The 231,965-nt window shown below is 36.8% G+C and overlaps 4 protein-coding genes, 1 long non-coding RNA gene and 1 pseudogene across 26 annotated transcripts; 3 read left to right on the plus strand and 3 right to left on the minus strand.

Annotated features, from left to right (window-relative positions):
- Positions 1 to 470: 470 nt before the first annotated feature.
- On the minus strand, positions 471 to 54,733 carry SANBR (SANT and BTB domain regulator of CSR). Of its 16 annotated transcripts, none has more exons than XM_023619053.2 (22): positions 54,562 to 54,709; positions 52,340 to 52,498; positions 45,829 to 46,015; positions 44,907 to 45,000; positions 42,393 to 42,631; positions 39,436 to 39,494; positions 37,830 to 37,990; positions 35,417 to 35,503; positions 35,195 to 35,305; positions 32,879 to 33,002; positions 29,351 to 29,500; positions 20,197 to 20,342; positions 19,215 to 19,314; positions 17,951 to 17,983; positions 17,038 to 17,137; positions 8,790 to 8,881; positions 8,248 to 8,265; positions 7,765 to 7,793; positions 7,613 to 7,686; positions 6,557 to 6,645; positions 4,904 to 4,995; positions 471 to 2,694 (listed from the first exon to the last, which is right to left on the minus strand). In XM_023619053.2, the coding sequence occupies exons 2-22, from the start codon at positions 52,487 to 52,489 to the stop codon at positions 2,658 to 2,660; spliced, it is 2,172 nt and encodes a 723-aa protein (XP_023474821.1). In that variant the 5' UTR covers positions 52,490 to 52,498; positions 54,562 to 54,709; the 3' UTR covers positions 471 to 2,657. The 16 variants fall into 16 exon arrangements, with proteins under 16 accessions (XP_023474821.1, XP_023474822.1, XP_023474823.1 ...); XM_023619054.2 differs by lacking the exon at positions 54,562 to 54,709 and adding an exon at positions 54,082 to 54,494; XM_023619055.2 differs by lacking the exon at positions 54,562 to 54,709 and adding an exon at positions 54,144 to 54,465.
- Positions 30,059 to 30,160, plus strand: LOC111768240 (U2 spliceosomal RNA; annotated as a pseudogene).
- Positions 54,734 to 54,846: 113 nt separating the features above from the next.
- On the plus strand, positions 54,847 to 78,608 carry LOC138917690 (uncharacterized). Of its 2 annotated transcripts, none has more exons than XR_011426054.1 (2): positions 54,847 to 54,955; positions 76,860 to 77,069. It is a non-coding gene; the product is annotated as an uncharacterized lncRNA (long non-coding RNA). The 2 variants fall into 2 exon arrangements; XR_011426053.1 differs by lacking the exon at positions 54,847 to 54,955 and adding an exon at positions 65,685 to 65,802 and having other exon boundaries at positions 76,860 to 78,608.
- Positions 70,600 to 97,329, minus strand: PEX13 (peroxisomal biogenesis factor 13). Its single transcript, XM_001495316.6, has 4 exons — positions 97,195 to 97,329; positions 82,035 to 82,729; positions 76,094 to 76,219; positions 70,600 to 73,873 (listed from the first exon to the last, which is right to left on the minus strand). The coding sequence occupies exons 1-4, from the start codon at positions 97,284 to 97,286 to the stop codon at positions 73,575 to 73,577; spliced, it is 1,212 nt and encodes a 403-aa protein (XP_001495366.1). The 5' UTR covers positions 97,287 to 97,329; the 3' UTR covers positions 70,600 to 73,574.
- Positions 97,330 to 97,393: 64 nt separating this feature from the next.
- On the plus strand, positions 97,394 to 168,173 carry PUS10 (pseudouridine synthase 10). Of its 5 annotated transcripts, none has more exons than NM_001346586.1 (19): positions 97,439 to 97,888; positions 99,355 to 99,508; positions 100,571 to 100,711; positions 102,790 to 103,044; positions 103,777 to 103,863; positions 141,231 to 141,265; positions 144,469 to 144,580; positions 146,664 to 146,725; positions 147,023 to 147,068; positions 149,198 to 149,262; positions 150,678 to 150,763; positions 152,087 to 152,212; positions 156,268 to 156,324; positions 157,186 to 157,262; positions 157,356 to 157,411; positions 158,734 to 158,851; positions 161,155 to 161,297; positions 163,983 to 164,082; positions 166,177 to 168,173. In NM_001346586.1, the coding sequence occupies exons 3-19, from the start codon at positions 100,586 to 100,588 to the stop codon at positions 166,213 to 166,215; spliced, it is 1,590 nt and encodes a 529-aa protein (NP_001333515.1). In that variant the 5' UTR covers positions 97,439 to 97,888; positions 99,355 to 99,508; positions 100,571 to 100,585; the 3' UTR covers positions 166,216 to 168,173. The 5 variants fall into 5 exon arrangements, with proteins under 5 accessions (XP_023474169.1, NP_001333515.1, XP_023474167.1 ...); XM_023618399.2 differs by having other exon boundaries at positions 97,584 to 97,809; positions 166,177 to 167,683; XM_023618401.2 differs by lacking the exon at positions 99,355 to 99,508 and having other exon boundaries at positions 97,394 to 97,531; positions 166,177 to 167,683.
- A 2,033-nt stretch (positions 168,174 to 170,206) lies between these two features.
- On the minus strand, positions 170,207 to 204,762 carry REL (REL proto-oncogene, NF-kB subunit). Of its 2 annotated transcripts, XM_005599961.4 has the most exons (10): positions 204,133 to 204,762; positions 194,625 to 194,767; positions 192,272 to 192,420; positions 187,403 to 187,494; positions 176,937 to 177,077; positions 175,683 to 175,787; positions 175,359 to 175,571; positions 174,484 to 174,552; positions 174,287 to 174,358; positions 170,207 to 173,209 (listed from the first exon to the last, which is right to left on the minus strand). In XM_005599961.4, the coding sequence occupies exons 1-10, from the start codon at positions 204,140 to 204,142 to the stop codon at positions 172,413 to 172,415; spliced, it is 1,791 nt and encodes a 596-aa protein (XP_005600018.1). In that variant the 5' UTR covers positions 204,143 to 204,762; the 3' UTR covers positions 170,207 to 172,412. The 2 variants fall into 2 exon arrangements, with proteins under 2 accessions (XP_005600018.1, XP_014586639.1); XM_014731153.3 differs by lacking the exon at positions 174,287 to 174,358.
- Between the last annotated feature and the right edge of the window lie 27,203 nt (positions 204,763 to 231,965).

Consider the following 231,965-nt stretch of genomic DNA (forward strand, 5'->3'; position numbering starts at 1 on the left):
AGCTATCCCACTGCTGGGTATTTATCCAAAGAACACGAAAACACAAATGTGTAAAGATATATGCACCCTATGTTCAGTGCAGCATTATTCAAAATAGCCAAGACTTGGAAGCAACCTAGGTGCCATCAAGAGACGAATGGATACAGAAGATGTGGTATATACACACAATGGAATACTACTCAGCCATAAAAAAGGATGAAATCTTGACATTTGTGACAACATGGATGGACCTTGAGGGTATCATGCTAAGCAAAATAAGTCAGAGGGAGAAAGAAGAATACCGTATGATCTCACTCATGAATAGAAGATAAAAACAACAACAAACAAACACATAGACACAGAGATTGGATTAGTGGTTACCAGAGGGGAAGCTGGCAGGGGGAGGTGAAAGGGATGACTAGGCACATGTGTGTGGTGATGAACTGTAATTAGGCTTTGGGTGGTGAACATAATGTAATCTACACAGAATGGAAATATAATGATGTACACTTGAAATTTATTTAATGCTATAAACCAATGTTACTGCAATGAAAAATAAACAAATTTGCCTTCATCAAATTAGCATGATAGGGCTTCAGCCTCAGCTTCCAAAGCAATTAGCACATCTCACAATACCTGGCTGAGTTTCTGAAGTAGGAAAATAACACACAAAATGATACAACGGTGTGAAATCAGCACTGTTTACCAGATAATCTTTTCTGCAGTATTTTATCCCTTAAATGTTTTGTTGAATCTTTACCAGGATAATCTCATTTAAAATAACCTTTAGAAAAGTTTATAAAGTTTACCTTTTCCATGAAAACCTGCGATCCACCTAGACCTTTCTGAGAAAATGGAAAGTTCAGATCAGGGACTTTTCAAACAACTTTTGTCATTAACATTTATTTCAACTAAAGAAATGTGAATCCAGAATTAATGTAAGGTAAAACCTCAAAGTAGTTGGCAAAAGTAATGCTCTTAAGAGTTTGATTAATAAGTTTTTGGTACCTGTGCTACGTATTACAGACAGGCATTAACAAAACAAAAAGCACATTCTGCAGAGAATCAAATTCTGATAAATTCTGGTTTGTAAAAATGAATTCAGTGGTACAGTCCCCCCAAGGAGAAGCAATTCGCCTTGTTACCATCAGTCGAAAATCAAGAACATATTTTCCTCTTCTTTTCCCTCTTCTTACATCACAGCACTATATACATGTACAAATCTAAATCCTTTTAATCAGAGAATCTAATAAACTAAACAAGACTCTGATACTTAACAGGGCTTACCAATCATGTACTACACAACGTTTTCCTTTGAAAATAAAAATTTTATAATCTATTTCAAAAATATCAAACAATTCAAAAATACATAAACTGGAACAAAATTTCCAAACAAAAATTCAAAAACCTTAGCAAAGCCATACATATAACATCAAATAACATCTAGCTTCATTTATCAACTAAAACACTCAGTAAAAATAATGATTTCTGTACGTGTAAACAGAGTGTAACACTTGAACATTTCAGTAGGAACTGCTGTTCCATCACACATACCAAAGTTTGTCCTGTAAATAAATTGAAGAAATTTCAATTATAAGGCAAATGAAAACTAAAAATAGAAACAGCACGTCTTAAAGTTTTTTAGAGACCTACATATAAGTAATTTCCAAACACACAATTTTTTTATATGCTTATGGTTTGGAACAAATTTTCCCTGAGCACTCTTTCTGCTTGGTTAGAAAAATTAAAACATGATCTATAGAATAGAATTTTATTTTGATTTCTGTTGAATATCTGCAATTTTTCAGCCATCAAATGTATTTGGGAATCTTTCCTTCTAGATATCTCCAAATGGCTACAGAAATACGGTTGGGTTTTAGAGCCCTGAGAAGTGGACAGTGGTTGTCTCATACAACTGAAATGATTTACTATCCTAAAACTATCAATGGGTATTTTAACAAATTCAGAATGGCACAAGCATCACAGAAGAGGTAATAATCAGTAATTCCAGCTCAGATGACCAATAGATAGGCATTAAAAACTGAAAGAAAAAAAAAAGTTGGATTAACATTGTGCTTTCCATGAATAATGCTGAAAAAAATTAACCCTTCTGCCCAACACAGGAAATGCCTCACCCTGAAAGTTTATTTAATACAGTCTTGAGATCTGTCACTCCTTAATATTCATGCAAACTTACATCACTAGGAATTTCATCACACAAACTGCAGTTCTCACTGCTATCCCAAGATTTACAGCCCCAAAGACACACTACAATCAGTGCACATGCATGGTACCACTACCCGCTGTGTTCCCCTAATTTTTTAAGGTCCTAAAAAATCTTAGCTACTTGAGAGTTTAGGCCTCTTCTCTTTTAAATAAATAAAGGATAACAAATATTAGGAGTTTTAACTATGCAACTTTGTAAATACTAATTTTTTACAATGCCTAGCATTACAATAAAGGAAAATTAGATTTAAGAAGTTTTGTATTTACAATTTAGATTTCATAAGACCTAACTACACATTTCCCTTAGCACTATGATTTATGTAGTTTTCGAGAATAATTAATAAATAACTTAAAACATTTAGAAGTCATCATTCTGAAGATCCTGAAGAAGTGAGCAATTTCAGATGTCCAGAGGTGTGTCTTCTGTCTTTTTAGTTGTATGTTAAGAGGCTTTATGCAGGACGCCCTGGACCAAAACGGCTTTTAGACCTAGATTTTTTAAACAGAAAAGAAGGTCAGAGGTGCTTCTAAAGTATAGGAAGTGGCTGCTGCTTTAGGTTACGTCTGATTGACAGTATCAAAGTTCAATGAAACCTCATGTAGCTCCATAATCCATTTTTTAAAGATTTTTATTTTTTTCCTTTTTCTCCCCAAAACCTCCCGGTACATAGTTATATATTCTTAGTTGTGGGTCCTTCTAGTTGTGGCATGTGGGACGCCACCTCAGCATGGGCTGATGAGTGGTGCCATGTCCACGCCCAGGATTCAAACTGGCAAAACTCTGGGCTGCCGCAGTGGAAAGCACGAACTTAACCACTCAGCCACGGGGCTGGCCCCTCCATAATCTACTTTTAAACACCCTTGTAGTGAGATGTATTTTGGAATACAGATTTTTTTTTTTCATTTTTGGGAGACGATATGATACATATATTGTATATTATGGATCTGGAGCAGTGTACCATAATCAAACATATTAGTGCTCCTTCAGTGAAACACACAAACATTTACGTTAAGTGGGATAAATAAAAACTATAAATAAGCATCACAGTAGCTCAGGTTAGGTTTGAGTTGCCACAAATGTATTAAAAAACTCCTGGTTTTTTATAAAATTTCTGGAAGAAAATACAGGTAGTACACTCTTCGACATCAATCTTAAAAGGATCTTACTGAACACCATTATCTTCTCAGAAAAGGGAAATAAAAGAAAAGACAAACAAGTGGGGATTTATCAGACTAAGGAGCTTCTGCAAGGTAAAGGAAACCAGGATCAAAACAAAAAGACAACTCACCAACTGGGAGAAAATAATTGCAAACCATATATCCAACAAGGGGTTAATCTCCATTATATATAAAGAACTCACACAACTGAACAACAAAAAAACAAACAACCTGATCAAAAAATGGGCAGAGGATATGAACAGACATTTCTCCAAAGAAGATAAACAGATGGCCAATAGACACATGAAAAGATGTTCAACATCACTAATCATCAGAGAAATGCAAATCAAAATTACCCTAAGATACCACCTTATACCTGTTAAAATGGCTATAATCACTAAGATAGAAAATAACAAATGTTGGAGAGGATGTGGAGAAGAGGGAACTCTCATTCACTGGTGGTGGGAATGCAAACTGGTGCAGCCACTATGGAAAAGAGTATGGAGATTTCTCAAAAAACTAAAAATAGAAATACCATATGACCCAGCTATCCCCATTACTGGGTATCTATCCAAAGAACATGAAATCAACAATTCAAAATGACTTATGCACCCCTATGTTCACTGCAGCATTATTCACAATAGCTAAGACATAGAAGCAACCGAAGTGACCATTGACCGAAGAATGGATAAAGAAGATGTGGTATATATATATACAATGGAATACTACTCAGCCATAGAAAAGACAAAATCGTCCCATTCACAACCACATGGATGGACTTGGAGGGTATTATGTTAAGTGAAATAAGACAGACAGAAAAAGACAAACACCAGATGATTTTACTCATATGTGGAAGATAAACAAACACTCGGACAAAGAGAACAGTTCAGTGGTTGCCAGCAAAGGGGGCTGGGGGGTGGGTGCAAGGGGTCAAGGGGAGCACATACATGGTGAGGGACAAGTAATAACATACAACTGAAATTTCACAACGTTGTAAACTATTATGGACTCAATAAAAATAATAAAAAAGTCTGGTTTTTTGAGCTTTCTGGATTTCAGAATTGCAGATAAGGCATTTGGATCTGTGCTATTAGTGATCAAATCTCAGTAACTGTTACTCTTTAAAAGAAAATTTGTGATGTAAAATGGCACAGTACCCCAAATTAGATTTTATTAAGAAAAATAAAACAAGGAATGAGAAAAACTTCAATGGTTTATATAAAGTAAGAATATATAACCTATAAACAGTATAAAAATTCTGCTAATTCACAGTAGCACTATAGCTTATATTTTTATCAGTAGCTGGCTCAGAACAGAGCTGATTCAATAAACAGAAAACTTAAAGAAAACTGTATTTCATTAAATTTTGCGCTTATAACCCTTTAACTTTTAAGTTAAAATCTGGTTCTATGTCTTGATGATCTAATCCTAGAAACAGAAAAAACCCAAACCAAAATTGTGTGCTTGTCGTGTTCATGATTTTCCCTGAAAAAGTCACTTCAAAGCCAATGGCACTCTGGATTCGCTGATGCTGACGTACCTCGTGTTCTTCTCTGAGCTGCTCTGCCGCGCGCTGGCTGGTACGGAGGCCTTGATTTGCGCTTCGAGTCTGGAATAAATGCCTCCTGCAAACTGCAGAGTAAAGGAGCAAAATTAAGTTATTATCTTTATGGAATCAACAGAAGCTCTGCTTTATTAAAATGGCATTCTTCTGAACTTAGAAGTAATTTTATTTTTATTTTTAAAATTCAGCTTCTTTGAGTTATAATCTACATGTATAACTTACAGTAAAATGCGCCCTTTTTAGTGTACAGTTCTGAGTTGTGACAAATGCATAGTTGTGTAACCACCGTTAGAAGGAAGACGTAGAACAGTCCCATCACCTCAAGAACAGCCCCTCGTGCCTCTTTTAAGCGAACCGATTCGACACCACCAATTCCTGACAACCACTCATCTATTTTACGTCCCTATAGTTTTGCATTTTCCAGAGCACTATGTAAATAGAACCATACAGTCTGTAGTCTTTTGTATTTGGCTTCTTTCACTTAGTATAACGTATAGGAAACTCATCTATGTTTTGCATGTATCAGCAGTTCATTCTTTTTTAAATGTACTACAGTTTTAATTATTTTTTCCAGGTAAAGGACATTCAGGTTGCTTCTAGTTTTTGGTAACTCTGAATAAAGCCACTATAAACATGTGTGAATTGATCTGCATGGTGACTAAACGTTTAACGTTATAACAAACAGTCAAACTGTTTTCCAAAATGGCCATTCCTTTTTTTGCATCCCTACTAGCCATATATGAGAGTTCCAGTTGCTCCACATCCTTGCCAGCATGTTTAAAAAAAAAAATTTTAGACATTCTAGTTGGTGTATAGTGGTATCTCACTGAGGTTTTAAGTTAGGTTTTCCCAGTGACTAGTGATGTTGCATCTTTCCATGTGCTTATTTGGCACATGTAAGTCTTCTTTCATGAAGTGTATAGTTAATCTTTTGCCTATTTACTTTTATTGGATTGTTTATTTTATTATTGAGTTTTGAGAGTTCTTTATATATTTTGGATACAAACCCTTTACCAGATAAGTGTTTTACACATATTTTCTCATAGTTCATGGCTTGTCTTTTCATCCTCTTAATAGTGCCTTTCAAAAAGAAGAAATTTTTACTAAGTTTTACAGGGAAGTAAAGTTTTGAATACAAGAATTAGGGGCAAGAGTATTGTGAATACATAATACCAATACTAATGATAATGCCTAAAGTTATGATTAATATGTAATTCTGATAAGAATATAGGTATTTCTAGTCATCATTTTCAACAAGATAACAACTTATTTCAGAGATAACATCTAAGAAGCATGCAGACTTGATCAAAATCAGCAACTTCCAGAAAGTAACCCTCTGGATAACCAGCATTTGGTCAGCAATGTACAGTTAATCTACTCTTGGGGTGACATGACACTTGCAGTGACAACGTACCTTGTTATCTGTGTTACAGAGGACCTATGCACCATGGATAACAAGAGATAGTAGAAAACTTATATGTGAATGAATTGGCTAACTGGTACAGAATATAAAAATATTTAAATTGCTCTTTTAAAATTCTGCCTAAAACATCTTTATACTCTTCATGATAAAAATAAAGGAGGAAGGCATGTCTAAGCAAGCAAAGTACACTAGTACATAATTCTTACTTCTTTTGCTTCCTTTGACTTGACTCGGTCCAGATCACCCAATCTCATCTTTATTAGGTGCCCTGTAATTTCAGACATCCGCCGCTGATCTGAAGGTAAAAAATAATAGACCTTACTTTTCATGAGGATGATTTATAACTTTCACTTCTTAAAGAAGGCTGCAAGTGTCAAGAGTTTATGCAAATATCACTGGATATTATTTTATAAACACATACATTTATTTATCTTTGAAGAATTTTAGGCTGCAAGTGGACAAATGGGTCATACATGGAAAATTGTGCTGCTTTTAAGATTACTGCACATCAGCCTAAACATATTCAGTTATCTTTAGAGTGAAAGTCGTGGGCAAAAATCAATCTGAGAGACCTAAAAACTACAGGAAGAGCTGGCCCTCATGGCCTAGTGGTTCAAGTTTGGTGCTCTTACTGCTTCAGTCGCCTCTGTTCACTTCCCAGTTGTGGAACCACATCACCTGTCTGTCAGGTGCCATGCTGTGGCAGCGGCTCACATAGAAGAACTAGAAGGACTTACGACTAGGATATAAAAACATGCACTGGGGCTTTGGGATGGGGGAAAAAAAAACACGACAGGGGCCAGCCTGGTCGCCCAGTGGTTAAGTTTGCACGTTCCACTTTGACGGCCCAGGGTTCACCAGCCCAGGGTTCACCAGTTTGGATCCTGGGTACGGACCTAAGCACTGCTTGCCAAGCCATGCTGTGGTAGGTGTCCCACATATAAAGTAGAGGAAGATGGGCATGGATGTTAGCTCAGGGCCAGTCTTCCTCAGCAAAAAGAGGAGGATTGGCGGCAGATGTTAGCTCAGGGCTAATATTCCTCAAATAAAAAATACAAACAAACACCACAGGTACATAAAACAATATATTATCTACTGGGATGGTCGAATAATGAAATTCTGGTTAATACCTAAGGAAATGTGCTAATTACAGGCCTTATTCCAGCTGGAACCTTTAAAGCTATTTAGGATACTTCATAATATGAAAGATTCCTATCATTATTTACTCCTAATTTGTATATTACTCAAATAATGAAACTTACCATCTTCTCTTTGTGCATCCTGGTTAAATCTCAGAGATCTTGTAGCATCCCATTTATTCTTCTGCATACTTACACTATTGAAAAAATTTTTAAAAAATCAGCATTGACGCTTTAAGGGTGGACATCTGATTGGATTAAGGAACAATACTCACATGAAAGGAGACACATCTCTAGAAGTTGACTGAAAAAAAGGCAGACAACATTAAGGCCCAATTAGAATGTATTTACTGCTTAGTGTTATAGTTAATAAAAGAGTTTACATTTACTGAGTACTAGGTACTGTATCAAGAGCATTGTAAGTATTATTTCATTTAAGCCTTGCAACAACCATGTGAGACAGGTGCTATTATTACCTCTATAATAAAAGAGGTTCAGAGAAGTTGAGAAACTTGTCCAAAGAGAAAGAGACCTAGAATTTGAACCCAGCTTTATCCGTCTGATCTGGAAGCCCCAGCTTATGCAATCTTTTAGAATTCACCCATTCGTGTGCCTGTGGTACTTAACACGAAGATGAATGTACAACCCGTCCAATGTAATTGTGTGGAATTTGTCTCAAGCCCAGCCTCGCACATATTTTTGGAATCCATGATTTCTCTTTTAGCCACTAGTGGTTATTACTGTTCTCTGATTCCTACCTGGCTTTTTACTCCTTCCTTCGAAGGCATGGGGAAATAAGAATTATTTTAAAAGGTCATAAAATATACTATCTTTAAAAATTTTCAAGTCTATATATCTTATTTTAAAGTTTATTCATCCTATTTTTTGGATAAGTAATATTGGTGCAAAATTCAAAAGGTACAAACAGCACACATAATAAAAAGCCTCTGCCCCCAGACATTCAGTTCTCTTCCTAGTTGAAACCAACCATATCAATTTCTTGTGTAGCTTTCCAGAGATATTTTATGTATATAAAAGGAAATTCATATATATTCCTTGATCTATTCTACACAAATAGTAGTGTAATATGCCACTATATTCATACTGTTCTGCATTTTCCTTTTTTCATCTGTCACTGTATCTCAGGGATCTTTAATTATTCTTTATGGAACTTCTACATTCATTTTCACACTGCTAGCATTCAAATGTGGTATTTGATATTCTTTTTCAGATGTTTCCTAGTTATACTTGCTTGCTTATTTCTCAATATGAACTTCAGAATAACAGATAATTTAGTTACCTTCTCCAATGCCTTTTCTTTCTTCTGACCACCGGGTGAAGACATCTGCTTTTTTGGTTGTTTAGTGAGCTTCTTTGGCTTCTCCTTTTTTCCTGATAACGGAAGGTCAATGTTATGAGCATAAGTCCCGTACACTTTTCCAATGCACTTGTTACTTTCAAAGAATAAAATCATTTTTTTTTTAAACTAACAAATTACCTCTACATAAAAAATAAATATATGGAGAAGTCAAAGTAAAATTGCTCTCTAGGGGTTCATTTTAATTACTTTTCTTCTTTCTACTTGGTGAAAACCTTTGGGGAAAAAATGAGGGCAATGAACTCAAAGTTCCAATGAAATCAAATATAGAAAAATATTGGGGAAAATTATACATATTTATTTTTCTGAATCTAATTTGACAGTGGAGTCATCTCCTAAATCCAAGTTTTTTATATAAAAAATAACAAGCCAGAAAAATACAATTTGAGAATGCAAGGAGAGAAGAACTCACAAAAAAATCTTTAAAATGTCTTTTGCTCAGGCAGGAGGTAGGGCTAAGAAGGTAAAAATAGAGGTGGAACAGAAATGATCTTGGGAAGAAGCAGATTTGGGACAAATTGTATTCTGGCTAGGGCATTCCTGCAGTCAATATTCTGAATTTATTCTGGCTGACAGTTTAGTAGAGAAAGGAGAGGGGCAGAAAAGAAGAAGGAGATAGAAGCATTTCTCTAAAGACAATGTTTGAAGGTAAAGATAATACACTGGATCATTGTTTCCCAAACATCAATTATTCATTTACCGCCTTCAGAATTTTTGCCATATCACTTAAAAGAGAAACTTTATATCACCACTATAAATGGAGAATCTGTAAAACATGCTACACAGAAAACCTTGAAGATACTAGAATAAAAACAAAATGATATTAATAATCTAGATAGACTTATTTGCTTGCTAGATAGGTTCAGGCAAGCCCTGGGTCCCTGACGTGTGTCTCTTTGTTAAACTGAGAGATCACCAAGTGTTATAAAATTGCTAAAAGACATGATAGGATGGGACATCTGATAAACGGCAGTGTGAAGAGGTCAGACAATTCCTTCCAAAGAAAACAATGATAAAAACAAAACAAAAATATTATAAACAACCGTCTGCAGGCACTGGCAAATAATTAGAGGTAGGTAGAAAGTTGAACTTTACATTTGAAAGATGCAAGGGGTAAGAACTGTGAGTTTGTAGCTTTCTCGTCTAAGGGCACTTCCCAACCTCCCCAGCCTTATGAGCTCCAGGGAGAAGATGATAGAGTTCAAAGCAACAGAGAAGCTGGAAATGTGAAGGGAAAATTTTGGAAGCAAATAAGTCACAGAAGACCTGAGATCTAAAATGTGAGTATAAACTCTGCCCAAGTTCCTAGCTGAGTGCTAAATTATGCAAGTGCATGGGAGACCCCAGGAAGCTCAGCTAAAGATGCAAGCAGAAACTAAGGTGGGGTGTCGACCCTCGCAAGACAGAACTGCTCTTGGTGAGATGTGGGAGTTTCTTGTGCCTTTGACTAAATGATTTCCCCAAACTGCATACGGCTCAAGCTTATGACAGCAGAAGCCTTATTAGCTTGAGGTGTCAGAGGTTAGATTTGGGACTGGAAAAACAACTAGAAATCTAGAGGGAACCCATAAAGCAAGGGAACCACTAAGCAAGTAAGCCCCAAAACCTGAATATAAATTTTGTCCAAGTCCTTGGCTAACCACTAAACTACACAGGCTGGTGTGACCCCTTGGGGGCAGGCTAAAGAAGCAGCAGTTAGCAGCCAAAAAAACAAGTGCAGAAAGACCATTCACTGCAGTTTGGGTCAGGCAAATTAACTGCCTACTAGTACAGAAAACCCAACAATTCTCAGAACAAAAGAGATTTCAGAGTTGCACAAAGATAATCTACAATGTCCAGTTTTCAACCAAAAGTTACTAGATAAAGAAATCGAAAAGTATGACCCACTCAGAAAAGAAGCAGTCAATAGGAAATGTTTCTGAGATGACCAGCCTGTCAGATTTAGCAGACAATTCTTCAAAGCAACTATTATAAATATGTTCAAAGGAAAAATGGTATTATTGAGTGAACACATAGGGAACCTCAACAGAGACATGGAAACTATAAAAGAAGAACCAAGTGGAAATTTTAGAGCTGAAAAGCAGAATTGACATGAAAAAATTTACTAGATGGGCTCAAGAGAAAATCTGAAATGGCAGAAGAATGAATCAGCAAATGTGAAGCTAGAGCATTAGAAATTATCCAATCCAAAAAACAGAGAAGATTGAGGAAAAATAAACAAAACCTCAGAGATCTGTGGGACAATATAAAAAAAAGTCTAATATACTTGTAATTTGAGTTGCAAAAGACAAGTAAGAGAAAGGGGCAGAAAAAATACTTAAGAAATAATGATTGTAAGCTTCTCAAATTTTTTGAAAAACATAAATTTACAGATCCAAGAGGCTCAACAAATCTCAAGTAGGATAAACACAAAGGCATACACCACACCTAGGCATATCACAGTCAAGCTTCTGAAAGTCAAAGATAAAGAGAAAATCTTGAAAGCAGGAACATAAAAAGTACACATTAAATGCAGGGGAACAATTATATGATCAACGGCTGACTTCTAATCAGAAACAATGGAGGCCAGAAGACATTGAATGACATATTCAAGGTGCTAAAAGAAAAAAAAAATTCTATATTGAGGAAAACTGTACTTCAAACCAAAAGTGAAATAAAGACGTTTTCAGATATTTCACTGCTACTATACTTGCACCATGGGAAATAATGAAAGAAACCCTTCAGAATGAAAGGAAATGACATAAGATGGTAACTCAGATATAAGAAAAAATGGCAAATGTGGGTAAACATAAAAGACTAAATGTATATTTTTCTTTTGTTCCTTTACATTCTTTAAATTGCACATAACTGTTTAAGGCAAAAGTCATAACACTGTTGGGTTTATAATGTATATAGGTATAAGACATAGTTGTCTCTTGGTATCCATGGGGAATTGGTTCCAGGATCCCTGGCGACATCAAAATCTGTAGATGCTCAAGCCTCTTATATAAAATGGTGTAGTATTTGCATAAAACCTACATTCTCTCATATACTTTACATAATCTCTACATTACTTATAATACCTAATACAATGCAAATGCTATATAAATAGTTGTTATACTGTATTGTTTAGGGAATGACAAGAAAAAAATGTCTGTACATGTTCAGGACAGATGGAACCATCGTAGGCCTTTTGATCTGTGGTTGGTTGAATCCTGTGTGCAGAATCTGCAAACACAGAGGGCTGAATGTATATGACAACAATAGCACAAAAAAGGAGAGGCAAATGGAACTAGACAATTTTAAAGTTCTTATATTTTACTTGAGTAATTCATATTAGTTTTAAGTAGATTGTGATGAGGTTAAAGATGCATTTTGTAATCTTTAGAATAACCAAATACAAGGAAAAATAAAAAGCCCATAAAATAATGAAAATGATCAACTAAAATTATTTTCTTAGCACAAAAAAAGCAAGAAAGGAGAAACAGAGAAACAGAAACATTTGAGACAATTAGAAAATGCACAGCAAAATGGCAAAACTAACGCAACCATATCAATAAATACATTAAATATAAATGCAACAAATGCTCTAATCAAAAGGCAGAGATTGTCAAACTGGATAAAAAAAGTAATTCCCAACAATATGCTACTTACAAGATATGCACTTCAAGTTAAAAAAAACACAGAGGCTGAAAATAAAAGACAGGAAAAAGATATGCCATCCAAACAGTAAATAAAAGAAGTCTAGAGTGATTACATTAATATTAAGCAAAACAGACTTCAAGACAAGCAGTTTTACTACAAAGAGGGATACGTCATAATGATAATCAACACACTACAAATATATATGTGCCTAATCATAAAGCTCTAATGTACACCAAGCAAAAACTGATGGATCTGAAAGGAAAAATACGTAAATTAACAATTATAGCTGGAGATCTCACTGCCCCTCTCTTACTAATTGATAGAACAAGTAGTCAGAAATTGAGCACGATTATAGCTTACACCAGACAATCAAACCAAGTTGACCTGACATTTATAGACTACTCCACCAATAAGAGCAGAACTCACATTCTTTTCATGTGTATCTGGAACATGTCTCAATAAAATGTAAAGGACGAAACCAGACAGAGTATGTTCTCTGACCACGATGGAATTAAATTAGAAACCTGTAACTGAAAAGTATCTGGAAAATCTGAAAATATTTGGAAATTAAACAACACACACATCAAAGGAAAAATCATAAGGGAAGTTAGAAAGTATTTTGTATTGAATATAAATGAAAACAAGATATATCTAAATCTGTGGGAAATAGTTAAAGCGGTGTTTAGAGAGAATCTTACAGCTTTCAATGCTTATATCAGAAAAGAAGAAAAGTCCAAAAATCAATGATTTAAGCTTCTATCTTAAGAAGCTAAAAAAAGAAGAGGAAATTATGTCTAAAGTAATTATAATGAAGGAAACACTAAATATAAAATAGACAACTATAGAGAAAAACCAATGAAATCAAAAGCTGGTTCCTTGAAAAGATCACCAAAACTAATAAACATCTAGCTAAACTGATCAAGAAAAAAAGAGGTAAGACACAAATTACTAATATCAGGAATGAGGAAGGGACATCACTACAGATCCTTCAGACAGAGGATAATGAGGATAATAAAAAATATTATGGACAACTTTATGCCAATAAATTTGACAATTTGGATAAAATGGACAAATTCCTTGAAAGACCCAAATTACCAAAAAAGATTCAAGAAGAAATATAAAACTTGAATAGCACTGGATTAATTAAAGAAAATGAATTCATTATTAAAAACCTTTCCATAAGGAAAACTCCAGGCCCAGATGGCTTCACTGCTGAATTTTATCATACATTCAAGAGAGAAATAACGCAAATACTACACAAATTCTTTCAGAAATGAGAAGGAAACACTTTCCAACTTGTTTTATGAGGTTAGTACTACCCTGATATGAAAACCTGAAAAAGACATAAAAAAAAATACAGACAACTATCCCTCATGTACACAAACAAAAAATCCTTAACAGAATATCAGCAAATCAAATACAGTAATATATAAAAGAATAATGCCTCATAACTAAGTGGAGTTTACCCCAGAAGACTGATGTAACACTCGAAAAAAATCAGTGTAATTAATCATATTGACATAATAAAAAACCTCTGCATTATCATCTCAATAGATGGAGAAAAGCATTTGACAAAATTCAACACCCATTTACTGTAACTCAGCAAACTAGAAATAGAAAGGAACTTAACCTGAGAAAGGGCATTTATGAGAAACCAACAACTAACATTACACATTCAGTGGTTAAAGACTGAATGCTTTCCCCCTAAGATAGGGAACAAGGCAAGGATGTCTGTTCTCACCACTTCTATTGAACATCAGGTCCTAACCAGTGCAAAAAGGCAAAACAAAGAAAAGGCATACACACTGGAAAGGAATCTAATTAGCAAAGGAAGAACAATTAAGTGAATGTAGCATGATCACAGGATACAAGGTTAATATAAAAAGATCAGTTGTATTTCAGTTTTACCATCACTGAACAATTGAAAAAAGAAAAACCTACTTCCATGCATGACAGCATAAAAAAATACTTAGGAATAAATTTAACAAAAGATGTTCAGGGGCCGGGCCTGTGGCGTAGTGGTTAAGTTCAGCGCACTCTGCTTTGGTGGCCCAGGTTCACAGGTTCAGGTCCTGGGTGTGGACCCACACCACCTGTCAGTCATGCTGTGGCAGTGACTCACATACGAAACCGAGGAGGACTGGCACAGATGTTAGCTCTAAGAGGTTCAACATCTGTATACTGAAACTACAAAACATTGTTGGGAGACGTCAAAGAAGACAAATAGTGGAGAGAGATTCTGTGTTCATGGGTTGGAAGACTTACTGCTGTAAAAAAAAAAAAGCAATTCTCCCCAAATTGATAAATGAGTTCAACATAATCCCAATAGAAATCCCAGTAGAATTTTTGTAGTTACATATACACTGATTCCAAAATGTATAGGAAATGCAAAGCACCCAGAAATACCAAAATAATCTAAAACAAAATAAGAATTTTTGAGGACTCACACCACCAGATTTCAAGACTCATTAAAAACTACAAAAATTAAGACAGAGTGGTACTGATATATTGACATATATGATGACTGACCTAAGAATCAACGGAAGAGAAAAAAGAGTTCAGAAATAGATTCATATGAAAATGGTCAATTGATTTTTTAACAAAGGTGCCAAGGTAATCCAATAGGGAAAGGACAGTCTTTTCAACAAAAGATTCTGGCACAGCTGGCTATGCCTATGGAAAAAAAAGGAAGCTTGACCCTTAATTCATGTCACACACAAATATTAATCTAGAAGGATCATAAACTTAAATATAAAAGCCAAAATCATACAACTTCTGGAAGAAAGCAGCAGAAAAATCTTTGTGACCTTAGGGTAGGCAAAGATTTCTTAGCTATTAAAGCATGAAACAAAAAAGGAAAACTAAAAAATTAGAGTGCATACACTTAAAAATTTGCTCTCAAAGGACAGCATTAAGAAAATGGAAAGGCAAGTCAAAGACTATTGGAAAATATTTGCAAAACATATGGACTTGTATCCAAAAATATATAAAGAACTCTTACAATTCAATAATAAGGCAAACAATCCAATTAAAAAATAGGCAAAAGATTTCTACAGACACTTCAAAAAAAAAAATACACAAATGGCCAATAAGCACTTGAAAGGTGCTTAGCACTATACCCCACTAGAATAGCTAAAATTTTAAAAATCAATAATACCAAGTATTGTTATAAATGTGCAGCAATAGAAATTCTCATACATTGCTGGTGAGATGCAAAATGGTACAGTCACTTTGCAAAACAGTTTGGCAGTTTCTTATAAAGTTAAACACACACTTATCACATGACCCAGCAATTTCACTCCTAGGTATCTAACCAAGAAAAATAATACTTATGTCCACACAGACTTGTATGCAAATGTTCATAGCAGCATTATTCATAAGTCAAGAACTGGAAACCCAAACGTCTATGAAATGGTAAATGGAGACACAAATTATGGTATATCCATACAATGAAATACTACTCTGCAATAAAAAGGAACAAACTACTGTTAGACGAAACAATATGGGTAAATCTAGAAAATACTATACTAAGTGAGAGAAGCCAGACACAAGAGATTCCATTTATATGAAGTCTTAGAAAAAGTAAACTGTATGTCAAGCAGCAGATTAGTGGTTGCTGGGGAGTGGGAGTGGGGAAAAGAAACTGAGAGTAAGGGGACAGGAGGGAACTTTTTGGAGTGATGTTCTTGGTGTTGATTTTGGTGGTGATTACATAACTGTATGAAAAATTCATCAATGTACACACTTAAAAACGAGTGAATTTGATCAAATTATATCTCAACTGTGAAAAAACAGATAACGTAATACCATTTTCTCCTTGACTAATTAGGATTGAAAAATAATTGATAAAAGACTAGTTTTTTAATTGGGGGATTCAACATGTAAAGAAAAATTATGTAAAACTTGGAAATAAAACAAAGGGAGGGTTGCATGTCCCTTCAATGTCATACTGGAGGACTGTTTAGCAAGCCCACCAAGAATTATTTAATTCTCTAAGAGAATGTCCCATGTTTGACTTCCCTATCTACTATCGATTGAAGGCCCAGATGTTAATTTTCACGTTAACTAGCAGATTTTTGTATCTAATAGAAATGCAAATGATTTCTGATAGTAGAAAAGATAACCTCGAAGGTTAAGGGTTTACTGCCTTGTAGGATATTAATCAGTTTATCTAACTTGCAATCTTTTTTTTACATTCTTTTTTCAAATGCCTATAAATACCCGAGTCTTCAAATGCTCTTTGAACCAATTTTCTCTATTTCTCATACTAACATGTTGAAAAATTTTGACACATCATTCTATAGTTGTATTAAATTATGTTTTCAATTTTAAAAAATCATACTTCGATGAATATTATTTAATGCTTCATTTGAGTGTCACTCAAATCATCTCAGGTACACTGATGTGAGTCATATATTTTGAGAAACACAGTATACTACCACTACCGTGTCAATTATAAAGCCAACTCCTCACTCCCTACATTAAAGCCTTCAGAATGCAACCCCTTCGTGTTTGTGATACTCGATTTTAACTTAGAAATCAATACTTTGTTTCTTGGATACTTCCTCTTCATCTCCAACTTCATCTTCAGTGACCTCAGATCCGGTGGTATATTCTTCTTCTTCTGAAAATAACGACTGTTGTTTCTAAATTTAAAAAATAAAACATATTCTATTAAAAATATATCATCACATCTCTAATGAACTCTTTCAAACACATTTCTTTAAATTTCTTTTGGATGAACGAGCCAAAAAAGAGCTGATAAAATGACCACTGCCTAGCACAACATCCAGGAAATGGACATACAATTTTTACATTTAGGACAGGATCACATTATATCAAATATTTTTTATTTATTTCCTTCACAGATCCTAATAGAGGGATGGGTACAGTTTTTGTTGAATTACATCTCTATCACTCAATTGAATGTATATTCCTTGATATTAAGATTAAATCAAAATATAATAATTACCAATATTAAAGTAGCCACATAAAGAAAGACATGTGCACATCCTCTGGGTGAATGTGGCCCTGGGTTACTTAACCATATCCACATCAGTTTCCCGCATCTATCCAGCCTACTGTCTGCCATCACTGATCCAAATTCCTACTCCATTCTTGTGAATACTGGTGACAGATGGCATACTAATGGCAAAGAGGCAAAAAACCCCCAACCAATCAACCAACCAAATAATTGAAACTTAATAGATTTATTGCTTTGTTCAATGTCCTAAATGCGACTTAAGAAAAGTCATTAAAGAAGACTTATGGATTATGCAGCCAGATAACTGAGAATGTGTGTCTTAAACCCTGACATTTTTAGTAAGTGCAAAATTGTACAAGTAGAAAAAGATGAAATACACTTAACTAAAATCTGTAAAATAAGACATTGATAAGATTCTATTAAACTAAACTTTAGGAAGAAAGAGATCCATGAAAGAATACAATTGCTCACTTACCAGTTGCAGAGTCCAGTTTTTCAGTGACAGGAACTATAAAAAAAGACAAAGGAATAAGAAATGAATAAACCTGCATCTATCCTGACTGCAGCTTCATATTTTCATGTGGATATTGTGGGAGAGCTGAAAAAAGCTACAAGTATAGTTCCCTTCCAGGTTGAAACATAATTAAAACTCAGGCTGAAAGTGATGAATTACAATCTTTAATATTCCCTGCCTAGAGGAAGATATGTATGTATACAAAAAAAGAAAAAAAAAAAATCAACATTTTTCCCAGTGTCATTTCCAAAGGATAAGTAAATCACATGAAGAGATAACAGTATAATTTTAGGGTTTTTTAAAACTATTTCAATCACTTTTTAATGTTTATATTTTATTATAAATTAAGGAACTAGATTATACATGAACATTCAAGAAACCTAATTGCTATTTTGTATATAATTCATAAATAAATGTTAGTGAGTGAATATTTATAGCCATCTCGAGTTTATAATGTGTTTTACATGGAATAGCTCACTTCTCAGGCAAATGCTACCTCAACCAACACAAAGGCAGGAAGTTCACAGACAAACAGATTCCCTAGTTGTTAGCTTTCTGGTCGTTGCCTTAAAAATATTTCAGTTTTGGGGCTGGCCCCGTGGCCGAGTGGTTAAGTTCGCGCGCTGCGCTGCAGGCGGCCCAGTGTTTCGTTAGTTCGAATCCTGGGTGCGGACATGGCACTGCTCATCAGACCACGCTGAGGCAGCGTCCCACATACCACTAGAAGAACCCACAACTAAGAATATACAACTATGTACCGGGGGCTTTGGGGAGAAAAAGGAAAAAATAAAATCTTTAAAAAAAAAAAAAAAAAAAAAAAATTTCAGTTTTGTAAACTTTGAAAAAACTAAATACATTCCTGATTACAATTTACAAAAGCATACAGAAAAAAGTTTATAGAAGTAGGAGGGGTCAAAATATCTCATTTATACTATCTTCATTTCTCAGATCATTATCTGTCCATAATAAAAACCCTGAAGACCATGTTGTATTTTCTTCCCCAAATTTAAGTCTACTAGTTATTAATTCTTCAAGGGCACGGAATGTATTCTATTACCCTGCCAGTCCTATTAATTCAGCATAATACCTTGTTACTATCACGTAGTCAGTAAATGCTTATTAACTGAAAATTTCAATTTCAATTTCAATTGATCAGGTTTCTGTCAAAGATTAAATGTCACCAATTGTTTAGATAAATAAAGAATAAGTGAAACAAGCTACTCACAGCATTGAGCTCCCCACTTTTGGGGCCCCATGGTGTATTTGGCTCTAGTAAAACATCACAGTCTAGACCCTTTTCATCACAGGGACCAACTCCAGAATCACTGGAAAGAAAAAGATATTTTTATGGAGAAGTGTCCAATTTCTTAAGAATTTAAATGCAAACAATATCTTTTTTTTATTGTAGATGTTTTACAAATTGCTCTTTAGAAACACAGTTCTTGAGTATAAGGTAGCCACTTCAACATTTTCATTTCGTAATTCATCTAGTTGACTCCCCTACCGGACGTCACTCCACACAGGAAGAGTACCACTGCACTACAAGCACCATACTTGCCAGGTGGCGAAAGGGGCTGCTCTGATTGGTACTGCTTTGAGAACAGCCTTGATTAAAGAGTCCTCCTACCCTCCATCTGACAGCCTGCTGCAACTGCACAATGATGGAAGGAGTTCAAATTTATGCAGAGATGACCTCAACCATCAACTTTTTTTTCTAGTTGTATCAATCACACATTTAAGAAGGGCTTAAGTAATTGGGAAAAGAAAAAACAACCCTTAAAAATTGGAGCACAGGTCTAGCCTTTTTAATCATCAAGGACTCACTTTTCTTAGTTTTTGTTCCTCCTGGACCTCCACTCCAATATTTTGAAGTTTTTTATCAAATAAACACCTGCTTGCTCTTATTGTAAGCTAGCATATAATTTATTAAGCTTTCTGAAATAAACTATTTGAGGACTGACATTACTGATTTGGGGAAGCACTAGGGGATAGAGGATTCTGAGATGGGAGCAACTGAATAAAGCTGTAGTACAGTGTGGTCCCACCCGCACCCCCTCACCTAACTGTGTCTTTAGGAAAAGGTACAACTGAATAAAGCTGTAGTACAGTGTGGTCCCACCCGCACCCCCTCACCTAACTGTGTCTTTAGGAAAAGGTACAACTGAATAAAGCTGTAGTACAGTGTGGTCCCACCCGCACCCCCTCACCTAACTGTGTCTTTAGGAAAAGGTACAACAATGACATCTTTGTGCTTGTGCAGATCATCCAATATTCTAGTAGTCGGACAGGAGAGCAAATCTCCACCTTCACCTTGATCACGAAGAGTAACCACGTGATCCCTCACTTTACAACCCTGTCGTGTAAGAGACACTAAATTAGAGAGGTAGGTTCACTATAGAAATGTTCCTTTAAAGATGACTGTATGTTTTTGTTCTCTGCCCAGTCACATTGTCATATTAACCATTTTACAACTTTTTCTCAAGAGAAAATAATACTTACAGAGAAAAGAGTATGAAACATGAATGTACACCTTAACAAATATCCCAGAACATCCACATAACCGCCATCCACATTGAGAAATAGAATATTGCTAACTCTCCAAGAGTTCCCACAGGCCCACTCTCGATCATCACAATCTCCCAAAAGATAACCTCTATTCTGACTTTTATGGTAATCACTTCTTGCTTTTATCCTCTTACCACTTGAGGATGCATCCCTACATACTATAGTTTAGTTTTGCCTTACTTTTTGTTCAGCATTATGTTATGATTCAACCACATTATTGCATGTAACAATAGCATTTGCTTATTTAATGTACAGTATCCACTCTATGAATACACACAATTTACTTATCTATTCTACAGTTGATGGATAGGTTGTTTCAAGTTTGGGGCTATTACAACTAATACTACTATGAACATTCTGTCATGTTTCCTGGAAAGCAAGTGCTCACACATGTACCAAGTTATATTACTATCAGCAGCATATGAGAGTTCTTGTTACTCCATATCCTCGCTAACACTTGGTCAGACATTTTAATTTTAGTCATTCTGGTGAGTGTGTAGTGGTATCTCATTGTGGTTCTAATTTGCATTTCCCCAATTACAAATGAGGTTGAGCTCCTTTTCATGTTTACTGGACAACTGACTGCTTTCTTGTGTGAAATTCCTATTGTCTGTCTTTTTCTTATTGATTTGTAGGAGTTTAAAAAAAACTCAATATGAATCTTTTATGGATATTTGTTGCTAATATCTGGTCCCGTTTGTGAGTTTGTCTCCTTGGTTTCAATTTATTTAATGTACTTGAATTTAAAATCTCTTCCTTAATGGTATTCTCTTTTAATACCTTTATTAGTTTTCCCTTCATATAGGGCCTTATTTTGTGAATAGTTTGGGCTACAGTCTAATTCCATTATTTTCCCCATATGGATATTGCAATGCTCCAGTACCTCTTATTGGAAGGTCTATCCTTTGCCCACTGATCTGTAATGCCACCTTTGCCACAGCCAAGTACTCAAGTGGCTCTGTTCTCTTGTACTGGTTCATCTGTCTGCTCTTCGCCTGTATCACCCTGTCTTAATTACCAAAGCTTTATACTAAATCTTGATATCTGGCAGAGCAAGTACTTCTACTTTTGTGTTCTTTGAGAGTATTTTAGCTATTTTTGGCCCTCTGCATTTCCACATACATTTTAGAATTTACTTAACAAAGTTCCCAATAAAAACCTATTAGGATTTTTGTCAGTTTAGGGAGCACTTACATCTTTGCAATATTCAGTCTTCCAATCTATGAACATGCTACAGCAATCCATTTTAAAATTTTCTTTATTTTCTCTCAAAACATTTTATGTTTTACACAGAGTTCCTGCACATATTTTGCTAGATTTATTCCGAGGTACTTGATATTTTTGAGGCTATTGTAAATGGTTTTTTTATAAATTTCATTTTTTTTTTTTAAAGATTGGCACCTGAGCTAACAACTGTTGCCAATCTTTTCTTTCTTTTTCTTTTTGCTTTTTCTCCCCAAATCCCCCCAGTACACAGTTGTATATTTCAGTTGTGGGTCCTTCTAGTTGTGGCATGTGGGATGCCACCTCAGTGTGGCCTGATGAGCGGTGCCATGTCCGCGCCCAGGATCCGAACCAGCGAAACCCTGGGCTGCTGCAGCACAGTGTGCAAACTTAACCACTCGGCCATGGGGCTGGCCCCTAAATTTCATTTTCTAATCTCACTGGTCTACAGAAATAAAACTGATTTTTGTAAGTGATTTTTAATACATCAATCAAATTCTTATTAATTCTAATAATCTATTTGTAGATTCTTCAGGGTTTTCTATGTTTACAACATCATCTGCAAATTATGACAGTTCCTATTCAATCCGTATACCTTTTTACTTCTTTTTCTTACATTAACATACTGTCCAGGGATTCCAGTTTAATTTGAATAGAAGTGTGGTGACAATGGGCATACTTATTGTGCTCCCAATTTCAAAGCTAAAGCTTTCTACATTTCGCTATTAAGTGTGATATTTGCTGTAAGTTTTATATTATCTGTCCTTAATTGGATTACTTCATTTCCTTTTTTTCTAAATTTAGTAAGAATTTTTTGTTTTCATTTGTTTATTATTCCATTCATTCCCTTCACACACATTAATTTAGAAGTTATACATTCTTCTATCCTTTTAGCAGTTACCTAAAACTTATAATATGTATTCTTGACTTATCGAAGTCTAATATGTTAATACCCTTCCTCTCAAATAGTGCAAGATTTTTTTTTTTAAAAGATTTTATTTTTTTCCTTTTTCTCCCCAAAGCCCCCAGGTACATAGTTGTATATTCTTTGTTGTGGGTCCTTCTAATGTGGCATGTGGGACGCTGCTTCAGCATGGTTTGATGAGCAGTGCCATGTCTGTGCCCAGGATTCGAACCAACGAAACACTGGGCTGCCTGCAGTGGAGCGTGCGAACTTAGCCACTCGGCCACGGGGCCAGGCCCCAGTGCAAGATCTTTTAAACTCCATTCCACCATGCTCCCAACATATAGGCTATTATTGTGGGTTTTACAATTATACATTAAGGGGCTGGCCCCATGGCCTAGTGGTTAAGTTTGCCATGCTCCACTTCAGCAGCCAGGGTTTGATTCCTGAGCACCGACCTACACCACTCATTGGTGGCCTTGCTGTGGAGGTGACCCACATACAAAATAGAGGAAGACTGCCACAGGTGTCAGCTCAGGGCAAATCTTTCTCAAGCAAAAATAAATAAATAAATAAACAAATAAAATTATACATTAAAATGTATAGCATATATCAATTATTTCAAATCTTTCTCAATTATTAATATAATTATATATTTGTTACACACAGACACAAGCATTAATATCATTGTTTTATATAGTCAATGTTCACTTAGATTTACCAATATATTTCTTTCTTTCTTCGGTCTTTATTCTTTCTCATACCTGGAGAACATCTGTTAGTAGTTCCTTTAAAGCAGTTTGCTCATTGAAAATTCCTCCAATTTTTGTTTGCTTAAAAATCTTTATTTTGTCTTCATTCTTTTTTTGTGTGTGTGAGGAAGATTAGCCCTGAGCTAACATCTGTGCCAATCTTCCTCTTCTTTTTGTTTGCCTGAGGAAGATTGTTGCTGAGCTAAGATCTGTGCTAATCTTCCTCTATTTTACATGGGATGCTGCCACAGCATGGCTTGACGAGTGGTGTTAGGTCTGCACCCAGGATCTGAACCTGTGAACCTGGGCGGCCACAGCGGAGTGCGTGAACTTAACCACTATGCCACCAGGCCAGCCCCTGCCTTCATCCTTAAAGGACAATTAAGGAAGGCACAGATTTCTAGATTGTTAACTATTTCTTTAGGCACACTGAAGACTGAGTGGACTATACTCTGGCTTCCATTGCTGCTGCTGAGATGTGAACTCTGCCTAATTATTGATGTTTTGAAGGGCTTCTGTACTTTCTTCCTCTGGCTGCTTTTAAATATTCTCTTTATTTTCTTGTTTTCTGCAGTTTCACTATGATACATGCAGGTATGGATTTCTTATTACTTTACTGGGAGTCACTGGATTTCTTGAATCTATAAATTAATATCTTTCAGTAACTCTGAAAAATCTCTGCCACTATCTCTTCAAATTTTGCCTCTGATCTACTCTCTTTCTCTTCTATTGGAAATCCCATTAAAAAAATAGACCTTCTCACACAAAGAGACAAATACTGCATGATTCCACTATATGAGACATCTAGAGTAGTCAAATTTGTAGAGACAGAAAGTAGAATGGTAGTTGCCAGGGGCTGAGGGGAGGGGCAATGGGAATCAGGAATTGTTGTTTATTGGGTATAGAGTTTCAGTCTTGCAAGAGGAGAGTTTTGGAGACTGGTTGCACAACAATGTGAATATAAACACTACTGAACTGTACATTTAGAGAACAGTTAAGATGGCAAACTTTATATTATACATATTTTACCACAATTAAAAAAAAAGACATGCACTCTCCAGGTCTTTTACTTTCTTTCATATTTCCTATCATTTTGTCTCTTTGTGCTTCATTCTGGATAGCTTCTTTTGACTTTTATCTTGCAATGCTCTAATTCTTCAGCTGTATCTAATCTGCTGTTAAATCTGCCACTGAGCTTAAATTTTTGATATTGAGTTTTTCAGTTCTAGCATTTCTATTTGTTTTTATTTAAACCCTCTTTGTCACTTTTTATAGTTTATAATTCCCTGCCAAAAATTTCCAAGCTTGGTTTCTTTCAACTGAAGTTGGAAATCTTATTTATTTTATAGGCTGTGTTAGTAATTCCAATTTTTGAAGTTTCTGTGGTTTGTTTTTGTTGTCTAAGTTCTGCTGTTCCCATTCTTGGTAACATATTTTCATCAATGACATGTTATCTTTGTATGCTGAATATTTTGTTTAAAAAATTGTTTATAGAATAATCTGAGCTGTAGAATATTATCTTTCTCCAAAGAGGATTTTTACTGCTTTTGCCAGGTGCCTGTGGACAGTGGCAATCCAGGATTACCTCAATCCAAGTTCAGGGCTTGAAATTTCCTAGGCCACTTAAATAAATCAGAGCTAGGTTGCTATCCAGGCAAGGGATAGTTTACTTCTGATTTACTCTTATTTTCTTTGCGATCCCAAATCGACGTATAAGGGTGAGAATGTAATTCATTAATGTCCCCATTCTTGACAGACCTTGGATCCTGACTATTCCCAAAAATCCTGATAGGGCACTAAAAGCTCAGCCCAGGCTCTCAGCCACCTCTTTCAAATTGATAATTGCCTCCAAGACAAAAAATGGCCCTGAGCACCAGCTCACTCCTTTGGGTTCCCTTCATTTTCTGTATCTTAACACTAATTCCTCATTATCTTACCAGCTCTTTGACACTTTTAACATGATCTTTAAATTAGTATTTCATCCACCACTTTTTAGTTGCCTTTTCACGGGGGGTTGATCTAAATTACTTAGTCTGCCATTACTGGAAATATAAATCACCACATGAGCTATTTAGATTTCACTTAGCCCAAGAACTCACCTCAATTAGTATGCACGATATCGCACACAAGACTTATCATACAGTTTCATTACTATTTATTCCTGAATCCTCTCACAATGAATGGAGTATTAGTTAATACAACCAGTAAACAGACAATAACAAGCCAAAGAGTTACAGGTTTAGAAGTATTATTCAACACAACGTGAATGTGATAGTTAAAATAGAAACGTCATAACCCTAAAGAAATGCAATGACTAAAAATCACGTAACTGCAAAACAAGACAGTAGTCATGAATGAATGAAATTATCTTGGGCCTGGAAAAGCTAATTCCACTTTGTTTAAAGTCTCATGCCCAATTTAAATAACTCTGTATGCAAAGCATCTACCTAAACTTTAAATATGAACATTATGTCGGTAACCTATTACTTCATCAATAAAATTTCTGACTAATCAAAGTTGGTAATTGATTGCAAACATAACAAATCTCCAAATCCAGCTTAAACTCCACGATCCACATTTTAGTAACATTTGTGCTAACACCCTAAATTCTTTGCCCGTAAACTTCATCTTACCCATATGGCAAAAGCCCAGCTCTGGATGAGCTTAACTACCCATTTTTGCTACGCCTGTACTCAAGCAGCCAGGGATGCTGGAGAGAGTGATATAAAAAAGCATGCTGGATTTCACTGTAAATTTGATTACCCATCTCCAACGGGCTCTCAAACTGCCTAGTAACCTACAACATTTCTCTGGAAAATTCACTCTCCTATTTTCCAGAAAAACTACTTCAAACCTTGGAGGCTTGCTTCCCTCTTCCCCCTCATCCTTAGCAGATGGATTTATCTTCTACTTTATAGAGACGAGAAAAGAATTAGATTGGAATAATTTATCAACCAAATGACAAAACACCATTTTACTAATGTCTGCAACCATCCTCCTCTTCTCTCCTGTTATAACAGAGGAACTATCCTTCCATCTGTCTAAACTAATACTGCCACAGGTACTTAAGATCCCACCCTACCCTGCCTCCACAGAAACCTTGTACTATCATCCTCTCCTCCTCAACTGATCCTTGCCACTGACTTTTAAAAAGGTCTCTCCTATCAAAACAAAATAAAACAGAACAATAAACAAATATCCATAACCTAATTACTGACCCATCTCCTCCTTTTCACAAACTTCTCAAAAGAGCTGTTATCATGATGTTTCCATTTGTTCTTTTCTTTTTTTTTCTTTTTGCTGAGGAAGATTTGCCCTGAGCTAACATCTGCTGCCAATCTTCCTCTTTTTTTTTGTATATGAGCCACTACCACAGAATGGCCACTGACAGATGAGTGGTGTAGGTCTGCGGCCAGGAACCAAACCCAGGCTACTGAAGTGCAGCACTAACTTAACCACTAGGCCGCTGGGGGTGGCCCCATTTGTTCTTTTTTTACTCACTCCTCGACCCATATCTATCTGGCTTCTGGATCTAGCACTCCATCAGAACAGCTCTTCACACCTTTGAATTCTAGGTCATCAAAGCCAAAGGACACATTTTATTATTTTATTTGACCTCTTAGCAATATCTGGCATCATGGACCACTCTTTTATTTATTTATTTATTTATTTATTTTTTAAAGATTTTATTTTTTCCTTTTTCTCCCCAAGCTCCCTGGTACAAGTTGTATATATTCTTCATTGTGGGTCCTTCTAGTTGTGGCACGTGGGACGCTGCCTCAGCGTGGTTTAATGAGCAGTGCCATGTCCGCGCCCAGGATCTGATCCAACGAAACACTGGGCCGCCTGCAGCGGAGCGCGCGAACTTAACCACTCGACCACGGGGCCAGCCCCCACTCTCTCTTTCTTTAAATACTATTTCTTTGACTTTCATGACAACATCCTTGGTTTTCCTCCTATTATTCTGGCTGCTCCTGATCATTCTTCTCTGCAGGCTCATGCTCCTCTATCCATCTATTAAATGTTGGAGCTTCTCTAGGCTTCATTGTAGGTCCTCTGCTCTTCTTGTGCTCACCTATACCTGCTGGCTTCAATTATCACTTATTTGCAAGAAGCCATACGAATGATTATCTCCAGCCTAGCCAGTTCTCTGAACCCCCAAACCCATATTGCTAACACTGTTTGCCTGGTTATCTCATAAAGCACCTCAAACTCAAAATGTCCAAAACAGAACTCATGAGCTTCTCTCCAAACCTGATTCCTTGCAGTTTTTCTCCTCCTCAGTGAACAGCACCACCATCTATCGAGTAACACAAGCAAGAAGCTGAGTTATCCTTGACTGTTCCTTCACCCTTTGTGATATGATCCATCAAGTCATTTTAGTTTTAGCTCCTAAATACTGAATTCATCTACTTCGCTTCACCTCCACTACTCTAGTCCAAGCTACCATTATCTCTCTCTAAGACTACTGTGATGACGTTCTCTTGTACCTGACTCCAGTGATTCTTCCCCAAGCTATTCTCCACAATGCAACTGATATTTTCAAAACCCAAAACAAAGAAAACACTCTAACTTGGCCTACAAGGTCCTGTCCCCACATGGTGTGACACTTAGTTACCTCTCCAGCTTTGTCTTCAACTATGCGTGTTTTCTTTAACAGGCACAGTTTCTTTCAGTCTCTTTTTACTATGTACCTTTAGACCTTGCTGTTCTGACTGGAGTGTTCTTTCTCTTCCTCTTTGCTTCACAAACTCCTACTCATCCTTCAGATCTCAACGGAATGACAACTCCTTTTGGGAGGCTTTCCCCGACTTCAGTGCCCATGTCAGATCAGCCTATTACAGACACTTATGGCCCTGCATACTTCTTCAAACATTTCTTTGTGTGCTTTTTTTCCTTTTGATATTACTGCCTGAACTGTAAGTTCCACGAAGGCAGAAACTATCTAATTCTACACACTACTCTCCGCCTTGCAGTGTGTAACACAACTTTGGTACTTTATAAATATCTGTTGCACAGATGATGAGGAAGAGCTTTTGGTGCCTTTCATCTCCTCATGAAATTTAATTACATAACATTTTCAAAAGTATTAGTGATCAAAGACTCTAACCCATAGCAATACTCACATAATGCACCAAGATATATATGCAAGGATATTCATTGCAACTGTTATACCATCAATCTGGAAACAACCTAAATATTCATTAATAGGAGAACGGTTAAATAAATTGTGATATATGCATAGCTTGGAATATTGCACAGAAGTTAAATAAAATGTCACAGAAAGATAACGTAGGTATATTATTGAGTGAAAAAGGCAAATTACAGAATAATATGAATAGTATGATCCTATTTCCAAGACAAAATTGCATATAATTTGTGCCTGAAATATATAAAACAAGGTCTGGAAGGAAACTGTTAACTGTGGTCACCTCTAAGAAGAGAAGGAGAATGAGGGAGTAGGGGAAGAGGGACTTCTATTTTTATTGTACTAAGAAGAGAAGGAGAATGAGGGAGTAGGGGGAAGAGGGACTTCTATTTTTATTGTACTAAGAAGAGAAGGAGAATGAGGGAGTAGGGGAAGAGGGACTTCTATTTTTATTGTACTAAGAAGAGAAGGAGAATGAGGGAGTAGGGGAAGAGGGACTTCTATTTTTATTGTACTAAGAAGAGAAGGAGAATGAGGGAGTAGGGGAAGAGGGACTTCTATTTTTATTGTACTAAGAAGAGAAGGAGAATGAGGGAGTAGGGTGAAGAGGGACTTCTATTTTTTATTGTACTTATTTATGTACTGTTTAAAGTCTTTTCTACATGAGTATATTACCTTTATACTTTAAAAACAATAAAAGAGAAAAGATTTAAATAAAGAGTGTTAGTGAGTGCTATAACTATAAAAGGGCAACATTCAAAATTTACCTTAGTAAGCTGAGTAGGATCAAACCGAAGAACCTTTTGGTTACAGCAGGGATAAATTCCAGTGCCAACAGTACTCAGTGAACTTGCTGTAGGATAAACCACTGTTTCTGAGTGATATTGACAATGTGAAAATTCTATACAGAGAAAAGCCTGTAAATAAAGGAAAAGAATAAAAGAAACATATAAAATCAATTATTATTCCCAGAATGAAATTATACATCTCAAACATAGTTTACTCAAGCCCACATATTGAAATACCTAGGAATAAATTTAACCAAGGTGGTGAAAGACCTGTACACTGAAAACTGTAAGACACTGATGAAAAAACCTGAAGAAGACACAAATAAAAAGAAAGATATTCTGTGCTCATGGATTGGAAGAATTAATATTGTTAAAATGTATTTCAGTGGTTGCCTAAAGTTGGAAGTGAGACTGGGGAGCAGCAGCAAAGGGACACAAGAGATCTTTTTGGGGTGATGGAAATGTACTAAAATTGGATGGTGGTAATGGTTGCACAACTCTGTAAATTTACTAAAAATCAGTGAATTGTACATTTAAAATGAATGAATTTATGGCATGTAATTACACCTCAATAAAGCTATTAAAAAGCAAAAACAACACTGTATTCAAAATTCAGATGAATTAAATTGATCTTGATGTATAGCTAATTTTACAATTTGCCAATCACATACAAAGTTTTCCAGTGAAATCACTTTTCAGTCTTTTGGCTAAGATCAGTGTAGTACCTGTTCTTATCAATTTAAAAAAGTTTTCTAATGAAAAGAAGAGATAAAATTTTCCTCACTTGATTATACTTTGACATATTTTTTAAGGTAAATATTTGTACCAGTATTAATGAAAACTATGAAGTAACTGAATCAGTGGTGAAAATCTTATCAAGGTTTAATTGTAAAATTGAGAGTCAGGTTTCAGATATGTTTATAAGTTGGCAAAATAATTTAAAGAAAATAACAAAATTAATAATTTTAAGCACTGATCTTGAACACAAAAGCAAGAAAGGATAGTCTATAATCAGAATTCTTAGTTATTAACTCCAATTATGATTTTCAAATGATGGTTTCTGTTTTCTGGTTTTTGTTTTTTTCGGTGAGGAAGATTGGCCCCGAGCTAACATCTGTTGCCAATCTTCCTCTATTTTGTATGTGGGACACTGCCACAGCATGGCTTAATGAGTGGTGTGTAGGTCTGCACCTGGGATCTGAACCCACGAACCCCGGGCTGCTGAAATGCAGCACCCGAACTACACCACCAGGTCGGCCCCCAAACAACAATTTTTAATTAAAAATTTTTGAGTCTTATAAAAGTTATAAGGTATATACTCATAGACAAAGTATTTTGCATACAAACTATTTTATGAGTTCATGAACTCTCTTTAATAAATATTAAATATTATAAATCAATATTCAATTTGCTATTAATAAGGGAAAAAAATCCCTCAAATTGTCTGCATTCTGACATGCTCTACAAGTCAGGTTTTACAAGCCTGATATCCTTCATTATGAGCGATACTCCATATTGTAGGGATGACCACTACATACCTATTAGTAGAAAAAAATACAAAAAAACGACCTGACAATATCAAGTGCTAGTGAGGATGTGGGGCAACTGGAACTCTCATACATAGATGGTAGGAATGCAAAATGGTTCAGGGACTTTGGAAAACTGTTAGGCACGGCAAATGTTAAATTCACATTTACCATACAAACCTTCTACCCTATTTCTGAGTAATTACCCAAGAGAAATAAAAACCTATGTTCACACAAAAACCTGTACGGAAATGTTTATAGTTGCTTTCTTCATAATGGCCCCAAACTAGAAACATTTCAAAGTCCTTCAGTGGTGAGTGGATATGGTGATACATTCATACAATGGACTACTACTTAGCAATAAAAAAGAACAAACTGATACCCACAACACAGATAAATTTCAAATCCATTTTGCTAACTAAAAAAAGCTAGACTAAAAAAGGTAAATGCTGTATGATTCTATCTATATGACATTCTGGAAAAGTCAAAACTATTGAGACAGTAAACAGATCAGTGGTTGCCAAAGGCTAGGGTGGGAGAAGCGATTGACTAAAAAGGGGCACGAGGGAATTGTTTAGGGTGATGGAAGTGTTCTATGCTTTGATTGTAGCAGTATTTACATGACTGTATGCATTTCTCAAGCCTCATGAAAAGGATGAATTTTACTGTATGTAGATTATACATATAATATTATATGTTATATAATATAATATATATATAATTATAATATATATTATATATACTATACAATATAATATATATAATATATATGGTTATAATATATAATATATATAATAATATATAATATTATAAGTATATAAGTCCAATTTTAAAAAATTGTGGGCACATATGGAGCCCCCTGGTGGAAACTTATATAGTTCGAAAAACCTCAGTCTGATGGTTTTGATAAGCTGCTCTTCCTTCCCTCTACTGGAAATCATTACCCAAGTGAGACAGGAAAATCACCGAGGGGTGGGAGACTTTAGGGATTCATAAGAAATTTTATGTACAACACTCTGGATTTATACATAAGACTAATTAGGAAATGACTGTGCTCTATATTTTTATTCTATAAAAAGCATATTACTGGTTCCTTCAAATAGTAGTATTTCTCATGCTTTTATTATAAACTTCATTTATTTAAAAAAATAAACAAAAACTTTGGGAACACAACTGTTATAGCAAGAAGGGCATGTATCAATAGCACTCTATTTGCAAAGTGCTCCTGAATTTCTAAAGAAACTTATGCGTTAACAGAGAAACAATTTGGCTGGAAATAATGAAAGGCAGTAAGGATTCTGCACTTTTTTTTTCCACTGAAAAAATGGATTTGGTTGCTTAAAATCTGTTGGTTTTCTAAAAATTCAGCAAGGTATTGATTTGTTTTTTAACTGAATAAATTTGATACGTAACATTGTGTAAGTTTAAGGTGTACAGCGTGTTACTTTGATACATTCATATATGATATGATTGGCAATGCAGCAATATTTATCACATTCCATAATTATAGTACAATATTATTGTCTATATTATATTGTGCATTAGATCTTATGTCTTATCTATCACTTGTTACAAGTTTGTATCTTTAAGCACCATCAATCTCATTCTCCACTCCATTTCCTGGTAATCACCATTGTACTCTGTTTTTTACAGGTTTAACTCTTTTAGATTCCACATATAAGTGATATCATACAGTGCTTATCTTTTTCTGTCTCACTTATCTCGCTTAGCATAATATGCTCAAGATTCATCCATGTTGTTGGAAATGGCAGCAAGATATTGTTTTAGCAATGAAAACTAAAGAGGAAGAAGAAATATGGTAAGATAAATGAAGCCACATATATGTTTAATAGCATCACAGTTTTTGCCACTAGTTTCTTTAAAAAGATGTCAGATATTGTTCAACACATTCAAACATATATCCAAAACAGCGTGCTCTCATTGTTTGCAGAGTGAGATATTTAAAAAAACCAAACCTTACCTGGTAACATCTTGAACAAGATAGCCAATTGATTGTTCCCCACAAACGCCAATATACATCTCTCCAAGATTTTAATTCTTCAAAAAGACTATTCAAATACTCATGAACATCCCAAGTCTTATCTCTGGGGAAAAGAACCTTGATTGTTATATTATTTTACAAGCAAGCAACATAATTTGTTTTAAGCAAATGTTTTTAAATTTGTGGCTTATTTCCAAAACCATTTCCCAAATGATGGCTGTGGGACGGACTACACTGAACAGTAGATAAAATTTCATCTGGGAGCTTGTATATTCTTTCTTTTTCTGTGGACAACAGAAAACGGTATGAAAGACTGAATGCCAAATTATTTCCTAAGGAAGATAAAGGTTATAAATTTAATATAGCTTGAGTAGGTTAACAGTTGGGACTTAGGCATATGTTGCTAAATGGAACCTTTACTCTAACTGTGTGTATTGTAAAATAAGTTGTTATTAATTATTGGCGCTTCTAAACATTTCATTATGTATTAGCTCTTTACATCATTTTCACAAAGCATTTTCTAGTAATTGAGTAATACAGTAACATGCTATCAGGTCTTAATAATACACATTTTTAAATTAAAAAATATAGACTTAAAAAATAGCAAAAGCGTAAAACCCTACTTGCTATGGTCATATGTAACTCAAGTTCTTATTTTTTCCCCAAGTCTCATAATCTTTTTGAACTTTTCTATTTTTGTCCTCAGTTCAAGAAATAAAACACCATCATGTTACTACAAATTATACAGGCACATCTGTTTTAAGTTATTTAAAGGCAATTTTTTAAATGCATGCACCAACAGCTGACTTGTAGGAAATACTTTTTATTCAAAGTTGCAGTTACTATCAACTTCTTCACATAGTATTAATAGTTATTGCTGTCAGAATGGAAGTAATTTTCAAAAGGCGAATCAACTCTCAAGACAAAAAGCTATAAAATCCCAGGTGCTTGCAATAGCCAGTGAAGATTGCCTGATTATTGTACAGAGAGAAAAATGAAACATTTTAAAATTGACTGCGCTATTAATAGTAGGGTCAAATGTAAGTATTTCTCTGTATTTCTGTTTTAATGTTTAAAATACGAAATGTAACATTCGTAGGGTTTTTTCTTTAAAAAGTGCTGTCCGTTTTTTTTCTTTAAAGATTTTATTTTTTTCCTTTTTCTCCCCAAAGCCCCCCGGTACATAGTTGTATATTCTTCATTGTGAGTCCTTCTAGTTGTGGCATGTGGGACGCTGCCTCAGCGTGGTCTGATGAGCAGTGCCATGTCCGCGTCCAGGATTCGAACCAACGAAACACTGGTCCGCCTACAGCGGAGTGTGCGAACTTAACCACTCGGCCACGGGGCCAGCCCCACTGTCCATTTTTAATATAGAGAAAAGAACAAGCAAAAAGAAAGTTAAGATCATCCATAATACTATCACACAGAGGTAACACCAGTTAACATTTCAGTGAACACGTTTCTAGGTTTGTCTTATAATCTGTTTTTTTCTCCCTAAATTTACTACTAACAACTTTTTATGTAAGTATATTTTCTTTTACAACATTATTCTCAAAGGCTGCACATTGAGAATTGATTAGATGTGTTTTATATAGATATACTATTGTATGGATATATCTTAGTTTGTTTAATCTTTTGGGTGTTTCCGTTTTTTTTCTATTTAAACAATCTAGCAATATATCTAGCAATAAATGTCCTTATTAAGTGTTTTCACAAATCCAACATTACCTCTTTGAATAAATTCCTAGCAGTAGGAGATTGTCAGAGAATATATACATTTTAAAGTTTCTGCTTTCCTGAGACATCACACCAATTTACAACACTCTCTCCCCAACACAGCATAAGAACTGGTTTTGAACTCAAACAATAATAAAAAAGGACTATGTATTAATGGAATACCGACAAAGTATGAAGAACAAATAGATTATGGAAAATCTTCATTCATCAAAACTCATCTGAAGGTAAATTTAGTTATCTTGTCAAATTAAATATAACATTTATGTAGATAACTAAAATCTGTTAGTGAAAAGAAATCATTTTAATGGCATTGACCAGAATGTCTTTCAAGATTAATGAAGAATAATTTTTACTATTTTAAAGTTTAAAAACATCATGATGTTTACCTAGTAAATAAAATAGAGCTTTTGCAACAACTTTGTTTTTAAAGTAGCATCTTTCTAAATCAAAGTTGCATCATATGCAGAAAAGATGTTATCCTACTCCTTCAAGGAGTAGTTATGCTTTTGTAAATACACTAGTAATTCACAAAAAGTCTGTATTTTATTTTTACTATACCTTATGTGAATGTAGATAATATTTCCATGTCGATCCACATTGATTTTTCCAGGAATGCAAGGAATTCTTCTTTCTGTTTCTTTTGTTAAAAGTTTCTTACACAAACAGCATCTACAACACAAAGAAGATATAAAAATAGGCAAGAAGAAAGTTTAAAATGTAGTAATATTAAAGAATTTAGCTGCATTATATAGCGTACCAAAGAAAAATACATCCCCATACCTGTATAATGTTGCTGCGTTATTCCGAGAATCTGGATTCAGGTACTCAGGATCAAACAGTCTCTCAATCTTCTTACAAAAAAGTTTACTATTAACAACAAATGACCAACAAATTAATTTTCTATCTTTACTTCACTAAAGGTACTTCATAGTGACGAAAATACACACTGACCCATCTGCACGCGTAGAGAAGAAGATTAATAAATCCTTAGAGAGTGTCTCTTTGGGAACTTGTAATACATTTTTAGTGTTCTAAGTAGATAAACCTACTAATAAGAACTACTTGATCAAGATCTGTTTTCCTAAGAAAAATAAGATTGATGGATACCTACCTCTCTTTTAATCTTTCGTTACTGAAATACTCAAGATTGAGGATTTGGGGAATTTAACAATCCTGGGTCTACCAATAATTCGGTGTGTGAACTTTGTCAATTAATCTCTCTGAATCTTGTTTTCTCATCTGTAAAATGAGGTTCATAATTCCAAACCCACAAGGTTTTATGAGGATTAAATGAGATAATGCTTTTAAAGCGTAGCAGGCGTAGTGTTAAGCATTCAGTGAATGTTAACTACTTTATTACTATGCATAGTACGACTGAAGTTCAAGTCCTCTAAGTATGTCATGAATTCCACTTGTACGTCCTGACTGTCTCTATTTTCCCTCGCGTAATGTCTGCTGCTATTAAAGGCCAGATCTGATTTCGGATCCCAAGCCTGTTTTCAAGTATTTAGCTCGTGGACAATTTCCCTCTGTCTCATTCCCCTTAAGGACTAAACTTTTGGATAATCCCTTGCACTATCAATTTCTCCTTTAATGAATCATCCTGATCAGTATATAAACATAATCTAATATCTCTCTTCTTTAAAAAAATTCTCTCTTGAGCCTTAGCTACTGCTAAGTTTTTCAGCAATTGTTCAGAGCAAAACATCTGGAAAAAAGCTGTCTAAATACAATTCATCAAATTTCTGTCATCAACTTATTCTACACTGTAGCAGCATTTCACACATTTGATCACTTCTTTTTTAGAGATTCGTACCTGAGCTAACATCTGTTGCTAACCTTTTTTGTTTTTTTCTTTCTTCTTCTTCCCCAAACCTCCCAGTACATAGTTGTATATTCTAGTTGTAGGTCCTTACATTTGTGCTATGTGGGACTTAACCACTTGGCCACAGGGCCGGCCTCTACAGGTTCAATATTAACCCCAAATTGCAGCAGATGTGTGTATGGGTGCGTGTGAGAGAGAGAAAATGGACAGTCTGATTATAAAAGTTACGTGGAAATGCAAAGGACCTAAAATGGTCAAGATAGCAATCTTGAGGAAAGGTAAAGTTGGAGAATTTAGATTACTAGATACTAAAAAGTATTACAAAGCTACAGTAATTAAGACAGTGCTACTGACACAAGGACAGACAAAGAAATCAACAAAACAAAATGGAGAATTCAGGAACAGACCTCACACATACAGTCACCTGATTTATAGCAAAGGTGATGGATGCAGTGGGGAAAACATGGTCTTGCTGGGAAATCTCATCCAGTTCCACGGTTTTAAACCTAACTTACTTTTAAATTTCTATCTCGAAGCCCTAACCTCTGACCTAAATTTCAGGCACATATCCAACTATCTACCTGCCATCCTCCCTGGATGTTCAAGAAGTATATTAAATATATTAAATAATCTTAACAAGACCCAAACCCATCTCTTGATTCCCCTCACCCCAGTCTCTCCTCCCAATCTTTCCCCTGTCTACTGATGACACTACCATCTACTTAGTTGGTCAACTCCAAAACCTGGTAATTATCTTAGAATACTCTCTCTCTTCCCACATCGCTCCATTTGAAAATCTGTCAAATCTTTCTAATAACATACTCTGAACCTATCTTCAACAGTGGAAGCTCCACTGCCTCCACTCTAGTCCAAGCCCTTTCATCTCTCACCAGACTACTGCACTAGCCTCACAACAGGTCTCCTTGCTTCTTATTTCCTTACAGTCTATTCTCCACACAGCAACCAGAATGATCTCTTAAAAACAAATCAGATCATGTCACTCCTCTGCTTGCATTCATACTTAGAATAAAGTATACCCTCCTTGCTATGACCAAAGCAGCCCCTAAATGATATCATTGTTGACCTCATCTCATATCACTCTTCCCCTTTATGCTAAGGCCTGTTTTAATAATTTTTAACAAAATTCACTACCACAATATTCTCACATGTACATTATACAAAATAACTAATTTAATTACTAATTTTCTATCTTGAGCCATTGGCTCTGGATAAGTTTTACTTCGTTTAAAATAAAATGGAAATATATTTCTAAATCTATTCTAAAAATAGAATATTTTACTAAAATGAAATAGGAATATATTTTTTCTAACAGGAACATTAGGTTTAAAATTAAATTTTAAAAATTACCTCCTAAACTTATCTTTCTTGTCCTTTAAATCATCAACTTCATTGTGTGTGAACAGGTCAGTTATACGTGTAAGCAGATTTGCGTTAATACAGTTCATGTTGCATGGGGTAGCTACTATGGCATTCATATTTTCATGGCAATACTGAATACACTGTTCAACCTAAAAAACACAGAGTAGAAAATGAATGTTGAAAAGAGTAGCATGAAGGATAATGTCATATCAATACCTTTCAAAGAAAAAATTCATTAAAAGCCTCATCCATGTATTGCTAGGCACTAACTGGGTTTTGCCTATTTGGGTTAATCTACACTGTTCCAGAGTGGTCCAGCAGGTCAAATTTGTACAAACATATATACATAGCTACAAAAACCATTTTTAATCTCCTTAGAATATTTCAAACAATAATGCAATAAGCATCTTTTACGGTTGTGGCAAGTATAAATCTTAGTCCACCAACTCAAGTGTATAGAATATGTGACCTCCTATAACTAAACTTAGTGACACTTTAAGTCTCCATTTCTCTGAGTGGCAGACACATAATTTCAGTCACTCTAGGGTTTTCTCAGTTGTGTTGTGCTTGCTTCTCTGATTTTCTTTCCTTTTCTCCAACCTGAGGTATATTTATCTACTTTTTGAGGTGAATTTGGGTTTTGGGGAACTAGCACTGGCTAATCATGTATTCTTCCAAGTACTTTGCTTATGGCATAAAAATTATCCTTCAGGGCTTAGATTTCAAAACTCAAAGTTTAAGGACTCAGTCTCTGCTTTTTTTCTGCAGCCCTCCCCTGAAGCAATTAATACCAGCAACTGAATGAGGAGGGACTAAGGAGTAGAAAGAATACAGGGAACTAGTAAAACCCCAAACAATCAAATAAACAAACCAGCTTCACATCTGTAAACATAGTAAAAAAGTATTCTGCCCTGTATAGTTTTACCAGGGGCTAAACGCAAATATTTATTTAAAGTGAAACCACAAAAACATATAAAAACATTTGCATGATAAAGAAATGTATTAAACAGAAAGAAAAAGAAGAAAAACAAATATATTTAATGTTAGAGCTTGATATGTATATGTATACATTGTGCTTTTATGTTTCATCAAATAAACAACAGACATGAGCATCTGGTTTATACATATAAAATATCATTTAACAGTTGGGCATTTGTTCTTAATTTGCTGAACTATAATCAAAAGACACAAATAAGCAAAACATGCTTAAAGAAATTACTTAAAGAGTGAAAAAATACATTCCAATTAATTCTCATTAATTTGGTTTTAGAGCAAAATTCCTTTTGGGGTAAAGTTAATTTTGTTTAGTTTCATCTAATACAACAGGGAGCTATTCCTTGAGAATAAATTGCCTGCTTTATAGGCATAATATACAAATGATACATAGCAGCCTTAACCCTTTCTCAACAGAACAAAATACCTCCGAACTCGAGCAGTTTATTCTAATGAAATTACACTCTTGAATCAACAACTATTTCAGTGAGATGTCTTAGAATTTAGAAAATTCTAGATGACAATTGAAGGAAAAAATCAAGTTATATGTTAATTCAAGTATGGGTGAATAGAATAGCTTGGGTTTTTTATTAATACTTACCAATGAATCCATTTTCAAAAACTCCGAAGAAATAAGAATTGAAATGACATTTGCTGGCTCTATAAAAAAAAAAGAGAAAAAATTAAATTCTCCTTTTGATTTGTACCTCAATCTCCTTAGAACAGGCTCCTTTTCACCTTACAAGAGGATGTGACTTCCACAAGGACAATTTAATATAAGCTTGCTATGGCTTACATACATGAAGAAAGACACTGCCTTGTTAAAACTCAGGGTGCAGAGAAAACGCATAATAAATTTGCCCTGGAATTAGATTCACATCAAGTAAGACTATAGCTAAAGATACGACACACGCAAACTTCTCCATAACTAAACTAGGGGAAAAGATAAGTAAAACTGAGAATACAGTTCATCACACAAAACCCACAGTGAGAAAAACTTTTAAATGATTAATGAGAGCATTTGCTATTAGTGAAGTTATTTCAAAAGTAATTCAAGGCTTATTATGAACAAATACTTAATTAAAAAGATTCTGAAAGGCAATACAAACTTTACCACTGTAGAAGTGCTCAAGTTACTTCCTGAAGGCAGAATGCGTGAGCTTTCAGAAGCATAACCAGGCAAAGGAGGATGCCAGCTGATGATGATTTTAGTAAACCTAAGTCATCACCCATGACGTATACTTAAGAAAGAGAAAAAACTGTGTTTTTTACTATTATAGTGCTAAAACAATCCTTCCAAATAAAGTACTATGCAGACAATGATTAAAATAAGTAATCTCAATCTTTCCTTAAATAACAATTCTGGATTAAAGGTTCTCAAATAGAAATTGTGAAGGGAGGAAGGAGTTGGTGAAAAAGTTCCTCAGGAAATTGTAATATACTCCATCCCACTTAAAACCCAGTGTTTGGATTATTCAAGATTTAATTAAGCATTTTGGTACTTTTCCTGGGTAGAATAAAGATCTCTTTTATAAATATTTACATTTGCAGCCACTGATTTAAGGTTAAAGATTACGGAGTAACTAGTTTGCTCCATTTCTTTTACCTTTACTACACTCATAAATACATGTTGGATCAAACAAGAGTTTTTTCTCTCTACATATTTTAATTTTTATTTTCCACATACATATCACATCTGGGTAGTCTGGAATCTCTGGATTCTGATTGGCTGAAAATTTTGATTTAGCAATCTTGTAATTTTAATTTAAAGATCACTCAAATTTACTAATGAAAACTTTTTCATTAATTCGGTCACTAAAATGTAATAAATTATAAACTTCCTCAGAAAACTTTTATTAGTAAATAAATCTATATGGACAGTATAAAAGTTTAGAAATATTTTGGTACTGCTGTAAATAGCAATTCTAGTGCAGAGAAAGACTTCATTAAACCGCAAGTGTGACATCCTATACAAGTCTATGCCCAGTGAAAGATATCTTAGTAATTATTCTTCCTATTATCTAGAACACTGGTTCTCAAACTCTCTATCTCAAGACTCCTTCACAATCTTAAAAACTGAGAATCCTAAAGAGGTTTTGTTCATGTGGGTTATATCTGTAAGTATTAAATGTATTAGAAATTAAAACAGAAAAAAATTTTTAAACTAATTCATTTAAAAAGAATAATACAATCATTACACATTAATATATTTTTATGAAAAATAACTGTATTTCCCAAAACGAAAAAAAATTTAGCAAGAAGAGTAACACTCTGACATTGTTTGCAAGTTTCTTCAAACTCTGACTTAATAGAAGACAGCTGGATTCTCACATCTGTTTCTACACTGAATTTGTGGGTATTCTTCCTTGATACTACATCAAAACTTGACAAACGGTAGTTTCTTAAAGGTTAACTGCAATGGAATCTGAAATTATATCAATGAACTTTTCCTATTCTATTACCTCAAAATCCACCTATTTATTTTGCACTTTAAATAGATCTTTAATCCATGCATGATTTTTTTTAACCTTATGCAGTGGCCATTTGGAAAAGATAGGTCACTTAGATATGCAGATCTTCCAAGTGTTGAAACATTCACTGTACGATATACAAAAAAAAATCACATTTGTTAATATGATCACAAGTCTCATCAGAAAAGGCTTTAAATATTGAGAAGCTGTCAAGCACATGGAAGCAGACACAAGTTTCAAAGCTAATTCTCACTTGAAACCTTGAGTTTTATCGTTGGTGACAAATACTGTCAGTTGTTTCTCTTAAACTGACCAGCTCACTTAATTCATTTTCAGGAAAATATCTGTCAAATGCCTATGTCTGAACAACCGAAATGTGTCTGTCAGTCATTCTTTCAATTAAAAATGGTTTCCCACTTTTTTAAAAAAAGCAGGTTGTTTAACCTGCAGCTCGACTGCACAAGTGCTTTTCTTCAAGACGACCATCATACTTTGGTGTGCAGTAGAAGTGTACTTCCTGTGTCATCACAAAGAATATTAAAAAGATATGTACTCAAGGGTCAAGAGTTAATAAAATCAGTAATCTTCACTGCTTTATCAAGGACATTCTTAAGTGAAACTGGATTTTTTTCTCTTCTTTTTTTCCTTTTTAACTGTGAGCACACACTGTTAAAGAATACAGTGACCACTAGTACAGTTTGGTGCCCCTGCTCTGATGTGTGCTAAAGCTCCCATAGTGTTATCCTCCATTACTTCTGCACCATCTGTCAGAACAATGTCAACACACAGAAAAGACAAATAACATCTTGGTATTATTATGCAAATTGTCTTGGCCTCGTGGATCCTCTAAAAGGATCTCCAGGACTCAAGTGGTGCATGTATCACACACTGAGAACTGCTGATCTAGAGACTTGTCCATTTGCCATAAGTTCACTGTAATTTACTAAAAAAAGATGACCTATCAGTTTCCTAAGCTGAGCATAAATACTAACGTCCGAACAATTTTCCACATTTCATGTTTGGCCTGAAGCAACTACCAGGTGACACAGAAATTTCACTACAAAATAAGCAATAGATTGTCTTTTACCTAAAGTAGGCATCTCACAATCTTTATTCTCCTTAGTGTTCCTTTTAACATATTTTATCAACCAGTTGAAAATGTGAACGTCACAATGAACTGAAATGTCCACCTCTTCCCAGCGCTGGGCATCCATAGATAAATATTCAGCAAAGTACTTCATTTCTGATATCAAAAGATCTCGTGGGCAAATAAAATCTTCTTTCAGGTTTTTTGCTTCATCACATACATGGATCAACATGTTTGGCCTTCATAAAAAATGTTACACAGAAACGAAATTATTAGAGTTTCAGAAGAGGAGCCAAGAATATCGATATTTATTGGAAGTACGAGAACAAGAAGTTTTTGAAGGTTTTGACCACAAAATCAGTTTTATAGGGTTTGACATTCAGAATTTTTCATAATTGTCTTGCTAACCTGATTCTATCTTAGATTATCACTAATTTTAGTTAAGCTACTGATTTAATAAAACAAAAATATTTTTACTAAAGGACTCATAATTTACATGGCTTAAAATTTACTTTTCAAGTTATAAGTTAATTATAAGGTTTTAAAAAAAATACCAATTCACCCAAAAAAATTAAATAATACATTCTAATTCTTTTGAGGAACATAAAACAGCACTTTTACATGGTTATGGGTATGGGAAGGAGATAAAGATTAAATACTAAAATTTTCTTACTGTTAGTAAGTAGGAAAATAGCTTAAAAAGAACAAAAAAATTAGAATGGGTACTTTATTTTTAACAGCAAGAAAGTTTGTTTCTTGGCATTCATTAAATATAAATTAGTAAATGTGGCTAAAAGGATTCTTAAGACGACAATGTGCTTATTTACATATTTAAAAATAATTTAAGAAAAGTTTAGATCATGCATCAGAAAAATTGCTTCAAAAATTATATACGCCTTGAATTTACTCTCCCTTGACAGTTATATCACATCAAAAAGACACATCAGTGTGAGCCATAAGTGCTTTCATGTCATTACAAAAGGAACAGCATAAACAGGAAGAGATACACTATTCTACAATACGAATTTAATGTGTTTAATTGAACTTCATAAATTTCTAATACAAAAAAAATTATATTGGAATAAAATTGGGCTACCAGAAAAAGGATCCTTAATCAACGCTCTGTCAAAGTCAAAGGAATTAAATAACTTTGCAAACTGTTTTTCCAAAGAAATTATGGTCAAATATAAACAGATAATGGCTGGTATAAAGAAGCATAAAGTTTCTGTGGCTTTCTGGACCACAATATGAAATACTAGATAATTCCAGCTGGCTCCGTGGCCAAGGGGTTAAGATCGGGCACTCTACTTTGGCAGCCTGGGGTTTCGCCGGTTCAGATCCCAGGGGCGGACATGGGATCGCTTGCTTGCCAGGCCATGCTGATGCGGTGCCCCACATAGCAAAACCAGAGGCACTCACAACTAGAATATACAACTATGTACTAGGGGGGGAAGAAAAAGAAGAAAAAATAAATTAAAACGATTGCCAACAGATGTTAGCTCAGGTGCCAACCTTAAAAAAAAAAAACTTGGAAGCAGAGAGAAGTCTTGACTAGCACCAAGAACTGGCCCAAAGTTGCATAAATGAAATATTAGATAATTCCAGTAAAAAATATTATCTGATAAATTTTTGTGGCACACACAAAAATCTCAGTTAAAAATCTGCGTGAATAAACTAAAAATCACTGAACGATACACTTCAAAAGAGTGACTTTTTTTATGGTAGCAAAAATACACATAGGATAAAATCTGCATCTTAGCCATTTTTAAGTGTATAGTCCAGTGGCATTAAATATATTCACATTGTTGTACAATCATCACCATCATGCATCGTCAGAACTTTTTCAAAAGGGTAAATTTGATGGTAAATGAATTATATAGTAATAAAGCTGTTATAAAAAATACTATCAAAACTGGAAATACACAAAGGAACTTTCAGAGATGAAAATGGTCTATATCTTAATTTGGGTGATGGCAACATGATGCACCCATTTGTTAAAATTCATCAAAGTGAAAACTTAAAATATGTATATTTGTAAAATATACAAAATAATACAAGCTATCAAAACTTGCAATATATTGGAAGACATATTCTAATTTTTATATGTTTCTATAATGAGTAATTATATTCAAATAGGTCTAAGATACAAATCCAGTTTCTTGAATAAAGTTGGAGAACTAATGGCAGAGACTTTTCTTTGAGTTTTAAAATTTACTTTTCAAAGTTTTATGTTAATAGATGTTATTTCTAATATTTACAAATATGAAAATGAATTTTTAAAATGGAAAATTGTATTCCAATTTATAAATAACATGAATAAGCCATACGTTTAGCTATCAAGCAACTGTTTATCGTTCAACACACAAATTAAGCTGATTCCAACTGTTTCAGCAATTGTGTAGTGTGAAATTCCTAAATTATGGTAACTGATGTATACAATCACCAACCAAATATTTTATAATTTGAAGTTGATATTCATATTAAATCTTATCTAGCAAAGAACCAGCCTCCTACCCTTCAGATTCTTCAGTCTTTTCTCCACCATTACGAGTAGTACAATTTTCACTTTCTGAAGAACAATTCCTTGTGGAAGCTATACTATGTCTTCCTTAAATACAGAAACAAACACATACAAAAACAAAGGGGGGAGGTTAGCGTTTCTAGCTGAGAATTGATTTTTACTTACTGAATGGTTACACTGTAAATGCATGGTTTCCAGGCCTAGTTAAAGATGGTACTTTGTCAGGTGGAATTTCCCTTAATATTTCTACAGGTATATGGAAGAAACAGTACAAAAAAAGGATCACAAATTGCTAACATTACACTGAAGATTTAAAAATATTGATATGGTGTGAAGGGACGGGGGTCAAATGTTCAAAAACCAACAATATGGTTTTCTTTTCCTGGAGCCAATTTTTATATCAATACTCTGACTGCTGCTGCAGATTAAAGTAACTCACTACACTCCGAGGATTTCTAAAACCAGTTATTATTTTGAACATAATTGTGGAAAATCTCTCTTCTACCCTGCCACTGTGTCATTTCAAGCTATTGTTGACTGCAATAAAGGGCAGCTGTAAAAAAGATAACACGAGAGACAAGCAAGATTCTCCCAGTAAAAAGAGACTGAGCAAAAAGTATGGGTCAAATCCCTTTAAAATTTATGACATAACTATGCTTACAGACTGGAGTAGTAAATTTTGATATAGTAAAGAGCTTTTTTTGGTAACAGTGTTTGACCTGTATACTAATATTTAAATTTCTTTTCGAATATAGCAAAGTCAAATTTCTAAAATTCAGGAAGATACAAATACTAATAGATTTTTCTATTAACGTTTATATTAGCCTTTAAAAATAGAGAAAAGTTGATTGGAATGAATAATATCTTGCAGAATTATCACTAGGACAAACACTGCATTTTGTTTTAAAACCTTACCTGTTTTGGAAACTGCATCCTGACCAAGTAGAGTCTCCTGAAATTCTCCCTGTGTGTCAAGAAGCGAAGATTTGATATATGTGGCTAAAGTTTCAACAGGACTATCTCCAGCAGCCATTAGAGGACTATACTGGTTGTCAACAGGTGAGCTTCCACTGCTCTTCAGTTCATCAAACCTTTTTGCACACTGTAATCACATAAAAGGAAAGAAATGTAGGTCTGGGGTTTTTTAAGTTAGAAAATGAGAAGACATTTTCTTGCCTTCTATTTGAAGACACTTTTCTATAATCTTTTTTTTTTTGCTGAGGAAGATTAGTCCTGAGCTAACATCTGTTGCCAGTCTTCCTCGTTTTTTGCTTGAGGAAGATTAGTCCTGAGCTAACATCTGTGCCAATCTTCCTCCACTTTATATGTGAGTCACTGCCACAGCATGGCTGATGAGTGGTGTAGGCGAAACTGGGCAACCAAAGCAGAGCCCACTGAGCTCAACCACTGCGCCACGGGGCCAGGCTCTATGATCACTTTGTATAAGTGATTATTAATCCATTGGGTAACATCTAGAAAATTAGCATGCATTTCACAAAAGCCTTGAACTTTGTTTTTTCTTTTCTAAAATTCTGGCTAGAATTTTTTTAATACACTTTAACCCAAGGGCATAACATATTTATGCTCTTGTAGAAAAATGAAAAATGCCTTTATCAACCATATTTCCCTGTGATCTGCATCTGTTATCAGATGACAATTTTAATAATTTAGTTAAAAATTTGGCTTTCATTTTTATATTAACTGAGTTTCCATAAGGAATAACACCAAATTCTAACCTTCAACGGAAAGCAAACCAGAGTATCTGATTTGTGACACCAGATTTTCCTCATTAAAATAAGGAAAGCTTTGTTCTAACAGTGAGGTTCACCTTGCACAAAACACTGCAGTAACACTTCATGGCCAAATATTCGGGCATAGTTTGCTCTAACGCAGTGTTTTCCCCTAACCCACTAGTTGGTCATGAAATCAATTTAGAACATCCATACTAGCAACTGAAAAAAAAATGGAATAAAATACATTAGAAAATATCAAGAGTGCATTAAGCATAGTAAGGCTAAGTACTCCTTCATGAAAACGTAATTTCTATGTGTGTACTAGGTCACAACATAAACTGCCTTCCTTACTGTGGGTCTTGGTCAAACAACACTGCTTATAGCATCCAGTTTTAAATCTCCATCAACATCAACGTGGATGGCAAATTCCATAGCAGACTAAGCAATCTGGGGGATGCAAAAGAAGAAAAATATATACTATGTATATATTAAATAAATAATGCATTGGGTATGGCATCATTCATTACACAAATATTTGTTAAGTACCCACTAGATATTAAGCATTATTTTCTTTTTTTTTGAGGAAAATTAGCCCTGAGCTAACATCTGCTGCCAATCCTCCTCTTTTTGCTGAGGAAGACTGGCCCCGAGCTAACATCCGTGCCCATCTTCCTCCACTTTATATGTGGGATGCCTTGCCAAGCGGTGCCATGTCCACACCCGGGATCCGAACTTGCAAACCCCAGGCCGCCGAAGGAGAACATGCGAACTTAATCGCTGCGCCACCGGGCCAGCCCCATGCACTATTTTCAATAAGGACTGTTTACACAGTTACTATTATTACAAAGAAATGCCTATTTAAGGCTTAGTCCTTTGAAAAGTGAAGTAACACTTTTTTAAAAAGGCATTTCAAAGAGATGTAAGTGTAGACTGAAACACCATATAATCAATATGCCCATCTCTTTAAACAAAATCTTAAAATTAAATAAAAATAATACGATAAATGAGAAACAGAGAATATGTTTTTTGTATGAGGACTGAAAAAAAGTAGTGACGAAAGTCTGGGCAAAGAAAGAAAAACAAATACTACAACATCATTAGAAAACTGTACAGGTTCACATGAACACGTATAGGATAAAGAATATGAATGGTTTAACTGAATCCATTTCTCCTACAAAATGAATTTACTTTTTGTAACACAGAGAAAGTGATAGGCAGGATTTTAAAACACAGATTCTTTTGCTATATTTTAGGCAAAGTTTACAGTTATACTGCAAACTGAATTTAGATTTATTTAGTGAAGTTTACAGTGAATTCCAATACTTAAAAAATAAGAAAATTATGAATTCTGAATATTTGAAATGAATATGATTGCTTAAACAAAAAAGCAAGTGAACTGTAAATAAATGTAAACTATATTGTTAAATATTCTTTTGTGTTTAAGCAAAAATTACAGGATATCTATATGCAAAAAAATGAGGGTGAACCCCTAGGTCACACCATATACAAAAATTAGCTCCAAACAGATCAAAGACTAAATATAAGAGCTAAAAGTATAAAACTCTTAGAAGAAAATGTAGGTATAAATCTTCATGACCTTGGATTAGGTGACGGTTTCTTAAGATAAGACACTAAAATCACAGGCAACAAAGAAAAATTAGATAAACTAGACTTCACTAAGGATTTAAAACTTTGTGCTTCAAAGGACACCATCAAGAAAATGAAAAGACAATCCATACAGTAAGAGAGTATACTTGCAAATCACACATCTGACAAGGGACTTCTATGTAGAACACATAAAGAACTCTTCCCACTCAGGAATAAAAAGATAAATAATCCAATTAAAAAATGGGCAAAGTATCTGAATAGACATTCCTCCTAAGAAGATCTATAAATGGCCAGTAAGCACATGAAAAGATGCTCAATATCTTTAGTCATCAGGAAAACGCAAACAAAATCATGAGTTATCACTTTACGCCCATTAAGATGGCTATAATAAAAAAGACAGATGATAAAAGTTTGAAAAGGATGTGGAGAAACTGGAACCCTCATACACTGCTGGTGGGAATGTAAAATGCTGCAGTTACTTTGGAAAAATTAGACACATTATTTCAGCTAAGTTAAACTAGAGTTAAACTAAGTTAAACTAAAAAAATATTAATTCATCCTTTCTCCACTTTCAAAATATCAACAGGTCATCTTCAAAATGGAAAAAAAAAATTATGATCCAGGAGCTTGAGAGAACATTTAAGAAACTTTAAAAAAACACAAGGTTTTATTGTCCACCAGATATTAAAACAATATTGAAAATGAGTCAATACTGAACAGTCAATAGGATTAGATAAAGAGATCAGTGGATTAGAATAGTAAGTCCAGAAACAGATCTGAAGGTGGAATTTCAAACCAGTAATAAAGAAGGAAATAGTCAATAAATGTGGAGACACTTAATTAGTTATTAGGAAAAAATTAAAACTAAAATAAACTCCAGGTGGAGTCAAGATTTAAATGTAACAAATGAAAGTAATCAGGAAAATGTAGGTGACTATGTATTATACATAACCCTCAGGTGAGAAGAATTTTCTAAACATGACAAAAAAGGCAGACATCAAAGTAAAAGATTCATAGATTTTTAACATAAATTTTTAAACATTTGTATATAAGGGACTATCAATAATAACTTAGGCTGAAAACAAACAGAAAAATAAGCTAGATCAAGGGTTAATATATTTAATACACAGAAAACTGTTATTAAACTAGTAACAAAACAACACATTCACAAATAGAAAAAGCATGGAACAGTAAAATATAAAACATTTAACATCTTCAGAATTTAGAGAAAGGTAAATTAAAACTTCACTGCGATATTTATTAAATTAAAAATATACATAAATGAGAATTTTGAGAAGATACACAAAAATAATACTTGATATGGAAAGTGCAAGGATCAAGCAACCAGCTATACTGACTGAGTCTAACATGGATGACGCTTCTAGTGGGGAACATGTAACAAAAGCCTTAAAGATGTGCATGCTCTACAAGCTCTGATCAAGCAGTTTTGCTTCTGAGATTAGCCCCTAAGGAAAGGAGAGTAAGATATTTCTAACAGTGGCATTTGTAGTAGTCAAAAGTTGGAAACAATGGCCTAAATCGGGGACTGGTTCAATAAATTAGGACAAAGCTCAAATAAAAGAATAGTATACTGCCATCAAATGTTGTAGAAGTCTATTAACTGACACAAAGATGTTTACAATACGCTAAGCGAAAAAGCAAGTAGCAAAACAGTACGTTTGTCATATGTCTACTTTAAGAATTTATATACGTACAGAAAAGAATCTGTAGGGATATATACAAGGTGTCAACAACTTACTCTGGTAGGGTCAGAATTATAATTCTGACTTTTTTTATGTTTGAGGAAGATTAGCCCTGAGCTAACATGTGCCACAAATCCTCATCTTTTTGCTGAGGAAGATTGGCCCAGAGCTGACATCTGTGCCCATCTTCCTTTACTTTATATGTAGGATGCCTGCCACAGCCTGGCTTGATAAGCAGTGCATAGGTCTGTGCCTAGGATCTGAACCTGTGAACCCCAGGCCACCAAAGTGGAGTGAGAACTTAACCACTAAGCCACCAGGCCTGCCCCTATAATTCTGATTTTTTGTTTGTTTCCTTTGTGCGTGTGTGTGCGTGTTCTTTAAGGACATGTTTTGTTTAGTAATAGAAAACTGTTTAAAAATGAACTCTATTTAAAAATAGTCTGATTCAGGGGCTGGCCCCATGGCTGAGTGGTTAAGTTCATGCACTCCACTTCGGCAGCCCAGGGTGGCCCTAGCACCGATCATCAAGCCATGCTGAGGTGGCGTCCCACACAGCAGAGCCAAAACCTACAACTAGAATATACAACTATGTACTGGGGGGCTTTGGGGAGGAGAAGAAGAAGAAGAAAAAAAAAGATGTCAACAGACGTTAGGTCAGGTGCCAAAAAAAAAACAGTCTGGTTCACATTTAGCTGTATTTTAGCTAAAAAAATAATTCCTCAATGGAGTGAATTTGAATACGCAGTGGTTATCAAATGATATGATGGAGTTACTATAAATTTTCTTAGGTTTGATCACGGTGCTGTGGTTATGTAATAATGTCCTTATTTTAAGGAGATGTATGCTACAGTCTATGGGTTAAAGTACCATGCGTCTGAGGCTTCCTTTTAAATGTCACAGAAAAAAATTACATAAAGAGATCAACTGAATTGATGAATCTATATAAAGCATATACGAATGCTAGACTATTCTTTCAACTTTTCTATCTGCTTGAAAACATTCACAATAAAAAGGTGGAGAAACAGTTGAATTCACAGGTTTGCCATGTTTTAAAACCTAACGTAAAAATCAAAAAGGTGAAAAAGTACAGGAGTGATAACATACGCTAAAAAAAAAGTTTGCTCATCATTTCACAAAGACTATAACATAACAGAGGGAAAGTAATCTTTGTGGGTACTGGTTTTCTCAGCTGTAAAAGAAGAGGGTGGAACCTGGTTCATTCACCGATTCCACAAGTATTTACTGATTTGGGGCAGGCAGTGGTAAACAAGCTTAAAACCCACTAGGGAAAATCACTAATGTTATTCCTACTTCGAGAACTCTGAGACGATTCACTCACTTTAGGATTCCTTTTAACAGCAAAAATTCTGAGGTCAGTGTTTCTCAAATTGGGGTTAAAGGATAAATTAACAGAAATCTAAAAGTTCCCTATAAGAGTTTTCAGATTTTAAGTTTTGATTCTGAGGATAACATTAATATAAATCATCTAGATCATCAGGATGACAGAATATTTTGGTGTCTATTTGCTTGTCTGTTTATAATTAAGTTGGTACCAAGAAATATTTTAATTGTCCAAGGCGAACTTTAAAAAAGGATGAAAGTAGGGAAGGGACTTGGTAAAGGAGAGATGCATTAGTGCTGAGGGAGGCAAGGAATGTCATGGTGCAATGTGAGGCTTTGTAGCCGGTTAAAGAGAGAAATGTGGAGAAAGAGTGAAGGCTTTGAAAGGCACATGGCAGTACAGGCTGAATGCAAAAAAACTCTGTGCCACAAGAGATTGCACACCATTTGTGTTATAATCAGGAATTTCAGCAAAACACTATTACTTATCAAATTTCAAAAGCATTATTAGTTTGAATTGTGTTGGTTTTCGTTTTCACTCATGTCTGTAACACGTAAATTTGGTTTATGGTCAAATAGGTGTGTTTACACTTAGTACTGTTAGTGCACATTTAATTTATACTAAAATAAAAATAATTTAAGTCAACATTGGGAGTTTTCAAGTTTTTTCTTTAAAAAAGGCTGTACGTTATTCAGGTTTGAGAAACATAGCACTAGGGATTTAATAACATAATTTGATTTACAAAAATTCTATCTATCCATAATTTTACAGGAATATTTCTATTGCTTAAATTAAGATATTATTAGTGAATTTTCAGCTATTGTAAACATGTAGGGTTGAATTTAAACATACCAGGTAGGTTAATATATTATATAATTTATATAGTTTTCATCTAGTCAAATCATATGTACATTCAGTATTTATACATGCATATGAATATGTAAACGCAAATATTTTTTTTCTCTGTTAGTAGATGTTCCTTTAAATTGATTACTTTTTCTGATTTTTCAGGAGATATCTGGGGGACTGTTATTTACCTCTTTGGGTGTTAATCCAGGCACAAGCCTTGCCACAGTTTCCCAGTTGATGGTCTCATGGATTCCGATTAATGGATAAAGGATCATGTCCAACACCATTTGGTTGTTATTGTTCAGGAAGTTGTTGTTTTCTGAATAGCCACGACTCATCTTTTGGAACTAGAGATAGAGAAGACAAATAGATTTATTTACATCTGAAATCCAAATGTTTTCAGAACATTATAAATCAATTATAATTCATTAAGAATTATCTGCTACTATGTAAAGGAAAAATAAAAGTGACCTAAAATGAACACAGAATATACATCTCAAATCTCTTCAAACATAATGGCATTTGAGTATTACAGATTGGTGGATGGATGGATAGGATGAACAGATGGATAAATATGTGATTAAAAAGTCTAATAAAATATTAATGGTAGAATCTAAGGGGTGGGTATATGGGTGTTCATTATAAAATTCTTTTGACTTTGTTATATGTTTAAGATTTTTCATAATAAGACGTTGGGGAAAAAATTGAATACAATTTATGTTCCTAAAAAAAATCCTTAAGTGTGCCTGATTTATATTTTGATTAGCAATTCATGGCTGGTGGAATTAAACTGTAAAAGAAAATAGCTGGTTAAAAAGAATTATAATTTTATTCTAAACCTAAGCAATATTTCTTTTATTTTCCTGTGCATGAACGTCCATGCTACAAACAACGAAGGCTGAACATACTTAATTTTTAACGATGCAATCAAATGAAATTTAAAACCAAGTTAACCTGACATTTTAGGATAAGCATAATCATTGTTATTGTGCCATGTGATCATTAGTTATAAATGGTGGGGAGGGTATATCAACAACTGTAATTAATATCAGTTTTATATGTTTGAAATAACTTTTTTTGAAGGTTCTCTTCTTCCTTGTCTTCAGAAGCAATGTGACAACTGGCCTGATAAGGTTTAATCCTTATCACACCCTGACACTCATATAAAAAGCCAAGGCACCGCCACCCACATACCGTACATACTCACTCCTGCAGAGGGGAGGCTTCTCTTGCTTCCTCACCGGGCTCCCCACCCATCTCTCCTCCCATCACATCCTCTAGTTCAATCCAGGAGCCCTTGAGTCACATGTCCACTGACCAAGGGTGTCCAAGATCTTCAGGTAATAGGATCACCACGAAAAAAGGCTCTAGGTGGCTTTCCAAATACATGTAGTTCAACAAACATTTAGTGAGTCCCAACTCTGTGCCAAGCATCAGGGATACAAAAATAAATATAGTATAGTCCCTGTCCTCAAGGAGTTTGAAGCTCAAATTACTACCAAATTTACTCCCATTCATCATAAAAATTTTTTAAGAAGCTAATGTTTAAGGTGAAACGTGTTATTCACCATAAACAAAAACCCTATTTGTTTAATACATTACACTTTTTAAGAACACACCTCATGTCCTCTCCCCCATTCCCACAATCTTGATTTAAATGTAATAAAACCACTCTAATTAATTAATTAAAGCCAAACAGAGGTCCACGATTGGCACCTGATTTTCTTTTTTCAAATAGAAAAAGGCTCTTGTGGACAGTGTTTTTTCCCCTAGGCTGCGCGAAGATGGGCAGCGAGGGGGGCTGGCAGGGCAGGTCAAAGGCCTTCGGCATAACAGGGTGGGAGAGGACACAGAGTCACCCCGCACCAGGGGTGAAGCCTGGCGCCAGGCTTCCCGACCACAGACGAGAACGGAGGCATTTGGCTTTCACCGTCAACGAGAGAGGAGAATCACTTCGGGCACCCGGGACGGAGACACAGAAGCCCCGCAAACCTTCGGCGCAGAGGCTCGCTGCGCGGCGCGTCCTCGGGGCAGCCCAGACCTCCGTGGTCTCCTCGCCTCCGCCGCAGGGGCAGAAACGCGGGGCACAGACCGGGCGGCGGGCGGACAAAGGCGCCAGGCAGGGGGGCGAAGCTGGAGGAGCGGGGCAGCGACGCGGGGCGCGGCCGGGCCGGCTGATGCGGGGGCTCCCTCAGGTGGTGAGCCGGCGGAACGCGCCGAGGGACCTGGAGCGGGCCGGGCGGCAGGCACGCGCGGCGCGGGGACGCTCGGAGGCGTTTGGGCGAGCCGAACCCGGCCCGGCCCGCGGGAGAAGGCCGCGACGGGAACGCGCTGGGTGCCGGCGGCACCGCCCCCCGCCGCCCGGCCCGCCCCACGGCCGGCACCCGCGCCCCCTCGGCGTCTCGCTCACCTCCACAGGGCCGCAGCGGGCCTCGCGGCGCCTCCGTCACCTGCGGCGGCCCGCACCGCCCGCGCTCGCGCCATGAACTCCCGCGAGCCGGCCCGCAACCCTGGCCGCGGCACCCTCACACGCAACCCCACCCGCTCTCGGGCGGCGGCAGAGGGACCGGCGCCGGGGGGGCGGGGCAGCGGCCCTGCCAACCGCGGGCCAGCGCCACAGCGGCGGAGCCAATGAGCGACGAGCTCCTGCGGGGAGACAGGGAACCGGCCGAACGTTGCCTTCCCTTTGCCTTCCCTTCCCCTTCCCCCTCGTGCATTCACTTCCAGATTTGTCGCAGTGCAGCGTCCCCACCCTCCCAGCGTCTTGTCTCTTAGCAACCAGATCCTTCAGAACCTGATCTTAGGTAACTAACCCTGAATCCAGAAAGGGGAACTTGGGGAAAGAAAAAGAGCTCGGATAAAGAATGGATGAGATGGTTGGTGGTGCAGGTCACTTTGGTATACCTGCTTAGGTTAGGTAGAATGGGAAAACTGTATGATCTGAGGGACGTCAAAAGGATCTTGTGTGGGAGCTGGCCCAGTGGCGTAGTGATTAAGTTCCCGCCCTCAGCTTCTGTGGCCTGTGGTTCCAGGTTCGGATCCTGGGCACGGACCCAGCACCACTAGGGGAAGATTGGCAACAGATGTTAGCTTAGAGTCAATCTTCCTCACACACACACAAGTACTTTGGGGGAAGCATTATCTTTATCAGGAGACACCTCTTGAAAAATGTAAATAGCTGTGTTACAAATTCAGTTTTCATACATTAATAGGTTCAGCATGTGTGTTATTTGATGACTACTACTACTGGGAACCTAGTAAGATGTATAAGGCTGTTTTTTAGGGTAAATGCTATACATGTCAATATTTTTAATTTCCATTTATAATGTGTATATTCTGAGAACCAAAACTGAATGTTAGGATCAGAAAGGACAGAAAAAAGTAAAGCTCTAGCCAAATGAATAATTACTATCATGAGATCTGATGATTAAGTGGCTAACTGTACAGAATGTCAGTTTCTTCCAATTGAATCACCTGTGACTTTCTGCAAGTTTTTTTTACTATTTCTGTTCCACAAAGACATTAGACAAGCTTGTGCCACAAAGATATTAGGTAAATTTTTAAAGAGAAGCTACTTGCACTCTATTTCCTTTTTCTCCTTTCACATAGGTTAAAACTCAGTTGTGATGGTGGTGAGCCAGCTTAAACATTACATGAGGACAAGAATGATCCATACAGGATTGCAAAGCAATAACATTGAAGGAACCTGGTCCCTTAATTACCTTGTGAAGCAAAGCTGCCTAACAGGCCTAGACTGCCTGCCTACCTCTGGACTATTATATGAGACAAAAGAGTTTATCTTGCTTTAGCTACTATATTTTTCGGTCTATTTGTTACAGAAGCTTAGTGTAAAGGGGGAAGGTTGGTCCCCAAAAGTAGTGTGCTACAATAACAAAGATCTAAGAGATATATGGCATTGGCAGTCAGAAACATATTACAGGCTGGAAGGCAGGTGATTCTTCCCAAATACATTGGGAAAGGTGTCACCTGCATTAATTTTGAAAGCAGATTATCAAGCCTGTAGCTCTGAAGGAAGTGGTTTAGAAAAGGTCAGAATGTAAGTTTGTGTTGGCTACCATTCCTTGCTTTTAGCAAGGTTCAACAAAAGAAATGAAGTCAGTTAAGAACCGGTTTGCAAGGAGAGACAGAACAGAGCTCTACTACTGGACTCCACCCATAACATCTGCTCCTGCTATTGATCCATGTCGTGCTATGCATCTCCGAGGCATCAATTCAGGCATTTAATGTTTGAAGCTCTTCCTAATCACTCTCTCGTCTTTTCTAGAACAATATACATTTACAGAATGACAGAGCAAGAAAGAATCCTGAAAGATCTTCTTCAATTTTTTCACTTTAATGTCAGAGAAAGTTTAAGTGACTTGTCCAAGGTAAAATAGCCATCTCTTTGGGTTTAATGACCTTTCCACAAGGAAGATTCTTTCTTTAGCACTGTACAGTTGTTCCTTCCTGAGGCCTTTATGCAGAATGGGCAATTTCACCTAAGAATTCCATCCACTTCCCCCTCCTCACCAATTCCAACTCTTTTGTGTTCATAGGCTCATCTAGTCCTCTATTAGTTTTAGTACAGACTGAGTTGCTTTAACAAGAGACCCAAAATACAGTGGCTTAACATGATAAAAGTTTACTTCATTCTCAAATTACAGTAGAGTTGGGTGATCCAGGGCTGTCATGGCTGCTTTGCCATCCTTAACACACAACTTCCATCTCGGAGTCTGAAATGACTGCAGAACACTCACTCTTACTTCCACACCCCACAGAAGGAATGGAAGACAAGATAAGAAATGCATGCCCCAGTAATTTTAAACGCATGATCCAGATGTGACGTGCATCACTTCCACTTATATCCCATTGGCCGCAACTTAACCACAAAGGAGGAAGCTAGATAATGTAGACCCTATTTGAGCAGCTGGGTAGTCAATTAAAAGGTGGGAGTTCCACTTTTAAACTATGAGAGTGAATATTGGTGGTCTCAGACACAACAGTCTAGTTTCAAGCATTGTATGCTTCCTAGACCTCTATTATTGACTTAGAATAAGTTTTTTTGGAAACACTTTAACTAAGGTAAAATGTGAAACTAAAAGGGAACTCCATTAGTACTGCAAAAAAATATATACACAGAAAAACGTTTATGGATAAAAGGCAATAAGAATAAATGCAAATACCTTTTGGACTCCAGCTACTACCAAATATTACTGGAGAACAAGATTAAAACAAAACTTTCTTCATGACGAGGCAAAGGATTGTATAAAACAACAAAAGCAGGGGCCAGTCCCATGGCCGAGTGGTTAAGTTCACGCACTCCAGGGTTTTGCTGGTTCTGAATCCTGGGAGCAGACATAGCACTGCTCAACAGGCCATGCTGAGGCAGCATCCCACATGCCACAACTAGAAGGACCTACAACTAAAAATATACAACTATGTACTGGGGGGATTTGGGGAGAAAAAAGCAGAAAAAAAAGATTGGCAAAGTTGTTAGCTCAGGTGCCAATCTTTAAAAAAAAAAATCTTAAAATAACCCCACAAAAACAAACAAAAATAGTGTGGAAAAGTAAAAGATATCAATAACACATTTCCTTCACCTGCTTCAAGGTCTGGAAGAAATTAAAAACGTGTGTGTTGGAGGCCATGTTCATTTCCCAAAAATGTCTCTGATGGTTACTATATCCCAGCATGGAGCATTTACTACCAAAAAGTGGAGGCCCCTGTTCACAACACTTAGTCAAAGTGATATGCCACATCTTCAAACTGCAAGTCCTGTATGTCATCATATATACATGTTCATGTGTGTGGCAGTTCTATGCCCAACACTGGAGAATCTTGACCGCTTACTGCTGAACAATAACTTTTCCCCTTAGTCCCTCACGACCTGTGCTAGTAACAGGTAGAGCTAATTTCCCACTCTTCTAACAGACTGCTACCAGAGAATATCCCAGTTTGTAAATGGTACTGTTCCACCTGATCTCCTTAGCATGTCTTTAGTCCTTAAAGATAGCTCCTGATTCAAAACTGCACCTTGATAACACGGTTATTAACAATTGCTTATCACCTTTAACAAGAACCCTTACCATGTGCCAAGTTCTCTCCTAAGTGTTTAATACACAGTATCCTCTCAACAACTCAATAATAAGTAGATATTATTTTGAACTTGATGAATATTAAGCTTCAAATGGAAAATGTGTTATCTATTCATGTTAAGAAAATCATTTTGGTTGGCTTTTAAAAATTTGTTTTCACATGCAAATAGAAAAACAGTGAAGCATTATGTGTTTAATCATTAATAGTTGAGGAGTGGTTTTTTTTTTCCAATCAGTTTATGATTTAGTTGCCGTGTACCATATTTGGATGAACAATTTTCAAAGAATATTGCCATAACTACAAAAAATTCATAAAACTATACTATTATAAATGCATCTGCTTTTTTCTCTAATGAGTCAGAAGTTACTTGGGAATCTTTCTAAATCTTAAAGCAGACGTTTCCAAATGTCTGTTTTAATTTAAGGACCTGTGAGGATTTGTGGCAAATGAGAAAAACAAGATGAAATATACATGCTTCTGGTTTATTAAGTTTATTAATAGAAATTACGCTTTTTCTACTTTCTGGTGTTAACATTCTTTCTTCATTTCTGATTTCGCCTCATATCCCATTAAAGATATTGAGTTTCCCAGTTAATTTCAAACTAAGGATTAGTTTTTATAAAATAAATTTTCTTTTTTTGGTAGATTGGCCCTGAGCTAACATCTGTTGCCAATTTTTTTCTTCTCCCCAAAGCCCCCCAGTACATAGTTGTATATTCTAGTTGTAGGTCCTTCTGGTTGTGCTGTGTGGGATGCCACCTCAGCATGGCTTGATGAGTAGTGCTAGCTCCATGCCCAGGATGCGAACCAGTGAAACCCTGGGCCATGGAAGCACAGGGTGAGAACTTAACCACTTGGCCACGGGGCCAGCCCCTAAGTAAATATAATTAGTTAAAAAAATAAAACATCTCAAACAAAACCACAGATATTAATTTTCCACAATGTAAAATTTGAAATAACTGGCTATGAGACTCTGGAAATTAGAGAGAACTTCTACTTTTGGCATTGTGGTGGGCTACATGGGAGATTCTCCTGCTGAACAAGTAAGACCCTGGCTGGGATATATACAGTAAAACACTGCTGGTCTCAGAAAGCAGGAGGGGAGGCAAAATCGATCAAAACTGATGAACTGGGAAACTGCAGGCAGAAGGGAGGGGTATGAGTGTTCTGAAGGTGGATGCCCATAGCAACTCAGCTGTCAGGATTCTGAGCTTTGGACCGTTAAGTAGAGTGACAGTGAGAAGTTGATCCTGGTCTTACACTCTTACTCAAGACCTTCAATGGAGGACTGCTGAAGTGGTCCCAGGATGATGACGCCTCCGTACTACTAGAAGAGGCACAAGTGAATCCTCTGTGGAGTCAAGCCTTTCCCCAATTTTGGCCAGCAGAACTCACAGATGAACAAGCAATGGGCACATAAAAGTCACCATAAACGTGAAGAAGCCAGACACTATGTGTGAGAGCACAAACAACAAACATTTACACTTCCAAGGACTGCAGATATTGGAATTCTTGTAGACATTAACATGGCATTCTTAAATAAAGGGCACAATAAATTATCAATAATAAACAGGCAGATTGAAAAAACAGACAGAACTTCCAGAAATAATTATTGAAATGCAATTAATTATAATTAAATTTAAAATTTGGAAATTTAAAGAAACCTCAGTGAATAAGTGATAAATTAGAAATAGTTGAAGAGTGAACATGCAAATATACATGAAAAAATTACCCATATTACAAACAGATGGAAAACATGAGAGACAAAGATATGGAGGACAGAATGAGGTCAAATATATGTCTAATTTGAGTCCCAGAGAAAACAGGGAGAATTGTTGTGAAATTTCCAGAATTGATTAAAAAGATGAATCCAAAGATCCACAGATCCTGGAAGCAACTGTATTTTAAACAGAATAAATAAAATGAAGTTGCCAGGGCAATTAAAGTATCAATTCTAATTTTCCATTTAAAAGGTATACTATCTAAATTACCTGTAACCTTTTCTCTGGGGCTGGCTTTCCAACTGAAGCTTACTGTACTGGCTTTAAACTAAAACTTTAGTCTGCTGGGTTGAAGATTAAAATCAACCGAATTTAACCTAAGCAAAATTTAAATAATCGAGGGTATACAGTCGCCATGAGGACGTCTGGTGGAAGAGTGTTCCAGACAAAGGAAAAACTATGTGCAAAGGTCATAAGGTGGAAGCATGCCTGGAATATTCAAGTAACTGCAAGGAGGCCAATGTAACCCCTATAAGGAATGCAGAAGGTGAAGAGTAGAAAAGGGTCAGATGACATAATACCTTGTAGACCTCTGTAAGGACTTTGAATTTTTACTGAGTCAAATGGGAAGCCACTGGAGGGTTTTTAGCTGAGTGTTGTGATATCACTTAGATTTTTAAAAAAGAATCACTCTGTTCCTGTCTTGACAATAGACTATAGGTCTGGTGAGGTAAAGGCAGAAGCAGAAGAGTAAGTCATAAGGCTATTACAATAATCTAGGCAAGCAATGACGTGGCTTAGACCAGGGAGGAGGCAGGGGAGATGGTAAGTGGTCAAATGTTGAATATATTCTGAAGTTACTACAAACAGGATTTCCTGATATATGTGGGTGCAAATGAAAAAGAGAAAGGATTCCAAAGTTTTTGGCCTAAACAAATGGAAAGATGTAGTTGCCATTTACTGACACAGGGAAGAGAATGGAGGAAAAACAGGTTTTGAAGTGAAGGTCAGGATTTTTTTTTCCCCAAAGATTGGCACCTGGGCTAACAACTGTTGCCAATCTTCTTTTTTTCTTTCTGCTTTATCTCCCCAACCCCGTACACAGTTGTATATCTTAGTTGCATGTCCTTCTAGTTGTGGGATGTGGGATGCCACCTCGATGTGGCCTGACAAGCGGTGCCACATCTGCGCCCAGGATCCGAACCCTGGGCCACCGCAGCAGAGCGCGGCGAACTTAACCACTCGGCCACGGAGCCGGCCCCAGGATTTTTAAGCTTACTAAACTTGAGCTACCAAGTGGAGATGTCAAACTGGCAGGTGGATATATGATTTTGAAATTCAGATATAAGATGATGCCTGAAGATATAAATTCTGGAGTCAAGAACATAAGGTACTGTAAGCCACCAGACTGGATGAGATCATCAAGGAAGAGTATAGAAATCCAAGGTCTAAACTCTGGGGTTCTCCAACATTTAGAAGTAGGGAATATGAGGAGAAACCAGCAAGGAAGGCTGAAAAGAAGAGGTCAGTGATATTGCAGGGAAACTAGGAGGGTATGCTCTCCTGGAGGCCAAGGGAAAAAAGATTTTCAAGCAGGAGGGGGTGATCAACTGTGCCACCACAGGCCAAGTAGAATTAAGACTGAGAACTGTTCACTGGATAGCAGTGTAGTGGTCACTGGTGACTTCAACAAGAGTTGTTTTCGTGGGGGCCAAGACTGATGAAGTAAATTCAAGACAGAACAAGGGCAGGTGGATTGGGCAGCCCTATGGACAACTCTCTCAAGGGTATATAAAATGTGGCTGCAGAAAACCAGTTTGGCTTCTAGTTAAATACAAGAGATTGATTATTCACCTTTATCTCCTTAGCCCTCAAAATCTCCCCAAAAATGACAATAAAAGAATGAGATATATTAAACAAGGACAAAGCATAAAAGAGAAGACAATAGATGAGACTCTCAGAAGTCAGAAAACAAATGGATGTGAGGTAACTGACTTAGCAGAGAGGATGAAATTACACCTAAGACAGGGATTCTGAAAACAACTAAGGCTGTTTATACTGTAGAATCCTTGAAAGCATCAGGTGCTACTCCTTGTAGCCAGGTACAGTACACAGAAACTAGGCAAATGAAGAAGCAAGGAAGTGTCAATGCCAGGAGAACCAGAAACTTATATAAGAAATGAACAATAGGGAGGAAAAAACAATATTTACATGGTCACAATAATGCAAACATTTTCACTGATTTAACTAAGAGTTAAAATACTACTACAGGGGCCGGCCCAGTGGCATAGTGGTTAAGTTTGTGTGCTATGCTTCAGTAGCCCTGGGTTTGTGGGTTCAGAGCCTGGGTGTAGACCTAGCACCACTTGTCAAGCCATGCTGTGGCAGCATCCCACATACAAAACAGAGGAAGACTGGCACAGATGTTAGCTCAGTGACAATCTCCCTGAAGCAAAAAGAGGAGGATTGGCAATGCATATTAGCTCAGGGCCAATCTTCCTCACTAAAAAAAACTAATAATAAAAATAAATCACTATCCTGGGAAAATGGGGTAAGAGGAAGTGTGGGATAGCAGTGTAAGCCAGTCAAAGCCTCCACTGAGGGGGAGGAGAGAGGTTAATAGATAACCTCTAAAACTGGTAAGTCAAAAAATAGCTGGATGAGCACATTATTTAGAAGAAGGTAAAAACAGAAAAGCAAAAAAGTTACACATGGTTGCTTCTGGGCTCAGGACTCGGGAGTAAGGCAAGGGACTACTTTATTTCCTTATATCTTTAAATTAGAATCTGATTTTTTTTTTTCTGAGGAAGATTCACCCTGAGCTAACATTTGTACCACTTTTCCTCTATTTTGTATGTGGGTTGCCACCACAGCATGGCTGCTGACGAGTAGTGTAGGTCCACACCAAGGAACTGAACTTGGGCCCCTGAAGTGAAGCATGCTGAACTTAACCACTAGGCCACGGGGCCAGCCCCCACAATTTGACTTTTTAAAACCACATGATGGTACAAGTTTTTTGTTAAAAATGTAAATGAATGGATAAAACATATATAGGAAATAAGGAAAAATAACTTCAGACAAGTTATTTGTTCAACTAGGCAAATATGAAAAACAATAAATTAACCATAACAATCTAGAATAAAAACTTCATGTGATACCAACATTGGTGAAGGAATAGGGGCAGGGAGACAACAGGGAGAAATGTCAGGAGGAGGAAGCAAGGAGGATGACAGTGTGCCAATATTCTTGTGTTGTTGTTCAGACTCCAATATTGATAACTTTAAACACTGGTAGAGAAAAATAAACATAACTAGGGGTTAAAAGTAACAACAACAAGAATAAAAATAGTGAATAGCTTTCAAACCTGCAGAAGAAAATTTGACCTATAAAAAGAGAAACAGAAAGCATAAGTACAAAACTTGTAACAAGGTGGCAGAAATATATGAAATAATAACCAAGAAAACCATGAGAAGCTATCAACAACTGGAGATATTCCTCTTAGAAACAGTGGAGACCAAAAAAACAAGCAAATATAAAGACAAATTTAAAATATAAATTCAATCTAACATACTGTTTAATCTAACATAATTCCCTACTCCATGTTTCCACATGGAAGTATTTCTCTAGAATAACACTCTGGTGCCTTTCTCCCTCCTCCTCTCCCTCTCTACTAACTGCTTCTCAGGGGAGGAGTGAGTTGATTGGCGAGTTTGGAAGAAGAAACTGAATACATACAGCTTTCCACCCCCTTTCCACTCTCTCACTGGATCTGCCTACCTGCAGTGAAGGTGCTTTCTGCTCTGTTTTCCTGACCATTCTGTAAATTTGGAAGGTCACTCTGTTGGAGACTGGATGAAGAGTTTAATTCAGGCAAATATTAGCAAATCCTGTATCATGCCCTTCAAACTAGCTTTAACACAAAGTTCACGGACAAGCCCCACCTGCCTGCTCAAAGTCTTCAATCAGCTGTTCAGTCTCCTATTCTTAAACATAAGCAGGCAACCAAAGTTCAGCAGAAACCTGAGGAAAATCTTTATTATTATGAAAGATGGAAATAAAACATACACACATACACATGCACAGTAACAGAGGGGGGACAAAGACTATGTAGGAAAATGGAAACCAAAACAAAGAAAGCAACCAGTTCAGACTTGGGCAGAATGACTCAAGAGACATATTTGAGGCCTGCCTTCAACATGCTTTCTGTTACACCATATTTTTAATCTGATAAGCCTGGGTAAGCCTAGCCTAGATTATTAGCCGAACTTGGTTTGCTAGATCATGTGCTGATGAAGTCCTTGCGTTTTCCTTCAAGCCCTGCTCCCTGGATCATTTGAGGACACCCAAGTGTTATGCTTTGATCTCATCCTAAGAGCTGAAGAATGGCCATAGGGAGCTTCAAAGGGAAAAACCCTAAACAACCGACTCTCCCTGACTGTGTTAGAGGCAGACATCTAGTTCTACTAACTGGCGCACCTTTCAAAATATACTAATTGTGGATAACCCTAAGTTTCCCAAGATTTGCTCAGAGCCTTAACCACTGACTTCTCCAGAAAAGAATCTTATAAATTCTCAGAGCAACCAAAGTCAGACTATGATCCAGTGCCTTTTTTTTAGTTTATCTTCTCCTGGGACACCTCATAAGTGGCAATACTGCCTTTTACATATAGCTAAATTTCTGCATGCTACCTCACTTTTATATTAATCATCTTCTACACTCATTTATATGTATGTATTTGATAAAATAAATTATTTCATCAAAAATATCAATTAAGAATGCAACAATGGTATGATATCAGAAAATCAATGTTATTCATCATATTACTATTACTAAAAGTGAAAAATAAAAGACCATCTAAACAAATGCAGAGTTAAGTTAGCATAAAAAGGAACTTCTTTTGATAAAGACAGGTATAAAACTCTCAGTAAACATCACATTTAATAGAGCAACTCTAGACTCTGAAGAAGAAATAAGATAAACATGCCCTCTACCACTGCTTTTGTTAAATATAGACTGGCAAACTGACCAAAACAAAGGGAATGAAAGTATAAGGACTGAACAGGAAGAGATAAAACTATCATTATTTATATTTGCATTTACATAGACAACCCCAAAGGATCAATAATATTAGAATAGGAATTCATCAAAACTGAAGATACAAAATCAACATATCACATTCAATGTAGTTCTCTTTACCAGAAATAAGAGAATATCATTTTCAATGGCAACAAAAACTATAAAGTACCTAGGAATTAGCCAAAAAAACCCACCCACGATGTCCTGAATAAATGGAGTCAAATTATGTTCACGAATGGGATGACTGGACCTTGTAAATATGTCAATTCTTTCTAAATTAACATACAAATTCAATGGAATTGCAATCAAAATCTCAGTAGCTTGTTTTAGGGAACCTGATAGACCGATACTAAAATTTATACAGAAGAATAAAAATCCACAAATAACTAAAGTAACTTTAACAAAGTAGGACAAAATAGATTCACCTATTGGATATTAAGACATATCACAAAGTTACATTAATTGAGACAGTGCTGTACGGGGAAGGGAACTGACATATATCAATAGAACAGAATGCAGAGCCCCAAAACAAACAGTTTCATGTTTATGGGAACTTGGTATGTAACGAAATAGGGGAAAACACGGATTATTTAGTAGATGGTGTTAGAAAAAGTGACTACAATCCTACTTTGTATGCCCAGCAGACATTCACACTCACAAGACCCAGAAGGATGTAACTTGGCACCAAGGTCCCTTAGCTTGGGAGAACGATATAGCACACTAAATGCAGCATGCAGAGGAGAGCTATCCACCTTGGGTAAGTCTCATGTGCCACAGGAACCTTGTAAAAGTCCCTGAAGGTTGGGGCCGGCCCAGTGGTGCAATGGTTAAGTTCGCACATTCCACTTCTCGGCGGCCAGGGGTTTGCTGGTTCGGATCCCGGGTGCGGACATGGCACCGCTTGGCAAAAGCCATGCTGTGGTAGGCGTCCCACTTATAAAGTAGAGGAAGATGGGGACGGATGTTAACTCAGGGCCAGTCTTCCTCAGCAAAAAGAGGAGGATTGGCAGTAGTTAGCTCAGGGCTAATCTTCCTCAAAAAAGAAAAAATCCCTGAAGGTAAATTCCAGGTCCTCCAAAGAGGACCAAGCTCAGTAAACAGTTGTACCTCACTCAGAGAAGTCTCAAAGCCTATGCTTTTTCTTTTTGCAATTAAAAAATGTTGCTGGGTAAGCAGCTGGCATTCCATGTAGATTCCCAAGGAAATAGTGCTAAGAAGCAGGTAAACCCAAGATCATTTTCCCAGAGAGAGAGAGAAAAGTCTTTGCTAACACTCTCCCTCTAATGACCAGCTGGAGAAAATGCTGGATTCATACTTCATTCTATAACCAAAACCAAATTCCAATTAAATTAAACACCTAAAAGTAAATGGTAAACTATAAAACTGATAGAAGAACAAGATCCAAACCAGTTGAGGGGAAAGTGAAAGATTTCTATTCCATGAAGGACACCAAAGATAAGAATTAACAAATGACAAGACTAAGTTATTTCCAACATCTGAACCTGATAAGGGAACAATACCTAGAATAAATAAAGAATTTCAAGTACTATAATCAGCAAGAGAAAAATCTAATACAAAAATGGGCAAATTATAAGTATAGTATTTTCCACAGAATGGAAAACCAGAATGGCTAAAAACCATATGCTTAGCCTCATCAGTGTAATCAGATGACACAGATTACGACAAAATACAATCTCATACATATCAGATTAACAAAATCAGAAAATACTAAGCGCTGAAAAGATGTAGAGAAAATAAAACCCTCATCTTGCTGGTGTACATGTAAACTGGTACAACCATTCCTGAGAACAAGCCAGTATTAATTAACTGAAATTAAGTATGCATATACCCCAAACTCCAGCCATTCTACTGTAAAACATCTACAGCATAGAAACTACAGGGTAGGTTCATAGGAAGACATGTAGAAGTTTGTATAAATGGGAACAATCTAAGTCAGTCAGTCCTCTATGACTAGAGGAAAAGATAAGCTATGATATGTGAATGCAACAGAATAATATGCACCAGTCGGAAGCATATTATATGAAGTAATACGAATGTCTTAAAAACTAGTATCTTATGAAAGTTAGAAGCAAAATAAGATTTATACCACAATACTATTTACATAACTGAAAACTTATAACCAATAAATATTATTATATAGTTTTTCAAGGAAATATACTCCAAATTTGGAAGATGGCTTTGTAGGGATAGTAGGGAATGAGGAGTATGGAACTGCAGATGAAGAAAAACTATTAAGGTAAAATAAAATAGAAGAAAAGTGTAGACTTTCTAGACTGATGATATTGATATCATTAGTAAAGAGTATGATCAATGACTGACTCAATTCTCAGCACCTGAGATCCTTAAAAAACAAAACACTTATTTGACATGAGCAGAAACACTATTAAGACTAACGTTGGATTAAAGATTTTTTTCTTTAAGTGTGAAAAACCATTCACGGGGCATAATATAATAAGTACCCCACAGGACTTGGGAGTTAGCTGACTTTAAAACAAAGAGTTCATTCACCCAAATAAGATAAGCTAAATAAAAAAACTATATGATATGAAAGGACATTTTGAGGCAATGCTGAAAAAAACAAAATTTCTTGTGTTGAATAAATATTCCACCATGTTTTTCTAAGTTAGGCTGTGCTGGTATTCAGCAAAATAATTTTAAATCACACTGTAGGCAAAGTTTTAAGTACAAGTGAACTAATTTTAATTTTTAATTAAGTATGTGTGAATCTGAAATTCTAGAATGATGTAAACAATTTGTGACATTTTTACAAGATCTAAGAAGTTTAAACATATGTGGAAAAATACAAAACATATAATTGCCATAACATCTTACTTTTGATTGTGCTTTATATTTTTTAAAAAGCATTTTCATGTGAGAAGTCTCAAATGAATAAAATTGGAAATGAAAGAAGAGAAATTACAATGGATACCACAGAAATACAAAGGATTACAATAGAATCCTATGAAAAAATTATATGCTAACAAACTGGACAATCTAGAAGAAATGGATAAATTCTTAAGACTCATACAACCTCCCAAAAATAAACCAAGAAAAAACAGAGACTCTGAACAGACCAATCACAAGTAAAGAGATTGAAACAGCTATCAAAAACCTCCCCCAAAATAAAAGTCCAGGGCCAGATGGCTTCTCTGAAGAATTCTACCAAACATTCAGAGAAAATTTAATACCTATCCTTCTTAAACTATTCCAAAAAATTAAAGAAGATGAACACTTCCTACTCATTCTATGAGGCCAACATCACCCTGACCCCAAAGCTAGACAAAGACAACACAAAGAAGGAAAATTACAGTCCAATATTGCTGATAAACATAGACACAAAAATCGTCAACAAAATATCGGTAAACTGAATTCAATACATTAAAAGCATCATACACCATAATCAAGTAGGATTTATTCCAGGGACACAGGGATGGTTCAACATCCACAAATCAATCAATGTGATACACCACATTAAGAAAATGAATAAAAATCACATGATCATCTCAATAGACACAGAGAAGGCATTTGATAAGATATAGCATCCATTTACAATAAAAACTCACAATAAAATGGGCATAGAAGGAAAGTACCTCAACATAATAAAGGCCATATATGACAAACCCACAGCCAACATCATACTCAATGGGGAAAAAGTGAAAGCCATCCCTCTGAGAACAGGAACAAGACAAGGGTGCCCACTCTCCCACTCTTATTCAACATAGTACTGGAGGTTTTGGCCAGAGCAATTAGGCAAGAAAAAGAAATAAAAGGTATCCTAATTGGCAACGAAGAAGTGAAACTCTCGCTGTTTGCAGACAACATAATTCTACCTAAAGAATCCATCAGAAAACTATTAGAAATAATCAACAACCACAGCAAAGCTGCAGGGTAAAAATCAACTTATAAAAATCAGTTGAATTTCTATATTCTAACAATGAACTAACAGAAAGAGAACTCAAGAATACAATCTCATTTACAATTGCAACAAAAAGAATAAAATATCTAGGAATAAATTTAACCAAAGAGGTGAATGACTTAAACAATGAAAACTATAAGACATTATTGAAAGAAATCGATGACCACATAAAGAAATGGAAAGATATTTTACGCACATGGATTGGAAGAACCAACATAGTTAAAACGTCCATATTACCTAAAGCAATCTACAGATTCAATGCAATCCCAATCAGAATCCCAAGGACATTCTTCACTGAAATAGAAAAAAGAATCTTAAAATTCATATGGGGCAAGAAAAGACCCTGAATAGCTAAAGCAATCCTGAGAAAAAAGAACAAAGCTGGAGGCATCACAATCCCTTGCTTTAAAATATACTACAAAGCTACAGTAATCAAAACAGCATTGTACTGGTACAAAAACAGATGCACAAATCAATGGAACAGAATTGGAAGTTCACAAATAAAACCATACATCTAGAGAGAGTTAATTTTCGACAAAGGAGCCAAGAACATACAATGGAGAAAGGAAAGTCTCTTCAATAAATGGTGTTGGGAAAACTGGACAGCCACATGCAAAAGAATGAAAGTAGGCCATTATCTTACACCATACACAAAAATTAATTCGAAATGGATTAAAGACTTGAAGGTAAAATGTGAAACCATAAAACTCCTACAAGAAAATACAGGGAGTATTCTGTTTGACATCGGTCTTAGAAACATCTTTTTGAATACCATGTCTACCCAGGCAAGAGAAACAAAAGAAAAAGTAAGCAAATGGAACTACATCAGACTAAAGAGCTTCTGTGAGGCAAAGGAAACAAGGAGCAAAACGAAAAGACAACTCACCAACTGGGAGAAAATACTTGCAAATCATATATCAGACAAGGGGTTAATCTCCAAAATATATAAAGAACTCATACAACTCAGCAACAAAAAAATAAACGACCCAATCAAAAAATGGGCAGAGGATATGAACAGACATTTCTCCAAAGAAGACATACAGATGGCCAACAGACACATGAGAAGATGTTCAACATCACTAATTATTAGGGAAATGCAAATTAAAACTACAATGAGATATCACCTTACACCTGTTAGAATGGCTATAATTACCAAGACAAAAAATAACAAATGTTGGAGAGGATGTAGAGAAAAGGGAACCCTCATACATTGCTGGTGGGAAGGAAAACTGCTGCAGCGACTGGAAAACAGTATGGAGATTTCTCAAAAAATTAAAAATAGAAATACCATACAACCTAGCTATCCCACTACTGGGTATTTATCCAAAGAACTTGAAATCAACAATTCAAAGAGACTTATGCACCCCTCTGTTCATTGTAGCGTTATTCACAATAGCCAAGATGTGGAAGCAACCCAAGTGCCCATCCACTGATGAATGGATAAAGATGATGTGGTATATACACATATATATATAGTGTGTATACACACACACACACACACACACACAATGGAATACTACTCAGCCATAAAAAAAGACAAAATCGTCCCATTTGCAACAACACGGATGGACCTTGAGGGTATTATGTTAAGCGAAATAACCCAAACAGACAAAGACAAACACTGCATGATTTTACTCATATGTGGAAGATAAACACACAAAGAGAACAGATTAGTGGTTACCAGAGGGGAATGGGGTTGGGAGTGGGCATAAGCAGTAAAGGGGCATAAAAGGGTAATATATATGGTCACTGACAAATAATAATGTACATCTGAATTTTCACAATGTTATAAACTATTATGACCTAATTTTAAAATAAAAAATAAAATTTTTAAAAATAAATTTAAAAAAAGACAATGGGTTGGCTGCTAAGCTGTGGTATTTCAGAAGGAATTCTGAATAAAAATCCATACTTACATTAAAAAAAAAAAGGTACTCTCATGTGAGGCAGATGTAGCAGCTATCCCCAATGTTATCAGTGAAAAACAGTATGAGTTAAATCTTGTAGTAAGTAAGTAGTGGTGTCCAGACTAGAATCTAGGTTTCCCAAAATCTAGATTTGTGGTCTTATTTTTATTTAAGTCACCTTCCCGGTAGCTTTTATATAAATGTAAATCTAATATGTTTTTTAATCACAAGGAAATAGAATAGACACATTAGTTTGCAGTAGTTAATACACACAATGATATGAAGAAAACTACAGAGACTTTTTATATCAATTCCAATCCTGCAAAAAGAGTTAAGTTTATCATCAAAAAATTTGAATCAAGTTTAATATATTTTTATTTGTCCAGTAAAAGTAACTTCACAATCTATTAAAAATAAAATTTTAACTGCATTCAACTTCTGTTCTTTTTTCCATTAAAGAAAACACAAGATAAAGGACAGCTATATTCAAATAAATGTATAATGACACACTGACAGACTAAATCATGTACCTAAATAAAATGTTAAAATATGAAAATCTGTCTTCTTTTTCCTTTCAAAACTGATAAAATACAATCAGAAAAATGTTAAAAATGAAACCTGTTTTATTGTAATTTGTGTTTTATTTTATTTAATTGAAAATGTTTTGGTTTCAGTTAGTAATTTCTGTAAAGTAGCACTCCCTAAATAAGTTTCTAAAAATAACAATATTGGAGCCTTGAACATTACCTTTAATCTCATCTAAAAAAAATTATACTAAAACTGTAATGGTAAAAAGGTTATAAAATTTCTCTGCTTATTCTAGTCCTAAATTCCTTTTCTAGAATTTTAATAGAAAAGAAATTTTTAGACACAAATAGTTACCAGTTAGATAATGTATATTGCAATTTAGTATACTTAACCAAAAAATAAACACCCTAAGAAAAGTGGTTTTTGTCACTTATTCTGTGCTATATTCTTCTCCCTACACATCTTTAATACTAGTCACAAATTCTATCCTAAAGACTCACTTTTTCTAACCTAAATAATGTTGACTCAACATTTCACCTCTACTTCACTTCTAGCATTCAATTTAGATGTCTCAACATCAAATTTACTAATTTGTTTTATCAAAAATTTGTTTCAAGAAGAGAATTTCCATAAATTATTCTCCAACAAAACAAAGCAGAACCTCTAATTGTAGAACATAAGTGGAAAATAATTACAAGAAACTTTATCTCCTCAACTTGAAGATTAAGTAATACCTGGGTGTTAGAAAAAGAGGCCTAAGATAAGTTTTACTATCCTATTATTTTTTTCTGCACAAGGTCAACATTTGTATTTTAAATGATGTATTACTTCTTATACAGTCATTTCAAAAGAGAGGTTCCCAAGAAGTCTTTAGTAAAGTTCTATGCTGAGTGTGTATTTGGTTCCTGTATGTTTTAGTCTGAATTACTAATTTGGTGAACATAAAGTTTGTAAAAAGAAAGATGAAAATACTCAATGAAAATCTTTATCAAATAATTCCCAGTTTTCAACAATAGCTGTAAATGTATTCTTGTACACCTACATTCCTGATAGTATTATTTTGTAGTATGATCACAGCAAGTATACGAATTTCCCAATTTTGTGGGGAAATTTAGTGTCCTGAAATTTAATGGCATTTAAAAGAGTCAAATGGCATTATCGTACACTAAAGGGCTACTCAGCATTTTTCTCAGTAGTAAAAACTAAACCTAAAAGAAATGTGTATCCAATGTGACACATTTTCAATGTTTAAAGAACAGCCTGAATATGGAATTTTAAAAAGTAATTATACTATATAGAAGCAGAGAATCTATGAAAAGATTTAAAATCATTACTACTAGAACTGACTATATCATTAAGCACATACTCAAAGGAGTTGAGTCTTGGTTGGAGGAAAAGAAAGTAAATCTTTCATATATTCTGATTCATCCAGAATGAAAACTAATCATATTATAAAGGGATAAAAAGTTCTATGTTCCTCAGAAGAAATGAAATAATCTGTAAGACAAAGTTCAGCATTTTTACTAGCAGGGAAAACTATTGAGGCTAAATATCATTCTAGAACCATCTCCTTCACAACGCTTCTAGTGATCTTTTAAGATAAATTTTAAAAAATACAATAAAAGATAACAGTATAATTGTTGGTGGGTGAAAACATACTACTGCCTAAAAGCAAACCCAAGACTAGACATAATACAGATAAGAAAAATTTTATTTTTACAGTTGTAAAAAAATATTAGCCTCTTTGCTTGTTCTCATATTTACGTTATCACTCAATTTCTGAGGATTCCAAGTCAATTAATCTAGAACTTTAAAAAGCATTAATGATCCCTACTGTAGCAAACAATGTACTCTATAGTTCATCAATCTTACTCTTTCAATAAATGTAGGGTTTTAAATAAGATGAAAATGATAGCAGTCTTCATAATCTTAAAATCCTGGTGAAACAAACATCCTCGTGGTCCAATAACTTGTAAAGCGGAACCAGGTCACTAGACCAACATACTAGTGTACAACTTTAATAATTTCTAGCAGCAAAACAACTGGAATAGCCATTAACAAATATTTTCATTGGATTGTAGATTAATTTCTTTGTAAGAAATAATTTTTTTAAAGTACTCTAAAGTATAGTTCAACTGCAGGCAAACATGAGAGATATCAAAGATCTTGTTTATCGCCACTTTTCCCAGTGGAATCAGGTGCAACTGGAACCTTACAAGTTTCAACAAAAACAGATTCAAAGGCAGCTTCCTGTTCATCCAAAGAATCAGCGGCCGTGGCTCCTTTAATTAGTGTTGTGTTGGTAAAAGATTGTTGCTGCTTGGGAATTTTACTGGATTCCACTGTTTTTCTACCTCTTCTTTTACCAAGAATTTTGACATAATTAGCAGGTATAAGTCCTGTTGTTTGACCATCAAGACTAGCCAGAAGCCAACCACGCACTTTGGGTTGCTGTTCTGATGGAAGAAAAGACAACTTTGTAATTACAACATACTTTGGAGGTCCAACAGAATATTGATAGTAAAATATTAAGTAAAATCTGTGTTATATTTACATAATGAAATATAAACAAATAGTATATACATGTATATTCAAAATCAAATGATGAGCAAGCTTAACAAGTCTAGGATTACATCTTATAATTTATACCTTTTATTTTATATTTACTAAACATTCTTTTCAACCTTGAAGACCATAAAGTTTATGTCAGTTGGTTCATTTATAGAGTAAGGAGATTTAGTTCTCCTCAAAGCTGAAAACTAACATCAATGTCTTTCATATTTTAAACTAGAATTTAAGGAACGAATATCTCATTCCTTCTCAATAGGATAGGTAGGCAGTAAGTACAAAAAATAAATATATACCTTTCCAGAAGCCAGTTCTCTTTATATATTTTTGGACAATATATAAAGTTCATTCTACGTGATTGTGATAATGTGATTGTGATAACCAGTCCTAAAGATAGTGAATGTTAATCCAAGTGGCAAAAATTGAAGACCTCACTTAGCACTAGCCACGTGAGAAAAAATTAAATGTAATTCTCTAAGCTTAAAGTAGCGAAGATTATTTAATATATTCAATTTTGTATTTTGGTATTCTCATGCCTATTCTATCCACGTCTTTAAAAAGCTGTTTAACTGTTAGAGTTTTAGTTCAACATAATAATTTAGGTACAATATGACATTTTTATGTTTAGTACTCTATAATAAAAGAAAAAATAAAACACTTAAATTAACCATGTTTATGACTAATTTTGTTCTAAGTGCTCAAACATACTTTACCTGAGCAAGCGAGGAAAGCAAAGAAATAAAGCCAAAGTGTAAAGAGGCAGTATTAGTTGAAGAATAATCTGAGACATAAAATTTTTCTGAAATATTATAATGTAATTGAAAGAAACCACAGTTGCTCTTCTTTATCCTTTATTTAGATTTAAAAAAAAAACTAATTATCTGTATTGGTCCTGTCTCTAACAATAAATCTTAAAAAGAAATCATTCTTTTGAAATCCAAAATACTAAGTTGCTATTTTCACTAGAGGATAAACACAAATATAATACCTAGAAGCCTACGTTTTGTATATGAAGAAAGGAGGCAGGGATACAGCAAATTTGATCCAAATGTTTCAAATATTTAGAGAATAAACTAATGATTTGAAAATTGAAGGCATTTTTTCCTTATGTAAATAAAGAGTGACTAAAACCAATAAAAGACTAAAGTTTCCATTAATGGATCACATGGAAAACAGCCAAAGTGGTTAAAAGCGGAAGTTCTGAAGTCAGATAAACCTCGGTTCACAGTCCAGCTTCACCACATCTCAGCTTTGTGATACTGGACAATTTACTCATTCTGAGTCTTAGTTTCCTCATGTGTAAAGGATAATAACAGTAACCAATTCACAGTATTATCATAAGGGTTAAATGAAATATGTAAAGCATAGTGCCTTGTACCTGGTAAGTATTCTATAAATGACAGTTGTTGTTATTGTTACTAATATCTTTACCAACAAAATGTGACTCTGCGTAGCAAATCAGAATCCCCACCAACACAAAAAAAATGTTTTTTCGGTAAATCCACAAAATTTCTGATCATCATTACCAGAGGAAAGGTGAAGGAAAAGGCCATTGTGCCAGGACCCATTAAAAACTATCAGTGCCCTGGTCCAAGAATAAACCTAACGTGTGTATAAATTTCTTGCTGAGGCTCTTTAATACTTCATAACAATAATCCTAAAATATTCATGTTGGAGTTTCTAAAGTAAACACTATTCAAGTGAAAAAGAAAGCATGGATACCAGTCCCAGCAATCAAAGATTGACAGGGATGATTAGATCATACTGGAAAATTTCTTTGGTTTGTTAGATTTGTAACATTTAGTGCTTACCTCATGTTTTTGTGTGGGGATTAACAGAGTTGGGAATTCAAGTACTTTGAAATTCGAAAAGATTATATAAACAAAATTCTTCCTTATTTCAGTAAAATATTAGTGGAAAAACTCTGTTAGAGCATTTCTCCCCCACTCACCCAGATTTGGAAGTTCTAAATTCACACAAAAGAGAAGTCCTAGTAAATACTTCTGAGTTAACTAACAATGACCAAGATTCTTTGTTGCAGTTTTTAAGACTACCTTTATAAATTCTAAAAATTCACAGATAATTCCAATTTATTCATGTTTTGTTACCTTTGAGAGCTAAATGTAGCATATCACCAGCACGGAAAGAAATTTCTTCTTCAGATGCAGCAGTAAAATCATATTCCGCTCTAGCAACTACATGGTCATCCTCACCACTTGCCCAGTTGGTGTTGTCTATAAACCAAATTAAGAATTAAGATTAGTTAGTAAAAGTTACAAAAGGAAAATGGAGATATCTCACTGGCTATGGTTTGCAACCTGCATATATTTATTAACCAGGAGAAAAGTTCCTCCCTCAAATTTTTTTTTTTTTTTTTTCCTTTTTCTCCCCAAAGCCCCCCGGTACATAGTTGTGTATTCTTCGTTGTGGGTTCTTCTAGTTGTGGCATGTGGGACGCTGCCTCAGCGTGGTCTGATGAGCAGTGCCATGTCTGCGCCCAGGATTCGAACTAACGAAACACTGGGCCGCCTGCAGCGGAGCGCGCGAACTTAACCACTCGGCCACGGGGCCAGCCCCCCTCAAAGTAAATTTTATAATTAACACTATGTAAAATCAACAATACGTTCACTAGGATATTTATTATGAACTTCTCCCTTTTCTTCAAGCTCAAAATTCTACCTCCTTTACTTTAAACCAGGGGTTGGCAAATGTTTTCTGTAAAGGGTCAGATAGTAAATATTTTAGGCTTTGCAGGCCATGAGGCAAAATTGAAGATACTGTATAGTTACTTATATAAAGAGAGACAAAATTTTTCCGTAATTTTTTGACAAAATTCAAAATATAATACAATTGAGTTCTTTTTTTGAAATGCAGGTTAACTACTAAGAAGAATGGAATATTTTGGGGGTACGATAATATTTCACTCCAAATCAAGATTAAGCGGAAGCTCCTCAACTGCACAGCTAAAATGGATTTTGAAATATGGAAATTACTTTTGCACTTGCACGGAGCTCCAAAAAACACTTCTGCACTGTATTTGAGCTGGGGAAATATACCTGTTTCAAGTTTGTGTGGGAATGGAAATATTGCTTCTTATTTTTAACTTTTGACAGCCTGGGAGATATATAAAGCAGTGTGACATTACTTGTGATTTAAACAATATTAGCTGTTGTCAAAATATTCCAATGTAAGTTTTGCATATAAGGGCTATTTTGCCTTATAGTTTTAGGTTGAATTCATTAAGAACATTACCAAGTCTGCAGCAAAAGCTGATTTCCAAAGCTATTAAGTGTTTAATAACAGTGGCTGACGGTAGTTCTTGTTGAGAAAAATTTTAGTCTTGATCTTGATTTTTAAAAAACAGTAATAACACTTAACCACTGCTAAGCCATAGAACTGCTCTCTGGTAGGGCAAGTCAGGAGCTCCAGCTTCTACATCTGACAAAAATCACAGAACTGACAACAGTTATAGCCACAAGAGTGACTGAAGTTCACCTTTGACACTACTAGTTCAATAACACACGAATAAATTTAAACATTTTCTGCAATGTACCTGATCAGTAATACAATGAATAACCATAGACTTTTAAAAACTTTATATTTTCACAAACTCTGTAAATTTTGCCCAACTGAACATTTTTCTGCTCGATACATATTTTCACCACCATCAGTGGCAACACATCTTAGCAGATTCCACTTCAGGATGTGTTGAATTACTGTTTTTTTTTTAAACTTCTTTGAAAATATTCTTGTCTGTAGTTGTTCCATGCAGACTATTCATAGAGGCCAATTCTTCAGTCACTTAAAATGGAACACTGACTCCTCCAATAAACAACTGAGCAGTATCTATAATATCTGTTGGGTCATGATGAGCCACAGGAATCCATTCAAAATCATTTGCCTTGTTTTAAATTGACTGTTGATCTTGTTCAAAATTCCGTCAACTCTTCAAGAAACTGCTATCACTGAAAGGCTAATAGTCTTAAACTAGTTTACTTTCTCTGGACACATTTCTTTGGCTGTTGCAATCACCATCAGTAAACAGATTTCCTTACTTATCTGACAAATGAGTCTCTCAGAAACTTATTTTGGTTGCAGGCCTTTTTTTTTTTTTCTTTCCTTTTTTTTTGGTGAGGAAACTCTACTGTGATGAGATATTCCATTTTAAATTTTCTGATTTTTCTGACAGTTGATTTCCTGTGAGTTGGGAATGCTGTGATGTGTACTCAGTCTGGTAATGTTGATGTATATTGTATCCATTTAACATAGCTATGGTGTCACTACACAATAAATGCAATGCATTACCACCTAATTCAATAACAAAAAAATCCAAACTATACTGTGCCTTAAAAGTGTGACATTCAAAGTCCATTTTGCTCTTCTTTTCTTGTGTGGCATGTATGCACTCATAATAAAGATCGTAGTATAACCATACATGTGGTACTCAACATGCTGTCAAGTTATAACTATTACTGAGATTTGTAGTGTGTGGACCAAGTGCGAAGCAATGAGAGTTTGTTGCGAACTATTCAATTCTGCTCTTGTAGCACAAAAGCAGCTGTAACAATACATACACAAATGAGTCTGGCTGAGTTCTAATAAAACTTTACTAATGGACACTGATATTTGAATTTCATATAATTTTCATGACACAAATAATATTCTTTTAATTTTTTCCAGCTATTGAAAAATGTAAAAAATCATCCTTAGCTATGGGTTGTATAAAAACAGGAGCAAGCCAGGTTTTGCCAAAGGGCCACAGTTTACTGACCCCTGCTCTAAGCAGCTAAGAAGTCATAGGGCTTAGGCTTCCTCAATATCACTTCTCCTCAAAAATCTCTCTGTATCATTACCCATTTCTCCCTCTTTTGCCTCGGACAAAAAACTGGACCTCCTTTTTATCTGGTTCCTTGGATCACATCTCCTATATCTTATAGAAGGCTTCTTCATTTGACCCCTCTATGTCTCTCCCTTATCTAAATTGCTCCTTCTCTACTGACAACTTTCTTTCAGCCTAAATATATTCCCAGATCTCCTCACTTCTTAAAAGACAAAGCAAAACAGAAAACAACCACATCAGCTTGCTCTTACCAAATTAGGCTATTCTTTTTTTCTCTTCTTCTATTCGTTGCCAATCTTTTCTTTTTTCACATCTTCTGACTTTATTTACTGCTTATCCCTCTCCATAATTCTGTCTCCTCCACTTTACTAAAACTACTCACTGGAGCTGATGAGCTCCAATTGCCAAATCTAATCTTTTCTCAGTTCTTGATCTTATCTTATTGAAGCAACTGACACCATGAAACGTTCCCTTCTTGAAACTTCCTCCTTTCATCTCTGCTTCTAGAATACAGGAATAACATAGTTCAAACACAGTTCTACTTCCATTCCTCCTGATTTCCATCTTATTCTCTCTTGTTTTCTCTCTACCACAGTAATATTATCCACTTATACTATTTCAACTATAACTTCTAGTGGCTGACTCTTAAATCTTTCATTTTTCACCTCTTTCCTGAGATCCTTTCCTGCCTTTTAGACTGCTCTCTGAAACTTACTCAAGTTCCACTTGGATGTCCCACTGGCACACTGAACTCAATAGAACTCTAACCAAAGTAACAATAATCGCTCACAAGCCAGTTGTTCCACGTGATTTCCTTATATTTGTTTTATCGGTTTTACTTTCAAATACATACCCAGAATGTGACCCCATCTCAGAACCTGCATCACTGCCACCACGAGCCAAGCCACCATCATCTCTCACTTGGAATTACTATAATGGCCTCTTGACTCTAGATTGGTCTCTTCTGCCCTAGCTCTACCTAAAGAGTGTTCTTAGCAAAAAGGTGTTCCTTTTAAAACCTAAGTCAGATTCTATCACTCCTTTGCTCAAAATTCTGCCATAGCTTCCCATTTCAGAATAAAGGCCAAAGTTCTTAGAAATGTCTACAAGGCTTATACCATCTACTCACCGTACTCTTCCCTTCTTCATCTCCTGCTACTCTCACTTTGTTCCATTCACACTGGCGTCCTTGCTGTTCACATGACATGTCAGGTATGTTGCCACTTAAATACTTTGGCTGTTCCTTACGCCTCAAACAACTTCCTTCAAACAGCTACAGGCTTACTCCCTTACATCCTTCAGGGAGGCCTTCCCTGACTATGTGTAGCTCTGTAACCCCACTTTCTAACCCTGGCACTCCGCAATACTCTTCTGTGCTTTATTTTTTTTTCCTATGGCACTTACTACCTTCTGACTTACTATATATTTGACTTGTTTATTGCTGTCTCGCACCACTTGATAGTCACAAGGGCAGGAATTTTTCAATCTGTTTTATTCACGCTACATCCCTAGCTTCTACAATTGTGTCTGGCATGTAGTAGGCACTCAACAAGTATTTACTGAATTAATAAATAAAGCATTATCCCTCTAATAACTCAAATTTAAAGGTGAAGGGCATTTTGATTCCTCCTTTCCCTCTGTGCACCACATCTTGCTAATAACTAAATCTCTTGTATCTATCCTGCTTTTCACACACCCTAGTTCAGGCCTTCATTATCTCTCATTCAGTCAAATGCAAAAGCATCATAATTGATATCCCCCAATTAATAAATATTTACTAAACACCTTCTATGTGCCGAGCAGGTTGTTAGCTTTGGGAATTCAAAGGTAAATACAACCCAAAATTCTTTATGAATCTTACCATCCAATTTCAACCTGTTTTAACTTTCACTGACCTATCTTAAGCACTTTAGACTGACCTCTTTAGGGCACTGTTTATATGTATGTCACAAGTCTGCTTAAAAATAAATTAAAAACAAACAACAAAAATAAACAAAACATCACCCTTTCCTTACTAAATGAAGATGAAGTCTTGCCACGGAAATTAAGATCTTCCACTATTAGCTTCCAACCTAACTTCTCAGCTTTATTTCTTATAATCCTTCTATTCAACACTATAGGACATCTGTTAAACAAATCTCATAGTTCCTGCCTATGTACTTCTGTTCAAGCTGACAATCTTTTTCTTCCCCCACCTAACTGATGAAATGTTACCTATCCTTCACAAATCTAACCTAGATGCCACTTCTTCCTGGATGCCAGTAGCCAAAAAACATTAGCTTCACTTTTCTAAATTGAGACAGCACTCTGTACCAGTTGATAGAATAGGGGCTTAACAGGCAAACAGGCCTGGTTTTGTTTCTAGTTCTGCCTTATTAAAGATATGATCTTGGGCAAATGACTTCTCTGAACCTCAGATTGTCGCTTGTAAAACAAGGATGAAGGAAAATTCCTATCTCTTAGGGTTGTTGTAAGAATTAAATGAGATAAAAAACAAAATATGTAGTACAGTGTCTTGCATATAAAAAAGGCTCAATAAGCCTTATGTCCCTCTCTCCCCAACTATCACATTCCTTATCACATCCTTTTGTTTGTTTTTGTTTTTTTTGAAGAAGATTAGCCCTGAGCTAACTACTGCCAATCCTCCTCTTTTTGCTGAGGAAGACTGGCCCTGAGTTAACATCCGTCCCCATCTTCCTATACTTTATACGTGGGACGCCTACCACAGCATGGCTTTTGCCAAGCGGTGCCATGTCCGCACCCGGGATCCGAACCGGTGAACCCCGGGCCACCGAGAAGCGGAACGTGCAAACTTAACCGCTGCACCACTGGGCTGGCCCCTCCTTATCACATTCTTTTTGTCTCATTACAATTACCTGTATATGTGTCTCACCCACCTCCCTGGCAGTAAGTTTTAGAAAGATAGGGGCATCATGTCCTATGTATCTTTGTATTCTCCACAGCATCAAGTTCAGTATCGTATAAACAGTAGTTAGGTAACGTATGCTGTTAAATGGAACTAACAATGAATAAATCAACAAGCCTGCTTTTGTTACATATTCCTCTTCCAGTTTTGAAGTTCTTAACTGAAAATACATCTGGATCAAAATATTAAATACAAATAAATATAAAGAATGCTAATTTAACAAATCTGCTCTTGAAATTTGAGATTGTTATATGGTTTTTTAAAACTATTTTCTTACTCTTACCTGTTACTTCATCAGTGTGGGTAGACAGCAGTTTCCAGATGAGATAAGGACCACCAAGGATTACAGCAAAGAATAAGAATATTGGCCAAGATTTTGCTGAATTAGCTGCTCTGTCCTCGGCACCAAGGCAAGCCACAGTTCCTTCACTTTCTGCCCATAAGTCCTCATTCTCAGAGCCTCCTCTTAAACCTATCATTCGCTGTAACCGTCTATAAAGATACCTTATAGTCCTAACTAATGCAAAAGCTGAAAAGACCTTTGTGAAGTGTATTTTTAATCGGGAAAAGTGATTTGCTACATCCAATACAGCCCTGAAACTGTTATAGACAGCTGAAAAGGTAGCATCCATCATCATACTGACAGAGGCAAATGCATGCACAATACTTTCAATGGACTGAAATGCACCTCTGCTGCTTTCTTCAGCTTGCTGAACAAATCTACTAGGTGGAAGATCATCCAAACGGAGGCGGTTATAGCCCAACCCATTATATCCATAACTATAAGGGCTATAGCTTCCATAAAATGAATTTCCATAGGCACCATATCCAGAAGAAAATGAACTGTAAGCAGGTCTAAAAGTGTTCACACTGCTGCTTCCTGTCTGCTGTGATGGCCTTGGAAGAATAGGTGGCGGCACTCTGGTAAGCGTTGGTTGTCCAGGTCTTGTCAATAAAGTAGGACCCAAATCAGCAGATCTAAAACCAAAAGAGATTCAAAATAGTAACTTCAGCACACAATACCTGCAATTCAAAATAACTATTAAATACCTCCTATATATCTAGTGTTACAACAGATTCTACTGAAGATGTGTTAAGAGTAAGGAACAGCTTCTAATACCCAGATGCTTAGAATCTCAGTGTTAAGACAAAATGGCTAAGATAAAATAGCTGACTGAACTCTGCTATTTTCTTGTTTGCTTATGCTAGGATTATTAGTATTATCTTCAATCTGTGGTTTCTTTGTAAGACACTTGTCCATTTTCTCAGGGTTAGTTACAACTAGATATTTGTCCATCCTTGCACCTAAAAGGTATCACCTTAATTACTATACTTTTATAATATGTCCAATTATCCAATAAAACAAGTCGTCCTACAACATTCTTCATCTTCGAGAGTGTCTTGGCTAATTTGAATTTCCACATACATTTTAGAATCAGAGCTTGAAGATCCAAACCCCTCTCCCCAAAAAAACCCTATTGAGAGTCTGTTTGAGATTACATTGAATCTGCAGATTAATTTGAGGTAACTGACATCTTTATAAGACTGAGAGTTTCAACCCATGAATACAACGTATGCTCTGTTTATTTAGGTCTTTTAAAGTTTTTCTCAATAATAGTTTTCAAAAATAACTTTATTGAGTCTCAATGTTCTATAGTTTACTGTATAGAGGTCTTTCTTTAGATTTACTCCTATATATTTGATTGTTTTGGTGCTACTGCAAATAGTATCTTTCTAAAATTTCACTTTGTTGCCGTTAAATAGAAATAATTGACTTTTTTGAATATGGTCCTTGTATCTAGGTCTAGCAACGTTGTTTTGGATTTTCTAGAATCTTAAGGATTTACAGTTATACTGTATGTGAATAGTGGTATGTTTATTTCTTCCTTTTCAATTCTTACAGCATTGGTTAAGACATTGCACCTAGAACCTGCAGTACAATCTTGAATAGAAGTGATGATAGCAGGCATCCTTGTCTCATTCCTGACCTCAAAGGGGAAGTTCTCAATATGTCACCATTAATTATTATGTTTGCTGTAAGTTTGCTGTAGATTTAGTAGTTTCTTTTCTATTTCTATCTCTATTTGCTATGACTTTTTTATCATGAATGAACGTCGAACTTTATCAAATGATTTCTTGGCATCTATCAAGATGATTATATGATTTTTTTCCTTTATATTCTTAATATGATGAACTACATAAATTTGTAAATGTTAAAGCCAACCTACATTCCTCAAGTAAAACCAAGTAGGCCACAATATATTCCTGGATTTGGTTTGCCAATATTTTCTTGAAGACTTTTTTGTATCTATGTTCATGAGTGATAATGTCCTAATTTGCTTTTATTGTATTGTCTTTGACAGGTTTGAATACCAAGGATTTACTAGCCTCTTAAAAAGAGTTGGAGAGCATTTCTCTCTTTTCTAGTCCCTAGAAAAGTTTGCGGCATTATTTCTTCCTTAAAAGTTTGTGAAATTTACTAGTAAAGTCATATGGGTCTGGAATTCTCTTATTGGGAATGATTTTAATTATGAATTCAATTTCTTTGGTTATCATGCTACTTAAACTGTGGTCTGTGGATCAGTGCTAAGTTTATGAACCATCTGTACCAAACTATAAAGAGAAAAGTAAAGAAAATGAGATTGTTTAAGTAATTTGACACTGCTATGATATTTTTATTGTTTTATAAAAAGTATTGGCCATCAATACAAACATTTTGAGAAGCACTGCTTTAATGTTATAGGACTATTCATCTTTCTACTTGTAAATTATACCTTGCTTCATCCCCTAAATCTATTCTTTTCCTTTCTGTATTTTGTCTCTTTGTATTTCATTCTGGATATTTTCTTCCCAACTATCCTTTAAGTCCCTGCTATTCAAAGGGTCAATGAACCACGAGATAAGGACCTTGCACCATAAAGTAAATCAACAAATTCTTTCTTCACAAAGTTTTGCTATCAAGAAAATGCCAGTTGAACTAAATAGTGTGCTCAGTGTCCACGTTGCTTTACACTCTGGTACAAGTTTCACTGTCTTTTTGTGGATTGCTAATAACATATAGATGAAAAACAGCAGCCAGTCCATAGACTCTTAGTAGCTACAAAACATACTTTGAGTAGCACTGCTCTAAGTCACTAGTTTTCTCTGTAGTGGTGTCGCATCTGTTGTTAAACCCAATGAGTTCTTAATTTCGGTTATTTTTTTTTCTAGAAATTCCTTTTCTTTTTAATAGTTTCCAATTCTCTACCAAAATTCTTTATCTTTTCTTTTATTGCCTTCAACATATTAAACATAGTTAATTTAAAGTCTCTTTGGTAATTTCATTATCTAGAGTCCCTATGAATCTGTTTTTTCATCTGTTGTTTTACTTAGTTTCCATTTATGTTTTCTAATGTCCTCCTGGGTCTGGCTATTTGATTTCGCTTGTTCATCAGACATATAAGACTTGTAGCAATAATTTGAGACTCTAGATGATGCTCTCTTCCTCTAGATGTGTTTCATTTTGGTTATTGTTTACTGAACTATCCTCTAGTTTGGTTCAGGCAGGCTGCTCGGGCTAATATCCCATTTTCAGGAACTAAGATGATTTGAAGCTGGGCTTCTGTTCCTGTAAGGGCCTGTCTACTTCTTTTATATCCTATCTAGATGTATCGTTTCAGGGTCCTAACACAGGTTGGGTAATTTATCAGTACCATCTCTTGGAGGACCTCTGAATTCTAACCATGCTCCAAGAGTCTGTCAAAAGCGCTATTCAACTAGCTTCTCATCATCTAAGCTGCTTGTTCAGGAATCATCAGAAGCTTCTGTGGGAAAAGTATTTTCAAATGCCATGCTCACTTTTGTGGATTTTCATCTTTCCTGGATCCGGGCTCCATAAATCTTTATCTTCTTATTTGCTCTATAATGCTTTCAAGCAGATGTTTTATATTCTGCTTAGCTTTCTACTTGTTCTAAACAGGGGTTTCCCCCCCCCCAATTACTTATTCTGCCATCATCTGAAGTCCTTCCCACAACTCTCTGTCCATACTTTGTACAGTATCTTACGTTTGTTTACACATCTGCCTCTTCTTGTACAAGGTGAGCTCCTCAAAGGAGCTCTGTTTCTCTATCACCTACTATGGTGCTTAGCATATAATAGGTACATACAAACACTATGCTACTCTCATTAGTGAATATTTAATACACATATGTCACAGAGACTATTAACAGAGATTATTTTTTCCTTACATATCCTCATATTGTTTCATAAACCGTGATGAGTATGTTACTTTAAAACTTATAGGGAATTAAATTTAAATATTTGGTAATAAAAAATAGCTTTCCTCTTACTCTTCTCTGGTTTTAATGCTGTCTTTCTCTGGCATACACAAGTGTCTTCAGTGTCCATGTACAGTGTTGCTTTCTGTTACAACCAGCACAATAAGAACAACTAAACAGGCCCAAGACTTAAAAGGACACAAGATGAATTCTTAGTGCTGAATGTGCAAAGAGTCTCTCCCATCCAACTTTTTATTTTGAAAAGTTTCAAAGAGGAAAAAAAAAACACCTCAATGAATACCTACACATCTTCTATCTAGATTCAACAACTGTTATCATTTTGACACATTTGCTTTCTCTCTCTCATCTTTTAAAAATTCTTGAAACTTCTGAAATTAATTTGTAGACTTGATAAATTATTCCTAAATACCTCAGCACGCATTTCCTAAGAATAAACGTATTTCATATAAAACCGTAATACCATTTTCCCATCTTTGAAAGTTAACAATTCCATATCTTTATCCAATTGATATTCAAAACATATCCATTACCCTCAAATGTCTTTATTTAAACAGCTTTATTGAGATAAAATTCCCAGACCATAAAATTTACCCACTTAGTGTAAAATTCAATGGTTTTTCATATATTCACAGAAGTGTACAACCATCATCATATGTAATTCCAGAATATTTTAGTCATCCCAAATAGAAACCCCATATTCATTAGCAGTCACTCCCCATTTCCTGCTCTCCCCCAGTCAGGCAACCACCAATCTACTTTCTGTCTCTATAGGTTTGTCTACTCTGGACATTTCCTATATAGTTCATTCTTTTTTTTTGTGATAGTTATGTTTCATAAAGTGCAAACACTGAATTAGCAAACACCAAATCATTGCTTGTGGAGAAAACAAAGGGTTAGCCTCCTTGAAGCCTCTGCTTACAAAATTTTCGTCTACTGATCAATACATATACTTGCTTTACATATGTTTCTGTTTAAAGACACCTTATTTAATATACACTGTTGACTCATGAACAATAAACTCATGGCCAACAGCACTATAACTCACATCTGAACAAAGTTTATCTAACACAAGTATTTTTCTCCATAAGCCACATCACAGCCTTCTTGGGCTTAGGAACACTAGACAGCTCTTTAGCACTATGCTTAGGTGCCACTTTAAAACAGCAAAATCACCAACAAAAATGTGAAAAATGTGGCACTACATAGATTGTGAAAAGGACACTTGTTTACAGGGTATGAGAGCTGAACCAAGAAGCCAGAGTGTTGCTTTGCTCAACCTCAGCTGAGAGATGACTCAGAACTCCCACTGCAATATGCAAGCCTGTGAACGATCACGAAAGTGCTGCGAGTATTGATTTTCGGGTTACAAATAAATTTTAGTGAGCAGGAGAATTCAGAATCTGCCAATAATAAAGTTCTATTGTATTTGGAATCATGCAATATGTAGTATTTTGTGACTGGCTTCTTTTACTTAACGTAATGTTTTGAAAGTTTATCCATACAGTAGCATGTATCAGTACTTCGTTACTTTTTATTGCCAAATTATATTTATCCATATATCAATTAATGGACATTTGGATTGCTTCTATTTTTTTGACTATTAAGACTAACGCTGCTATGAACATTTTTGTACAAATTTTTGTGGGGACATATGTTTTCATATCACTTGGATATACAACCTAGGAGTGGAATTGCTGGGTCACATGGCAACTCTGTTTAACCTTTTGAGAAACTGCCAGATTATTTTCCAAAGCCACTGCACCATTTCACATTCCTACCAGCAGTGTATGAGGGTTCCAAATTCTCCACATTTTGTCAACACTTGGTATTAGCTGTCTTTTTTATTATAGCCATTCTAGTGGGTGTGAAGTGGTATCTCACTGTGGTTTTGATTTTCATTTTCTTGATGCTAATGATGTTGCGTATCTTTTCATGTGCTTACTGGCCAGTTTTAGATCTTCTTTCAGGAAATGTCTATTCAGATACTTTGCCCATTTTTAAAATTAAGTTATTTGCCTTTTTATCACTGAGTTGTAAGGGTCAAAATATCTTTTAGGCTGTTTTTTTTTTAACAAAAATTCAATTAAGATTCACACACTGCATTTCATTGTTTGTGTCCTTACTCTCTTCTAAACTAAAACAATCCCACTTGTTTAAATGTCCTAGACTTTCTGAAGAGTCCAGCCAGTTTTCTTCTAGAATGTCCCACAGTCCAGATTTGTGTTTCCCCGAAATGTTGTTTAACTTATACTTCTATCCTCTATATATTCAGTTAAACTGAAGATTGCATTTAAAGGTTTGATTAGAATCGGGTTAATATTTTTGGCAAGAACAATTCATGAGTGATGTTGTTTACTTCAGACTGTATCACATCACATAAAAAGGCAACAAAACCATAAAAAAGGTCAGAAGATTATCAAATAGTGTGGTACATTTAGGTTTTGATGAAACAGCACTGCTCCAAAGTAGGAGCAATAATAGATAAAACAGAACAAACAGGCACATCTAGATTTATGGAACAGAAACTAAATGGAAATGTAAAATGAAGGAGGCTGAAGCTAAGGGCCTCCTCAATTCTGGGTCTGTTATTAGGCAGTGACAGCCAGGACTCAGGTTTCTAGGAAATAACAAGAACTAAAAGTGCTCCACTCAAATGGAACTACTTCATTACCTGAAACTGGGGGTTGGAAAGCACCACCCTGGCTCCTAAAAAGAGATTATAACATTTGCTGACAATAGTTCAGGATTTTTAGAAAGTTACAGAGCTAACAATGGGGGAAGATTCTGATAAGGCCTCAAACCCGGGAAATGAAACAAGTTAACTACTTGACTCAGTGACTTAATCTGTGGTATCTTAAATCTAAACCACCATTTTTATATCTGATTCTTAAATGGTGGGTGGGTGCTGAGAGACAGGTACAGGCAACACGTAAGCTACCAGACAGAAAGAGGTAAATGTAGAAAAAGGGAAAGGAGAGAAAAGAGAACTCAAAAATTCTTACTCAGAATAAACATATCAAAAATGCCATACACGAAGAAATAAAAACACTAGGAAACCAAGCTAACAAAAATCAACAATGAGGATGAAAATTCATTCAAGAAAAACTAATTTTATGTAACAGCTCAACAAAGACTTTAAATATGTTTAAAATGCTCAAAGAGATAAATGAAGCAATAATATTTGTGAAATAAAAATTTAAACGAAATAAAAACATGTAAATATGAAAAAATTCCATTAGAAACCTTAGACATGACGCCCAACAGCACACCTCGCAACTATGAGGCAAGAAGAAAACTAGTTGTTGCACATTAAGGAAGAGAGTGGAAAAATAGAACTTGAGGAATTCTACTTCAAGAAATGGCATTCTAGGTAATCAGACTAACCTTCCCACTAAAGACAACTAGAAAAGCTAGAGAAAATATAAAATTATCTGTTTAAAGCACAAGAGAATAAGGCACTGAGGAATTATGGAGTCAAAAGTTAGGAGAAAGAAAAAACCCATTTTGAGATGTTTCTCAAGGGACAATTCCAGAAGAGACAGGGTATAAAGTGAAATATAGAGCAAATACGTAATTGGAGTCAAAGGAGTGAAAAGATGATGGGGAGAAATGATAATACTTGAAGAGATAATGGCTGAGACTCCTCGGAAATTAATGAAAGACATCAAATCAGATTCAAGTTATCTCTATGAATCCCACCCAAAATAATACTAAGAAAACCACATTGAAACCTAACAAAGCATAATTGCTGAAAACTAAAAACAAAGAGAAAATCTTGAAAGCAGCCAGAGGAAAAAAAATTCCTTTCAAAGGAGCAAGAATAAGACAGAGATGGCCAAAACTGTTAGAAAGCTGACAGAAAAAAAAGGAAGCCAGGAAAAATGTAGGTCCCTTGATGATGATGTTGAGTTAGCAGATCTCTAGACTTCTTGTCAACTAAACAATAAATGTCTTTATAGTCCAAAGCACAGTAAGCCAGATATTGTTACTTGTAGTGGAAACTATTTCTGATATAATATTTCATAGGAGTTCCAGAAGAGATGGGAATAATAGTGCTCAAAACAATATTTAAAGATACAAATGGTGAGAATTTTCCCGAATTAAAGAAAGACATTAATCATCAGATTGAACACTAGCTCCTGAGCATGAACACTGTAGCTACTGAGTAGGAGGAAAAACTATACATGTGTGTGTGTGTGTGTGTGTGTGTGTGAATATTCACACCTGGAAAGAGCCTAATAAAGCTGCAGAGGATCAAGGTATCATGTAAAATCTTAACGGCTACTAAAGAGAAGATAGTCTGTCCATAAAGGAATAAAAATTAGACTCAAAAGAAAAATTTCTGTAGCTATAAAACTTTTGATAAAAAGCCAGAAAAATATAATACAAAGAAAGAAAATTATAGGCCAATTTCACCTAAGATATATACACAAAGATCTTAAAATATGAGAACAGAATTCAGCATTGTATTAAAAATAAAATCACAATTAAACAGAGTTCATCCAGAAATGCAAAGATGATTCAACATTAGGAAGTTAACTGATGCAATAAACCACATTTTCATATTAAAAGAAAAATACATGTAATGATCTCAACAGATATAGCAAAGTCATTCATAACATTTAATACTCCATAAAATTTAATAAAAATCTGAGCAAGGTAGAGAGAAGTTTGACAAGACATTTACCAAAAGCAAAAAGCAAACATCATATTTAATAGACATGAGAAGCATTCCAATGAAAGTAAGGACTAATACAAGGATGGGGGCTATCTTTACAGGCTTATTTGTAAATGACAGGATTGTCAACATGGAACTCAAGAGAATTTCAACCAATCCATCGGAACAAATGAAGAGTCTGACATTATGCTAGATATAATATCTATTATATTAGAAAAACTGGGAAAGAACTTCATGGAGACAATTACAAAACATTATTTAAGGCAAAAAAGGTCAAAATTCTCACCAATTGTACCTTACACAATATTCACGGATGGAAAGACTTACTTGATCTATAACTAAAAGTTCCAATAAAATCCCAGTATGTCTTTTTTTTAAAGGGTAAGTGTAACAAAGAAAATTTTGAAAGACAGCAATATGTAGAGGCTCCTAGCATACCAGATATCAAAATTTTTTATAAAGACAGTGCAGTGATAGCATAAGAACAGACAAATAGGCCAACGGAACATACAAGAAAGGCCCCAAAACAGAATCATACATTTAGGAAAACTTGATATGATATAGATTACATTATAAACTAGTATGGAATAGACTATTCAATAAATGGTGTTGGACAATTAGTTATGCATGTTGAAAAAAAATTAGATTCCTGGGGCTGGCCCCGTGACTAAGTGGTTAAGTTCTCGCACTCTGCTCTGGCAGCCCAGGGTTTCGCCAGCTCAGATCCTGGGTGCAGACATGGCACCACTCATCAAGCCATGCTGAGGTGGTGTCCCACATGCCATAACCAGAAGGACCTACAATTAGAATATACAACTATGTACTGGGGAGCTTTGGGGAGAAAAAGAAGGAAGAAAAAAACAAAAAAGAAGAATAGCAACAAACGTTAGCTCAGGTGCCAGTTAAAAAAAAAAATGATTCCCTAGATTCCCTATTTCACATTGATTATTTGTACATAAAGTACATTCCAGGTGGATTATAGATATGAATGTGAAAAGCAGAACATTTAAAAGAAAACATTGAAAAAAATTTTCCCGATTTGAGGTAGAGAGGATTTCTTAACCAAGACACAAAAAGTACAAATAATAAAATACGAAAATTTTGGCTATCTTAGAATTAAAAGTATCTGTACAACAAAAATGAACATGAATATAAATAAGAAGACAAGCCACAGACTAGAAGATATTAAAAACATCCAAACAAAATAGGATTAGTATGAACAAGAAAGTACTCCTACACATTGATAAGCCAAGGTAAAACCAATATAAAAGTGGGCAAAAGAGACCAACAGGAAAAACTCAAATGGCTAACAAATAATTCAACAATATGCTCAATTTTATTACTAATCAGAGAAGTGAAAATTAAAGATGAAATACCATTTCACACCCATTAGGTCGAAAAACACAGTACTAAAACATAACACAGACTGTTGGAATATCATAGAGAAACAGAATACCTTGCTACGAAAATGTAAAAACTGGTATACAAGCACTTTGGGGAGTAACCTGGCAATAGTCAGTACTTGAAGACAAGCATACCCTTCCACCAAGCCATTCCACTCTCAGGAACATGTTAGAAAACATCTTGGAAATGTGCACAAGGAGAAAGGCACAAAAATGTTCACTGCAGCAGTTTTAAGTACATAAGAACTACTACTCTAATACCTACAACGGAACAAACAAATAGTTTGCTTTAATATAATATAATATCCTATGGTAGTTAAAATAAACTACAGCTACATTTATGAACAAGATGAATGTCAAAATAAATAATATTTAGTGGAAACACATTTTGCAAAATGATACATATAGTTTGAAAATATTTATTTAATGTAAAAACATACTAAACAAAAATATTTATATTTATATAATGTACACACAAACCTAAGTACTAAACTATAAAATAAAGTATGAAAACAGAGAAAAGAGCAAACAAATAAAAGAACAAATGAAACCCAAAATCAGTGTAAGGAAACAATAAAAATCAGAGTGGAAATAACTGAAATAGAGACTAAAAATAGAAAAGATGAATGAAACTAAGAGCTGGTTCTTTGAAAAGATAAACAAAATTGACAAACCTTTAACTAGACTCAGCAAGAAAAAAAGAGAGAAGACTCAAATAAATAAAATCAGAAGCAAAAGAGGAGAAATTACAATGGACACCACAGCAATACAAAGGATTATAACAGAATACTATGAAAAGCTATATACCAACGAATTGGATAATCTAGAAGAAAGGGATAAATTCTTAGAACCATACAACCTCCCAAAATTGAATCAAGAAGAAATAGAGAACTTCAATAGACCAATCATCAGTAAGGATATCGAAATAGTAATCAAAAACCTCCCTAAAAATAAAAGTCCAAGACAAGATGACTTCTCTGGTGAATTCTACCAAACATTCAAAGAAGACAATACCTATCCTTCTCAAACTCTTTCAAAAAATTGAAGAGGAGGGAATGCTTTCTAAGTCATTCTACAAGGCCAACACTATCCTGATACCAAAACGAGACAAGGACAACACAAAAAAAGAAAATTATAGCACAATGTCACTCATGAATATCGATGCAAAAATCCTCAACAAAATATCAGCAAGTTGAATACAAGAATACATTAAAAGGATCATACACCATGATCAAGTGGGATTTATTCCAGGAATGGTTCAACATCCTCAAATCAATCAACATGATACACCACATTAACAAAATGAAAAATAAAAATCACACAATCATCTCAATAGATGCAGAGAAAGCATTTGACAAGATACAGCATCCATTTATGATAAAAACTCAGAATAAAATGGATATAGAAGGAAAGTACCTCAACATAATAAAGGTCATATATGACAAATCCACAGCTAACATCATACTCAATGGTGAAAAACTGAAAGCTATCCCTCTAAGAACAGGAACAAGACAATGATGTCCACTTTCACCACTCTTATTTAACTTAATATTGGAAGTCCTAGCCAGGGCAATCAGGCAAGAAAAAGAAAAGGGATCCAAATTGGAAAGAAAGAAGTAAAACTGTCACTACTTGCAGATGACATGATTTTATATATAGAAAACCCTGAAGAATTCACCAAAAAACTATTAGAAACAAATATAGTAAAGATGCAGTGTACAAAATCAACAAATATCAGTTATGTTTGTATATGTGAACAACAAAATAGCAGAAAGAGAAATCAAGAATACAATCCCATTTACAAACGAAACAAAAAGAATAAAATACCTAGGAATAAATTTAACCATAGAGGTGAAGGACCTGTACACTGAAAACTATAAAATATTGTTCAAAGAAATTGAAGAAGACATAAAGAAATGGAAAGATACTCCGTGTTCATGGATTGGAAGAATTAACATAGTTAAAATGTCCATACTTCCTAAAATGATCTACAGATTCAATGCAATCCCTATCAAAGTCCCAACGACATTTTTCACAAAAATAGAACAAAGAATCCTAAAATTTATATGGAACAACAGAAATCCCCAAATAGCCAAAGCCAGCCTAAGAAAAAACAACAAAGCTGGAGGTATCACACTCCTTGATTACAAAATATACTACCAAGCTATAGTAATCAAAACAGCATGGTACTGGTACAAAAACAGACACAGAGGTAATGAAACAGAATTGAGAGCCCGGAAATAAAACCACACATCTATGGACAGCTAATTTTTGACAAAGGAGCCAAGAACATATAATGGAGAAGGGAAAGTCTCTTCAATAAATGGTGCTGGGAAAACTAGAAAGCCACATGCAAAAAAACGAAAGTAGACCATTATCTTATATCAGACACAAAAATTAATTCAAAATGGATTAAAGACTTGAATGTAAGACCTGAAACCATAAAACTCCTATAAGAAAACAGGTAGTATTCTCTTTGACATCAGCCTGAGCAGTATCTTTTTGAATATCATGTCTTCTCAGGCAAGGGAAACAAAAGAAAAAATAAACAAATGGGACTACATCAAACTAAAAAGCTTCTGCACAGCAAAAGAAATCATCAACAAAACAAAAAGACAACCTAACAACTGGGAGAAGATATTTGCAAATCATGTATCTGATAAGAGGTTAATATCCAAAATATATAAAGAACTCACACAATTCAAGGACAAAAACAAACAACCCACTAAAAAATGGGCAGAGAATCTGAACAGATATTTTTCCAAAAAAGATATAAAACTGCCAACAGGCACCTTAAAGGATGTTCAAACACCATTAACCATCAGGGAAATGCAAATCAAAACTACAATGAGATATCACCTCACGCCTGTCAGAATGGCTATAATTAACAAGAAAGGAAATAAGTGTTGGAGAGGATGCTGAGAAAAGGGAACTCTCAAACACTGCTGGGAGTGCAAACTGGTGCAGCCACTATGAAAAACAGGATGGAGATTCCTCAAAAAATTAAGACTAGAACTACCATATGATCCAGCTGTGCCACTTCTGCATATTTACCCAAAGAACATGAAAACACTAATTTGAAAAGATATATGCACACCTATGTTCATTGCAGCATTATTCACAATAGCCAAGGCTTGGAAACAACCCAAGTGCCTATCAACGGATGAATGGATAAAGATGTGATATATAAATACAATGGAATACTATTCAGCCATAAAAAGGACGAAATCTTACAACGTGCAACAATATGGATGGACCTTGAGGGCATTATGCTAAGCAAAACAAGACAGACAGAGAAAGCCGGATATCGAATGATTTCCCTTATGTGGAAGATAACCACCACCACAGACAAACATATAGACACAGAGACTAGATTGCTGGTTATCAGAGGAGAAGGGGGGTGAGCGGAGAGAGAAAGGAGTAAAAGGGCACACGTGTGCTGTGAACACAATGTAGTCTACACAGAAATCAAAATGTAATGATATATACCTGAAACTTACACAAACTTATAAACCAATGTTACCTCAATTAAAAAAAAAAGTTTGAAAAATTGGGTACACTAAACACCAATAGGGACAGCAGTTACCCCACGAAAGAATGGAAGGGTTTAACTGTCTAATTTTTATTTTTAAAAAAACCTGAGGCAAACTTGACAAAATGTTATTTCTTAAAGCTAAGAGTGAATACACAAGTATTTATTATCTTACTTGTACCGGTCTTTACATGTTTAAAATAATTCACAACGAAAAAAAGTAATTTTAGGGGCTGGCCCAGCGCAGCGATTAAGTTCACACGTTGTGCTTCGGCGGCCCAGGGTTCCACGCTTCGGATCCTGGGGGCAGACATGGCACCGTTTGGCAAGCCATGCTGTGGCAGGCGTCCCACATATAAAGTAGAGGAAGATGGGCACGGATGTTAGCTCAGGACCCGTCTTCCTCAGCAAAAAGAGGAGGATTGGCAGCACATGTTAGCTCAGGGCTAATCTTCCTCAAAAAAGAAAAAAAAAGAAAAAAAAGTAATTTTACATAGCAGAACTTTAACAGATGCAAGAATAAAACTTCTGTCTTCGAAAGAGCAGTGCAAATTTTTTTAAAAAGTCAAACCACTCATAAAAAAGGTAGCAGAAAGTGTCACTCCAACTTAACAGCATAATTAAAGCTTATTATTTTTTATGTAACTATCATTACTAAATTAAGTTGCTATTGTGTTCAAGCATCTTCGCGCTTAAATACAAGATTACAAGATTTCAGAACATAGCAGAAACACATTCCAGAATGTTCAGGATGTTCCTATGTTAGGTAAACCTACCGTAGTAGGTGATCTGACAGCTGAATCTCACCATCTGAATTAAGACGTCCAGAGCTACCCCACACCGGACACAAGGCTGTGAAACTCTTCTTTCACCCTATTTTAACCTCTTTTGAGTTGAAGCTCGATTTAATACTGATTAAAAACAAAAAAACCACAGGCCTTAGAAAAATCACACACTATTTGGCACACGAAGGCCATCCACAGGCCTCAGATTTAGAACTCTGGCTTTAAAGTTGCTTCTCTAAATCTCTATCCAAAACATTGCTGAGTTATGCTGGAAAAGAACGCGAAGTCTATAGGCTTGGATTCCAGTTGCGTCAAACCGACCTTCTGGGCTTTCATCAACTTCTGAAGAAGTTGTTAAAAGCTCTCACGAGAGACTTTGCTCCCTACAGAGCCGTGGCTGGGCAAATGCCACTCTCATCTGCTCGAGACTCTAAGTCTGACGCTCTGACGGGGCTCAAGCGGTTCTCTCAAGGTGGCCCGCAAACGCAAAGGGGCAGGAAGCCGCCCCCTTTCTTCCAAGCACCGCGACCCAGAGAGGCGCTCAAGAGCCCCCTGGCGAACGTCGCTACCCAGACCCGCCGGCTCAGAAACAGCTGTCCGACAGCTACACTCCCGCACAGACGCCCCGGCCCCACTGGGACCCCTCAAGCTTGGGGGCTGGCTGAGAGGGGGAGGGGACCACTCACGCCAACAACGGCCTCAACCGCCTCCTGCCAAGTCCCCGCTCCGGCCCACCAAACTCGCGGCCTGAAGAATCCCCTACTCACTGGAAAGTGGGGCCGGGTCCTGGTCCCGGACCAGCCCCCGGAATTCGGCGGGTCTCCCAGGGTTTCGGGGGCGGCGGCGGCTGGGATGCCATCTCCTCCGCCTCCGCTCGGCTCCTGCTCGGCGCCGGGGCTCTCCAGGCCGGGGTTCACCAGGACCTCACGCGCCAGGCACAACGGGCAGAACACCGAGCCCTCCACCCCGTCCACCCCTGCAGTCAGAACGGAGCTTGTTGTGTTTTGCCAGCTGGGCCAGAGGACGTGAGGATACTACTAATCCAAGAGCGAGAAACGCTCTTTTTCATTTGCCCTAGAAAGAATTTGCATTCTAAACCTGAGGGTAAGGTCTCATCGATATTTCTGGCAGCGGCTACAATGTCCTAGACGTAGGAGTCTCTAGGAGGCTTCTCCAGGACTAGTGCAATTCAGGCCAGGAGCTCCGTCCCTAGCTGTCCTACACTCTCCGGGGAGGTGGGGTGTGTGGCGGCATCCTAAGCAGTTTTACTGATTTCCCTACAAATAAGCAGGGGAGAGTTCACTCAGTCCTCGCGAGAGGGGCTGGTACTTTCGTTATAAAGCTCTCGTTTCCTCGGGGAACAGAATTGCTAGACGCAATAGGTGCGTTGTCTTTAGTCTTCCCCTTTCCCTCTTAGGGCTGCAAGGGGTTAAATCTCAGGCTCCGACGTCTTGGGAGAAGGTGAGGCAGGGAGGTCTGAGGTCAGGGGGTGCGGACTGGGTACTGGAGAGTTGGGGATGGAGGGGGTCGTTTCCTTCCAGCTGGAGCGTCTTTGTTAGCAAGGAGGGGTGAGTGGGAAGTTTCTTGGACCTGACGGAAGGGGGGAAGGGCTTGCTTGGCCAAAGGGGAAACTCGAGCTTAGACCTTGGATGAATTTCCAAGAGTCTAGAGTAGATTCCACAGCTGAGTGTATCGGTAGCGCTGTGAAGTTGTCAGCACCTTCTTTGGAGATCCAGACCCCACCCCCACCCCCACGAGATGAATGACACCCTTCTCTGTGGAAATGAGTTTTAAAAATCACAGGTTGTGAGACTCAATCTGGTCGTTTTGGTGGTTTTTCACATTCCCTGCTCCTTCCCTGTTTGCAGTGAATGGTTTCTGTAATCGTCCGAGAGGTAAAGAGAAAGTCTGTCCTCTCCTCTAGTAAACCAGAGACTGAGCCAGTTATCACTCGAGAGAGGGCACTCGATCCCTGTAGGGATCCTGACACTTGGGAGGAGGTTCTGTTCCAATGACTTGTTCCAGCTCTTTCTGTTAAACGAACACGTAAACGAAAAGCAAAAATCTTAACAAAGGCAACCAACAATGAAAATCTTACAGTATGGGATGCATTTCTCAGAGCTTCCTTTCAAAGATAATGAATCTCCTATGGAACAACTGGTTTCTGATGTCTTATGCAATCCTGTTATTTCAGTGGTGTACATCAAGATGAAACAACCAAATTTAAGGCATAAGTATTTCCTCCTTTAATGTTAAGGTGCTTGAGAAGTCGCTAGATTGTTGCCTGATACCTTTATTCTAGTGAACCTACTGGGGAGATAAACTTTCAATGCTTAAGCCAAAGCGAAGAAAGCATACATTTTAATGAAACTATTAACTTAAATCCCAGGGAAGTCTTTGATACAAAGTGTCCTTCTTAGGCACATACTCATCACTTAGTTGTTAGACAGGAGGGTTTGTTTCTTTTTCTGAGTTAAAGGTTAATTCTGAATTAAATGAAATTCTTAACTTCGTTTAATTCACTTCTAACTGATAGAAAGGAGGAGAAAAGATAACTTGAAGGGTGAGACAGAAACAGTTTATTTGTGAGGGAAGTGCAATCAGGGATATGCTTTAAATGCTTATAATCAGGCCTTCACAGAATTCCAACCGCTTCTCACCGTCAAACTAGCAGATTAAATGGGCTGGGGGAAGGGATTCAGATCACTTGTAGATAATAATGACTGCACAGAGCTTCATTATGTAGAGGGTATTCTCCACATATTCTGTACATTTGCATAAAAATGCCCTAGAGCTCAGATTTACTTAGGGAACCCTAAATCAGTGTTTCCCAATCCAGGTGTCTGAAACTTCTTTCTGGTGTGTCCAGACAAGCCTGATTTTCTTCTCTTTCTCTTCCTGCCAACTCACATATTCACCTGAATTAGAACCCAACCAGAGGCAATCTGTTTTGTTTAGTCCTGGCTGCTGAACTGATTTTTATGGTGAAGAGTTCTGTAGAACTGTATACCCGTCTGCCTCATTATTTTGTGTCAAGGATCTACTCTTGATAAGTGGCCACAAACATTTAGAAGCTTACGAGTAAGTATTGGGTTTTAAAAGGTTGGAAAACACAAACTAATTCTAAGAATCACATCTTCATAGTAAGCAGTTGATAACAGCTTCACTCTCCCACAAATTTGAAGCAATTCATTTGAATTATGAAACTGCACACATTAAAACGTGCCACTGTCTTTTATCTGCGTGACAACGGTTATACCATGCCACAACATTGTCATGCAATCATTGTTTTATAAAATATCAATAGTTCTTCATTTTAGAGTAATGTTAGTTGATTCATTGGTCAGAAGAATATCTATTTTTGCCCCATCCCTCCTTCCTGGTAAAAGAGAATTATATTGGATTTTACCCCATTCTCTGTATATTATGTTTCTAAATGAGTTTATTCAAATTGCAAAGAGTAGCACCTTGTTTTAGACAGTAAGTACTCAAATATTTTCATTTAATTTATTTGTGTGGGAGGTTTTACTTGTGCATGAAAGGAACAGATTTTTCTCATTATGCTGGTAGTTGGTTGTCATTTAGTTATTTCGTCAAACTAAAATTGATGTTTTTGGATCTACTGATCAATTTGTTTTAAATACTTGACTGCTTAACTATCATTAAGTTTAGTCAAGTATAATATAGACTGATCTGATTACCTTTTTCTAGTAAACCCTTTTAATTTCTAACAGGAAAAGTTTACTGAATTTTCGACTCTGTTCTCAAACAGTACTGAATGGTACAAAATGAAAAGCAAAATTTCACTCTGTGTACTTGCTTTCGTTAGCCTCCTCAGAGACAACCATTCTTGATTATTTTTATTTTTATTTCTTTTGATTGATTGAGTTATGTTGATACACTTTATCATAATCTGGAATGCTAAACTAAGTTCCTTGACAATTAGACACTTTTACCTGATCCATCTGATAAATTTCCTGCAAATTTATGTTTTAATATGCGTGTAATCAAAGGGACATTATTGGAGAGTATGAAATAGTATTTTTCAAATGAAAACTAGTTTTTATCCCTAAAGCTGATGACATAGTTATGAAAGTCAAACACAAAAGATGCTTATTAGTTTTACTTTTTCTTTTTTTCTAGTTATAATTCTTCAATATGTTTCCACTGACTGAGGAAAACAAGCATGTGGCCCAGTTGTTGCTCAGTACTGGTACCTGTCCAAGATGTATCTTCAGATTCTGTGGTGTGGATTTTCATGCCCCTTACAAACTTCCCTACAAGGTATTTTCTTTTTTTTTTGAGTTAAGAAAGTTTCTCTATTTTTAAATGAATACCTGTCCGTTTGAAGGCAAGTGTTTATCCCTACCTCTTCATGAAATTAAAAAACATGTATATATAGTAAAACAATTGCTGATAATGGTAATTTTGGAATTTCCATTACTATAAAAATGTAAGTTCCTTCTTAAGTGATTATATCTAACATTTAATGTAGTGGGATATTTGTGGAGCAGTTTCTCGGTGCATTTAATGTTTGCATAGACTTCTCCTAAAGAGTATCTAGAATATCACAAAATAGTCCTTCTTGCCAGACATTTCTAAGATGTAACAGGAGGGAGTGATAGTCCTGAGATCTTCTATTAAGTAAAAGCATTGTGGATTTGGGAGCCCTTTTTCTTTTTCTGTTTTCTATATTACCATTTGTACTTATAAATAGGAATTTGCAACCCTCTAGAGTAAATGCTTATCATCATCATTATTTACTGCTATTAATAACAACAAAAGTAATATACATAGATCTTTGACATTTATGGTAATATACAGAGAGCTTTGACATTTAATAGAATACTTTCACAAAATATATAACATATTTTGTGAGATAAATTTGATTCTAATAGTGATCTTCTTTTCAGAGGCAGATAGTGATTATATATATATATGTAAATATATACCTATATAAACAGTATGTACACACACACTCAGTTCCCTATAATTTTTAAAAATTGCTTGGAAGTTAGTAATAGCAGTCATTTTTCCCTTGTATTAGTTTTTCCTATTATTTTAGAAATAATAATGAGATCCAGTATTCATACAGGATTATTATATGTCAAGCTCTCATATAATCCTAATAACCTACTAGGTAAGTACATACTATGTCTCTATTTTCAGATGAAGAAACTGAGGCACAGAGAGGTTAAGCAACCTGCCCAAAGTTACACAGCTATTAAGTGAGCAAGCTAGGATATGAACTGTCTGTATGAATCCAAAGCCTAGAATTTGGAGCTAGAAGACATGGATTTGAATCCCAGTTCCACCACTTTCCTCTGTAAATGGGAGTGATGATAACATCCACCTCACAGGATTTTAAGGGACAAAATCTAATAAAGTATGTGAAAACACTTTGAAAACTGGAAATGGTACATATGTTATGATGATTAGTATCTATGTGTATATTCATTTTTACACACTAAGACTATGAAGTAATGACTGGTTTTGTGTAACTCCCCTTACACATTTTTTTTCAGACACATGATAATCTATTATTCTACACATATGTTGTAAGATTTAAAATATGTATTATGTTAAGAGGCTTAGTGTTACCAACTTTTATTTGTATCATTTTATGTAAATAAACATGAAAATATTTGAAGACAATTTTTTTGGTAAATGTACTTAAATTTTGATCTGTTCTATTCATATATATACATGTATGTACACATACATATGTAAGTAGTAGAGGGCTTCTTTCAATTAGTGTATATAAGTGGTATGTAATTATGGTGTCAAATTTCAGCATTGCCAGCATCTGTTTAGCTTTGTTTAGTAAATTACTTTGAAATTATTCTTACTTAATAGATTTCGAATCTCTGTCTAATTTTTCAGATTTCATAATAAATATTGCACATGTGAGGTTTTAGTGATTGTGAGATTATTAAATAACATAACAAGGATGGAAATTCATTTTGTATTTCTATTTTTTAATAATTAGAATTGAAGTGGTTTTTTTTTTAACTGAAATTAGCGAGTGAATGACCCTCACAACAGAAATACAAACCAAATTAATAAATTTGTTAATAGAGCCTCTATGCCTCAGATTTAGGACTTCAGTTTCACTAATATGTGAAACTCTTTTGAAAAAAATATTCACACATATATTATAGGAGTTAGCTAATTCTCTTTTAAATTCCCTAGAAAGCCACTGTTGGCTAATAAAGTTAATTGATTGCTACAGAATTGATATAAATCAACATTGTATAAGTCTCCTACGTATCATAGTTTTTACTCCTATTTTCATGCTTCATTTTACCCTTAAGAGCATCATCAAAGTGTTACTACTATTTTCTTTTAAACTAACTTTCCAGGAGCTACTCAATGAACTACAGAAATTTCTGGAAACTGAAAAAGATGAATTAATTTTGGAAGTTCCAAACCCACCTCTCAAGAAAATTCGACTGCAAGACCTAGAAGATGGGATTGATGGGAATGATAATCTGAGTCAAAATGGTGAGGGAAGTGTCTCCGTTATTGAAGACGGAAGCGTCAACTCAAACTTAAATATATGCAATGTATGCCTAGGGATTCTTCAAGAATTCTGTGAAAAAGAGTTCATTAAGAAGGTAAATAATCTGTTTTTATTATATGTGCAATTATGTAGAGATTTTCAGTCATAAGGCCTAGAATTCTTGTACCTAAAGGAACAATGCCGTTCATTTCAACTTATTTCATACCAATGAATCATTAAAACATTTTGTTAATTTTCTTAAAAAACAAAAGCCTGCTCTTCTCAAATTAACTTTTTATCAACATGATAGCTGAAAATTAGTGAAATATATATCCATGTATTTCAGTCATGAGTGCTGTTCCATTGGAGAAAAATATAGCAGTTTTCCCTTTGCTCTTTAACATAACTAAGGAGTTAGAGAAAACTTCTTTCTTAGTCATGCCTATTAGTGTCTAGAATAGATAAGTCTTACAGCCTTGTAGAAGGTACATGATTGAACATAAGATGACCTTTGGTTTCAAACTGTCAAGTGCACCATATTTGGCTTGACTTTGTTTCAAATCTTGTGTAAATTATGAGATAACCTGATAGAAAACTCTTTTGACCTTCAACAGATTGTTCTGCAGGTAAGTCCTTGCTGTTTTGGTACCTTGTGATATCAGTCTTTAGGGTCTAATTAGCAAATATTTGATTTCAGGGTTTGTGAGAGTTCCCTGCTCAAAGGTGAAAGTTTAGAAGTTTTTCGGTGTCATCTCTTGCACCAAAAATTCATGTTATGAAGATTAGTGTAAAACTTTCGTCAATTCCTGGGAATTTATATAATACTTTTCGTGTAATACTTTTTTAGGTGTGCCAAAAGGTTGAGGCCTCTGGGTTTGAATTTACCAACTTGGTATTTTCAGTCTCCTTCCCACCACAGCTATCTGTAAGAGAGGTAAGGTCATTACAGGCATACAACTATATGTGAAATGCATGCTAGAAATTTCTCCAAAAAATGTAGATGGAGAAATATTCCTTACCCTGTTGTATTTTTCACGTTTTGTGTACTTGTTGAATGTTGAAAGCATTACATTATTATAGCTGCTTAATAATGTTGAGTGAATGAATGAAAAAAAAGCATTATTGGTTTAATTAATTTATTCTTACAGGACTGCCATCTTTTTTAAAGGTCCTCATTCAATAGCAGACATTCATTGAGTGTTAGCTCTGTATGAGACATGTTGGTCAGAGAAAGAGATTTGATCAGGACTCCAGAGACCTTCTGGGGCAGATGTGTGCATTTTATAATGATCCTAGGATGGGGTCATTTCAGTTAGGATGAACCTTGTTATTTTTCCGGAGTAAAATATAAAAAGGTGGCACCTCTTCTAGTCAATGGAAAAGGGGAGATAAATAGCCTCATGTTTATTTTAACTTTTTTCCTTTGTTAAATGGAAAAAAAATAGTCATTACTGTAACATTCTTGTGTGTCAAAACTGACATAAAAACGTAAAACTATCTTTGTTAATACTGTTAAATGAAGTATAGGGAGAATGACCTGTGTAATCTTAAACTACAGTGAGTTCTAAACATACATATTTATATTTATGAAGTGTCTTTCCCCCCAAGAATCCCAAAGCATCGCCAGAACATTACATTCTATACCATTACTTTCTTTGGGTGAGCATATTTATTAGCCCCCATAAGACTGAAGATTGATTTAAGACTTGTTTAAGCTAGGTAGAATGTAAAGAAGAGCTGGGAGGTGAAAAAGAGTAGAATGATTTCAGGTGCTGTCTCTGTTGATGACAAGATAAGTGACCAAATGGAAGAATAAAAGGGACGATGATGATATACTGAAGTTTATAGTAAACACTTAAAGACATTTTCTATTCAATCGTCAAAACATTTCTCATGGATATCATCTTGAGGGTCCACTTTTGGTAGAGAGAAACAGACTTCCACAAGCTAAGTTATTCACACAAAGTTGTAGTGTTTAAGTAACAAAAATAGGAATAAGAAGTATATTTTCTAAATGTGGTTATGTATCTTACCACCATACTCTTCTTCTCAAAGTTTATATTTTTACATTAAAATTTTTGTCCATTTTTATCATTATGTGATTATTTTAACAATATTAATTCAATATTTGTTGAATACGTATGAAGTATTTATATTCCATATTAGAAATAGAAGATGGCGTTTTTGAAAAGAATTATTCAGCTTAAACTCTACCTAATTTTTTGTAACTGATTCTAACCACTGAACTATTTAGCAGAAATATGTAAATATTCAATTATTGGGGAATTAGTACATTTCCCGAGTTTAGTGTGTTAAGTGATTCATTGTTTTCCTTTGTATTAATGAGTAATATATTTTTACCCGTTCATTTCTTAAGAATGATAATTATTTCAAGAAGTATGCAGTTTCATATGCAGTATACTACTTTAACAACCCAGATTTCTTTAGCAAATTATGTTTATGGTTCATTTTGTGCTTTACTTTTATTATTATGTTTTATTACTTTCTTTTATTGCCATCTTATATTACTTCTTTAGAATTGAGATATGTTATGTAGACCAGACTGGATATAAATTGCTTTTCAAACTAGTTAACTGACTTGTTCCACATCCTAATTTAAACAAATTATGTGTTTTCAGAATATTCTTGCATTTTGAGTATAAATTCTGTGACTTCTCTAGAGCCATATTTCTTCTACTTTGTGGTTTTTCAACTTAGCTCTTGTAAAACGTAGAACTTATTTGTCTATGCCAAGAATAAGCATATCAATTTATGTGAAATTGATTGATGCTAGTTCTCTCATAATTCAGAGGAGAATATACAACTGAGCGCTTTTGATTGATTCAGTTTTTTTCTGCTTCTAAAGAAGAATATTATGATCACGGATATATTGATTTGAAAGCAAATGATTTGTTTCAACATGGCTAGTATTGATTATGTTCCTGCTTGCAAAAAAACCAAGGAAAGGGATGACCTCAAGTAAAGGATTTTTTAAAAATTAAAACTATTAAATTTGTGTTAACTCCTCCTTGCTCTTGGCCCTACCAATCCCTTTCTGGCTACAGCTATAACTTTTATTTATCATCATTATAAAAACACTAATTTAAAAGAGTAGAAACAAAAGCTTGCAGCTAGTATAATCATCATCATATTCCACTGAATTTGGTAGAATATGGAGAGAGGGATGGAGTACATCTCCTGTGTGTGTTTTCCTAGAAACTAGCTGATGTGGTCAGGACAGTTTTAAACTGAATACTGCTAAAGAACAGAAAAAACAAGCAGATTAACTGATGAAACCCTGTTAGACAGTAAGTAGGACATGGAAAGCAGAATAAATGGAGGCACTATCCAGGGATTCACAAAAGATAACAATATGGAAACTAGCTGGACATAGTACTTAGCGGCTCCAAAGTCTTTATAACAGCATACAAAATTTAAATGATAAAACTGAGATTATAAAGGAGAGTAATAAGTATCTCATAATTATCATGGTGACTTACTGGGTTTGGGTTTACTGTTTGAATGTAACGATGGAAGAATAAATCTTTTTTATGAGACTCAGGTTTGTTAAAAGGAGAGATGTAATAGTGTGATAGGGCAAGAAATTATATACCTGCACTGAGACCTGAGATCCTGAGAGTGGAAGGATGCTGAACACAATCTAGAAGAGAATAAAAAGAGAGAGAAATGGGATAGATACAGGAGTGGAAGTATGCTGTATGCCCTTTGACCAAGGGAAAAGGTGATGAGTTGCAGACACATGATAGTCACAAAAGCTAATGTATAAGGGACTCCCAGTCTCTAGGTACTTGATGGAACTCACATTTGGTTAAAAGCACATTGTCTGACAACTTTTGGATTGAAACAGTTTCTTCTAGAGTAGTGATTCTCAAACTTTAATATTCGTAGGACCCTTTTCAAAAGTTTCCCAGGCCCCATCCCCAGAGATTCTGATATAGTAGGTCTGGTGGTACCCATGAATTTTCGTTTCCAAGCTCAAAGGTGCTGTTGGTGCTATTGGTGCAAGGACTGCACTTTGAGGACCACTGTCCTCAAGGATAATGGGGGAACTAATCTAGTCCTAAATGAAAATTTAACATTTTAAAATTTTTATTCCTTATAGGAGGGGAGAAACAGACATAATTAGAATATATCCTAGATTTTTTTTTAAGAGATTTTATTTTTCCTTTTTCTCCCAAAGCCCACCGGTACACAGTTATGTATTTTTAGTTGTGGGTCTTCCTAGTTGTGGCATGTGGGATGCTGCCTCAGCATGGCTTGATGAGCAGTGCCATGTCCTAGCCCAGGATCTGAACTGGCAAAGTCCTGGGCCACTGAAGCAGAGCACTCAAACTTAACCACTTGGCCACAGGGCTGGCCCCAATCCTAGATTTTTGATAGGTGGATTTTAAACAGTCCAAATATAAGGCAGTCAAATAAAAATGGCATAAGAATCTGGGCTGGAAGATAAATTAAAAGGATTGGGAGGTTCAGAGAAAGTGTAATTCAGACTTTAATTCAAACCAAATTATCCCAGCCAATAAAAGAAAGCTTAGGGGAAAAAATACATCCCAATGAAGAAGAAATGAGAATTCTTGCTCTCTGTCTCTCTCTCTCTCTCTGTCTCTCTGTGTATTTACATAAACATTTGTATTTATGTATATTTATTTGACTTTTTTTTTGGCCGGGGGGGTGGGGGCGGGTGTAAGATTGGCTCTAAGCTAACATCTGTTGCCAGTCTTCCTCTTTTTGTTTGAGGAAGATTGTCCCTGAGCTAACGTCTGTGCCAATCCTCTTCTATTTTGTATGTGGGATGCCACCACAGCATGGCTTGACAAGCCATATATAGGTCCACAGTGGGATCTGAGCCCACGAACCCCAGGCTGCTCAAGCAAAGCACACAAACCCAACCACTATGCCATTAGGCCAGCCCCTTATTTGACTTTTTATTTTGGAAAATTTCAAAAGTAGTAAGACTAGCCTAATGAACCCCTGTGTACATATCACCCAACTCCAGCAGTTAACAAATTTTTTGCCAACCTGAGATCAATTTAAAAAAAAAAACACAGGAAAAGTGAAGTCAAATTGATGCAGATGTAAGAAGGAGTCTTAGATCTGTAAGAAAGCAGTTGGAAAATAAAATCTCTAATGAGTTGAGGCTTGCAAGAATTGCTAAAGAAGACTTGGGGTACTTAAAGTTATGTTTAGAGCATGAAAAGGGGATGGATATGCTATTTGGAACTGATGGTATATTGCTGATGGATGATATAGAGAAAGCAGAACTCTGAAAATCCTATTTTGCTTCTGTCCTTTCTGTCAAGGAAAATAATCTTCAAATTGAAATGGGTAGAATGATCATTGGTAAGGGAGAATGAAATCTCCACATAGTGAAGTGTCTCTAAATGCATTCAGGTGTTTGGGGCTGGGTGAATTACATTCCAGAATGGATTCCGAAAGAACTTGCATCTGTCCATGATCTTTGAGAGCTTTTAGAAGATCACAGATTTTCCAAATGGTTGGAGACAGTTAAGGGCAGTTCCAGTGTTCCAGAGGCGAAGAAAGTTGATTCTGTAAACTGCCAACTGGTGAACTTGACCCTAAAACCCTGGCAAGATTCTAGATCAGGAACTAAATGAGTCAGTTGTGGGTACTGAGGATAAGGAAGACTTGGTTGTCAACACACCAAACAGAGTTGCTAAGAACAAATCACGCCCTCATCATTTCTTCCTTTTACAGCCTAGCAGGACTGGTAGAGTGGGGGAATACAGTAGCACCAGTGTGACCGGAATTCAGCTCCTCATTTGACCAGGTTTCTTTCTCATGATAACTTCCCAAAAGTGGCAGGAAACATGAGCTAGAAGTAAAGACACTTGGGTGGATTATACCTGACTGGCCATACCTAAAAGGAGCTGATTAATGACTGGTATCAAACTAGACAGTGTTTCTCCACCTGTGCTTTCCAGATCAACCACCTGAAACTCACTTGAGGAAAGGTGGTGAAGACAGATTCTGGGCCTTGTCTCAGACCTTCTAAATCAGAATTTCTAGAGATGGGGCATAGAAGCCCCTTGATGGTTTATGTACACAGGGAAATTCAGGAATCACTGAACTTCCAGATTTCTGATATGCTGCAGGATTCCTATCATATCTTGTCCTGTTCATAATTTCTGTCAGTGATGACATAATGGGAACAGTCACTACAGGTGTGCATGACATGGAATTGAGAGTATAGCAGACAGGTTGAGTGTTAGAATTGAGATTCAAAAAGATCACAAGAATAGGGAAAATCTAACAAGGTGAAATTTAATAGGAATAAACATAAGTTCTTATATTTGGGTTTAGAGAAACAACTGCTAAATAGAGGATGAGGCAGGAGGGGCTTAAAAGCTGTGTTTATAAACAAGGTTTAGGTTAGTTAATAGCCCAGTAAGATTAGGGGTGTGATCTACATAACCTCTTTGGATTTTAGTCCAAATACTAGAAGTAGAGTATCTGGAAAGAGGAAGGTGATAATCCTCTTTTACTCAGTGCTGGCCATTCCTGGAGTGCCACAGTCAGATGGAATGCTCTACTTTAGGAGGAAGAAGGAAAATGGGAAGGCATTTTGTGGTAGTCCACATCCTAATCCCCCCAACTTGTGAATATGTTACCTTACATAAGAAAAAGGGATTTTGTGGATGTAGTTAAGGTTAAGGACCCCGAAATGGAGATTATTCTGAATTGTCTGGGTGGGTTCAACCTAATCACATGAATCCTTAAAAATATCCTTCCTGGCTGAGGTCAGGATCAGAGGACGATGTGGTTACAGAAGAATGGTCAGAGAGATGCAGTGTTGCCCACTTTGAAGATAGTGGAAAGGACCATGAGCCAAGGGATGTGGGTGGCCTCTAGAAGCTAGCAAAGACAAGGGAATGCGTTCTCCTAGCTGAGAGCCTCCAGAAAGGAACACGGCCCTGCTGACACCTTGGTGTTAGCTCCCTGAGACCTGTGTCAGACTGCTGACCTAAAGAACTGTAAGGTGATCCATTTGTGTTGTTCTCAACCACTAGGGTTGTGGTAGTTTGTTATAGCAGCAATGGAAAACGAATAGACATTTAGAGGAGTGCATTCAGAATGGTGGAGACATCTGAAACCTGGTCCCAGGAGCCACTACTGAATGGACGTGGGTTATTTAATTCAGAGAATAGATGATTTAGTAAGATGAATTTACTCTGCTTAAATATTTGAGGGGTTTTCTGCTGCAGAGATAGAATCAGGAGGGAAATGATTTTCGGCTGTAATGACTTACTCAGAACAGGATAGATTGTTTTCAGGGATGGTGAGTTTTCTATCACCAGAATGTTTAAGCCGAGGCCGGGCTCCTACTGGCAGAGATATATAGAAGGAAGGTGTGCACCATATAGTTGGTTAGACTAGAGACTTCGTTCAGTCTTTTCATCTCCAAGATCCTATACAGTTTTAAGAAAAATATTGATTATAGTAGTTATTTTTCTACATTACGTTATATTCATGATTGATTCCTCTAAACTTCTACACCACGTTAAATTAGTGCCACATTAAAATTACTGTACAATACATGACTCAGACTTATGCTAATATTAGGCTAAACTTGCATATATGGGAAAAGAGCATTCCATTAAGCCATTTTAAAACTAAGTGCTTTAAAGTCCTTTTAATTCTTTCCAGTTTCTCTTTACTAGTGGAGTCCAGTAGAGGGCAATATTGTACTATCAGTTTGCCTTATTGGTCCCTCAGGGGTAGTGTGTGGGAAGCAGTGCTCACTCTATCCGCTGTAAGTGGATATAGTGTCTTTTAAATGTTACTTTGGTTATATGAAACACCTACTTCTTGATATACAACTTGATGTGGTTGGAATTTTATTTGTCAAATCAGAACATTTTTCTTTTCATTTGTTATACTTTGTAATATCTCCATACTTTGCTCTAAGTAAAGTAGCCAAGAATAAAAGCAGTACCATTTCTGTGGTACCAGTTTATATTTACAAAATTGTCTTTTCTTAAATTCTGACGAAGGCGTATTCAAGACTTTGAATTTTTACTTAATTCTGTAACCAGTTTGGGATCATCATCTCCTCAAGAATCTAAAGAAAGCAATGAATCCTTTGTCCTAAAAATGCACATGTTCAACATTTTTGCATGTACTTATAGGGGCCTCTTAAACTCCAAACCCTGAATCTAGGATGTCTCTTAATTGGATACTCCAGTAATTTTCCCCCTCTGTAATTGATTCATGTACTTACTTTTTCTAAAGGGCAATGTTTTTTCTAATTATGTTTAAGCTCATAGAACAGAATTTGATGAAATTGCTTTGACTTAAAGTACAGAGAGCTACACTTTCAAGTTCATATTGTGTGTGCAGGCCTGAGCTGGCTGTCTTGATTCATTAACCCGACTCTGATTTAGCATATGTATTTTCTGCTTTTGTTCACTTTCCATGACTTCTCAATTTTTATTTTGTCTGACAGGCACCCTGCCTGAATCAGTTTTTATTCTCCCTCTTCACCATATAAGACCAACTGAAGGTTCACTTTAAGCAATAAACTTTTTTCTGAGCTTACTAAGGAGTTTTCAGAATTTGTAGCCCTATTTTTTAATAGATTAGTTGGTTAGAACTTGTTTCAGTCCCTGTATGGTCCACTTATCCATGCAAAGCATGTTTTTACAAGGTTGCTAAATGAAGCACTGAAAAACATTCATAATTATAGAAATCACTGTCTTTGCCCTTAGGGATCTTTAAGTAGACTCTTCATGGATGGGTTGGGGGAATAGTAACCTTGCTCTGTTTTGGATATACAGGCTGCAACCTTTAGAAACTCTTCAGAGGACATGCAGCAACTCAATCCCATCTTGCTTATGAAAGGTAGCTCCAATAGCATGCCCCTGTGAGCACAACACTAGTGTATGATAGTCTGCATTGTTAGAATCACAGACTCATAGGTCTGTAGGAGACCTTGGTGATCACCTAGAACAAGGTTCCCGGCTTTTTATGGCGCTCATTGAAAAAGGATGATATGTATAAGGTTGTGATTTGTCAGAGTTCTGGCCATGCCACCACCCAGGTGTAAATCCACTGACGTCTATTGAGAATCACTGATGAAGAGTCCAGGAGTTCCCAATCTTGTATATAAGGTGATCCCTTTTAATCTCTGAAAGTTTAATGGATCCCCGGTGTCTGTGAATTGGAAAGAAGATATGCTTGAATGATTTTTTTCAGCTTCACAGATTGAGACCACTTCACTAATCATCACCCTCGTTTGAAGAGGAGTTTGCCCAGTGTGTCACATTTATTGGACACACTGCTTCATGGTCTCTTTTGGTTTGTTTTTAAACCACACCGTCTCTCCATCCTGTATACTTATTTGTGTTTTATTTACCTACCTTTATTCTATGGGCATTGCCTTTTCTTAACTACTCCAGTTATTAAGCCATACACACGGGAATGTAACTAAGGATCAGGGGACACAAGAATGTTGAATAAAGGCAGAGCTGCTGCATCAGAGGGAACATGGGATTAGACTTGGGAGCAGGTTCAGGATTCTGTCTCTTGATACACAACTAGGACATGTGTTCCAGGGGAGAAAGGATGAGTGACATGGCGATTAGTCAAGGTCTGTATAGAACCCAAGTCCTGGTTAGGATGGGCAATCAGAAGTCCAGATGTCTTGGAGTCAGAGCAGGTATTGTAGAAATCTCATAACCCATTATTAGGGATGCAGGCATAAAGAGCCCAACATATAAAACAAGTGGCATACTGCAAGGAAAAACGAATCACATGCCTGGGAGTGAGGTGCCATAGTGAAGCAGAACTAGAAGCAAGGCTAATTCTAAAGACCACAATAGTATAATGTATATCGGATTCAAGAACGCAGTTGGCAGGATATTCATACATATGTTTAAATACTTAAAGATGTGCGTGCTTACTTGCTAGCTTTGCTTTTTTCTTGGCCTGAACCGGCTAAGTATAAGGAAAGGAGGCAGCAAGAAAGAAGAGGTTGCTGTGGTTAATCCACTCATGTGGGTAGTTGAGAGGTAGCAGGGTACACTAAGAACATGAGGCAGCCTTAAAATTTTGAAGTTTATTGTTTTAATTTGGGTGGTCTTATTCTTGTGAATTGTCACATTTTACATCTTTAAAATTTACAGTAAGAAATGGTAATATAACAGAATTAGTAGGAATACAAGGTGAAGTAAATCCTTTTCCTTTAAAAATCTATTGCCCCATCAAATGCAGCATATTATCACATTGCTACTTACCAACTGTTGAGTTCCTTATCTAACTTTTTTTTTCATTAATTTTAGGACTACGTGGCCTAGTAGACTAAGCTTCAGAAAAAGGGAACTCCTAATTTAGACTCTGCCTATTTCAGATTTGGTTACATAGAGAAGTCATCTCAACCATCCTTTTTTCTGATATCACCACCATGTTTTAGACTTAATAATTGTAACCTACTGAGTTATTATTGTTTTTGAAAAATCAGAATAATGATAGCAAAAAACTGTGTGTGTGTATATATACAAAGTGATCATTTGTATCTGAAACAGCCACACCGCAATGTGTGCTTATGTTTAGAAGCAGCAAGATAAAACCTCTCTTAGGAAAACAAGAAGTAGTAGCTGCCACCGCTTACTGAGTATTTATACGACAGTGAGAACATGTGCCCTCTCATTTAATCATAACAACCCCTTGAAGTAGGTAGTGTTATTATCCCTATTTACAGATGATGAAATTGAAACTCAAAGTCACATTGCTAATAAAAAAAAGAGCCAGAATTTAAATGCTCATCCATCCAACTCCAAAATTTGTGCTTTTCATTATTGCTCTGCCCTACATTGTGATTTGGCCAGATTTCAGAAGTGCGTTAGCGTGTTTCTGTGTTTATAGGAATTAACGTAGGTTTTGACCTTCACTGGTGTTTTTGTTTCTTCAAATGGTGCAGTATTTTCAAAGTTAGGGAAAGGATCCTTGGAAGCAGAGCTCTTGTAATATTTTAACAAGAGTAATAATTTAAGATGTGTGATGATAAACCACCAGTTTATTTGGTGATTCTATAAACTATAACTTTGAAAATAAAATTATACTTTTTAGCTCTTTCCCATCACTCTTGTGTTCAAGTTTTGTTATCAGATGACTGGAGTAGGTACATAGGAGGTTTTGGATCAAATCTTATTACAGCAGATGTCTTAAAATAGAAGAATTTCCAGTCACTTTTATGAGGAGCTACTTTTGATTTTCCTTTGATCTTAGGAAGACTGGTATATATGTGTGTAATGATGAATTATGATGTGAAAGTTCCTTAATAATTGGAGATGGGAGTGCCACTTAGGCTGTCAGCCACATCCTTTTGTCATGTGTATGTCCAAATGTCCAAGAAGAGGGGCCTGGTGGTAGGTGCCACCCTGAAGTCAAAGTAATCCAACTTCATTATCCACTTGTCAGAAACTTCTTTCTTAAGAAATAGTACTGGGGGCCGGCCCCGTGGCTGAGTGGTTGGGTTCACACTCTCTGCTTTGGCGGCCCAGGGTTTCACTGGTTTGGATAGCAGGCGCGGACATGGCACCACTCCTCAGGCCATGCTGAGGTGGCGACAGATGTTAGCTCAGGTGATGATCTTTAAAGGAAAAAAAAAAGAAATAGTACTGTACTTCTTTTCTTTAAGAAAAGGGGAAGAACTGCAAAATAGTTCTAGAACAGGCTTGTCATTTAAGTAATGTTGATGAATGGTAGTGCTGCAGCTGCTCCTGCTTCTTTTTTTAAAAATTAGCTTGCAGTGCTTAAAATTATTGAAAGTTATCTTTATAAATCTTCCCTTTTAAATAAAACCTAGTCTGCTTTTCCTCACCGATAATGATAAAGGGTCAACACTAGAGGAATCTGTTGTCTAGAGCAGATACCATTCCAGGCCCAGGTGGAAATGCTTATTGAGAATTTTTTTCCTAAGAAAAACTGAGTATCTTTCTCCTTGCTATTATTTATTTTTTTATTGAGGTAACATTGGTTTATAACATTATATAAATTTCAGGTGTACATCATTATATTTCGACTTCTGTATAGACTACATCGTGCTCACCACCAAAAGTCTAGTTGCCATTTGTCACCGTACACATGTGCCCCTTTACCCCTTTGCCCTCCTCCCACTCCTCTTTCTTTCTATTATTTTTAATATGTAAAGTTACCTAACTTTTTTAATGCGATAAATATTTTTCAACCAATTTGGACACTCTCATCATTTATAAAACTCTCATGTAAAAGATCTTAGTTGAACATTGGATTGCCGTTTCACAGCGCCACTTCCTTTTTACTGCTTGTAGCTTTCAGTTTAACAATTAGTGGGTCAGAGATCAGCTGGATATGTGGCAGTCTCTATAACTCTGGCAAGAGTGCTCAGAGCAGGTACTGGCAGAAGGAAGAGGGCAAGTTTTTTTTTGTTTTTGTTTTTGCTTTAAATTTTTTATTGAGTTTATAGGTTACAGTCTTGTGAAATTTCAGTTGTGTATTATTGTCTGTCAGTTGTGTTGTAGGTGCAACCCTTCACCCTTTGTGCCCACCCCCCACCCCCCCTTCCCCTGGTAGCCACTAATCTGTTCTCTTTGTCCACAGGTTTAAATTCCTCATATGAGTGCAGTCATACAGAGATTGTCCTTTTCCATCTGGCTTATTTCACTTAACATAATTCCCTCAAGGTCCATCCATGTGGTTGCAAATGGGACGATTTTGTTCTTTTTTACGGCTGAGTAGTATTCCATTGTATATATATATACCACATCTTCTTTATCCAATCATCTGTTGATGGGCACTTAGGTTGCTTCCACATCTTGGCAATTGTAAATAATGCTGCAATAAACATTGGGGTGCATAGGACTTTTGGAATTGCTGACTTCAAGCTCTCTGGATAGATACCCAGTAGTGGAATAGCTGGATCATATGGTAGTTCTAATTTTAATTTTTTGAGGAATCTCCATACTGTTCTCCATAGTGGCTGCATCAGTTTGCATTCCCACCAGCAGTGTATGAGGGTTCATTTTTCTTCACAACCTCTCCAACATTTGTTACTATTTGTTTTAGTTATTTTTGTCATTCTAATGGGTGTAAGGTGATATCTTAGTGTAGTTTTGATTTGCATTTCCCTGATGATCAGCGATGATGAACACCTTTTCATGTGCCTATTGGCCATCTGTATATCGTCTTTGGAGAAATGTCTGTTCATGTCTCCAGCCCATTTTTTGATCAGGTTGTTTAATTTTTTGTTGTTGAGTTGTGTGAGTTCTTTATACATTATGGATATTAAGCCTTTGTCGGATGTATTACTTGCAAATATTTTTTCCCAGTTAGTGGGTTGTTTTTTTGTTTCAATCCTGTTTTCCCATGCCTTGAAGAAGCTCTTTAGTCTGATGAAGTCCCATTTGTTTATTCTTTCTCTTGTTTCCCTTGTCTGAGAAGACATGGTGTCCGAAAAGATCCTTTTAATATTGATGTCAAAGGGTGTACTGCCTACATTTTCTTCTAGAAGCCTTATGGTTTCAGGTCTCAGCTTTAGGTCTTTGATCCATTTTGAGTTTGTTTTGGTGAATGGTGAAAAAGAATGGTCAATTTTCATTCTTTTACATGTGGCTTTCCAGTTTTCCCAGCACCATTTGTTGAAAAGACTTTCTTTTCTCCATTGTATGCCCAAAGAGGGCAAGTTTTTAATTTAAATATATATGTAAGGCAAATTAAAGAGTCATTTGTTTTTATTATATCATAATTTAAAAGCTATTCATAAAAGTAACTGTTGAAGTATTGACATGATTGAAACTCTTGATTCTTTTTTCTAGTTGAAGCTCAGTTTATCTCTGAAGTGGTCATTAAAATGTTACTGTATCTGGGTAGAGATAATACTGTATCTGGGCAGACAACTAACTTGGGTCAGGAAAAGTAAAATGGATTTTATTTAAATGTGGTCATGAAGCATTTAAAAGGAAATGAAATAATTAAATAGATACAAAGGTGTCAACACAGGTAGCCCTTTTATTGTTGTACTAAGAATCATAATATAAAATGGTTTCTGTTTAGAATTCAGTTCACATCTGGGATTTAAATTTTCTGTGAAGCTAAGGTGTTATGATGTGTGTTGATCATATGATATTCATTTGGTATTATCACTGTAAATTTATATTAGAAACCATGAGATAGTGATTTTAGTGAGACTTTGGATTGTATTTCTGAAAACATCACAGAAATCTTCTACCTATCAAGCAATTGGGCATGTACTCTGAAGCCCTATTGAGTAAATCAGTAACCAGGCATGAATGCTAAATTGGTATTCCAAAAGATTTTTTTTAATGCCACAAGTTTGTATTCAGGGCACTTCTTTTGGATAACATTTTCATTCGTGATGTAACCTGAATTATTTTGCAAATAAGATTAAGATGTATCACGTGTCTTCTGCAGACCTTTTAATCACACTCACTATAGGTAGAGTGTAATGAATCAGAGTGAGTGTTTAGATAAACAGTATTCCATTAACACAGGGACATTTTTTTCCCTGAGCTTGTGATAGAATATGGGTATTGCTTAGCTTGTTGGACGTCTTAGGTAGTTTTATTCCAATTTGTTTGGTCTTTCATATTTCCCACCTTTTAAGTAATTGCCTTATAGAAAACACAGATTATGTGATCTGAGTCCCTAAAGTTGAAATCTATCTTAGTATATAAATATTTTCATTTTCTTTTAAATAAGTTTTTAGTTTTATATTTACCAGTGGTTAATTCCATCCTTCTCCTCGCAGATAACCACTCTTTACTCCTAAAGCTGAAGTTTAAATGGACCTCATTTTGAACTTCTTATAAAATGGAATCATAATATGATACATCTTTTGTGTCCGACTTTTTCATTTGATATTATTTTTGAGAGATTCATCCATATTGCTAAGTGGAGCAGTAATTTATTGTCATTGCTGTATGGTATCCAGTTACATGAATATACTGTAGTTTATTCATACTATTATTTATGGATTTTAAGGTCAATTCTAATTTTTGGCTACTTTCAACAGTAAAAATCATAAACATTCTTGTAGCTGTATCCTAGTGCACATGTGCAGGAGTTTAGAGTATATGCCTATGAGTGGAATTGCTGGATCATAAGGAATACGTTTCTTTGTCTTCATTAGATTATGCCAAATTATTTTCCAAAGTGGTTGTATCAGTTTATGTTCCTGCCAGCAGTGTATGAGAGTTGCAGTTATTTCTTATCATCGCTGACTCTTAGTATTGAGAGCCTTTTTAATTTTAGTATTTCAGTGGATATTAATGGTATCTCATTGTTTGTGTGTGTTTTAACTTTATGAGCTATAATTATGAACAATAAACTGCACCCATTTAAAGGATACAGTTTATTGAGTCTTGACAGATGCATATACTTAAGTAACCATTACCACAGTCAAGGTATAGAGCATTTCCATCACTTGCAAAGTTTACTTGTGACAGTTGCAGTGCTTCCACTCCCAGCTCCAGCCAACTACTGATTTACTTTCAGATACTATAAATTTGCATTTTTTAAAAGTTTGTATGTAGTCATGTGCCACATAATGATTTTTCAGTCAACGATGGACCACCACGGTGGTCCCATGAGATTAGTACTATATGGTCTAGGTGTGTAGTAGGCTACACCTGTAGGTTTGAGTAAGTACACTCTATGATGTTTGCATGACAATGAAAGTGCCTCTTGATGCACTTCTCAGAATGTATCCCTGTCGTTAAGGGATGCATGACTGAAAATGGAATCATACATTATGTATTCTTTTCTATCTGGCTTCTTTGACACAGCATAATGATTTTGAGATCCATCTGTGTTGTTGTGTATATCAGTAGTTAATTTCTTTTTATTGCTTAGTAGAGTTCCATTGTATGAACATGCCACAATTTGTTTATCCATTCACCAGTTGATAAACATATGTGTTTTTCCAGTTCTTCGCTATTATGAATAAAGCTCATATGAACTTTTATGTATAATTCTTTGTGTAAATATATGTTCATTTTTCTTGGGCAAATACCTTGGAGTGGAATATCTGGGTCATAGGGTAGGTATATATTTAACCTTGTCAGTAACTGCCAAACAATTTTCCTAAGTGGATTTACCAGTTTGGGTTTATATTCCAGCAGCAGTATGTGAGTGTTCCAGTTGCTTCACATCCTTGCAAACACTTGGTATTGTCCTTCTCTTTCATTTGAGTCATTCTAGTGGGTGTGTTTTTATTTTTCTGATAACTGATGTTGAGTGTCTTTTCATATGCTAGCTTGTCATTCATCTGTCTTTGTGAAGTCTCTTTACAAATGACATTGTCATATCTTTTGCCCATTTAAAAACATTGAGTTGTTTGTCTTCATTGAGTTGTAAGAGTTCTTAATATATTCCAGATACAAATCCTGATTATGTATATGTGTTGCAAATATTTTCTCTCATACCGTGGCTTGCTGTTTAATTTTCTTAATGATAGGTGTCAAAGAGGAGAAGTTTTTACTTTTGATAAAGTCCACTTCATCAGCTTTTTATTCTTATGGTTTGTGTTATTTTTGTCCTAGCTAACAAATCTTTGTATAATACAAGGTTTCAAAGATTTTCTCCTATGTTTTATTCTAAAAGTTTCTTACTTTTAGCTTTTACATTTAGATCTATGATCCATTCTCTTAATTTTTGTATATACTGTGAAGTAAAGGTTGATTTTTTTCTGTACCATCTGATGAAAAGACTTTTCTTTCCCCATTGATTTCCTAGCTCTTTTTGAAAATAAACTGACCATATGTGTGTGTGTGTATGTATATTTCTTTACTCCTTATTTTATTCCGTTGATATATTGGTACATCCTTGTATCAATATCACACTATCTTGATTACAATATGTCTTGAAAACAGGTGGCATAAAATCTTTGAACTCTGTTCTTTTTAAAATTTGCTTGGATATTCTAGGTCGTTTGCATTTCCACATAAATTTTAGAATCAGCTTGTCAATTTCTTTTTAAAAAGTGCTTAATTTTGATTGCAATTGCATTGAGAAATTTGACAAGAATTGATAGCTTGACAATATTGCATTTCCAACCCATGAATGTGCTATATTTCTTCATTTATTTTCATCTTTAATTTCTTTCAGCAATGGTTTATAGATTTCAGTGTACAGATTTCACACATTTTAAATAATTAATCCCTAAGAATTTCATTGCTTTAGGTGCTATTGTAAATGGAATTGTATTTTTATTGCATTTTCCAATTTTTCATTGCTGGTTTATAGAAATACAAATGATTTTTTATAAACTGGTAACCTGCAATCTTGCTAAACTTTCTTAAATAGTTCTATTAGTTTTATTGTAGATTCCTTAGGATATTTTACATGATCTTGTTTTTTATTACAAATTCAGCTTCTTCAGTTGATACTGGGCTATTCAGGTTTCCTCTTGCTTCCTGTGTCAATTTTGGTAATTTGTTCTTTTAAGGAATTTATTTCATCTAAGTTGTCAGATTTATTGACATAAAGTTTTTCGTAATATTACTTTATTGTGGATTAATGTTTTATTCCCTGACACTGGTAATTTGTGGCTTCTTTTTTTTTCTGTGATCAGTCCAGCTAGAGATTTATCAATGTTATTGATCTTTTCAAAGAACTAGCATTTGGTTTCATTGATTTACTCTATGTATGTTTATTTTGTATTTCATTGATTTCTGCTCTTTATTATTTCCTTACTTCTACTTATTCTGGCTTTAATTTGCTCTTCTTTTTCTGTCTTCCTAAAGTCAGATCTTAGATAGTTTATTTTAGTCTATTCTTCTTTTGTGCTACAATAGCAGAGTTGAATAGGTATGCTAGAGACCATAAGACCAGCAAAGTCTAAGATATGTACTATCTGGACGTTTATGGAAAAATTTTGCCAACCCCTGTTCTAGGGGCGATAATAAGCATCTTTATCTTAACTCAAATGGGTAAAATATAGTAATCTTACAACATTATGTTTCTATTTACCTTAATGCAATTTTTGGCAGGGGGAAAGGTAAGGAAGATTTGCCCTGAGCTAACATCTGTGCCAGTCTTCCTCTGTTTTGTATGTGGGTCGCTGCCACAGCATGGCTGCTGACAAGTGATATATGTCTGTGCTGGGAACCAAACCTGGGCCACCAAAGCGGAGTGTGCCAAGTGTAACCACTAGGCCATGGGCCCGGCCCCAGTGCAATTGTTTTATATCTGTTATGTATATGTATGTTTTAATCCAACAATACAATGTTATAATTTTTGCCTTAAACAATCATATATCTTTTAAAGAAGAGAAGAGAACAATATAGATATCTATTATATTTACCCACAAATTTACCATTTCTCCTTAGTCTTCACTGTATATCCAAGTTGCCGTCTGGTGTCATTTCCCTTCAACCTGAAGAACTTAAGGGTTTTTTTGTTATGTTTTGGTTTTTGTTTTTAATCTAGCTCTACTGGTGATGAATTCTCTCAGTTTTTGCTTACCTGAAATGTCTTTATTTTTCCTTCAATTTTGTAGGATAGTTTCACTGGATATAGAATTTTTGGTTGACAAAATTTTTCCTTAAGCACTTTGAATATATTGTTCCAATATCTTTTGTTTTTCCTGTTGAGAAGTCTGTTATTAATTGTACTGTTGTTCCTCATTGTGCAATATGTTGTTTTCTCTGGCTTCTTTCAAGGTTGTTTTCTTTATAGTTGTTCTGCAAGCTTTTTCTGTTATATTGAATATCTGGGTCTACTTAGAGTCAGTTTCTGTTGACTGCTGTTTTCTTAAAAATGAATCATTTTCTTGTTTCTTTGTATGTCTAGTAATTTTTGGTTGAAAATTGCATATCGTATATAATATATTGTAGCAAATCTGGAATCTGTTTTGTTCTGTTTGTCATTTTGTGGTTCTAGGAAGCTAACTTGCTTGGTTTTGATCTGCAATCTTGTTTCTTCAATGGAATGAAGCAGCTGATATTTCAGTTACCACTTTATTTGTCTGACCCCTTGGAGGTCTCCCATACTCCCATGAAGTTAGAGGTCTTATGGTCTGGGCACAATGACAGGGTTTTTTCCCCCTAATCTTTATAACATTTATTTCTTTTTCATATTGCATTTGCTAGGTTCTCTAGGGCAGTGTTAAGTGGAATTGGGGATAATAGGCCTCCTCGTTTTATTTTTGATCTCAATGGGTAAAGTTTCACCATTTCACTATTAAGTACATTTCCGCTTTAAGTAAGATGTGTGTTGTAGGTTTGTGTGTGTGTAGTGCCCTTTGTTATGGGTTGAGTCATGCACACCCCCCCCCCCCCAAAATATATGTTTAAGTTCTAACTAAGGTACCCATGAATATGACCTTATTTGGAAATAGAGTCTTTGCAGATGTAGTCAATTCAAGATGAGCTCTTCAGGGTGGGCCCTAATCCAATATGACTGGTATCCTTATAGGAAGAAAAAGAGACAGAGGGAAGACGGCCCTGTGAAAATGGAGGCAGAGATTGGAGTTATACTGCCACAAGCCAAGGAAAACCTGGGCCTATCAGAAACTAGAAGAGGCAAGGAAGGATCCTTCCCTAGAGGTTTCAGAGGGAGCATGGCCCTGCTGACACCTTGGTTTCAGACTTGTAGCCTCCAGAACCATGAGAGAATAAATGTATGTTGTTTTAAGCCACTCAGTTTGTGGTACTTTGTTATTAGCATCTCTAGGAACTAATACAACCCTTATCAGATTAAGGAAATTCCCTTCTCTTCTTATTTTATTAATAGTTTTTATCCTGAATGAAAGCTGAATTTTAGGAAATACTTTTTAGCATTCACTGAAACGATTATATGATGTTTCTATTTTGTTCTGTTAATGCGATTAATTAAATGTATTTATTTTCAAATATTAAACCGAGATTGCATTCCTGGAATAAACTGTTTGTGTTACACTATAATTGATGATTTGATTTGCTAGTATTTTGTTTAGGACTTTTTGCTTCTATGTGATTGTGATTGGCCTATAATTTTTCTTGTAATGTTCTTGTCAAGTTTTGGCTTCAAGGTTATGCTGGCTTCATAAAATGAGTTGGGTAATGTTCTTTCTTTTACTGTTGTCTGGAAGAATTTGTGTAAGATTGTTGTTATTTCTTCCTTAAGTATTTGCTACGATTAGCCAGGAAACCCATCTTGGCCTGTAGTTTCCTTTGCAGGAAAGTTTTAAATTCCAGATTCAATTTCTTTAATTGTTACAGGACTATTCAGTTTTTTTAAATTCTTATGTTAGTTTTGTTAACTTTTGTTTTTCTAAATATTTGTCCATTTCATCTGTTTTCCAGGTTAATTGTATAAAATTTATCTTTTTAATGTGTCAAGGATCTTTAGTGATACCATACCCTTTAAAAAATTCTGTTATTCGTTATTTGTGGTTTTGCCCCTTTCATGTCTTTGAAGAACAACTTCTCCTTTTGTTGATCCTCTCTATTGAAATTTGTTTTCTAATTCATTAATTCATGATTTTATCTATACTACTTCCTGCCTTCTACTTTCTTTAAATTTGATTTGTTCTTTTTAAAAGCCTTCATAAGTTAGATAATCCATTTTCAGTGTTTCTTCTTTTCTAATATATGCATTAAAATTATAAATTTCCCTCTAAACACATTTAGATATGAATTATTTTTATTATCATTCAGTCAAAAATATTTTATAGTTTTCTTTTTCTTACACTCATGGGTTATGTAGAAGTATATTTTTAAATTTCCCAACATATGGAAATTTTCTGATTATCTTTGTGTTGTTAATTTTTAGTTTAATTGAAATGTGGCTGAAGAACATACTTTCTCTTTGAACATTTAAAAAAATTTATTTATATTTTAAAAATTTTTTTAATTGAGATTCATAATAGTTTACATCATTGTGAGATTTCAGTTGTACATTATTTCTTGTCTGTCACCACATAGGTGCTCCCCTTCACCCCTGTGCCCATTCTCCAACCCTCTTCCCCTGGTAACCACTGAACAATTTTCTTTGTCCGTGTGTTTCTTTATATTCCGCATATAAGTGAGATCATATGCTGTTTGTCTTTCTCAGTCTGGCTTATTTCGCTTAGCATAATACCCTCCAGGTCCATCCATGTTGTTGCAAATGGGATAATTTTGTCTTTTTTATGGCTGAGTAGTATTCCATTGTATATACATACCACATCTTCTTTATCCAATCATGGTCGATGGGCACTTGGATTGTTTCCATGTCTTGGCTGTTGTGAATAGTACTGCAATGAACATAGGGGTACATATGTTACTTTGGATTATTGATTTCAAGTTGTTTGGGTAGATGCCCAGTGGTGGGATAGCTGGGTCATATGGTATTTCTATTTTCAGTTTTTTGAGGAATCTCCATACTGTTTTCCACAGTGGCTGCACCAGTTTGCATTCCCACCAGCAGTGTATGAGCGTATCTTTGAACTTTCTTTGAGATTTGCTTTATGGCCAAGCATATGGTCAGTTTCTCTAAGTGTTCTGTGTGCATTTAAAAAGAATGTGCAAGGTAATTTTATTGAGATACACAAGTTGTATCTCAGTACATCTATCTTAAAAAAACCTAGCGCGTATATTCTGCAAATCTTGGATCTACTCAATTAGGTAGTCTGTTAATCATCCTGTTCAAATTTTTTTATGTCATTTCTGTTTTTTTAAAATTGGCTTGTTCTCTCGTGTACAAAGAGAGTTGCTAAAAACTCCCACTGTGAGGGCTGACCTGGTGGCACAGCGTTTAATTTCGCACATTCCGCTTCTCTGCGCCCCAGGGTTCGCCAATTCGGATCCCGGGTGCAGACATGGCACCGCTTGGCAAAAGCCGTGCTGTGGTAGGCGTCCCACGTATAAAGTAGAGGAAGATGGGTATGGATGTTAGCTCAGGGCCAGTCTTCCTCAGCAAAAAGAGGAGGATTGGCAGTAGTTAGCTCAGGGCTAATCTTCCTCAAAAAAAAAAAAAAAACCTCCCACTGTGATTGTGGATTTGTCACATTCTCCTTTTAATTATGTCAATTTTTGCTTTCTGTGTTTTTAGGTTATTATTAGATACTTAGAATTCTGTATCCTTGTACATTGTATCATAGTAAATTGTATCATTATGAAGTGTTTCTTTTTATCTCTGGTAGTACTTTTTGTCTTAAAGTCTACTTTGTTTGATATCAATATACCTAAATTAGTGTTTTGTTTTATTGTTGTTGTTTTTCCATAGTGTATCTTTTTTCCATCTTACCCTCCAGTTAATCAAAGATTGTTAGACTGGATGAATAAAAAAGTCTAACTATTTGCTATGTACAGGAGACATATCTATATCCTTATATAGAAAAGTTGAAAGTAAAAAAGATGCATTTGGTGCAATTATTGATATATTTAGGTTTAAATCTACAGTCTTGCTGTTTGCTACCCATTTGACTTCCTAGCCTATGTTCACTTTTTTCTCCTCTTTCTTGTTTTCTTTTGGATTAATTGTATGTGTGTGTGTAAATTCTACCCATCCTCACCCACCATTAGCTTAAAAGTTAAGCATTTAAAAAAATTTTCCCTTAACTCAACAAGGTCTAATTAAATTGATACTTTAACTTTTCTCAGAGAATACAGGGACCCTAGAACACTTTGACTCCATTTATTCCTTTATCATCATGTGTATTTTTATTTTATACATATTTAAATCCCACATGACATTATTATTGTTATTTTATACAGACAATATTCTATATAGTTACTATTCATTTATATTTACCCATGTATTTATCCTTTGTATTGCACTTCATAACTGCTTAAATCTCTGTGCTTTCATCTGGGATTATTTTACTTCTGCTTAAAGAATTTTTGTTTTGTTTTCTTTTGTTCTGTTTTTCCAAGGTGTATATCTGCCAACAAGGAATTTGCTCAGTTTGGTGAAAATGTCTTGATTTCATCTTCATTCTTGAAGAATATTTTCATGAGATGTCATATTCTGGGTTGGCAATTGTTTTCTTTCAGCGCTTAGTTCCACTGTCTTTTGGTTTCCTTTTTTTGGTGGTGGTTGTTGAAAAATTGATGTCATTTTAACAGTTGCTCCTTTGAAGGGAATCCGTCTTTTTTTTTCTTGCCATTTTAAAGATTTTTCTTTTTCTTTCTGAGCAGCATTATTATGGCATGTCTATGTGTGTTTTCTTTATGCAATTGGCTCTCTGTATCTGCAGGTTTCACATCCATGGATATGGAGGGCCTACTGTATTCATTTTACTACTCCATGTTATGTAAGGGACTTGAGTGTCCATGGATGTTGGTATCCACAGGACTTCCTGGAACTAATCCCCCATTGATACCAAGGGATGACTATTTATCCTGCTTGGAGTTGATAAGATTTCTCAGCTCTGGCTTGTTATAGTTCATCAGTTTTGCAGAATTCTTTTATTATTTCTTCAAACATAGTTCAGCTCTATTCTGTCTTTCCTCTCCTCCTGAGATTTCAGTTACATATATGTTAGACCTTTTCATGAATGTATTAGGGCTCTTACATTCTTATGTTCTTTTTCTTTATTTTTCCTTTTAATATTTCATTCTGTTGGTTCTCTTGTGTCATTTTGGGTATTGTCTTCTACCCTGTCTTCCAGTTCACTGATTCTCTTTTTAGCTATGTCTCATATGTTGTTAAACCTGTCTACTTTTTTTTTTTTTTTGAGGAAGATTAGCCCTGAGCTGACATCTGCTGCCAATCCTCCTCTTTTTGCCGAGGAAGATTGGCCCTGAGCTAACATTTGTTCCCATCTTCTTCTATTTTATATGTGGGACACCTACCACAGCATGGCTTGATAAGCAGTGCACAGGTCCGTGCCCAGAATCTGAACCGGTGAACCCCGGGCCACCAAAGCGGAGCACATGAACTTAACCGCTATGCCATCAGGTCAGCCCCTCTACTGAGTTTTTAATTGCTGTTATTGAGTTTTTCATTCCCAGAACTTCCATTTGTTTAATTTATGTAGTTTCTTTTAATAGTTCTCTGCCAAAGTGTTCGATATTCTCATTTATTTATTTTTCCTGGTTTTATTGAGATTTAATTAACATATAACAATATTCTCTTTCACTTTCCTGGATATATTCAACATTGCTTAAATTTTCCTTTTTTTAGTTTTTTAAAATATTTTTCCCTCTTCCCAAAGCCCCCAGTACCTAGTTGTATATTTTCAGTTGTGGATCCTTCTAGTTGTGGCATGTGGGATGCCACTTCAGCATGGCCTGATGAGTGGTGCTAGGTTTGCACTAAGGATCCGAACTGGCAAAACCGTGGGCTGCCGTAACAGAGCATGGGAACTTAACCACTTGGCCATGGGGCTGGCCCCTGCTTAAATTTTAAAGTCTATACTTGGTGACTCCATTATCTGGATGACCTGTGAATATATCACTAGATCTTGGCCTTAGACAGGTCTTTACCAAATCATTCTTAGGAATCTGTGGTTCCTTTTTTCTTCTTTCTTTCTCACTGTATCTATCTCTATCTCCTTCTCCCCTTTCCCTTTCCACTTCTTTCTCTCTCTTCCCCATTTTCCTCCCCCCTTCTTCCCTTCCTTCCTTCCTAATGCAACATCAAGTTCTCCTAATAAAGATATTGGTAGGATTTGAGTTGGACAGGATGTAAGGTCCAAGGGCCCCTGCCCTTCTCCTTTCCTCAATGTCTTGCTGCATTTTGTTATTGGGTATGTGGTTTGATCTGCCTTGAGCATTTGCCTGTATGTCTTGCACACCTGTTAACCAGTTTTCATAGCTAGAAACTGGCCCAGTGCAGGTGCTGTTCCATTCTCAGAATCACAACAAAATTTTTAAAATATCGTCTTCCTTAAACTTTTAGACTAAAAGTAGAACCGAAAGTTTGGAAGGGACAAGGCTTGAGGAAATCCCCTTTTTTTGTTTAATGTGCTTCAGGAAGTAGTTTAATATATTTTTTGAATTTTTAAACAAAGAGTTTGGAGACCTGCATTATAAAAACAATTAATTTTTTATGGAATATCTCATTTAAACTTCTAATATACAAGAGACAGCATTCTCCCTGTTTGACAGATGAGGAACAAGCAAAAGGGCACTTAACTGCCCCAAATCACTTGCTGCTAAGTAGGAAGAGAACTTGAAGCCAGTTCTTTCTGTCTCGGAATCTCATGCTTTTCCCAGGAGACTTTATGACCTGCTTCCCATTCTGGTTCTGACTACTTAGGAAGTCTCTGGAAAGAAAAGGAGGTGGCAGGCACACTAAACCTTAGGAGTTTATCATTTACTTGGAAAGATCTTCTTTGAAGTTTTCAGTGCATTGCTTTGATAAATTTAGAAAGACTCAAATTTCAACAGTTTGACATATAACCTATTTTTAAAATTATAATAAAATTCATTAATTTGGAGTAGGATTTTTCTTTAAAAACAAGATCATTTTATATGGGGGGGTCGTATGTACATTTTACAGTTTACAAAGCATTCATGCTATCTTCACAACACCTCTAAAGTTAGCTGTTGTATTTATGGAGAATGAAGTTTACAGTCAAAGAAATAGGCAACTGTTTTCTTTGAATTGAATAAAATTTTGCTAAGTGTTTCAAATTGCCTTCCTAAAAGATGATACCAGTTTACAACAGGGTATTGCAACCTTGTACTCTTGCCCAAACTGGGAATTATACTCTTTCATATTTTCTAACCTACATGCATGGCCGTCCTGATGGCATAGTGGTTAAGTTCACGCACTCCGCTTTGGTGGCCTGGGGTTCACCAGTTCCGATCCCGGGTGTGAACCTATGTACCACTTATCAAGCTGTGCTATGGCAGACGTCCCACATATAAAATAGAAGAAGATGGGCACAGATGTTAGCTCAGGGCCAATCTTCCTAAAAAAAAATTATCTTGTTTTAGTTTGTACTTATTTGATTTTCAGGTGAGGCTTCAAAATTTTAAAATATATTCACTAATCATTAGGGTGTCTATTTTTCTGGTTATTGGCTTTTTAAATTTGATTAGTAAGAGCTCTTTGGACATAATAGTTATTAATCTTTTATCTATTTTATTTCTTCCAACCTGTCATTTGTCATTTACCTTTGTATGGTCATTCAACAAACTTAAATTTCTAATTTTTATGGAACTTTTCATCTAGGCAAATTTCTCTGCATTTTTTCAATTCTTTTTTAGGACTTTTGATTGTTTTATAGTTTTTATCTCACATTTCATAAATGTACTTCTATGTGTTTTAGGGGTTCTTGTTTTTAATGTGTTTTCATTTATTATTCTAATTGCAGTTTGAGTAGGATTTTTTTTCATAACATTTTCTATTTGGTTATTAGGAAAGTAATGTGTGCATGTTTGCATATGTCTGTGTTTTGATATTTGTCTTCTAACTGCCTAACTTAGTAGTCGCTATTATTAATGCTAGTGGTTTTTCAGTTGATTATCTAAGTATGCAGTTACCTTATTTGCAAATAATTTATTCTTTTCTTTTTCACTATATATATATATTTATATGTGTGTGTGTGTGTGTGTGTGTGTGTGTGTGTGTGTGTATCTTATCTCATGGAATTGACTAGGACCTACAAAACATATTGCATAACAGTGGTGACACTGGTGACCCTTATCTTGACCCTCAGTAATAGGAATGTTTCCAGAGGTTTTTTTTTTAATTAACTTTTTTATTGAGGTAACATTGGTTTATAATATTATATAAATTTCAGGTGTGCATCATTATATTTTGACATGTAGAGTTTTAATATTAAGAATATTATTAACTCTTTTCTGATAGATACTCTTTTCATCTGTTTAAGGAAGTTTGCTTCTATTCCAAGTTTAGTGAGTTTTTTAAATCAGAAATGGATATTTGCAATAATTATATTTTTCTCTTTTTAACTACTATTGTAGTCAAGTGAATGAATAGATTTTCTTGTGTTGAATAGATTTTTTGTTTTCCTCAAATAAACATTTTTTAGCCTTATTTTATTTTTATAAAAATTTGACTTATGAATATTTTATTTAGAATTTTTACATATATACGTACATATATGTATATGTATATAAGATTAGCCTAATATTTTCTATTTTTATGCTATCTTTGGTTTGGGTATTAAATTATGCAATTAGATTATGTATTAGATTATGTTTTGGGTATTAGATTATGTAAGCCTTGTGGAATTAATTGTTATGCTTTCTATCTTTTGTGTTTGGAAAATTTTAACAACAAAGGAATAATCTGTTTTTGGTCCTTGAAATTTTGGCAGACTTCACTTATAAAACCATTTTAGAGGGTACCAAGGGTAGATCTTTATTATTTTCTCAATTTCTTCTATTGAAGGTTATTAGTGTATTTGGTTTTGTTCCTTCTTCTTGAATCAAATTTTAATTATTTGTATTTTCCTTCAAAATTTTCTATTTCAGCCAGATCAGTCGTTCTCAAATTGTGTTCTAGGGACCCCTAGGAGTTCTTACAGGGGGTCCATGAGTCAAAAGTGTTTTCACAATAATGTATAGTTATTTGCCTTTTCCTGTCTCATTCTCTCAAGAGTATACAGTGGAGTTTTCCAGAGGCTACATGATTTGGATTATCTCAGCAAATTGAATATAGAAGCAGATATGAAAATCCAGCTATCTTTTATTAAGACATGTATTAAAGAGATTTGTACCACAGTGCCACTCTTCTCACTAAATTATTTTGTTGAAAAATATAGTATTTAAAAAAAAATTATTTATGATAACATGTAATAGATTTATTGCTTTATTAATTTTAAATGAATTTATAAGTATTTAAAAAATTTGTAGTTTTTTTTTTTTTTTGAGGAAGATTAGCCCTGAGCTAACATCTGCTGCCAATCCTCCTCTTTTTGCTGAGGAAGACTGGCCTTGAGCTACCATCCCTGCCATCTTCCTCTGCTTTATACGTGGGATGCCCACCACAGCATGGCGCGCCAAGTGGTGCCATGTCCACACCCAGGATCCGAACCAGCAAACCTCGGGCCGCCGAAGTGGAACATGTGCACTTAACCGCTGCGCCACTGGCTGGCCCCTAAAACTTGTAGTTTTAATTGCTAATATGGGAAATATTGATAGATATAATCAGTACAAATAACAGCTGTTCTGGCTCCTCAAAAATTTTTAAGAATGTGCAGAGTCCTGAAACCACACTGTTTGAGAACCACTGATCTAGATTTAACAATTTAATTTTTTTGAAGATGCATGTACTCATCTTCTATAATTCTTGAAATCTTCTGTGAATACAATAAGTCTGCTATACAGGTATATATATCTGTATCTGTATGTACACATACATATGTGCATGCGTCTCTGTTTTTACGTATTTATTGTTGTCTGTTTAGGCATGCTTTTGAGCAGAACCCCAACTTAAATGAAAGAACTGGCTTACTTGGTGTTTTGGGTCTTCTTTGTGGCTGACTTGTCCACAGGCCAAGTTTACAGAAGTAATTTAGACATGCGAGCTGGCAGACTTCTGATGGTAGGCCTGGATGAAAGGTGTGGAGCTTCCCAGCCCCAGAAGGAAGAGTGGGAGACTCCCCCAGAGAAGTTGCTATCATAGGCCAGTCCCATCCTCTGATTGTTGTGCTGGATTTCTTTGTTTTTTTTTTTTTAAATCACTCTTTTTTTTTTTTTTTAAAGATTGGCACCTGAGCTAACAACTGTTGCCAATCTTCTTTTTTTTCCCCCTGCTTTTTTCTCCCCAGTACATAGTTGTATATTTTAGCTGTGGGTCCTTCTAGTTGTGGCATGTGGGACGCTGCCTCAGCATGGCCTAATGAGCGGTGCCATGTCCATGCCCAGGATCCGAACCCTGGGTCACCAAAGCGGAGCGCGCGGACTTAACCACTCGGCCATGGGGCCGGCCCCTGTGCTGAATTTCTTGAAATCCATATTGTGCTCAAGGTAGGAATCCGGAGGTATCCTTAGATTGAAGCTTCACTGTACAGAGTCCTGCCCACTATGAATCCTGTGCCCAGTACTTTTTTGGGGTCTGCAGTCTTTGCATGCCAGCTTCCTGTCCTCAGTGCATTCCCTTCCCCAATCTCGCCAAGCTAGACTATTTGATCTTCCTGTCCATGACAACTGTCCAGAAGCCTGTGGCTCTGAAGGCCAATGCCTATGGAAACAGTGTTGTGGGGCACAGATGCCCGGACCCAGTGCCTCCTTCCTGCCACCTGTGCACTGGGGGCTTCTTTTTGGAAGGGAATCCAGCACAGATGAGGCATAGGGACAGGTGAAGACCAGGACCCAGAACGGGGTTATGGCCTGGTAAAGTCTCGGCTTATTCTTTCAGAAAATGGGTCAAGGACTGTTGAGCAAAGGCTAGTTCAAAGGCAGTGAGATCCAAGACTAGAAAAGACCCCAATCCTTCTCCTTGCTGTACCTGTCAAAATCATTTCCTTTATCCTGAGGTGGAGCATGCACAGAGGCTGGTTGAGCAATTGCCTGGATTTTTACAGTAGTACCCTAACAGCTGTCTCTGCTTTCATGCTTGTCCACTTTAAAAAGTAAGTCAGGTCATGTCCTTCCTTTGCTCACCCTCCTGTGTCTCCCCATCTCCCTCAGAGTAAAATCAAAGTCCTCTAATTGCCTACAAAGACCTATACTGGCCCTGTCCTAACACTACACCTCAGTTCTCTGACTTCATCACTTGCTGCTCTCTTCCCAACTGTTCCAGCCACATTGGCCTCCTTGCCATTTATTCATCAGATGCACCAGACACACTTCTGCCTCAGGGCCTTTGCATTGCTGTTCCCTCTGCCTAAAATGTTTCTCCCTCAGATATATGCATGGCTTATTCCCTCACCTCCTTCATATCTTTTTTTCAAATGTTGTCTTCTCAGGGGTGCTTTCCCTGACTGCCTTATTTAAGATCCCAAATTGCTCTTCTTCCATTCCTCATTCCTGTTTTATTTTCTTCACTGCATTTATCACTTCTCATTGCATTTGTCACATAAAATAGAAGGTGATTTATTTATTTATTTTGCTTGTTTTCTGTTTCTTGACTGTAAGTTTTATAAGGGCATGAATTTGTGTCTATTTTGTCTCCTAATATATGCCTAACACACATGGGCACACAACAGTAACTTGTCACTGACGATGATCACTCTGGACCATATCCAGCATGTCTTACCCAGGTCCCCAGCAGTAGCAGTGGTGGTTTGTATCTATGGATGGTCAGAGTAAAAGGAAGAAATGGGGATTTGGAGGAAGGAGGTCCTACCTTCTTTCCATTCCCCAGGGGCCCTCATACTTCTTTTCTTTGCTGAAGAAACACAAAACCTCCAAGGTTGAGATAATATACAATGGAGAAAGAGAGAGAGAAAATTATATCCCAAAGTAAATGACAGTATGTTCTGTACTTTTTTACATGTAATTTAAAAAGAAGAAAAAAAAATGAGAAAAAACCAAAAACCCTTCTCTGCATTTGTGGTTCCAGTCCCTTTTTCATTTCTAATGGTGTGTGTTTATGCTGAGGTGCAGTAAGTGATTGTCAAACTTTTTTGCCTGTGTACCCTTCTCCCACCCCAAAAGAATTTTGAGAAACTATATACTCCCTCACATATTTTTAAATTGACATCTAAAATGTTTCACTATAAGTTTAAATGGTAACAAAGAACTTTGCTTTTAAAAATGTTTCCATTGGAAGATATTCACAGGTGAAATGATTTATCTGAGATTTGCTTTATAAAACTCCAGCCCACATCCCCCCCCCCAAAAAAAAAAACAAAGATAATAGAGATAGATAAAACAAGATTAGCAAAATGTTGATAACTTGAAGCTGGCTCACAGGGTACGTGCCAATTCATGTATTATTCTTTCTACTTTTGTGTCTAGTGGTTTGATTTCTTACTTTCACATTAGAGATTTTCTTCAAATGACAAATGATCTTTGACTGCCCATTCATATTTAAGCATAGGGCATTTAAAAGGTGATTGAAAGTTATGTGTGTATGGAGCGGGATGGTGGTGCTTGTTGATGGAGTTTTATTGGAGGAGAACAGGTATAAACTAACTTTTTGTATGGAAGGACCATTTGTCATTATCTGAAAGTTTTCCCTCAGAACCATCCAGTTTATGAAAGAAGAATCCTCTAATCTCCTGTGCGAAGAGCTATAAGCTTGGCTGCCTGAGTACGCGGAGCAGGGTAGGAAATGGGGCGGCAGGTCTCTATTCAGACTGTAAACTCTCACTGAACCCTCCTGTTTTCCTTACAGGGCTTCACTCCAGCTGTCCTCTTGACAGGGGCTCCTGAGTGTAACACCCCTAGGTCAGTTTCCCAGAATATAAATCTCCTCTTGCTTTGGTGTCAGGGAGGGGCCGTGGGGGTCTACCCATTCCTTATACAAGCTTTCAACCGTTCCCCCTCTTTTTGACCTCACATTTCACCCTCTTTTGTCTTATGCCTCCAGGCCTCAACTTTGCTGGGTTTAGAGGGACAGGTATCTCACTTTGCCAACACTTAGGTATCAGCTTCCTGGGCTCTGTTACTTTCCACTCCTGCATCCCCCTTCTGTCTTCATATATTGAGAGTTGGGGTGATGAATTATTTTCTTGTTTCATTGGAGATGGATTTGCTTTTTCTGTTTCTCATTTTCCATCTTATTTTGAGATGATTTTCCCAAGGAGAGGTGGACAGAAAGGGCTTTTTCTCCAATCTTGAAGCCAGAGTCTGATTTTTTTTTTTCTGAGGAAGATTTGCCCTGAGCTAACATCTGTTGCCTCTACTTTGTATGTGGGTCGCTGCTACAGCATGGCCTCTAATGAGTAGTGTAGGTCCACTCCCAGGAACTGAACCCAGGCCACCAAAGTGGGGTGTGCTGAACTTAACTACTAGGCCATGGGGCCAGCCCCTGATTATTTTTTAATAACAAATTCCTTTAGTATATTTAAAAATTAATATCTAAAAGTTATTTTTTTTAAAAATTCAGTAAGTCTTTATCCCTAAGAAAGATATAGTGCAAATCAAGTTCAATGCCCTGGGATGATTTGTCTTGTAATTTGCCTGTGATAACTTAAGAAAAAATTTAATTACTTCTCTTTGTAGAGTTCTTGAATTATTTATTAAAGAGATCTTTTTCAACAATTAATAAATTCTCAGACATTAACCATTAATTTGTTTCCTTGGTATTCCAAAACTTAAAACTTGCTTTTCAAAGCTGTTTTTCTTGGTAGTACCTTTGAAGTAAAATGGTACTTGTGATTGTTAAAATTGAGCTAGTTGATACATTGAAGTCTCTTATATCTGCAACTTCACTTTATGTTAACCAATATTTCAGTGAGGATGCTAGTTCTCTAAAATCAAATTCTAGGAGGAAACACATTTGCATCCTCTCACCCACACCCAGTTGCTAACAGATATTTGTTGCGACTCTTTGCTTCACTGCTGTTGTTAACTCTAGAGTTACTGGAAATTCAGTTGTCAAGTTATCTTCTTTAGCATCTGACACTACAGGCCAAGACTGAGCCGTATCTGTCTTTGTTTATGTCTGTCCCTGAGCCTTTCATTCATTGTAGCTGTTCTGTCTTTTTGATCCCCCTCCTCACCCCCCCTCCTTCCCCATCTTCCCATCCCTATGAACTTCCTCTTGTGACTATTTCCCATCAAATCCTTCAGAGCTAGGCAAACATAAGTATTGGAAAATGCAATGGAAATTCTCCTTCTTAAAACTCACAATATAGAAATAGTAATTCTCCTGAGAACTAGGTCAGTAGAGCTGTACAACCTAATTTGGCCCTGTAGATTCATTCTGTCTTTGCTGATTTGTCCTTGATTTTCCCTTCCTGCCTTGTCCAAAAATAAAACGTTTATCTTTTTTAGTGCTATCTAAAGGTTTTTATTGCCACCACTAGTAGGAAAAGCTGGAGTGAAAAGGTCTTATGTCTCACTTCATTTTCTTTTTTCTCAACCCTGTAGGGAAAGATAATGTAGAGGATTTCAGAGGGATTTTAAACATGGCTGACATAAGTTTTATTCATCAAAAGAGACACCGAGACTCAGTCTGTCAGTCATTCATCACAGGTCTGCATCAGAGCCTGGGGAAAGAAGAGTGGGATTAAGGCGGGGAGGTGGTGGAGGTGAGGAGATGTAGGGGTGGAGACTGTACCGCAGCTAAGTGGTAGAGTCGAGCAGTGGTTTGAGGAGTGTATTCTCCCTTCCTCTCTCACCTTCCTCTTTCTGCCACCACGCCTGACACAAGGTGAGGAGCGGGCCCTCATGAGGCAGATATTCAAGGTTGTAGCAGGCTGAGGGGTGGGAGGAGGAGGAGAAGGAACTCTTAGGCAGTCGTGTTGGGTGGGGAGAGGAAAGAAGTTTCTGTTGTTACTAAGCTCGTTATTGAGCCTAGTGGATATTTGTATGTGAGAAAAATATATAAATGTGTGCGTGTGTGTGTGTGTGTGTGTGTATGTGTTGGGAGAAGAAGAGGGAGCAGGGGGTAATACCGCTAGCTGCCCACACAACTATTGTCATTTCACTGTTGGTACAATCTATATTTGTATTATCTTTGTTATTACAAATGACTCCAAGAGATGTGTAGGATTCAAAAGACTTTAGAGGGGCCGGCCCGGTGGTGCAGCGGTTAAGTGCACACTTTCCGCTTTGGCAGCCTGGGGTTCGCCGGTTCGGATCCCGGGTACTGACATGGCACCACTTGGCAAGCCATGCTGTGGTAGGCATCCCACATAGAAAGTAAAGGAAGATGGGCACAGATGTGAGCTCAGGGCCAGTCTTCCTCAGTAAAAAGAGGAGGATTGGCAGCAGTTAGCTCAGGGCTAATCTTCCTCAAAAAAAAAAAAAAAAAAGACTTTAGAGTTTTAAGGGCATTAGTGGTAATTTAGAAACCCCAACATCACTACTGATCACCAAGTCCTGCCAGTCTGTGTCTTCATTCTCTCTTAAAGCTGCCTACTCCTCTCCATCCCCACCAGCACTGCTATTGTATATTATTTTTTGCTTGGTTACTGCTTTAGTTTACCAAATGTCTTCATTTCTATTAGTTCCAATCTCCCTCCTCTAATTCACACTGCAACCAGATTGAGCATTCCTAAACACAAATATGATCATGCTACTCCATTGCTTAAAATCCTTCTGTGGCACGATATTGCCTTAAGTGTAACATCTTACCCTTTAGCATGGGTATGGTAGTTCTATGATCTAAGTCCTGCTTCCTCCTTCACACTCCCCAGCCACATATCCTCAGCTCTTTAGGGACCACTGACGTATTTCCCAGAACCTTCCTGATGCTCTCGGGCCTTTGCACCATAGGGTTTCTTCTGTTTGGGACATACTTTTCCTGTTCTTTACCCAGTTAATTCTAGTAACTGATCCTTCAAAGCTCAGGTTAGGTGTCAGTTCTGCAAGACTGAGCTGAGGATGCCTTACATGTCCCCTTTAAATATATCCTTGTCACAGCCCACTGCTCTGTATTTTTATTATTATTATTTTTATTATTACTATTATTATTATTAATGCTTATTATCGTTTTACTTCCCTTTATTCTCTCCTAGTTCATGGGTTCCATTATGGCAGAGACTGGTCTTTCATCTCTGTATTCTCAGTAAAGGTCTCAACATATAGGAGGTACCCCCAAAATAAAGAAGTGTTAAACTCTTTCATCTTGTAGTTGAGAAACCAAGACAGAGAGATAAGCCACCTGCAAGTGATCACGCAATATTTAGAGGCAGAGCCTGCCTTGTAATCGAGTGTTTGTTTCCCTCTATCAGGAATTACAGACTCAGGTGTCTATAAGGGCTAGATGGGCAACACATATGAGATAAGTGGACTGTCTTTTTTTACTATCATTCTGTCATTTTTCTGGAACATATTCTTTTCTCACACTATATTTTCCCATGTTTAATAAAGAAATATTTTGGTACAAGAAATAATTTCCTCTTAAGCTACACATAAGAAAAACAATAGTGTGAAAATGAGGTTAATTGTGACTTGATGAATTACAAAAGATCAAATGTTGTTCCTTCTTTGTGCTGCTGTGGGACTTTGTATGTACATAAATGTGGCACTTCGCGTGGTATGGTTTCAGTCTCTGGATTCATGCCCTAGTTTGGCACTCAAAACCTACTAACCTTCCCAGTTCCATCTCTAGTCGTTGAACCCCTACTCACATTTATGCACACATACATACCCTAAGCTCCAACTTTACTGACTTGTAGTTCCCCAACATGCCATTTTTAATGCCTCTCTTTCTCTCTCTGTCCTTCATTCCTGTCACCTCTGCTTGAATCAGACTCAATCTCTGGCCCTGATGTCACCCACTCTCCTTGTTTGGTGCTAGATATATCCCCAGCTCAGAACTCCAAGCTCAAAAGCCATTCCTAGGCATAGACTTTCTATGGTGTGTGTGTGTGTGTGTATGTTTGTGTGTTTGTTACCAGAGTACACAGCATGTTATTCAACTGCCCCATTTAGGACTTGCCTAGAATTCTCTAATAAAGTTAAAGCAAAGTCCAGGATTAAATTGCATGGTTCCTGAATTTTCGGGAGGTGACATACTGCCTTTGGTATCAAATTTGATTAAACTTGATAACTTTAGTGCCATTTGGTTCTGTTGGGGAGGAAGAATTAAGTTGCTTACTCTAGAGAATGAATTTTTCCACTGACTAAGGAATAGAACATTTATTAAAATTATCTTGGTGACCTGAAAGGGAGAAATGTACTTCTTGTTCCTCAGCAGAAGCAGGTCCCGGGCATTATTAGCACGTGGTAAAAATTGAATAATTGAGCAACACTGACTTCTTTGGGATTCAGCCTTCCAGCCCCTGCTGTGTAATTAGTTCTGCCCAACCTGCTGGCATGGTTGAGCAGGGAGCCTACAGAGGATTAGGAAGGAAAATGTCTTTATCAGGTCTCACGTACTGAAGGCATTTGATTTAATTTTACATGTTACACATGGTAATCTGGTTTCCCATGGCAACCTCCAGTTCTGCTATACTTTATAATCAGAGGATGGCGGGATACATTGCAGACTTGGTGGCATCACCTGAAAGTGACCGTAGAGAACAGAGTTTGCCTCAAAAGAGAAAAGAAAAGGGTCACTAGAAAAGGACAGAAGAATCTGAGTCTCCTTTAAGAAGGGACAGCTGTTCTCTGTAGATGCTCAGATACCCTTGAGGATTTCATTGATGAGTTAGGTCCCAGAACTACCTATAGCAGAGCACTTTGAGGGAAGGGGATCAAATCTTGTAAATTTTTTCAGGGATAATAATTTATTATTTATGAATTGCAGATGTTTTAATTCAAAACAACAATGATAGTTACCGTTTATTAAGAACATGCCAGGATTCTTACTTGGTTCTTTGTATGCATAATTTCAGTAAGTCCTTACAATATCCCTGCAAGGGGAGTACTAATATCCCTTTATAGATGCGGAAACAAGTATTTATTGATCTCTTGAAGTATGGAGGCTGAAGGAAGGTGGGGCAACATTGACTACAAGTTTTCAGCTTTAGACTATTATTCATTTCTTCTATGATCTCAAAGTCTGTAAGTCTTAATAGCCCCTTTTACAAAACAGTATACTAACAAATGTCCGTTAATGATGACCAGAAGCCAACCAGAAAAGTTTAAATTACAGTCATCTTAGTTTAACTCTCTCATTTTACACATTAGGAAACTGAGTGCTAGAAATTTAGTAAAGCCCTAAAGTCAGGTTTTCTGACTCCTAGTAATTTGTGTATTATACCCTGCCCATACAGTTTCAAAGAGGGCTTGAGTAAATGGAAGGAAAGAAGGAAGGGGTCTTGTAGTACTCTAAATGCTATTACATTGAGCTAGCAAAGTAAACAAAGTAACAAATCTGAAGGTATTGATGAGACATTTAGGTGTTGGGAAGGGTTCTAGTTCTTACCTAGCTAGTGTTTAGTTTATTCTGCTTGGCTCATATCTGAACAAAGTAACGTACCTACTATTTCCAAATGATCACAAGTCTTTAGAAGTCTCTAGTGCCCTGCTGGTCATTTGAAGTTTAAAAGGACAGGTTCTAAGTATGAACCACTATATATACATATATATATATATAGCCAGGTCTTGAAGTGGATGTGAGTGATAATAACTGCCCACTTTTGTGACTAGTGGAAGCAGAGACTACATATGGTATTGACTTACACATGGATGTTTCTGTCATGTTCACAAAATACCATATGCTGAGGCAGGGCATGTCATTACCTTAAGGTAAAAGCTGTGGGAGTCTAATGGCAAACTGAGAAATCTTAGTGTCAGACACTTACTATGCAAAGCACTTTACATGAATTTCATGTACTCCTCGTAATGACCATGATTGTGAATGTTATTGTCTTCATTTTAGCAATTTTTTTCAGTTTTTAATTAATCCTTCTCAGAATATTTTCCCTAACATTTTGTTATGAGAATTTTCAAACGTATAGTAAGTTGAAAGAATTGTACAGTGAATACCCATATACCCACCTAGATTCTACAATTATCATTTTTCTATATTTGCTTTATTATATACCAAGCCATCAATTTACCCACCCATCTGTCTTAGTTTTTGTTGTATTTCAAAATGAGTTATAGACATTAGTACATTTTACTCCTCAACACTTATGTGTGGATATCATTAATTAGAGTTAAAAATGCGTTAACCCTATTAAAAAAACAAAAACAAAAAACTAAGGCTTTTGAAGCCGGCCCCGGGCCGAGTGGTTAAGTTCGCGCACTCCGCTTCGGCAGCCCAGGGTTACGCCCATTCGGATCCTGGGCACGACATGGCACCGCTCATCAGGCCATATTGAGGTGGCATCTCACATGCCACAACTAGAAGGACCCACAACTAAAAATATACAACTATGTACCGGGGGGCTTTGGGGAGAAGAAGGGAAAAAAAGAAGAAGATTGGCAACAGATGTTAGCTCAGGTGTCAATCTTCAAAAAAAAAAACAACACAAAACTGAGGCCTTCAAGTCTATGTTTTGGGGACATAGTCACTTTGGGCCTTCCCCTGTGAGATAGTAAGATAGTTTAAGAAAAAATGTAAGCTATCCATGTTAAAAAACACTTATACCTCATTAATGAGAAATAGAAATCTGTAGGGAGGAAGGGGATACCCCTGTTGAATTCCTAGGCCACAGCAAGCCAGCATTGCAAAGTGGCATCTTACCTCATTTCTGATTTTACATGAGGTTGAGGTCACTGCCACATTTCTGAATACTAACTTCTCTCCTAAAAAGGAGAGTTTGATTAGCAAATTAGTTAAGCACTTTAGTAATGATATTGGAACTTAATTTCAGTGAACATTTTTTCCCTTTTCTCTTCTTTCTGGGTGTGACTAAATTACCTACAGTATGCTGCATGGTTGCTGGTAAAACAGGAAATGGGGTAAGTAATTTAGGTAGGGAATTTTTACTACTATTTAAATATAAGCTACTTGATTCTTAAAGTACTTTTACTACTGCTATCTCTTTTTTTAGAGTGAGTTCACTAGCTACTAGAAAAATTGGCACAAGGAGGAAATTTTTATTGTATAAATTTAGGAGATGACCTTGTTTAATTGGTTTATTTGCATAGCATGTTAGTAGTCTATTAAAGTGGATTCTTTTTTTTGTAGATTTAACATGAATGCAAATATATATTTTATATGCATTAGGCCCTTATATAATATAGTTTGCAAGTTATTTTGAAAGAATAAATTTTATACTGTCTTAGAAACTAAATTATAAAACTATGCTGTAAAATATACAAAGTAAGATCCTAGTGAAGGCAGAACGATAGTGACTTTATACATAGATAAGACATAGAAAACGTGTGTCCACAGTCCTTTATCTGAAACCTTTAGGGGCCAAATGTGTTTTGGAATTTAGAATTTTTTACATACCCCTCTGCTCCAGGGTCTGGGGCGGTACTATATAATGAAACACATTAATATTGCTACAGTGAAACATATGATTATTGACACTAAGTTTGATAAACAAAGTCTCAGATAGCCTCACATGTCCAAGTCACGATTTGGTTTCCAACTGATTTAAGAAAAAAATCTTTAATTTTCCAGAATTTTTTGGATTTTGAGACTAAAAGTTTTGTACCAATATAAAAAGGGCCATGTGAATGCTGGGGGTTCCTGTGTACTCTGGAGAGAAAGGCACAAAAGTATAGATTTCAGTAGTAGAATCTAATGCTTAGTGATTTATAGAAAAAGTAATATGCTGGCTTTTTTGCATGTATTATATTTCACATGTGCATTTTAAAAAGAGTAATAGCCATGCATTTATCAAAGGTTTCTGTGTTTAATTAGGTTATGTCAAATTAGTCTCAAAAGCTTGTGATTCTGTCATAATAAAATTTGATCTTATGTTTGAGACATTTGTTAGTGTAGACAGAGCATGCTATTTTCTAAATGTTTCCAGTTTCCATCCACATTGCTTGTGAGTTCTGTTGTTATTCCTTATTGAAAGATTTTAAACTACGCTCAGTTCTTCCAAAAGATCCTGATCAATATAGGGATATTGGGACAGAAAAAAGATAGAAGACTAATCTTTTCCCTCAGTGTCCCCAGTTCATTCTATGTTCAAAAGATTGTGGAGGAGCTGCCATGAAAGAAGTCATTCAAGGAATTTAGGAAAAGTGTGGGCTATTTCGGCTCATCTTTGCTCTAGAATGTTTGTCGTGTTGTATCTGTAGCAAAAGTGATTGCAGCTGGCATCCTCGCCATAGCTACCTGACAGAGGAGAGAGGGAAATGCAGTTGCTAAGCACTAAGTTGGGACTAAATTCACCTTAATGACTACTGATTCCTCTAAAGGACCATCAGGCATATGCTAAGGACCTCCATAAAAATGTTTACCCTCAATTATATTAGAAAAGTTATTAGCCACATTCAACTTCCAGGATTGAAAATCTGGCATTTTAAGTATTGTATTTTTGCCTTATATGTAAAGTTAAGGTTTCCAAATGTCTGTTAACCCCTTTCATGTGGCTCTTTCATCTGGAAGGAAAAAACATCTATAGTTGGAGTTTTTAAACTGGACTAAGATGCTCTAAATATATTTCAAAGACTATGAAGGATTTAAAATACCAGTTTTCTTAAATACATAATGAGTAATGTTTTAATCCATTTTTAGGATTGGCTTTTGCTGTAACCCTTTGTACTCTCTAGAGTCTAAGCAACTTTTAAATAGTTTTCCATTCAAGTGTTTTCTGTTTTAGCTTTTTATCCTTTCAAATGTGTGTTCACACTTTGTTTACTTCTCAACTGTGATTCTATTTTATGTAACTGTCATTAGTTAACTGTTGACACAATTTCAAGGTAGTCTTTTAAAATATCTAAAGTGTTTCTGATATTCAGAGAATTAGGAACAGTTTATGAAGCTCACTTAGTGTTTGAATGAGATCTTGAATGTACAGAAGTAATTTGATTACTTGTCAGATGTAGGGCTTATCTGGATATTTCATTGTTAAATCACAGTTCCAAAGCATATGAAAGCATTCCATGTAAACAGTTATATTCTCAGCTGTGTACAAAATGGGTAGATCAGCTTTTTCTTAATTTGTGTTTTTAGAGAAATAGTCTTTATATTCTTTTTTTTTTAGAGCAATTAAATTTAGCCATTAACTAAATTATTTTTTGTTTTCTACCTGAAGTTAGTAGTGTCTTGGTCTTGAAGAATTAAGTTACAGTGGATATTGACTATATGTAGTCCTGTCTATCAGTGAAGTTTGGACATTAAAAGAAATGATTCAGAAGTTGGCCCTAACATCTCTTATGTTAATAGCAGCCCTGTGAATAGCCATAAGACTGATTTGAAGTTTTAATTATTTGAATGATGTGGGCTTGTTAGTTTCTTAGTGATATTGCAGTGTTCTCAGCAGAGTAGAGGAGTTTTAATAACACCATACCATGTTTTTCTTTCCTTTTACCTCAGTTCATTTCTATCACAATTTTAGGTTACAAACTAAAAGCTAGAAATCATAATTGGGACTTCCCCATACATAGTTATTGGCTCATGAGTAGATTTTGGGGGAATGTCAGATTTTTATTCAGACATTTATCTGATACTAAGTTGTTGAGCATTTCAGAATATTGATACTTTAAGATTTAATACTTCTTCAGCAGTAAAGAAAAGTACAGCTTTTATATGGATTTCTGAAAAGTAAGCCCCCATTATCAGGAAGAGAGTACATACAAACATTTGTAGTCTGGATGAGATTTTTGTACCATGCAGTTTTGTAGTTTCTGAGCAATAGACAATCCTCTTTATTCCACATTTCTGTCTTCTGATGTGTAAATCCTGGAATCTGGCAATTCTAACTCAGAAAAACTCATTTGTATACTTTTGTCTTTGAAGCTGTAAACACAGTTTTACATGTCATTTAAAAAAGCAGTTTCTTGATTCTACTAGAATATAGGTCAATGGGCTGAGGAATTTCTGTCTGCTTTGTTCTCTCTGCTTTCTATCTAATATGTAAAATAGTGCCTGGGATATAGTAGGCACTCAGTAAATATTTTTTAATAAGTGCATACATTCTTGCCTTAAGTAGAAAAAGTGAAATTTTTCATATCAGTGAATTAATTTTTATGTTATTCAGAAAGCAGAGTCTGTCGCTGGGAAGAAATGATATAGTTCAGCTAAAAGAAGCCTACAAATGGATAACTCACCCCCTGTTTTCAGAGGAACTGGGTGTTCCCATTGATGGAAAGGTATTGGGTCATCAGTGTTGTTAATTTTGTTCTCTGGTTTTATTAGTTTTACTTTGTTTTATGGCAGAGTTTTGGTTAGCCAAAAGAATCTTCTCTTTAAATAATCCAGTGAAGGATTTTTAAGCTTTTAAAATGTTAATTTCTAACAGTCTTAAATTAAGGTAAAAGTTTTTCTTTCTTTTTTTTTTAAAGACATCTTTGTGATCCAAGACACTTACAAGTGTAACAGGTGCAGTGTACCCTAATTGACCTTAAATGGTCAGAAATGAATCTTTAATATATTTATAGTTTAATTGGAGAGACAGATTTACTGATACAAAGCAATACATAAATGACTATGAGCAAGTGTAGAGTCAACTCTAGACTATTTAATTTTGGTTACCTGTAGCTAATCTTCTTTTCAAATATGCAGACAGAACCTGTTCAACTACAGTGAGCATGGGCTAACTATCCCGCCTTGTTGGTATTTCAAGTCTCTGTTTAACTTCAGGCAGAGTCTGCCTTTGAAACCAGAACACTTAGCCATCGCCCCTATTCCAGAGCACACCTTGCCTCAGTCTCTAGAATGGATTGAATTTCAGGGAACAGCTCAATAGGTTTCCAGATGTGGAAACAAATCATAGTCCCAACTTATCTTAAATTAGATTTTAATACTGTCCTCATTGCTTCATCATTTTGCTTGAAGGAAATTCCCTTAATATCAGATACACCTCTATTCAAGTAAAATCACAAAACCATCTTTCAAAGCTAACTAGTTAAAACTTTTTTCTCCATTATGAATTACATAGCTGTTTCCCTCTGTTAGTATGAATAAACTCTGTCCTTTAAATTGAATACTGAGAGAATAGAAAATAAAACCACTTCACAGATAGTATGAAGAGGAAATGAGGTAATGAAAGTACTTTGGAAATTAGAGAAGTCATTGATGCAAAATATTTTTACCTCAAATTTCAGTTTTGAAGCACAAATAATTTTACATGGTGAATTAGTGAGAACAGAAAATAGAAAACAAAAGATGCAGTAATGGTCTAATAGATTCAGGATGAGTAAAGTTTTCTTAAGTAAAAGGAATGTATTATAATTTTATTTTATAGATTAAAATAGCAAAAAAAAAGTTGTTCACTATTGTGATTCTAGAGTAGCTAATAGGCTTGCTGACGATCCAATGCAATCAGTAAATATAGAACTCGAAAAAGAAGATAAAATTGTTACATGAGATGACATTTATATCTTTTTCTTGGTGTGGAATTTTGTATATTGTCTGAGGAGGTAAATGTATATAGAGTACAAAATTGTGCTTTTTTTGTGAACAAGGATGTCATTGTAGCATTTTTTAATAACGCAAAACTTACTACATCTTAAATGTCCAGCTATCCTTAGAGTTGGAAGATGTCCATGACATAAGATTAACTGAATAAAGCATTTTCCAAAAGTGTGTTTAATATCCCAAGAAGTGTATACATTTTTGTTTATATTCATAAAAATGTCTAGAAGGAAACATGCCAACTTGTTATTAGTTCTCCCTCAGTGGAGTGGGATTGGTAACCCATCCTATGTTTGATTATTTTACAATTTGTATGTATCATTTTTGTAATAAAACAAAAAATTAAGATCTCTCTTTTAAAACTCAAATCCATTAAGAAATTTGAGCACTTTAAAAAAAAGCCTCATACAGCGTTTTTAAGCGTGTGAATAAAATGCTTTTTGCCTTGCTAATAATTCTGATCACAGTATTGACAGGAACAGTTCTTCATTTCTTTCAACTCTATCCAACTCCCTGAAATCTCTTTATCTTCACGCTTAGTTTATATACATGAACAAAAATCATGCACATTTATTTTAAACTTGTTTTTTGGTAGGATTACTAGTGAGTGAGCTTTAGAAGTTAAAAAAAGAAAAACAAAAAACTTTCCTTTACAGCTGCCCTGTGAACAAGCTGATTTGAGAATAGTAGTATTTCCAGTTTTCCTTGTCACTCTTTTTTTCTGAGCCAATCTTTGAGAGTTAATTTCTATTTCCTTTCATAAGTTTTTAGATGTTAGTTTCCTTTTGCTCATTTTTAAACTGTCTTTATAATTTTTAGAGCTTGTTTGAAGTGAGTGTGGTCTTTGCTCACCCAGAAACAGTTGAGGATTGCCACTTCCTGTAAGTTGCCATCTAAACAACAATGCCAATTGTGTAACATTGTTAATGCTTTTTGGTTTTCATGAATATAGTATTGCTCCTCTTTCTAATGAGCATATCAAAACTTGTCATGTCTTAGTACGTTTAAAATCATGGTAATATAAGAGTCGAGGCAAACCAATGCAGCTCAAGTAGGGATTCATTTTGTCTGCTTCTGATATCCTGAGTGTAGCAGCCATGTTATATAAAATACATTTGAATTATATCCACCCCAAAATCAACTCGTTAACCTTTTATATTAACTTGAATTTTATTTAGACGTGCAATATGCCCAGATTGTTTCAAGCCAGCCAAAAACAAACAGGTAAGGATTCCTGCTTCTTATTCTTTAGTGAGTTTTTTCTGAGCTGGATATTCAAATTAACAACAAAAAGGATGTGCATTAGAAATGTGGCAATCTATTATACTAGGAATCAGTCTTCAAATATTTCCATTTGCTACATTTATGTTTATTTGTTTCAACTCTCAACATCTATGCATCTGGCTAGGAAATTGTAACACACAAACACTGTCTTCTAGGTTGTTCCCCTGGTGATGTTAAATTTAGAATCAGTGTTTCAGTGATGTTTCTGTTACCCCTTTGGGGAAATCTGACTTTTAGATTTTAATCCCCAAATTACATCATCTGGGAAAATTTGTGGTAAGTATCAGCAGCATTCCAAACTTTTGTCTAATATCCCTTTTCTAGAAATTAGTGTTTTAAAAATATAATCCAAAGCAAATTATTTTATTTAGGACAGTCCTGAATTAATATAGCCTATTTCAGGCTACATTTGCAAAAGGGCATTTTATTCAAACTGCCCTTTCCCAACTCATGTGAGCTGGTCTTCATGTTAGTGAGCAAATTAATTAGCATGTACTTTTAGTTTCTTTTATGCCAGGATACAATGACATGGCACGATATTGGCAAGCTTTCACACCCCAGTTATTTAGCTCATTCTGTACAGAGACTCAGGCATTCTCAGTTTTACTGACATTGATTTTGCTATTGTAGTTGTTAAAAAGAATCTAAGTTTATTGTCAGAGATACATCTGTTCGTCTTTCTTCTTGCTTTGACTTGCTTTGCTAGGCCTTTTATAACTGGAAGGCAAAGTTTCTAACATTTGCTGAATGCCCTGTGCGGAAATAATTGGAAATGCAGACCAAGCCTAAAGCAGTGCTTCCCTCCTTTTCTCACATCTTGATACACTGAAAACATTACCATGTTTGTTCCAAACCCTGAGGTTAACAGATGAAGTTGCTCTAAGTTGGAAGCGGTAGGCCTGGGGGTTCCCACTGTCCCAGGCCCTGCCCCTCAGCCCTTGTGAACTAAAGGGATCGACATCTTGGCACAACTGTAGCTCACTGCTCTGCCATACCAGTTGGGAAGCTCTGCCCAAATGACCTGTAAGCTGTATTTGTATTGAAGATCTTGTTCTATTTTTTATCTTTGAGGAAATACACAGGTACCAGCATCAAATAATAGACTAAGGAAATTTTTGTCAAAGCATCATAGACACCACACCATTTGGCCAGTAGGTGTTGTATAGTCTTAACTGTAGTTTTCCTGCCTCATGTCTGGGAATAAATCGAATGACCGTTTGAGATTCTTTCAGGCCTAAGATTTCATAGCTAAACAAACAGGCACTTAATTTTCAGTTCTAACCCTATGACACCTTGGCGTTCCCCAGAATATGGTTGAGAAAATCATTACTTTGATGATAAACTGTTGAGATACTTATATTGTGCCCCTTTTCAGTCAAGTGTAATTTTTTCATAACAAGAAATAATTATGATTTATCATAGTAAGCCATGTATATATACACTAATCTGTATGTCTGCCATGTGGTTTGGCTTTTCTTATTTAAAAAAATCCAAAGTGGGACGTTTATTGTAGATGCCCTTCTATTCAGTGTAGTAGATTTGTTTACTTTGTCTCTGGCTGGGGAGTGATGTTACATTGCTAGATGCCAGGACAGGTTGATTGGCTCTGCTGTTACCCCTTACCCTGGCTGCCAACACCTAAATTATATACTGTGGCCCCTGAAAGGATGTAGGGTAGAAAAGGTAGATGGGTCAATCTAAACTCCTTTTGTGGTCTGGCAAAAAATATTCAAAGCACATCTCCTGCAATGTCGTCGTTTCTGTATTTGAAGAATACCACATTTTGAGGGGAGTGGGACAATGCAGTGAAGAAGACATGTTCTGCTAGATCCAGCTGGTGTGACAGGCACAGACTCGATTGAAGAGAAGGGTTCTAGGGGTATGCTGATTGCAGAACTGACAGGATGAATGCTTACGTTTTACTTATTTTCTTTAAGCTATTAAGTATTTTTCCCTTTTAAGTATGATTTAAAATGATATAATTTCTCCTACTGCATTCTCTGTTTCACCTCTGATGTTTTCTTATCTAGGCGATAAAATGTCTTTTCTTTTCATTTTACCCTATATAGTCAGTATTCACTAGAATGGCAGTTATGAAAGCTTTGAATAAGATAAAAGAAGAGGATTTCCGCAAGTAAGTAAAAGGACACAAACAAGGGAGCATCATGGAATTTTAGAGTAAAGGGAATGTTAGAGATAATCTGAATTATCTCTAAGACAAGACTGGATGTATTTCAGGGACCAGGATTGTGTCTTAGTCATCGTTATATCCCCAATGCATGACTCAGTACCTGGCAAGTAGTGGTGTTCAATAAATGTTTGTCAAATTAACGTTTGAATTTATTAATCAACTCCACCTTCTTTATTTTTTAGAAGAGGATATTGAGGTCCAAAGAGGGAGTTGACTTGCCTAAGATTATCAATTGGGTAATACAGAGTGGACATAGAGCCAGTTTCCTGACTCTCCAGCCCAGTGCTAGTCCCATTACATCCCTAATCCTGTATTTCCTGGTATTGTCCATCTCCAGAAAAGGGAAAAGAAGGCTCATGAGTTTCTTCACTTGTTAAAATATGCTGAAATACAATAAACCTTATATTTTAATTCTCAGTATGTTTATTTTATTTAATAAAATGTTATCATAGTTATCCTTCAGAATATCCTTGAATAAATTTCAAATAATGAAAGTTATGAGGAAGATTTTGTACACTCTACTGACTAAAAACAAGTCTCAGAATGGAAATATTTTTGTTAAATTTTAGAAAGTAAAGACAGTTACTCTCTACAAGCAATAGTTCCGGAGTTTCTAAGTGATTTCTTTGTTAAGACATCTTGGGAAACTGAATGAAATTCTCAAGCCATGAATTTGAGATTAAGTCCACATCTAGTCATTTATAGCTTGCCTCCAGTTTGTGGCTTTGGAAGTTCCCAGAGCGTAGACAGAGAATAAAGCCATACATGCTCTTCCCTGTCTGTCCTAGTTTGGATTGAAGTTTCTTAGCTAAAAGGGCAGAGTCTGCACATTCTACTTTTCCTGGCTCTGTTGTCTAATTCCCAAGGTCGTAATTGGAATGAGAAAGAAAAAGAGAGAAAAATGGTGGAGTACCCTCCCGCAGGTGGGCCTTACTCATGTGACCAGTCTCTCACTGCACACCAGCTTTATCCCAACGATTGAGGATTTGGTAAGCTAGCAGCAAGTGTTCATGGATAGCAAAATGTCTAAAGAACCTGGGAAGGCTTCTACTTCCTACGTATGGATTTTTCTCCCAAATCTCAAGGCTGTTAGAAATTATCATCTGGGAACATGAGGCCTCCTGAGCATGAAGGGTGGTAGCAGAGCCCTGATTTACTTAATGCCACTCTCATGGATTAAAAGTGGTGCTCTAGAGGCCTAAAAGACCCTTGTGGTTCCGAAGCTTAAAGTTAGGGAGAGGCTTAGTCCTTAAGGGACTTAGGCTGTGTGTGTCTCAGACAATGCTGATGCATCATAGTTATGTGGGTCAGTTTCATGTTTGGAAAATAGTAGCTGTAACATTTATTTTGTTTTGCAGGCAGTTTCCTTGTCCTCCAAACTCACCAAAGGCTGTCTGTACTGTTCTTGAAATTGAGTGTGCTCATGGTGCTGTTTTTGTGGCTGGTAAAATATTTAGTCTAGAATATACTTGCACTGTCAACTTTCTTTTCTGAAAAACTCAACTGACTCCTCTTCTGTTTCCTCCTTATTATTGTTCTTAGGTTCTGATTAGTTAACTCTTCTAAGAACTAGAACTGATAGCCAAGCTTATTTTAGGTTTAGGCATTCTTAAGGATCACTGAGGAGATTTGTTATTTTAAAATGTCGCGCCAAAGGGAAATGACACTTCCCAGGTTTTAATAGTTTTCATCAGAGATGGCCAAGTAGGAATGTGGGTAGATATAGAGACTCAAAACAGGTCAGGAGAAACAGCTGCGGAGAGGATGTTTTATATGAAAGCCAACTTGAAAAAATAATTTTATTATCTGCAAAATGACTAAACACTTGGTTTCTGCCTGAAAAAAATATTGTTGCATTGACTTTCCCAAGAGGTAATCTGGCAGACAGTTTTTGTTTTGAAAGCTACAGCTGTTTCATAGTAATAGCTGAAAGGAAATTGTTCTTTAGTCTTGACTATAACACCCTGCCCTGGGGTAATGAAAGCTACCTGCCTTAGCATTGCTTTATTCATAAAGCAGTGAGTCATTCTGTTAGGGTTTTTTTTTTTTTAATTGCAAAAACTTCAAAATTTCCTATATTTGAACTCTTTGGAATATATTATCACCAATGACTATTACATCGAAAGTATTATTAATCAGGTGTAAAAAGAGTAGTTGCTGTTTTTAAAAAAAAAGATCCTTGGTGTGTTCTGTAATATTTCACTTGTCCAGTCGGACAACTGGATTAATAAATATATGGAGCATTCCTTTAGAACTCATTTGATGATTCATATCATGTCTTTAGAAATCTCTTCTATTGTTAGCTGAAATCTTTTCATTTAATTACCTATGTCTATGTGCTGGCTCCCCCAATTAGTTTGTAAGTTAGTCAAAGGCTAAGCCTTGTTTTATATCATAGCACTTAGGATATTGGCACTTAATAAATAGTTGTTGCTTGGCGCTGGCCCGTTGGCGCAGCGGTTAAGTTCTCACGTTCTGCTTTGGTGGCTGGGGGCCCACCGGTTCGGATCCTGGGTGCGGACATGGCACAGCTTGGCAAGCCATGCTGTGGTAGGCATCCCACATATAAAACAGAGGAAGATGGGCATGGATGTTAGCTCAGGGCCAGGCTTCCTCAGCAAAGAGAGGGGGATTGGCAGCAGATGTTAGCTCAGGGCTAATCTTCCTTAAAAAAAATAAAAATAAATAAATAGTTGTTGCTTCTCTTTTTATCCTATTGTGTCAAAATCACACCATTCCATCCGAGCTACTTCTATTTCTTTGGCAGGGAGATATAATAAGTACTCCAGGAATCTTCCGCAAACTCCTTGGATAATTGATGGAGAAAGGAAGCTGGAATCTTCAGTGGAAGAATTAATTTCAGATCATCTTTTGACAACATTCAAAGCAGAGAGTAAGTATTGTAATATTCGTATGTTAACTGTATTGTCATTCATGAATGGATTTATCAGAGGTAGTAGGAAGGTTTTTATATTTTGTAAATCACCCAAGTTTGGCTGACCCCTTACCTGGCAGGTTCCCATGAACAGAGATCGCCATGTCCTGAGCTCCTCTGACCTGGGCTGGATTTGAGCCAAGGTGCCAAAGGATTTCTTTCTTATTTCAAGATGACTGCACTTTCCTGGACAAATTCAAAACAATTGAAACTACTTTAATAAATGCAGTTAAGCTCTGACCTTGGGACACCTTAGCCGCTTTTTGGGAGTATGAGTAAATTAAAACACAACTTCCACGTCCAGTGCTTGTTCAAGGATAATCACTGGCAAATGCCTGGATTCCATCTTAACCACTAATATGTCTTGGGATAAAGTTCAGGCCTAGAGAAAATAGATCAACAGCCACCATTTTACAAAGACTTAATGGCAGTTGTGTTGTATTTTAATTTCCTAGGTATTAATCAGCCCAGGTTTGTGGGATGAGTCAGATCCTGTCAGGTTTATGTTTTCTTTGTTTCAATAGGCCTGTCAGGTCAAAGGCAGCATAAAGGCTTGTGATTTCACCTAGGATTAGGCTACAGGAAAGGGACTAAGATTTCAATCGCAGGAAATCTCGTTGTACATCAGGAAAAACTGTAGGCGGTGAGTAAACATATCACTCTTTGGAAGGGGTCTCCTAGCATAATTAGAACACCTTTTTTGAGAGACCAGCTAGACATTCATCCTTCTCTCTGAAAAACCTTAAGACCAGCCTGCTTTGGGAATGACAAGCAGATGATCTAGGTGAAATATGGCTGTCCTTTCCAGCTCTCTGTTTGTCAAGAGGAAAGAGAAGCACTTCAAACCACATCCCTCTTATAATTTGTCACCTATCAGGTAGGTGGGCCCTTTTTTTAAGGGTCTTTAATAATTATTTTACTGAATGGAGAAAAGTAACCTAGCAACCTAATATTTTCCAAAATCTTAAAAGTGAAGACTCTGGCTATTGCCATGAGCTTTTAACTACTTAATTTAACATTTACACACTGGTTGTTCTCCTAAGACTTATCCAAGTTATGAAGAAGTGAAAATAAAGCTTTAGCACAAAAAGTCTCTTTTAAGCCCTTTTTTGGGGCCACCTCATTCCCTTTCTGTAAGAAGATTCAAGAGACTTTCAGTTCTGATTAGTTGGTTCCCAAGAAAGCCCCGTTACCAGTAGGGCTGCAAGGGGCTTGGAAACAGCGGTATGTTTCCCCTTTGCAATCTTTCATGAAGGTGGTTTGTTACCATTTTCCATTTGAGGGGGAAATATCGTCCCAAAACTGAAAATAAAGCAAACTGTGTTTAGCATCTGTAATTGTGTGCTGAGGAAATTTATTGAGAGCCGCTTCAGAAAAAGCTGACCTCTGGGGCTCTGTGCTAACTGGCTCCTTGTCAGGGGATAACATCTTGTTCAAAATGCCTGATTAATAGCATCAATTTGCTAATCCTGTGCTTCTCAGGTATATTACTTGTTGTTTCTGTGGTTCACCTCTGAGGACTCTGGGAAGATGGTTCTGACTCGTATACCTCTACGTTTTACAGCTCTATGAAAATAAGTCAGTATTGCGTGAAGCAGCGAAGCTACTTATGTAAAGCCTCCTTCCCCTAAGTGGAAGACATAAACTTGTTTCTCAGTCACTTCACACGGGCACGTCATATTGTCTACTTGCTAATTCCCTAGCTAATGAGTAGTAAACTTTGACACACTCTCAAAATCAATGTGTCTAAGAAATTTTCCCCTAAAACTGGCCACTGACTCGCTACAACATAGACTCTAAACTCTTGATATTCGGAGGCCTTCATCATCTCTGCCCGTCTTTCAGTCCCATTGTCTGTCTGCCCCCAGGTATGAGGACCATTGTAGACGAGCTCATAGTTCTGATCATTCATCTGTTCCTTTGAGCAGGAGGCTCAAAGAGCTCACAAGATTAGGGGGATAAAATAAGGCATCATGTGAGTTTAGAAAATGCAACTAAATTTTAAACCTGTATTTCCTAATATTTAAGGCAGTGGCTCCTTTTCCTTTTTTGTCTGCTATTGTTCATGATTGCACATGAATAAAGTTTTGAAGTTTGCTCTCAAAAGCATTTCTCCATGTAGGGTCTAAATTTGAAACATTTTTTTCTAAAAGATATAATAAATACTCCTTTTCCCTTAGTCTAGATTTAATGTTTCTCTGGATTTCTCAAGAGCCTGGCTTTCAAAAAAGAAAAAAGGGAGCCTAGCTTTCTGCACTTCTTTCTTGTTGATAGGCTGGAGTTTGTGGGAAGCTTTATGGGCTAATTTATGAATCTCAGATTTCTGGTCTGATTTAGCCATTGCCAGTAGACCTATCTCTTTGTGTCCTGTTCATTCCCTCTCCCCACCCACCTCAGCTGCAGGTTATGGCTCAGTCACTGTGGATCCCCGCATTCCCTGATGACGTTGTGGCTGGTTTGGACATGGAGGTGGGCAGGTCTAAGACAAACCACAGCCCCAAGGAGTCAGTATCTTTCAGCTTCCCAGATGCCATTTCGAACTCTCCATTTAGCTACCCATCCCTGGTTAGCACTACTCTTGAGTCTATTGACACTGACTGGAAGCTACTGATGTTGCTTGTGGGTTTATTAGCAACTTGACGATGGAGTGTAAACATGGAATGGAGGGTTCTTTGGGACTTAAAGGTCTACGCAATCCTACTTTCTTCCTGGCCTACATTCCTGGAGGAGAGCCTGACCTTGTGCTCCTCATTGCTCAGTGTTAACACAGCACAGGTTACCCAGACTTCTGAGCCTAACTAACAACTTGATTCTAGGTCCACCTCAGATATCTAGCGCTTACCTAACCAGCCCTTGGTTGCTCCTTTCTGTGAGACCCACAGCTTTGGACCCTGTGGGGAAGAGAGGAGCCCACTTCACTCTGGCAGTGTGTGACAGACAACAGCTCGGAGCCTATGTTTCTAACAAGTGTTGGCCTTGTCTTGCTAAAGGGATTTCTTAAAGGTGAAGGAAGGCTAAACATCCTAGAAAGGAGGGCTAATCTTCAGTGTGGTTTTCATAGGACTTTTCAAGCCTTTTGGACTTCCTTTTTCCAAAATCTACATGGGACTTTTGAATATAAAATGTTTCTGGGGAGAAAAATGGCTGTCACAATGGTATATACCCTCCTTCCATTCCACCTTTCCCATCTATTCTTCCCCACAATCTTGTTCTTCATCTTGTGCTCTCCAAAGTATCTGGACTGTTGAGGAGTAAGTACGAACCTCTTAGTTCATATTGCAGTTGTGCTCCTAGTGCAGGAATGTTCCTGTGCTTTTCTTGTCCTAGCCCTGCCCGTTATATTATTGTCCATACCCCTCCACAAACGCTAAGCTCCGTGAGGATAAGGACAATGTCCATCTTGTTTGCCTTTGGCTACCCTGCATCTAGCAGAGTGCCTTGCACATACACCATGTAGGTATTGGTTCCTGAATGAATAAATCAGGTTGTGAGCCTGAGTTCTAGCCTTCAACCTCTACATTCAGAGACCTTAAACTTTATCACTCTAATGACTAAGCAGCGTTCCCAAAACATCCCAGCCTTTCCCAATCCCTCGTCCAAGAAGATTGGTCTTGCTTGTCCCTGAAGGCATGAGTCTGAGCTCTCCTGGCTGTCTTTGTGGTGGTGCAGTATAGATGGTGGTTAAGAGACTCTGGGGACCCGCCTGGTGGTGCAGCGGTTAAGTGCGCACATTCTGCTTCTTGGCGGCCGGGGGTTTGCCGGTTTGGATCCCGGGTGCGGACATGGCACCACTTGGCAAGCCATGCTGTGGCAGGCATCCCACATATAAAGTAGAGGAAGATGGGCTTGGATGTTAGCTCAGGGACAGTCTTCCTCAGCAAAAAAAAGAGGAGGATTATCTTGGGATTATCCTGTAGATTGTTCAAGACAAATTGGGTTTCTACCAAAGGGTGGGAATGAGAGTCTTAGGGCTAATATGTCTCTGATTTTTTTTCTTAATCTGCTTTCCAAAGGTTTTAATTTTTCATCCTCTGGAAGAGAAGACGTGGATGTGAGAACATTAGGAAATGGTAAGATTGCAACAGCATCACTTGATTAGAACTAACTTTCAGATTATCACCCTTTTCCAACAGCGGGTTTACTGTAGTCAGTCAAAATCAAAGTGGGCAGAAGATCTCAGCTTCTCCAAGTGAGGAAACTTTGTGGATTATGGAGCTACCTTTATAAATTATATGATTGTGTTTTAACAAGAATCGTTTCTTCAGGGGCCATCTTATTATTGCATACCTGTAGGTTATAAGGGACTTTTATGTGCATTAGCAAGGAAATGCCTGATTTTGTCCAAAATTTTGGTTATTAATTGTTCCACTTAATAACATTCCAGTAGTACCAGTACAGTTTTCAAAAAGCACATCTTCATTTAAAAGTGATTCTGCTTTCTTAGCCATTATTTCTCTCATTTTACATTGTTGAATTACAAGAAAGATGATGAGAGTTAATCCTGAGCTATCGGAGATTTATAGTCTGTTCCTCTCATGGAATCACAGCTTTTCCATTTTGCTGGTGGATTAGGCTAGGAGGATGGCCTGCAACTTGGTAGACCTGGGCATTGCTACATGTGACGTTACATTAGTGGAACCAAGTCAATTAGCGGTTGTTTGGATTTTATTTTGTAATTAACACAGGCTTGTTCATGGACCTTTGGGAAAGCAGTCATTTTCACATATTGCCCATGCTGGGGTTTAGCAGCCCCCAAAAAGCCTCTTGATTGTTTTCACACATTCTTCCCTCCCCCAGATGTAGTCATGTCACTAAACTTTCAGTCCTCTAGAGCGCAACTCGTTTTTTCACACCTCCTAACCCTCTTGCATTAGCCCAAATGTTAACTCCATCAACACGTTTCTGTTTCATGACGGGGTGTGTGCTGCCAGGAAGGCCCTTTGCAATTGAGCTGGTGAATCCTCATAGAGTACATTTCACTTCACAAGAAATTAAGGAACTTCAGCAGGTAAACCACTTCATGACATGGAAATCGTCATGTTTCTGCAACTCTGTAACTGAACTAGAGTTGCTAATTGTTTCTCTTTTTCTGCTACTACAGAAAATTAATAACTCATCTAACAAAATCCAAGTCCGTGACTTACAGCTTGTTACAAGGTAAGGGTAGGCTCACTCACTGGTAATGATTTCAAAAGGGATGTTTTGTTTGTAGATCATGTATCTGATAAGGGAATTGTATCCAGAATATATAAAGAACTCTTACAACTCAACAGTAAGAAAGCCAATTGAAAATGGGGAAATGGGGGCCGGCCCGGTGGTGCAGCGGTTAAGTGCACACGTTCTGCTTTGGCGGCCTGGGGTTCCCCAGTACGGATCCCGGATGTGGACATGGCACCCCTTGGCAAGCCATGCTGTGGTAGGCATCCCACATATAAAGTAGAGGAAGATGGGCATGGATGTTAGCTCAGGGCCCGTCTTCCTCAATAAAAAGAGGAGAATTGGCAGCAGTTAGCTCAGGGCTAATCTTCCTAAAAAATAAATAAATAAATAAATAAAAATAAAATAAAAAATGGGGAAATGAAGAAAAGATTAAATGGACATTTCTCCAACGAGGATATACGAATAACCAATGAATACGTGAAAAAATGCTCAACGTCATTAATCATCAGGGAAATGCAAATCAAAACCACAATGAGATCCCGCTTCACATTGACTATGATGGCTATAATCAAAAAGGCAGAAAATAACAAGTGTTTGCAAGGATGTGGAGAAATTGGAACCCTCATACATTGCTGGTGGGATTGTAAGTGCAAACACTTTGGAAAACAGTTTGGCAGTTCCTCAAAAGGTTAAACATAGAGTCACCATATCATCTAGCAGTTCCACCTCTAGATACATGCCCTAAAGAAATGAAAATGTACATCCACACAAAGAATTCTACAGGCATATTCATGGTAGCATTATTCATAATAGCAAAAAAGTAGAAAAAAACCAAATGTCCAAGGATAAACAAAATGTGGTGTATTCATACAACGGAATACTACTCAGTAATAAAAAGGAATGAAGTACTGACACATGCTGCAACACGGATGAACCTTGAAACATTATGAAGTGGAAGAAGCCGACACCAGGCACCACGTACTGTATGATTCCATTTTATGTGAAATGTTCAGAGTAGGGAAGTCTATAGAGACAGAAAGTCAATTAGTGGTTGCCAAGGGCTGGGGGAAATAAGGAATGGGAAGTGACTGTGTGTGGGTATGGAGTTATTTTGGGGGGTGATGAAAGTATTCTAAAATTGTGGTGATAGCTGCACAACTTTATAAACACACTAAAAATCACTGAATTGTACAGTTAAAACAGGGGAATTGTATGTAAATTATATCTCAATAAGGCTATTTTTAAAGAAAGGGAAGTTTGGGGCAAGGCTTATGTGTTCCATATATTCAGACAAACTTTCTTTTATTGTTTTTGTTTAGAGAGGCAATAGGACATATGAAAGAAGGTGAAGAAGAAAAGACCAAGACCTACAGTGCCTTAATATGGACAAATAAAGCAATACAGAAGAAAGACATTGACTTCCTAAATGATGTAAAGGTAGTTAAGTGCTGCAATTCTTTTTATTTTTCTACTGCCTATAAAAGAGTCCTTTGTCTTCTAGTTTATTACCTGCAAGTCACAGAGCATGGGCTTTGGGGCCTGTGAGACCTGGTTTCAAATTCTGGCTTTGCTATTTACTGATTGAATGACTGGGCAATTCCTCTAACCCATTTGAGAGGCAGTGTTGCTAGTGATTAAGAACCTTACTCTGAGGACAGATTGCCCGGGTGCAAATCCTGGATCTGCGTTTCTTAGTTGTGTGACTTTGGACAAGTTTGTTAGCCTCTTATGCTTCAATTTCTTAATCTATAAGATTAGTTAGAAGAATTAAATGAGTTTAGTCATATAAAGCACTTAGAACAGTATCTGGCACATAGAAAATACTCAGCAATGCTATTGTTAGATTTGGCCATCTGTGAAAAGGAAATATAAAATAGAGTTTATCTAATAGAATTGATGCTCAGATTAACTGCATAAATAAAACATGTTATAAGTAAACAAAACAGGATAATATATGTAGAGTACAAATATCTTGGCATATGCTAGGTTTTCCTTCACGTGAGCATGTCATTGTAAAGGGTCTGCCTGTTCATTTGCATATTTCTTCCCACCTCTCCCCACCTCTTCCTGTAAAGATAATTTACTTTCAAACGCAAGGAATGAGCATAAACGGGCACAAAAATGTATATAGTTATCACAATATTGTTTAAATGGGCAATATTTTCTAATAATCTAGATGCCCTACTCGAGGGGACTGGTTTGTCTATGGCTTGTCTGTGTGATGGACTGTTACTACCCAGCTGTTAGAAATTATGTGGTAGATGAATATTTATTGACAAAGGAAAATGTTCCTGATAAATGCAAAGGGGAAAAAAACAAGCTATAAGAGTATATAGAGGGTTATTACATTGTGATTTAAACACACATACATACATATGACTGTGTAGAAAACAAATTGTATGGTAAAAGATACCACAAACAGGATTTATGCTTCCATTGACTGGCTCAAGGGTCAGAGTCCTGGGAGTGACTGGATGTAAAGGAAACAGGAGAAGAGCACTCCTTACATAGTCACTCATTTAAGGGCCAGCTGTTTCTGTACTCCATAGTGGGGGCCATATCTTTACAGATTCTTTAATAGTTCAGCCTTATCCTTCTTTCAGTCTTTTTCACCAGAGAAATGTCAGACCTTATGGAGACAGCTTATCTCGTCAGAACAAAGTGCTTCTAAAATCAATTATAGAATCATAAAACCCATGACTTAGGAAAGGCTGTTGACTCGCTGCTCTGATAAAAGCAGTCACACCGTTTCAAGTGTAGTCTTTGTCAGAACTTGCTCTTTCTTTCTTAGTGGAGAACTTGATGGAGGGGAGCCCAGACAGAAACCTCTCTTTCCTTAGCATGGCTTAAGGCACTCACTAATCATGTAAATTAGGAAGGAGTTGTTCCAACAAGAAGTTGGAGAGGATTCAAAGTTCTTAGGAACCTACATTTCTGGTTAGGCCCAATATCTCTTTTGAAACTTGGAATTAGTGGGCCTTTTACAATATTAACCTCTGTTTCTCATTTTATATCTTGTGACATAAAAGGAAATCTCTAATTGTGAGAAAAATAAGGCTGTGTCCCTATAAAATCTGAATTGTAACTTGAACTGGTCTAACAAATATTGAGAGGCCCTGTGTTATTGTACACACTTATTGTAATTATTATATCGAAACACTACCCTAAATATTGATACAACTATTAATTTTCCAGATATATCCTTTCATGAACCAAATAAATACCCCTGTAAATAAGTGTATGTTTCTCCCTAAAACATGCAGACTATCCATACGCACAAGTGATGCTGATGTCCTGCCTTCTACAGACATTTCTCACCTCAATCTGAAATCCCCACTATTAGGTCACTCTGTTGGGTTAAGAAAAAAAGGGTGAGAACATGTCTTCCAGAAGAGCTCTGGTAAAGTAAAGGGCAGGATGGAATTCCAGAGTCCAAATCAATTTGTTAAATATTACAGCAAAAGAGACCTTGGGATCATTTTACTTCAAAGCCTTTTTTATGGCATACTAGGACTCAGAAAATTAGTAATCACGGACTAGGCTATGAAAAGTCTCACAGAGTTTGAACTTTAGGTGATACAATTTATTATAATTTTAGTTAGTTTCTACCCTAACAACGATAGACAGGGTCCTCTAAAGAAAACGTCTGTGGTGAGCCAGTGTTGACAAAGGAGGTGCTAAGACAGCCTTCACTGGGCGGCAAAGCTGACTGCATGGTTCTGTATCATATCCTCCTCTAGGACTTAAAGATCGACCAGAAAACACCTCTACGGGTCCTTCACCGGAGGCCCCTGGCTGTGAGAACTCGCATCATTCACTCCATGGAGACTCGCTATGTGGATGAGCATCATTTCCGCCTCTATCTGAAAACTCAGGCTGGAACGTATCCTTTCACCTTCTGCATAGCAATAATCTAACCATAACCCTATCGGAGGAGTTCAGGCTGCCCTAGAAAATAGTTCAACTTGATCTAGGAGGGTAGGGAAACGATTAGGTTGGAGGAGAATCCATTTTGTTGTTGTTGTTTGGGGTGTTTTTTCCCCATTAAATTTGTATTTTTCAAAATGACATTTTAAACCTTGGAGCAGCAGCCAGTTTAACGTGAATTTTGAAATATTTACAGTGTCTCAGACAAAGCTGAGCATATAGTAAGTACTCAGGAAACACTTTTGATTGATTCATTTGCTGTCTTTACACATTTTGCCTGTCACATATTCATGACCACATTTGGGTCCTCCCAGCATTTCAAGCATTTGCCCCAGATGATTAAACACTGAGAGTAGTTGGGAATGGCCCTACTTTACATATTGATCTTCACCTTATTTGGCCACTGGCCCAAAACAAGAGAATAGTCCAAGGCTGATCACTTGTTCATAACCTATCCTGCTTTGTGAGGTTTTGTATCAGATCTGAGTTGCTGATTAAAATAGATCATGGAGCTGCCATAGTCTTAGCTTTAATTTACTTTTCAAAGGTGCTCCTATTTTTTGTTTGTTTCTTTCTTGGTTTTATATTATTTTGTGGTCTAATAGCATGAAGTGATAAAATGCCTTCTAGCTAGTATAAAACTGATGATATACTGGGGCTGGCCCATTGGCACAGTGGTTAAGTTTGCATGTTCTGCTTTGGTGGCCTGGAGTTCACCAGTTAGGATCCTGGGTGCGGACCTACACACCACTTGTCAAGCCATGCTGTGGCAGGTGTCCCACATAAAATAGAGGAAGATAGGCACAGATGTTAGCTCAGGGCCAATCTTCCTCAGCAAAAAAGAGGAGGATTGGCAGTAGATGTTAGCTCAGGGATAATCTTCCTCAAAAAAGAAAAACAACAAAAAACTAATGATATACTAATGGATATAAGGAAAAAAGTGTCAAGTTTTAATCACCAAATAGCATTCTCACTATATTGCTGTAATTAGTCTGCCTCTCCTTCCCTACCAACCTCCTCTCCCCTTCTTCTGCTGCCTCACCCCAGAAGTGACTGTGATTTATCCAGCTGAAACAGGTATAGCTTATTTACTCCTAAAATATCCTAAATTTTTGCAGTTTGGATCAAGCATGATCTCTTTATACCATAGTGGGCAGATCTTTGTATCTTTGTTGTTTGGAGCCCATTTGCTTATTGTAGATAGAATGTGGATGGAATTTCAAAGAAATCACAGATTTAAAAAAAAAACAAACTTTACCTAATCCCAGCTTTAGTTTTTCTGTGCTGGGAAGAAATGCAGTGGTCTTTTGGAGAAGCTAATGTCTCTTCAATCTCATTAAAATATTTGTAGAACCAGCTGTGTACATGTACTCAAGGTATTAGCAGGAAAGACTATTTGGTAAGGCTGTAGATACCACATAGTTACATGCAGAAGTACATGAATTTTTCACATATATTGCTCAGTACACTGAACTAGTTCATTTGACTTACACTTTGTCCCTCTGGGTATGAATAAGAAACACTCTGGACCCTTTGACAGGTTATTCTGGGGCTTTTTAGTCATCTTCCTTCATTATTGCTATTCAGAAGTAGCAGTCTCTAAAGAAAGTGAGAGAAAAAGAATGACAATTGTTGAGTAATTAAGAGTTTAGCAAACAAGAGAGTTACTAGATAATTACATGTCTTATGCTTGAGTCAAACATTTAGTGAAAGTCGAGTGAATAAACTTTCAGAAAGTGAGGACATAATATCAGCATATTATGGTGTTAATTTTTTATTTATCTGTAATAAACTTATCTTTCCTATTCAAGTTATATTAAATTTTTATACTAAGTGCTGGTTTATAGAATGCAACATAATGCTGAGTTGTTACTGAATGCTGGTAAAAACATCTTTCAGATAAATATTTTCTGAAGTAGAGTCCTGTGTAAGGAATGTTAGTCATCGTATTAATAACTAGGATTAGTCATTGACTTCAAAGTTTGAAGACCTATGAAGGAAACACAAAGTTGCCCCTTTAAAAAAAGAGAGAATTAAAATAATTCTCTTGCTAATCATGTTAACAAACAACTAGAACTTAGGTTCTTTGATAATCCTTCTGAAGGGCCTTCATCAAGACTAAATTAATATTCTCATTGTCCCTGCCATCGTATTGCCATTGTGTCACCAGGTCATGTTACAAGGAGAGCTATCATTGAGATCACTCTTTGTGTGACCCTGTGGAAACCTACCATCTGGCAGATGTCAGCTGCTGTTATTGAAAAATGGGATCAGAAAGATGACAAAATGCAAGTTGTGGCAAAAAAAAAAAGGCTAAGATTTTTTAGCATTGAACTACAGCTAATTTTAAAAATCCATACCCAAACCTTGGCACCTAGAGATGAGCTAAAGAAAAAAGAAAGTCATGACTTTTGGTAAATTTGATGGAGACTCAGGTCCCATATCCTCATGTTGGCTGCTAGGCTGGTAGGAACCGATTTGCCATGGCTTATTTTCTGAGACATCAAAAGTCATAGCTCAGAAATAACCTCTCTTTTGTAACATTTCTGCTTTTGTTTCTCATTTCCCTTTCACCTATCAAATCTCACCAAACAATTGGTACTGCCTGGCTATCTTCATTTCTTCCTTAAACAAATCCCAGCTACATTAAAGAGTTTGTACATGGAGACTTTGGGAGAACCAAGCCAAACATTGGCTCTCTGATGAATGTGACTGCAGACATTCTTGAGCTGGACGTTGAGGTACACTATTTTATTGTGAAAATGCTCATTTGCACATTGAATTCAGCTAAGGTTATGCTTTTTTTTTTTGGCACTAAGCCAAATAGTAGTGCTCACCTGCATGGGTGTTTGAAAATGGTCAAAATCTCACAGTAGCATTGTGTACTGCAGGGAGGGAATATCTTCAGAATTTTTATTTCTTTTTTAAAAATACAAGGTCTCATTTATGATCCTTGCAAATATATAGGTAATTTATTAACTGTGCTTTACATAGGGCATGAGATCTAAACCCTTAAACCAAGCAAGGAAATGAAGTTGTAAGTGTCCTTCATATATGTCCTATGGACTCCGGAGTTCATTCCCAGTCCTGTCTTGTTTTATCAAGAATTTAAGGCAGCCTACTCAGAAACATATATGCAGGTCTGGGGTAGAAAATAGGATGAGCCAATGGTTATTAATAAAAGCATTTCTATAAGGGACCCCTATGACATGAACCAAATTCTCTGCTCTTCTACTCTGAAGTGAAACAAGGTTATATTCTTAAGTAGTTAGAAGAATGGATAGAATGCATCTTTCAGGCAATTCTCCATAAATGTTTTTCCCATTTGAGCATCAGAAAGTATTGTCACAGGCTGTGCTCCTTGACAAATATCCGATTCGGAATAGAGTCCCTCCTCCCCCACCTCCAACAACAAAAATTTAGGACAGGCTAGCATTTTGCTCTTGGGAATACTATCAGTTATAAAAAGGAGTGGTTATAGTTGCCTAGTGTCAAAACAGCTATGATAATCAAATGATTGCTGGAGCATTATGACCTTACCAGCAATTCTCTTGAGTGCTTTCAGATTCGATTCTTATACAGCTCCTGCTGTGCAGCCAGTTGATAGCACTTTCAAGGTTGCAAGGAGCCTCCTCAGTAGGACTATCATGTTGAGGAAGACAGCCTGTTAAAGAAAATCCCAACTGCATGCATCTTTGATCTTAATTTTCAGAACAGCTTAGGAGTGTCAAGGAGTCACAGGCCAGTGTTCCTCAGCCCTGATTGTCCATTAGAGTCACCTGTGGAGCTTTTTAAACCCTCCCCTGCCCTCAACACATACAAGATTGTGATCAGTAATGTTAAGTTTTCAGGCTTGGGAAACTACCCGTTAGCTTATTTATGGGTGTTCGGTATATGGCTATATTCTGAAACAGAAGCAAAATATTTTCTTGGGATTTGTAAAAGATACACACACACACACCTGCAATAATTATTTGGGCTTTTCTAGTAAAATTTTTCTGAATCTAGTATGTGAAGTGACTCAGATTAATTTCAAAATCACTTTTAGTAAATCATTTCAGGTTTTAAACCTTAAGTCTCAAAAAACAACACAGGTACGGTGAATTAAAAAAAAAAACACTTTCTCAAATTCGGCTTTCTAGGGTAGTTAAGATGCGATTTCATATTCTAAGGCCTAGAACTTGATTATGAGGAGACAAAATAGTCTGCTATTGTAATTTTGTTATGACTTGAAGATCAAAGTTTTGTTCTACAAGAGCCAAACCAGGTTGAGCCGGGATGGATAAATTCAATTTTAAAAGAAACAAAAATTCTGCTGAAGTGATAGGCAAAGATCTTTAATCCTTTTCTAGTTCCAGGTGATCTTTCGTATTCACTTTTTTCACATTTAGTTGCTAACTTACAAACAAGACTATACGTTTATAGACTACTTGACTATTTGGTAAATACACGATGGGAAAATGAAAATGATCAGAGTAATAAAAGTTGCTGAAGCTTCTGAGGGCAAGTTGGTGTTGCCACCTGAATTTGTTTGCTACTTTACTCATAAATAAAATTTTAAACATTTAAATGTACTCTAGTCTCTTAACAGTCAAAATGCACAATTAGTAACCAGCTGAGTAACCAAATACTCAATGAATTCAGGAACAGGCCTCAGACCCAAGAATCCCATGTCCTAGAATGAATTTTAAAGTGTTAAACTGTGGTATTCAATAGCTCCTCAAATGCAGTTTCTTCTGCTGCATTATATTAAAAAGATGAAATGGATACAGCATTACCAGCAAATGCTTACTACAACACTAATATATTTTAATGACTTGTTTTCTTCCTTCTAGTCTGTAGATGTTGACTGGCCCCCTGCTCTCGATGACTAGCTTTCAAATGTGGAAACAAAGAGGAGAGTTCTCCTGGCACGATGTGGACATTCATTCAGCAAACACTGTAAAACGGCTGTTTACTCACCATAACGGTGTCTTGGAAACCATTTGGATCATGTTGATCTATATATTTTTTAATTGGTTGTAACATCTCAGGATCTATGTTAGTGTATATTGTGTTAAATTGTTCTAAGGATGTCTTATGATTTTTCTCGTTCCCTCTCCAACCCTCACAAGCCAAGCTATGAATAATGAAACCATTCTCTCTTAATTCTTTCATTTAGAGAGGTACGCAAACAGGTACATTCTTTGATAATCTGAGCTGTAATTTCTTTCAGCAGAATTTCCTTCCACAAGAGACATACCACCTTTAAAAATCATGTTCTAAATTTTTTAAATGATGTTGGTAAAAGTTATGTCTAGATTTATGCAGAACAGTATCCTATAATATTTTAAGATATCAAATGCAAATCTGACATCATTAATATTTTCCCAGTAAGCTTCAAGCAAGCTGTTACCAATAGATGTACTTTTGGTGTGATTTGTCACAAATCTTAATGACTTTAAGTTATTATTTTGACAATCTAAAATTGTCAATACATTTCCTGGGGAGGGAAAGTGAAACCTTAGGAATTGAGGCATACTATGGTAAGAGACTTTCATAAATCTTTTAAATAAGAGGACACAAGTGCCTTGAATAACTTCATTCCCAGGGATAAGGTTTTAAAAAATTGAGATTGTATTCCAGAGTGCTTCAATATATTATCCAATTTCAAACATCTTCATCAGGTAGATATTATCATCACCATTTTATAAATATGAAAACCAAAGAATAGAAATTAAATGATTTATCTAAAATTGTTAGTTACTTCCAGATCTAGGACTAGAAGTGAAGTTCCTTGGTCTCTAGGGTCCTTTCTAATAAACCTTATTATCGAGTACCTACCGTGAGAAGGAGCCACTGGAGGTTGTCATTTAAATGCACATAACCATGAGAATTGACTTTTGGAATTTAGATACCAAATCAAGTTTACCAAAATATAGCCCAAGTATATTTCATATGATCGCATATGATTACCATTTGTTCATAAGTTAATCATCAGTTGGTACTATGAAGAAGATAAACATCAAATAAGCAAAACCTAAAGAAAATGGATGGGTCATTAAAAGTTTCGGCAAGGAGTCTCATTAAAATTTCAGTTTTAAGTGTAATTTCCATTCCCTGATTCAACTATCTGAGCTTATTTTAGAACACACGTGACTTGGATAGTATTGGATTGCTCAGTTTCCCATCTCTCTATTAAGCATAGGTCATAGGTATTAAGATGTAGTATTCACTTTAGAAATCAGGAAAATGACATGAAGAAATTTCATATATGAATAAGGGCAAATAACTTTTTGACTATTTTCAATGCCAGAAAATGAGAAAGGGATAACAGAAATAAAGTTTTGATAAAAAAGGTAAGAACTTTTGTGTGAATGTTTCTCAGTTTCTGGGGAAATGTTGCTACATAAGAGATATAAATAATTGGGAAGATAGTCTTTTGCATGTTTCTTTTTGGCTCAGGGTTGAATTCAGTGGATCTGCAAAATGGAAGAATTAAGAAGCTCCATATTTAGTAAACTTAAATTAGAAGACTTTTATTTCTTAAATTTCTATTTCTGAGATTATACAAAATTTCAAGCAGAGTCCATTAGCTATACTTATTCCAAATGTTCATATGACATAGGTTGTTGAAAATTAACATAGGTCTTTGTTTTATGCAGAACTGGCAATATTAAGTAACCAGAGTACTATAGTTTCACTTTTGCCTATAAAAAAATATTTTGAAATTAGTTTTGTGATCTCCTTATAGATTTGTTTAAATTAAAAGTCTTTTAAATAACATTTAAGAGAAAGGGCCCTTTGTAATTCTTGGTATCTCTTTGTCCCAAATAGAGTTTGTAGCTTCATTTACGAAAAACGTCAACTCTGAATACCTGGAAAAGTACAAATAAATAAATAAATAAATACAGTTGGTAAAATGAAAACTTTCCCAAGTAAGCTAACTGGTTACATTTGCAAACTATGTGAAATACATTTAGAAGTTCCATTTCCAAAGAAAAACATCTTACATAGGCAGACCTTTTCTTTTGGAGCTTTATTCTTTGATTTTTAAGTCCATGTAAGAGAATGAACCTTGATGTATGCTTTGATTTTTAAAAATGGTAGCCTTTTTTATTGTGTAAAAAAGTACTACTTTTATGATGATATTTTTAATTTTTTCATTTTGAAATAATTTCAAATTTACAGGAAAGCTGCAAGAAAAGTACAAAGAACCTTTTCCCTGAACCTTTGAGCCAACAATGCCCCATCACCCCAAATACATTAGTGTGTAATTCCTACAAACAAGGACATTCTTCTACCTCACCACAACGTAACTATCAAAATCAGGAAATTAACACTAATGCTACTATTATCTAACCCACAGACCCCACTAGTTTCACCAATAGTCCCAACAATGTCCTACATAGTCAAGGGACCACACTCTGCATTTAGTCGTTACGTCTCTTTAGGTTCCACCAAACAGTGCATCTTCCCTTAACTTTTACTACTTTAACATTTTTTAAGATTTCAGGCCAGTTGCTTTGAAGATTGCTCCTCAATTTGGGTTTGCCTGATGTTTCCTTATTATGAGATTCAGGGTGGACATTGCTGGGAAGAATACCACAGAAGAGATACCATCTTCTTGTATCTTATCAAGTGTCACACAATTTTGGTTTGTGCAGTTACAGATGATTGGGCTTTGATCAGTTAATGCAGTGTCTGCAAAACTTCTCCCCTTTAATAGTTACTCTTTTTTCTCTTTAATAACTGCCTTGTAGAGAAACCATCAAACTTTCACCAATTTGTTTTAGCATTCATTGAAAGATTTTCATGTGACTCATTACAATGATTGTCAAATACTGATTTTCTAATTCCATCATTCTTTTGCATTTATTTGTTGGCATTCCACTGTAAAGTACAACTTATCCTTGTGGATTTGTGGCTTCCTATTTTATTCACTGGGTTATAATTTGTTACTGATATTTATTTTGATTTCTAAGTATCCATTTGACCAGGGGGGTGCCCCTTCAAGCTGGCTCCTGTGTCCTTCTGACATGTCCCCATCATTCTTGGAGCATGCTCCTACCTTCTAATACAAAGACACTCCAAGATCATCTTGTATTTCATCTGCACCAGTCTTGGAATGGGCTATTTCTCTAGGACGAACTGGCTCCTTTTAGTGGAAAATAATATTTAGAAGCCTATTTAGAAGCCTAAATATCTATGCATTAGGGCACTAGGTGTGCTCATTGCTCTTGTAGCATTGCTGGTCCCAAGCTCTCTCATAGCACATGTGGGCACACATGCAAGTGCACACACACACACACAATTACATCTATAATATTTCTTTATCTACATGTATTGAAAACTATGAGTTTATACCAGTACTTCCTATTCCAACCTTACTCTAGTTTTCTCCCTTTCCATATTTGTAATTCCTTTCCTTTAACAGAAAACTGGCTCACAATAGCCTTAATATATTTACTTAATAGATCAATCCCCCTCATAAATAACCAGTCTTCTATCGCTGCATCCTTATTCCAGGTCACCGAGATGCCCCTCCCTACTCCCCTCAAGTTCTCCTCAGGTTCCACACTGGACCACCACCTTCACCCCCTGTGGCAATACCTATTTGTACCTTGTCAGAATAAACTAATGACTTTTGTCCTGCATTACTCAGGAAGGGAGACAGGCAGGAAATAAGTCAGGAAGGCAGAAAATGAAAATCTTTTAAAAAGACATTTCAGTGCTCTACAAAATTATTTACATTTCAAAGGACAGTTACATATGCAAGTATATACAGCTGTAGCGTTCCATAAAAATACCTGATGTTTCTAAGCAACCAAAATTACCTTTCCCTATAAGGAAGATGCTATAAAGACGAAGAAAATCTCACTGATATTCTTAAATGGCAACAAAATTTTAATAAGAGTTTTAGATTTTTTTTCCATTTATTATATTACCAAGAAAAAAAGTCACTGTATACAAAGATATTACAAAGGTAATAAAATATTCTGTACAATAAAAGGCATTTTGACATTTTAAAAATGATTGTATGTTAACATCACACTTAACAATTAAATAATTCAATACCTGAGAACTTTTAAAAATTACCTTTTTCAGTCCCTCCAAATTCATTACAGTTATTAAGAAGCATACAAAAATACTTAAAACACTCAAAAAAAAAAATAGTGCGATTCTGCAGGATCTTAATTCATCACAGACTGGTATTTTTAAGTGCGGTCTTTTAAAACAGAAGTCATTTCTGAAGGGTTCATCTGGTCTGAACTATGCATTTAAGAACGTCCAATACCCAAAAACTTGCTTGTTTTCTTTTCCGTCTCATCGTAAAGAAATGGGGTCTAAAAACCTAAGTCTGGATGTGAAGGGAAGGAACATGAGGGTGTGCAGGAAAGATCTTTTTCCTTTCTTTTTAGGCTAGAGAAGACATTTCCCATATTTATACAGAGAAAAGAAGGACTAAATGGTGATGTGAGGATCCAGAAACAGGATAGGGGAGAAAGGAGGAGGGATCCAGTGCACAAGTAGAGTTTTGAAAGAAAGACTGTCACCTTTTCCTCAGATACGAAGAGTGGGGTGTTAGAAGAACAGGTGAAAGTGTAAATACATTTAGAGATAGAGGAGAAGCAGGTTGCCAAATGCTTTTTAAATTATAAAATAATTTCTATGATCAGTAAATAGCACCTGAAAAATGAAAACTCCATTGGAAATCTTCTAAAACACAGATGTAGCAGTACCCTTAATTCGGCTTACATAGAAGAAAACTGCAAAACAAGTCAACTGCTTATTTAATTAAAAAAAAAACCCATTTAGGGGCTGGCTTCATGGCAGAGCGGTTAAGTTCACGCGCTCCACTGCGGCGGTCCAGGGTTCGGATCCTGGGTGCGGACATGGCACCGCTCATCAGGCCATGTTGAGGCAGCATCCCACATCCCACAACTAGAAGAATCTGTGACTAAGATAGACAACGGGGGCGGCGGGGGGAAGCCCACATCAGAATAGGAGGGCCAACTGTATTCACTGTACTACACTATATTATATAAGGGAATTGAACATTATCAGATTTCAGTTATCTGCGGGGGCTCCTGGTACCAATCTCGCAAAGATACTGAGGGATAACTATAAACCTAAGAATCTGCAAGAAGCTTCAGAAAACCCCTTAGGGGTCACCTTGGCCCACAGGCCTCAAAAACTGTAATGAATTTATTTTTCCAATGGCATAGCCATTACAGGTTTTACCTTAAATTTGCTTGAAAGCAAATATCAGTTAATTCATTTAACTAAGAATATATTAATACATTATAAAAGAAATATAAAAAAGTATATTTGGAAAATGGGAGCTTGCTCTAACGCTCTCCCCTCAGTCTGTCCTGGGAAATGTGGTGGGACTCTAAAGACAGAATTCCCACTGTGAACAGTATCGGGTCACATGTTTCAAAAGAAGAAACAGTAAAGCCCTTTTAATTTCTATTTTGGAGTTTTCCTTTTATGACAGTTTCCAACTTTGTATTCTACATAACCAAAGTTTTTTTTTTTTAATAGAACAATTGATTTTATTCAATATTTAACATGTCACAGATTCATTATACACTTCTTATGGTCAAATAATAACTAAACCTAGGCTGAAATATTTACTGCTTTAAACAAACTTTCAGTGTATATAGGATTCCACAGGGCATCATAGCCTAGAAGTTCAGCCTGTGTGGATTTATCTACTCTTGAAGCAAAATCTTCTGTACACGCTGGACTTTGTCCAGCTCTTCCTGAAGTTGGGAAGTGAGTTCACCCGTCTTTCAGCTGCAGCTTCAGCACTGAGCATTCATCTTTCATCAGATCCTGAAAATTCTCTGCCAGCTAAACAAGGCACTCTGGAGCCAATACTACCTGTAGAGGAATCCCCTACATACCCGAAGTTTTACACTGCTCTCTGATAAATAAGTTTTTGGACTATCAGCCCTCAAAGATAAAACCAAAAAAATCCCAAACCCACGTTTATAGGCTTGGGCAGAGAAATAGAAAATGTTCATCTATATAGGTAAGATCAAAATGGTTGCAAATATTTAAATCTTGACTCACCATTTAAATCTTACAAGTTAACTGGAAAAAAGTCAAATGCAAATGAGTCGCTCAATTGCTCATTCTGCAGAGTGCCAATACCTGAATACTGACTACTTTGAACAAAACTATGACTGTTTGGATTAGTATCGTTTGATGGTCCTGACTCATTTATCATACTGTTATCTGCACAGTTGAAGTCAGATCCCTCAAATGCCTCTGACTGTGAAACAAAAGCAGTACTACTGGAACTGGCGCCTGCTGACATACTGGAAGAGGACATCTGATGGAGCTGTCTCAAGTCTCTTGGATGTAACACTGAATTACATGAGGGGTTTTCAAGAGTCACACTCACAAGTCTCGGATTATCAGTCTCCCTCATGCTGTCATTACTTGGCGTTATCATATTCACAGGGCAATTAGGCAGCATGTTGGCATCAGAAATACCATATAAGTCAGCTGGTGACATGGATGATGCTTCCACTCTGCCTATGTCATTAGTATTGTTATAAATGCAGGCATTAGAAGCATTCAAATCAGTCACAAGAGGTATTTCCAGGAATGGTGAGATACCTTGTGAATTAGAGGAAAGTGTCCCTGTTGAAAAACTACTCAGTGGATTTGTATTGACTGAGTGTGAGGTGGGGTGGGCCACTGACGACCAGCTTGAAGAAGGCTGAGGCACCATTGAGGGTATGGCTGGAGCATGATGTGACAATGCATTTGAGATGGATACAGATGAGGAATAGTAGGATTCTGTTTGACTTGAAACTCCTGAAGTCCTGGGCATTTCTGTCAAAACCGCACCATGAGAAAACAAGTTTGATTCTGTAGGGGGAAAGAAATGTATTTTTGTAAAACTGAAATGAACAAAATTACAAAAAGCATTATTTCTAAATTAAAACTGCACAAACACACTAATAAAATTTTCAAGGAAACTGATGTAACATTTCAAATAAAAAAAGTCTGCATGTAAAATTATTACAAGAGTCCAAAACTAAATTCTGTAACACATACTGTTTTACAAATACCTATAAAATAATTTCGGTAAGTTATTTTGCCATTGATAATTTCACTCCAGTTAAACCTAGCTTCTGAGGCCCTATAAAGGTATTTTTGAAAAGTGAAAGATAAATACCAGAATTTCAGTTAGTGAGAACCTAAACAGCCAAAATCATTTCACATTCCCCACTTTTAGGAAAAAAATGGAGGGATGGAGGAAATACTCATTAGGGATGATTGGAAAATCTGCATAACTCTCTAAGACATAATGATATAACTTTAAGGTACCACAAAATTCCCAGTCAGAAAAAAATTAAGGATTCTATATTTATTTACATATTGTACGACTGCTATACATATTAAACCAGGAAAAAGCACTGATTTAAGAATGTAAGGAGGAAAAAAGTTATAATTAATTCTAGTTGAATGATCTAAAGCAGAAGCTGGCAACCTTTTTTCTATGAAGGGCCAGATAATAAATCTTTTGGGCTTTGTGGGCCATAATATCCTCGGCTGGAACTACTCAACTCTGTCACTGTAGTGCAAAAACAGCAGCCACAGAAAAGATCCCATCAAACGAGCATGGCTGCGTTCCAGGAAAACTTCTTAATTCACAAAGATAGGTGACTGGCCAGATAGAAACTATTTCTTCCATGACACACTGTAATTAGTAAAATTACCACCATATGAACCATAAGTTCTCAATCCCAAAAACATAATCACAGTTTCCAACAGGACCTTTGGAAGCTGAGATAAACTTATTCAATGTTCAAAGCAGGAAAAAATCTGTAGGAGTGGAAAATACTAAAGAAGCAGTTTTCATTCCTAAGAATGGAATTCTAATATATTGTACAAAGCACTGGTCCTTCTGATCACAAGGAATATCTATATGGGAGAAAATACCTTTTTTGATGAATCTTCCTTCTCCAGTTGATCCTAGGGGACCAGGTCTAGGTCTTTCAGGAAAACTAACAGCTGTGATAAAGTTTTTCCATTATTGAATGTAATTTGAAAAATAACACTATCAGTTAAAATTTGAAAAATCAAATAAAAAACCCCAAAATTCTATTTAAATACAAGTCAATCCAAAATATTCTTACCACAATCTTGCCACAGTTTCTGGAAAAGTAGAGTTGTTTTTTGTTTCTTTGCTTTATTGCCGTAAGTATCTGGTTAGAAAGGAATAAGGAAAGCACGTGAATCATTACAGGAATATGCTGCTTCTCCTTTAATAAACAAACAGGTGTTCTATTCCTATATAGAACATATTTTAAATAAATGTGCATAATATGGATTTAATGTGTTGCAAAGAGTATCCCAAGTCAGTAATAAAGGGTATTTTTCTCTTAGTGAAAAATAGTTTATAATATTCTTTTTGTTTTAACACCTATAGTCAACCACGTCAACTAATGAAATAAGGGCAGATAAGGAAAATGGAGACCACTTTCTGAGTGGGAAGTTTACCATCTATTAAAAGGGCACAAAAGGGATCAAAATAGAACCTTAATTATAAAACAAATTTTGATAAGCAGTTTAGATACTTTGAAATTAATCCAGATTCCTTTCCTAAGAAGAGATGCAAAGAGCATAAAGATCAATCAGTCAAAAATCAACTGAAACCTGGGGCTGGCCCCGTGGCCGAGTGGTTAAGTTCGCGCGCTCCGCTGCAGGCAGCCCAGTGTTTCGTCGGTTCGAATCCTGGGCGCAGACATGGCACTGCTCGTCAGACCACGCTGAGGCAGTGTCCCACATGCCACAACCCGAAGAATACACAACTATGTACCGGGGGGCTTTGGGGAGAAAAAGGAAAAAATAAAATCTTTAAAAAAAAAAAAAAAAAATCAACTGAAACCTTTCAGGAAAAGAAACCTAAATTATGAAGAAACATAATTGTATTCAAATGTATCTTGCAAGAAAATGTTATTAGCAGCAGGCTAACTTTAATACATACATAAAACATTACCACCAAAGTCACCTTTTTCATCCGGCAGATATCTAAAATCCATAGATTCGCTAACTTCCTGGTCAGAAGGCCTCCGCAACTGCATTTTCACTGTCACCGGCTCTGTTATGGCTTTGCAATATGGTGGAGTCTTGAAAACAATGGCTACTTGACGGTGGACATCAGCTTGTGAAAAGATACCTTTTGCTTCCCAATCATTCAACACAAACCGAACTTCTATGTCGTCTAGTGAGTAAAAAAGCAAAGAAATAACAATGGGAAAACAAAGTAAAATGCATCGATTACTCTAAAATATATTCTGAATTCAATGGAGCAAACAAAAAACCCAATACATACCTTTCTGAACTTTGTCACAGAGTAGAAATATTTCATCTCCTCCTCTGACACTTCCACAGTTCTTGTTTACACGACAAATTCTTAATTCTGCAGTATTAGGAGCACCTAAATATAAAGGATGTTTTAATGGGTTGCTACCCTAGTAATATATATTATTCCTTTTTGATGGAGAGAATTTTAGGAAAACAATTTACAGGATAGATTAAAGCATTAGTGTATAAATAATTAAGGATGCTAAATACATTAATTATCCACATCTGTCCCTGTCCTTTCTAACTGTATTGCCCAACCTGCTTAGAACCTTGTGACCGCATTTCTAGGCAATGACATGTCCTCTCATTAAATCTCTTTGCTTCTAAATTCTGATTCTTCCAATCCATCCTACACACTCTTACCAGATTAATCTTAAATCATGCCCATATCCCTATGGCATTGCAATTTTCATGCTTCCTCTTATCTGGTCAATATTACCCAATTTTGAACTCTCCCTGGCATTCAAAGCTCTCCATGATGAGGATACGCTGATCTACCTTTATAGCTCTATAACCCACTACCCTTCTACATGTAAAACAGGTATAGACATACACCATTGGTGGATGCATACCTATGAGTATACACACACGCATACGTGTAAAAATATTTCAGGGCAGTTTCATGATCTTTTAAAACTATAAATACACATATCCTTTGATCTAGCATTTGCCAACATTTCTACTTCTGCAAATTTATGCTAGAGACATATTTGCACAAGACATACACATACAGGATATTTACTACAATACAAGTTAGAGCAAGAAGAAAAACACTGAGAAGGAAAGAAACTAAATGTCTTGTAATAGGATAATGATTTAATAAAATTATGATATAGCCATACAGGGAAATATACAGCTACCGAAAAGAAGAAGGTGTCTGAAAGGGAAAGAGGTTCAAAATATTTGCTAAGAGAAAAAAAATAAGTTTAGAAAAAGATGAGTGATGATTTTTTTAAAGTTGCCAAAAATATTGTGTGAATAATCATAATGATGATGACGATATATTTCTACATATATGAAGAAACGTGAAATATGTACTGGGGACAGTGATTACCTTTGGAGGATGAGATTATAGATTTACTCTCCTTGTTATTTATTTCAGTAGTCTGAATTTTCCCCAAAATGAACATGCTCTTTTTCTAATTTCCAAAATACTTTAAAAAAATTTAGCTATTAAAAAAAACAAGGTAAAGCTACAAATACAAGAAAATAAAGTACTTACGGTTGTCATAAATCGGGTTAGAGACAACAGGAGGTAGAGCAGTTGTCAAATTACCATGTTCATCAGGGAGGAAAACTTGAAAACACAGTCTCACCACGTTGAGGTCACAATCTTCAATATCAAGCAGCTGTGCTTCAGGGACTGCAAGGACAGACACTCTTTAAGAACGTAAAATAGTCATGGAGAACTGAAATCCTGCCAGGTCCTTCTCCCTGCCCAACAGATCCAATAACCTAGAGTAGCATCCCAATCTGTGCTAAAAACAGAATGGTCCACAATCTCAAGACTGCCTTTTATCATTATCATCATGTAGTCACTAACAATATTCAGTAAGTTATGGCCATGATCAGGAAGTAACTATCCCAGCCATCTGGACTTGAGAGCAGAATCCAAACTGACATTAACAACAAATCAAATTTTTACAAAAATGATTGCAGGTTATACACAACAGAGAATAGGTATTAATTCATTAATTCAACAAATACGTATTTAGTCCAGCCATTTTGTTAAGGACTCTGTAAATTATCTCCTAAATCTGTACTTGACTACTATCATCTCCCTTTTACAGATGAGGAACTGATTTTAAAGAGATGAAATTACTTGTCCAAAGTTCCACAGCTAAGAACTGGGAGAGTAGGAATTCAAACTCAGGTCACTGAATCCAGAGCCTATGCTCTTAATAAGAATTGAACTCTATCAGAAAATTTTACATGTTTTGTATAAAAGTGACATACACAGGAATATCTACTAAAATTTAGATCAATATTTTAGAGATTAAATACTAAGAGGATACTAGATGATGAAAGGCAGTTTGTTTCCATAAAAAATTTTATATGCAAATTAGGTTTGCTTTAAAAACAAACAAATCCTATAGCAGGAAAAATCTGCAGTTCTGAAAAAAATATAAAAACCCATTCTTCATGACAAAATATAATATAATGACAGTTTGTTGATATTTGAGAAGAAATCCAGTTCCAAAGGAAAATACTACTGCCTTTTCAAAGAACACCATAAGCTGTAGCAATAAATCGTAAATAACAGTCATATTTTTAAAAAGCATGAAATACACATATTAAATTATATGAAAATTTTTATTTTTCAAAAAGTATTAAAATTTGAAATACTAAATTTGAAAACATAGTCAAAACCCAAATCCTTTAGTCTTATAGGCAATAACCAAAAAAAAGACAATGTTATTTTGACTTTTTATTTAAACTACATTCACAGTCTCAGTGCTATCACAACATTTAAAATTACCCTATTTTCAGCATTTGTAAGTCTAGCAATTGAAGGAGTCTATAGGAACATATCTATACAACTAAAAGGTTAAAATGTTGTGATATGAACATCCGTACCACAGCAGCATCCTCTACTGGCACAATTACGTAGGCAATGAGGTCTATTTCTTCAAAATCAACTTTTTACAGCATTATAGAGTTCAAGATAATGTTTCTCAATTCCAAAGATGACTAATCAATACACACACACACACACACAAAATTAGTAGCTAAGTGCTCCTGATAAGTTTACAAACAAAACTCTGTGAATGGATGAACTGTGATAGCCATACAACAAAAAAGAACAAACTAAGGATATATACCCTAACATGGATATATCTCAAAAACAGTATGCTGAGCAAAAGGAACTAGATATCAAATATATACTATATGCTTTCATTTATATGAAATTCTAGAAAAGACTAATCGATGATGACAGAAAGTAAATTAATAGTTGACTGGGGCCAGAGGAGGGAGAGGGAATCAACTGGGAAGAAGATCAAGGAAATTTTGTTTTGGTGGGAAGAGGAAACTAAGAAAAACATCTGTCTTTCCCTCTAGTCACCAACACTTCTGATAGCAGATGTGCATGCATTTTCCCACACACAGCAATTCTCCAACTCAGGATACCAACTTGGTGACCTACAATTTAACTCAATTCTGACACTAACTACCTGGGGTTAGCAAAGAGCCCACAAGTAAGGGCTCAATCCCACAAGACTGCTCCCCACCCCTCCAATTAAGGTACCAATTGCAAGTCCAGGTTGTCACCTTGCAGTCATCTGCTGACTGGCAACAAATCAGGGGGTTCCCATCACCCACTCCTCAGGTTTGATAATTTGCTAGAATGGCTCACAGAACTCAGAAAAACAATTTATATACTAGATTATCAGTTATTATAAAAGGATATAACTCTGTAAGAGGTGGCTAAGAGGATGAGAAGTTGAGATGAACTCTCAATAGACTACAGGGGAAAAACAGAGGAACTCAGGGTCTGCTAAGGATGGAGGATCTAATCAATGCCCAACGCTTTTTGACTGGGGCCCGGGAGGAGCTATACCCTAGGAGTAAGGGGGAACTGAAGAAAGAACAGACCTCACGGGGACAAAAGCCCAGCTTCAAATTACCTGAACCATCCACTGATCCTCGGTGATGGGCTTGCTAGTGTCACTAGCCACCCAACACAAGAAAATCTCCTGAAGGGAGATACCAACATCCTGGGCTTAAAATCTTTACAATTTTTCACATACAATGACTGTTATTCTATTTTAAATAAGCAGGCATATCAGGAGACAAAATAAAGCGATTTTTTTAAAAGAAAAGAAAAACAACAGGCTATAGAAAGACACCACAAAGGATCCATATAGTGAAGTTTTCAGACACGTGATTTAAAATAACTATACTTAATGAATTCAAGGAGTTAAAAGACAAGATTGAGAATTTAGTAGAGAACCTGCAACAACTAGAAAATAAACCAAACAAATTCTGGAACTGAAAAATACAATAAACTGAAAATTAAGAATACGATCAAATTCATCAACAACTTTATAGAAAACACTTCGTGTCCTGTCTTTCTATACACCAAGGACTAAACTCTGCTTACCAATATTTTCTACCATGAGTTTTTAAAGTGTTGATTTACATTAAAATAGTTAAAACCAATTTCAGCCGAATTTTGTATATGGCGAGAGGCAGAGAATCCGACTTTACCATTTTTCTCCAGCTTCATTTATCAAACATTCCCTCCCTTTTTCTTGATCTGACATGCTACTTCTGTCATAACTAAAGTCTCAAACCTTCTTCGGTCTGTCTCTGGGCTCTCAATTCTACTCCACTGGTCAACCTGTCTATCGTTATCCCAATACTACACTATCTTAATTAGCACTTCTTCATAATAAACCCTAATATCTGAGCTCGCTTCGGCAGCACAGATACTAAATTCTAATATCTGATAAGGTCAGTTTCTCACCACTGTTCCTCTTCTATAAAGAATCCTCCTTTTCCTGTTCAGAACCACCTCATGATATCCAATGAAAAACTCTGTTTGTAATTTGCTTGGAATTGCACTGAATCTGTACATCAGTTTGGGAAAAAATGCCACCTTTATAATATTGATATGAGAGAACAGGATATGCCTCTCTATCTGTTTAGGTATTCTGTTACGCCATCAAAAAACTTTATAATTTTCCCTAAAGAAATCTTGATCATTATTTCTTGGATTATATTGTCTGACAGTATTTCCTTTAATTATCTGCAGATGATGTACAGAAATGCAACTGACTTTGCGTGTTAATTTTACATCCATTCACCTTTTTAAACCTATTATTTTAATAATCTATTTGTATATCCTTGAATTTTCTCTGTAAATAACAGTTTCCAATAATTACACATCATTTTCTCACTCCTAACTTCAAAGGGAATGCTTCTGATGTTTCCTCCATTTAGGATAATGCCTGCTGTAGTCTTTTTAATATACATGTCATTCTATAATACAAAACGTAATATTTTATTCTGCAATGTGGAAAATGGTACTGTTTTAACATATCCAAAATCCAGCAAAAGGAAGCATGAGACCAATCAAATTCTCTTGACTTTCTCTTAAACTAGTTTAAAATTTCCTTTATGCGTGATCAAAAGAATACAAGGTAACAACTGTTCTCCTTAATGTACCTTTAGAAGTAAATATCACTTCTTAATCCAAAGAGCAATGTGTGTGTAATAAAAATTCTATCATGATATATTTCTTCTGAAAGTAGGGGTTAAAATTTTTAAATCAATTACAACTACTAGCTCTAGAGATGTAACATTTCTAAAATTCTAATACTGTTAAATATTACTGAAATAAAAGCAAATAGGGCAATAATACACAATATGTAGATTAAAAACTTTAAGAGCTATGTCTCATTTAAGAAAAGATATAAAGTTTAGTTATAATTCATTTAATTTCTGTTACTTAAAACATATGGATTATCCCATAGGTATAATAAAAGCTAATATTTAGGTGCTTATGTGCCAGGAAAAAGGTAAATAGCAGTCTATTGTTAATTTAGTCATTCTTTCAACGTATTTATTGAGCTTCTATCAAGTGCTACACACTAAAATAACTGCGGAATACACATATGAAAAGACAGTACCTCCCCTCAGTGAGATTAGTGTCTGGATGAGAAACAGGTATATAAACTAAAATTATATAACATAACATGAAAAGCATTATAATGAGAGTGTGTTCAAGGAGTACTGAAGGCATAAAAGAAGTGGCCTGGGGGCCGGCCCAGTAACATAGAGGTTAAGTTGATGCACTCTATTCGGTGGCCCAGGGTTCACAGGTTTGGATCCCGGGCGTGGACCTAGCATTGCTTGTCAAACCATGCTGTGGCAGCATCCCACATAAAATAGAGGAAGACTGTCACAGACGTCAGCTCAGCGACAATCTTCCTTGAACAAAAAGAGGAAGACTGGCAACAGATGTTAGCTCAGGGACAATCTTCCTCACCAAAAAAACAAAATAAAAAACAAAACAAAAAAGAAGTGCCCTAAATTCTGCTTGGGGTAATTAAAGAAGGCTTGAAAAATTAAAGTGACTGTAGTGAAAAAAAGGATAATGAAGTACACAAGAGCCTTTTTTTTCTTCTTGCTTTTTAAGCTTTAAATCGTAAGGAAAGGCTCTTATTTTCTTGTATTACCGGACTTTAGAGATGAGAATCTGTATTAGAGACTACTTGTCTTTTTAAACTGTACTCCCTTTCAGACTACCAGTATAAAATAATCCATCAAACTCAACTGCAAAACAGTCTTTGTGCTCTCATAAGTCAATGTCCCCTGTACATGTAAAAAAATTAAAATGTCTAATAGAACTGAACTACACATTCTTTATTGCCAAAATGCTATGGGTTTTTTTTTTTTTTTTTTTTTGAGGAGGACTAGCTCTGAGCTGACATCTGCTGCCAATGTTCCTCTTTTTGGCTGAGGAAGACTGGCCCTGAGCTAACATCCATACCCATCTTCCTCTACTTTATATGTGGGACATCTGCCACAGCATGGCTTGATAAGCGGTGGGCAGGTCCCCACCCGGGATCTGAATCAGTGAACCCCAGGCTGCCGAAGCGGCAGCAAACTTAACTGCTGCACCACTGGGTTGGCCCCTAAAATCCTATGGGTTTTAATCACTAAATACTAGAATTCCTTACACGTATTAAATACATAGCTGGAAAATGATAAAACAATTAAATTTTTTTTCTGCTTTTGCAGTAAGGGTACTTTATGAAACCTAACTGCTATTTTTTTGGTTCCAGCTAAGTGGACACTGTTAAAATTTGACATTGGAGCCCTTAATTAAATTCCTCCCTCAATTTAGACTTTTAGCGCACAGCAGATAATCTGAACAATATTTTACACGAAGCCTTGTCAAGTTTAACACTCCTTGGTTGCTGTATATCCTTATTTGCAAGAGACAGTTCCTGTTTTAAAGAACCAATGCAGAAAGATAAGGACTGGCCTTAAAACATACTAGATAATGTAGTACACAAAATAATCCTGTGCAAAGTAAGAATAATTTTTAGTAGTCTTTGTATTTTCACATGATATTTGATCTTTACAGAGCAGACTGTCACAATGAGATAGCATCAGTCTATAGACCAGAATTTGTAGATCCTATTCTGCTAAACACTTCCAATTCCATTGTTTCTATCTATCATATATATCAGAAAAACAAAGTCAGCTATGCTCTTATAATTCTTTACCAGTCGAATTTTCCTGGTAAGTGATACATCTACAAAAAAGTGTCAGTTTGGCTCTGACAAATTCCTATCTAAGAGGTAGAATTTAAACTAGTATATCTTGAAAATAACATAAAATAAACAACCAAAGAAAGGATAATTCTACAGTTGAGTTCAGGTTATTTTAATTAGCTTTTAGTGTTCTGAGTTTTTTCAAGGGGATATACTTTGTTTTGCTTAGTACTAGAAACGCACATTTTAGGTTTTATTTCAATATTCTAGGAAATCAATAAAATAATATTATTTCTATTATGAATACTGTATCAGAACAGAGAATGAGACCTACTCTAACCATCCTATTTAAATTTATAACCTGTCTTCCTAATTATAGATTCCTGGCCCCTTACATTGCTGTTTTTTTCCCTTAGTACTTTTGGTCGTCTAATAAATTATATAATACACTTATTTAATTTGTTAATTGTTGGTCTCTCTCTAGTATATAAGCTCTTCAAAGGCAGGAATTTCTGTTTTGTTCACTGACTTCTCCCAAGCACCAAGAACAATCTAGGACTATAAGGATTAAATGAGGTAAAAATCTGTTGAAGGAATGAATGCATAAGTAGTTAAGATAAATAACCTACTGTATCCAGGTAGGAAACTCATTACCTCAAGGCACTTAGTTATAAAGAGAGGTATTTAATATAACAGTAATACACAAACATTGTTTAGATGCTGAAGTGAAATATAAAGTTCCATTGCAGACCCTGACCACAATGAGCATGACATTCACCTCAAAGGACAACTGCTGAAAAATTAAATGATCCAAGAGATGTCACAAAATTTTCACAATCAATTGCTGAGTGAATGGTATAACGAGGAGGGTATTAGCTTGGGCTTGAGAGAACAGAAACAGCTTTCAGGGCATTTCAGGTAGGGAAAACAACTTGAGTATTTTTGGTAGGCAAGTACAAACAAGGCATGTTCATTCACTCACTTATTCACTTATTCTTTCAACAAATTTTAATTAAACCTCTACACCATTTGCCAGACACTGGACCAGGTGCCAGAGATGCACAGAAGACAGTCCCTGCCCTTCAGAATCTCAAGATTTAGTGAACAAGAAACACGTACACAAAGTTATAGCAAACCACACTAAAAATATGCAGCACTTTGGGAAAACAGACGGAATAGCTCGCTCCGTCTGGGAAGGTCCCGGAAAGCTTGAAAGAGGTGACCCTTAAACTTAAACGTGAAGGCCAAGCAGGAAGAATTCACAAAGCAGATCAGGGCATTCCATGCAAGGGAACTGCATATATAAAGCCAAAGGAGTGAGAAAGGATATGGCTCTTCTAACATGACAAATAGTTCAGAATGGCAAAAAGCTCAGAAACAAAGTGTGCATGTGTACACTGAGTGTTAGGCGAAGGAAGTGCAGAAGTTGAGGCAGAGGATGAAAGCTGGAGGGGAAGCCGGAGTGGAAAACAAGGATCAGATTGAGAAGAGCTTTGAATGCCATGCTTGAGAAGTTGAATCCAGCTAGCAGAGCAGAATTTCTCAAAGTATGAGCCATGGATCACCTGCACCAGAATCATCTAGGGTAGAAATTTTCAACTTGTAGTTTGGGATCCAGTGGTCAGAAGGTTACTTTAGTGGGTTGGATAAGCATCTTCTTAAAAAACAAAAAATGGAGGTGGGAGGGATGAAATAGAGAGTATACTGCATGTACTAAGAATATTTTTATGTGTGTGTGTATGTGTGCGTGTGTATGTACTGAACAAAGGAAATCTATTTCCTACTGTGAATCACAGTCGAGTAAGTTAAGAAACATGGATCTAGAGGATTCTTAAACTGCAGAGTCCCACACTCCACACAAGACCTATCAAATTAGTAGGAATATGGCCTGGAATCTACATTTTTAACAAGTAGAAAGAGATTCCTACATACACTCAAATTGAAACCCGCTGCTGAGGATTATTTGAAACCACTGGAGGATGACAAGCAGAGTTCTGAAATGATTCACCCTGGTTTTAGAAGGATTCTTCTGGATGCAGACTGTATAAATAAACTGCTTGGAGAGTGATCAAGAACAGAGGCAGGAACACAAGTTTAGAGGCTATCAACAATAGCTTGGGTTAAAAATGATGTAAGCTTACATTCCTACGATGATAGTGAGAAGAATGGAGAAGATGGACTGAGAGAGAGTTCTTCTGGCATAGCGAAGGGTTCATGAAGAGGAGAAAAGAAGAAAAGGCAGGAAAGACATGCTAGAGCTACACATGGAAGACTTTCGACTCAGGGCCATTTAATTTTTAAATTATTCAAGGAATCACTGCAACTTTTTAATCACAATTACGTGCTAAAGCACTGTTCTACGATTATTCTAATGAGGGGAAAATTACAACTCAAATTATGAAATGGTAAATTCTTAAACTAGGGAGACAGCAGAAGGTCTAGAGAAAGGAATGGATGTTAAAAAGAAAAAAACCAAAAAATAAGAAACTAAACAACAGAAAACACAACTACTGCGAAGAATCAACTGGCAGGCTTGTTCTTTCCCCAAGTCTCTATTCATGTAGGTAGCATAGCAGAGATAAGACAAGGAGCCTGGGAGCCAGGCTACCTGTGTTCAAATTCTAGCTCCACTGCTTACCAGCTATATGACCTTGAGCAAACTACTTAACTTTTCTACGCCTTCATTTCCTTATTTATAAAATGGAGATAATAGTTCCTCCTTCATAGGTTGCTATAAGAATTAAATGAAGTAAAATATGCAAAGCACTTATCATGTACTAGGAACTATTCTAAGTGCTATATGAGTGTTTGTTATTAAAATCATGCCTGGCTGAACTGCTAAAAAAAGGACAAAAAATCTCCACAGATGATGCATCTGCTCCTCCACTCCTGCACCTTCCTTTTTAATCCCCTTTCCACTGGAGTCAGGAGATCTGGATTTGAATTCCAGCTCCGCCACTTGTAATTGCTATATGACGGGAAAGTTACATAACCAAAGCTTTAGTTTTCTCTTCTGTAAAGCACTCTTGTTGTAATGATTAACTAAAATAGTGTACATTATAAAGCACTTAACATTTACTCTTTGACATACAAAAAGTACTTAATAAATAGTAGCTATTATTCATAATCTTCTGTTTTAGACTACATTACCCCTGTTTCATACTGCACCTAGACTTAGACAGCCTCTTTAATTTAAAAAGGTGGCCTTTTACTTTAGCAATGAATCAAAATTTTAAATGAGCACACCCTTGACCCAAAAATTTTCCAGTTTCGAAAATTTATCCTAAGGAAATAATCACACAAGAGCTCAAAGTATAAATTCAATGGAGCTTTTTTAATAAAATGAAAATACCCAAACAACAGAATATTCTCTCAAACAGTAAAATAGATTTATATAACTACTTACAGGGAAAGATGTTTAAGATATACTCCTGAGTGAAAAAAGGAAGCAACAGAGTAGGAATGACTTCATTTATATAAAAATATATATGACTATACATATATAAAGGAAATTCTAGAAAAATACACATCAAACTTAACAGTAGTGTCCTCTGATGAGTAAGACTGAAGGGGAAGAAGGGTACTTTTGCTTTCAGCATTATACTAAATTGTATGAAAAATAAAGACAGAGAAAAGAGATGCAGATCTTATGGTTCATAAAAACACAGTACTTGTCTATGAACATATTTCTTAAATTATCATATCTCTGAAATTATTTTTATACATCCAGGAAAAACACAAACCAACAATATAAGGATGTCAAATATGATGACAAAATCTATTCTTTGCAAATTTTACAGTCGCTCAGTTCCTGAATTATGCATATTTAAGTGGCTGCAGAAGACTACAATGGAGACTACTGTAGTGTAGGATGCCACCACTTAGCCTGGGAGTCACTTACCTACTCAAACAACATACAGTGCTGTGCTACTCCAGACAGTATCACCCCCAACAAAACCCACTAAACAGTAAATATCTAGCCACATACACAAACAAACTTTGAAAACATTTTGTATAGCTTCTACTATTTCTATACTTCTTCCACAGTGGGATTAATTTAAGCTTCGCTGTTGAGTACGTCCTTGAGTTAAACGCAGTCCAATACCTTATAACCACAGTGCCTATTCAACCTTCAGAAAGGGGAGTGTACACTGTCAGCTGGAGTGGCAAATGGCCACACTGAATGAGAATCAAAGCATTTTTGAGAGAATTTTCTTATAGAAAACAATGACACTTTCCACTGATACCAGAAAGCCTTGTTGGCATAAGAATGTTTTTTCAACACTGTGAAAGATTTTAAATATATTTCAGTCCTCAGATACAGGTATAAGTCAACAAAAAGAAAAGTGAACACAGAACTTAAGATAGCTTTTAAAATATAGGTTTAAGATACAAATAGAAATCACTTACACAAATAAGTCAACATCCAAATAATAGAAATGATTATATCAAACATACTTACCATTGAAAGGATTGATTCCTGCCCTTATTCTTGCAACAATAGCTTCTTTTACTTCTTTTTTCTTTACACATCGAATGCCCAAATTTTGAAAACTAGAAGGAAAACAGAGAACTTTCAAACTTCGTTATAGTTAAACCCAAGGACACATAAATGAGGTTTTACTAAAGAATACTGCAAAAATCAAGATATATCCAACAGTGAAGTCATCATACTGTCAGATGGAGATATTAAAGCATGAAATACATTTACAATTGCTATGATAAAGATGTGAGGGCAAAAAAAGTGGGGCTATATTCCTAAGAGAACTGTTAAAAGAGAAACAGTAAATACTGTATCATTTTACATACAATATTTTACAATTATACCTAAATAATTTGCCTATACCAGGTATACCAAAGTAGATGAAGATTAACAGGAAAGCAACATCAAAGCTAAAATTCACCTCCCAAATTCATAATCAAATCAACAAAATCTGTATATTCGATAATGTAAATCAAAAGTTGTAAAAAGATGTCTACAGGCTGAAGCCCACAGGTATGTTTAGCTGAGCCCATAAAAGTGTTGCCTACATTTAAAAAAAAATGTGCACAGACTACCAACAATTAAAAATCGGGTAATTGCATATAAACATCTGGAGTTCTGCCTTCTCTTGAACATTTTAAAGGTCTGGCAACAGTAAGCTGGCAAACAAACGCCTGGCTGGAGCTGAGCACCTGCAGCCCCATTTACACAGGGCTCTTCAGTTTGCTACAGTGCCCGCTGGTCCTCTGACACCTGATCCACTCCACTCCACACACACTTAATTTCTGAGCCCTGACTTCACTGCCAGTAGCAGTGGAATATGTTTCAGGCCATATTATATAAAGTTATAATAATGATTCATCATAAGAAAGCACTGAAATGTTTTTTAAATTAGAAAGATGTTTAATACTAACAATAATATTTAACAAAAGTTTCAAAATGTCATTTATGGAAAACTTCTCAATAGCTACAAATATTACTAATTTGCATATGTGTAGTACAGATGATGGTGGGGGGAACTCCCCTACCACCACCAGTCATACTTGTTCCCACATGGAAAAACCATGACATCATTAAAGTTGGGTGGGTGTGAATAAGGAAGCAAAACTTGGTTATAAAAACATCACTATTTATTCAGACTTCACATGGCACTTTGCAACAGGAGGCTGCCTGCCTTATGTGCCCCTCTCCACGCTCACGCTGTCTTACCTTCACGCTCTTCACATTCACTACACTTGTGATTTTGTTAGCCTAAAATATCTTTGACATTTCCTTCCTCTGCCTACAATAATTAAACAATAAATCTTAAATTCATAATCCTTTCTTGAAACCCTGAAACTATAATCTCTTCCTCAAAACTATTCCACTTCTTTGAAAGATTCTTACCTTGGTTCTCACTTTTTCTTTGACAAAAGATTTTAAAGAATTCTTCATTTTAATACACCTTACTCAATTCTGTTTCATCTGAATAACCACATTTGACTGCTATTCACAGAATATTAGAAGTAGTGGGGATTTCTGAAATTCTGACATGAGGAAACCAAGGATCGTAGAGACTATATGAATCAATTATTCATTCGTTCATAATCACTCAACAAGTTTTGGGGTTCCTACTTTGTACCAGAAACTCTGGAAAGTAATGGGGATATACATGCCTCCTCACACAGGGCTTACAGTCTAGTGCAGAGGTTGAGAAACTACAGCCCATGGTTCAAATCCAGCCTACTATCTATTTTTGTAAACCAAGTTTTATTGGAACACAGACAAATTGCTTTGTTTACATATTGTCTACGGGTGCTTTTGTGCTACTACAGCAGAGCTGAGCAGTTGCAGCAGAGACCATAACACCCACAAAACCTAAAATATGTACTATCTGGCCCTCTACAAAAATAGTTTGCAGACCAGTAGTCTAGTGAAGCAGATAGGTATTAAGCAATTTAGCAGAAAAAAATGCTAAACTGAAACCATGACAAGTTTTATAAAGGAGATATACATGATGTCATGGGAACCTATGATGGAAGAGAACCGATCAATTCAGGGAGGGAAGACAGGCTTCTTGTAGAAAATGATACTTAATATCAATAGAAACGAACTAGGGGAAGAGGAGAATAAAGAGACTGCAGGCAGAAGGAATAGAAGATGTAAAGACCCCTAGAGAAGAGCATTGTGAGCACAGGACACTAAAGGAAAGCCTTTGCGACTGGAGTATAGAGTTCAAGGGGAGCACAGTATAACAGAAGGCTAGAAATACAAGTGGGCCATGAAGACCATATAAGAATGCTGTCCTTATTCCAAGAGCCACATGAAGCCATTAAAATGTTTTGCCAGAGGTGTGACAATTAGATTTGTATTTGAAAAGATCACTCTGAAGAAAAAAAAAAAAATCACTCTGGAGTGAAAAAAAAAAAAAGTGGAAGACAGATTAGGGAAGGTGGAGGAGGTACAAAAAGAGTTGATGAAGGCTGTTCTGGTAGCCCACATTTAGGCTACAGCAGTAGTAGTATGATGGTGATAACGGTCACTGGGAGAAGTAGATAGGTTCAAAAGCTATTTAGCAGGTACCCGTTAGTGAACTCAATGTGTGCACCTGTGTGAGTGGTGCCAAGGATGACATCTACGTTTGGGGCTTTTATAGCAACCACTAAGATAAAGCACACTGGAAGACCAATTTTGAGAGGAAAGAGGTATGATCATGGTAAGATCATGGTTTGGGGCATATTTTATTTGAGGTGCTTTTGGGATATTTAAGAGAATATGTCAAAAAGGCAATTAGACTAAATACCATTCCCCACTGAAAGGTACCAGGGCTCATTAGAAAAAATTGATGATTTCAGGGCTCAGGCAAAAAAGTACAAGTAAGTCTTGACACTTTGCTGTGTCAGAAAGTAAAGAAGTGTACAAAGAAAGATGGGGACATGTCAAAAGAACACAGGAAACACTCTGAAGGGGCTTGCATTGGTCAAATTTGGGTCAATTTGAAAATCAAAATAATAATGCCAGTAATGGACTATACAGTACACTGAATATAAGAATCCATGGTCTACAGTCATATTTTTTTATGGGGACAGAGAAGAAGGAAAAGTCTTTCTTTACAATAGAATGCCAATTAATATCACTGATGGAAAAAACTATCACATGTCTCCTGAAGGGATATTTTGAGAACCATACAGCATCATCTCTGTAGATTTCTTGACCAAAATGTTTCATGTTAACATGAAAATATTATTTATGTTATTCATGGGAACATGGATATAATCATGAGCAACCACTCAGACTAATTCACACTGAACAACAATCTTCAAAATAGCCTAGACTCTTCAAAAATGTTAATGTCATGAAAGACCAAAAATGGCTGGGAAACTGTTCTAAACGGAAGGAGACTAAATAAGCATGGCAACTAAATATAGTATGTGATCCTTGACAAGATCCTGGTTTGGGGAGAGAGGCAGAACAGCATAAAGGGCATTACTGGGACGTTATCGGACACAATTAAGGTAGTCCAAAAGTTTAATTGCCTGTAAGTAAGACTGAAAAGGAACAGCCAGAAAAGTAGGAAGTAAAACAGGAGAGTTTGTTCTAACAGAAATCCAGAAATAAGAATGTTTCAAAAAAGGAGTAGTCTACAGTGTAAAATGCTGTTGCGAAGTCAAATAATATAAACAGGAAATATTTCTTGCCACGTGTGTGTTACTAGATATTTAACGTTCTGTGTTGTTCTTGTAAGAGGAATATTTTTAAAGTATGTTTTCTAAATGGTTATTACTAATACATAAGGAGGCTACAACTTTTTTCCTGTTGCAATTAGCGTCATTTTTCCCCAAAGGTAATACATATTCATTACAAAAAAATGAATTATAAACAACCACAAATTAAAAGAAAAACATAAAAACCCACAATCCTACCCACCCAGAGACAACTACTAATACTTTAGTGTATATTCTACCATGTATATGTACACATTTATTCTAAACGAAAAAGATGCTTTATTATATACTGCTTTAAAATCTATTTTATTTATCTAACATTTTGTGAATGTCTTTCTATACAAAGACATATTTGCAATATTATTTTTAAGGCCACATAGGAGTACATTGCATGGATGTACCAGTTTCTTTAATCCCGCTCTGTTTATGTTTTGGATTGCTTCTAACTTTTTGCCATTACAAACAGAGCTGCAATGAACATCACTGTAGCTGAGTGTCTGAACATGTTTAATTAATTGTTTCCTGAGGATAGATTCCTGGAAGTAGAACTGCTGGTTCAAGAGACATTCATATTTCTCAGGCTTTTGCTAAGTACTTGTTAAAACGCCTGCCAGAAAGATTTTATTAACTTATACTCTCATCAATATGATGAATGGGCCCATCTTCTGGCAGCCTCACCAACATGAAGTGTCACATAAATTTTTAAATCTTAGAACTATTGTTTTATGTTAATTTTATAACCTGACCTTTGCTAAATAATAATTCCAGTTTTCCAGTTGATTTTCTCACATCTGGCAATTTTTAAAGTTAACTATTAATGAAAAGACGGTAAAATTTTATGAAAGAAAACCTTGCAGAAATTGTTCAAACTAAGAAAGAAAATTACAGCATAAAATAAGTTTATGTCTACTTTTAGTAACAATAAAGAAGTATTCCTGCTACTGTCATGGGCTGTGTCTACTACGGAAGAATGAAAGGGTAGTTCTAACGCAAACAGTAAGAAAATTTAAATGTATACAATAGTAAATAAAAGGAGAATGAGGAATTAGTTTATTCTACTAAAAAATAACAGATGTACACGGATAGGAAACAGAGCATCCTATGCTCATGCTATTCCTGAAGATGTCTGTGACTCTGTACTTACAACAAAGGTCTGCGTTCTTGTCCAAATTCTGCTTCATAGTAGCCATCTCTGCAGTCTTTTCCTACTAAATCATGAGGATGAGGTTTATATGGGTCACTCTTTGTTACTAATGTAATTCTCACTTTTCCTTTTCCATAATAGTTCATAATCTGAAAAGGGGGAAAATTAAATATATGATCCATAAATATATCTCATTAAGAACTGACCTATTAAATGAAAGTTCAATTTACACAACTTAGCACTGGATAAATAACGTCAAATTGACTGGCAACTGCAGTTTGAAACTTTCCAGAGAATACCAGTAGGGAAGAATTTACCTCTCAGTTCCTTGGCATACTATTTTCTGCCCTAATTTCAATAGGTCATGCCATCTGATTCTGCTTATTTTCCCTTGAAAACAAGTAAAATTATACCAAAATATTATCACAGAGCAGGAGGAAATAGGCAGATGCTGAATCACTGAACGCCGTGCTCTTATATTCACTGTCATAGCATAAACATCCCTTGAAAGTATACATTTAAGCCACACTGAAAATGACAGCACACCAATATGATCAATTTACTTAATATGTGACATTTCATTTCAAAAAATATTTGTTAGTCAGTAAGCACAGCCAAGTGTTCACTGTACAATAGGCAATATATCAAGTTGAGTTTCACAAAATTAAGTTTTCACACAGTAAATAAATTTAGAACACTGAGAAAGAAGAGGAGAGGTAAGCATGGAAGAGGAAGGAGGACACTGAGCATGGGGAGAAGCTAACTGTTTAGTCCAAAAGCTAGCAAATTTGCAAGCACAAAGCACAGGATATAAAAACCAGCATAAGACAAGGAAGCAAGGTAGTTAAAAATGGGTGGCTTACCAGGTAAGAGGACACTAAAATCCACAATTTTAAATTTAAACTTAATTTGAACAGTAATCAGGAAGTATTTATTCCCTTTCTGAATGAAACAGAAGATAACCACTTAAAACTGTAAGATACGCTGATGTAGAACGCAAGCTGTAAAGTGTTTAGGACCTACTGGAATGGTAAGGACACAGATCTTAGAAATATTTTAGAGGATGTAATAAGCTGACTTACGAAGAAGACTTAAAAATCACTCAAAGGATTAGAAGAACAGTGTTTTCTTATTTGCCTTTTATTAGCATTTCTCCCTTTTTTTGTTTTTTTGGTGACAAAGATTGGCCCTGAGCTAACATCTGTTGCCAATCTTCCTCTTTTTGCTTGAGGAAGACTGTCACTGAGCTAAAATCTATCTCAATCTTCCTCTATTTTGTATGTGGGATGCCACCACAGTATGGCTTGATAAGCAGTGTGTAGGTCCACGCCTGGGATCCAAATCCATGAACCCCAGGCTGCTGAAGCAGAGCACATGAACTTAATCATTACACAACCAGGCCGGCCTCCCTTTCTCCCATTTTAACACTGAAATAAAAGGACTTAGATAACTCAAATTCATACTGCTACCAAAAAATGTGATAAAAATTAGGAATTTGGACTTCAATACATAATTTTGCCATTGGCTTATTCTATAATTTAGCATTCCCTTTAAGTTCAACCAAATTAACTTTGTAATTAAACTAGTCAAAAAACAGTGAATTAAGATCTGTTGATGAAAGATTAAATCACACTTTTCAAAATCCACTCTGCTATTAAAGTTTTTACTTGGCATTTAAAGGGTAAAAAATTCATTAAAAATCAAATGAAATATAGTATATAAATATAAAATATAAATATAGTCTATTTTATAGGTACAAACATAGTATATTAACCAAAGTAATTCTGGATCAAAAACTACTTTCAAAATTTATGCTAATATGAAAAATCTGTATTTAAAAAGTGAAAATATTTCACATCAGTCAAAGCAACCTAGAGAATCAGGGTCATAGGCAATGAAGGTAAGGAAAAAGGAGACAAAATGTACTCCTTTTCCGGAGCCTCTAGATTAGCCAAGTGATTGCAGGAAGAAGAATTCTAACTGAGTTCCCAAATCCATGTTTTTATCTACAGAACAATTTTGCTCACCTCTGGAAGCAGAGACTGCTTTTTCCTCATTAGCTCTGTATTCCATGAAAAGGATCCATCCCATCATCCAAAAGCTGCCAGCGTACACTAAGCACTGTGAGTCACTCTACTTAGATTAACACACAACAATGTATGTCTATCTGCAGGGATGAAGAATCCACACTCTATTTAAGAAATGTCTCTGACATCTATCTAGTACAGATCAATTAAAAAGAAGAAGAAAAACCCATGGAGATGACTGTAAAGAAACTGGGCCTTTAATGTTATTTCTGTGGCTAAAATATGAAGCAAGTGACAGTGAGACAAACAGGAGAATGGGCTATTACCTGGATGGATGGGTATGTTCGGTTGTTGTCTGTGCTGTGCTCCCCTGGAATGCTGCCCGCTGATCGCCCTTCACATTTGTATCTAAAACGCATTCCCCTCTGCCTGGGTTGTTCCATTATCTCTATATATGGGTTATACCCACCTGAAAATTTAAAAGGGGGGGAGGGTGAAATTAGGATAGCAATAATAATGGATTTTAACCATTTTGGTTTTTTCAAAACAGCAGACTAAAAAATTTTCCCTCTCAGTATTAAATAACAAGGTTGAAATGTAATTTTCCAAGATTGTGTGGTAAAGACACCTTGTTCTCCCATTCAAATTGAGCTCCTATACAGTGTTAACACAAGTCATTCAAATCATATTTATTGGTTAGCACTTTATTGTTTAGTATCTACAGCTAATCTGAGTGTGAAGTTCTGAGATAACCACTTTAGAGATATCCACTTCTCACATGAGACCAAGCACAAGGGTTTCCCCCAAGAATCCCCCAGAAGGGTCAAGAAGATAGTCTTCAGAAGTATATTACACTCCAAAAGTGTGTTTAACTGTTTGATTTTACATTAGACTCTTAATAATGGACTGAAAGACTGATGACTGAAAATGAAAATGCATTTAAATCCTTACAGAAGGATATGTAAGTTTTTTATACCTCCATTGGGATCTTAAAGGACTTAGATATAGTACATCAAAACAAGTTCCAGAAGGAACTTTAGGTTCAAAGGAATTTTCAGTCCCATCTAAACCTTTTCTAAAGTATAAGACACAATGGAGGAAAAGAAAATTATTTACTTTCTATAACAAATATAATTCAAAATATATGCACCTTTAGAATGAACTACTGATACACACAACATGGATGAATCTCAAAATAGTTAAGGTGAGTGAAAGAAGCCAGACCAAAAGAGTACGTCCTGTATGATTCCATTTATATAAAACTCCAGAATATGTAAACTAATCTATAATGAAAGAAAGCAGATCACTGATTGCCTAAGAACAGGGGTATGGAGTGGATGAGGAAACTTTAGGTGATGACGGATATGTTAATTATCTTGATTGTGGTGATGATTTCAAGGTTGTACACACATGTGGAGAGTTATCAAATTGCATACTTTAAACGTGCAATTTACTGTACGTTAATTATATGTCAACGAAGCTGTCTAAAACATATGCACCTTTACCCCTCATATTATTCAAATCGTGGAAATGAAAGTTCAGTGAAGACACTCAAGTGTGCTTACAAGTAGGGTACTTAGCAACGTGTCTTTATTTCAGGAGCGTGAAGGTGTCTTCCATTTAGGAAAAAACCCCTCAGTCAGTTTAGTGGTTTCTAAATTCCCACAATTAGGTATCTATTTTTTTGACTAAAGGCTTATCCTGTTGGAATGCAAGCAAATCTTTAGAAAGGGTAACAGTGGGTCTTATCAGTGCAGTATGGGGAAGAGGCTTTTTGAGTCCTACCCAGCCACATCTTATCAGTGAAGGCCCCAGAAACGTTGTCATCTCTCTTAAGCCTCCTCCTCTATAAAAGGAGGATAATAACAGCACCTACCTCACAGGGTTGTTGTGAGGATTAGAGATAACATGTGTTAAGTTCTCACCAAGTTTCACGCATATGACAAAAACTCAATAAATGGTGTCTATTATTATTTCAGATGCTTTCTTGAAAACAATGATATATAACAGTGATACTATGATGGTATAACAACTGCTACTTTCAAGGATCTTACAGAGCAGTGAGGCAAACACCACAAATTATTAGACTATAGAAGGGATGAACAAAAAATCTTGTTTATGCTAACAAACTTCTGCATAAAATAAGAATAAAAGCAAAAGAGTTAGGAATGCCTAACTATGTCAAAGGAAAAGAGAGCTAATGAAGCAAAAGGGTGGGGAGGGAGGAAGGGGAAAGGAGCAAGGCAGGCACCCAAGGGAGAGGGAACAGTGTTGTCAAAGGGGTGGCGGCACAGAAGAGTTTAAGACTCATCAATATAGCCCAATGAAAGTGGACTACACTTCCACCCTTAGAAAGAGAACCCGAGGCCAGAGTACAATTGGGGATTTGGATCTCATTTTAGAGTTACAGAGGATCAACGAATGGTTTTACGCAGGGGAATCACACATGATCAGACTGGCATTTTAGAGTAAGAACTCTGGAGGCAGTGGACAGACTGAAGCGAGAAAGCAAGGTGATCAGTTTAGATGCTGTCACAATAATGTGGGCAATGATGAGGGTATGTCTGAAATATGGTAGTGACAATAGAAATGAAGGATTATTTAAAAGATAAAATTGACAGTACTTGGTGACTGACTGAACATTACAGTTAAGAGAAAGTAAAGAACCACTGGTGGCTCCATAGTCTCTGTTATGGGTTACTGAGTAAAGTATCACTGGTACCTTTAATTTTATTTGGTTTGGTTCAGACTCTTTGCGTTTGAATTTGTTACCTATTTGTTTATTCAAAAGACAAAGAGTCAGGGAAAACTGACTTGAACATAATCCAGTTTATAACACTTATTTCAATTTGACTGAAGATCTTAAGGCATGCAGATAAGTATTTCATTTTCACATCCTTATACAGCCTTGTATATTTCAAATAATTCAAATTCACATTTCAGTTTCAAATATTTCACATCCTTATATATTCTTATAGAGTATTTAAAAGAAAGTACATTTTCTTCTCAATAGTTGAAAATATTCAACAATATTCTTTAAGAAATATCTCAAATCACTTAGGTGGTTGAACTAAAGGTCAAATAAATCCCTGCCCACAACTTATTGAAAGGTGTCTTGGTGGGAATTTGACAAAGAGTGACATCATTAATGGTAAGTGGCTAACTTTTTGGGGAGAAGTGTGAATAAAACTGCTAAGCTCGCAGTGAGCATTCAAATATTTCATTGGTTACACAACGCTTCCTTAAACTAGAAAGTGTGTTTAAGTAAAAAGTCTATAGATAAGAGAATAGAAAAGCAGTTGTTGAAAGATTAAATAAAACTTCTTAAAAAGATTTTTAAATTATAAAAATGACAAGTATTAGCTATCATATAACATCAAGTACTTAAAAAACTCGTGAAATCTATTCTTCCTACTGTAGAAGAATTTTATTGGTAAAAAGTCTCACTAACAACCAAGTAACAGAGTTGACTGTAATATTCTATATTCCTCCAGCTGGAAATAATCTTCCCCTCCTCCAAGCTACCACAGTATTTTGTTTATGGCAATTACTCCAAATAACTATACTTTAGGGAAGACTTTTATTTCTTCTTGAAAAACAGCTGCCTGTTTCATTTCTTCAAGCTACTTGAAGGCAGGAATTGTCTTACTCATCAGTGTCTTGTACACAGATATTCAGTAAATATCTATGGAACGAATGACTGAAAACCTAAAGATCTTTTTGTTCATGTAAGTTATGCCAACATTGAAGGACTATATTAATGATTAATCAGATGTTTCTTATTAGGTTTCACTACTATGGAAAAAAATTGTGCTTTGTAGGTACTAGAATTGCTACACCCTCATATTCTTCATATCCATTCACATTCTAATTTACCTGTACTTATGATTTTAAAAAGTTTCCCAGCTATAAATCATGTATATCATGCATCAGTACAATGTGCCAGTGACTTCCTTTCTAGGTACCCTGTTTTGAAGTGTCGTTCTTCATGAAGATAAAAAGTGCTGAAATATAGTCATCTAAGGACTAGAAGAAGGTAATATATAAATCAGGGAATTGTAAGGAAAATGAGTACTCTTAACTAAGATTATACCAAATCAGAGCAGTTTTGAAAAGCAGTGAAAGGTTTTCAAAATTGGTTTTAAACAAGTTGATTACTGTACTTTCCTTTAACCAATACTATGCAAAGCTAGGACTGACCCTATATTTTTAACATTATTGTAAATGCTAATACAGACCAGAATAATATTTGAAATATAGCCAAACTGTTTGCAAGATATATTTTTTATTTATGTTAGGCAAAAAAAGAGCGCTATTTGAATTTTTAAGATAAAAAAATTACATTGAACTAAAAGTTAAAAATGGGTCATCAATTGTCAGAAATAGACACATTATTAAGTAAAACTTTATAGCTAGCATTGGGAACCAGAATTAATTGTACAGTGAAAAAAATGTTAATTATAGTAATTATAACACTGTTTTAAAGCACTTTTATATACATTTCTCATTTGACTTTAACTTTAATCTTCATAAAAACAGAACAGGAATTATTATCCCACTTTACTGATGAAAATTACATGAAGTTATAAGAAAAAGAAATTATGAATGACATTAGCAAATATGACAGCTGGGATCCCAGGGTGTCAAAATCAAAGAACAACAAGCATAAAATCAGCTGGGAGAAAAGTCACAATAACCGAAACAGAAAATAATCTAAAATAAATACAACTCAGTTTAAGAAGATAATGCATCTTGGTACAAGCGAGTATTTAGATCCAATGAAATTCCTGGAACAGAGTTCATACTGGGGTGTATATCAGAATCACCTAGGCAGTTTTTTCAAAAAACATACACACCCTGACCCCACCTGAGATTTGCTGAATAGCAACGGAAATCTATCTAAAACCCAGGCATGTTTCTGAAAAAGCCTTCCAACCAATTCTAACACGCTCCTGATTGAGAACCATTGCACTAAAACATAAAGAAGTGGAAACAACAATGCACACGTAGAGAAGCAATCCAAAAATCATGTACAAGTATGGGCCGGGTGAAGGCTAAACTAGGCAGAGGAATTCTGACCATTTGTAACTCCTTTCTCCTCCACTCTAAAAAGCTTATCCAAATGCAAGCAAGGGAAAAAGACATTCTAGGAATAGCCTTCGATGGTACTGATTTATTTAAAAAGTAAATCGTTCACAAAATTAATATTGTTAACTATCATCAGTAATACTTCTTACAGCACAACAAACGATTATAACATGCCACTGAATCAACACCACAGTTTGAGAATAACTGACTAGAAACTGCATCTCCCTCAGAAGTACTGGATAACAGACTGCCCGAAACCCAAAGGAGCAAATGGAACTAACAATATATACTTTTCCAAATTTCCCTTCCACTTACTTTGGAGAAAAAGAAAATCAGGTGTATTCTTCTTTCCTCAAGCCTAGGAACCCAATTAAATCATGGTGATTATCTTCTTTACGTTAAGACACAGGTGAGTTTTTATGTTTGTTCCTAATCATGATCAAAATTTAGAGTTACCATTTTCTACAGAGATAGAATTGCATTCAATTAACAAAGGGGCAAAGAAAACTTAAGCCTACTTCCCACGAGCACAGAAAAAGACTAACACGAAAGGTGCAAAAGTAACCAAATGAAGGATAAGTTATGTCAATCAAGTTAGCAAAACAACACATGATTTATCTACTAGGCAATTTTTTATTTACTTTTTTTCTTTCAGAATGCTTACTATCATTTAAGTGAACAAAGGAGAAAAGATACACTGCCCCCAAACATCACTGTCAAATTCTACTCCCTAAGTTTAAATATACACAAACCACTGCAAATTGTTTAAAAGAAAATGGGCATTCTCATATTTTCTTGAAAGACATATTTTCTATCTAGTATCTGGTCTAGTCTATTATTACAGGTTTTAAGGTTTCATTAAATTCTAGAATTTTCAGAATACTTAACAGCAAGTGCCAAGTTTCTCTAGTAGCTCCTGTTTCCTAGATGTCTGAGTCCCAAAACAGCTCTATTATGGAAGAAAACTATGGGCATGCATTATCTCATTTGTTCCTCACAACAAGACTTTTCAGTAGCTATTCCCCTTTTTATATCACAGAGTGGCAGAAGTGGAATAAAAACTAACCCAGGTCCATCATGGGACCTTGAGAGAATTATGTTAAGTGAAATAAGCCAGAGAGAAAGATAATCTGTGTATGACTCCACTCATATGAGGAATTTAAAATTATGGACTAAGAACAGTTTAGTGGATACCAGGGGAAAGGTGGGGTGGGGGGTGGGCACAAAGGGTGAAGTGGTGCACCTACAACATGACTGACAAACATTAATGTACAACCGAAATTTCACAAGATTGTAACCTATCAATAACTCAATAAAAAAAAACAAAACTGAAAAAAAAAAAAAACCAACCCAGGTCCATCATGGGCTAAACTCCAGGTTTATTCCAATATATCAGGCTGACTCCCAACTGGCTCTTAGGAATCCAAGTAAGGGAATTTTCAGATGAGTATCTGACTGATGTATGCACCACAAGATAAAAGATGCAAAAGATCTTGGCAACAGAGAGTCTACTGCTAGAGATTCCACTGCCATGCAGGGGGATGGGGGGAATAAGTCTTGAAAAAAAATTTTAACTTCCAGGGTGAAAGGCAGAGAAATTTTTAAAATCTGTCCTAGATTATTCAGGCATTTAACTAAATTAAAAATAGATGGCAGGGCCAAATCATCTGTCTTGATTAAGACTGCCGGATTTAAAAATAAATATTACCGGATACCTATTCAAACATGCATTAAACGAATAATTTTTTTAGTATAAGTATATCCCACGCAATTATTTGAGTCATGTGCCCAAAAACACAAAAATTTGCAGAGAACACAGATGAGAGAAAGATGGAACAGAAGGAAATTCTGAGTCCCATAAACTGTATTTGAGAAAGACACTACACACACCTCAGATGTTCCCAATTATGATTCATCATCTGACCCCTCCCTAGTCATTTCACTCACTCATTCCCTTCACCCTGTATCTAACACATAGCACCTTAATTCTTTTACACCGCTGTTGTCTCTACATTTTCATGGGTTGCACTTCTGAAACAGCCTTCATGTTTATGTGTACAGTCTTTTACTTATAAAAAGAAGTCATTTGCTTTAGCTATCAATTCCAGCTTCCAGCTCTATCATTAAAGATTAAGTTGCATCATACTTACATTAATTTCTCCCCCTTACTCAAGAGAAATACTTCTCTTGAAATTCACACTATAGACAGAGTTGGTAAGTAGCGCGGTTTACAAAAACAATTTCTTCATGTACTTCCTATTATGTGACATAGCAAAACTATACTAAAGAAAACTGAAAATAAATTACCTAAATTTTAAAATATACTTTACCAAAGACAGTACTATTTATTAGTAAACAGAGCTATATGCACACAACAACATTTTGCACTTTCTACTGGAACAATGAGAAGCTTTAAATTCATACATAAAACAGCTAATTTAATTTACATTAAACAGAATTATATATATATACAAGAGTAATGACTACCTAATTATGCATACCCTAGAAGGGACTGAGAACATTTTTCTTAACAATGCCTATTCCAATTAATTGTGTCAAAAGACTGGAATCAAGGTGTAATTAAAAAAAAAAAGCAATAAAGACAGCTTAATAGAACTCGAGCTGTGAAATCCTAAATAATCTGATAATTTACCTGAATAAAATTTAGAATCATATATATATATCTATCAAAGTCCCAGTTATTCATGGTACTTATATAATTTTGCTTATGAGATTATGATCTGTTACTTTTATGTTATACAGACCACATGTAAAAATACATAGACCTATTTACATACGACATCCGGTAAGAAATGAAGAAATGGTCCTAAATGCTTGGTAATCAATAAAAATACTTTCTGAGGCTTTAATACTACCTTGCGACAAACAGAATCCAAATTACACAATGATAAACTAATTAAGCAAATTTTTTTCCTGTTACTCTTTTGGTTAAATTACTGTTTCAAAACAGGATGGGAATTTATAATTTAGTAAATCTTTCTCTCTAAGGTCTTTGCACCCAGACTGCTTTTTAAAAATTTTGCTTAGCAGTTTTCAAACACCTGAATTACAGTTTAAATTACTTGTTATATTTTAAATAGCCCCATTTTAATGCAACTCCAGAAAAGGCAAAATTTTAAAAAAAGGTAACTACCCTACAACCTTCCATTCTTTTAAATTTTTTCCCTTCAATTTAGAGAATCAGTTCTCAAAACAGCACAAAATATGTCATTACACAAGTTTAAATTCTATCACATTTTAAAATGATACGGGTCTTACAATACTCTACATGAATGGTTAATTCTTTTCTCTGTCTTTTGAAAGAATCAGAAATACTGCATTCATATTAATAAAATTTGGTTACACTTCCAGCAGGCTGACCTTTTTTATTTATAATGCTCACCATTCTTTACTTCTTTCATACAAAATTTCTTTCTGGTAACCAATAAATTAGCCAAATATTTCAAATCATCTTTGCACTTTTAATCTAAACATGCTTTTAATTTGTGAATTTACAAGATTATCTGAAAGTTTGGGGTCACTGAAGTGGGTAAAGAGAAAGTTGAAATATTTTAGACTCCAGTTGTATTCTCACATGAAAACCACAGACAAACTGAAATCAAATGTCATGTGAACCACCCCAATTTCCTTTTCAGCCTACAGCAGTAGCTATGGCATTGTTCTGCTCAACCCTTTAAAAAGTCCTCTATGCTTTCTACTTCCTCTTCTCTGCTAGACATCAGCCTCCTGAGGGTCACTGAACCAGGGAGTTGGGAGGATGCGGGTGAAGCATAAACAAGTCCCCCCCTGCAGCCTCCTGGTCCAGCGTTAACGTAGACCTTGAGGCCTCCCTGCCTTTGGGAGGCTTTTCCTCTGCCGGGAAAGCGCCCCCAGGAACCCTGCCACAATCCTGTCAAGGTCCAACTCGAACGCAGGCTGCTTGATTTACTTCCCCTAGGTTACAAAGCGGACCTCACCACGGCTGTGCAGGAGACTCTCTCCCTTGCCCTCGAGCTGTTTCTTGGTTAACTCGCTTCCCCTCAAAGCAAGAGATCCACGCACTTATTAACTGAAAATAAATATTTACATAAGTGATAGAAAGTTGTTTTCATTCCGCCCCGTATTTTATAGCACGAGTATTCCAAAAATCCTCTTTTCCCCTTCTTTTCAACAAAGGAAAACAAAACAAAACTCGACTTCTGTTCCGTAAACTACAAAGTACGCACTTTACAGTAAAAATTAATCACTTTATTTAAGCAACATTTCCACTTAAGACCTGGCAAAATACCCCTGGTGACTTGTAAAGCCGCACTACATTTTGTACAACTGTCCGCAAAGCGATCACACTTTGGCACTTGATGGAATTAAACCAAAAAAGGCAGAGGTCTCCTTAGGTCTGACGGTTCCTCATTCCTGTTCTAACACATAAAACCACCATTTCAATATATACGCATTTTTCAATACGAGAATTCTTCGCCCTCCTTTATTCAGATTCTTGCTACTTCCCTAATCCTAAAATCAAGTCGTCGGGAATTTCTAAGGTTCCGGCTGTTAGAAGGGCATCAAATTACAGAGCGCGACTTTGATTTCGCACGCAAACCCTGAACCAGGTAACTTTGTAAAGGCCGACAATTTGCCAGATAAGAGGATTTTAAACACCGAACGCGCCACGACCAAAACTGCGCCCCGAAACTCTGAGCAGCAGGACCCCGGACGAGATCCCTCCCCCCGCGCCGGGCCACTCACCGGAGGCCATGGCTCCGCTCCCGCGCCGCCGCGCTCCAGGCGTCCGACCGCGCGCAGGCTGCCGTCGGCACGGAGCCCTCCCGTCAGTCGCGCGGCCGAGGGACCTCTGGCGGCGGGACCCCCAGGTCCCCTGAGCACTCCCGGGCCTCCTCCTCCTTCCCGCCCTCCTCTGGGTTTGCGGCTCACACCTTCCCCACCCCCTTAATTCTCGCGCTCCGGTCAGCCGGCGCCGCCGGTCCAGGCTGCGGGAGCCAGGCACAGGGGGCGGAGCGCGGCGACAGCCAAGCCCGGCGAGGCCGAGAGGCGACCAGCCCGGCGGGAGGGGGATTTCCCACGGCTGACGTCGGCCCCTCACCACCGCCTTCTGGGGGCGGGGGGCGGGGCGTCCTCGTGGCCGGCGCGCGCGCGTCCGTCCTCGACTGCCCGCGCCCCGCCCCGCCCCTGCCCCGCCCCCGCTGCCCCTCCCGGAGATGCCGCGGGTTGGGACCCCGTCCGGGCAGCGGGAGCGCGGAATTTTCGGGAGCGTAGGGAACGCTGGGAGCCGGGAGGTGACGGTCCCGAGCGTGCGAAAGCCGTCGGCTCCTGAGAAATCCCCCTCCTCCAGGTTGTTCTCCGGCGCGCGGTTTAAAGTTCAGGAGCAGGTGGGAGGGTGCGGTGACGTCGAGAGGGCCGGACGCCCCGGAGCACTTGGGGGCGGGGCGGGCCCTCCCGGGCTGCTGAGGTCGCCGGCCTGGGGTTTTCGATGGGTGGTTCCCCTCCTTCCCGATTTCGCACATGCAAATCTCCGCCCCCGCGCCGGCGCGCGGCTCGGCGCAGGCGTCCCGGTGCGCCCTCGCGGGGAAGTGCGGAAGCGGCTGTCTTTTGTAATTCTTGTATTTGCATAGGGGACCCCCGCCGTCTGACTTTCCCCCCTTAGGCTCTGTTAACCTTACGTACTTTACCTACTAGAACTTTTTCATCTCTTCCGGTCCGCGCTGCGGGTTCGTTGCCTGTTTCTGCGGTGTTCTCGCTTTTAGTGAACTGGACACTGTCCTGGGGTTTGACAGAGATGCCGACGAGGAAAGGGGGAATGGGGACGAACGGTTAGGTTGTTGAAGGAATCTAGTATAACTTGGTTTCCTTCCTGTGTTAAGAACCTCCTGTGTGTCAGTTTACCTCATTTATAACGTGTTATCTTCATTTAGTAAATGAGGTAATCGGGGTTCAGAGAAGTTAAGTAATACTTCGGAGAACTTAAGTCCATCCTTCAGAATGCTGGTAAAAAGAAAAGCACGGTTTAAACCCAGAGTTGTCTGATTCCAAAGCTCCATACTCTTTTCCACTATCCCTTATTGCCTAAAGTAAGTATGGCCGGGGAGTGGGGAATATCAGCCTGCCATACAAGTGCCGAAACTGGAGGACCCACTTAGGGAAGTAGTTAAAAATAAAATCTAACGACCCCAAAATATCCTCTCCACAAAATGTGGAGAGGTAGAAAAGAAGGAAACAGCTTTATTATTGAATAAGCACACTGTGATTCCCTAAAGAGATTGCAAAGACAAAAAAAACCTTTCTTTATTTAGCTGTGGGGGATACAAATCCGTTACATACCTATTGTCTTTATCCAAAGGAAAAGTAATAGGAAGTTATTTTGGAGCCCAAAGCCGAGGTTTAAACTCCCACAGAGACAGAGAGATGGAGCACCATCCTCTTTAATGTTCGCATTTCAAAGAGATAGCTGCAAGGCCCCCAGAAAGACCTTGGGGGGGGGGGCGGTATGCAAAACTGGCAAGAGGCCTAATTCGCTTTTTAAAAGGTGTACAAAGAGAAATCATTTACAATTTCAATCTTTCTAAAGGAATTGCTAAATGAAAAGATAAGGGGTAATGTTCTTTGTCTTTTCTGGCACCAGGGAACTTTTTAAATTTGATTTTTTCAGTCGTGTTTAGTATGTGTTTCTTTATATTCCACCTCCAGAAACTGATTGGTTTTAGGCGCTTCTTGAACTTAGTAGAGGATAATGTTTGTTTACTGAAGAGTTCTGGACCAGTTGCAGGACCCCAGACCAGTCCTAAAACCACTCCAATCTATGCAATCACCAGCTGCATCTTATGAGATTTAGTAAAACTACAGAATTTTGAACTTTAGGTTTTATCTTTTATTTTTCAAAGACTTTGACTTATTTAAATCTCCTCACTAATAAGATGGCATGTTTTTGCACCCCTGTGTTCATCGCAGCGTTATTCACAATAGCTAAGACTTGGAAGCAACCTAGGTGCCCATCAAGGGACAAACGGATAAAGAAGATGTGGTATTTATACACGAGGGACTACTAATCAGCCATAAGAAATGATGAAATCCGGCCATTTGTGACAACATGGATGGACCTTGAGGGTACTATGCTGAGTGAAATAAGTCAAAGGGAGAAAGTCAAATACCATATGATCTCACTCATAAGTAGAAGATAAAAACAACGACAAACAGGTAGCAACAGAGATTGGATTAGTGGTTACCAGAGGGGAAGGGGGAAGGGAGGAGGGCAGAAGGAGTAATTAGGCACATGTGTGTGGTGATGGATTGTAATTAGTCTTTGGGTGGTGAACATGATGTAGTCTATACAGAATTCAAAATATATTACGATGTACACCTGAAATTTATATGTGCTAAACCAATGTTATACAATGAAAAAAGGCATGTTTATATTGATTTCCAGGGCTATTTTTTATTTGTCGTATGACAAGGCTATGGATTTATATTATCTCACTTTTTTAAAGTTTTTTTAAAAAAATCCTTTCACTATTTTTTAAACTAGCTGAAACCTTTTTAAAAGATCCAGTCCACATCTGAAAAGTGAAAATATTTTTCTTGTTCAGGATAAACTTAATTAGAAAAAAAGGCAGATTATAAGACACGCTGATGGATGGACTAAAAACACAACAAACATAGATAGTGATTTTGGTTTTCTTCGGGACTTACGCTGGGGGGAAAAAAGTTTAGTACTGTAAAGATAATAGGCAGCTGGTTGTTGGGGATTGTAGGGAAGGATAGCGCATGGTGTTTTTCCTCAAGAGTTTACAGTTGTTGATAACCATTCACTTCAACAATTATCTACTCTGTGCCAGGTGCTCTTTAGGCAGTGGCACACACACTAATAAAAAAGACAAAATCTCTGCCATTGTGCAGCTTTGTCCCACATGAAGACATCAAGCATGTTAGCAAATAAAATCATTTAAAATACTATTATTAAAAGATTTGTTTGTTGCTGTAAAGAAAATAAGGCAATAGGATAGAAAGTGATTGAGGAAGAGGGATGCGCTAAAGAGGGGATGTTTGAGCTGAGTCCTGAGTGATAACAAAGAGGCATCCACAGGAAGATTCAGGGAAAGAACATTCTAATCAAAGGATCAGCAAGTGCCAAGTTCTTGAGATAGAAAGGAGCTTATTTGAGGGATGGAAGGAAGGCCAGTAGAAGTAGAGCACACTGAATGAGGGTGAAGAGGTAAGCAGATCCTGTAAGACTTTGTAGGCCATAGTAAGGAGGATGGATTTTATTCCACTTGCACACAGAAAGCTATTGGGGGAGTTTTAAGCTTGAGATGGATTAACGATTACATTTTAAAGTTACTCTGGCTGATGTATTAAACCGTTAGTATACACTAACTAGGGGCAAGGGTAAAGGCAGAGCAGCTGAGCCTGTTGCAGCAGTCTAAGTGAGAAGTAAGAGTGGTTTGGACTAGTGTTTTAGCAGAGGAGATGGTGCAAAGAGGTCAGATTTAGTAAGATGTTTTGGTGAAAGAGCCAGAAGGACTTGGTGATGGATCAGGTGTAGGTAGGAGGGGAAAAAAGACTTAGGGATAACTCTCACATTTTTTTGTCTGAGCAACCAGGTAAAAAGGAAGGCTGAGAGGGAAGTTTGAGAGGGAAAGATCAAGAGTTGTGTTTTGGATGTGTTAAATTACAGATGCCTATTAAACATTTCCAGGGCCGACCCCGTGGCCGAATGGTTAAGTTCTCGCGCTCCGCTTCAGTGGCCCAGGGTTTTGCCGGTTCGAATCCTGGGCACGGACATGGCACCACTCATCAAGCCATGCTGAGGTGGCATCCCACAGCCACAATTAGAAGGACCCACGACTAAAAATACACAACTATGCACCAGGGGCGCTTTGGGAGGAAAAAGTAAATCTGAAAACAAAAGCATTTCAGTAGACAGTTGAATATGCAGAACTAAAGCTAAGGGGGGATATTGGGACTAGAAATAAAGGTTTGGGAGTCAGCAGCATTTCATTTAAGATAATACCACCTAAAGAAAGCGTGCAGATAGAGAAAAAAAAAATTTAAAGAGCCCTAGGATTCTCTAAGTCTTAGAGAACTCGTAGAGAAGAAAAAGCTCCCAGTGAAGTAGGGGAAAACCAAGAGACTGTGGTGTCCCAGAGAGTGTTTCAAAAAGAATGGAAGTGGTCAGCTGTATTAGGTGTTGCTGAGAGATTCAAAAAGATGAGAAGAAAGAAATGACCTTGGATTTGGCAAGATAAAGTTCATTAATGATCTTGATAAGAGCCATATTAGTGGAATGGTGGGGATGAAACCTGCATTGGTGGAGGTTGAGAAGAGAATGATGGAAACAATGAGTATAGACAACTCTTTGAAGAGTGTTAAAGGAAACAGAAATGGGGCAATAGCTGGAGGGGGTTGTGGAGTTGTATTAGGCTAAGGGCTATCTGTCACTGACAACGGAAATCTCAACAGGTTAATGTAATTAAAGTTTATTTATCATTTGAGTCACAGTCCAATGTGAATTGAGTGCCTTTCTTCCAGGAGTAACCCAGGGACCCAGGTGCCTTCTATCTTGTAGCACCAACATATGGCTTTCAAAGTCGCCTTGCGAAAGGAAAGAGAGTAGAAGATCGTAAATGGGAAATTTTTATAGGCCAGGCCTGGTCACAGTCTACTTTCCATATGGCCTCCACAGGGAGCTGAGAAATACACTTTCAGAAAAGTAATTTAGCTGTGTGCCCAGGAAGAAGAGAAGAAAATAGATATCAGTGAGGACTAGCAATCTCTGGCACTGAAGTTTTGTTTTGTTTATAGGGGGTGATATTAAGGAATATTTGTATAAAATGAGACTGTTTCAGTAGTGAAGGAGAAATTGATGATGATAAAGAGGAAGGGGGTAATGAATGGGGAAGAGAGAAAAGATGAAATCTAGAGTGCAGGTTATGTGGTTGGCTGTAGATTGGAATGAGGAAACTGCCTCTGTGGTAACAAGAAGGAAGGTAGACCAGATGCAGAGAACCTGGTAGACTTGATGATGTGAAAATGAGGTAGTCAGATTGCCGGTTTTTTTTTAATGAACTATGAGGTAAAGTTCAACTGAGAGTGGAGGGCAACAAGGGAATGGAAGGCTCAAGGAAGAGGAGACAGTGAAAACGTGGTCTCTGAGAGTGGAACTTCAGAAAGTATGTCTGGCTGTATTGAATGACCGTTTGAAATTTGAGGTCATAAATGTAATGTCAGACCAGTAAACAGTATTTCTTATAAGGTTTTTAATCCAGGGGATATCAGTGGGCAATATTATCCTGAAAAAGAAGACAAAGAACCAGGAAAATTTAATGGGAATATGAGAGAGGGATGCATAATACCTCTCAGCCCACACACACTGCCTGGGTGATCTCATTGATTCTTATGATTTTACCTGTGGTCCCAGGACCAATTATCCAGACTAGATCTTTCCCTGGGCTTCAGAACTATCTATGTAATAGTTTGTTAGACACCTCCACTGGGAGACCTATAGGCATCCCAAACTCCAACTACTCAACGTCTTCTCTCCCAAGTTTACTCTTACTTCCATGTTCTTTGTACCACTGTCTACCCAGACACAGGTTAGAAGGTTGGGAGCCACCTTTGACTCTCTCTCTCACCATCCCCTACCTACCCCACAACATCCAGTCACCGAGTCCTGCTGATTTTACCAATCAAATATGAATCCATTTCTTCTCCATCTTGATTGCCACTCTCTTTGTTCAAATCTTCTTCACATCTCACTTGAACTGCTGGCATGGTCTCCTAACTATTATGCTTGTCTACACTTTTGTCCCCTTGAAAGCCATTCAAACCCGTTGCTGCTTGAGTCCTCTGTATGAATACACTGTCAGACCATGACACTCTTGTGCTTTAAAACCATCCATTAGTCTTAGATGCAAACTCTTAGACCTGGCCAACAAGATCCTCCGTAGTCTGGCCTCTGCCTGTTTCTTAAGCCTCATCTTCTATGCTCCACACTTTGTACTTTGCACCTCATTGAACTACTTTATAGCTTCTCGTATTCCATAAACCATGCTGTTTCTTGTCTCTCTGCCCTTGTTCATACTTTCCCCTCTGCCTAGAGTGCTCTTCCCCAGAGATATGCCATGTTCATGGATTGAAAGACTCACTATGTTAAAATGTCAGTTCTCCCTGACTCTATAGACTTAATGAATCCCAGTGGAAATCCCAGTGTATTTTTTGTTGGAATTGACTAGGTGATTCTTAAATGCACATAGAAATGCCGAGGTCCTAGAATAGTCAAGCCAATATTGAAGAATAAAGCTGGAGAATGTACATTACCAGATATCCAAATTTATTGTAAAACTACAGAAGTTAGGATAGTGTGATATTGGCACAAGATTAGACAAATAGAACAATGAACTGGATTAGAAAATCCAGAAACAGACCCGTACGTATGTAGTCACTTGTTTATAACAGTCTCTACTGCAATTCTGTTGGGGGAAAGGAGGTCTTTTCATTAACTGATGCTGGGACAAATTTGTCATCTATGTTGAAAATAATGAAACCTGACCCCAACCTACGCCGTACCCAAAATATTATTTCAAATGGATTACCCTCTAAATGTGAAAAGTAAAATAAAACTTCTAGGAGAAATTTAGGAGAATACCTTTATAACTTTGGGATAGGCAATGACTTCTTGAACATTACATAAAAGCAATAACTACCAAAGAAAAGATAAATTGGACTTAATTAAAATTTAAAAACATCACTAAGAGAAGGAAAAGGCAAGCCACATAGTGGGAAAAGATACTCACAATACATACATCTGATAAAGAACTCTGCGGCATCCATGAAGGTACTCTGCTCAGATCTCCCTTCTAGAGAGGATCCACCTCAGCTTTCACACCAAGGCCACATGTTTCCTTGGAACCACCTAGCCAATTATGAGCACAGTGGTAGTACAAGGCCTTGCTTCCTCTGGCCAGCGCAGGACCTCTCTATGGGCAGTCTTTGTGTCAGAGCTCCCCATTGGGCTGGCTGAGACTTTCTCCGAGATGCACCCCAATCTGATTCTATTCCTTCCCAATTCTCCTTTCTTTCCCCTTTCTTTTCACAAGTATCAGACCTGCATCTGAAGACTTTTCCTGCCTAGTCCTTCTTTCTCTCCCCTCTTTGTTTTGAAGAAGAACATTCACCCTGAGCTAACATCTGTACCAGCCTTCCTCTATTTTGTATGTGGCTCACTGCCACAACATGGGTGCCAATGAGTGGTGTAGGTCCACACCTGGGAACTGAACCCGGGCCCCTGAAGCAGAGTGCACCTCACTTAACTGCTAGGCCATGCGGCCGACCCCTCTTTCTCTCCCTTTTATCTTTCATAGGTGTTATTTTCAATAAATATCTTGCATTGCTCATTTCATTCATATGGGCATCTGCTTCCCAGAGGACCCAGCTAGTATACTCATACACACTCTACAAATCAATAAGAAAAAGATAGATAACCCAATTTTTTAAGTGGGTGAAAGACTCAAACAGGCACTTTACAAAGGAGGATAGCCAAATGACTAATAAGCATATAAAAATACGATCAGCATCACTATTCATGAGGGAAATGTATATAAAAACCACAATGAAATATTGCTACACCTTCATCAGAATGACTAAAATTAAAAGGACAATACAAAGTATTGGTGAAGATGTAGAACAAATGGAATTCCCTTAAATTTTTCAAATTGGTACAACAACCTTGGAAAACTGGTAGTATCTACGAAACCTAAAATATAAATACCCTGTGATCCAGCAGTACTACTCTTAGGTATATACTGAACAGAAGTAAGTGCTTATATTCACCAAAAGACAGGCAAGAATGTTTGTCACCTTTATTCATGTTACCCAGCAATAGGAAAACAACTCAAATGTTCATCAGCAGTAGAATGGATAAATAAACTGTGGTATATTCATACTATGGATTTCTCCCCAATTATGAAAAAGAATGTACTATTGCCACACAACCATATTGATGAGTCTTATAAACATAAGTGAAAAAGCCATACGCAAAAGAGTATATACTATATGAATCTGTTTATATCAAGTTCAAAAAACAGATTAATTATTGTGATGGAGGGCAGAATATTTGGTACCTTTGGGGGTGGATAGTGATGAGAGGTGACTCAAGGGAGCCTTCTCAGTCACTAGAAACATTCTGTATCTCGACTGGGGTACTGGATCACGAAGACTCTCACCTTGACCAAACTCTAGTCAGGCTCCTCTGAGCCCTCTTCTCGACTCAGCCTCAACCTTGGTCTATGACAACTGCAGACTCTCAGCACAAATTATTTTGCCCACCCTTACACTAAGAGACTTGAACAAACACTAGCAAAGTTTCTAACAGCTCAAGGCTACATCTCCAGGATGATGGCTTCAGCTGCCTTAGGTTGCTGCTTGGGAAAGCTCAAGGCTGCCAAAAGAATTTAGTTTGCTCCAGCCAACACCTAAAGACAAGACCCCTGTCTCCCAGTCTCTGTGGGAGGGTAGGCGCCTGACTTCAATAAATGCCAGCTAACAAACGCAGATGGCCTGATTGCATTGACCAACTCCCCTTCCCACTTTTTATAAATTTACACTTCCCTGACTTCTCTTCCTCCTCCCTGTTCCCTCCTCCCTTGAAATCACCCAGTCACCTCTGCACAAATTGAAGTCGAATTCAGTTTACACTGGGCTCTCTTCCTTATTTTAAAAAAAATTTTTTTTTTATTTTTTTCCTTTTTCTCCCCAAAGTCTCCCGGTACATAGTTGTATATTCTTCTTTGTGGGGCCTTCTAGTTGTGGCATGTGGGACACTGCCTCAGCATGGTTTGATGAGCAGTGCCATGTCCACGCCCAGGATTCGAACCAAGGAAACACTGGGCCACCTGCAGTGGAGCGCGTGAACTTAACCACTCGGCCATGGGGCCAGCCCCCCTTATTTCAATAGTTAGGGAAAAGAATCTGTCTTTACCACTTTAACTAGTGTCCAGCTTTGTTTATCTTTGTCATGGGTTATATATATTTAAAAATTGAGCTATACTGGTGTGTAAAGACTTGTGCACTTTATGTATGTTATACCTCAATTTTTAAAAATATTTGAAAAGATTTTTGGATACCTTTCCCCCTGAGGGCCACACAACTTGCACAGTCTGTCTTTGAGCCCCTGCTCACCACGTCCCCCCTCCCCACCTCCTAACACACAGTTCTTCACTTGGTTCATTCCTCCTCAGCCTTTCAGATTCAGCTTACAGGAAGGCTTCAAGGATTCCCCTGGCCAGATAGGCTGTTCCTTCTCTTTTGTTGGTTAGCAATTTCAGGAATTCCCTGTGTGAAATTCAAAACTGGCCCTTGTACACAGAGGGCAGGGAGAGACCGAAGGAAGAGGCAGACCACTCCAGATTGGTGGGTTGCAGGTTTAATAAGCAAGAGAACTTGTATATGAGGCTTGTCTTGGGCGGCTGCAAGATGAGTAGATCTCTGCACCCGTCCGCCAGGTTCTTAATAGTTTACATGAAGTTCTTAATGGGGTTCAGTCATGTGCATAGTCCAAGTGGTCTGAACAACACATTACTCTCTCAAGGCTGCATCCTTGAAAGAGCTCCTAGTGTGCGAATGGTGGGCAGAACGTACATTCCAAGGACAGGAGGGGGTAGGGAGCCTCCAATTGCCCAGCTGGGTGCAGAGATCTACTCATGGGGGACCACAGTAACTGACTTTATTCTGAAACTTTGTTATAACTACATCTATTCAGTTTGATGACGGGTGTCTTTTTTATTCTTTCTACAACAACAAAAAGTCTCTTATAGAGCAATTTCACTTTTTATCTCTCACTCTCCCTCTTGCATATTCCGGAACACGTCTATTTACTAATGAGATTTGTTTGTTTCTTGAAGGATGTAACTTCTTGATTGCTGCATCATTTAAAAAAAAAGATTTTATGTTTTAGGCATGTTCTTTAGTATCAAGAACAATGATTTTCCACCTTATTAGATCAGTGTCCACTGTTTTATAACTTATATTTGTAACATCCCCTTTACTATCCTGAAGTGAAATTCATAGATATTTACCTTACAGGTACATTTTCAAACAAATAAAAATAATGCTCTAAGAGCAATAGAGGATAAATAAAAATAAAGCCATTTATAAAAATATATTATAAACTTCAATATGTAAATGCTTGGTATGAATAAAATAATGGAAAATATATATATTGTCTTTGCCCCAGGTTCCTGGCACAGAGCTCCTAAATCCCTTAGAATTTTCTGGGCTATAGCAGTCTCTTTTGTTCTAATGAGGCAACTCTGGGTGGGCTCCTGGTAGGCTCCTGGTTGGGGGCTGGTCACCAGAAAGACCAAGCCATGATTAGAAGCTTGGAATTTTCAACTTCCTTCTCCAGAGAGGGGAGAGGGGCTAGAAATGGAGTTTATAATTGATCATGCCTACATGAGGAAGCCTCCATAAAAATATCAGTAGTGGGGGTTCAGGGAGCTTGCAGGTGGTGAACATGTGGAGGTGCTGGGAGAGTGGCTCGCCTGGAGAGGGCATGGAATTCCACCCTCCTTCCCACATATCTTGCCCTATGTATCTCTTCATCCAGCTATTCATCTGTATCCTTTATTTTGTCCTTTATTATACAATAAACTAGTAAATGTAAGTAAGTGTTTCCCTGAGTTCTGTGAGCTGTTCTAGCAAATAATTGAATCTAAGTGGGAAGAGGCCATGGGAAACTTCGATTTGTTGTCAAGTCAGACGGAAGTTAAGGGTGACCTGGGGACCTATCACTTGCGATTGGCATTGAAGTGGGAGGCAGTCTCATGGGACTGAGCCCTTAACCTGTAGGATCTGATACTATCTCCTGGTAGATAGTGTCAGAATTGAGTTAAATTAAGACACCCATCTGGTCACACAGAGAATTGCTTGATGTGGGAACAAAAACCCCACACATCTGGTATCAGAAGTGTTGTGAGTTTGGTAGTAGTGTGAGACTAAAGGACAAATGAGGAGAGCTGAGTTTTTCCTTACACACTTGGACATGACTACTTTAAAAGACATGATCAAGTTTTCAAATGTTTGCTCCTATACGTAGAATCACTTTGAATGCATATGCTCCGAATACACCTGATACCAATGAGTTATATTGGTGAGCTGTCAGAGTGACGATTTTCCAACTTTTAAAAAGTATCCTAATAAAACTGTCTTACGTTGATTTATACAGTAGTTGCATTCCTGGGAAATTGGTGTATATTAAAACCACGCAAAAAAGTATTTTGCATTTATATGTAAAATGGCGTTGTGTTCTAGGCTTATATTATTATAATAGACTTTTCATCTACATGAATGTGAATGTCTGGTGAAAGGCATAAGGATGGGGGACAACTCTTAGTTGTGCTGGACTGTCCTTTGCAGGGCATCTAGCATACCTGACCACCCCTACTGTAAAAGCCAGTGGTGCCCCAAATCATTGTGACAAGAACAGTTTGGTCACAGATATCCAAAATACCACCAGTGGTTTGGAACAGTGGTTCTTAAATTTGGTGGTCATAAGAATCACTCTGGGAGCTTGTTTGGAATGCACATTCCATGGCCCCACTCCCAGAAATGCTGATTCAGAAGGTAGGGGAGGGGCCCTGGAATGTACGTTTTTTGCCAAATTCACCAAGAGTTCTGTCCCTAAAAACTCACTTTGACAAGCTTTGCTCTAGACTAGAGCCATGATACTCAGCTTACCATGTTCCGCTAAAGCATGCAAGTCACAGCGGGAGACCAATTCACCCCATAAGAACCTTTATATTTAGAGATCCTCTTTTGGTATATTTATGTTTTAAAGCTATACACATTGCAGTAGTATTTTTGGCAATAAATTTTACTGCTGTCACTTATGACACCAACAAAAAGTAAAAATTCCATTAGTAGTTGAAAATTGTAATAATACCATTGAGTATATTCTTGCTACTCTAATAACTACTTAACACAGAAGTAAATCTTAAAACTCAACTGGTAATGGGCGAGGGCCAGAAGAACAATGGGTAGTGTTAGGTGAGGTTAGGGAAGTACTTGGAGAGGACAGGGGAGCCCAGGTTCATGGTAGCCTACCGAGGAGTCCAAATAGACAACAGGGTGGAAAGGAAATGGCATCCTACCCTTCTAGGTGAACACCAGAACTGAGGGGGCTCAGTTTAGTGATCGGTGTGAAAACCCAACTCCCCGCCCAAGTAACATCTGCATTTTACTACCAGTTATTGTAGTAAAACAAATGTGAGCCTGAAACAGCCAGGATATTGAGCGCGGAAATGAAGTCAAAATGAAGAGTAAGGAAACAATCAAGAGATATTACATGAGAGGTTATAGGCCTTAATGGCCAGCTGGATATAGGGAATGAAGGAGAACCAGGAGTCAAAGAAAAATCCCAGATTTCTAATCTGGAAAACTGCTGATACAGCAGCAATTGCTGTCAGGAAAATGGAAACATATAGATTAACTTCAAAAATTCTTGAATAGTTTGGAGAATAGCAGCAGACCCAGATCTTGCCATCATCAGTTTTGCCTGTTCTCCCTCCTATCCAACACGAGTCCATGTACCACCATTTTTAAAGCAAACTTTAGGGGAAAGGGACAGTTCCTTAAGTAAGAACTATGGCTATAAGGAAACTTGCCTCATTCACCTATTTTCATTTAAAAAACTGAAACAAGATTTATGAACACCCAGAGAAAATGATGTCTTAGTACATGGAAACTCTAAAAAGTAGTCATGAAACATTCATTTTCAAAATGGTGCTCTCTTTTAATCTTTATGTTTATATCATATAGGTCCTATAGTATTATACATGCTAGTTTTGCATGTATAGCACTGCTTGAAAGTATGATACAGCGAACTGATTTGATTTCTGTAACAGTAGTAATATCTGATGTTTCACAAACATGAGATCCAATACTTACTTGTACAGATTTAGAATTAGCATTTGAACTGGTAGTAAAGTCATCATCACCTTTAAGTCATAAGATGTTTCTGTTATGTCTCAACAGCGGACAAAGTTTAAGGTTGGAAGGAACCCTGTAGATCATTTGGTTCACTCCATTTTATACATGGAGAAACTGAGGCACAGAAAATTTAAGTACTTTGCTCATGTCCATACAGCTAGTTAGTTGCTCAGCTGGGACTTGAAACTAGACCTTCAAACTCTTAGTTTGGGTCTTTTCCCTGTATGCCACATTGCAATTCCAAATATGACCTAAGACATAAAGCAATATAAAAGTATTTGCTAGCTAACTAGCAGTGATAATCTTCCTAATAAAAATGCTAACATATGGAGTGCTTGGCCTTCACAGCCTCTGTATCATTTAAGACTCTCATGCTCTTTTCTCAAAAGTCCTCAATTCAACATTTCTGTGGAAAAAATAAAAATCAGTCCTTTAACTTTTTTTTATTAAAGGCATTAACTGGGTGTTTTTGTTTGTTCCCTGTGGTGGTTAGTACAGTGCCCTAAGTGTTGCAGATGCTCGTAAATATCTAATGAAATATAAATTGTTACACATTGAAGCACACCAGTATTGATATGAGTGATAATATATCACCACTGGGCATTAGGTACTATTGAAAAAAAAGAGGCACAAGCCTTAAGTCCACAACCCCCACCCCTGCCACCACCAAAGAGGTAAGTGACTATGCCTGTAGAGAGGCATAATACTGATTATATTAAGACAAATACCAAAATTAAGGATTAATAGCATAAAATCAAGCTGAGCCAACCAGTTAATAAGCTCCTTAATAATATTCAAAGTCCTTAATTTTTTGCTAAAATTTTTATTTTAAAATTATAACATCAAGCAGCTGGCCCCATGGCATAGTGGTTGGGTTCAGCACATTCCGCTTGGGTGGCCTAGGTTTGCAGGTTCAGATCCTAGGCGTGGACCTACACCACTCATCAGCCATGCTGTGGCAGCGACCCACATACAAAAAAGAAAGGAGGAAGATTGGTACAGATGTTAGCTCAGGGCAAGTCTTCCCTAAGAAGTATAGGGAAGTATACTTCTTAAAAAAGTATAACGTAAAAAAATACCTATAAAACATTAAAGAAAGATTGGAGAAAAGAAGAAAAAAGACCTGTAGTGACTTCACTAACACAAATATCACCTATGTGCATGTGTAAGTCTGTGTGCATGTGTTCCCTTCCAGAGCTTTTCACATGCAGGCTTTGATTTATTTCTTCTGCTATTACTTGATCTTGGTAAAAAATTAAAGCAGAAAAAAAGAGAGTTAATTAAAATGACCTCACCCCCAACCCTGTGCAAAAAATGTCCAAGAGTAGTGTTTTGGAGTATATCCCCACATAAATTTTACTGTGTATTTTACATAGCTACAATTATGAATACTATACATACATAAAATTTGGTAGCCAGTTTTTTTTCACTTGGTATCATATTATTCACGTTTGCATGTCTTGCTCCAATTTTTATACTAAGCTCTTTAAGGAAGGAAGTTGGCTACAGAATGGATGTCCTAGGAAATTTGGAATAGTTCCAAGGTTTGTAGGTCTGAATGAGGTTAAAAAGCAGATTTTGTGTGACCATGGATCAGTAAAGTTGGAAAAGCAGGAAATTATGAGCAGAAGGTTTGGATTTCTAAATTACTGCATAAGAAAGCAAGGCTTGTATTTTGTTATCTAACAACTGAGATTGAAGACAAGCATAACTTTCATCTAATAATCTAATTATTCTAAATATTTCATCTAATATTCACAGCAAACTATTAAAAACTCTAACAAGATTCAAAATACGCTAAACCTAATTTTGGATATTCCAGATGGAACTTTTTTATTCCAATAAACACGTACACACTTATTTCTATTTAGTGCTTATTAAAAGTGATCAATATTGTAAATCGTAAAATTGTACTTTCATATTACTGGGTATATTTTGAATACATTTTTTGCCTTAGACTTTTGATATGATCTTGGTCACATCACTTCTCTTAGTGGTTATTGGGTGCTGTGTATATAAATGAGAATTAAACTTAATAAATGTGGAACTAAGGGCCGGCCCGGTGGCGCAGCGGTTAAGTGCATCAGGTTCCGCTTCAGCAGCCTGGGGTTCGCCGGTTCAGATCCCGGGTGCAGACATGGCACCACTTGGCATGCCATGCTGTGGTAGGCGTCCCACATGTAAAGTAGAGGAAGATGGGCATTGATGTTAGCTCAGGGCCAGTCTTCCTCAGCAAAAGAGGAGGATTGGCAGCAGTTAGCTCAGAGCTAATCTTCCTAAAAAAAAAAAATGTTGAATTAATCAGTGATTGAGTACTTACCACACGCCAAGCACTGTGCTATACACTATAAATACAAAGGAGAAATTATGTCCCAGCATCAAGGACCTTACAGTCTGTGGGGACACTGGTCTGCCATTCCCATACAAGATAATTAGTGCTGAAATAGGAGGGACAGAGTACAATAGAGCATGGAATCTTCTCTCCTGCTTTGCAGACCCCAGAAGATCTCCCCTTCTGTCTAATGCAATATCACACTTTTGTCACCTAGGCCTCAAAAAGGACTGCTTGTGCCCACAGACTCACAGAATCGATCATAATACAGTTCCTTTATCTTTTGGCTCTAACCCCTTCCTCTACAGGGACTCCAAACCATCATCAGGCTGATGATAGCAACAGATGCCATCCCATCTCCTATACTGTCCTTGCTTTCCTCTGTCGCTTGAGCCCCTTTGCATCAGAACTCTTTTGTACTTCTGCAGCCATGAAACAAATTTCACCATATAAGTGAACTCATGTTGGAAGAAGTGGACAGTGAGAGTGGCATCTAACTCCATTTTAGCATTTGAGCTCCAGTGAGAATATGAGAGAAATCTCACCCTGTCAACAATGTGGGAGACAGGTTGCGGGAAGTGCAAGACCAGAGGCAGAAGACTAGTAGGGAAACGAATTGTAATAATGGAGGGGAGAGAAGATAAGTGCTTGAGTTAAGGCAGTGGCTTTAAAGGAATAGATACTTGGGAGACATAAAGAGAACTGCCAGGTTTCTGCTTTGAGCAACTGTTTTAGTTGTGGTGCCATTCAATGGTCCAGGAACTCCAGGGCAGGGGAATTTCTCCCTTTGTATTACAGGAAGTCCAAATATTAAAAGGCCCCTTGTCTATCATTCTTTCTCCCCTTCCCCCTTTTTAACAGACCAATGATTTTGTTTAGTAATCCACCCTGCTACTAATGAGAAGCGCATCTTTAAGTCAATCATGGAAATCCCATTCTTTTTTTTTTTTTAAAGATTTCATTTTTCCTTTTTCTCCCCAAAGCCCCCCGTACACAGTTGTATACCCTTAGTTGTGGATCCTTCTAGTTGTGGCATGTGGGACGCCACCTCAGCATGGCTTGATGTGCGGTGCCATGTCTGCGCCCAGGATCTGAACCAGCGAAACCCTGGGCTGCAGCAGCAGAGCTTGCGAACCCAACCACTCGGCCATGGGCCGGCTTGTAATCCCATTCTTGAGCCAGAGAGTGGTCAGTTGGTCAATACAATTCTGACCAATGAAACAGGAGGGGAAATTTGCTGGGGAGACTCTGGAATAAATTTTTTTCATTCATAAAAAGAGACACCCAGGAATTCACTGGACTTTGCTGTGTCTGTATGTGACAAGTGAACCATAGAAGCCATTTTAAGACCATGAATTCAAAAAATAAAGCCAACATGCTGAAGATGTTAGAGCAGAAAGATTTAGAAGGAATCTGAGTTTTTGATGACTCAGTTAGCTGCTGAGTTGGAACCATCCCACCTCAGAATCCTTGTTACGTGAGCTAATAAATATCCCCTTATGGTTTAAGCCAGTTGCATTGAGGTTCCTGTTGTTTGCACACCAAAACAATTTAGAACTGTCTCTGAAAGAGATAATTCTAGCTAGGCTTGTAATCACTTGGAAATAAGATCTTTGGGGCTGGATCCTCAATGGCCCAACCAATGGCCCAGAGCAGTTCACCAATGAGAAGATGAGCTGACTCTTTGAGGTCTGAGCTCTTGGAAAATGGTCTCCATTAAAATATGTATTTCCTTAAAGTGGGCATTTCATTCTATCAACATTAAGTTAAGAAATAGTATTTTAATTTTCACTTCCTGTATTGTATTTACCGTCACTGTACACATAGTGTTGCTCAAGACCACTGGCAGATTCAGAAACAGAACACAGTGCCTAGGCCAAAATGGAAGTTTACAACTTTGACAAAGCCCTTTGACAAAGAGTACAGGAAATAAAAGTCAACCAAACAGGAAGTAGGCAGAATAGAATAGAACAGCCGGAAATATTTGGGCCTGTTGCAAAAATTAATCTATCTACAGAACGCATAAATACCAAGCAAAATATTTAGATCCGAAGTCTTTAATTTGTAAGCATTTTAAGAGGATCATAAAAGAGGGGAAAAAACACAGGGAAGTGAAAAGAAAAGAGAAATAGTGTCTCTCACTGGAGTAATTATTACATAAACCAAAGAATGTCTCCTGTATAGATAATAGCAGTTTTAAAATCTTTCTGTAAATTCTTTACCATCCTCCCATGAAGAGGTGAATTCTGTGCCCCTTTTCTTTGACTCTGGGCCAAACCTTAGTGACTGGTTGACCAGTAAAACATGGCAGAAGTGATATAATGTGACCTTCCAGGCCAGGTCATAAAAGGTGGTATGGATTCTACCTGGTCTGCTGGACCTGCATGAGAGCCATGAGCCACTGTGTAAGAAGCATTACCACCCTGAGACCATCATGCTGGGGAAGTGCAAGCTAACCCTTGCAGACAGACCACATGACGAGGCCCCCTGACATGGAGAAAGAGAGATGCCCCGTCATGCCAACCTCTCCCAACGCCCGCCCACTCTTCCAGCTCATGCCACTATCTGACTGCAGCCACATGAGAGATTCTAAGACAGAATCACCCAATAGAGCTCTTCCTGAGTTCCTGACCCACAGAAACCCTGAGAGGTAATAAAAAGATTGTTGTTGTTTTAAGCCAATCAGCTTTGGGGTGGTTTGTTTTGCAGCAATAGATACCTGGAACAATAGATGCGGTGATTTAAATACTATGGCTCTTTAATAAGTAAGGAAAGAACTCAAGGGCTCATTAGAACTCATTATAGCTAATTGCTATGACAAGCAAAGTGAAGTGGTGGTTTCCAGTCAGAGGACCTTTTACCAGAGAATAAAAGCAAATAATTAATTGGTGAGGCCTTGTAAGATTTTTTAAAAATCTTGATTCTGAAAGAAATTTAATATGAAATGTTTAAAGATTAGGCTGTATTTCTCAAGGGCAATTTGTATAAGTAATTTTCTTTTTACCACTTTCTCTTCCTATTTCAGAGATTCATATTACCAGCAAATATGAGAGATATTTGGCCTGATTCCTGTCCTGTCACCATTCAGTACCTCAAAAAGCCACAAGCTGGGAGGTTTAGGATCCCTGTGCTCTGGGTTCCAGTTTCCTGACCTCAGAACATTCAGTCATGAAATATTTCTATAAGGGAAAGTCTAGGACATTTTTAGTTTATGGAGGAGACGTAGCCAGTGGGGCCATATCTGTCAGCTACATTTCAGGATGGGAAAGATGGATGTCAGAGAAGTCAAAGCCTTCTATAGCTCACACTTCTGGTATGAATTCTTCTTGTTCTCGTTTTAAAGCATTGAAAGAAAATGTATAAAAATTCAGATCAACCAAAGCAGATGTAGAAAAGTAACATGGAAAATGTATACGAAATGTCCAGAATACACAGATCCATAGAGACAGAAAGTAGATTAGTGGTTGCCTGGGGCTAGAGGATATGGGTCTGGAGGAACATGGGGACTGATTGCTGATGAGTACAATGAGTATGAAATTTCTTTACGAGGTGCTGAAAATACTCCAAAATTGATTGTGGCGATGATTGGAAAACTCTGAATGTACTAAAAACCATTGAAATGTATACTTCAAATGCGTGAATTGTATGATGTGTGAATTTTATCTCAAAAAAGCTGTTATTAAAAAAAAGTAACATGGGAAAAAAATTTATGTAAAATGAAAACAGATAAAAATCAAACTTCTTTCTCATAATTAAAATGTTTTCACTGATGCTTAGAAATTCCCTTGCCTAAATGAGAAGATGACGCTGAGATCCCTCTAGGGCAGAGTTTAACAAACTTTTTCTGTAAAAGGCCAGATAGAAAAAATTTAATTGCTTTTGCAGGTCAAGAGGCAAAATTGTGGATGTTATGTAGGTCCTCATATAACAGGAAAGAAAGCAAATTTCTGCACACTTTTTTTTTTTAATGTTATGATAGATTACAACCTTGTGAGATTTCAGTTGTACATTTTTGTTAGTCATGTTGTGGGTACACCACTTCCCCCTTTGTGCCCTCCCCCCACCCCCCCTTTTCCCTGATAACCACCGATCAGAAAATCATTGTCTTTTTTTGTTTGTTTGTTTGTTTGTTTGGAGGAAGATTAGCCGTCAGCTAACTACTGCCAGTCCTCCTCTTTTTGCTGAGCAAGCCTGGCTCTGAGCTAACATCCGTGCCCATCTTCCTCTAGTTTATATGTGGCATGCCTACTATAGCATGGCTGCCAAGCAGTGCCATGTCCGCACCCGGGATCCGAACCAGCGAACCCCGGGCTACCGAGAAGCGGAACGTGCGAACTTAACCGCTGCGCCACCGGGCCAGCCCCTCTGCACACTTTTAAATGGTGACATTAAAAGTAATTGAATACAATTTTTTTTGTAATACAGATCTACTAATGAGAACAATGGAATTCTTTTTTGGGAAATAACATTTCACTTCATTGAGGTTCCGTATCCTCAAATTGATTGCAAATGTTCTGCTCGGAAAACAAAGTCCTTAGCTTGTGGGCCATATAAAAACAGACGGTGGGCTGGATTTGGCCTGTGCGCCACAGTTTGCCAACTCCTGCTCTAGAGGACTAAATTCCTAACGTCTGGTTCATTCGTTTCCTAGGGCTTCTGTAACACAGTACCACAAGCCAGGTAGCTTAAAAAGCAGAAATTGATTATCTCACAGTGCTAGAGGCCAGAAATCTGAAATCAAGATGTCGCAGAGCTGTGCTCCCTCCAAAGGCTCTGGGGAAGGATCCTTCTTTGCCTCTTCCAGCTTCTGGTAGCCCTAGGTGTTCCTTGGCTTGTGGCAGCATACCTCCAATCTCTGGCTCAGTCTTCATATGGCTGTCTTCCCTCTGTATCTGTGACTGTGTTTCTTCTCCTCTTCTTATAAGGACTCCAGTCATACCCTGATTCAGTATGACCTCATCTTAACCAAATACATTTGCAACAACCCTATTTCCAATAAAGATCACATTCATGGGGTTAGGAATTGAACATATCTTTTTGGGGGACACAATTTAACCCACAACAGCAATGAACATGGGCAGAGAGCCCCGGAGGATCCTTGGGTCAAAGGTGTCCTCCTTATTATGTACTTCTTAGAACAGTGATGCTATTGGTGACCACCAGATTGGGCTCAGTTCTCATCCTAGCGAGCACTTGCAAACCTGGGGCAAACAGAAAGCACCACCCTTCATGGTGCCCACAGCTCCAAACACTTGAACACTTATTTTTTGTTGTTTTAAGGCCCCTAGGTATTAGTTAGGTGCTTTCATTTAAAAATATGTCATTATTAGGAAAAAGGGCTAGAATTTATTCTATACTAGAATAAATGTTTCTTAGCTGTTTTGGACTTCCTGGAAGCTTCATGATACATCTGAGGCTCTAGAAAATGGGCAAATTTTTGTCTCTTTAGTTTTTTTCCACCTTAAAACTTTTTAAAAAGCTATTACCATGGTCCAGGCAATAGTGGCTTATACCGAGGTTGTAGCAGTGATGATGGAGAGAGATGGATGGATTAATGATCTGTTCATAGATAGGATCTACAGTATTTGAAAATTTGTGTCTATAAGGGTGAAGAAGAAGGTGTCATGAATGACTTCCAGGTTTCTGGCATGAGCAACTAGATGGAGAGTGGTACGATGGGCTGAAATAGGGAACATTGGAAGAGGTTTGGGGTAGGAAGGGGAGGATCATGAGTTTGGTGTGGATATGTTTCTTCTGAGCAGTTTGCAAAACTACAAGACGGCTGGCTATATGCACCTGAAAGTGGAGATATAAATTTGAGTGGGGTTGGTGGGGTTTAAGGGGACCAATGGATAATGCCCCTACCTTCTGAGTTCAGAACCAACTGAGAAATAGATCTTAGGGAACAAAATCTCAACTTTTTTATTGGTTTAACTGGACTGTAGAATACAGCTTTGATCTGTAGACAAAACTGGACTTTTATTATCTTCCCCCTGAATTTAACTTATTGGCCCCCAACTGCAGACCTCCCTATGGCAGAAACAGAGCCTGGCCCAGTAAGATTGTATCATGTAGGAGAGAGGACTGGGTGTCTGCTGCAGGGGGTATGGATCCAGAGAGAAAGAGAGGAGAGAGAGAGGAGAGAGGAGGCTGTCTGTGAGTCACTCCCCCTGGGGGAAGGACTGAGTGTTTCCACAGGAAACAAATGGTGTACTTAAAGAGATAATTGAAGGGAATATAGCAAAGGGATTATTGGCAAGGGTAAGTGTACCAACAGGGGATGTAGAAGCATCCAGGAACTACATATAGGGAAGTTCTAGTAGGGGTAAGGGGAGGGAGCTCTTACCAGAACTCAGTAAGAGCTGTAGCCAAGACAGAGGCGCTGTCCAACAGGAATGTGCCAAAACGGGGGCCCTGACTGCCCAGGGATGGGAGAGACTATAGGGGGAAGATAAATATCCTGTCTATTCACTCTTCCCACCTTAAGAACTCCCTCCCATCAACCAAACTCACAGGAAACCAGAGGACTATAATGACCAGGGAATGTAGTCGGTAGCTGTTAGCCCATCCAGACACAGAGCAAGGCAGAAAAGGGTGGGGAATGGGCAATCAGAAAATAACCAGCACACAGTTACCAAGGGCTGGAGAGAGGGCAAGAGGTGTCACTCTACTATTCTGGCGGTGAATTTCCCTGAGGGGAAGATTGGAAACCTGCTGTCTTTCTCCCACCTTTATGAGGCTAACCTCCATGCCCCGCCCACTACCATCCACTGCTCCTTTGACTCCCTCCTTCGACCACTGATGGGTAGTTTAGCCTTTGCTCCAAGAAGGCTCTGAAATGGGAGCAGAACCATTCTTTAATTAAATTATCAGTGCCCACTGCACCCGAGGGTGAAAACTTACCACTGTCCTCTTTCCTATCTCATACTTGCTCAGCTGTGTTGTAGCCAACTGGTTTACCAGAAGACACGCAATGGGACGAAATGACAATGTAAACCTATGACAATATGATGTTTGACAGTGATGCAATGCCAATAAAATTGAAATGTCCCAAATAATGTTCTTCCATTGCAATATTTCATTGATTCTAAGATGTGATTTTTTTGGTCACATTTTTAACCTCTCTAAAATTGAAAATCATATTACAGTCTCATCAGCCAGGCAGCTGTTATGATGGTGGAGTCATTGCCTGCCATTTGCATCAAAACTGACAGAATATGTGTCGGCAGCTTGAAAGAAAACCCAGCAGATAGAGTAGAGTGCTGTTATAAAATGCTGCATCACCAATGCTCTTGATGGTGATGATGGTATCACACAGAGGGTGATACTATCTGAGTTCACGTGGGCCACTCTGAGTTAAAAAGTGGTTCAGCCATAGAGACAGAAGGTAGATTAGTGGTTGCAGGGGTTGGGAGAGTGGAAAGAGGGGAATGGGGAATGACTGCTAATGGATATAAGGTTTCTTTTGGGGGTGATAGAAATGTTCTGGAATAGATAGTGGTGATGGTTGGACAGCTTTGTGAAAATACTAAAAACCATTGAATTGTACACTTTAAAAGGATGAATTTTATGGTACTATGTGAATGATACATGAATTTTTAGAAAGTGATTCAAAACATTGAGGAATGCTGGGTATGGATATATGGGAACTCTTTGTACTATTTTTGCAAGTTATTGTGAGTCCAAACTTATTTCAAAATAAAAAGCTTAAAAAAATACCCTTTGGGACACCATCCAAAAACGGAGGTCTTATATAACAAAAAAATCCATATTCAGAGTATATTATAGACTTGTTTGGACTATCCCTTAGGGGAAAAAAGTAAAATGATATTCAGTAAAATCTCTTTTCCAAGTTTGAAAACAAGCGTGATTCAGAATATTTGGATTCTGAATATAGAAAGCTTCTAACAAAAATGATTCAGAATATTTGGATTCTGAATATAAAGAGCTTCTAAGAATACTTTAAGTTATTTTACTCATATTTTCCTTTTTATGTCTTCACAAGAACAACATAAGATAAAAATCTATGTCTAAGTACATCTAAACGAGCTCGTTAAGTAAGTATAAGATAAACTAAAATGTCACTTAAAATAGTGACAAGTATTGTGTCAAACTTTAGTTGGCAGTTTCTCCTCCTTTCTTGGTAGTATGTTAAATGTTATGAAATATGGTATTACATTCCCAAGGAGGAATAAAGGCTCTGAAACCAAATCTCCTTGCTCTTGTAAGACAAAGACCACAGACGTTAAAGCGCACAGTTATCTCCTTCACAGACTCGGATGCTGTTCAGCCTCAGCCTAGGGGCCTCGCTCAGTGCCTAGGAGGAGTGGAGTCCCCTCAGCAGTTGCAGCCAAAGTCTCTTGTATGTCCTACTTTCCAAAGGGTTAATAGGACGTAGAAGATTACCCTAGCGCCAGCCCCATGCCCAAGAAACTTAGAAAACATGAGCAAATCTGCTGGCCTCTATGGCATTTAGACCAGTTGTATCAGTCCTGATTCTAGGTTGTGAGCTGCAGAAACCAACTCTGCCTGATTTAAGCAGAGAAGGAAGTTATTGATAGTTCTTTGGAGAGTTGCGAGAGTTGCAGGGAAGACTGGAAAACCTGGTTTTGAGTAGTGTGCCCCGTGAACTGGTCCTGTGAAGACACTTGTCAGCAGCTGAGCTGTGGACCCACCCTCACGGGGATTCTCTGCTGGGCCTGCATCTGTGCATCGCTGATTCAAAGTCGAGGGAGGCGTGTCTCCCTGACTCTGTCTTGCTCAGGTGGCTGCACCCTTGTCATATGGCTGCAAGGGAAGCTGGGAAAGTAAGTGGCATTTTCTGCTTCTGTAAAGGAGATAGTCTCTGCCTCCCACCAAGACTCTTAAGGAAGGGGAAGAGATTCAGAAGATGGGCAGCCAAAAATCATGACAAATGTCTGCTTCAATCAAAATAAAGTTCTTGGAAAGCCAGAACGCACACATAGTACTGGCACCAGCTACAGACCCTCGCAGAGGCCTAGCTGTATCCAAGAGAAGCAGAGAAGACTGCGAAAACATGAAAGAGAAAATCTTGTCAATATCAGCTTTGTCTGAATTTCTGTCAGTGTATATGTCAATTTTCTATAGTTCTTGACTTGTGAACTTTACACGGTGTTGGGGGAAGCCTTGCATCAAGAGGTTAATTGTGGCCTAGCTTTACCATATCATATCTGGAAATTGAAAGCTTCCTAGTCTCTTGCAAAATTTAGAAATTTTTAATGGTGCTTCAGGATTTACTGGAGGCTCCTTTCTTCCTCTTTCTGTATATTTAAAATCCCTTAATTGCTTTTTACCCTGTGTCCCTCTCAGACCAAGGACACAGACACATTTCCTCTGTGAGCAGTCACTGCCATGTTGTGCTGGTAAACTGGCTCTCTGAAAAAAAAAAAAACAAAAAACCCTGATTTACAGTATTTGCCAATTTTCTTGGTGTAAATGCTCCCATCTTGGAAGATTTCAAGATACCAAAGTTGTGGCTTGCTAAACCCGTGAATATTTAACTATCAGCTTTTATGAGCCCCTGTGAGCCACTGCCTCTTGCCTGGAAATTCTTAGGGCTGTAATACCTGCCTCCTAAGGCAGTTTTCTCACTTGTTTAATCTGGAGAATCACTTAGAGTGGAGCTGTTCCACGAGGGCAGAGGTCTTTCTTCACTGCTACACTCCCAGTGCCTAGGACAGTACCTGGCACATCCAAGGTTCTCAATACAAGTTTGTTTGTGGTGATGGTTCTGAGGCTCTTCCCTGGGACCAGTGAGGAAAACCACCTCTGCCATGGGCTGGTCCACAGAGCACTGCCTTTCTCCTGGGTATTAAAGCTGTGTCAATGGCAGCAGAGACCTTCCTTATGTCTGTCTTTTTCTGCAAAGTGGGACATGTCTCTGATCATCTGTTTGCCTCTGTTATTCCAGTTCTCTTTTCGGGAAGACTCAGCCACATGTTAACTTGCTTCTTAAATCGATCATTTCCTTTTTTGTCATTTGCTATATCGATTAGTGTTTTCCTCTTAATTTCCCTTTGCCTTGAGTCAAGACATTTGTTTTTCTGATGTACTCCTTAGATTCTGTCTGTGGGGTCTACCACAGTGAGCAATATGAAGTTGTGAAGTTTCAAGTCTGCCAGAAGCATAGCTGTTGACACAGACCTTGTCCTCCTTTATCTCTCTTCCTGGGTGGATGATCCTTCGTGGATGATGTTGTCCTACTGGACCAATATCTAACCCAGGCCTGGGCTCTGTCTACCACTGTCCTGCCTGGTTTGCCTAAAGTTCATTTCATCTTCCTGTGCCTTCCGTAAAAGTCCTCCTCAAATTTCCTTGGGTGCGTTCCCTCAAGGGACATGCCATGCCTGCATTCTCTCCTGTAGTGGTTGAGGCACCTTGAAACTCACTGGTAATGCCAGAAGCATTCTATGCTTGTCTTCCCAGACCCCTCTCCCCATCAAATCTGGCCACAGTTGTGTGACTACCTGGTATAACTGTCGCAGTCTCTAAAGGGTGATTCCCCAATTAAACTTATTGTTGACTCCTTATCTGACCTTTTAAGAAGGCACTTCTCAAGAGCTTCCTGGAACTGCACTCCCTGGCTGGGGGTGGTGGAGTGTAGATTATTCCAGTCTATTCTCTGAAATCTCCCCTCCCTCTGTCAGAGTTCTTTGGATCCCAGTCAATCTTTCTGGTCTAGTAGTAACCAAGACAAATAAAAAGGGTTTCTAATACCTTCCTTGAGAGCCGTTAGATCCAGGCATATCTCCTTTTGCCTTTCATTTTGGACTACTCTGGCCTCTATGATCAAATCCTGTCTCTTAAGGAAATCCTTCTCTCTGCATGGCAGTGGTGGTAAGGCCCAGTGCTGGCCAATCAGAATGGACACTGCCTGCAAACAACCAAGATGTGTCTCTGGCTGAACCTCAGGCTTCTCCTGCTGACCACCCCCCTCCATTATCAGCCTGGCTCCTTTATTTATCTCTCTCTCCCACTGTTCTCATTCTGACTTCAAGATCAAAATTTTGTTAAAGAAAAAATTATTCATGACTCTTGTTAAAGAACGGTAAGGCAGACTTTGTTCAGGACCACTGTGGTAGGTATAGGAACCCCTGCAATGGGGTTTTGCAGTAGGGGAGAGGTATTGGGCTCAACTCCGAATACAACAAGGAAAAGTGAGAATATATAGCCAAGGAGCAGGGAAGGGGGTCAGTCGATGGAGAATTACTAAGAAGAAGCATCAGGGGTGAGGGGGATTCTTGCTGAAGGCAGGGCAGGGTGATGACACATCACCTAGGGAAAGGCGGAGCATGAGGAAGCTGATCAGATATCGAGGGTGGGGCTTCTGGCTAAACTGACTTAGCAGGATTCTTGCTAAAATTGGACAATGCAGAGATGAACATAGAAGCCCAAAAGTCAGGGCCTAGTTGAGAAGGGAGTTCAGAAGAGCCTGACTAGTTTGGTCATGGAGAGATTCTTCAATCCAGCTGCTCCTTGATTCCTGGAGAGAGTGTGTCCCTGGCACAGGCCTTTTACTAGATGTCCGAGACTTTGGTTTACTAATGTTTTCAATAATACTCAAAATGTGGCCTGCCACCTATAAAATAAGGGCCCCTCTCCTCTATTCATTGATGAAAAGCCACCACTTTCTGTGGCTGAACCTCCAAACCTGGGTCTCAGATCAAAGCCCTGCCAGGCGTAAGTAACAAATCTACAGAGGACTTTGATCCCCGTGGTGGGGTTTGAGGGTGATTCTAGGAGTCTCTAGGTAAGCCATAAGGAATCAGGTGATTTATTCCACCACATTTCACTCTGTGGCCCTAAAACTGGATTCAGTTCAACATACATAAAGAAGAAGAGAGTTTGAGGCAGTTGATTTAATACACCTAACGCTAGAATCACACAACTAATATATTCTAACCCAGTGGTTCTCAAGTGGTCCTCAGATCAGCAGCATCAACATCACCTGAGAACTTGTTAGAAATGCAAATTTATAGCCCTTACCCCAGATGTACTGACTCAGGGTGGGGTCGGACCCCAGGAAACTATTTTAACAAGCTCACTAGGTGGTTCTTATGAATGTTAGAGTTTGCGAACCACAGTTCTCACCCAGGTGGAGCTTAGCTCCCTTTACAGGAAGTTTCGTGTGAAACTTAGCTTCCTTTGGGCTGTTCCTGCCTGAGAAATATGGTAGGAGCAGCAAGAAATTTTCCCAGCCACTAATGCCTAAAGTATTTGTTCACTGAAGCTC

Source organism: Equus caballus, chromosome 15 (genome assembly GCF_041296265.1).
Source record: "Equus caballus isolate H_3958 breed thoroughbred chromosome 15, TB-T2T, whole genome shotgun sequence".
In the NCBI taxonomy this organism is placed as follows: Eukaryota; Metazoa; Chordata; class Mammalia; order Perissodactyla; family Equidae; genus Equus; species Equus caballus.

Excerpts from the sequence above, each read along its gene's own strand:
- SANBR (XM_023619053.2), bottom strand. The coding sequence starts at position 52,489 with ATGAGTCGTGGCTATTCAGAAAACAACAACTTCCTGAACAATAACAAC. Across the intron at positions 17,138-17,950 it reads AAAACTGGACTCTGCAACTG|AAACAACAGTCGTTATTTTC; the intron begins GTAAGTGAGCAA and ends TTTTAAATTTAG. Across the intron at positions 6,646-7,612 it reads GGATGCACAAAGAGAAGATG|ATCAGCGGCGGATGTCTGAA; the intron begins GTAAGTTTCATT and ends TTTTACCTTCAG.
- PEX13 (XM_001495316.6), bottom strand. The coding sequence starts at position 97,286 with ATGGCATCCCAGCCGCCGCCGCCCCCGAAACCCTGGGAGACCCGCCGA. Across the intron at positions 82,730-97,194 it reads GGACCCGGCCCCACTTTCCA|ATCTGCTGATTTGGGTCCTA; the intron begins GTGAGTAGGGGA and ends TTTTGGTTTTAG. Across the intron at positions 76,220-82,034 it reads CCACACTGATGAAGTAACAG|ACAACACCAACTGGGCAAGT; the intron begins GTAAGAGTAAGA and ends TTTGGTTTATAG.
- PUS10 (XM_023618401.2), top strand. The coding sequence starts at position 100,586 with ATGTTTCCACTGACTGAGGAAAACAAGCATGTGGCCCAGTTGTTGCTC. Across the intron at positions 158,852-161,154 it reads ACTTCCTAAATGATGTAAAG|GACTTAAAGATCGACCAGAA; the intron begins GTAGTTAAGTGC and ends ATCCTCCTCTAG. Across the intron at positions 161,298-163,982 it reads CTGAAAACTCAGGCTGGAAC|CTACATTAAAGAGTTTGTAC; the intron begins GTATCCTTTCAC and ends AACAAATCCCAG.
- REL (XM_005599961.4), bottom strand. Across the intron at positions 187,495-192,271 it reads CAAGAACGCAGACCTTTGTT|TTTTCAAAATTTGGGCATTC; the intron begins GTAAGTACAGAG and ends TTTTCCTTCTAG. Across the intron at positions 174,553-175,358 it reads ATATCTGCCGGATGAAAAAG|ATACTTACGGCAATAAAGCA; the intron begins GTGACTTTGGTG and ends CTTTCTAACCAG.